This window comes from Aythya fuligula, chromosome 5 (assembly GCF_009819795.1).
Source record: "Aythya fuligula isolate bAytFul2 chromosome 5, bAytFul2.pri, whole genome shotgun sequence".
NCBI classification, from domain to species: Eukaryota; Metazoa; Chordata; class Aves; order Anseriformes; family Anatidae; genus Aythya; species Aythya fuligula.
Genome location: NC_045563.1, coordinates 39,369,602 through 39,608,956, shown reverse-complemented (window position 1 = coordinate 39,608,956; position 239,355 = coordinate 39,369,602). Strand labels below are relative to the sequence as shown.

At 36.5% G+C, this 239,355-nt stretch overlaps 2 protein-coding genes across 2 annotated transcripts; one reads left to right on the top strand and one right to left on the bottom strand.

Moving 5' to 3' along the window:
* Nucleotides 1-10,238: 10,238 nt before the first annotated feature.
* Nucleotides 10,239-20,627, top strand: GREM1 (gremlin 1, DAN family BMP antagonist). Its single transcript, XM_032188333.1, has 2 exons — nt 10,239-10,648; nt 16,914-20,627. Exon 2 carries the CDS (start codon nt 16,915-16,917, stop codon nt 17,467-17,469), a length of 555 nt encoding a protein of 184 aa, XP_032044224.1. The 5' UTR covers nt 10,239-10,648; nt 16,914; the 3' UTR covers nt 17,470-20,627.
* Nucleotides 20,628-37,880: 17,253 nt separating this feature from the next.
* Nucleotides 37,881-235,510, bottom strand: FMN1 (formin 1). Its single transcript, XM_032189407.1, is given in 23 exon segments — nt 37,881-42,215; nt 43,077-43,161; nt 54,250-54,399; nt 57,801-57,852; nt 82,800-82,892; nt 96,877-96,997; nt 99,048-99,107; nt 102,253-102,399; nt 104,012-104,141; nt 108,789-108,877; nt 109,661-109,722; nt 119,539-119,626; nt 131,539-131,689; nt 134,650-135,098; nt 135,100-135,132; nt 135,134-135,339; nt 135,342-135,372; nt 135,374-135,442; nt 162,336-162,397; nt 183,269-183,386; nt 195,561-195,736; nt 222,519-224,536; nt 235,173-235,510. Coding segments are annotated over 22 exon segments (4,329 nt in total). The 5' UTR covers nt 224,431-224,536; nt 235,173-235,510; the 3' UTR covers nt 37,881-42,170.
* Nucleotides 235,511-239,355: the final 3,845 nt, after the last annotated feature.

Here is a 239,355-nt window from a genome sequence, read left to right as displayed (position 1 = left end):
ACTTGAACTAAGAAACTCATTTTTATTGCTACATAAAACATTTATCAAATAAAAAACAGTCATAGCTGATTTAAGAAAGTTCTTAAAATGTCATTATTCTAACAGATAAGCATTGCTGTCATAGTTTACACATAGTCCATGGCTATTATTAAAATTCCCAAACAATCCTTTGACTCAGCTGCCACAGGGTTATGTGCATACACAGGTAATGTGTGTACATAGTTTAAAAAGCAGAAAAGTTTGCCCTGCTTCTGATTCCTTATAGCTTCCCCTTGCTATTATCCAGTTTTGTTGCAGCTTATTTGATGGTCATGGGTCTGAAGTTATGGGATCTCAGAATACTTGTTTTCAAGGTGAACATATACTCATGAAACCAAATGCAAGCAATGTGTGTCAAAATAAGATACATTTCTTTCAATTTAAAATACATGAGTTATCTCCTGCTCTGGTAGTTGAGGTGATTTTCTAATTTCTGTGTCTCTCCAGCAGCATTGGCTATTTCCTGCTGTGCTTTTGTGTTCTCAGCAGCAACCTAAGAGCCCTGAAAAGGATAAGAATTATCCACTAACTTGAAGATAAGATCTTCATAGACTGTCCCTAAAACATTGGTTGCTCCTTACAAACATATTGCATCTATTTTGTTGTGTATCTGCAGGTTCTCTAAAAGGCTGAAGTCTAAACATCTGCAAAACTGGGAGCTATCTCCAACACAACAGATGGGAAAACAGAACCAAAGGGATTGAATGCACTAAAGGCTTAAATGCCTACAGCGGGACTTGTGTGGAATACAAATGCCAAAGTCCAAGAACACAGCTTCCTAAGTCCAATTCCTGAGGAAGCTAAAGTATATACACAACTATGTTTTCTTGTCAGTAAAATACCTCAAGTACCTTAATTTCTACTTTTGTACTTGTCTAGGACTGTTTGAAACTTGGTGAACCCACATAGCTCAACACCTATTTCAGTTCAAAACACAGCCTGAATTCACAAACTTGGCAATTTCTCCCCTGCAGGGGAGAAACTTGGAACCACCTTGGGTAGGACCCACCTCAAAAGCAGAACCAGGCACAGCTCAAAACAGCACAGCAGAAGTAGACAGATTAATTTAAAAAAAAAAATAAAAAATGTCTGGAAGGGGTATGGCAAAAGATTTAAAGCTCTAACAGCATTTTTTTTATTCACTATTAGCATCCCAGTGAAAATCTGATCTTGCAAACATTGTCAGGCATAGGGTTTGCTGGCCAAGTGCTCCAATGATGCTAAGGAGCCCTGTTAGTGTTGTTGACAGTACAACTTCTCATAGAAGGATGTCTTGTTATAAGTATTTGCATTGTTTAAGCCAAAGGCAGAGTCTTTCCCTCCATACTAGCAGGAATAAGTCCTTTCAAGGTGCTTGTTTTCAGGTGGAATTCCGCCTGTATAAATATTTAGGGTCAAATACTAAAGTGGTTTTCAAAGCTCTCCTAGAAGGTGGTGGTAGTATATTCAGATGAAGAGGAATCCGGATGTCGGATAAAAGAAAAAAATTGATTTGATATATTAAAGCACAAAAGTATTTGGTTTTCCAAAATACTTATCTAAATTAAAAACAAATAAGTTACATTTGGCTATGATGGATTCTCTTTATCAAGGAAGAAGGTTTTGTTACACTTGATCGTAGTAGTCACTTCCTCCCAGAGGCTTTCTAAAGAGACTTTCTAAACAAATTGTTCAAGTTTTGTAAACAAATTGTTCTATCTCCATTGTGCTTTCTATCTCCAGATAGCTCGTGCCACCACCTGGATTTATTTTAACTAATTACATCAAGGAAAAACATGCTTGTCTCTGGTACATTTTTACATCACAATAGCTGTCTCAATGCAAAAAATCTGATCCTACAGAAAAGGCAGAGACAAAAGAAGTCATATACTCTAAATCCAATAATTTACTGTATTAAAAAGCAGGGTTTCTTCTTTGCCTGACAACACAGGAAAACATCCTATTCAATTCTGTTTTTTCTTTGATCAGATCAGAAGAACAAGAAATTGCTACAAGTTTTTATTTTTTTTGTTAAATGTGCCTGATAGCTTCTGGTGACGCCAGCTCCCAAGGATTCTTTCCTTTAGATGTTTTATTATATTTTTCAACAGGAAAAATATGTATTTTCTACCATGAATTCATATGTTCATTTTGAAACCATGACAAGAAATAATAATACCTTCTTCACGAAGAGTCTAGTTCCATCTGGTTCAGAACCAAAAAGCCCTGCTGCAGTCTGATCTGAAGTGTAATTGATTTGGTCACTTGCAATTTAACTTTGCTTACGTCTTTAGTGCATTAAGACTTCCTGGGGAGAGGAAAGAAAACTGTTTACATTTTTAGACTTTTTAAAAGTGCATCCAAAATCTCAAAGTGTTTGGTGTCTGACTAATTATGAACACCTAGAGGATAGCTTCCGAACTATTTTCAGAGCCTCTCCTAACATCAAGTCATTTTACTCTTTCCCGGGCACTTTGTTACATGTAAAAATAAACATAATTTAATAAAACTGCAAATGAAAGCAGCTGATGAAGAATTTATAGGCAGTGTGGTTAGTTACAGAACACAAGATGACAACTCTTCCATGATTCTGAACAGCTCCACAGAAGGGGAAGAATGAGGTCTGTTGTAGCTATATTTAGGGAATAAAGTAAAAGAACTTGAAAAATTCTAATTAGAATTCAAGATACTGTGATAAAGGGAAAGATCAATGAATAAATATCCAACTGCCCTTAGCCAAACAGGCTAAACAGGATACTTTTGACAAGGAAACAGAAGAAGCAAAACAGAGCCATTGGAAATATCAGGACAAGATTTGGCCCTAGGCTTGCCTGTGTAGTTTCCCAGAAGTGATTTTTTTTGGCAATTTTTGAAAGAGTAAATTTTTGGTAACCATACAGATTAAAAAATAGACTTTTTTTTTTTTTTTAAATTTGTACTTTGTTATTATTGAATTGTATTTTTAATTCTTCAGTTTGTAAAGTTTAGAATTCAGACATACACATCAACAGGAAAAGACACATATATAAATCATTTGAGAGTCTTCAGAAAGGCTTGCCTGACTCAAGCCCCTTGGATTTAATACGTACTTGCTTCATTTTATACACTCTGAAAAGTCCCACTGAAAACGAAGTAAAGCATCTGGCAGGCCCCTGTAGGACTGGGGTCTGAATCTAAGTTTAGCAAAAAAAATCAAAATGTGCACACAAGTCCACCTTCCTTAACAAAGCACTTAACTGTGTGTTTGCATTTAGGTATATATTTAAAACACCGTTCAAATCAGCAAAGTCTGCTGCATTGGAGCCTTATCTTTAGCAGTTCTTTTAGATAACCACAAGTAGTTAAAACACTTCTTTGTCTGCCTTTAGATTTTTTTTTATTATTTTTTTATTTTTTAATTTTTTGTCAACAACAGTGAAAACTTGGCTTATTCCCTGGAAATATTTTTTTTTTTTTTTTTTTTTTTTTTTGTGGAGAATTGCAGAAGCTAAAAGGCCTTCTTCCCCATTAAAAACTCTTAGAAATTTCAAAATAGATGCATTCAGGCATATAGAGAGAAATTATTATAAAAAAAAAAAAAAAAAAATTAATTTGAACTCCCTGCTCCTCTCATTAACTACTTATTTCATTGGAAGTTTGGTACTGAACCAGCTTTTAGGATTCGGGCCAAAATGATTCTGGCTCCTTTGAAAACTCTGTTCTCTGTTCCTGGGGAAATGGAGTCACAAGAAAATCAGCATGAGTGAAAGAAGGGAAAAGGATGAAGGAGGGTGGGAGGGTACTTGTGCCTCTGACATGTCATCTTCTTGACACAGAGACCATCTAAATATAAAATATCAGCGAGAACAATTTCTATTTCTTCCTACCTGCCTCCTCAGGAATTGTTGCTTTATATTCACTCAGAGAAGTGGACTAGCTGAAGTGGACTAGCTGAAGCAGTACAATAGATTCACAGAGCTCTTTCCTTTCTCTAACACAGCAGTCATGTTTATTACAGTAGATTTCAACTATGAAATGCAGAACTTCCACACAGTCTAATAATAATAAGTTTTCGCAGCCAGAAGAGGGCTGATGCTCCTTCATTCCTGCAAAGCCACTTTTTTATCTGGTGTTCCGTTTTTACCTAGATATTGCCAGGAAAAACAAAAAGAGCAGATAAGATTTGAATTTAAAAAAGCAGGCAATGGGAAAGAAGAAAACTCAAACCAAAACAAAAGCCTTGTGAACCTTCTTACATAACAAAATTGTTCTCCTGCTTTGTACTCCCTTTTCCTTTGCTACAGGCAGTAAGTGGTACAGTCAGGAAAAAGGACACAGTTTCTTAACTTCTAACTACCTTAACTGCGAGGCTAGCATCACGTGCTCCATGGGTTTTGTACGAGAGTCCCCATACTGCAAAAAAGAGCAAGCACTCTTCTTTGAGCCTGGTGCAAAATGGCAATGTCCCGAGTTACAGTGCCTCCACCACAGCAAACTGCTTTGCACCACAGCAAGAAAGGGACTGCTTTGCCAGAACTGGGTAGGGGATATCTATACATGTCTTAAAAGTGGATGTGATCTGTTTAAAGGTTACTATCAACATGTGGGATGCACTACAGCGTGGGAAGGGAGTCTTTTAGCTTTGCAGTGTAACTGGAAACTGTATTTCATAGCTGTCATATCCCTGGAGTGAAATATGTAAGCAAATAACACATCAAGCTCCTTCAATGCCTCCATCCATAATACCCAGCCACAGCTTTAAACTATAAGGGCTTCTTAGACAAAGTCAGTTTGCTTAGCTGAGTCACTTCTGCTATCATGTTGCTCCAGAACCATCCAGAAAGCAAAGCATATCAGCAAACACCTCCTACAGGTTCATGAGACAGCCCTGACACAGAAGAACATGCAAAGCAAAAGCATGAAAGCAGAGGAATTTTTCATGGCTATTTTATGGCTTTCATTTTCTTGGCAAATTCTTCTATAGTCATCAAATACATAAGATGCATAAAAATATATATATAAATAAATTAAAAAAAAAAACTGTGAAAAGAGTAATAAAAAGTTTAGCTTGACAAATGATATTTCCTCATTTGGCATGAAAGTTTATACTTGTCCAACAGTCAAACTTCATCCTAATAAAATAAGCTTTTCCAAATCACTTTTGAAAAATAGTCACATATGGACTGCATTACATATGTAGGTGTTTTGAGGCCAGAAAACATATTTTTGTTCTATGTCTGCAGCACATAGTACAGTGGAATTCTGGTCAGTGACTGTGGCTCCTAGGTGTGGAGATCATTACAAGCCCACAACCTGTCTCTACATGTATTATATTCTAAACAAGAAAGGTTTTCAGACATACCAGGACACCATACTTTTCAGGGCTGGATCCCAGACTTTTAAAATGCTTAAAGCTAGTGATTTTATCTTGAAGCCATTTATTCTTATGATTTCTCATGTCCTGTTTCTGAGCACTCACAAATGAAATGCAAGTATATTTCTAGATTAAGTGACATTTTGAAACAACAAAATCAAAACATTTCATTAAAAAAAAAAAAACAAAAAAAAAAAACAAAAAAAAAAAAACACAAACAAACAAAAAACTACAAATAATCATTTTCCCTTGCTTACTTTTTTTATTCAGCCTATAGAAATCTACACATTAAAATAATGATGTTTGCTCGACCTAAATCTAAAATGTTGTGTTTTTTGTTTGTTTGGTTGGGTTTTAATGAGTATTATATTATCCAAATCTTTCTTCTCAGTCTGTGAGGTGGGGCCTCAACAAAACAGACATTAATTCTAAAACTCAAATAAAAGAATGATTTAAATTATTTAATTAAACAGAATTTTGCTAAAGTGCAGCACAGTCCGAAGCTTGATTTTCCAGTACATTTTATAAGAAATTTATCACAATTCACATTAACTTCATCTTTTTCTTGTATTATTTTATATGGCTTAATATGAAGTACAATGCTGAGATAAAGTTCAACAACTCATTTTTTTTTCTTTTTTACACATTGATCTATATGAGAATAAAAGGTAGAGTGCCTAAGCAAGAACCACAGGACTGGTGTTTTAATAAAGTGTCTTGAAGTGAAAGTACAGAACATCTTTCTTTATTTTATGTCACTTATTACTCTCTGCCTGAATATAAAGCTTGACATTAAAAGTGTTTTTTGTTGTTGTTGTTGTTGTTTTGTTTTGCTTTGTTTTCTGTTTTTTTGTTTTGTTTTGGTTTTGTTTTTTTTTTTTTTTCACATGGTTTTTCATTTGTTATTTCTGGATACATCAATACCCCACAGTGAACTTCATTCTTTGAGTCTGTTCTGTGACAAAATGCGTTTTCTTTTCCAGGTAAGGCTAACAAACTTCCACGTGGCCAATAATGTAGCAACAGGCCATTTCCATACACAGACCATCCAACATGTGATGCATATGACCCTTGGAGCATAGGACTGCCTATGCTCCAAGTCATAAACTGCTTCTGAGATGCTGCTCATCTTCCCCCTCTTGAAAGTCAGGAAAACCAGCTGTTTACACCACCATAAGGTTGGCAGTCCCTGTAACATGACAGTATCTCTTGTCTCTCAGAGCATGTCCTGCAAAACGCGTCTGCAGCAAGACACCTCTGCAATGCACACATCTCCTGTCGCATCAGGTAACACCCATGCCAAGCCTCATTGCCTTGCACCTCTACAGGACAGCTCAAATCCCCCCAGGAGGGCAGGTGGTGAGCACCGTGAATGTCAGAGATTGCTACTAGCTCAGTTGTAGAGCTCAAGGAGAAAAGTTACAGTTGTGCTGGTGAGAAAACTTCTGAACACTTTGCCCCCTTATTCTCACAAGATTTGCACAAGCACCACTGTAATTTTAAAGGGCAAAAAGTGCAGCTGAACATCAATACCTCATGTATTAACATCTATATGCAATACAGATGCATACATTTGTATTTTCTACTTCAAAATACATGGATAGACTGGCTTGGCATTACTTTTCTTGAATGTTACCAGCAGAGAGGAAATATATCAAGTTGCTGCCATACAAAAAGCACTAAAAACATTAGTGATTTTTTCATCAATGGCTGAGTTTTATGTACCCTTTTAGTTTTTCTTCTGTAAATTAGTGCCAGATTCATGGCCCTATAAAGCCAACTCCTTCCTCTCTATAACAGAACTGTTCAAAACACCAAGGCAGGCGGCTCAAATGTGCCTTGTCTCTCCTGCGGCTTACCTTACTTCTGACCTGGAGGAACATGTCTAGGAGTGAGAGGCATTTGATTTCTGGGTATATTAGGGCCAGATTCTCTGCTGGCATAAGTCAGTTACATCTCCCTGAAGTTATTATAAGCTATTCCAATTTGCTCAAGAAGAGGATCTGGCCCCTGTCAGTCTTTGGCTCCTCTGCAAAGGCTTTTAATAAGGCGCCAACTGTCCTGGCAATGAGGATGTATTGAGTAGTGCTCAAAGTGAGCAGTAGCAGACAGGAGCTCAGCCCAATACCATTTTTCTATGCAAGAATTAAGTACAGCACTTCTTTTAAGCTTAAAACAATTCTTACTGTTCCACTAAAACAAAGAACAACTCACACAGCGAATACCACAGAGAAGTGGGAGAGGAAATTAAAACAAGAATAAAACAAACAAACAAAAAACAGAAGGAAAAAAAAAAAAGCAAGTGGGTAGTTGAATCCAGCCAGGTTGATAGTGTGTGCTATTACTACCCCATGGCATCAAAGCTATTCATCTCAAACCTATGCCACAAAAAATATACATATTCCCATAGGCCACAGCTGTACTTAACAGTTACATGAGTTTTCCCCAGTTGTGACTGAGCTCCAATTAGCAGCACTGCTGAGCATCAACAGAATTCCAAGTGTGAACAAGGTGGGAGGAAGGGGAGGTGTTTTCTTTAAAGCAGAGGGGGCTTTTCAGGCTGGAAGATCCCAGAACCTCATCTTCAGTGGGGATCTGACCAGCACAGCCAAGCTTTTGGAGTAAACTCTAGGAATATTTTGTTAATGAACCCAGCAGTAGAAGGAATACAAATTTCCCAGCTGGAAATGATCCGGGTACCTGATGTTAAAAGAACAATGAGAGAAAAAGCTGTCTTTCCCCTACCTACCTCAACCACAAAGAAATAAAAATAGCCCTAAATATTTCTTCCTATTTGCCATTTATTTTTTGTTTCCACCATCATTCATCCAAAGGAAGCAGATATGGCTATAATTATTTGCCTTTTTGGTCCCCATTTGGCTTGTTTTTCTGAATGAGCAGACAAACTCTCGCAGGAATAATTCTACTTCGCAATGCTCAGAAAAAGCTGAAAAAAATATCTTGCTGGACCCAATATGTTAGTGTCTACTTGAAATGCTCCTTATGGATTAAACTGAGTGAAAGAAAACAGATGGGAAAATACAGTCACAAGAAACCAAGAGAGGTCTTGAGGAGGGAGCATACCTTCTGCACCAGAACATGCATCCAAAAGGGATTCTTGGTATGCTGACATCTTGGTTTGCTAACATCCACTCCAAATCAGCAGCTCCGGCTGGGTGCTTGAGTGCAGTGAGGTGCTGGGAGGAGCTGACCATCCTGCCACAGGTGCCCAGGGTATCATCATCTAGAGGTGAATGCCAGGGTGGCATGTAAGCTGCATCCCAGAAAAATACAGCTGAGAAGCGGTCCACAGGCCGGCAGCAACATGTGGCAGTGTGTGCAGTGCCAGTGCCACATCAGGCACCAAAAGGAGCAACCGCAGAAAAAACTTCACCCATCCCCATTCCCAGAGCAGCACCAAGGGGCAGGAGCTGGCAGGCGCTCCCCTAGACCCCAGCCCAGCTCGAGGGCAGCTGTTCAGAGGGGCGCAGCCCCTCTCCCTACACCGGCTTCGCTTAACAAAAGAATAGAAAAGGCGCATAAAGTCTGTCGACATACTGAGAGGTGGGAATTGTGACTTTCTCTCTGGATTCACAAAGGATGGACCCCAGTTAATTAAAAACATCTATGAAGTCCAATAGCGCTTTATAGAGCAAAATAACAAAAAATCCAAAAAAATTCCCAGGGCCTCTCTTTCCATCCATCTAGATGTCACTGACTGTGATTCTTTGCCAATAATCCTTCCCCCCTTTATTGCATTGAACTTCAGTGGCCCCTGCACACCAGCACATTTTCTCTCTCATGCTGCCATCTACCACTGCACCACTGCTGCTTCTGCAGCATTTGTGTGTGCTGCCGGTCCCGCTACTGAAGGGATTTTTTTTATTATTATTTATTTTTTACCAAGTTATAGCTAAACTCGCATGTGAGTTAAAGCCATTGATCCAATTTACTAACGAGCTGAGCCCTCACCTATGCAGCGGGCACCAAGTGCGGCCACGGTTCTGCCTTAGCGATGAGCGAGCTGATGCTACCGGCTCTGAAAGCTCAGGAAGCTGGCACCGTGCCGTGGCCCGGCATCCTTACAGCAGTAGCCCCTTTTACGTGAGTTTCAACTCGTCGTTCCCACCTGCAAAGCCGGGGGGCTAGCACAAACTCTCCATCCGCCAGATCCGCGGTGCTTCCGCGGCGGGGTTTCGGGGGCGCGCGGTGTGCGGGCTGCGAGGCGCGTCGGGCAGCGGGGACCCGACGGCACCACCTGCAGAGGGGACAGCCTCGATGCCCAGCAGCCCGCAGGAGGGGACGGGCCCCCCCGGTGTCCCGGTGTCCCTCGGTGTCCCCCGGTCCCTCCTGGTCCCCCCCCCGGTCCTTCCCGGTCCCTCCCGGTCCCTCCCGGTCCGAGCTCCGCAGTCCGCCCGGCGCCGCTCCGGCGGCAGCCCCCGGCAGCCCCCAGCAGCCCCGAGCTGCGGGACCCTTGGGGAACCCCCGGTCCCCCGAGAGCCGAGTGATGGCAGGGGAAAAGCCCACCCGAGGCGGTGGGAGAAGCCCGTCCTCGTGCAACAGCCGCGAGCGCGGCTGCGGACGGCGAACCGCGCTTTAGCATCAACCTCTGCACGCCCGCTGTTTTGTGTTATTTCATCTGGAAGCTGCGTGACTCCGGGCGTGTTTGCAGCGGCCCGGCTGGCAGCGGTCGGGGCAGGGAGGTCGCTGCATCCCTCCCGGCCGCAGGACACCTCTCGCCCCGGCGGCGCCGGGCAGCACGGTGGGAAGGGATGGGAAGGGATGGGGAGCGGAGCGGAGGCAGGCCGGGGAGTTAACGCTTCTTAAATGTCATACTTTAGCGGGGATGGAAAATGTGAATTTTCTGTGCATTCCAGGAACAATTCCTTGGGGTGGTGACCTTTAGCACCGATTCTCTTAAGAGAGGAAAGTAGTCGAGTGTTTATCTGCATGACTGAAAGCTTTCCCTAGTGGGAGTTCAGGGAAGTGTTAAAGGGGGCGGATAACGCGGGATTTGGAGTCGCTTGTCCAATGATCTGGAGGGGCTTGGAGCGCAGATCTCAGCTGGCAGACATTTAAATGGGAGACAGCTCGGCGCTGCTGCAATTTGTAGGCAGGATCCAAGGCTCTCCCTCTATGGACTCCCGGGCAGCGCCGGGCTCACACGCCGCCCGCTCCTCCGAGTGACACCGCAGGGCAGAAGCGCACCGAGCCCCAGGCCCCGCCGAGGAGCCGCCGCCGCCGAGCCGGGCCCCGCGAGGAGCCGCTGCCACGCAGGTGAGCCGGACCGGGCCGGGCCGGGCCGGGCCGAGCCAGGGCAGAGCCGAGCCAAGCCGAGCCGAGCCAAGCCGCGCTGCGCGCACTCACAGCGGGGCCGCAAACGGGTCCAGCAGCGGCCGAGCTTGGCCAGTCCGTGGGAGGCAAAATGTGCATCCCTTTATCCTACCTTTGCGCTGGGGGCATGGGGAGGTGTCGTTCGCCGGTGCCCAGCAAAAGCTCCGGCCGCCCCGGCTCTGCGGAGGATGCCCGTCAGCGGGAGCGGGGCTGACACCGTTATTCCCGCCGAGTACCGGGGCCGGGGCGCCGTGCCATGCCTCTCGCCCGGCAAACGCAGGGATTGCAGAAGCCCCGTTAGCTCTGCCTCTCATCTCCGCCTACAGCATCCCTCCCGACAAATTGGATGCGGCGCCCACCCGAACCCGACACGCGGCCAAACCCCGGCCCGGCCTCTGCGCGGAGCGGGGCGGAGGCAGGTCCAGCTCCAGGTGCCGGCCTCGCCGCCACACGCCCCGTCGCGTCGGGTCCCGTCCTGTCCCCTCCCGTCCCGTCCCTTCCCGTCCCGTCGGGTCCCGTCCCGTCGCTGTAGGTCGCCCGGGACAGGCGGCGGGCGCGGGGGCCGAGCAGCGGTGCGCCGCGCAGCGCTGCGGCCCCGGCTGCGCGCCCGCTGGAGAACCCTCAGCTCCCCTAAGCCCGGCCCGGCCCGGCACGGCACGGCACGGCCCAGTCTCCCACCTGACTTCTGCCGCCTCGACGGCTCCGCGTTCCTTCGGCCCTCGTCGCCTTCGCGGAGCTCGGGCAGGCTCGGGGGGCGTCGGTGCCCGCGGGGACCCGGGCAGAGCAGGGCCGAGCCGAAGCGAGCCGACGGGGTTGTTGGTGGGGCACAAGCGCCCCTCGCGCCCCTCTCGGGCCGCCGCATCGGCCCTGGCTGCTGGTGCCGGGGACAGGGTAACGGGAGAAGCTCGTCCCGTCCCGTCCCGTCCCGTCCCGTCCCGTCCCGTCCCGTCCCGTCCCGTCCCGTCCCAGCAGGCAGCGCCCTCGGAAGCGCCGGGCCCGGCCGCCCCGCAGCGGGCTGCAAGGGGACTTCGTGTCGGGGGGCAGCCAGCGCCGGGGGCCCCACTTCCTCCGAGCCACTGGGGTCGGCGAGCCCGAGAGCCGCTGCAGTCCCGGCCGCTCCTCCTCGCGCCGAGAACGCCCAGAAGCAGCCGGCTCCAGGCGGCTGGGGCTGCACGCAAGGCTTCGGGGGCGCCCACGCCCGTGTCTGTCCGTTCCTCTTTAGGCTTCAGCCTCACGCCGTGCCCCGGCGTTTGCTTTCCCCTCGGTGGGGTCGCTATCCCGAAGACCTCCTCCTTGCTGCCTCGCATCGCTGCCCCGGTCCAAGAGTCCTGTGGTGGCAGTGGCACCAGCCGTGCCCAGCGCTCAGCTGCCCTCTGATGCCCTGAGGTGCCCTGTGGAGACATCCCTCCTCAGGGGGAACTCTCAGAGGAATCAGGTTTTGGGTTTTGTATCTGTGTGGTTTCCTTTTTCCCCTTGTACAGCTGCCCGCACTTACTACGTGTCTCGGGGAAGGCATCTCTGTGACTCAGACGAAGGAATTATCAGAAATGTGTCCAGATTCTACCAAATAGAGATGTTAGTTTTGCTACCTTGATCTCAGAAAGAAAAAAAAAAGGTTCTGTGGGAACTGCCACCACCATACAAAGTATACTTTTTTGTGTGTTTAAAGATACAAATCTAGGAACTATGAAAACATTGCATAAAACTATTTCTGTAATTCATATATTATGAACAAGGCATAAAATTATTCTAATCCATTGGGACATAAACCATTTCAGTTTTCTCAATAACCAAAGTGTTGTGTTTTGCCTCTTTGCTTGGCTGGTATTTGAAGCCCACCAAGAACATTTATTTTTCTAGGTCTTCAGCAGATTATTTTTCATGTTTTCTGTGAAGCACATGAGTCCATGGCTCATCATAATATTTTCCTACTAAATATGGTTCACAGATGAAATTATGGGCCTGCTGAGGTCTGTGAGAATTTTGCTGTATATTTCAACAGAACCGGGACTCCATCCAGTACTTTTAAACAAGTTGCTTTGTGTTAAAAGTTTCAGTGATCGCTTTACAACTCTGCCTGGGAACTCATAGGGAAGTGCCGTTTATAAACTGACATTTGGAGGTCCTTAATTTATAGCAGAAAATGTATAAACTGAAAAATTACAGTTTACTGTATTGAGTAATAACCTGGAATGTTTTACACTTCCATAGAACGGTTACTAGTATTAATCTGCAGCATTCCTCATCTGCCGTAGACTAGTAGATCCCTGGCTCTAGATAATACACATATGAGGTGATTTGAATGTTAGGGTCCAATTCTGCTCCTGTTTGAAGTCAGCAATAAAACTGCTTTTGGCTTTAGGACTGAGTGCTTACACATGATAAAGAGTAGAAATCAGCTCAGCAATGAAATATAGAGGGGAAAAAAAAAAGTTTTTTTGAAGTATTTTGTTACTTTTTGAAAATAAATGTTAATGATATCAGATCTCTCAGTGGATCTGAATGAAGTAAGTGGGACTTGAACGAGGTGTTTTGTCTGTGGACATCTGTATGTTCAAAAGATTCTCAGAAAGGTTTCTGATTATGCCAATGCCTCTGCAGCCGCTATCAAGTATTGAAAATTCAGCAGAAATTTGGCCTGTAAGATTTTACAGCCTGATTCCTCGCAGCTCCTACCCAAGCTCCAGAGTTATTACTGCTTCAGAATTATGGCTGTGACAAGGAAAAAAAATCTGGAGAGACTTTTTGTAAAACTTTGGATATGGTAACACTGATTTAGTCACTTGCACACTGTTGCGTGTTCTTTTTTTTATATATATATTTTTTTCAGTAATAAAAAAGCTGTTAAAGAAACATTTCTCAAACACTAAATTGCAGATTGGATGAATCATTCTAGTTCCTAACTTAAGCAGAGGTGCAGTCTTCTCTCATAAGCAAATGCATTCATTGCCTCGAGATCAGATATAGTGCAGAATCCAGGCACTGCATTTTGGCTGCTATCTTTACTGAGGCATAATATCTCATTTTCTTTTGTATTTTGCTTTTCTTTTTACTTTCTTTAATAATCTTATTTTTTTTTTTTTTAATAACTATTTGATTAGTTACTATTAAAGGAAGTCTGGGCTTGAACTGCCATTGAAGGTCATGAAGTTGACAGAGCCTCTTTGGTGGGTCTATGTTTAAACTGTATTTAGTCTTCAGTGTTAGGGTTATTTTTTAATTTTAGATGCATATTTTGGAAGTGACCATAACAAGGCTTTGGCTGAGCTGTTAATTTTCATTTGAATCATAATCGCTTTTTTGTGCATTTAATATAGTTTCTGCCTTTGAGGTTGTAAATCAGCTCAGTGAAAAAAAGTATTTCACCCTTAGTTTTAGGATAATATTGCAACACATCCCTGCATTTCCTTAGTGTTAAGTATGTGCATCTTACAGACACATGATCCTGGGATACATATCATGCAACAGTAGACATTACCATCAGATTTTCCCCAAATTACCATCCCAAAGTACCTTTAATTTTCACATGACTGATGACTATGTCATAGGTTGCACGCTTATGGAAAAAAAGTGAAGCAGTGTGGAGATGATCAGTTCTAGAAATAAAAGTAGAACAGGAATACACATAGTGGTGAAACAGCAACTCAGAGTTATGGGACACTAAACAAATACCTGAAATTTCCTGGCACTGCTTAGAAACTAGCAAATTATTTTCAGTTGCATGCAATGTCTTTTATTTATTTATTTTTTTTTCTTTCTAAGGTTCTGGCACCACACTGAGTAAATAACATGCATATTAAAATACTGTCTAAATACAGTGTGGGTATACAGTCACCAGAGAAATAAGAATAGTTTTGGAAGGAGTCATTCTGGTCACTTAAGGAAATAAGCAGTATTTTATAACTACTTTTTAAAAAATATTTTAAAGACAGAAGATGGAAACTAAAAAGAAACATGTTTAAGTAACATCAAGACTGCAAAAGAAAAGGGGAAAAACAGCAAATACGAAGTCCAAGCTAATGCTTGAAATTCAATTGCATTGGTCTTCAATTAGAATTCCCAACTCTTTTTTTTCTGTTCTATGACAGAGCCTTAAGCTTATTAAAATAACATGCTCTGTACAATATTTCATTTTGATATTTAAAGCAGCCCTTCCAAGTTGCCTGTTGGAGTCGGTAGTAGCATCATTTTTTACACCCCTCTCTTGAAGTCTGAAGCTTCTTCCAAACATGTGACATGCTGGTACATAAGCCTAAATGAATAAAATGAATCTGTACTGGTAAATAACCCTAAATAAACAAAATGGATGCATATTATATGTATGATAAAATACATATTATAAACACCAGGTACACTGACAGTCTGTAGACAAATACTTACAATACCTCCACACTTAAACTCCCCAAACAAATCTCTGAATATAATGGGAACTTCCTATGGCACTTTTCCACTCCAGTAGTTCCTTTCCCAGTCCATTTGGTAAGAAATGCTTTTTGAACAGCATAATAAAAAAAAATTATTTTCTCTGTGTGAGTGGAAAGACCTAGTAACAGAGAAATTAACAGATATCTTGCATAGTAAAGCAAGATACTATATGCATAATTATATGCATAAAAATGCATAGATACTTATCCTGAGCCTTGACTGAGTCTCTAGGTGGTCCTTCCAGGGCTGGCATTTGTCTGCTTTTCTGCCCTGCTGTGTGGTCTCAGGCCGAGCAGATAAAGCAGGACAGGACAGTGCCCTTGATTTCATGTATGTTGGCCGCGTAGGGTAGTAACACAAGCAGAAGTTTTCAGGTCAAACAGTAATTAATCCCTTACCAATAAAATGAGTTAAATAAGGGATGTGACAGCAGCGCACCAAGCAGGTAGGAAACACCAACTTCCTCATTTGTTCTTCACAATTCTTCCAGTTTTTAATGCATGGGCCTCCCACTTCTGGTGGCTTCTTCCAAGCTCCCCATGGGGAGGGTCTCCTGAGAGCCTCCCTCCCCCATATGCCTTGCTTATTGCCACATCCCTCTCTTTCCAAAACAACATAGAGACCACAGGAAGGGGGAAAAGCATGACAGGTGATGAGTTGCTTCCTGGCTTGGTGGCTTCAGCTGACCTAGCAGCCCATATTGCTCAGTGCTTTTTGAAACAGCAGAACTTGTGGAAGGTAACTGGGTCATAAAGACTAAGAAAGGAAAGAAAAGCTGCTTTTATGCTAGTAACTAGGTTTTGGAGCAGGAGTGCAGTTTTAAAGAGTCTTGTTGTCTCAACTTACTGCACTTGAAGTCTTTTTGTGCATGCACAATTGACATTCTTTATGATATTGATGTCACGTACTTAATGTCATCCATGAAATTCTGCTGTTCTCATGTCTTTTCATTATCCTGCTGGATATAATGAATAAAACTCAGAGATCTATGACTGCATTTCTATAATGTATCTGTCAAGGATTCACAGTAATATGTGAGAAGGTGTAATTTGAAATTACAGGCACACCTCTTTCAACCTATACCTAAATATCCACTTATGTTTGTTGCCTATCTTGTTACACATTTCTTACCTTAGGTTTAATTACATTCAGACTCAGTGGACCAGTTCAGAGGTGCAGTATGGCAGAGCATGGGCTGCTGCGTTCAGACAGCAGGTGGATATAGTCTGCACATATGGTCAGTCTACTTGGACATGTGTTATGCAAGAAGAGGTACAAAGCTTCTGAGTCTGACTAAGGGACACGCAGTTAGGATGCATGCCCTGAGTCAAAGAGTCCAGTCCTCTGGTGTTACAGATAACTATATCATTTAAATCATTGCACAGCATAAAATCTGTTCTTCCACCACTGTAAATCAGGAGCAGTGCTCCTAATGTCAGTAAGCTATAGGAAGGGAATAAAAACTCTTTAGAAGGGTAGTATACATGGATAAAGGAGCTGGAAAAAGATGTATGCTACAGTTAAATTCTGTTTGGACTTATTGTAGCCTCTGACTTTCAATCACCATATATGAAAGCTTTTATTACTTAGTAATTTGGAAACAGCTTTCCCGCTGGTGAAGGCAGAGTGCTCATCTTTTATAGGTAAGTGTGCACTCCTTCACACTTGTTTTGTCTGTGCGCACACACTTCCTTTATGGAGCTGAAAATTTTCTGCATACCTGATTTCCGTTGATATCTGAAATCCACAACTGTGCTTTATTTCCTCATCTTCCTCTCTATAGGATGGTCCGCACGCTGTATGCCATTGCTGCTGTGTTTCTTCTGATGGGATTTCTGGTACCAACAGCAGAAGGGAGGAAGAGGAATCGTGGATCCCAAGGTGCTATCCCTCCTCCTGACAAGGAACAGCCCAATGATTCAGAGCAAATGCAGACACAGCCGCAGTCGGGCTCCAGGCATCGAGAACGAGGAAAAGGCACCTCAATGCCTGCTGAGGAGGTGCTGGAGTCCAGTCAAGAGGCACTGCACATCACTGAGCGCAAATACCTAAAGCGGGATTGGTGCAAAACTCAGCCCCTCAAACAAACTATCCATGAAGAAGGCTGTAACAGTCGCACCATTATCAACAGGTTCTGCTATGGCCAATGCAATTCCTTCTATATACCCAGGCATGTCCGCAAAGAGGAAGGTTCTTTCCAGTCTTGTTCTTTCTGCAAGCCCAAGAAATTTACCACCATGACTGTTACTCTCAACTGTCCTGAGCTTCAGCCCCCTAGGAAGAAGAAAAGGATCACCCGTGTGAAGGAGTGCCGGTGTATATCTATCGATTTGGACTAAGCCGAAAAAAATATTGTACCGATTGCACTCTGACTGTCCGCAATCATTGTCAGTGTGAGAGGGAGTGGCATGAAACAGCAAAGCTTCGGGGCTGGACGAAACTGAAAGGAACCCAGTGAATTACCTAAAAAAAAACAACCAACCAACCAACAAAAAATCAAAGAACAAAATGGATGTAAGGGAAGAATAGGCATGAGTTTGGGTGTAAGAGTGTACAATGGATGTGTACAAGCAAATATATGAATGTTCACTCTGACAAAAAAAAAAAAAAAAAAAAAAAAAAAAAAAAAGGAAAGAAAGAAAGAGTCAACAAGGGTATTAAAGATTAAACAATCTATTTACCCACAGTCATGAATTAGGTTTCGTAATGTAAATTCACATTTTTGCCACTTACTGGTAAAGTGGAGCTGTGGCTTTTGCTAATGTTCACCTGCCATGCTATTTGCTTTTACTGTATTATGAGAAACATCAAAGTGAGAGGACAATATATTTGAAAGCATGAATCTATTCTTAAATATGAAGTAGGCTACAAGCAGTTATGGCATAGCAAAAACATCACTGAAAATAGCAGCTGTATCAAGAGTTTGTAACGTGCTTCTTCAAAAAAATAGCTGTAATCCAAAAGCCGCTTTTGGAGAACAATGGGGGAAATGGGAGTGTTGAAAAGTCAGTATAGGTGGATGGAAAACAGAACCACAGCCGGTTAGACAGCAAAAGGCCAAAGTAAGTAGACAGGAGGAGTACAAAAGGGAGTAGAAAAAGGAAAGATACATAAATAGAAAGACACGGAGGAAGAAATATTGTCTTCTGTTTACGTTTTGCTTTAATTTATATACCTAGTCATATATTACATAAATTAAAGAGAAACTATATACAAGGCTATTAAATACACTTCTGAATTCTAATGGCTCTCCACATCAATCCAAACCCATTCTTGTGCCACTAGATCCATTTGATGTCTTGTATTTCTGGTATCAGTTATTCCTCATATTACATATATATGTATATGCAGTATCTTTTATTCATTGGTATCTATACATACATACAATGAGTATGCATACTCTATTGTGCGTATCTGAACTCTCTCCTTCTCTTTTTCACACGCATACATAAAAACGTACATACCGCAGCACAAAAATCTTGCTAACCATGATCAAGTACAGAATGGCAGTAATTTAGTACATAAAGAGCAAAGCAAAAATTAAAACAAGCATCATGTGACTGCAAATGCAATAACCACACAAGAGACAAAAGACACGACATTCATGACTAGTAAACATTGCATTGTTATTGTTATTTTAGCTTTGCCACAGGCATGCAGTTTGTTGAAAAAGAGATGCAGAACTTTGCCAGCAATAATCCTCTTTTTATATCTTTTACCACAGACTTGCATTTAAACAGGATTTGGACTAAGTAAAGAGAATTTCCTGAAAATTAAGGGCTAACTGCCCCCTCTCATCTGGGGGCAAAAACACACGAAAGGGGACACGCTACTTCCAACAGCCCAAAGACACTCACCTGGGAGACCAGCCTGCATCATCTTTCCTTCAGGAGTAGGAGCTCAAACCAGACCAGGGTGGAGGCACTTGGCGAGAGCGCAGCCGACCCTGTGCAGCTGGGTGGACGTGGGGCCACACGACCCCGCAGGCAGTGCCGCTGCCCCGGGCCCTGGGGATGTCTGGGCAGCCGCTGTGGGCTGCAGCCACCCTGCACCTCAAGCAGCCTTGTGCCTCCTGCTGACACCTTTCCAGGCACAGGCGCGGTGAGGGCGCTTTCTGTCCAGGCAGTGAGGGCACTGCAGTGCTGCTCACCTTCCTATGCCCTGACAGAAGGGCCCCTGCAAAATGGCGCTTCCCTGTGGCAGCCCTGTCCCAGTCAGTGGCACAGTGGGGCTTGCCCACCCAGGACTCATTTTCCCCTTCAGCAGCAATGCTCTTCTGTCACCACTATCAGCATTGCTGTTCTTTCTCACACCAAAAGCCTCTCTCAGCCACAGGGTGATTGTTTTGACTGGATTTCTGTCCATTGAACTCTGAGGAAGACCACTCTGCTCTGAGTAACATGTCCACAGGAAAGAATACACAGTGGCACGTCACAGATGTGTACAATGTGCAGTCATTATATTAGAAGCCACCACTGTTACATAATGTCTCATGCAATTATTGGCAATATCCTGTGTCTCTGCAATTATTATATTTTTCCTATAAAATCCACAGCTACAAGGTCTGCATTTATAAGATTGAGAGGTTGCAACTCATTGATTCATATTATTTAAATGCATTTCACCTGGTGTACTCTCACTCAGCAGGTTTGACACATTTCTTCATGGATTTTAAAATCCAATTTTAAAATCTGGAATTATAGGAGGTAGATTTCCACTGTGTGGAATGTGAATAGTTAAACAGAAAGATATGGATATTTAATGTTATTATTAATACAAATCCTCTTTCATTGATAATAGGCAGAGGTTGTTTTCCTTTAAATTACTTTTTTGAGTTGGTTTGCAGGTGACAGGGCCAATCTCAGCCTTTGCTGAAAGATTTGTACTAGCTAGTGTTTCTGTTCAATAAATGGGCACAACTTGATAAAGAAATTGTTTTATCCAATTGCTGTCAATAGAAAAACTCCCATTATCTTTAACAGTGATGGGATTTCATTTTAGGCTGCTCTGTCCCTAAAGCCTTAGACATGAAGCAAAGCTTTAGACTTTACCGACTCCTTTATTTAACATTAGGCTAGCATTCTGAAGGAAAACCGATAAAAGTGTTACAAATCCTTATGTTCCAAACAGCCTGTGCACAGATCACAACAGAACTCCCCTGGAGGCAGATCCCCCCCATAACTATGTAAATTTTATACAAAGAACTTTTATGAATTGCTAGTTATTGCCTGAGAGTAAGAAAGTTCTGCTAACTTAGAATTATACAAGATATTTAATATCAACCACAATATGTATTTAAATGTCTGCTTTATTCTAAAAACAATGGACTATATAACCTAAGGCTGCAGTATTTTCATGCTCGGTCTCACAAAGCAAAACTTGGTTTAAAATGAAGTTTTAATTATTTTGTAACTGAATAGAATTGGAGGTTTTTCTTCCCAGCATTTTGTACGTCATTTTAACTACTAGTAACAAATAAATAAAATATCTTCTTCAGCCCATGTCTATTGTCGGTTTTTATTTTTTTAATTTTATTTCTTCCTTAAGTTTCCAGCTCTTTCTGGATCTGTTGTACTTTACTCTGACTTCTGTGGTTTCTCTTAATTATAAAAGAGCTTACATTATGACAATGAGACACAGAGACAAGCAATGGCACCATCATTCAACACGGCTACTTCAATAAGGTTTTAAATGAGATCTGTCACTTCCCCCTCACCCTTTCACAATTTATAGAAGGAAAATCTCAATCTTTACTCACACTTTTCCCCTTGTAAACCATATAGTGACAGTTCAAAATATAAATCAAACTCAAATTGTTGTAGAGTTGGAGTTGGGCTAAGCATGCCTGCCTTACACCTCACCTCAGTTCTGTGCCTATTCATCATTGCACTCCCACTTTTTAAAAAAAGAGTAGGGAACACCTTTGGAAACAGAATTTTACAAGCTCTCAGTGAGGACAGAGAAGATGAAAAGATGGAATTATGAAGGAGCACAGGAAGAGCTGTAATTTCCTTTCACCTTCTCTGTCCCTGCTGACTGAATTTGAACAAGGCTGGTGTTGAGTAAAGGCTGCTACCACTGAGGGCGGATTGCGGCCACCCAGCTGGGAGGAGATAGCAGCAGCACTGCAGATGCTGTCTTTCTAACCTGATGCTCTGCCAGGTGTCCGGAGGACTAGGTCAGTCCTTCCAGAGGTCTTCAGTAGTGGTGTCGTTTTCTGTCCTTGTGGTGAAAGCTGCTTAGATGGGGATCAGCATCTCATTGTACCATGCTGAGGACAGCCTCTTATTGCACACAAGCCTTTAAGCAGTAACATAGCCCTGCTCTTTTTCAGACTTGCACCTTTTCATTCAAAGGAGAGTCAATGACACAGTTGGGCCTACAATCCCTTGAGTGCTCAGCATGTTATGGCACACAGGGGTAACCAGAAGCAGATGTCCAGCACCCAGCTGTGAAAGAAGACATTGCTGCTTTTTCTTTTGAAATAATGGAGCTGACCAGTCTATGGAGTACTGATTCTCTGGGTACTTTAAAAGCTTTTTCTTTAGTCTCCTCTATTTATTTATTTATTTATTTATTTATTTATTTATTTATTTATTTATTTATTTATTTATTTAGGGGATATGGTGTGGGGGGGAGGAAGCTTCTAAAATTTACTGAAAGGGAAATAGCATTAAAATCATCATTTGTAAAATGCATTTGACCTTTTCTGGTTGGAGATTTAGGCACAATTGCATGGAATAAATTTCCATGAAGAGACATGAAAATATATCTTTATCTGAAGATTTAAAACAGAGAGAACAACCTTCTGGGCTTATCTTTCTAATACTTTCTAGTACTATGGTCTTATTATTTATATGCTAACAAGCTGAGGCAGTCATTATAATTTACATTTGGCCTTCATACCAACTTCGAATTGAAGATATGTCCACTGTGAAGTCCTGCGTGCTTTATAGATAGTTGCACTGATCAAAAGAAGATGAGAGGGAGAGAGAGAAATCACACACCTCAATCAGCTTTCAGGGGACAGATAGAAATAAGGCTCTTTTTTTCTCTCATCCCAGTGAGGTAGGCTAGATTCCTGTTCAGGATTTCTGTATGTGCTCTGCAACCCATGTGTTGTGCAGTAGATTTGCACACACGTGATAAGACTAAGGCATCAAGAGCAAGTTGGGCTGGCTAAGCATATGTGAGACATCTGAGCAACACATGGGTGCGGTAGGTGTGGCGTGCTCTGGACGGGTCAGTGGAACAGGCAACGCTGTGGCTCCACTCCAGCTGCCTGTCAGCAGTGCTGCCTGCCCGGAAAAAAGGGCATCATGTCTCCAAAAATGATGCGGTAATTTCAGCTTGTAATTCACCTTCTCCTGAGCAAAAAAATAAATAAAAGACAAAAGGGAACACTGGGGAACTGTAGCCCTGGGGACTGATATTTTGTGCTACCCAGCAGATAAGCCTGGCTTGGAGCTCTTAGTTCCAACAGACCTCTGAAAGGAGAAACACCAAGTCACTGGCAGAAGACAGAGCCTGCAATGCTGCTTTGCTTAAACCAGTATACCACGGACTGCTCCTTCTCTTTTAAAATAACACAGGTCTTATTCACTCCAAAGAATTCAAACTTGCTTTAGAAACTTACCTAATAACTGACATACATCAGTCACTTAGTATCGGAAGTAGAAGGTCTGAAATTATTTCTGAGTGGCTGTACTTACTTGGGCAACTGCACTAATCAAAGGGAGGAGCTGCACAATTTAAAATTTTTGGGAATGAAAAAAATAATGTATATCTGGACCTAGTATGGACTTACACTGGGGGTATCACTGCTATGTATTTTTAAAAATCCTCAGATCTTGGCCTTAAAGTATCAAAAAGTTTAACCATAATAATATTTGGGCACCTTGCTTTATTTTTTATTTATCAGGTAAGACTTAAACCAGAAATACACAGCAACATACAGGTATGGTAACAAATCTCAGTAGTGCAGATTTTTGATGCTACCTTGTAATGCAGCTTCATAAAAACATCTGAAGCCTGTCTGCACTGCCTGCCTGGGAATGTAGCTGATGACTTTAAGGTGCCCTTTGACAATGTGTGGCTTCTGGCTGCCTGAATTCCTCCCTGAGCTTTTATGGGTTTGGGGGGAGGAGTACAGAAATTCTAACTGTCACTTGCTCACTCTCTTATTATTTTCTAAAAATATTGAAAATAAAATTTTTAAATGTTCGAGGATCAAGATGTGAGGATCAAACTATATATACTGACATAAAAGAAGAATGTTTGGGATCACATTAAAAAAATAAATTTCTAAGTTGCAAGAAGCAATAACTCCTCTTTGCTTTGATACAGATGTAAGTCACATAGCTTGGGGATGAATCAAATAGAGAAGTTACACTGACTCCCAATAAAATTTCTGCAAATAAAATTTGAAATTGCCATGTTTGCATTTCTTTTTTAAAGAATGCCTTATGGAAACAGCTATATTCCAATTCATATTACAAGAGATCAAAAGAACAAAGGTTAAAATAATATCTCCATCTCTGGAGTCATTGAGAACTATATCTTAACCTTCTGTCTAGTAATACCAATATGGAGTCCAGCAAGAATGCAATTGGAAAGAATTAATGTGTCAGTTACAGTTCGTCTGGGACACCAACACTAAAATTCATTAATCATAATTTTATAGCTATTGCATGGCATCACTACAGAGCACTGTTAAGATTGTTTGATTTATTTAACAATGAATCTGCAGACCATTATATTGTTTTCTCTTTAAGTTAAACTATACCAAATTTCTATAGTTCATAATTAATTTGTTGAGGACTAAAGGCACAGTTATTTTTATATTTAAAAAAAAATAATATATATATATATATATATATATATATAAGTATTCTCAATCTTACCTCTATCTTAGTGTGTTCTTCTTTTCAGGTAATAAAAAGTCGTGCTATATAGATATAACATACATATATTTGTCTCTAAAAAAAACAGTATAAAATGCCTAGTAATGCATTCGATATTTTTAATAAGCCTCAAGAATGCACATTTGCCATGTTTAAACATAAAATTATGGGCCAGTATCCCAATCTTCTTAACACTGTACTTCATGAGTGATAATTGTAAAATAAAATCAACAGTGATGGTAATCACAATAGTAAACATGAATAACTTATTTTTAAGAAGGGGGACAGGGTTGTGGATACTCAGTAAGGTTTATTTCTAGACTTTTGCAATTAATGGCAATGATGAAGGCTAGCTGAACCTCTCTCCTTAGGATCTGAAGGACCTTGAATGTCCCTTGGGAAACAGATGTGCATGAGGAATATATATGAGGAACATTTTTTTCCACTTTTGTTATTAATTTGTTTCAGCTCCAAATGAATGAAGAGGCTAGATTTTGGAAGCTAAGTTAGATCTAGCAAATAAAAAGGAGAAAGAAAACTATGTGTGCAATGGAAAGATCTTACTGAATGGATCTAAATCCTATGGTAGGTAATTTGATCTAATTTTTGCAGAAAGGCAAATGCCAGATGTTTGCTCCACTTTGATCTTAATAACACTTTAGGCTGCAGACAATAAGATTGGTTTAAAATTTATTGTCTCTTTGATTTCTCCATTCTAATGCTTTTTAAATTCTTTACACAAGACAGATCTATATATAGGCAACTGGGGTGGCATCAGAAGCGTTGTATACTTAAGACATTCTTGAAAACCTCACTGTGGAACAGTGTTTGCTGTTTTATGCATCAAAACAAAGCCAGATTTTATACAGGCGACGTTCAATTTTCTTTTATTATAATGTCTCTTTTTATTTTGCATATGAAGTTCTGATGGTTGCATCTGTGGCACAGCTCCTTATATGCTTTTATCTTTCAATAACCTTATTAGAAGTCAAGACAATATATTAAATCAACATTAAGCAGCAGGAGTTGAAAGGAAAGTTCATCCATTCTCTTGCATAGGGAATAATCTATGTAGATCTTCAATTTCACCTTTACATTGCTTTTAGGAATATTTGTGTACAGAATATGTTTTAAAAGGGTAGACACCAGTGAAAGCCTCTGAGGAACCACATCTTTCTTGCCTTCAGTCTTGCCTTCAGTTTGGATCTACAGGCTCAAGGATGCCATTGCTCTGTGTACATGAGTTGAACTCAGACTAAGGCAGTTTATTAAGTCGTCTCAGGTTTCTAGCAGAGTATCTTATATATTCACTTATATAATACTGAGAAACAGTGGAAAGCAAGTGAGGCTGAGGACAAGTGATAGAGACAGAGTAATGGTTTAAAAGAAAGAAATAGAAAAAAAAAAAAAAGTTCTGGTGTGCAGCCTGAATATCTTATCATAATTCTCTGGCATAGTTCACAGCCATCTGTCCCTTACATCCATGCACAGTGTCTCTAAACAATTGTTTTCACTCTGCTCAGCCCAGTAATCTGAAAGTTCAAAAAGTCAGAGTCAATTTTTTTCTGAAGGAAATTCTGACTTTTGTCTGATGATGAAATTGCCAGTTGTTAGCCAACTGATAGAACAGCTACCCTGGCAGGTTTAATTTCAGCTGGCAAGTGTGTTGAGGCTCCCTACTCCTCTACCACTAAGTTTAGTTCTTGCAGCAATGTTCTTTGTAAAACAAAAGAAAACTGCCTTTATTTGGAAACAAATATTTTAATTCACTACCAGGAACAAAACATTATACACAGGTGTATGGTAATAAATACTCTCTTTCCTATCACATCACTGTGACAAGTGAGAAGACTTCCATCTTCCATGCTCTGAGAGACTGAAGCTTGGTAAAGCAAAAAATGTCCCCCAGTGTGAATTGCTTAGGTTCAAATGCTTCTTCACAACTTTTCTTCATTATCCTTGCCATCCTTGCCACATCTCCACAATGAAAATGTCTTTAATGTAGTCTACTCTCTTTATTTATCACAAGTACGCTGAAGTACTGTTTGCATAATTCCAAGGCATCTTTTGTCAATCTTCTCTTAGACACAATACACCACCTGTGCCATTAGAAAAGACTGAACAACAAAGTCACAAAACATAGAGGTTTAAATGTCATTTGATTTCAATTAAGAAGAGCGCAGAAGCACCGGTTTGCTAAAAAGGCATGATATTATGAGACTCCAAAAAAAGTTTTGCAACACCGGCCTTTGTGCATCATAACTGAAAGGTGTGCAAATGCTACCTAATGTGAAAATGCTACCCAGTTTAATGGAAGCCACACAAGGAAAGATTTTAGTCTCGACATTTATCTTTACCAACACATGGAACCACCTTGATCTGTTTTACTGTTGGTGAAAAAAGAAGGTAGTGTCTATTTCACAGGATAGAATAGGAAGTAAGAGTCAGTGTGATGGATAGTGGAAAGAAACAGAGGGCAAAAGGAGAGAAATATGTGCATCAGGTACTGATCTCAAAGATGAGGTCTAGTCTGCTGTCAGAATGTGCATAAATAGCTTATTAATAACAGGGGTGATGCATTGGCATTAGTGTGAAAGTAGGACTATACTCAGTTAGAACAAACATATTATGTTGTCAGAAAAAAGACATCCGGGTAGAGTACAGTTTATATTTGTTCGATATAAATAGACTACACAAGAACAAATCAAGTACAAATCAATTCCTGTGGAAACATTAAGGCATTTTCCAAGCAGATCACACTGCAGTAACCTCTGCCATCTCTGTGGCAGTGAATCTGTCACATTTGCTTACAGGGAGTTTATCTATCTGCACTTCTGTGTGGCAGATAGACCCCAAATAAATTTTAACCTCACAAACACATTTACCGGTAATAATATAACTGCAAAAGCTCTATGTTCTTCAACTAACATCACTCAATGGGTGGGACAAACCCTGCTTTATGTCCCAGTATAGGGAAAAACAAGGGTTATCAGGGAAAATTTGCTTTAATCTTCTATGATGATTACATCATACTGTTGAGTGCTCCTACATTTAGTAATGACATTCAATTCTGTCACCATTTTTCTCTTCACTTAACCTGCCTGCTTAACCAGGCAGCTCAGTTTCCATCAAGGCTGATATATTGGAAACAGGAAGAAGAAAAACACTCGGTGAGGCGATGCTGAAGCGAGGAACTTTTACGCTGAGGAGAACCCTCTGAAACGTGGGTACTGGTGCTACTTGCATCTTGTCCTTGCTGGCAAGAGGATGAGCTCAGGAAAGAGTGCAATATCAGAAATATGTCTGCAGTGTATCCTTGATGTAAGTTCAACAGTTTGCTGCTTTAATCTGTTGCTGTCAGTACCAGTACAACCAACATCTCCTGCGGACTGATCTGGTTTATTGCTCCATTCATAGATTTTTATTTTATTTTATTTGTGATATTCAGAAAATGCTTCATTCAGAGTTGCAGGTCTTGCTTGGTTGAAACACCTAAGTCTCATCTTCAGTGACTTTCAGTAAAGGTTTTCTTTGATCTGTTTTTTCTTTTCCAAATAAAAATAGCATTAGGCACCAAATTTCAGTTCTGGGTTTCTCAGATTTCTGAGGCTTGCACTAAATCAATTTGCTGCTGAGAGGCATGCTGACTGATAGCAACCTAAATAGCTTCTCTGGTCTGTGGATTGTGCCTCTAAGAATAAACCAAGCATAGTTTCTATTCATATGAAATGTTACAAAGGAGCAACAGACTGTAGGCTTTCATCAAGGCTCATTGTTGGTCAAAATAGCTTGGAAGCTGGGGTGGCAGCTCTAATTTTTCTAGTTTCAGCCTTAGTCTGTTTGGCCTTGCAAAAAAAACTAACCTTATAGTACAACCTCAGACGGGACTTTTTTTTGCAGAAGGCAGAAGCTGCCAGAGCTTATCTGTGGGGCTACGTTTGGGGATGGACTTCCACAATGCAAGACCTGGAGTGCTTATTACCCTCTGAGTTGAAATCGGATGTTACTCCCTGAGGCATGGGTCAACACGTCTGTCATGCATAGACGAGACTGTCTGCTCCTCTCAGTTGGAGAGGGATGTTATTTTCTTAAGGAGCAGGATGTTATTCCTAGAGGTCTGCCCCTTGGTAGGGTCAAGAGTAATATTTTATGGTTAATGTTTATGATTAATTTTGGCTGTGGCCTTTCTTTTCAGAATTTCTATGGTGTCAGTTCAAGTTGGTAAGGGGAAAGCTTGACAAGGTTAAGGCATGAATCATATACTCACTTTTCCTTCCAAAGTAAATACTACAACAACAATGCACATGGGAACCAAGGAGCACATTCCTAAATCAAACCATAAAATTCACACAGGGAACTAAAACAGTAGGATTCAAGAGGATTTTTTTTTTTTTTTTTTTTTTTTTTTTTTTAATCCAAAGGATACATTTTCAGAAGGATGCCTAGGGAACTAGCTCAACACAATCCCAGGAGCAAAAAGGGCAGTTTGGCATCAGATTTCTTGTGCTCACATTACTTAAAAATTAGTATTGTCTTTGCCCCTTTTCCCTCAAAAAATATCTGTTAAAGAAGTAAGGTGAATGATTCTCAGCTGTTCAATACTGCTTAAAGGAAAGGACATGCTAGCCTCACAGTGTGATGCAAGTTTATTTTGAATGTATGTTAATCTTGCTTTTGGAATACATCCAGATTTTCTGCCTGGATTTGAACAGGATCTTTAACCTTCTATGCAATCTGTTCTCTTTTTAAGAATCTTCTCTTTTCTCAGCTTCTGGAAACTCTGATTTCTCTTCACATTTTTTGCTTATGCAATTGTTTCACAATAAACTTGAGGTTGGATTTGGTTTGATACTTTAGAAGATACTTAACACCAGAGAGATGGGGAATTTCTTTTAAAATTTTAAGGCATTCTTTTTGTTGTCAGGACAAGGTGTATGGGTACAAAGATTTATTCTTCTGCTATTGTTAAAACTTCCAAAATAGGTTACTGCACATAAGCCATAAAGATGATGACTTCAGAAGTGTGTACATGAAGCAATCTCAGAACTCTACCTTCAGTGACCTGCATCATCGTTTTGGAGTTCTGGAATGCATCATCAAAGCATAGGGGGGAAAAATGATCATTACATGAGAACTTCTGATGATGATTTTAAATTAGGAAAAAAAGAGAGGGCAAAATTCACATGGTGAAACACCTTCTCTCTCTCTCTTTCTGCAGTCAGAGGATATATCTGACATTGTGCTTTCCTTTCAAATTCAAAGAACTTGGAAAAAAATAATGAATATTTAAAATTACTGAACTTCAAACTCTAAGAGGAATGATGTTTTGGGTAAACATCCATCTCAAACATCAAAAGCATTTTGTGATAATTAAAACTCTATTATCTGACATCATGAATGCATGTCCTCCTTTGAATATTTGCATCATATCATCAAAGACAGGGTGATTATGACTGCTTCAAATCACATATAAAAGTTAGCACAGCTAGCCTTCATCAATACTTCAATGGAAATCAAAAATGCTCAAAGAAAAAAAAAAGCACAGCACACTTCTGTCTTTTTCATAACAAATCAATGGCACAAAATAATGCTACAGACACTGTGAGTAGGATCAGCAAAGAGCATCATCTTGCCCTCTTTTGAGGTTAATGAGAAATTGAAGATAGAAAAGTAGGAGCATTTTATGTTTCCCTTAACTCACACTTTTGAAGTGTGAGTTTTGAAGGTCTTTTGAAGAAGGTCTTAACTCACATCATCATATGGTGATTTGTGGCTCAAGCTTTTCATTAAGACATTAGTTTTAAATTCTACTGCTTGTCTATTTACATAATTGTAAAGTTCTCAGTGGTTGATTCACACTATTTTGATTAGCTATGAATCATGTAGTAGGCTTTGTCCGTGACTCTAACTAGTAGAGTTGGAAGTAAAAATCGTTAAGTGCTAATAAAAATTCTTATAAGTATGATCAATAAGTATGATTAATCTTATAAGTATGATTAATTTTTTCTCAGAAAGAGTGGTCAGGCATTGGAATGGGTTGCCCAGGAAGGTGGTGGAGTCACCATCCCTGGGGGTGTTTAAGGAAAGATTGGATGCGGTGCTTAAGGACATGGTTCAGTGGGTGACATTGGTGGTAGGATGATGGTTGGACCAGATGATCTTGGAGGTCTTTTCCAACCTTAATGATTCTATGATCTAATAATCTGGCTGAGAATTTTGCAGATCTATTAGTAGAGTTAATTTCATAAATCATTTCAAAAGGTTTAATCATTTATTGCAGTCCTGGCACTTAGAGTTTGAATACATTTCATCATGAGTAATGAACAAATGTAGGAAATAGATGAATGTACATTCAATTAACAAGGGTTTCTTAAACAGGGAGACAGAAAGAGAAAGACAGCAAAGAATTACAGAAAGGACACAATGCCAAACGAAAAAAAAAAAAAAAAAAAAGAGAGAGAGAGAAAATAATAGTCTTGTAACACTGCGAATGAAGAAATTATTCCTCACTTACTCCTCACATTCTTTTTAAGAAGTTGCAGAGGGTTTTTATGAAGGCCCAGCATGCTTAAAGTTGTGAAAAGTTAAAGTTGTGAAAGTTAAATCACCACTCATTTCTTCTGATGCTGTCTTCAGCTGTGATCTGTGAAGCCTGTTTCTCTCATCAGAGACAGATAATACAGTACCATAAGATCAAATTTGAAAATTCCTAAATTTTCTTGTGTGGGGGGACTAGGTGTATGAGAACAACTGCTAGTATTACTTCTAGCAGTAGCTAATACATTAACCTACATGGAAACCAGAAGCTTCTGAAGCCTGTGCATCCACTGTCATATAGAAAAGACTGGACACATTTATGGTTGTTTGCAAGATGCAAAACAAACAACAACAACAAAACAAAACCCTAGAGCAAATAAAGCCAATGAAATGCAGCAAACATGCAGCAAAAACAGGACTTGGCAATTGTCACATTTTTTCATCCTTCCAAAGAAACCAGCACAAACTGAAAGGCATATTCTATTTAGCTGTCTCTGTGTCTTGTTCTCTTTGCATCTGGAATCCCTTGGTTTGTTGACTCATGGTATTGGGCCTCTCAAGACCAAGGACTGCTTTGTTTGACCTGGTGTATTCATCAATATTTGCATTGTTAATTTCTTTATTTTGCAAAGCACCTTGTCTCATGAAAGAGGTTACACAAAGAAATCACCAGTCTGCTTTGATTAAAGTTTTCTCAGAAGTTAATCTAAAATTCTACTGTCATCAGCTCATTTGCTTTTAAATTATTTCAGTAACTACAGTATTCCAGCTTTTGATTTTGTGCAATCTCTTCCTGAAACAATGGATATATGAAAATTTCACTACATATTAGTGAAGTATATGTATATTTATATTAGATCTATGGTTGGATTAATTTGGCCATATAAATAACATAGCTTCTGTTAGAAGTATATATATACATATAAATATACACACATATACACATATATAATATATAAGTGCATATTTATAGGTATGTTTGTATATTTATAAACAAAATAATTTAGGAATAATTGAATGCTTTTATCTACAATTTTAACTCATGGATAAATAGCTGTAACATCTATAGGTATGAAATGGTGCATCTCTGAAATTACTGAATTGTATAAATCTTAACTGCTTATTAATTGGAAGAAGACAATTCAACAATGACAGCATTTTACAATAGTCTACCATAAATTCATTCTGTATTTATGAAATAACACTTTTCAATAAATCCAAAGATGAAATACACTAACAATGAAATAATGAAGAATTCTACAGCACAGGGAAAAAAAATAAGGTTTATATCTGATGACACCTTTGTATGTTCAGAATCACAGAGTAGCATTCATTTTAAAACTGAAAGATAGGTCCAACTATTTTGAACTTCTATTAAATTTTGGTGTTGTTGCATAGGTTTATTCTTGGAAATTCACTTCAAGACACTAGACAATAAAAAAATAAGAGAATGAAAGACAGCAAGTGTCTCTCTAAGTTGGACTACTTTAGCTTAGCTAATTTTTATTAGGATAATCATTATACATGTGTTTTGACTTTTCAGTGTCTATATAGATGTTTCTCACTGTGGTAATTTAAGCATCTGTCAAATCTTCCCAATACCCATATGTTCCTTCTCTTCTACAGGAAGTGGATTGTAAACCATTCTTCATGTTTGGTTAATGCCTAAATCTTGTTGATTATTTCTATCTAGCATCTCCAATTCATTTACATAGCCAAAATCTTTATTCAGGTTCTTGTCCTCACCAGTCTTAATACAGAGTCTCTTCCGTGATGATAAATGCAGCTTTTAAAAACAAACAAAGAAAAAACATACATACAAACAAAACCCACTGTTTGATCACGTCACTGTAGATTTGTTGAGTATTGCCACTGATTCCCCCTTTTTAACTCAAATAGTTTGTCGTGATTTTCAAGGTCCTTCATAGTGCATCTCTGTCTTATTCTCTGTTGACATGATCACTCCAACCTCTGGTAACAACTTTCTAACACCCTTATGCTGTTCTCAGAAACATCTAACAAATCACTTTCTATTTATTTATTTATTTATTTTTGTGATACATGATGCCAAACCCACCTCAAATATACCAGTCTTCAGAAAGTTGCCTAGCATCCTGGCAAAAATGCTTCCAGTTTCTGTACTCCCCAAAAGGTCATGAAATTACTCTATAATTTTATTTATAAATTGCAGCTGTTCCCTATTCTGACTTCAGAGAAATTGGGAAAAAAAAAATCTGTAATGATGTACAGTAAGGTTTTCTAGGCTATCAATCTAGAATACTACAAGTAACAGTAAAATATAGGTAAAATGATAAAGTAATTTACATTTTTTTTCTTAGTTAATGGAGCTCAAATATTAGTGTCTGGAGACATTAAGGACAGAGACACTTTGAGACGCTATTTTAATATTATTTTGTGGGCAGCATGCTTTGATTTATTGAAAGTCATTTAAGAGCTTTTCAATATTATGTATCTGGAAATGTGACAAGTTGCCAAAAGTAGCATGAGAACTAAAGGAAATCCACATCCCCAGAAATGTGTGCAAATTGTTTCAGACACAATCCTCCCAAACATTTATTAAAATATCTTCAACAAATTTACATCTGTAACCTACTTATTTTAATGCTTTGCAGATCTCCAAAATACTATATATCTTTTTAACAAGTGCACTGAATCTGGAATATTAACTAGATCAGTAAAGTAGAATAAAACCTACAGTATCTCAAGAATATATTTTACACAGAAATTTTAAATACAATTGATAAGATGAACAAAAATAGAGGAGTAAAATATAGTATTTTATTTACAGACAATGGTTCCTTAAGAATTTAGTTTAAAAATAAATATTCAGTTCCATTACAATAACTTTTACAAAGTTAATCGTTTGCACATTTTGTTTTTGAGAAAATTAAACCTTCAGTTACATAGTAGAAACACACACACACGTGCTCACATACACACACACACACACACATGTAATTACAATGTAAAGAGAAGAAAAAAGCACCTGAATCTATTTAGCTTATTCTTTTTGCATATTTATATAATATTTACCCAATAACTACTCAAAGGACTTAAATTCCTGAAAATAATATACTAAACTACACTAATATTCCATTTTTGTAGTACATTTTGTGGTATGAAAAGTGCAACATTGAGCTCAATTCAAATGACAGCAAATATATTACTGCTGAGTGTATGTGTTAACATAAAGGCAAAACTATGATTTTATTAAAGCAAATCACATGCAGACATGAGAGACTAAACCTTGTTATGTCTGTGAAACTTGCTAGGTACACACAGGATATTAATAGCATTGCAAGAGAATTTGCCATTTTGCTATGTCTTCAAAGAGAAGTTAGAGAGCCAAAGAGGCCCACATTTTGATGTTTTTGAGTTAGATTGAGAGAAGAGAGGGAAGAGTACCAACAACAATAATGTTCAACAGTGCAACTATTCAACTTAAATTGATTGGAAAGGAAAACAAAAAAATCTCAAAATAACTAAATAGAAGTTGAAAATCATACTATAATCCTACTAAAAACACTTTCTAGAGGCCAGCTCTGATTCCTCCCAAAATAATCTTTCTTTATTTTTGCTTCCTGTACATTTGAACATGGCTATGCTTTTAGCTTTGTACTTCAGAAAGTAATAGCTGAGTGGTATTCTATATGAAATGACAGGTTGTATTTTCAAAATCAAAACATTGAAGTTTAAATCATCTTTTCAAAGAGACTGGGGCACTTAGAAGCATAAGACTCACGGAATGATTCCAATGTGCTGAAGTTACTTTTGAAAATTAGATGTGGCCTTTTTATGTTGCCCTGTATGATATTAAAATTTTACTCATTCTGTTCTCACAGTACATATGGTTTGCCTGTAGTTTTTCTGGACAGGGGCAGCTTTTTTTCTATACCTGAAAAACATTGCCATTATAACAAATATGTATTTTCAAAAAAACCTATAAAAGTACATGCTGCCAGCCATTAGCTGGGTATTCATAGCTTTGCTGAGGACTTGTACAAGAAATGGCACTTTTCCCTATTCCCTGTAAACAGTCCTTATCCAATTTCATCTTACATGGAGCATGGGCTTTATATTTCTTTGCAAGAGATATCAGTGACATTTCAAAACCAGTGCAATATGACAAGAATGTACTTCATTTGCATTCGTCTTTTCTGAACTTGACACCTGAAAATCCTCTCAAGCTTTTCCCTTTTTCAAGTTATATGCAGATGAAACTATGCTGTTCATGCTACAGTAGCTAGCAGATTGGACCTGTTGAGTATGCACATGGATTATTTCACCTGGCTAGTACTCAAGGCCCCATAGAAGCTTGTCCAAGACAAGCTGGCTTGATTACCTGATATAAAATCATCTCTGAATCAAAACAAATAAAATCCCAACACTTTAATAGGAAATTCTGTGAGGATGGATTTCTTCAAATCAAAATCAAAATCAACTAGAAAGAGTGAGCTTTGTATATTTTAATGTTTTTTTTTACCAGCCTCTTTGTTTTCAGGTATGTTACAGAGTCCTTTTATTTGGCCCATGGATAAGTGGGTGAAAATATGTATAAAACATAATGCAAAAGACACTCAGAATTCTCATATCACACATATTTTTGGTCTAAAATAGAGCAAAAGCCTTGGTTACATAATTAAATGCACAAGTTCTGCCTCCTACTCAGAGACAGGCTTTCTTGATGTAAAACAATAAGGAACAGAAATGCATGAAACATTGTACTGATTGTCTAACCCTTTGAAACTGAAGCTGTTTAGGTGAATTACTAAGGTTCAAATCATGCTCAGTAAAGCTGAGTAAGTCTTTAGTGTGGTTTAGAAGCTAAATGACCTCTCTTCACCCAATAGTTGATTTTTTCTTGGACATTTAGCAACTAGTTTTGTAACTATGCGACCTTACTTTTAATAAAATAAGGAGAGTGGGGAATAGGGCAGGAGCTCCTCGGGTCAGTTTGTTGAATTAGAACATTACAGGGAATCTTTAAGGAATGAGATTCATACCTGAACCTTCCAATTTCTTTACAGCTTTCCCAAAACATGGTAGACTGTAACACAAAATGAACAACTGGAATGAAAAGGAATCAGAAGAAGGATTGTTTTCATGCAGAATGGAAAAACAAAACAAAACAACAACACAGTTTTGTTCCTTCACCTTCTTGTCAGATTTGAAAGAAGTATAGAACAGAACTGTGATCTTGCTCTATTCTTTGTATGAAATGGTATATTTCCACCTAGTCTCAGATAAACTCACACCAAAAAAACTTACTCTAAGAAAGTAAAACAAAACAATACAACAAAAAAAACTATAAAAATAACACGGCTTTTACCCAGTGCATAGTCATTAGCTGCTAATGGAAATATATCCCTTAAACTACAACTGGCTAAGAAATAAGCAGCAGGTGCCATACAATAAATATGTTAATTTACTGATTATAGATGCTTCAGGCAGCAGGAAATAAAATCACATTTTTTGATTTCTACACAGTTATGCAGTTTCTGTAACATGTTATCTCTGAACGGTTGCATAGGATGAGCATTTGCCCAGCAATAACGGAATGTATTTACAGCATGCCAAATGAGAAAGTGAAAACTAGAAAATTAGAACTACAAGCTTCATCCTTCTGGGAGAAAGCAAATGTATCATTTGGGTTTTTTAATGAGTAATTCACATCACAGAATGTTGACCAAAATTTTGCTGCAGATTCTAAAAATGATTAAAGAAAGACTTTCAAATGGTGAACAGATATTGCAGCTCCTCTTTTTTAAAGTCACTGTATCTTAACCTATAAGGATGCTGTATGCCAGAGTCAATATCGTACATGAATCTGAGGCCATGTCAATGCTCTTAAGGATTTTACTTTTATCAAGTACATTACAGTTCATTAGGAATCACAAAACCATCCCACCCTCATCTTCAGGATTATACTGTGCCCCAGCTAACTTGTAACTTCAGTGAAAACAATAGTTATCAGTAATGACAAAATTTCACAGCATCATTTGCCCTAAGCTACAACTACCTGTTTATGATTAAATGAGGCTGAAAACTCAGGTGGTGTGGCTGCTAAATTTTTCTTAGGAAAAATTTTTCTTTTAGGAAAATATGAAGATTCCTCTCAGGGCAATACATGGAAACCTGAAATGCAACTGCGTGTCGGCACCTTGTTAATGGATCTCTCAACAGTTTTCACTGTAGTCAACCTTTCAGTGGTCACAGCACAGTAAAAGAGTAAGAAAATATACACAATCCTGTTCATATTAAATTATATGAAAATAAAAACAAAAATACAGGCACAGAATTAAATTCATATATGAATGTAGCATTTCAGAAAATCCATATAGCCTCATTAAAGAATATATACAAAAATTCTGCTATTTTGGAAGAGCCTGCTAGCCTCTACTTTAATCTGGAAATATATGATCTCTTTCCCCTTTGAAAATGTATATATCCCTTGACTGTATTTTCTAGTCCCCCTTCCAGCAGTCCCTGGGGCAATCTTGGCTCAGGGAATTGTACTGCAGTGTCACTTCATAGCAGCAGTGGTTTTAGGTGTTGATGGCCAATGGCAAATATTCCATGCAAACAACCTCCATTCTTCAAAAGCTACCAGAACTCCAGTTAGCTGTTGAGGCAGATTCCACCCCACAGAAAAGAAATCCACATCCCATACAGGGACAGCTCAGGAGAATCCTCATGGCAAGATTCAAAAAGAGATTTTGTTCAGTTCCATGACCCCATAATGTCCTCTACAGGTATTTTTAACTGTGGTTTGCAAGAATACTCATATACATAAAATTACTTGTGTACATAAGAACTTACGGTAACAGCTTGTATGAAAAGGCTTTGTATTTCCTCAGTATTAGATTGGTGATTTGAGAATCATTTCTTGCATTATGCTCTACACCACACTATTTGTGATATTTTAAATTCAAAATCACAACAAAGAGTTGCTTGGATATGAATATTTTCTTTTAAAGATGACAAAATAAATATTGTTTCATTGGGTCTTTTGACATACTTCTAGATTTTTCTATCAAGAGGGACTATATGATCTGGAAAGTCAATGTACATGGGATTCAGCTTAGCACATCTGAGCTGAGTCCAGTAATTTGCATTAGACTACATCAACCTTTCAGAAAGATTGTCCATCCTGATTTGAAAGCACCAGAGAAGAATGGAGAAATCACAACTACGTTTCCTAACTGCTTTCTGTGGTTAACTAGGCTCATTACTAACAGTTTAGAATTTACTTCTAATTTTTATTTCTCTTCTGTTTTTAATTTTCAGACTTTTTTTTTTTTTTTTTGTGATACTTTTCCTTGCTAGCTCAAGGAGCCACTTAGCTCCTAATACTGTCCCTCTTTGAAGCAACTTATTGACTACAATCAAGTTATCTCTTAACATTCTATCTTTACATTTATATGCAAATACATAGGCTTATCTTCATAAGAGAAAAGCCAAAGAGAACTCTCCAGATAGCAAATCCTGAAACCCATTATTATAATTAATAAAGTATAAAGGAGTTTAAAATGAATAAATAATGAGTGAGATCCATAACAAAATTAAACAAGATCCAGACAAGGCCACGAATAAGCAAAAAATACATGGATATGATTTTCTGACACTTTAATATTAGCCTGGTGCCTAAGCACAGATTATAGAGCTGTATTTTCAAAAACACATCAGTGCTGTAATGAGATATATATTTCTTACTTGTTGGGGTTTTTCAGGAATTTCACACCCACATAAGATTAAGGCACCATCATATCAATATAAATACAGTATTCCACTGCCTCATATTCATCAGGTAGGAAAGATGTTTAGATCAAAGTTAGAGCAGAAACTGCTATCATTTTACTAGAATATCAGGGCAGTAAGAATCCTGTGCATCATACAGAAAACAGAATATTTTGTTCCAGTTCTATGTAGAAAACGATTAGACTGGTCGGAGATACCCTGGCTGTTGGAGGAATATCCTCAGCAATTCAGAAAGTTTGAGATCTTGTATAAGCTTCCTAGAACTGCTGATGCTCAATTATTTTTCTCTCTGCTTTCTGAATATTCCAACCACTGGACTTTCATTTTCCATATGTACAGAAACCGAAGAACACACAGTTTCTGTTTTGTTGAAAAATGTCTAAGTTAAATACAGAAGTATATATATTATTCAAGCTTTACACTTACAACCTTAAAATAAAGCACATGGTAAAATACATATGAGTCATGGCAAAACACTGGGGTAGTTCTCATAGATTAATAAAAACACCATGAAAATATAATTTGTACTGTAAAAATATCTCAAAGATGCTAAAAATTCTTTCATTTTACTATCAGTAAGTAGTAACATTGTAAATACATTAAACAGCACTTCACAAATTAGAGATTTACTCACCTAAATTGAGTTCTTAATTAGTAAATTAATTCATTGGCAAATTAATTTGTTAGCAAATTGATAATCCAGTTTATAAATTAGCAATGTATACATACCATTTTTTGTGTAATAAGTACCTACTGAGCAACATGGATTTTGATAGTGCTTTGCTTAACAGACCGTACGAAGCTTGGCAATAATAGGACAGTAAATAAACAAAGCAAAACAAAAATTCTCAAGACAGATCTACTTTGTGGTCACAGAAGCAAATTCCATATTGTGTAGAGGTATTTTAAATTAACTAGCTTGGAAAATGGTAACTGCCTTTTTACAGTTGGTTGGCTTAATTTAGTCCATTCTTTACTTTTACTTCCTTGACAACACTGTAGACATTTACCAGAGACTTCTGTTCCCTTCTGTCTTTTTATTTTCTTTCTCTTCCCTTTCTGTCCTCCTTTACTTCACTCCTCAAATTAGAAAGATCCAGGTAAAGTCAGGCACCAAACTAAATTTAAGCTTAAAACATAACTTTTGGTGACACTTGGTGACCTCAAGATGAATGCTGGTTGATGCCTATTTGTCACATCTGTAGCACCTAAGCATTTCATAATTTAACAGTTTACACAGTATGTAATATCTGTTAATATCTCTTCTTTAATTCAACAGTTTAGTTAAGGTCAGCAAGTATACCATTCGTCACAGTTTGATGACACCTCTGGGTACCTGTAGGGGTGTCAGTGCTATATTTAGCTGATTAATTCCATCCAAGAGTCTTAAAGGCTTGAATACGAGAATGAGTCAAATACTCTAGATGCACTTTTTTTCTACTTCACTTAAAAACAGTGTAACTACTAGTAGACAATTTAAGTCACGGATGAAATTGTAAGCTAAACCTCCATCTTGAGAGAAAGGTTGCAAAAACTGGAGATAAGGAAGAAATAATGCCTCTGTGCTACATAAATTTTGAAGACTTCTGAAAAATAGCCTAAAAACTTTGGCTAGTTAATAATCTGAAAAAAAAAAAAAAAATTTACAAATCTGATCAAGGAATGCTTTACATCAAAATTTTTAATTTTAATCCCTTTTTATATACATTTTTCAACATTTCAAAATGAAAAGTCAGTTTGAACTGAAAAATGGAACTTCACATGTAGAAATTTCAAAACAGGCTATTTCAATAATTTAAAAACTTCTTGCCATAATATATTTCTAATGTGAATTTATAAGATCAATCCTTTTTCAGAAACAGTGTTACTCTTGTTGATTAGTATTCCAAATAAAACATTTAATTGAAAAATTCCCAATTAACTCAAATTGCAATATACACTATCTTCGTGATAGGAAACCATATGAAAATTCAACAGTTGTTTGCTTAAAGACTCATCAGAATTGCCTTGCTTGCTCTTGTTCTTTGGTTGTTACAAGTATTATTGCTCCTGTTTATCACTGACGATATTGGAAATACATAAATGTACTTTATCTATTTGGTGGAAGACAGAAAACTTGGAATCATAGAACTAAACTTAAATCTTTGTAATTTATTTTTCTGCAATGGGAATAATGGAACTAAAACTTAGTTTATTTTTGTTGGTCTATTATTGACTGTTTTCATAAGAATTATGCTTACACTTCTCAAGTATATCCACAGCAGCTAGAAACTCCAAAACATACTGAGCATTATTGATTCCCTTATTTTTATGTATGCAAGAATGATAGAGAGACTCATTTAAGAAACCTGTAATATATGAAATCTTCAAGCTACATTCACCAACAACTGAGCAACAAGTGTTCATTTCTATTGATGAAATTGTCTCATGTGTATCCTTTCTGTTTACTATGTCAAAGCACTAATGCTTTCCCTACAGTATCTTTTGTACTTTGTTCTTTACCTAATTTATCTTCCTATCCAATTTCAGATACCATTATCATAAAGAAGGGGATTTCTCTCTTATGGACAAAAGCAGAAGCATATTTTCTCCAGTTTGTTCTTGCTACTTATAGGCCATTATCGTGCTTGCATTTAACTATCAATTTTCTGTTTTACATTAAATTAACTCCTGCTTCAAGATCTTTGCTTCTAAGAGTCTGAATCCTTAAAATGCAGTAAGAATCTTCAGGTAACAGCGGATGTTCAGTGAATTTTTTTTCAGGCTCTGTTACTTCACAGGCAATGATTACAATGTTACAGGATGACAGCAAACTTATTTCTTCCTCAAGTTTTACTTTTAAAATTATATATTATATATAATATATATATTCTGGATACATTCTTCATATAAATATACCAGGACAAGACCAGGCTGCAAAATATATGTTAGAGAGGTCTTATTAATTTTTTAAAAGAAAGCTTTCAATAGAATTGAAAGCCAGAGATTAAATGGCAAGCGTATAACTTCATGGAGACACACTGTTATATTTTAGTTCAATGAATAATAAAGACATCATTTTATGGAATTGGTAGTTTCAATACATACCAAAATAAAAATATACTTCTTAATCATTTTTCTTTTGGAGCTCAGAATTTAGGAAACGTTAGATTAAAACCATAAAAATAATGAATCAGTTATGCCATCGATCATACAGCTAAAGAATTTGAAGCTATTCCTTTTCATGTGCAAAATATTGCTTACATTTCAATGTGTGGCATAAGCTGAGGCTTCTATAAAAATATTTATAGTAAAATACAGAATAAATCTATAACTATATTTAATCAATTTTAGAAAGGTGCATCCAATACTGAAGACACTGTAAAATTACTTACTGATGAAGTAAACAAAAAAATATTATGTAATAGTCCTTTGTGAGCTGAATGGCATATTTGCTCTAATCTACACAAAGCCCTGTAAATAACCTACAGGTTGTTAGTCATTACTTAACCCAGCATCTAAAATTCTCATTTTAGCTTTTCCATATTATTGCATTACATATAGAGTACTTTAAATAACCATTAACAACCAGATGCATTTTAAGCAATGTGAGGAAGAATTACAGAAAATCATTCTGAGTTCCCAAGTAAAAAACATCTTAGAATTCCTTCATCTGAAAGTACAAACTCCTTTGAAGGAAATGAAAAATCTTTAGTAGATTGTCTTGGAACAGATCAGCAAAGCAGAAATCAATAGTTAACATAAGGTGCTCCCTGGGCCATGAGTGTAGTAAAGTATCATGAAAAGTCTTAAGACACACTACCATTTTCATCTTTCTTCACTCAGTTGGCAGTCACGTTGGCTTCCTTCTGACGTAGTCTTTCTTTCTGTTAAAAAGAAGTGCTTTATTATTCTTTCCTCTAATTTTCCATCTTCTCTCAAGTTGCCATAAGCATTTCTAGAATAGCATAGTCTAGAATACTAAGAAGTACGGAATGAGTCACAGTAGATTAGAGTTCTCCTTAAATCAACAAACAAACAAACAAACAAAAACAAACAAACAAACAAACAAAAAAAAAAACACAAAAAAAAAACTCCTGGAACACTCAAGGGAGACTCTCAACCACTGCATTATTTACTGTAGGGAAACTAAGGTTGCTTTATCTACAGAGTTGTCAAATACTGTGTGTCTTTAAAAATACCCCAACTGATCAGCATCTCTGTGAAGACTAAAGAAATTTATCTACAGTGTCAATTATTAGTCCTCTTTTTGTGACCTACGAAAAACCTTGGGAAACAGCAAGGAACAAAACAGGGATTCAATCCCTTCTACCATTATTCAACAAACAACATTTTGTAAGGTTTTGAAGAAAAGAAGACCCGTTGGGCAAATATATACAGTGAGCCCCAATACATTATATAGCATGAAAGAAAATATAAGAGACCTTATTGGCAGAGGGGAAATAACCAAAAAAGCAGCACTCATTGTATTTAGTTATCTTAAATAGCAGAACCATGCTTAGGCGCATCTACACCATGCTTTAATTTTAATTATTGTAGGGCCCTACAGTAATGTAGGGCATAAGCCTAAAGACTTTTATTTGGGAAGAATAACAACCTGCTATGCTTAAACAGTCAAAGGATACCTTAGCAGACTTCAACAAAAACAAAAACCCACCATCATCCTGAATGACAAGAACAGTGTCACAAAAAACATTCTGAATGTCACGCTGAGAAACATATCATACCAGGCTAGCTGTAGGATTGATTTTCTTTGTTTCAACTTTCTTCTCTGCAGTCAACTTGCTTACTGATTGCTGAGCCACTTTAATTCTGAAACAAGATATGTACAAAAGACATCTTTAAGTTCAAAGAAATTAAAACTGCTCTATGTCTGCTTGTTATATACTTTATCTGTAAGAACCATCACCACCAACTTTTTTAGGCACATTAGCCAAACAAAAGGCTAATTACTACTCAAAGGCACTTTGTAAAGTACCAAAAAGTAGAACAGAGTACATTTTCAACTGAAGAGAAAATCAAAAGCACAGTTTGTCTGCATTGCTCACTGAAAACCCCACTAGGCAAACAATTTCTCCCTTCTTGCAGGATCTGGGTTTTATGGAATATCTTTCTCACCCAGACAGCTGCAGTATGAAGGCAAGATACTCCTCTGGAAAAAAAAACAAAAACAAAAACAAAAACAAAAACAAACACAACCACAAGCTAGCTGGCTAGATCTTTTGTATATATAGTATATACTATTTTAGTGGGCCATTTGCCAGGCTACACATTTTATTTCCTTTGAAAACCTTGAAGTGAAAGCATCTGCCAGTTTTTTCCTCAATGTTTTCCCTGTTGCTTTACATGGAATTGCCTGGCCAGTCTCACTGATGTGGTGATAGGAGCAGGGGCAATTTAGAAGAGGTTCTTGCCTATGGATAGTTAAGGCAGTCTTGTGTACATCTACATACCAATCTGCTAAATACACTACTGAGATCAGGGGAAAGATGATCACATTTGATTCCATTATTTCTATTCTTGCCTTTTGCTCTTAGGGTCTTGCAGACCCTAAGTCCTTTGTTTCTCCTGGGATTCAACGAGAAGAACCCAATCAGAAGTTTTATCAAGAGAAAAAGGAGAAACAGAAATGGACAAAACAAGTCTTTTTTTTTTTTTTTTTTTTTTTTTAACAAAAGCATACTTCATTCTCCTCTTACAGAGAGGAAAGGACAGGGGAAGTTATGTGCTAAACAGTGATAAAAAGGGAAGAAAATTCCTTGGACTCCTGAGACAGGATCTGGCCAGCTATCAGTGCCTTTAAAATGCTGATGTTCTAGACACCTACTTTACAATTCTATATAGAAATGTAGAGGGAAAGAAGTTGCAAGTCAGTTTTTACAAGCAAGAACTCAGCAACCCTGTTTTCACTACTGCACACAAAATCAGTCTTTTACTATAAACAACACATTTCTTGGCACTCTGGAAGTGAAAAATTGTATTTTCTTCTCTTATTTTTTTCCACTAGTAGAAATAATTGTTATGGCCAGTCAAAAAGTATTTAAAATACCATGTCCAGTTCAAGCTACTTTCGACACACTCAATTTTTGAGGAATTTTGGAACAAAAGCAAAAAGGAAAGTGGATTATAGCTGCTATTACTGATACGTATTTCCTTGCTGTAACACCAGCAGAAAAACAGATTCTGGACATCTTTTAAAAATACAGAACGTATTCATAAGTTCCTCATTGTGTTTATCGAAGTTAAGTGTTGGAAACTAACATTCCTTGTCTGAGGTATGCATTTTAGAAGCTTCTCCTAGGTAGTTATTGGTGTTGTCTCACTTTTCAGAGCTTAAGAACAGCAGGAAACAGTTACACTACCTTTAAGTGATCTTATTTCCAACTCTGTTTAGCTACAACATTGATTCAAGCTGTAGCACACCCTCAAATATGCCAATACGAAATTACTATTCTGTACATTTTTAAACATATCTGCACTCTTTTTAGAACGTAATTAGTTTTCCCTGTTTCCACAAGTAAACAACTAAGCTGCAACATACAGTTCCATCTTTTTAGTTTTTTGTTAATCACTACAGTTTGCTCCTTTATGATAGATGACAGCAGCCACTGGACATGGCATGCCATTCCTCACAGCTAAAAAGTTTATGCAAAGATGATAATGCATGTCAAGTGACAGTATTCGGGTTTAGCACAATCATACGGAGGGATCAATTTCTAAACTCTTCCCTATCTCCACCACATTTTTATTTTCTATCACATTCTAGGATTGTTTTCTGAATAATTTTTAAACATTTAGTGTCTACATTTTCATCTGAAGGGAGAATTCTAGGGATTATAAACTTTTGGACTTGAAAAGAAAATTACGCTTGTCACTGATTTAGGCATTGCTCTGTGTATTTTATTCCATACTTGCACCACTGCCAGGAAACCTGGAATTTTTTAAATAGAATGAATAGCTTGGAATACAGAATAAAAATAAACCAGCTCACTAACATGATTTGAATCATGTGATATTTGGCTCATAAAAATGACAGACATTATATATTGCTCTTTGGTCTCCTAGGCAGTAAAGAAATCACTTGGTTAACATATGAGTGATAAGATTAGCAGGCATTCTCAGAAACATAAGTGCATAATTTAAGATGAATGTAATTCTTTGGGATTTTAAAAGTAAAATAGTTTGACTTTAACAAAACGGTTAGCTCAGTAATTACATCAGTGAAACACCACAATGCAAAGGTGTCTAATAAATAAAAACGAATCTTTGTTACACATGGGTAGGATACTAGGACTGGCTATTGTGTCTGGAAGCGCTGTCCTTGAAAAGAGAAAAATGAAATGGTATGAAAACCATCCAAATTCAAAATCATCCATTTGTTTAGTGGCAGAAGCCTAATCTTTCCCTTGTTTCCTTTCATAATCTTTCCCTTGTTTCCTTTCATTCCTTTCCCTTGTTTCACTTTCATGAAAAAACTTTAGAAATGAACACATAACTTACAAACACACAATATCCTTTATCTTCATCTAAAAATGAATATGTGCATTACATTTGACTGACACTGTTACTGAAACAGGTAAGTAAAAATAAACAAATCACATAAAAAACAATTATCTAGTGACTAGACAATTTTTGTTAATAAAACTTTGGTAAGCCTCTGCTGTTCACTCTTTTTTTTTTTAACTACCTTTCCCTAGCACAAATAAAAATAATTACATGTTTGTATAAATCATATAATAGTGTAACTTTATTTGAAAAACTTTTATTTTTTTTCAGATTATACTTTCAGAAATATATTAAAATCAAAATAAAATTAGAGATAAGTTACAGAAAGAACTACATATAAAGTACAATTGAAAGGATAGAACTAAACTAACAAATATTCTCTGATGTTGTCTTAGACACACATATTATGTCATTAGCCAATGTGCAAACATACCACACAATATGCTACTATTTTCAGTTACTATTGTAAAGTTGTTCAAGGTAGTAGATACAGCTTATGAGAATTTATATAGACGTAAATTGTTTAACTTCTTACAGAAGTATAACTTCCTCAGCTACTTTTAATTCTTCAGCAACTACTTGTTCAAAGTTGAAGTAAAACAAAAGCTTAGTGACAAAGTCAAAATGTAAGTTAAATAAATATTCTATCAAATTTCCCTTCTTACTTGTAACTGCAGTTATATTAGATGATAATGAAGGCAACCAATTTTAACATTGTATACTTTATAGAAATTTGATGAAAAAGAAAATAGTTTTTGAAAATAGAAGGAATGCCTTGAAGTCTTATGTTAAATACAAGGCCCAACAAAACATCTTAAGATGACTTTTAAAAACATTACTGAAACATTTACTACAGATGTACTGGACTAAGGAGTTTCTTAGTGAAAATGAGTGAGGTTTACAAAATATGGCTTTAAAATGGTTACTCACTTTATGCTACTTGAACTCATTTGTTACTTACGTGTTACGTGAAACACCACACAGAAGTTGGGAGAAGATGCAGAATTTTACATAGTAAAAGGGCTCCCTAGGGAGGTCGGGAAATCAGTAAGATAGTACAATAACCAGCAGGAAAGACAACAGGTACTGATACATTCTCTAGATTCATGGAAGTTCAGTTAATATACATAATTAGTCTGACAAGAGTCTCCTCAAGAGCCTTATCCTTGAGAAACAGGAGCAGAATCTAGCTCTGAGACAGAGCTTCACGATTTTCGACTTGCAGGCATAGGCTGAAAAACATGAACCAAACATCCCACCAACTACTATATACCCCTTTCTTCTGAGTTTTTGTTGTGTGAATGAACGTGCACAGGAGCAGCTCACATGAACAGGGCCACAACCATGAAGGAGAGTTTGGAGACGTGCAAAGGAACAGGTGGAACAAAAAGTTACTTTTTTTTTTTCCTGTATCAGTATAGAATAGCATAGGAAGATGCATTAGCTTGTGTAAAGACTGACTTGTCTTTACAGAAAACAGATGAAGATTTACTTCTGTCAGGGTCACCTCAGTGGAGACTTGCTTTTCTAATGCATGTTTTATAATCTTCTCAAGTAGAGTAGGTAATAAAATCATAGATATTCCTCACACATTGTGTTTTGGGCAGTATTAATCAGTGAATGACATAACCTAGGTCTACTTACCATTCCAAGACATTAAACACTAATAGCTTTTGGTGTTTCAGTGTGTTTCAAAGGAGAAAAAAGAAGAATTAAAGAATGTGAATCAATTCAGCTTTAAAATCTGATTAGCTCCAATATGGATGCATTCAAAAGAAACACTACTCTCATTCAAAAGTGAGCAAAGGAGGTCAATATACCCTAATTAATAAAGAATATGTGGTGTCAAATGTAATACTGAGCAGGATGACACAGTACCACACAATATGGAAAACAAAACTGAATGAAGTGACAAAAACGTATTCTTAATTAGGGGAATCATGAGTCTAATATTGTGTATGGATCTTTACTATAATCAATGTGAATATAATTTATTTTTGTCCTGCCTGTATGTGGCAGGTACTGGCTTGAGTCAGACAGCAGAAGGTGTGAGCCGGCCCATTCTGTGCTCCAAAGCCCACAGTCAGGATACATAAAATCCCTTCTAAGCAAGCCAGTTGCTACTCAGGTATGTTCAACCCTTACTGGTGTGTGAAAACAGACAAAATGATCTGGTTCTCTCTCAACTCTTGATAGTCTGGAATAATCCATTCTCTTTGCTGCTATAGCTCCTTCCCTGCAGCTGGTGGATTATGTGGATAGCTGAGGGTTATGAAATAGCTTGGAATGATCACTCCACTTGAGCTTTCCATGACTTGAAGTTCAAATTTCTCCCATAAGACTGTGTTGGCACAGGAATTGTTGTGCAATTCAAATCTGATATGGGTGGAGATGAACAAGCAGGGGCAGCTATGGTTAACATCAAGTTTTCAACCTAGAGCCAAGCTGCATACCCATCTCAGATCCTTAAGCTCAGCTAAACAGTGACTCCCTCTGAGAGACTAAGAAATATCCCCATAGCTCAAATACCTTTCATGTGTTATATGCCTTACTGCTCTTAGTCATATGATAATTTCTGTATGCAGACCATAAACTAATCCTTAAACAACAGCACAGCTTCCTGAAAACACTGTAAGCCCATAAAACATGGCAGCCTACACTTCAGTCTTCTGTGTATTACCTGGCCTGGCAGATTATTTGATGGAGTCCTCGGTTAGCTTCACAAACAGAAGCCTTCTAACAGACTTCAAAGTTTGAACATTGTCCACTTCTATTACTGTGCTGTACAATACAATTGGCTATTCAAGCTTTCAGTCAAGCCTTCTGAAAAGAACTTCATCATTATTGATCAAATCTTTAAACTGTATTTAGAATAAATGTTCACTAATTCAGTACATACATAGCAAAACGTATGTTATCAGTGGAATTTGTCTCCAAAACCTCTAATTGCTAACACACTTGGTTTGCTTCTATTTTTTCCTGGATCTACTGACAGTATTTTGATTATCTGTTTACAGGTGAGAAATTTCAGCTCTGTAATCACAAGAAAAAAAAAATCTAATTCTATGCCTTTATGAAAGCTGTTGCTAAACTAAAAGGAAACGATAGGCCAAAAAAGGCTGCAATAGGCTAGAATAAAAACATGCTTCAGTCCATTTGAGCTGTATACTAACAAATACCTAGGAGCATGTAAGGATAGCCAAAGCATTCAGTGATAATCCCCAGAATACTTTTGCAGCTGGAAACTCTATTCACATTTCAGTCCTTCATAGATTTTTCTAATATGAATTTGTAGTGTCACCATTCAGAAGCAATGCAAACTTTTGACACCTGGGACATCTGGTGGCAATGTGTTCAACAGATTAAGTATGCCTACTGTAAAGATGCATCACTGCATTCGGCTTAAACCAGTCACTTGCAAGTTTCATTCGATGCTTTTCAGCTGTAGTATTAGATGAGGTATGTAATGATTATTTCACATTTGCCCTTCATGCCTGTACAGTTCTCTATTGCATCCTTTTCATTAGGTTCTTTTCCAAGCCTATAAATCCCACTTTATTTAAACAGTTCCTTATGCAGAAGCTGTTCTGTACCTGATCATTCTTTCTCTTCTCTCTCCATATCTTGCTGGAAAGGAAGGGAACAGAACTACACATAGACAACCGTAGATTTATATAATGATTCAGTAATGTTTTCCGTTTTGTTGTACATTTGTTTCCTAATAACACTTAAAAAGAAACACTGCTTTTCTTTCCAAGAGCAAGAGCCTTAGGGCAGCACCTTGCCAGATCTGCTGTATGGAAACTAGCCATTTCTGTTTTGCCACACAGGCCTGTAAATCATAATTATCTCCCTGATTTGTCCTATAGCTATACTTTAACCTCAGAAGCGTGTAAAATCTTCCTTTTTTTCTCTGTCTGCATTGCTAAACAATTTGGTACAACTTTTTATTAATTCATGTTGCAATTCATCAGCCACTTCAACTCTGCCTTTCTCATATAGAAAAAAGACTACATTGGCCACGTAATTTCTACTCAAAATGCTTATAGAATGTAGCCATATAGAATGCCACATTTTTCTTTTTTCTTCACTCAACCAGATAAGCAGATTTTATGATAGCTGGATGATGCCTTTTTTGCAGAGTTAGACTAATGCTCAGTACAGTGTGTTCTGCCATAGTACACTTTGATCAAAATGGCTGCAAACATGACATTCATTAGACAAAGGTTTTGAGGGAGTGAAAACTGGCAAAAGAAAAGGATAGGGAAAGGATATAACTTCCCTGGTACTGAGGGGAGACTGCTTAGCATTTCTCCCTTTGAAATAAGAACACAGAGAAGTGTCCCAGACTTCACCAATGCTCAGCAATATTTAACCTATCACCTCCAACTCAGTAGGCCAGATTCTAAAACTACTGTAAAATATATATGGCATGAATATTATTGCACTACAGTGACTATATAATATGTAAACAAAATATATGATAGAAAGATCTGTACTGTTTAGGGGTTCCAGACAGGATGTTACCATCTGTGAGATACATGTACTATAGGTTACAATATAGCAACACATTATTGAAAACAACAGGTTTAGTTACTTTTCCATCAAAAACACATTAATATGTGCAAGATATGCAGACCTGTAACTACAAGCATTCGTACCAAAATCACTTTGGTTCATGCAGCCACTGCCTCTAATGCCAGCATTTTTAATCAGATTCTAGCTGCCATCTTCAGATACATGGCAAACCTTTATTGCTTAATTTTGGCTCTGGTACCTTAGAGTTCTTGGTATTTTTCAATTTTTTATTTGTTTTTCTAAAGAATAACAACTTGATTTAGTAAATCATGCACACATTCTTTATCAAGTAGTTACTTTATATTTGTAATATCATTGGAATTCCATCTGGCTTATGCATTTTCTTATTCCAAGTACCTGTATAATGTTTTATGCTTTTCATTAATATGCTTGTAATGCTATATGCTATAATATTATGCTTTTCATTACTTTCCCCATTCTATGTCATCGAGTTGTGTGCATGTGCAGAGAATCATGATAGGTATTACGATAAGATAGGAAGGTTATGATTATAATATGTTAGAAATGTTGGTACTACAACTGTATAACACAGCCTTATGTAAAATTTCCCCATTTCTAGAAGATATAGTTATGGAAATTCACTTTGAATTTTGAAACAAACTTTGTTTCTCTTTTTTCTTTTCTGATTTCTGTTCCTGAGCTATGAAATGTTAATATATGTTCTATCTGAAAGAAATGGCTTAATCCAGTATGGCAACTATGCTGTAATCTTACTTTTGTGTAAGATACATGGTATGTACAGTGTAAGCAATGAGAAAAATTATCAGCAATAATTCCTTTAATATGTAAGTATTGTTAATATGTAAGTATATTCCTTTAATATGTATGTACATATGGAATATGTAAAGCATAAACATAATGACAATCCTTGTCACACTTATTCTGCAAAACATGCAATCACATTTTGTAATGAAAATAGTCACTACAAACTCCTTTGTATTTTTTCTATATTTATACTTTTCCCCTACATTGAGACTTGTCTAGAATATTCTCTTGAAATATACTTTAGCAGATCTTGAATGCTTTAACAGATTTATGGGTAGGCATTCCCATAAATTAAATGTATTCAAGTTGTTATTAATACACATTTTTTTTGATTCTGAATGCACAGACATACCCACTGAAAATAAAATGAATAGTCTAAAAAAAGGAAGTGAGACTGGAATTACATGTAATCTACCATGGTATAAGTGCACTGTTGCCAGAAAAATATACCTTCATTTTAGTCTTCAATTTGGCTAGTATCTTAAAACTTCATAAACAGAAGAAAGCAGAAAACTTGATGTACCTGGATGCACATTTACACTAAATAAAATGTTCCTTCATTTCCTTTCAGATTTTCTTCATTTTATCTCTACAGTCATTTATTTATTGTATCTATCTAAGTTTGTTAGCTATCTGCAATTCTGTCTTGCTTTTCTAAATGGTGTGCAAATTTTGTCTAGGAAAGAGACAATGATTCAACTATATCTTGCAGGCAGCTAACTTATTTTCATGGTAGGTTAAGTGCAGGACAGCTCAGTTAAAGTGTTTCCCTTACTTTACAAAAAAGCCTCATAGAAATCTAATTAGATTTCTACAGTTGTGTTACATTTAGCAGCCAAGTGGATTTTAGACAAAACAGGCTCTTGCAGCTGAGGTTGTCATTTTCTTAAAGGTGGTATCCTTTTTTCATGAAACTCAAATATTTTAAAGTTTCTGTTATGCAACCCAAAGTAGCTTGTTTTCAACATAAAATTTTAATTTTGGAATAAATCTTTTGATTTAGTTTTACTATTATGAATTTTAAGCTAATATGTTTTTAACGATAGATTTGGTATGGCATACCATAATTAATGTTTTAATTTTCTGAGCTGTATTTAATGAGAGAGAAATTAAAACCCAATACTAATATTAACATAACTCTATAAACAATGAAATCCGTATTTAGGTATCTACATTCTAATCTAATCTAATTTAGGTATTCTACAGTCTAATTCAGATCCATTTTATGCTTCTGCAGCTCATCCTGAAATTTGAAGAGTAAGATAATTGTAAAAGTATTTACATAATGATGTCAATACTTCAGTTTCAGAACCCAAGACTGAAAATACTGACTTATACTGTCGATTATTCCTCTTTAAAATTTCCTTCACAACAAAATAATTGGTTGAAGATAAACATTTTTATTTTTTATTTTTTAATTACAATCTCTAAAAATGCAAAACAAATAGTGAATCCAATTAATTAGCCAGTTAAGGAAGACAGCTGTCCATTCCTGTCATACTAAGGTTTTTAGTTACCAATGTGCACAATGACAATGGCTTTCTTTCAAAATTTCTTGGACAGCAGTTCATCAACTGTTAATCTCATACTTCATAAAACAGGAACCTTTAAAGGTCATGACTTCACAGGACATTTTCAAATGATTAAGATAGTTTTCCCATCGCTCTAATTTACTGAGGTTCTTCTTTTCAGTAGTACATTCAAAGCAATTTAGCATAATGAAAACAGCTCTTCTGCCATTCTAATTTACTTATTACACAAGGCTCCTCATTTCAGCAGCACATTGACTCGATGAATCACCCAGATTTTGAGTGTAAAGGACAATGCATTGTTCTTTTGACATTAATGAAACTTTACAAAAATAATTTGAAGTGAACTCTGAAAAAAAGTCTGTATAACCCAGAAAGTATCACTACTTTGAAAAAATATACTAACTGACATTCTGCATTCTACTGATACTGATTTACATTTATGAATAGGACTAAGGGTATATATTAAAGGAACTGATGAAATATTAGTTACATTTTGATTTTTACATTTTATTTAAATTGTTATTAAACAATAAGAAGTTCTCATCTCACCCTAGTAGGAAAGCACAGAACATAGTAGTTTACTTAGAAACAAAGATCTCTTAAATATTGTTTTAAGAAACTGAGTTTTGTTACAATTTCCAATATAGCATTAAAACATTTACAAGGGACTTTAAATCAATTTATCTGAAGGGAGAAATTGTATCCCACCATCAAGGTGCTAACTACAGAAAAAAGAATGGATGTGTGATCTAGACTTTTTTTTTTTAATCCATTCTTCTCCAAGGTATGACAATGTTAGCACTTTTTAGGTCTTTTCAAATGAATTGAGATATGGTAAACATGGTTCCCTTGTAGTGGAAGTGTTTTTTGTTTGTAAAAGATTTTTAGCTTCTTTAAGAAAATCAAGCAAATAATTGAAGGGTTTATATATATATTTTTTACTCTAACTAATAAAATCAGGAGTCTGTGGTGAGATCTAGCGGCAAGTAGTTTGATGTCCTCAGCAGGACACCAAAAGTCAGAAGTGGTGCTGTAAATCCAGTGTGGGGCTTCAACACAGTGCTAAGTGTGGCCTGAATCTCTGGGGCTTCCCTTTGATGCAAGTGCAGTATATTAACTGGAAAAGCATTCACTTTTATTTGTCTGTACTGTCTGCGACAGCAATATCGCCTCATTTAGGCTAGTTCAACATGAAAATGCACAGAAAAGCAATCTGTTACAAATTAGCACAGCTCCCCTTTCATTTTACTAGCTAGTAATTGGAAGGGGTTACAAAAGTGTAATTTATCAGATTATATGTGTTTATCTTTTTGTGGGGACAGCATGCCTTTGGTGAATTTTCCTACGCACCCTGAGGGAATAATCTTTCCTTGATGTCCATTAGATCTGAAAGAAAACAATGACGCCTGTGAAATATAGGAGTATAATTTGTTGGGTTTGAGAAGGAACAGTTTCCCAGACATCTAAAATGGTATTAATGACTTTATTAGAACCTTACCGCTCCTTGGAAATGCTTTTGCTCTCTCGTTTCCAAATGGTCTTGAAGTCACTGCAGAATTCGTACCACACCGTGAAAACATAGTTTGGTGTGATCTCCTTCTCACCAGGCTTTGGCTTTATCCCAAAGTATCCCACTGTTTCTTCAAAGCTGTGATGGGAGGAAAAAGAAACTGTCAACACATAAGACCACGGGGGAAACAGTTTCTCTGAGGACTGGTTCCTGATTCAGTAGTCAAGGCTGGTAATTACCGTAACTTCCCCTTAGCCTTGGAAATCATAGCAGCAATTCATGCTGAGTATAACTAACCTTCCAACACCTACCTCACTTCTAGGAGGTCAACTTACAGATGCATGAGCTATCATATAGACATGTCACATAGTCAAAACAATTTTAAACAGAAAAACTGGATTTAGTGTATTAAAGGAAATGCTATATTGTATCTACGTCTTTAATTTTGCAACGCTCCATAGAGAACTTATTTTGCCATTTATCTTTATTGAAGGACTACAGAAGAGTCATATGCCAAGTCAATAAAAAATCTCCAGGTTAGGCTAGAAATAACGTTCAAGTAGTTAGGGAGAATTCTGAGTAGTAGCAAAAAAAGCCACAGTCCGTGCCAATAATCATTTTGCTAAGCTCTTAGAGAAAATAAACCTCCTTCCAAGTGTGTAAATAAGCAGATAACAGCAATTATTTTTATGAAAATACATTGCCAATATTGTAATGCCCTTTTATTTTATAGTGTGGATATAGTATTTGTATCCAGAATGGATACAAATGCAGCTGAATATTTTCAAAGTAGCCTTTTATAACAAAAGATACTTCTGATGGCATTTTAACTGCCTTTATGACATTGCTTTGTAAGATAAAATGAAGCAATTCACATTACTAGCGATAGTACAAGGAGACTGATCTAAGCAAAACAAAATAGTATGTTCATTTTTGTAAAGGTTGAATCACTTTTCTCTGGAAAGTGTATGTCACAAATACTGTAAAATTTGGTGAAACTTACTAAAACTAATGCCATAATTTTAAAATAAAGGTAACAACATATTTCAAAATAATCCATTTTTCTTTAAAAAACAAACTTATTTAAACAAAGGAAAATTATATTTTTCTTTATAGCTGCCAATTGGTCCTAAATCTAAAATACAGGAAGTGTAAATATTGAACATAAAATAAATAAGAGGTATTTGAAAGATCTGTTAAGAGTCTCTCAACTATTAAACAGATGTCACTTGAACAACAGATGCAGCTTGAGGAAATACTTCTTTCTTAACTTCTACATGTATTTGCATAGTCCATTGTATGTTTTCATATGGACTTGCCGAGGTCATCATCAAGTATTAGCTAGGCTTGAAGAATACAAAGTAACTATCCAAAGACAGAGAAGATGCCCCCCCAAAAACAAACCAAAATTTACTCCAACTGCTTTACAGAGTAAGGAAGTTCAGACTTGAGATACGCTAGCCATATGCTCTGTTTTTTGATTCTTTAAAGACACATACAACTTCTGGGACATGTTGGAGAATATCCCATATTGCTGGTAGTTTTTTAAATCCTTGTACATGATAACCTTTAATTTTCTCGCACAGGTTTTGCATGAGACATGAAAATATATTCAGTTAATTGCTGATCAACGGTAAAGGAATGACAGTGAAATGAGTATCAATAAGCCCACAATATTCCAAGTTGAAGGGTCCTGTAGTGACACTACCAGGAGAAAGTAAATAAATAAATAAATAAATAAATAAGCTAATGCAGCTTTCAATGTCTGTGTTAACCATTCTGGGATTTCAAACACTAAAAATACTAAAATGCCTTCATCGGTCATACGGTTAAAACAGTTCACCTCTACTGGACAGGGTGAAGGTGATTTTCATCTCAATTACACTCAGCTGGTAAAGTACTCCTCAGTTGTTCATACAACTTGACTAGGACAGCTGAGTCAGGGACAGTAGGACCAGAAACTCTTTGCAGGTTTGCTTCATATAACAACATCCCTATTAACGTCATGATCTCTTCTTCCTTCCTAACTGAAACCTTCACTGTTCCAACTATAGCTGTCCTGAATTCCGAATTCTTCTACACCCTCTCTTTCTTCCTCCGCCCCTCTCTGTGTTTCATTTTCAGATGTTCCCCAAGTAGCACTGTTTTGCTTTAATTTAGTTTGCTCTAGCTTCCTCTGCTGTTTTTTGACTTTTAGGAGCAACAGATCTTTTTATCAGTAACTTAAAACACTGAACATTCCGGTAGCATTTGTGAAACCCAAACTCTTTATCAGACAATTAATTCCTTAAGTCAACTACAAATTAAGCATACTTTTGTACCCCTGAGTACAAAAGTATGTACTCTGCTTTAGAAAGGCTACAAAGCTAGAACATTAGAGCAACTGTGCCAGAGAAGGAAAGTTTGGAGGTAGGCAGAAAGTAAAGAGCCTCTCCAGCTAATATTAGTCAACAGGTTCAGCCAACTTTCTGCCACCCTCTGCAGCAAATGATAACAGTTCACCTAAGACTTGAATTGAGTTTGGGAGGTGCCTCTCTCTCTTCTGATTATCTAGTAAGATTGTCTCTCTTCTGATTGTCTAGATCACTCTTCTGATCTGGGTGTCTCAGTTAGGTCAAGTCACTCAGGGCTCAGAAATCTAAGATAAAAATACAGACTGCAACAAATCTACCTATAGACCATGAAGAATAAATATTCATTGAAGTTAAAAATCAATTTAATTGCACATATGACCATATACATTATGATGTAGAAAACTACTTTTTTCTAATATTCAGATGAAGAAACCTCATCTATTACTCTTTATCTGGATGCTCTTCAAAAAAAGCAAAAAAATGTTTTATAAGCTTTTCTTTAAACTGTCTTACAGCTGGTTTACATTTTATATGAATAGAGCAAAACAATCTCAAAATGTATGAGGATATAAATTTTTCATATGTGATATCTTTACAGCTAAAACTACCTTCGTTGATATAAAGAGTTCCATAGCTAACACAAATAAGGTTAAAAGCAGATACTTCAATCTCAAAAAAAAAAAAAAAAGGGGGTAAACAATATTTATTATAAATACTGATTTATTAATTTTTTTTTTTTTTTTTAATCTATTCAGAAATCAACTTATCTTATTTCTTCCCATATGTTGCTTCCACAGGCCTAAGTAAGGAATAGATGTTCAGGCAACAAAAAACAGTTAGATTTCATTGGCTTCTTAGTATACTGCATTCAATAGCTTAGGTGATAAAAAGGTTCTATGACACTGAAACACATTTTCACTACGTTAAGCAGTTAATCAGTTATTACAATATTCTGTAAGACTCTGATTCAATTAAATGTTATGATTCAATGATTCCATTAAAATATCAAACAGAAGACTGGGTAAAAATTCAACTGATCTCCTTCCTGGAAGGCTACATAAGAAATTTTCAGAAAGTACATTAATTCTCTGAAGTTCAGATGCTTTTCTCCATTTACTCTGTTCCTACATCAATAATATCTTTGACCAAAAATAAACTGTTAGAAAGCACAAGCAAAAAACTTACTATTTTTGTGCATTTTCCAAACTGCTCTCTTCTTTTTTACGTTCTTCTTTAGCTGCCAATAAAAAACATTTCCAATATATAAATTACTCCCATAATGTTTTAGAGATCCTACATATTTAACATTTCTTACATTCAAAATTCAAAATAGGTTGTACACTAAATATAACAAAGGTGGTAAAAAATTACCAATTTTAAATTTTTATATCTTGTACATAAATTTATGCTTTTTAATGTAGCAATAAGGTGTATTGGATTTTAAAAGTCATTTAAAATCTGATACTATTATATATAGAAATAGATATTTATCAAAATAAAACCCAAATAATTAGACTTGAGTTTCAGATTAAAAATAAATAAATTGCTGTATATCCCTTTATTGCTGCAAAAACTTTCAGATTTAAATCCATTTTTGCAGTGTTAATAATTGAAAGTTGATGAACAGGTACTGAACATAGTTAACACCAAGTGTTCCATATAGCTATCACATTTCGTTCAGGAAGTTGGTAAATAAAAACACATGTACTAAGTTTTAAATGTATGGTATGTACATCATTTTTTGAAAAAGAAGCCAAGAGTTTGAAATACAGTCAGTGAATGTGAACCCCTCTGTTACAGAGTGCTGACATGAACTACTTAAAGGGATTCAGTTTTCAAAGGATGGGCATTCTCTGCTTTTGAAAATGTTTCCTGAGCTGGATCCTCAAGCAAAAGCATATTTTTTTTACAAAAATGTTGATCAATTCTTCTTAATTCCATATACAGTATAGTCAATTTAGCTGCAGCTGAATACTACATATGTAAACAAATTACTGAAGTGGTAAAGTTATTCCTATTCCATAACAGAAAAATTATTTAAGTGCAAATGTTAATACAAACAGAATTCAGACATGGCAATGATACCAAATGAAGAATTGTATCTTCAGGCTGCTCAGTCTATAGGAGTAGTGCATACACTGGTTGAAATACAGTTACAAACATTTTTTATTTTTATTTTTTCATACAAGGCCACTGGTCCAATTTCATGAGAGGGGTACCCTCACAGAGATCCATACTAAGCTAAAATCACTTAAAAATGGTTTACTTCACAGCACTGCTGCACATGGACAAAACAAATTAAATTCTACATATATATTGAGTGAATGTGTTGTAGATACTTATTCAAGTATTTCATTATGGCAAAAGTAGAAACAATGTTATGTGTCCTGTGTCAGGAAAACAATGAATTCTATACCATTATATTATCCACCTCAAATCTTGGTGGCAAGACAGCTATGACAGCAGGTCTCTTTTATGTGTTTGTTTTGGGCTCCTGAGAAATTCAACTAAAGTTAATCTACTATACTTAATTCGTTATTTCCACAGCTCTCATATACTTTTTTATCATTAAAAGTAGAAAATGTGAGAATTCTGATAGTTCATCCTGATACAAAATTAACTACAAAGATGATTAAAATCTGAACTATGTATAAAACTGTATGCTTTATGATTACACTGATAACTTCTTTCTGGTTGTTGAGGAGATCAAAAAACATTAAGTAAACCAAAATCCCCACATAGCTACATTCAGAGATACAGCAGAAATCCAGTATCATCAGTTCAGTTCCCTGATACAACCGCACATAAGCAAGAAGACAATGCCAAGGATAGCATGATTATAGGCTTATACATGTATAACTACAGGTTATATATAGGTTATATAACTATAGGTGGTAAGAACCCACTTACTGTTTTTTTTAATCTCATAAGAGCAGAGTAAGGGAAGACAGAGGAAAGACATTTTAATTTATTATAGAAATTGGAAAAAAGGTGTGACTTCTAGGAAAGAACATGCAAAGTTTACATTAATATGACAGTGTGTTTGTTTGCATAAGGGAAAAGAGGAAGCAAGAAAGTAACTGTATTATATGTATGACTGTTTTCCACTCCTTTAGCTATAATCATGTTTACCCAATAACTATTTAAAAGCATTACTTTGAAATTAAGATGTTGAGACTCAGACAGTTTTGAAACACATGGTTTGGAGATGTGCACCTCAGATTAAATCTAACCCAAAGCTTGGATCTCTGTTGCATACATAGTGGCATTAGTCTCTGTTATTTCAAACCACAGATCCAATCCTACCGCACCAAATCACAATATAGATACAGATATACATTGCAAAATACAGATTTTTTAATCTGCAATTTTGTAATGTGTACAGATTACTCATAGGTCCTTCAAAATGACTTACCATAAACTGTATTTGGTAAGGTGACACCCTTCTGTCTGCCCTCAGTCATTACAGTTGACTACCTTTGAAAATGAAACTGACAAATGTAGTTTGCTGTCTAGTCTCATCTCCAAATGCAGGTTCTTAATATACTCTTCTGTTTGAATTTGGTTAAGATACTGAATAAAGTCACAGACCCTATCTTATGACTAACAGACAATGTTAATGAATATGTTTTCTTCTAATACAGATATGAAAACCAGGATCAGTGAAGAATTTTTATCTTTTTACAGAGAAGAGTTTTGAAAGGAAAACATCTATTGACAAAATATGCAGATCTAATATGCTGCTGGAATAATCTTTTGCAATACAAACAACTATAACAAAATTGGCCTTATTCATCCTGCTATCTGTATCTAGCTAAAAGAATAAGAAAATAAATGGAGTACAATCTTATGAATTTGCCTTATGAACCTCAGATATTTCTAACAACTTCTTTTTACTGAAATACAGAAGTAAGCATTTGAAGAGTCATGATCCTGTAACAATTCTAAGAGTGAAACAGTACTAGAGTGAAGTGGTAAGCAGAAAAAAAAAAAACAACAAACAAACAAACAAAACACAAACAAACTTTATTAATGAAACATATTCTGCTTGCTGAGGATAAAACAGCATGCCAAACACTATCTTGAGAAATTATGAGAAAATATTTATTAATGTTTCTAATAAGTGCACAGCAACTCCCAGCTACAACAGAACTAAGATCTCTTCATACATCTGGATGCTAAGAAATAGTTCCCCAAAGAACAAAGGAAAGTAAATATTGGATAATGACAGACACTGAACACTGGAGAAGGCCAGTAAACAAAAGACAAAAGCAGAAGGATGAGACAGCTTGCTCCATGAGTGGAGGGCAAAGAAAGAAAAATGCGTGGACACAACTGTGTAAAACTATGAGTTACACCTGGCCTGCTAGTCAATATTTTTAACACTGGGTGGAAAAGTCTTCTGGAATTTCTCTCTGATACTAAGTATATGAATGCATGTAAGAAGAATAATTCACACAAATCTACTGATTTAGTTGTGCCCATTACACCCATTACAGCTTTTTCATTTTTCAATATCTTATTATTTTCAAAATTAAAAGATCTTGTGCATAACCTTTTATAATTTTTACAAACATTCTGGAGAAATGAGAACCTTCAAAATTATGAGAATGACCAGAGAACATGCAGTTATGGTATAGAAATCATAACTCTTAGTTTTTTATTTCAAGGCTGAGTTAAATATGCTTCATGTATATTTAGAGACTAGCAAATTATAGTTTGTTTGTTTGTTTGTTTGTTTGTTTGTTTTGGGGGGTGGAATGCTACCCTAAAACAAGGCATTTCTCCTTTTTTTTTTTTTTTTTTTTTTTTTTTTTTTTTTTTTTTTTTTTTTTTTTTTTTTGTTCCAAGTAAGGAAATGGGTCTTTTCTGACTTTTCCAACCAACCACACTTACATTAAAACAGAATCTGGGATAAGACACAGTCACAGAAAACAAGCAAAACCAAACAAACAACACAAAAAGAAACAACCCTAAACATGCAAAACCAAACCAAATCCCCTAATGATATTCCTCTCTGAACTTTATAGAGCTTGGACAGTGAGACAAAAGACAGGACATTTCCTAAGCATACAAGAACTCACATTCACCATTAGTCAAGACTAAAACTCTTAAGCAGTTATGCCAGAAGAGAGCCAAAAGAAGCCCACCCATAATTTGTGAAGATAGAAACGTATTAACCCTTTAAACAAGGGTTGAATAAGATAGGTGTATACCCAGAGAAGCTAGGATTGGGTTATCTTTCCAATGTGCTAAATGTCACATTCTGTGGCATTACAGAAGCAACAATTGTTCTAATTTTCTTGGTCTTTTTAAAGCATGAAGACATGCCACCATTTGGTAACAGATCCAAATCTCTTCGAAATTATGCATTGCAGGTATACTTGGATATCAGATGTTGAGGTCAGAAGACTCTATAGTTAGAAGTACGCTATATATGTCTCCATGCTCAAGTACAATCATCATACAGTCATCTGAGCCATCCCTGAAAGTGTTTAAGGCCAGGCTGGATGGGGTGTTGAGCAATCTATCTAGTGGGAGGTGTCCCTGCCCATGGCAGGGAGGTTGGAATTAGATGGTCTTTAAGGTCCCTTCAAACTCTAACTACTCTATGATTCTGTGATAAAAGGGAAACTTCTTCACAAATGTATTTAATCAACGACTGTGCAGGGTGAGAAAAAAGGTCAAAGAAGGCCTTCTAGATGGATACACAGACTAGAGAGGATCATTAAAAAATACAGATGTTCTGTTTTCATACAAAATTCTAGACAGATTTAAAATCCTAGACACTACAGTAATATAAAGAACAGCAGGTTCTACATCAGGATGGATTTAGTCTCCCTTGTTTTTGCTTTCAGTAGAACTGTTACCAGTGAAACCTTTAAAACAAATTTCATTTTTAAGCAACCCTTTATTCAAGACATACACTAGGTGTGAAGTCTGGGGAAAAGAGACCTTTCTCTTCCCTTTTAACAGCACTACCAGAAAGCACTCTTTTCTCCAAAAGAGTGTGTATAAGTGTGTGTATATATGTCTGTATATATTAGTATAGCCAAAGTGTTCAGTCACTTGATTTATCATGTTAATCTGTAGTTTTCAATGCAGTATGAGATTTTATTGATTAGATGATGATAGCAGAACCACATGTATGTTGCTAACAACTCATGCACAACATCCATTCAATCCTTTTATTATTAGTGTTACCTTACTGGCTAGAAAAAGAAAGGGTGCTGCATAAAAAGTCAATCATTAAAATACATTGCAAACTATCTAAGTGAACAACCTGCATGCTGTAACACATGAAAATACATTTAATTACCTGACACTGCCAAAATCTCCTTTCTTGAAATGTGAATTTTAAAGGAATGAAATCAAAGGAATTGAATTTTTTAAACAAATTAACAGGTATCAAGTGCAAATAATAAAATATTCACGGACATACACATATGAATGCAAGAGAATGTAAAATCAGAAAATGGAAAGAAAGCCGTAATCTGTACTGCATTTTGAAAAAATGGATCAATTGACAAGAATAAGTATTGTACTGAGGATATGCTATTGGGATAAAATTTTACATTCCACAGAGACTGAATGAAATTTCAGAATGGTTCATTTGCTTTCAGAAAACACATCATAAGCATTGCTACATAGGACATAAAATTTCTCAGACATGGTGCTTACAGAAAAAAATGAATATAGTTATTTCAGACACTTATGCTTTTCATTTTAATGATTGAAAGCCTTTCCCAATAAATTTAAAATATTTTAGCAAACTATGCAGTGTCAGAAATCCTAAAGCATGTGTCTATTCTGTTGTAGGAAGAGATATACTCATGAAAAATCTATGTACCTAGAGCTATGCATAGGGACTGAAGTTTCTACTATTTATGCATTATTATGTTACTTCTGCATTATTTCCATACAAAATAAATCTTACTATTTAAGAATTGACTTTGAAAATAAATATAGCGAACAGGAGAGAATATTTAGTGTAAGACATTTTCCAGTTTAATTTTGATTGTATTCAATTTCAAATTTGAACAATTCATACTTAATATGACTACAATTTGTTCCACTCTGGTTCACCATTCTCATGCAGGAGCTTTTTTGTCTTATAACAATAACAAAAAAATCACCACAAAACCTTAAGTGTTCTGTGTACACAGTTCAAGCAACTGATTTTTCTAATATGTATAATCTGATTAGCTTTCTTTAGCTTGTCACTAACTTCTAATTTGCTGTCTTTATGAACTCCTGAAATTTGACGGACAACCTGGAAAGTACATGTAACTATTTCATTGTATGTCTAATACAGTTTTTCTATTCCAGCATATTAGAATCAACAGATCCTTCTTTTATGGTATCAGTTAAGCAAGGAGGTCTGGGAGCAATGGAACAAATGAAATTTGGCCTATTATTGATTTGTATTTTAGAGTTAGTTCCCAGATGGATTCATTAACGTTTAATTATGGGTTGAGTTCATGATACAGTCTTTCTCTCCCTAGAAGGCTAATAGGGTCACTCTTCTCTATTTAGCCACATATTTTTATTGAGATTTTAGAAGCTTAATATCTTAGGGACCTCTAACTCTGTCACATTTGGTCAAAATTGGCCAGTCCATTAAAAATTATCGGCAAGGGAACAAACAACAGGCAGTGTGATCACATATGACTCATTTCCTTTACCTCTTCTCTAAATTAGAAAATGTCACATTTTTAACATAGGATTTGGCTATGCATATTTTTTGGACAGTTTAAATACTGGTATAGACATCTTAAACCCTTTCAAAACAATCTTCAGAACACTTGCTGCCATGAGGTCTTAATCATGCTTCCTTGAACCAGTCCTTACAAGTTTATTTTCCTTTGCGGTGGTACAAAAATTATTTTTAACTAAGAAACCCACAACCAATGTGCAACTGTTTCTATCATACAAAGAGTCTCTGTGCAGTCTTGGAATGTTGCTTAACAAACTAGTTTCCCTATGAGCAATCAGGAATATTATTTACCAACCTGTACCTTAGGTACTGGCAAGGACTAATTAATTAACACTAAGTGCACAGAAATTGTTAAATATTATAAAATGTTCAGTATTTTTAATGTTACCAAAACTTCACAAATTGTAGATATCAGTATACATACGGAGGCACACAACACGAGCAGAACACACTCAAGCAACACATTCAAGGAAGTGTTTACTATCATAGGTAATAAAAAACTAGGAAATTCTGTTTTCTTTTAAAAGTGATAATGCTGTCTATAAATTTCTCAGAAAAAGTGTTGAAGGTCATTTTACCAGAATGTTATAACCAACTATGAAAATAAAACATTTTATGTGTATTTACTAAAGCCCTACATTTCTTAAAATGTATTTTTTTTATCTCAACACTTTTACTGTATTCTGTGAGTGTAGATTTTAAAATTAAAGCTGTTTTTTTTTCAGTTAGCTTGTATAGAAAAAGTTCTGTTTCATTAAAATTTGAATTATCATTAGTCTTACTTTCCTATGTTCTGCAGTTATTAATTAGAAGACAAGAATTAGCAGTACATTTTTCAATTTTTTCCAATTACATTATTTGAAACTGTATTCTGTTAAGGTGCAATTAAACCATTAATTTCTCATTCTCCCATACTTGTGGTATTAGAGAAGAAATAGCTTTTAAAGCATTTTAAAACTCTGAAAATATATACTAATTCCAATTTCTATTTAATTAATTCTGTACTGTAATTCCAAATGTGATTTTGCAGATTACTCTTTGAGATGACTAAATGTATCTAAACAGTTTACAGAACTGGAAAATTAGTTCTAATCCTTTCAAACTGAAGAAGGTTAAATCCAATCTGTTCTGTATTTGGGAAAACTAAATATCCAGCTTTTCTGTAACTACAATCTCATATTGTAAGCAGAAATAAAAACTTTTAGGATCAACAAATTTTTTGTAACAAGGCAATATTTTAAAATACATGTAGAATGATTGTTTAAACCAACAGGAAACAGGTCTTCTCAAAAACATGAGGGGGATAAAAAAAAAATAAAAATTAATTAGATGGTGAACCAACAGCTAATCTGCTGGGTAAAGAATAAGTAATTATATAAAGAGAATTAAAGTAATTTCAAAAAAGATTGTGAAATTTGTGGACTGAAAGCTTTCAGGAGAGAAAAGCCATAGCATTGCCTCCTCCTATGGAATGATAACAATGATTTATGAAGCGAAATTAATTTCTGCTGATTGAACTCACTAAAGATTGGTTTCACATGATCAGCTAAAGTACAGCAATGTGTGATGTGTAGTGGCCCCACACATTTGAACACACTAGGACATGCTCTTCTAGGTGATCCAAAGGATGGGAGTAGGGGGGTTAAAAGCTGCTGCTTTGTTTTCCATACATTTTTCCCTCATTAGGATACACTCCTTCTGCAAAGTAAGCTACTTCTGGTGGTCGGGAGCAAAGTCTCATTGTAAATGCACAGCAGGATAGTGGCAAAGCTGAGATTAATTCTCCATAGATTTATATAGACCTTTCTCACTGTTGATTGCTTGTACTGTTTCAAAGGTGTGTATGTTGCCTTTTTTATTGCTGGTTACTGACTTTATTCCAGCATATGGTGGTTGGCGCCATGACACAAAGTGAACATTTTATACTAGAATTAAAGTGGATATTTGACAGTTTCTGTCAGAAAGTTCAGAGAAAAGAATTTGTGAGACAAGATTTATTGCATATTTTATATGGGACACATCTGTTTCTTTGCTACGTTTTTGTTTAAATAAAAAAAAAAAAAAAGCAATGAAGGCTCTTTAAGCAACAAAGACTGTCAATAAAAAGCATGAACAGAAAAACTACATTATTGAGAATGAATTTAATCATTCTGACCTTCTACAAATGTGCTGCTTGGAAGTATGATGGTCACCTTCCCTTTTTTATTCAGCCACATAACACAGGATGGGGGCAGGGAACTTCAAGCCCAAATTGATTATCGACTACGTTTGAGCATAAATCAAATAGGTAATCTAGGTATTGATATCAGATTTCACATATTTAAAAATAAGTGAAACATTAAGGTAGATTTTACCAATTAATATATTTTTAGCTTCTGTAGCAGCATTTCAGTGAAGTGGAATGTGCCAAATAAACATTCCTCATTTTGAAAATTTCTTATAAAATTACAGGTTAGCTACAGTGGGTAAAACTCTATACAAAGGTTTATATAATGGGTATACCTCTGCTCTGTATAGTGAGCAAACCTCTCCACATAAGTCCACATAACATCACTAAACCTGATGCAACTTGTTCTTTGAAGTTTGGTGTTTTAGTTTTCATCTTATTTGAATCAAAACTGAATTTGGAGAACATCTAGCAAGATCCGGTTCAAGAAAAAAAAAAAAGTTGTTGTATATGTTATACAACATATATAAGAGAGAAATTTCAATAAAACTTGGAATTTTTAATTAACAACCTTCCCATTTAAAAAGGCTCATATTTAGTAAGAAATCCTATGCTTTACCTTGTGAAATATGAATCGGTATGATTTAACCAAACATCACAAGCACAAAATAAAGAAATTCTGTTTAAATCACGTATGTTTTGTAAACGTATGTGTTGTTTACACGTATGTTTACATGTATGTTGTTTACAAGTGTTTAAACATGTTTTAAAATTAGATATACGTATTCATGTATAACTTTTTTTCATGTTTAACTTCTACTTAAAAAACATATCAATAGAAGAAAAAAACTCGGGCTACATTCATTCTACACAAATACTTATGATAGATGGTTAAAAATACTATAATCATAAGTGTTTGTGTAGAAAGTATGTACATAAGCGAAATGATTTTCTAAACAAAAAAGTAGCAATTTCCTTTTCAGGATCATGAAGATATATTAAATGATTTCATACTACCAATGTATTTAATTCTTGCTTTTAACTCAAGGTTATTCTACATCTTAGATTTAAGCAGGAAAATTCAGCTAGCTATTAGTTTTAAAGACCTGTAATTTGAAACAAAATGTATAAAAAGGATGCAAATTTAGATCTGAAATATTTCTCCTTCTTGTCACAAATAAGACACAGCAGTAAATAGCATATTTTAGGCTTCTGATTTTAAAGAGTCTTTTGTTAGGATTCTTTTAAATTGATGTTTTTACAAGAAACAACAACCTGCTTCCCGGTACAAAACATATAGATTGCTGAACTTGCCTTCTTTATGATAAACATAATATATAGAATATATTATATACTAAGTAAGTATATATACTTATAAAAAACAAACATCTAAATTTCTAAATAAAAAATGTACTATTCTCCTTATGGGGAAAGGATGAAGGGAAAAGTAAAGTATGCATAACACACACCAGTTGGGCCATTTTATGTACTCCTAGAAAGCACTTAACATGATGAGAGAAATGAGAACAGTATACAAGAGAAAAATCCTTGTGTTTGCTTAATTTAAGAATGGGAAAATAACAAGAATTATTTTTACATCTACCTGATCTATTTTTAAGCTTGTTTATTTTCTGTTGACCTCTATGCTGGCTGTATAGCTGTGTCTTTTTTTTTTTTTTTTTTTTTTAACCTCAGAGTGTATGTAAATACACTCTCCTGAGAGCCATCATGCAGCACTTGCAGGGGAAGCAGGCGATCAGGCCCAGTCAGCATGGCTTTATGAAAGGCAGGTCATGCCTGACGAACCTGATCTCCTTCTATGACAGAGTGACGCGCTGGGTGGATGAGGGAAAGGCTGTGGATGTGGTCTACCTTGACTTCAGCAAGGCTTTTGACACCGTCTCCCACAGCATTCTCCTCAAGAAACTGGCTGCTCTTGGCTTGGACTGGCACACGCTTCGTTGGGTTAGAAACTGGCTGGATAGCCGGGCCCAAAGAGTCGTGGTGAATGGAGCCAAGTCCAGTTGGAGGCCAGTCACTAGTGGAGTCCCCCAGGGCTCGGTGCTGGGGCCGGTCCTCTTTAATATCTTCATCGATGATCTGGACGAGGGCATCGAGTGCACCCTCAGTAAGTTTGCAGATGACACCAAGCTATGCGCATGTGTCGATCTGCTTGAGGGTAGGAAAGCTCTGCAGGAGGATCTGGATAGGCTGCACCGATGGGCTGAGGTCAACTGCATGAAGTTTAACAAGGCCAAGTGCCGGGTCCTGCACCTGGGGCGCAATAACCCCAAGCAGAGCTACAGGCTGGGAGAGGAATGGTTGGAAAGCTGCCAGGCAGAGAAGGACCTGGGAGTGATGGTGGATAGTCGGCTGAATATGAGCCAGCAGTGTGCTCAGGTGGCCAAGAAGGCCAACGGCATCCTGGCTTGTATCAGGAACAGCGTGACCAGCAGGGCTAGGGAGGTGATCGTCCCCCTGTACTCAGCTCTGGTGAGGCCGCACCTCGAGCACTGTGTTCAGTTTTGGGCCCCTCGCTACAAGAAGGACATCGAGGTGCTTGAGCGGGTGCAGAGAAGGGCGACGAAGCTGGTGAGGGGCCTGGAGAACAAGTCCTACGAGGAGCGGCTGAGGGAGCTGGGCTTGTTCAGCCTGGAGAAGAGGAGGCTCAGGGGTGACCTTATCGCTCTTTTTAGGTACCTCAAGGGAGGCTGTAGCGAGGTGGGGGTTGGCCTGTTCTCCCACGTGCCTGGTGACAGGACGAGGGGGAATGGGCTTAAGTTGAGCCAGGGGAGTTTTAGGTTAGATGTTAGGAAGAACTTCTTCACTGAAAGGGTTGTGAGGCATTGGAACAGGCTGCCCAGGGAAGTGGTGGAGTCACCATCCATGGAAGTCTTCAAAAGACGTTTAGATGTAGAGCTTAGGGATATGGTTTAGTGGAGGGCTGTTAGCGTTAGGTTGGAGGTTGGACTCGATGACCTTGAGGTCTCTTCCAACCTAGAAAATTCTGTGATTCTGTGATTCTGTAAATATTTCTACATTGTTCATGTTCATCCTCGTGTAAAAGGAAATGAATATTACATAACAGGACCAGGGAATGTGAGTGCAGCTGCTCAGCCCTTTGCAGACTCTTTTCAGTTGTACCTCTGGGCCTTTATTATTACCTTACTTTTTATTACGTACCTTCTGTCTCTTACAAGTTGCTTTTATACAATAAAAATAGTAGGTTGATGCAAAAGACAGACAGAAGAATAGAAATATATGATAAATTTAACTGAAATCATAAAAAAAGAGATAATTGCAATTTTCTACAAGTAGAAGGGGTTAATAGTTGATAGCTGAATCAAAATGGTAGTCAAATAAAACTTCAGCTACAATCTTAACTAGTAATAGACGAAAAACGATTTTTGGGAATGATAATTAAAACAAACCAATATCATTTGTATCTAAACTCACCCTGATGTAATAACCCAGTCATAATGAACTTCATTTATTTCTCCATTAGGACAAGGAAAAACAGACTTACAAAATTATGTATATGTCATGATAGCAGAGCTGTTTTAATCAGTTCATATAGTAAGAAAAAAAGACTGCTCCACCTTGGCTAAGATGTCCACAAAGCAACACTGTAACTGCTCTTTGCAGGACAAAGGCAGTGAAATTGCAATGGTAAATTTCTAAATATTTTGCCCTGGCACCTGAAGTATTCAGGCACAAAGATATTACCATAGAAGTTGCAAAGAAGTGACCTTCTAAAACCAGACTTTTATTAGAAATCTGTCTTCTATTTCAATTCTAATCTTAAAACACTGTATCATTCATATGTTTTTACTCCTTCATTCTCCAATTTTGATAGTTTAATAGTAATCTGGTACTTTGTCTTTCAACTAGCTTCAATTGCTTATGAACATTGAGACTATTAATTTTGTTCTCAAAACAAATGGTCTTGCTAAACCCTGCTTAACAAGTTTGGGTGTCAAATTAATTTGCCTTTTCATCTTAGAAAGAAGCCTCATTCTGATGTCTATTTCATGTCTGACCTACAGATGTTACCTGTTATCATTGCTTAACAAAGAAAAACACAGTTTACACCAGAAGAGATTCTAATCCAAAGAGCTGCAATTTCCTGCTAAAATTTTCAGCAACGAGTATTTGTATTAATCATGCAAAAGCATTAAAACAGGATATTGATGTGTTTGCAAAGGTATGAAACATGATTGAGAAAAATGATCAACATATTAAAACTACAAAAGTCTACAGAGAAATTCTACATAAGTGCCTATCAGATTAAGCATGTTATTAATTATTATGTCCTAATTAGTTTGTGTTATGGTAGCAGGGAAGGGTATTTTCAAGCTTAATCCAAAGATTATGGTGTGAAATTAAAGAGGATATGGGGCAAACATAAGGTGAAGGTTACCAGTGAGTATTATTGGCTTTTGAGAGTAAGTGTTTGGGCCTTTCATTATTTAAATAAATGCATTAATGTCTTCTATCCTATCCTTCCCATTTATTGACTCTGCTCTTTTCCTCAGAGTACTTTCTTCCATCTATGAGTAAACTGCTTACATAGGATATATAATCTAAAATAATTAATCACTAAGTATCTGTATTTCCCACCAAGAAAAGCTTTCACAGGGATTTAAGTTATATTAGTTCACTGACTTTCAATACCAGCACAAATAGGATAAGACAAGAATGTAAATAGCAGAACAAATCGAGATAAACTGCATGCTAATGGAGTGACACTGCAGTGCAGAAAATAATGACACGAAAAGATATGAAATCATGCAGGAAATTCATTAGAATATAATAAAAAAGAAATCAGCTGGACTAGAAGAGTCCATGGAAAACTAAAATATAACCTGAGATTTGGTTTACCTATATGCCTATGATACAAGCACTGGAAAAAATCTATACTAATTGAATTGAAAATAAAGGATTTGATGAGAATTTAAAATCACAGAATCACAGAACTGTAGGGGTTGGAAGGGATCTCGAAAGATCATTGGGTCCAACCCCCCTGCCAAAGCAGGTTCCTCAGAGCAGGCTGCCCAGGTAGGCGTCCAGACAGGCCTTGAATATCTACAGAGAAGGAAACTCCACAACCTCCTTTGGCAGCCCGTTCCAACGCTCTGTCACCCTCACTGTGAAGAAATTCTTTCACATGTCAGTGCAGAACTTCCTGTGCTCTAACTTGCAGCCATTGCCCCTTGTCCTATCCCCACAAACCACTGAGAAGAGGTTGGCTACATCCTTCTGTCCCCCACCCCTCAGATATTTATATACATTGAGGAGATCCCCTCTCAGTTTTCTCTTCTCCAGGCTGAACAGACCCAGGTCTCTCAGCCTTTCTTCATAGGAAAGATGCTCCAGGCCCCATATCATATCCACCTCCACTGGACTCTTTCCAGGAGATCCCTGTCTTTCTTGTACCGGGGAGCCCAGAACTGGACACTTTACTCCAGGTGAGGCCTGACCAGGGCAGAGTAGAGGGGGAGGATCACTTCCCTTCACCTGCTGGCGACGCTCCTTTTAATGCACGCCAGGATCCCATTAGCCCTCTTGGCCACAAGGGCATAGTGCTGGCTCATGGTTAACCTGTCATCCACCAGGACTCCCAGGTCCTTTTCATCAGAGCTCCTCTCCAGCAGGTCGCCCCCCAGCCTGTACTGATACTTCGGGTTGTTCCTTCTCAGATGCAGGACTCTACACTTGCTCTTATTAAATCTCATTTGGTTTCTTCCTGCCCATCTCTCCAGCTGGTCCAGGTCTTGCTGAATGGCAGTACAGCCATCTGGCGTATCAGCCACTCCTCCCAGCTTTGTATCATTGGCGTACTTGCTGAGGGCAGACACTATTCCCTCATCAAGGTTGTCGATGAAGACGTTGAACAAGACCGGACCCAGAACCGACCCCTGGGGAACACCGCTAGTCACAGGCCTCCAGCCAGACTCTGCTCCGCAGATCACCACCCTCTGAGCTTGGCCACTCAGCCAGTTCTCAACCCACCTTGCCATCCACTCATCTATCCCACACTTTCTCAGCTTTGCTAGTAGGATGCCATGGGAGACAGTATCGTAAGCCTTGCTAAAGTCAAGGTAGATGACATCCACTGCTCTCCCCCCATCTACCCAGCTGATGATGCCATCATAGAAGGCAACGAGGTTGGCCAAGCACGACTTCCCCTTGGTGAATCCATGCTGACTACTCCTCATAACCTTCTTCTCTTCCAATTGCTTGGAGATGGCATCCAAAACAAGCTGCTCCAATACCTTTCCAGGGACAGAGGTGAGACTGACTGGCATGTAGTTTCCCAGATCCTCCTTCCTGCCCTTCTTGACATTGACTATCCTCCAGTCTTGTGGCACCTCATCCATTCTCCAGGACTTTTCAAAGATGATAGAGAGCGGTTCAGCGATCACATCTGCCAGCTCCCGTAGCAAAAGCGGATGCATCCCATTGGGACCCATGGATTTGTGTGTGTTGAGCCCACTTCAGACGCTCCCGAACCATTCCCACATCCACCAGGGGGGAGCCTTCCATTTTCCAGACCCTTTGTCCTATTGCCAGGGGTGAGGAGTCCCGGGGGAGTGTCCTTGAAGCAAAGACTGAAGCAAAGAAAGCATTCAGTATCTCTGCCTTCTCAGCATCTCCCATGACAAGGACACCCCCCTCATTCAGCAAGGGACCCACATTATCCCTAGTCTTTCTCTCTCTTGCTGTTTACATACTTGAAAAAACCTTTCTTACTATCCTTTATCTCTTTCGCAAGCGTCATCTCTAGGTGGGCTTTAGCCTTCCTCGTTGCATCCCTGCAGGTCCTGACAACACATCTATACTCCTCCCAAGAGGACAGGCTGTTTTTCCACATTTCATAGACCATCCTCTTCCTTTTGATCTTATTGATGAGCTCCTTGCTCATCCACGTGGGTTTCCTGCCCCCCTTCCCCAATTTCCTATTCTTCGGGATGCACCGATCCTGAGCATGGAAGAAGTGCTGCTTAAATGTAGCCCAGCTCTTACAAGCGCCCTTGCCTTCTAGCAACCTATCCCATGAGATACTACCAAGAAGGTCCCAGAAGAGGTCGAAGTTGGCTCTTCGCAAGTCCAGGGTAGAAATCCTGCTTTTAGCCTTACTTCCTTTCCCTACTTCCATCTGGAACTCCACCATCTCATGGTCGCTGCATCCCAACAAAATATTAGATTCCAGACAAGCTGATAACAATTATGTAAAGGAATCAGTGATTCTAGGAATACATTTTATAACAATCAAATACATCACAGTTTTTTGTATTAAATCAAGGGTATTAACACTAACATTTATCATGCCACTCGACTGTAATTAATAGGAAATCCTCCTCTATCATGAAGTGCTAACGACTGTGGCATCCACTTTAATTCAGTGTAACACATAATCAAACTGAAAAGGATCTGGAAGGAACCTCTGAGAGAATCTTTCCTTGTCTTCTAGGAGCGGATGATACTGTACTTGTATCATCCTTCTTGTACTTGTTTCAACACTTCTAAATTACATATTACACACTGCAATGGAGTTTAGCCCTCCAATTTTAAAATATGTTATGATTATAGTGAAACTGTAGCAGTCTGATGTAAAACTGTCTCAAAAATAATCAATCTAAAATTTCCTGTGAAGTCATATTTTTAATTAACATCAGTTTTCAGGACTTTGATGCTGGTAATTCTTTTGGTAGTGTAGGAGAAAACGTTCATTTCAGAGGAAATTCTTCTTCTTTGAATCAGCTCACTGTCAATATTGCATTTGTTAGAGGCATATGGATGCAATCACATTCCAAGACACCTTATTTGGTGTCTTACGGACTGAGGCTATTGTCCAACTCTAAAATCTCAGAGTACCACAGCAATAAGGATCTGTGCTTTGCAGACTCATGCCAATTTATGTAAATCACTCTTTCATCTGTTTAAATACAACTATCTTTGAGTGATGAAAACAGTTACGACTGTCACAAACAGTTTGAAAGATTAAAGTAATTCTGCTGCTGGCATATAAAACAATGTTCCACATCTAAACACAAACTTTGCAGGGTCTGTAATGTCATTGCTGGGAAGGATAAAAAGTTATAAGCAAACATTATCACTGCAAGGAAGTATGACATATTTTTCATGTTTGACACTGGACGTAAATATCCTCCCACACTGTTTAATGTGAGAACTGCATATGTGTGGCAGAGATAATAAAACATCTCAGAGAAAACAAATGAAGGGGAAAAAGAGTTATGATGAATCGAACAGAAAATACAGCTTTGAAGCTGGAAATCTTCATATTTGTACAGTTTATTCGTGAAAGGAAGAATCAGTATTTGATACAGTAAGTTATGATTATAGCGAACAGTCACAGATTCTGCAAGAGAGCCTGATGCCTTGTCGAACTGGTTATCTTTACAAAGATAAGGTATTTGTTTGACAAAAGCAGCTTCATAATTGCAGGTAACAGAAAATCAGGGCAACTATAAGATGCTTGTAAGTGCTATCGCTCTTCTGCGGTTGTTTATACACCATATATTAAAAGTCAATTGTGACGGAAATCCAATGTTCCTTAAGAATTGAGTTTTTGCTTAACTTACTCAGCATTAAAAGGTTCAAGAGCTTTACAAAGAAAATGAAACAAAAGTGTCATAACTCAGCATGTTGGTTAAGGTAGAGGAATACAACACTAGTAATAAACAAGTATGTGCCTTAGTTTCATGTACTGTTTTAGAATATTTTTTTTCTAAAATTTCATGTTAACTTTGTTTTTGTGGATTTACTTATTGGGGAGAAAGGCTATGTTTTTGTTGTAGAGAAACAAGAAGTTTTTCAGGGTTTTTTATTTTTCAGGGTTTTTGGACATTTTGGGAAGTCATTACAGGAAAGATCTACCAAACTACTATGAATATAGACTTAATTTAAAGTCCATAAATATTAATTTAAAAACATAATTTCTACATCTGTTTTAAAACCAATATAATGCTGTCAGATTATTAAAGGAAATAAATGGCAATATAAATTTCTTCCTAATTTTTGACTGTAATAAAATTTATAAAGGTACATCCTGTTAGTAGTAAAAGAGAAACATGAAATACTATATTGTGAAAATGGTATTGATAATACTGTTTTGGAGTATTCTTATGTTAAAATCCTATTTTATATGCTGCTTTGATTGAAAAGTAATAGAGTTTTGAGTGGAAAGACTTTTTTTTTTTTTTTTTTGCCTTAATGTAAGAAATTATATTATCATCATCTTACAAATCAAGATATGTACAGGGGCTATAAACTAAGAAAGGAAGGATGCTTACCTTGGGTTAATACAACAGCTGCTAGTAGATATAGAATAAATCACAAACACAAGAGATATGCACCAGAAAGGAAGTAACAATTCTTTATGTAGTTGCAGTGACCCAGATCAAGCAATTCACATGATACTGCTTCAGATATTTGACAGGGTCAGGAGGTATCTGCCTGTTTTGGCAGCCAGGTCTGCTATAGAAACAGACAAGCACTCCTATTTATCCTCCTCATTCTCATGTCAAAGAATAGAAGAGTTCTGATCAGAGTTTCTGGCCAGTGCACTTGAATATTGTTTTTTAATGACATTTCTTAATTTCTCATTGTATTCCCCAAGAATAATATAAAGTATAAAGTGGTCAACATACAAATGAAGGGGGCTAGCCTTAATAGAATTTATTTCTTATTTTCTTTCCCACTAGATCACCTCAACAATCCTCTATGGTGCATTGAATTAGGCAAATCAGGAGATGTGGATCAAAGCTCATGTTCTGCAGCAGAAATACATTAAAAAGCACAACAGATTGGATGCATGCCCAGGTAGCTACTGCAGCCTGGCTAATATTGTTAAGAAATCACTTAGCAGTAAAAATCAGATTTACTGACATTTTCCATGTGGTTGCTAACCTTGCCTGAAAAATGTACTACCTACCTCCTGACGTAGCGCTGCAGTGACTCACTTGGTCTATGACTCTATTTTTCTATTGTACAGCGCCATGACTGAACAGTATGCATCTTTTATGTAGTACAATATAGATGAACAGCGATTGTAGCAAAGCAATGAACTTAACCAATGTTACTTCCAAGTGTCAGGCTAAAATTCTAAACACACGACAACTTCTACTATGGGATTGATCTCATAGATCTACTCTATTTGACAAATCCCTCCTTCTCCATCTTGTTTGTTACCTTGGGCACTTCAGTGTATCTTGTGCCTTTCCTAAATAGCGTTCCTTCCCACTATTAATGATTTTCAGAAACTGTCCTGTCTTGACATCAGACCACTTGCTTCCCAGACTCTGTTGTAAACTAAATGAATTCCTGTAATAGCACAGTCTCCATCAGCAAGATGCGTTATTCTTGGAGAAATGAAAAGCTATGCACTTTCTATGCTAACTGCTACTATGACTAAAGACTTTTTGATTTGCACATTCCAGAATAAAAGGGAGGATATGCAGCCCAGATTAGAGTTATTACATGCTTTCTGACCTGGAACCAATGAAGGGGAATTTGACAAGATTTTGCAAGATCCTGAATGAATGTGTTATGCATTTCCATATTTATGACAACGGACAAACAATATGAGATACTCAAAGGGCAAAATGAAAAATAGATTTTGTTAAAGCTAGTCACCCACTCCTGTATGTCATCTATTTCCTGGCTCGTACTTGAGAGAATGCAGGCAGAGAGCAAAAAGTGTCAAGAAAAAGTAACAACAATGGCTGATGGCCAGCACCCTTTCTAGTGAGCTTCATAGCTGTAGTAACCAAACTTTTTCTTTTTTCCTTTTCAAAACAGAGTTATTTTGCATCTTTCTCACATACAGCTAATGATTTTGATTATTTTTGGTCACAATCTGGTATCCAAAGAAGAGTGTTTGTTGTTTTTTTGTTTTTTTTTTTCTAATCAATTATGAGTACAAATTTCATAACTTAATGAGCATTCCAAAGCAACTCCTAATATCAATATTTCAATATTATTTTTGCAAATCATGGCAATTTAAATGGAAAATACTGTGAATGTATTTCTGAAAACAGCATGCAGCAATTCCACTGGAAATACAGTAAGTGTATAGTAACTTATTGTAATTCTTAGGTCTCTATATTGTAGGAAAACTAATAGATTTAATTGTATATATAAAAAATATGTTAATGATTATTTAATCTTTTAGAGTAATTTAAGTCCTTTTAAAATAGCATGGGAATATCAAATATAGCTAATGAAGTATTAACATAAGTTTAAACACAATGTCTTTCTTGTGGGAATCACACAACACTTGACAAAGATTATCCTTCATTACAAAAAAGAGCAAGAATCATTATTTACACTCTGTGTACTGGAAAAGTGAGGCTCTCTGAAAAAGTGATTAACCAACTCTTCTAGCATAACATGTGAAGTAGCTAAACTGGGAATAGAACCTAAAGGTTCTGGCACCTAATTCTCTGTTGAAGGCACTAGGCTATGTTACATCCAGTTACACAAAACAGCACTGACATCATCAGCAGAAGTACAGTTTATCCCTTCTAGCATTTTAGAATGTCAGTCTCCATCACACTTGGTGTGTTTTTTTTTATTACAACACAGCAAGTATTAGATTTAATTACTATTAATTGTAATTAGGAAATGTAAACAGGTCTGTTAAAGCAAATGAATCTGTTGCTTTTTTTTTTTTTTTTTTTTTTTTTATCCCCCCTACAGTATTTCCCATTTAGCTTTGAGAAGAAATGATGGGAAATTGTGCGTCTGAGAAAAACCTGAGTATCTATGTGTTCCAGCCCTATTTTCAAGCCAGAAGTTTTAGAAATGCATCTGAGCTTTGGATACTTGCTGTGAGCTGGCAGTAAGATAACAGACAAATTTTTCATACATTTGCTTAAACCAGCCACAACTCTTTTTTAAACAAACAAAACTGAAAGCAGATGCTTAACGGATGCTCAGTATTATCAGTTAACTCCTAATTTTGGAGAAGCAGCTGAGTTTCCAGACACTTATCTGAACTCAACCTCTGAACTTCTTGAAACATGTCCAATACCTATTTCAATACCATAAATCAAGATCGTTGTCTGTGTTATTTGTATGTATCTTCACTGCACAGTTTTATACGATTTCCCTTGTAATACCACACCAAGTACCACCCACCGATTATAAAGATTCAATTGAAGTAGGTGACTGAAGGACAAACAGAGTCTGGAGCTCTCAGGACTTTGTACCTGCAAATTCTAATGAAAATGAGTATAAACTGAGGGCAAGTATAACAAAGACATCAATGGAAAACATGGAGAGACAGAACAGTGTGATTCTCCAAGCTTACTGTTGAACTCTGAAACTTTTGAGATTGATTTTTTTTTTGTCTCTTTGTTGACATTTGTCTATTTTTATAAGTGTATGCTTGTGCTATCCTATAAAGTTTCTTTCCTAGGAAAAGCCCTATACCATCCCAGTGAATCACAGAAGCTGAAAGAGCATATAGACTGGTGTACAGAAACATACTAAAAATATTTGTTTTGAATTTGAAGATTTGAATACAGGATTTTCTTTTAAATTAGGTGCATAAAAAAAAAAAATCAAAATGAATCCCTACAACTTGTGAAAATGTTAGAATGAACACTGGTTCCTGGTGTTGCCATTTCTTATCCGCCTTGATGGACTAATGCCCTTTCAATGCAGTCTGGAATCTTAAAATTTGACAGAAAAAACGATATGGAACTTCAAAACAACTATATTTGAGCTGCTCTTTAAAGTTGTAGGCCCCGTTATTTATTTATAATATCAAACATGCAATAATAATATTATCTATGTGTCTGCATGTGTAGCAATTGAAACTGCACATCAGTTCTCAGAGAAGAGGCCATGAACACACTGATTTTCACTACTGATCACAACTTGTATTAAATGAGCAAATACGAATTATCAACAAATTTCAGGCACAGAGTAGAAGAGCTGCACAGAGGATATTTCCAAGTTCTGACTCTATCTTAATGTCAAGCTAAAACTCATTCAGGTAAAAGTGACTGAAATTAAGGTCTAATAGAGCCTCATTTAGCCTTCTGGAAATTATTATTTGCTATAAAAAAAGCTTGTATGAGAAGTATAGGTACTAGAGTGGCTGCTCTACAGCATCTAAAATCTACAGCAGATTTTGTTGCTTTTACTGATGTGTACTCACAGTAGATCTGAAAGTGTTCATGGCTGAACATTTACAGCCAATCAATTATATTGACAAACATAGTTGATTCTAGTGGTTTGACTTACTGACATAATGCTTACAGATGAGAAAAGAAAGAAGGAGAAAAATCCACAGAGGCCCAGTGAAAGAAAGAGGCAATGAAACAACTGAAACAGTAAATTTACTAGGCATCATCACCATGCCTAAGACAGAGGAAAAAGCCATCCAATGTTAAAAGATGAGCAAAGAAAGAAGCAGAAAATTGCTAGTACAATACATGTAGTCAGTGTTTTTGGTTTTACTTTTGTTTCAAATACTAAGGACAATTTTAAAAAGAAAACTACAAAATTAACTTTTGGTCCACTGACTGTTGAGGAAGAATCAGTAAATGCAGTGTAAGAAACTGATAGCAAGTTATCTAGAAGATCAAAATTCAAATCCCTTTCGTTCAGAACAATTACCTGCTACAGCAAACCACATGTCAGTGTAGTTAGAAAGCAAAGCAAGCATCCACATTAATACAGCAGTGACCAAGACATTGAGATACTTATGTTCTGAGTTATTTTTCTGTGTAGCCTTGATCAAATCACTTATGCTTCGTTTTCCCAGTTGCTAGCTTAACCTGTGGAACAATTTCTTGCAGAAACTAAGTACAATCAAAAACTTCACAGCGATACGTTAGAAGTAAAGGTTATATTCCTTTTACTATTAAAAAGTTAATTGAATTCCAGTAAACACCTTTCCACAGCACACATATTTTAATGAAAAAAAAAGAAGAACCCAAAGAAAGCTAAAAAATTACAAGCATCACTGAACAATTCGACTTCTTGTTTCACTTTCAAGTTCTCATTTAGTTGAAAGTAACAACGTAAAGTCCTACATGCCAACACAGGCAGTTCAATAAATGTGTGATATTCAGAGCATTGTTATAGGCAAAATATATTGTTTTTAAAAATTGATGAGTGTGTGATGGCTACATGCAACAGCACAGCCTAATTTACCACTTTAAATATTATGAGTGTCTACTGACAACTCATCTCAGAAAAAGGTAGATAAAACAACTGTCAGAAGATGAGAAGTTATTTTATCTAAAATTAAAATATGTACATGTATAGCATAAAACAATATTATAAAGTAAAAGGTAAACAAGAGAAAATAAAAAGAAAGTGGACACTTAAAGAATGTGGTTTTGTTCTTCCCAGAACACAAAAACGAAAACACTAAAAAGTGTCTGATAAATTAAATAGTTTACTAGTCCAATATTATTAATAGTGAAATAAATTTAATAGACCTCAGTGTCCCAGGACATCATGCAGGAATGTATCCTCTCTTAAAAATATATATTATTCACAGACATAAGGGTAACATTTTCTGTTACACTGATAAGGATAAATTCTAATTCTGTATGTATCTGTACAAAGATAGTAAATGTTGCGAGGACCATGTTTTTCTGTTTTACAATTATTATTTTGCAATTTCTTCAAAAACAGAACTAATCTTTTCCCAAGATCAGCTCAGTAATTTTATCAAGTCTCACTCATCATAAAGCAGGGTAGATCAGTTTTGCAAGAGAAACCAGGTACTGTGTTACTTTTATTGTTTAGAACAGTGGTGACATGCATTTGCTATTCCTTGTACTGGTTTTGGCTGGGATTTTCTTTATAGCAGCTCACATGGTGCTGTGTTTTGGATCTGTGACCCAAACAGTGTTGATAACACACCGATTTTTTAGCTACAACACTGTGACAAGCAGCATACTGGAGATCGTAAAGGTACTGCAGAAATGTACGAAGTATTATCTCAATCTTGGCAGTATAGTTAAGCTGACAGTAAAAATTTCCAGTTAAATAATTGGGAAAGGTAGCTGTCCTGCTGTGACACACAGATTTCCAATTTTTATTTTTATTTTTTACAAGTTCTGTGGCAAGAAATGTGTAGTTTTAATAGTGTCCAATAAATTTAAAATAAAATAAATATATTTATTAAGCTCTATTGGAAGGGAGAAGGGTGAAGAAGAATACTAGTTTATTCAACAGTACAACTTAACAAAGACTATTACTTTTAAAACATCCTGTTTCCACTTCACAAATTATATAAGATAACCTCATGAAATAAAGTCATTATAAAAGCACTACAAGGATCTTTATAAAATGGATTAAGCTAATTCATAAAGTATTACAACAAATTAAATGTAAATAATAGGAAGTACACATTCTGCCTGGAACAGTAGATTCAAATAGTTCACTTGACTTCTCAAACAGAAAATTGTTAAATTGTTCACAATTTCTGGGAGAAATAATAGCACCTTGGTAATATTTAATTAAGAATGAAGAATTCTTAATATAGTCATCAGAAATACTGAGATACTTTGTTTATTCTAACAGACTGTATGTACTCCCTACAAACCTGGGGAAGAAAAATCTATTCCCTTACCTCTTCCACAGCTCCAGAGACCCCAGTGCTGGCACATGCAGCACTGTTGGAAATATATAGTGTAGGAAAACAGGACAGAGCAAGACTGCTATTTTCAACATCAGCAACATGCATTTACATGTCTTGTACCGATCATCAAATTGCACCCTCAGACCTCATCTCTTTTATCTCTAGACTCTACCCTCACAGATTACTTCCTTATGTCTGTTTCTGTCTCACTCAAGGCAAAAATCTTAAATCAAAATTAGTCAGCTAATAGGCCCACACCATTGATACAAAACAGCATCACTTCATGCATATACATGTACCTTCTCTCAAAGGGTACTATTCATTCTAGTCTTTTATCGACTTTAAGATTTATATTCTATCTGAAAAATTTGGTCTGTGATAAGTATCTTTTTCATTTTACCTACAAATAATGATAAAGAACAAAAGCACAAAATAATCAGTAAGAAATTTGTGAGATAAGAGAAAACAATCATCTTCGACAAGTGAATTCCAAGATCCCTGTATCCATTACTTTTAACACATATATTTATTGTATTAGGAACATAATCCATAACATATAGTATGAAATTTTAGAGGCAACAGGTACTTAATGCAGCATACATTATGTATAGAACACCTTGTAAAACACTATGCTATTTACCAATATTTTTCTTCAAATGTGCTTACCTTTTTGGAAGAATTCTTCTAATTTCTCCTTGAAGGGCTGGAGATGCTCTTCTGAAGACTCTCTGCAAACTAACTTCATCTGCTTTTCAGAGGCTATAAAAAGAATTTGAAAGACATTAGATGTTAAAAAGAAGTAGATGTCAACCCTGCAGAAGCCTACATCCAAATTAGTCATCTACGCATACTGTAGAGTGAATTAAAATAAATAGTCACATTATAATACAAAATACTGAATAGTCTAGTATACCAATTAGAAAACTCTGTGTGTATTTAAAGAGTGGAATTTGTCTTTAGTAATGACTTGTTTGTCTTAATACTCCAGCTCTGAGCTGAGACTTGCTGCTATCACAGCTTTCCACACACACAAATTCTAGACAATATTTAAAGACCAAAACTTTGTTCTGTGGTGAGTGGAGCATGCCTTCTATCTGGACTGATTTTAATCCATCAGTACCAGGCATGTGTACTCAAGCATTTTTCTAACACAGATGCAGAAATTTAGCTTTACTTAAGTATTCAAATTACAGGCCATGACATGAAATAGTGGAAGTCTATAAGAAGAAAGTTAACTTACATAACTTATAATCTGTTTACTATTTAGTCTGTTACTTTAAGACCTGATGCCATGTCAATTTATAAAATCTCCAGGTTATTTGCCTAGGCATATTTGCCTAGGTATTTAACATTACCTAGAACTTCTGTTAAACTTTCAATATTCTAGTGTTCCACATTAAAGATGAAATTAGACTTTTGGAAATCAAAACGCAATTACCTTCCATTTAGCAACTGACTTTATGAAATACTATAAGATTTTTTTTTTCCACAACTCTTAATTCCTATGCAGCTAAATTTAGATAGAAATTTATTTTGGAGTTAAACCTGATAGTTAAAGTTTGGCTGCATGAAACATTTTCACACCATATTGCTGCCACCACTATATAATTCAACTTATTCCAGCAAAAATTAATACAAAACTGTGGAAACAGAAACTGAGAATTTTAAATTAACGTGCAATGGAAGGTTGAAAACACATGCATACGTTTTATTGTACATCTGAAATTGTGTTGCTTACTGTTATTGCCTATGGTAGTTTTGGGCCACCAGGACTTACAGTTTGTAGAATTAGAAGGAGTTTTCTATATCTATTCAAGCAAACAGTAAAACTTCAGAGTAAGACAGGGACATTGGAATTCAATATAAAAAAAAAAATCTAGCAAAATAACTGAGATGTTACTTCAATTTCCAGCTGAAATTTTACACAAAGCAGCAGCTACAGGTCTGTGACTAATTTTCATCATGCTTAAAAAAATCCACAAAAAGTATATAAGGTAATATTGAGAAATTATTCTAAAGCAATATAAAATGACAAAAGGGTAAAAGTATTAATACACATTATATTGTTGCATTTGATAGAGTGACTACAGAATGCACATGATTAATATAATCACCTAAGGCTGATGATTGCATTAATGACTGCAAGCCAGTCATTATTTTATAATAACCTTATACAAATACATTTGTAAAAATCTACAGAGAAACAGATACGAATATATATATAATAATAAGCTTGTAACTACAGTAGCATCAAAACATACCCTAACATACTCTAGAAAGGTGTTTTTGCAAACTTAGTGCTACTGATGTATTATCTTGAGTATTCTAGCCTCCTAGATGCGTCCTACAAGCATTAACAACACAAGATTATTAGAACAGTTAATTGGATATGTCCCATGGAAATAATTAAGGGACCAAGATTAGGACCAATTGTTTCTAAATTAATTAAAAAGAACACACATGTAAAACCCCTTCAATAAAAAATATATATTTTTTAAATAAAGACAACTAATATTAACTACATTCAGATGAAAAGAGCTAAAGAAAAATACTGAAAAGTAGAAATGCCAGTGTAGAGAGAAGAAGCTGATTTGGGTGGTGAATTCTTTAGCAGAATCTTAACATCTTTAACAAGAGGATCAACATTTGGAGTGAGGAGAGAGAATGAGTAAAAGGAAAGAAGTATCCGAGAAGATCAAACGGGACACATAACATAGAACAAGTCAGTCCTCAGCACTGATTAAAACTCTAACTTTGAGATCAGACAAAATGAGATGAAATGCCAGTTAGCATTGCTTAAGTCATCTTAAGGCAATGAAACTGAAAGAGACAAAAGAAGTCAAGTAAACGCTGGAAGACTCTAAGAAATTACATTATTGGAAAGCCTGAAAAAAAATAATAAATAAACAACAACAACAACAAAAAAAAAAAAACCTTAAATGAGCCTCTGATGAAGATATTTACTTAGACAAAAACTACCTATCTGGAACAAAAATCTACCTGTCTAATTCCCAAAGTTCTTTAGATAACTGTAAGAATAGACTGAAGCGCCTTAAGAAAGTTTTAGATTTGAGCTAAGGCAATCAAGGACAATGGTGATGAGGTGAAAATCACAGGAGCAATGTCTTTGCCCTGTACTGCTTAATCCTCCTTTAATTGACTGAGTTTAGGTTACACTTCACTCAAAGACATATAGTTCTGTTCTATAAAGGAAAATAAAAATATTTTTCTGGGCAACTGAAGGTTGACTAGGTCTGTTTAAACTCAACTGCACTTAAATATTTGAATAAAACTTTAATTTATTTACTTGCTAAAGCTGAAAATAAGACAGAGCATAGATATGGAGTAAGTGGCTGAAGGCAATATTAACTTCAGCCTGAACTGCAGTCTTAAAAATTATGTATTCCTGCTGAAATGTCTCCATTCTATTTCAGCATCCCCTTCAATAATCAAGTGTCCAATGCAGAATAATGATTCTTTCTCCAAAATTTATAAGAAAGTGATGTCTAGGACTACCAACAAGGTGTATCTTCCAGGCTGCTGAACGTTGGAACTTCATTAAACTTGCCCAGGATACAGAATAGAGATGGAATACAGATATGGAAAAGAATAGTAAAAGTGTGTTCAAAGGAATTACAAATCAGATACAAGTAAAGACACTCAGAAAATGAAGATGATTTTCATGATCAGGTTAAATCAAGGATTTTGAATAAAATGGCAGTTGTATTCTATATAAAGTTAGCTGACCAACCCTATGACATGCCTCAGTTCCACACAACGTGAAGGTTTCTGGTACCTACCACTTACTGAACTTCATGTTATTAAGCTCAATGATACTTTCCTAACGTTTATTCACAAGTTTACTTAAAATATACTAATATTTAAAAAAAAAAATCTACCAACTCAAACAAAACATTATATAAAGAAATTAAAACTGAACAGTTCTGCTCCATTCCTTGCTCTGATTTAAAATGAAAATTATTTTAGCAAGGTTTTTTACTGGAATGATTCTGAAGTCAGGATCCTAATTAAATATTCATTCTTTGACATACATTCTGAGAATTTTCTTTCTGAGAAAAAAAAATATCTGAAATTTTGAGGAATCTGAAGTAATTCTGAGGAATCTGATAGCTAACATATCATACCACATATCCTCTCTCACCACCTTATTCCAAATTAATCATTTGAGGAACTAAACAACCTGCTTCAGCATTAATGAGCTCAAGCAGATGCAAATTCTCCATTACTTTACTAAACCTTTGGGTCATTTTTTTGGTATGCATTATATGTTAGTCAAATTAAATGTAATATACTACTTTGAAAATTGTTTATTTCTAAATGAGCTATTGCAAAAAAAAAAAAAAAAAAAAAAAAAAAAAGAAAGAAAAAAAAGAAAATATGAGTGTGTAACAGTATTTGAAAGCCCTTACAAATTTTTGGACGTACATCATGCTTCACCCACTGCAAATCTTGGCCATAGAAATGGAAACCATTAGCAAAACATTAGAACAAAGCTGGAAACTGCTGATTATCAGTTTGCCACTGTCTTCAGATTTAATGCAGTATTTGGCTCAAAAAGTTCTTTAAAAATCCCCAATATAAGTGAAAATATTTACAAAATAGAATGTCTCTCACTTAATGCCTATTGGGCAATAGTCTTTTAAAACTCCACAGACACTTGTAAATCTGTCAAAAGAATCACTGCCCATAAACAAACTTTCATGTAAAGAGCATTTCAGTGTCAATCAGACTGGATTTGGAATTTTTTAAGCATCATTTTTAAAGTAAACGCAAAACCAGAAATAGTTTAATGTTGATAACAGTAAATTACTAACTATTTACTCACCAGAACCCACCAGTAGCATTTACAGGAATCATCCTGACAGTGCAACCATGTATCAACACCATGAATTTCTATAAACCTGTCACTGACACTATCCCCCATGAGTTATGCTATTGTGAAAGTTGCTAACAACCCCCACTTCTCTGGTCTGTTCACAGCCTGGCAGCTTATACTGCCAACCTTGCTTTTTTTTTTTTTTTTTTTTTTTTTCTTGTTCCAATGCAGCTTATCTTTGACAGAAAGGTTGCTATTTGATAATTCATTTTTAGAACCCTTTCCTTTCCTGTTCCAAAGGAGATTTGAAACCATACCTGTATGACTTTTTAAAGTGCAGGAATCCCACTCTTTGGGCCTATATACCCAAACTTCAGCAAGATGTTTGTAAATATAAATTAATTCATTTTCCTCATTATTTATTTTATATGGTGCAGCTTTATTACATTTTCTTACTTGCAAACAGCATTCCAAGCTAAATATAACATTACAGGAGATACATGTTTAACTTCTGAATGCTGTTGCAGCATTTGATTATATTCTTCTGCTATTAAATGTGTCTTTAGACACATATTTACAGCAGGTATGCACATACAAGCATTAGCCTAATTACAGTCCATTATACCTATACCATTTGCAACTCTTGTCCTTATTTATAGTCCTGCAAGTTAATGTTCAATTTCATATAGAATTTTAAACAAGTGTGGAGACAGGAAGAGATGTATCATGATTCCTTCTGAGTGCAGTCCAAAACATTTGACAACTTTTAACTGCAAGTAGTTATACTGCTTTTGAGTTATTTTCCAGAATAATTTCAGAGACAGCATTTTACTTGCAGCTTTGGACTTCCATTGATAATCAGTCATTGATATCAGCGATGGCAACACACAGAAGGTTCAAGCACTAACACCCTAGCCAGAGCCAGGCTGACTAATACAGAAGCCCTTGAATCAAACAGAGAGAGAAATGCCATGAAGAGGGGGTGAGGTTTACTGAGAGAAAGGTAGCGGAGACAAAAGCAGAAGAGGAACAAATCATGGTGGTTCTCTGTATTCTCAAGCCTGTTTTTTATTGTCTGAAATAAAGATCAACAATGTGATGCAAAAGAAGTATTAGTACACAAAAGTAAATGCACCATAGTTACAGTTCTGTGCAAAGTTATTTTCAGCGAACTTAGAACAAGAATGTTTATATGCACAGTTGTTTTCTTCACTCATTAATAACTGTTTTCTTAAAAAGCTATTTCACAGGATAAAGCCAGTATGTAAAACTTTAAACAGTCTGATCCTTTTCTGTTTGAAATACACTTTCCTTTTGTGATGCACAAAACCAAGTATCTATTTAGGTGCTTAAGGCAATAGCTCTCATGTCTAAATGAGACAGTAGCAGTTTTAAGTGATAAATCCTAAGGTGGGGAAAGTGAAATAATTGAATTAGCATCTTGGAAAACAGTCTGTAAAGTTCATCTGTTCTACTGGACATTTAATAGAATACTAGATTTGTAAATCTTGACAGTTCTCACAAGCTTTATCAGGTATTCTGGCTTTGTTTTTCAGATTAAGATTTGTTAGATTTTTTTTCTGTTTAAGATTAAAATATTTTGAACTTTTACAGTGTATGGAGATATGCAGGGAAACTGTCAGGACCTATATTAATTGCAACTAACCTAAAGGAAATTTTATTTCATTTTTTTTCTCCCTTGTTTTGACAAAGCACATCAACATTTTATATATATCATTTTAAATCTGTTCTGTTAAGATTGTTTCCTAAAAATACATTTAACAAAATGAACAAAGATTGCTTTTAAAACTAAATATTTTTCACACCATAGCAACATGTCTAAGACTCTGGTTAATGTATTCTCTCTGAAATGGTAGTTTACATTTAGCGCACCCCTTCAGGCAGAAAAGCTATTGCATCGGACAGAACTGCACACACAAATGAAATATAATGACTAAAGCCTCATAATTTTCAGTCAAGGCTCTGTAAGATTCTTAAGTTGATTCCAGCACACACTATTAGTAGAAAGTTTTGGTTTAATGTCAAGATCCAACATACAGACCTCTGCACATCATGTCAGGAGTGTAGAAATGTACGCGGCAGAACCCGCTGAGAAATCGGAACATTCACTTCGGTCTGCACAGTACAAAAAATGAATATCTGAATGGAAGCATCTTGTCGGGCTAATTTAAAGCAAGATGAGATTTTTAAGAGCAATAATATTTTTAATCGATGAGCTAAACTTTTCCAGTGAGAGAAAAAAGACCTTCCAAAACCACACAAACACATTACTACTTGGAGTGTTGGACACATAGAAGAGAATTGCCAGGCAATGACTGAAACAGTATGTTCATAAGCTGAAACTGCAGAACCAGAAGTGATCTCTTCTTTCTCGCTGTACTGCTGGATATCTGATTTTTTTTTTTCTGTGCAAAACAGATCATAAAGTTCCACCTAATTAATTCTTCTATCAGCGTTTGGTTTTGGTTCAGTTAGAGTATGCTGCTTGGTTGATTTTAAATCACTATGTAAATTCATACTTCTTTAGATGCAATTACCATAACTATTACTAATTTCTATCCCACTGTCTGAATTAATGTACTTTCAGTTTTTGGATCACTGGTAGCAGATGCATAACCCACTGCCTCAAATCTAGCAGAGATCTGCCTCTCAACTCTCTCAGACAGGAAAAGCTGATGAGATCCATTAATATGAAGTCATTGTTCCTTCCAGCTCTCCAGACTGCATCGTCATTATCCATCATACATTGATAGGACAACATTCCTACTCCCAGATGTATAATACCTGCTTCCAGATGTATACTACACGGTTACGCAACCAATGCTTAACACACACATGCATATAAACAGTACACAGAAAAGAAAGGTGCATAGAAAATCTTTACTTTGGTATTTTCCAAATTTGTTGAGAATCTTAACATTTGCAGAATAATTTAAATAAGAAATTTCCTAGGACTCTTTAGCCAAGGGAAAAAAAGAAAAATAAAATAAATAAAATAAAATAAACAGCATGCCATGTTTAACAGGTAGAAAGCTTTTTCCCTAGCCTTATGAACATGTTCAAGATATCTGCTTTTTATTGCAATAAAATCTTCTAAAATGTAATTTGTTTGCCCCTCTACTATACTTCTGAATCTTATTGAAACCCTCACATACTATTCTATGATTATCATAAACTAGAAAATCTAATGGAAATTTTACAGAAATGTTCCACTTAGTAAAAATTTCTAGTTAATCTATTCGCATATGAACATTACCAGTGGAACACTGTCAAAATGTTAGTTTTATTGTACAATAGACATCCAGTGCACATGATACAAAATGTGTTTTTTAATGCCTGGTGTTGTACCTTTGCCAAATGAAAACAAACTGAAATGTGTCTCAGCCTGCTGAGGCACAAGACTACTCAAAAAGAGGTCGGAAAAATCTAAGAAGAAAAAGACTCATTTTACCAACTAATAATTGAAAACAAAATAATTGTCCTTGCATAAAGCTGTCCTTTTCTCTTTTTCCCTACATCATTTTGTACTGCCTCTGAATATATCATGTAAATCTTGGACAGAGCAAAAAAATAGTGATACTCATCAGGTACATAACAACATGCTCCATTTATGTTGACACCTAAAGAGCATTGCACATCACAGGCACCTATTTGGTTCCTCATGCTCCACCACCCAGTTCAAATTTGCGTATGCTTTCAAAATTTTAAGTTTAATTTTAAAATTAGAAAGTATGATTAATATTTAAGAAAAATGATAAAGTTACTGGTTCCTCGAAAATATCATTCAACTTCTCTGCTGACTCTGGGAAAATTTTTCCAGAAAATGTGTGTGACAGACTTCTAAATCACACTGTTAGAGTGACTTAAAGCATTCCATTTAATTAGACTAAGGCTTCAATCTGCTGAACATATTTTTGAAAATATGTTTGATACTTTTTTGAATTTTGACCTGTAACAAATAAACAATCATCTGCTGGTTCAACAAATTATTTAGAAAGTTAACATTCAAGCTGATATTGTAATTTTCATGATGTGATTCAGTAACCTTTGTCAATAAAACAAAGCAAACAATAGACAAAATCTCTCAATGTTGTAATCGTTGTACTGATAATTATTTTATTATGATTATACTAAAACTCTATTCTATAAAATAATTTTTCCTCTGGCCTATAGCATTATGTATGAACTAATTGTATAATTCTATCTGAACAAACAGTAACACATTCAATTAATTTCTCCATTTCTGCTTATATAAAAATCCAAAAAAAGCTGAAAATTTCTCAATTCATTAACTGAAAACATCAATTACTTTCTAGATCAAAATTGGTTTATTATTCATTAATAGACATAACACAAAAACTTGTAACTTATTTTGAGGATTCCAATGGTAATAAACACATGTATATTTTATTTCAACTCCTTGTAAATAATGTCGATTAAACTTATTTTTTCCTATTGGTAAATATATTCCATCATAATTCTTGATAAGAACAAATGTTTTCAGGATTTTCAGTCAGGAAAATCAGAGTGCTTTAGTCTTAAATGAGCATGGACTAATTATTTTTTTTATTTTTGCAGCTTCCTTCTTTGCTCTCTGTATAGCAACAGTGGATGCGAGAATTGAGAACAAGTGACATTTCAATTTCCACCTATTTCTCATTTCTAAATTCTGTTCCATCACTGTCTTTTGTAACACATTTCCGCTTTACAATGTCATATACAGAGCTTCATGAGGAATGTACTGAATGAGGATAATGTAGATGCAACAGTGTAATATTATCTCTGGTCTAAGCCTTGCTAAGAGACAGGGTTAATTAGCTATGATGTTGTTACTGGTATGGCAACCTAATACTATAACAATATATACTATACTACAACCTAGTACAACCTATACTAATCATATCCAGTGAAATGGATGTTTCTCTGCAATAAGGCCACAGAAGCTGTGGAGACAGAGAATTGGTCTCTAGTCAAAAGACAAGTATGGTTTGAAATTATGTATTATTATTCAGCTATTACATGAAATACAGGAAAAGGTGAAAAAGGGACTAATTCTCATACTAAAAAAAAATTGTAAGCATCTTTAAGGGCTGATTTATTGCCACAGCAAAGAGCGATAGCAACCTGAAACACGGAATGGGACTAGTCTACAGAATGTGTGTGATTATTTTGTTGAAGACTGATTTTAATTTGACCATCTTCTAAATATGTGACCTTCTAAAGCAATCTTCCAAAGAAGATGTGTAAAATACTAAGTACTGAGCACTTTAAATACATTAATGAGGACTTCTTCATCACCACCGTATCTGTAAGAAAAAAGCAGAGCAATCCCTTTCTGGTTCTTCCTTCTCTGTCTGAACAAGTAAACAGCAAGAAAGGGATGCTATAGGAACCAGAATAGTGAAACTTAATAGAGGAAAGTAAGGACACAGGAAACATGAGTTTTGATATGGAACATGATCAGTGCAATTAAAAAGTGAATTTTGTACTGAGTATCCTGTGCAACATCTTGTGTAGAATTTAGAAATTACTTGGCTAAGGAAGGCCATATTGTGCTTGTTTGCCTCTTTATTTAGAGACTCCATGTACTATATGACATTAGGATAAAAAACATGTATATTGTCCTGCCATCTGAGAATGAAAATAAAATTAAGTACTTGAAGAAGAAGCAGAGGTAGCCTGGTGTGTTCAGATATCTAATGAATATAGAGAAGAGGGAGACAGACTTTTCATGTACATCTAAAGAAAAACGAAAAAGAGTCACAAGTTGCAATGTAGGAAATTCTGACAAGAGATAAGGAAAAAAAAAAATCATGACATTTACTCAACACTGGAAGAGGTGCCCAGAGAGGAGTTGGAATCTCCATCCTTAGACTCGGAACTGAGCCTAGGGCTCAATAGGCCCTATGGAACTGGATCTAAATGTGAAGTGAGTCCTGCTCTAAGATTTTGGATCAGATGACCTCCAGAGGTATTTCCAACTTAAATTTCTTTACAAGATGTTTGTAATGCTTCTGTATGAAAAACAATATGAAAATGGCCAATGTAACATCGTAATTTCTCCATTTTTCATGCATAGTTTATTATCTTACCTTTTAATTTTTCTAAAAGGATTATACAATTTTAAAAGGTGTGGTTGTCATAAACTGAAGTTTTTATGTAGGTGCATTACTTAAAAGCAAGCAAGTTGTATCTTTTGGAAGATACAGATCTGTGAACAACTAGGTTAAGAGGTCCCCAGCTCCAGACCATGTCTCCTGGAGTACTGAAATCCAACTGATTATTAAAAGGTAGCTGATCCATGAAGTCTTGTATCTATTTTAGATGAAGTTATTTCTTTTCAGTCATATATGTGCGTATTTATAAATATCTACATATATATTCATATACTCTCTTAAGTTAGTAACAAATTAAAAAATATACAGCATTGAAAAAACGTTAGTGTGAAAATGGCAGATAGAATCTGTACTGGCAGCCATGAAAGAAAGTAAAAGCCAAAGTTCACAAAAAGAAAAAGTTCAAAAAAAAACCATGGATATTCAATGAGATCAGAATGTCAAAATGTTATAGGAAATTTAATTTATCATGAGCAATAAGAATGGAGTATTCAGCATGGAACTACTTTGGTTTCCATTTTTAACAATTCAGTAGATACCTTTGCTCTTTCAGCTGTTATAGTCAATAATACTAAAAAGTTATAATGAACATTACAGTAAATGATACAAGGAATCTAATATTGCTTTTGAGTGTGCATGGTGTAGCATTTTAAGATTTTTTGAACTGTATTGCATGGAAGAGCAATGAATATGACAGATGGAAACAATCTCCAATGCAATTAATTTGAATAATTAAGGTAGTTCAGCTTTGGAGGTAGATGAATAAAGGGTTCATGGTAAAACATATAGAAGTCTATTATACTTTGGTGAAGAGGTTTGTTTTCTAAAAATCTTCATATGACTAAGTATTTCAAATATTCCATGCTTCTTCCAGAACAATACCTATCAAGTGGCACTGTCCAGACCAGAAAGGAAATACTTGGTCATACAGAAAGAAAAAGTGGTAATTGTTGCTCTAGACAAGGAATAATATATATATTATGATCTTAAATACTGATGCAAATCAAAAGCTTTGTTTTCATAAACATAAAGATGAACTGGAAAGCTAATACCTGTTAAATGTGTAAGTGTACCTGCTTATACCATTCTATGCAATACTTGGAAATCCTGGAAATGCAATGACTATTCAGACCTGGAGTGAAATTCTAAGCTTACAGAAAACATATTTTTTTTTCTATGACTTTAAAGCAGAACCAGATTTCATTCTGTAACTGCCATCTCACTATTTAAAATCAAATGCTTTTGCACTTCTTTCCACTTAAAAACATATATTAAATGTGCATTTTTTAATCATGCTTTTTAACCTAAAAATGCTTATGACTGCGAAGTTTGTTCTGGAATGTGTGTTAAAAACCTACTGGACTAAGGTTCTCAAAAAAGAGATGTTCAAATTTTTGAGCCAAACTTTAGTTGACACTGTCCCTTTAAAGTCTAATCTGAAGGACTTCAAAATAGTAAATTGCATGGAACCCAATCTGTTTATCTGAAATGGATGAAAGGGTTTGTGCTCCATCTAGATCTGAACGCTTGGTTCCACAGTGTCTAGGTATTTCAAGCCCAAAGTTCAGACCTTTAAGACGAGTGCCTCTCTCATGAATTCAGTCTTTCCCATGTTAATATCCATCATTAAAAGGTGAATGAATGCCCTGACTAACTAGGAAAAATACTTTTAAATACTAAATTATAACTATTATGAAGAGTTTCTATAAAAATCACGACTTCAAACACAATAGGTGATGCTTATCCTGCTTTTACTCATCATGTACAAATCTCTGAAAAAAAACCTAAGTCACTAATATACACATTCATTTGTTCCCACACGGCACATAAGAAAACCTCTCTTTCATTTATTACCTTTGTCTCATCCCACTTTCATGGTAATCTGTTTAAGACTACCTTAGCCAACCAAAGTGTGAAATAAATCCAATGTACCCTGTAACATAGGCAGCTCCAGTTAATATTGTTCAAATTATTTACATCTGAAGGGCCGCGCCTGTCTGGATAGCTGGGCCCGACGCTTCTCTGGACTTGGTTTCTGCTACTCACATCTGTTTCAGCTTTAGACTTTCACTGGTATTCTGCCAGCAGCCACAACTTTTTAATGGCTACAATAAACTACAGAGACTCATCAAATCTTTGTTGAACGTGTTAAAATTATAACCTCTTCAATTAAAATTTTGATTTAAAAATAAACTACAGCATTATCTGAAGAGAAAAAAATTGAAAGGGAATGTTTGAAAGAGATACAACATTTTTATATGAGTGACTGCTTCTTTGTTTAAATGTAGGAAAAATTATTCACAGGAATGCTTGTTAGAATCCTGCTGCATATTTCTGAGTGATAAAATACCAACATCTGAAAACATTTCCACAACCTTTTTTGTTTCAAATCCTTGCTGTCATTAACTTTATATGTTAATTGCTTTGGATGGGTTTCAAATACATCTTTACAAAGAAAAATGGTGAAAACAACCTCAACATAAAAATTTTTCTCTGAATATCTAAGAAAACACATTGAAAGAGAAATCAGTGATTACAGGAAAGCTGCAGTTTTAATTTTATAAGTTAGTTGAAGTGCTTATCCTACTTTCTGTCTCTCTCTTTGTAATGTAGAATAAATACGATGTGAATGTCACAGCCTCAATGCAGATCCTGCAAGACTAAGATGCATTACAGCAGGACTACATGCTGAAAAAGTACAAGATCAAACACAGATCATGTTTCTGCACAAACTAGCCCAAAAGAGGGCAGGCCAAGGGTTTTACAGGGCCAAGCGATGAGAGGAGATAGAGCACTCACTTCTGCCCGGGTCGAACAAACAATAACTGATACCTTCCTACCACTGTTAACCTTTGAAACTATCCTAAAGATATTAGTGACCTAATTTAACCATTTCTAACTGTAACAATAAATTATTTCTAACAGTTTTCATTGCTTCACATTGAAAAATCAGCTTGTTCAACTCTGATTCAAAAAATACTCTTGCATTTTGATGCAGATGTGTTACCTAAATGTAAATGGAGATTTTTATGAGTTTTTATGCAGATTCTGTCCCCAGTGTAATTGCTTCAGTAAAAATAGCAACTTTGCCTTAGCAAAAATGACAGGCTTGAAATATTCAGTCATCATTCACTGGATTTATTTTTAAGAGTCATATGAAGCACAAAATAAAAATGAAACTGCTTGTAACAGTTAGGGAGCAACCCTTCCGACTTCATATCCACTCAATACCTTGATTGATAGATGAGCTGGGTTTCTGAACCCCTCTTTATAATAAACATTTTTAAATGTTTATTTTATGTCCCAGGATTAAAATATTTTGAACTGGAGCTTTCCATTTCCCTTTGCTGTGCCTTGGCAAGCTGTGTTTTATTTCTACATTAATAGTATTAAACTCTCTCTTGAAGCTGTTAAATTGTTGTTACATGAGTACTGAAGGAAGTATTTATGTTATGGAACTAGCAGGTTATCTACAGTTAAACATACAGTTGTGAAGAAGCCAGAGAAAAATTCACACATTTCTTTAGGGGTCTTTCACTTGTAAAAGGGAATTATAGAAAATTATTTTTCAGTACCTTTACTTTCATTTTTATTAAGTCATGAGTTTGAAATATTTTTTTCTATTTTATGGGGGTAGTTTGTGCCACAGTGTAAAAACTTCAAATGAATCAACACTATAAACCTAATTAGCAATAAGCAAACCTCATAAAGGTCACATTTTAAATGGCACTTAGTTGTTAGCAGAACAAATTTCAAAGTTCCCAGTTACCTTCTAGGTCTCTCTTCAGTTTCCTTAAGTCTTTTATTAGGTCTTCAAACTTAACTTGGGAGGCCTGGAAAAAATCCTGTGGTTCTGGTAAAGGAAAAATACTCTTGTCTGTTCCTGCTTCCTAAACAAACAAACAAACAAACAGGCCACTATGAAAATTAAATGCATTCAGAGTGAAATAAATTACTTTTTTGAAATGGCATCTATAAAACACTATTAAACAAACAAACAAACAAACAAACATATTTTAAATATTTCTTGCTAAAAGAGGATATATATATAATTTTAGATGAAATCCTGACCAGTCTGAGTATTGAATCTTCCTTTTAGATGCTGTAATGCAAACTGTGCTCAATTTGAACTATGAAGCAACAATAAGCTCACAACATTTTAGGTCATTTTATATCAACAGAAATTTAGATAGCAGATTAGAAGTTTCTTAAAATCAGAATGTCTGTTTCAATGGAGCAAGTGATCTTATGCCAAATGTTTGTGGCTTCACTCTTTCCCAATGCAATACATATATACACACTTCATATGGATAAATTGAAAACAATATTTATATATTGCCTGGGGTATTTTATACAGAGAAAAATATATAGTTGAAGGTCTCTGCAGTTCAATAAATAAGTTTAATATCTGTATGGAACTCCAAAGCATACACTTCATTTTTAGCACAATAAAAAAAAAAAAAATAATCAGAACTAAAGAAAATCCACCAGCTTTAGGAGATTCTAAGCAGGGGAAATTTAACAAGTACAGTGTATAAACAGTATTACAATGACATTATTCTGCCTAATGGTATACTAGTGAGTTTAAACTAATATCTGCACACAGATTTCAGACTGAAATACAGGAAAGCTCATGGGTTGGAGAACTAACAATTTTGTAAACAGTGAACAAATAATTTCATTATTAGAAAGATATGAACACTCAGGGAAAGAAAAAAGTACAGTGGAAAAAATTTAAATTGTCTCCACTTCCTCCGAGGAGAAGATAAGCTGTTTTGTTTTTACAGAATTCCCTGAATGAAAACTCTATAGCAGGAACTTTACAGGAACAATAAAAAAATAAATAAAATTACAGACTAGACAAAATTGCTTTTGTAATGAGATTTTTTTTTTTTACAAGACAGGCACTTAGGGTAAAGTAACTTTATTTTCCTGCTTCAGGAAAAAACAAACAAATAAACAAACGAAATCAACAGTCCTATTTGTACAGATCTACATATCTGCTAGTTTTCTGTCTTTTCTATAGATCAGCCTCAGGAGCTGTTCCACCATGTCCTGACGTCCAGACCTTCCAGTGCTAGAGATGTCTTCAGTTACTTTAGTCTTACTCCTTGAAAAAATACCTATGACAACTAACTCTTCAATTCAACATGCGTATGTAAGAATTAAAACAAACAAACAAACAAACAAAAAAAAAAAACACAAAAAAAGGAACAACAACAAAAAAAAACTTTCAATAATAAAAATAAAATCATTAAAAAAAAAGAAATAATGTTTATATTCAACTGGGGATAAGGCCAGGAAAAATCATTCTGGTCAATTGGCCAGAATTGACCAGAATTCAAATATCAAACGGAGACATCATCTTAATTTCAAAAATAAGAAATTAAATACTTAAAATCAATCAATAGTGACATTTTCATTTGAAGAAAACAGTTCAAATTTTCCACTCCAAAACTTTGGACACATCAAAAAGCCCCATAAACACAAGTAAGTCAAATCAGCAGCCATGCCTCTTCCCACATTCCTTATCTAATTTCACCTCCATTAACTGAGTCACCTATTCTAAAATGTCAACCTGTCATTGTATTCCATCACGAGAGACAAACATTGCTTTTGTCTTGCATTATTATCACAATGAAAAAAAAATTTGCTATGTTATACTAACCAGGTATAGGAAGAAGCGACTAGAGGGATAACCTGTCCAGCCTGCAAGAGTCACAGACTCTCTTTGCTGTGTTCCAGAGTTAATGTAAGATTTTCCAAAGCCCTATCACAGAACCTACAGCAAATTGCAGACTTACTGAGGTCCACAGCTACTGTGGTCAAATGGAAAAGGGAAAAAAAAAAAAAAAAAAAAAAAAAGGGCAAATGCAAATCCTTTTACAAAATCTTAAAGAAATCACTTTTAGAGAGGTGTATGGCAAATAAATCTTTTACCTTATCACAATGGCGCAGGTAATATATGACAACATAATCCACAAGATTAATACGATTATCCTAGGGAAAAACAGTAATATATAATTAAAAATGGATTATGGATACATACAAACATTAAATAAGTAAGTGAAAAATTACTGTATTTTAAAAATGTATTATTTAGTTTTATTGCTGTGAGAAAAAGAATTCAAAATATCATTATTCCTAACATTGCTGACAAAAAAATTATAGAACAATCACAGGTTTGATTATGCTACCACTGGACCTAGACATTCTAAATAGCAGGTACTGAAAACATCCAGTGGGAGAAGCTGCCACTGTACATTTTTTTCATAATACAAGGCGTTCATGTATTATATTAACTATATCATTAATAATATTATTAGAATAATTTTATATCATATATACACTATAATAATATTATTATGTAATTCTTGAATACAATATTAACTAAAAAAATATAGTTAAATATCTTATATATTAAAGTTAGCTGAAATTCTTGACTTGACCAGTCTCAAGTCACCTACAATGAAGATCTGGAAGGGGCAAATGCAATTTTCGTATTTTCCACGAAATACAAAACCAGACAGCATGTACCTAACAAGTATATTTAATCTCCTTTTTGTTTAAAAACATTAATTTTAATGCTGTCTTTGTGGAAACATCATTTCCGTTGGTCCTGCATACAATGAATATATACAACGTTTTATTTTATTGTATGTCATTGGTTCAGCATAGGACATGAACTAAAGGAAAAGGAGAAAACTTTGACTTACACATTACAAGGTACTATTCAACAACAGAAAAGAATTAGAATATAGGGAATTATATCTGGGATCTTTGGGTGTTTTGCTGTGTTTTTGTTTGTTTGTTTTTAATATATGTATGTTTTTATACCCTATATTGACAAGTATTGGTACAAATGTATGTGAATGCCTGAATTCCTGTACACAGCTGCCTCACCTATATTACAGCCTGCAGCACATAATATTTTATTAATATCAAACACCAGCAAAATTCTTAACTAAGCAAGTGATTGCTATCATGTAGTCAAAACCACTCTGCTTACATAACCATTTCAGAATACAACGCTGGCAGGTTGTGTGACGAAAAAGAATTGAGGTGGCTTACGATTGTTTGATTACTCTTCTAAAGTTAAATATGCCTGTTCTATTTTTTATATATTTAGCTATCAAACCTATGACTTTTGTTTAAATGGTATTTCCATTTTTATGAAAAAACACAGAGATATTGAGGTGGTGAGCTATGATTTTTTTATTTTATTTTATTCATGTTTTTGTAATGAGTAGCTTTCTAGGCTCATCCCTGTGACAACAAATAACCATTACATGAAATAAAAGACATTCAACGTTGACACTTTACCTTAGCTCCTGGAATTTAGCTTACCTAGAAATCATATTGTTTGCTGTCAATATCCAGAAAGTGAACAACAGGACACAGGACACCTTAGTATTCAAATATGCAAGACCCTCCATTCTTCTTCCTCACAAAAACACTCTCCAGTTATCTCTAAGTTTCTATATCTGCCTATAGCAGCTGGCCCCTTTGATATCTTTAATGCATTTTGGAGACTATTTTTTCCTACTTCTTACAGCAATATAAACTAATATATATTTATTTTGGCTACCAGAAAACTGGAAGTACTGTAATTTTTTAGCTTGTTTTGCTGAAGAACGAGTCTTATGCAATTATACTGTACATCTGTCACTCCTTTTCATAACTCATAATTTTGCATTGTGTTGACTAAATCCAGCCAAATTGGAAAGTCCCGGAGAAGATTAACTTCTTACAAGTTAATAGTTAGATAGAAAGAGATAAAATTAGTACTTCAACTGAGAAAAGCCAGGCAGAGCTCAGTTGTTTTATGTTTTTCCTCATGGCAGCTAGCTGACCAATGAACACCTGAATACTGGGAAGCTGGGCCTTGATTTAGTTTAGCTGCAGCCTGTATTGTGTCTTATCCATGGAGTAGAACTGGAAAAAAGTGGTCATATGGGACGGCTGAACTATTGCAGTGAAGAGGAAAGTAAGAGTTAGGAGACAAAAGACACAAATCCTTTGGAAAATCTTTCATTAAATTCAGTGTCTCACAGAAAAAATCGTTAAATCTTGGCTTTATTCTTTGTTAGTGGTGGCACTCACAAATAAAATAAAAAGCTCCCTAGACATTCTGTTTATCTGACATTGCTTGTCTCCCAAACTGAAAACATTCCTATTTACATACAGCTTAACTGGGGAAAAAAACAACTGTATTTTCCTTACAATTTAGAACAGCACTTCAATTAGGAAAAGAGGAAGCATGTGAGAAAACAGTTTTTCTCTACCTCCAAATCTTTACCAACATTGGTAGAAAATACCTCCTACTCTTTGCTAGTTCCGCTATCCTTATGGCGCCTAGGTATGCTTTGGCAGAGAAGCATTTTTGAGTGGTGTTTCCATTGTCTGCATTATCTAGCACCTCAACCTCTACCCTGCTGAAATAAGGATCAAGGTAACCTCATCTCAAAAGGCATGCACAGTGTGTCTGAGCCTTATTTTGTTCCTAGAATGACTAATCAAAAATGGGCTACTGGTAAATTATTTTTGACAAAAATAATTTACTGCCATCTATGAGCATTTGCTTGTTTATGCCATTCAGAATTCATGCCCTTTATCTGCTTAACTGCCAATTCAAAAAAAGAAGACTGACAGTATCTTGCTGGATCTGACACACTTCTTTGAAGAGGATTAAAATCCTGTAATTTATATATTTAAATCCTTTATGTCTAATTCTTTAGTGTACATTCTATGTTGCATTTTTTTTTAAACATGACCTTTAAAGCCTTTTTACTCACATACAGCTACAGTTAAAAGAAAGTATGGGTATATTTACTGGAGAAGACTTCAGTGGTCTGTGATCTCTCATGGCTCTCTACCTACTGTAATTTAGTAAAACTAGTAAAACAGACACACCAAAGTTCTCACAAGAGAAAATTATTTTAGTGGTAGTGAATAGGAGAAATAGGAGATTATGAAGACAAGTGTATGAGTAGAAGAAAGAGGTAAAAAGTGTGGAGGAAAAAGAAGAAAATAGTACAAAGTGCCTCACTCTTTCAAGCAAAGAAATGAGAAAAGATTAAGTTTGGACAAATGATGGAACAGAAAGATACCAGAAAATAAATCTTTAATTAAATAGAGTACTTACTCTGCTTTTGACATCCTTTAGTTTGGGAAGTATTTCCAAACCAAATCCATCAGCTTGACCTCGAGTCCTATTCCCACCATTCATGTAATTTCCAAAAGCCAGAATCAAACCTAAAATTTCCTTTACACTTGTCATGTTCAGCAAAGCCTGGAAAATAGATATTAGTACGAAACATACATTGGCACAAAAAATCTAATTGCTCGTACAACAAAGTTTTTTAGATTTTATTTTTGCTAAAGGAAGTTTTTCTTCTCATGTGCCTCTACAGGGAAAGGAAGCTAAAACTGGTACAGGAATAAAACATTTAAAAGCAGAATTTATTAGACTATAGCTGCCTAAGATACTATCTTTAACTTAATCCACATGAGGTAAATTATATAGCATTATATACTATGTAGATGACAGAAAGATTAATGGAAGAAGTTTTACAGCAGGATATTACTAAATATCCTCAGTAGCCTTTAAAAATCTCACAGACAAAGTGTTTTTTTCATGAGTTTACATAATGCACAGTCAAATGGAGACGTGTTATTTTTGCTGCCACTGGGTTACACTCAGAAAGTCATTATTCAGTCTGCTTCCCATTGGCCCTGGTGCTCTGAAAATTCACATTTCAAAATCTATATATACTTAGTGTAGATATATCAGGGTTAAGGACAAAATTATTATGCCTCAAAAGAAAAAAGAAATCTAGTAACAAAGTGGAGAAATAATAAATTATTTTAATTTCTATATAAAGACACTTATCAATCAAGCTTCTGAGGCCATGAGCCTAACTCTTAACTATGTAGCTTTAAACACATTGAAAAAATCAATTGTCATATGAGGTCCTCTTTAATAAACTAAAGGTAATGACTCTTCCCCTATCTCATACAAGTTCTTTGTGTCCACTTTGGAAAGGCAATACTAAGTAATTATTTTTCTCAGAATATGCGAAGAATATCCAAAGGAATAGAGCATGGGTAATTTGTGGCAGCAAAGCTGTTCAAAAGATAAAACATAACAATAAATAAATAAATAAATAAATAAATAAATAAATAAAATGGCCAGGCTGTTTCAGGACACTATTTAATTTCTCTTTTAATTCTTATTTAATCTTAATTTTAATTCTTATTTCATTTTAATTTTAATATTTTGTTATAATTTCAAAATCTTCTCTTCAGTTATTCATTGTGAAGAAACCTTAGGTAAAGCTTTGTCAGGTACTAGAAATCTGCTCTATCATGGTAACAGAAATATATGGATACCATTGGAAATCAATAAGTTAATGTATGTTATAGGCAGCTACTATACAGTTCACTGTAGAAGTATGTTTACATTGTATTACCAGTACTTTCATGGTGGACAAAGCACACAATCTCTGATTTGACACAGGCTAAAAGCAAGTTAAGATTGCATAGTGGTATACTAACAAAGTAACTTTGCACGGCCATGGACTATGTTAGTTTGATATTTAATTTCTATTTTATTGACTTTATCTATTTTTCCACTTAATGTGTAAAGTAACCAAAATCTGATGTTCAAGTAAAAATAATTTTTCCTAAGTAGAACATACAGCATCACAAACAACTCATCTTCCCTCTTACCACCTGCTCATGTTCTTATAAGCAGTTAAAAATATCAATAAATTTTTATTTCCCTGAAAAGCCAATAACCATGCTTAAGGTTCATCACTTTTGGTAAAAACAATCAAACAAACAAACCCACATAAGCAATCTAAAACACATTATGTTTTTATTTAGTTCTCTTTAGGACTTACCTTGGAAACACGAGTAATGATATCAACTTTCCGGTGAACTGATGTTATCCCTTCAGAGAAAACTGACTGGAAGATAATACACTGAGCTCGTTCTGTGAAGTTGGGAATCTGAGATAATTCATATAAAAATCTGTGGGGGGGAAAAAAAAAAAAAAAGATACTAAATGAATCCCTACATTTCATATCCATGAGGTACGTACTGGATCAGAGCTGTAGTGTTATGAAATACATATTTAATGCAATATTTCCTACTTTGATTCAAAATTGTATACTTTCTCCTCACTGTTCTTTGTGTTCATTGTGTTAAGAAATCCTATTAATATAAAGGAAGATGTAAGACGTTAATTCTTGTAACATTACTCCACTGTCTAGTAGTAAAGAGGAATTACAAGCCAAGATCATAGGTTTAAGGAAAAAAAAAAAAAAAAAAGCTAGAGAAACGCTATTTAGTGTTTTCACTTGTGTGTTTTTGCTTCAATTTAAAACATGCCCAGCAATACTGAACTCAACATATTCCTACAAAGTTATTTCATAATACAGAACGTCTGCCAAGAAATTTCTTCTGATGCTCAACCTCAATTTTCTTTTACTAATTTGCACCACACTTCCAATTATATAGCAGCGTGTCTTATAATAATGCACCTAGCCGCGTATTTAGCTCTAAAATATTTGCAGATTATATCTGTCTTCAGTCACTGTTAAGCAAAGTTACTAACTCTCTAATTGTTCTTTATCTCTTCTCACACTTTCACTTTTCTCATGAGGCTATTCCAGCTTTTTTACTTTAACTCTTTGGTAAATAAAAATAGTTTGGGTATTACAAAATGAAAGCATCCCAAGACACGAATAACTACTTCCTTTTATTCAATTTAAAATGTAAGAGTTTGGTTAAATAATACAAGAAACTTTAACATTTCTTATAACAACAGGGTTTGCATAATTTGCTTTGTGGGTTTTGAGTCAATGATTCCAATGCTACACATGTTTTCTTGAAATCTAGAAACAAACTGTCTTTTGCTCCAATATCACTTTAGTAGAATTCCTCCAATCTCCTGTCTACAACTATTCTTAGATCCCCTTTAATATGATGCTTTAAAGATATTTTTTTTCTTGATTGAACTCTGGGACATTTTCTGAATCATTATTAGATTGAATTCTTATTAAATTTATTTTAATTATTTAAACCAATTCATCCGATTTCTTCAAACTATTTCTTTTTTTTCTTTTCTTTTTTTTTTTTTTTTTTATAACTAATACCAGTATCTTTAAATCACCTTTATAAATTTTTCATGCATGCAATGCTTTGCTGAATACATAGCACATGTCTAAAAAATTGGTAACATCCACCTGTGGCTTGTGTGAAATACAACATTTTAATTGGACCATCTTTTTTTTTTTTTCTGACTTTTTCTCTCTTGCCTGATGAGAAAATCTATTGTGAGAACGGGACTGGGGAGGCCAGGCTTGGCTCTAGGATTTAAGCAGTGGGAAAAAAAGAAATGCCAAGCTGGTATTAATAAAAATACTTCCTATTGGGAATGAATGGTATTGCCAGGAAAAAAAAAAAAAAAAAAAAAAAAAAAAAAAAGAGGATACTTTGTGTGCACTTCGTGTGAGAGAAACAAAAGAAAGAAAAACCCCAACTGCTTCACAAAAGTTCTGACATACATACATGTATTTTAAAAGTTTAAATTTAAAAATTCAAATGATACATTTTTTTGCCTTCCCTTTAATGGAGAACTTTTATCCACATTTCTGGTCATCAGAACACAACATAATTGTGCTGAGAATTCAAAGAGCTTTAGCATAAAAAGATAATGTCTCCAGATTTTGGAATTCAAAGTATTCGATGTAAATATCCTGACCAAACATTTATAACTGAAATATGTCACAAAGAAGAATCGATCTTAGCAGTTACCAAACAGAATGTCATGGCATCAAAGATAAACCACCACATTCAGGTGGATGAAGCTCTTTTCAGAGAAAAGTTCAGTCCATGTTGCAATTTTAAAATGAGGAAAGTATGATTTTGACTTAAAGTTACAATGAGATGACTGTGACATAACTTTTTGATGGGTTTCTCATTGCTACACTTCTAATGGCCTAAAGTAAACACAGAGAATTTGCTGTTCATCTGTGTGAGGTCCATTTTACTCCTCTTCTGCAGAAACTATAAATAAAAAATACATTTACTTGAGAACTCTTTTATCCTACCAGAAACTTGTAACAAAGGACTTGAAACTACTTTCAAAATCAGACATATTACCATGTTGTTAGCATAATACAACATTCTTTCAAAAGAGAGTCAAAGAAGGATGATTCTATGACAGTGAACTATTTATCGGGTCACATTTATCCACATTTGAAGACTATAAAATTTAGATTTAATTTTTTTGGGGGGTTAAAAAGGTATATCTAATCCTGCAAGCTTCTAAGGAAGCCAGTAGGATTTAACCTGAAGTCAGTGAAAATTGTGTGTAGAAGACAAGCAAATGGCATTGCTTGTACCGAAAGCCTTATTTTATTTGCAATTATCAATAGTCCACTACTTCCTGAATTCAAACTATGTACAAAACAGAACATTTCAGTAACGTATTTTGCTACCATTTCCTTCATTAGTATTTCTTTCACAATAGCGAGGACTTCACAGAGATTATATTAAAACTAGAAGGATCCTATTGGAAACTAGCTTAAGCATCTGTATCCTGCTAGCAAAGACTCAAGTTGTGGCCAATTACGCATATAAATCTTTGTTGTGTTAATTAATATTAATTAGCATCTTAGCAACTATTATCATGAAGGATAATTTGGGGGATATTGTCATGTTGCTAAGATATATTTACAGTTTGTGCCAACAATAGCAAGTGTAACATGCCAGCAAAACAAATCAAAATCACATGTGAAGGAGAGCATTAGTGATACCAGCAAACTTTTCTATTTGTATGGGAATCCAAAGCATTTTAAAATGACAGAGATTTCCATTAGACTTCAGTGAATTCAAGTCAATAAATGAATGTCTATCACTGGTATTTACAACCATTTATAAAAGGTTTAATTTGCACTTTTTTTTTGATCCTTATTAAAGAAAATACATCAGGTTTATGCCCTGTGGCAAATTATTTTACTCATACCTACAATTTTGCACTTTTCTGTCTTTAATGTTTTATGGCGTTATTAAGTTCCAACAAATCTCTAGTTCTGCATTCAGGCTAAAACTTGATCTACTGAGTTTTCAGAAGGGAATTTGTTTTGAAGGAGCAATAGAAATTACTTAAGAGGCAACATCTTGAAAAGCTAACTTTCCTAACCTATGCAGTTTAACAGAGTGAAAAAGGGATAAATAAGACTTGCAGTGACAACAAAGATTAATGATTGACAGAGTAGCTTTTGCTTTTAACACTATTATTTCACTCTGAATGACCAAGTACAACTGCTTTATTTACAATTCTTTACTTTTAATTATGGAACAATGATAGACTAAGTCCAACTTTGTGTTTAAGATCTGCCTCTCTCCACTATAATTTACAAAAAGAGACAACCTTTTATAACTCTAGAGCTGTACAAGACTCATGTTTTCCAGAACACAAAATACATTTATATTTATTTCACTCAGACTTGCAGGTTGCCAAAGATTCAAACTCTGGAAAACATCAACTAGTCACACAATGTATTCTTATGCACCAAGCCAAGGCAATGAAAAATAATGGATACAGGATACCTGAACACGATAGTATAAGCGTTCTTAAGCCACTCTTACTCAAGCGCGCATGATAGCTTCGTTTTCCAAGATGAATTATCTCTAGTGAACTGTATGTACCTGTCACCATTGACTAGTTAGCTGCTTTGTGTTAGGAAAAAGAGGAAAAAAAAATCCACTCTTCACCATCATCAGTCTAATGGGAAAAAAAGGTTTGGAAATGTAATAAGTCTGACATCAAACAACAATATGCCATCTCTAGTTTCAGTTCTTCCCCTTGCTACCCTTTCTTATGCCAAAGACAGCAGAAAATAAAAAAATTGAGAGAGAAAAGGATGCAAAATGGGTAGATGCTTCGAGGCAGGAAATCACATTGTGATTAGGAGATGATGGAAATACAAAGGGAAAAGTGGCAAAGCAGCAGAAGACAAATACCACTAGTAAACCTAATCTGGAATCAAATACAAACACTAAAATAAAATTCAGGATTACCATGCTGTTCACAGATTTTTATGATTTCCAGATTGGTCTGAAGTTTATCACAACAACAGGAGCTACACCGAGTTACACTCGGTGTAACAGGAGCTACACTGTTTCATCCGAATATTTGTCTGTGCCCACAATGGTCACAGGAGACAAACTGTGGAATCAGCCTAGTAGGCTCCAAACAGCATGACTTCAGTGTACATTGTGCCTCAGACTCCCCGAAACCTTCTGTTTTTGTAGCTCTTCCAAAGTATTAACAAGCAAAATCAGTCTGGTCCTGCTTTATGGGACCAGGCTTTTAATTTAAAAGAGTCTTAAGAACTCTAAGGGAAGGATAAGCCTTCTACAAATGTAAGAATAGGAACATAATTTTTTATTGATTTAAGACCACATATTTAATCAGTTCTGGTGCTCCAAGTAGACCAAGTATTACCTGTAATGTCTGAAAAAAGTGAGATAAACACAACTTTAACACCATGCCTTGAAATGCAGGAAAAAAAATATTATCTAGCAAATATTATGTATAAAGATTCTTTTTAACCAAAGGACTACACTACATAATTGATAAAATATTAAGAAAAAAAAAACTCTTACTGTTCTGGTTTGTCCAGAAGCTTCAGTTCTTCCTCTTTTGAAGTCTGATAATATTGCTTGATTTTCTCCAGTTCATCTTTTTGTGCTCTCTGAGTGAATTAACATAAAGTAATTAATAACATTTTTTTTTTTTAAATAAAAAAATATTGCTCTACCTGTTGTCTGCAAATAATTATATACTTAGATGGACATATTTAGATTATCCAAAAGAGTGACCTAGCACTGATCTAGCATGACAATTTCCTTCACTGCATTGTAGTTCCATTTACTACGATGTTCATAAAGCAAGGCATCCATGTAGGGCATGGCACTGCAAATATCGGTATAGGATGCTTCAAAGCATTTAGATCATAGAGGTAGCTCTGATATTTCTACAGCCAACTATAAACATATTTTTGTATGAAACTTTAGCATCACACAGTCTAAATTAAAGAACGCTGTCTACAAAGCAACTTAGGTAAGGATGGCAATGCACTAGCCTGAGTTCTTATATCTTGGATGAGAAAAATTCAGCATGTTAGCACACAACATGCCTTTAATAAGACAAGTATTTTTCAGGCAGTTCAGAAGAGAACATTGCTAGATGTTTCTTCTTTTGTTAATGTTCCATCACTTACTGTTACATCATTTTAGCCTGATTCCAAAGGCATGCCAATGTTTTAAACTTCTGACTTTTAAGCCAGTCAGAGAAATACACATCTCAATGGTATCTTTTGATGTCACCTATTTTATTATTGTTAAATTCCTTAAATATTTTTTCTACATAATGTCTCTAGTTTGAAATGACAAGATAAAATAAAACTTTACTTATTGAACATCTGAAATTCTGAATGCTATGGTGATTAAGCACAGATGTATCCCAACTTACTTACATTCTCATAAAGTGCTTCCAGTGTTTCCAGGTCTACTACAGAGTCATCAACACACAGAATAGCTGTATAGGATACAGTCACAAATTAGTTGTTAGAAAACAAACTGTGAGTTCAATTCTGTTTCTTGGGAAACATATGGAAGAGATCTGCCCTTAATATATTAAAAAATGTATTTACATCCAATTAGTATTTTCTATTTTCAACATCTTATTTTTCTGAATTTATATGGCAGCAATCATGCAAGAACTTATAAACTCTATCTCAGGAGAATGGAGTTCTACTCTCCAGTATATTCAGCAGTCAAGGATATGACCTGCCAGGTGGTCAGCTTTCTATGTAGCTGCCAGCCTGAAGAACATGAGAACACGGTATACCAGACAATGAATAGCACAGATTTCACAATAGCTTAGAAGGCTGAATAGGAAGAAATTGAGAGTTAGGGCATTTAAAGTATCCCTGTGTGCATGGGAGTTCAGGGAGATACGAAACTGAGATCAGTTTGTCTTAGAGCTACCAATCTTGGGAAGTTGGTAGACAAAGTTGCAAAAAAATAAAGTTGTTAAAGATTTTTAAGGTATCTTCACAAAGAAGTTTGCAATTGAGTTAGCTTTATCCACTAGAAAACTACCCACAAGAAAATTTCCAGATAAAGACTTCTAAATCTCACACAGACACCAAAAGTATATTTTTCAATGATTAATTATTGCTTGTTACCAAAAATGAAGTCTCAAAATGTTTCCTAGCTTTGTTCCAAATGTTACTACATTTGGATTATACAGTATTATGTGTTTCCAACACTTGAAAATCCCATTAAAATTTAGGCAGTGTATTGGTTCATCACTCTTTCTAATGCTCTGTAAGTCCAGCAAGCTAAGAGATGCACAATGGCAGATGAATAACTTGGATGTTTAATTTTTCTAGAACACTATTTCATCAAGATTACTGGTGGGATCGGGCTCAATTTCCCAACTACTGACTTATGTTTAAGTGTTATTGGGAACACTAATCCTAAAAGAATCAAGATTAAGGCCTCTACCAGTTTCCCACATAACCAGTGAATCACCCTGTTACTAGTACTCGATAACTTTTAATTTCAATTGGATTATATTCATTCAAAGGAAACTTGACTACTAGTGAATTTAGAAGATTTTAAAAGCTTTTGCTGTTTTTGCGATCCAAGCTTGAAAGAGGCAAGTAACACATCTTTAAATAATTATTTAAAAGTAATAAGCTTTCGCCTGTTCTTCCACCTTCCCCACGATTTTACATTGTGATATTAACCAGCAGGCTAGTAAATTTTCTCTGTGGCAGGGTAATTAATTTTATTAAAAGGTCCAATGACATTTAGAATGCTTTAAAATTTTGCTTGTCAATTATGATTCAATCTGTTGACATTACACCTGGCTTAGAAGTAAAGAACTATATTGAAGAAGACAGTATCAGTGAAAAAAGAAAGAAACAAACAAACAAAAAACAATGTCTACAGCTATTTTGTCTTATTTCAAATATTCAAAACTCCCAAGAGTGTAACCAAATATAAAACCTCACCTATCGAGCTAGACAAAATTCTGTTTTTAAAGAAAAATCCTTAGGAATTGAATCTATGAGATCATCTGTTGACTCTAGCAAGACTGTTTCATGAACTGCATTATCTTTTGCATTATCCAGTGAAATTTCAAAAAACCCTTAGTGATTAGAAAAGCTACTGGAAAATTGTTTTCATAGTCTAATATGTTTAACTTAATGATTTTTACATATGCATATTTAGTTCAAAAATTTTCACTTGTGCTTTCACTTCCATCCTATTTTGGAATAGTCTGAAATCTGCTTATGAATAAAAAAAATTAGTCCATAGTTGTTTAGAAAAACAACTTATCGGAGGTAATTTTAACTCTTACTAGAAATGCAAATCACATAACAAATAGTTGATCTTTTAAAGAATAGAACTATTAGAATGAGAGCAAGGATTTTGAAAAAAGAACACATTAACAAGAATATCAATGTTTGTACATATAACTGTGACAAAGATGGTGCCAAAATCACAAAGTGTTTTTTTAATGCTGAATGCTCGGTAGTTAAAAACTTTTCTGTACTTAACAACAGCCCTAAGAAAAAAAGCATTGGTTTCAAGTAACATGATAAACTATTCCGTATGCCAAAATGTTTGAGATTAATAAAACACAATATGAGCTGTTAACAAATTTTAAACAGAATTAATAATAAGCAGTGTTAAGAGACATTAATATGAATTATTTTATCTTTTGGGGCAACTGTCTGTTTCAATGGAAGTACGAAGAAAATATTTTCTGGCCTACTTGATATACAACCTGTCCTGCTGTTATTGGCAATGTCCATGCAGACAGGGCGCAGTTAAAATCTAGCCACATTTCTCAATTCAGCGACAGAGTGACATCTTAGTATGTTAGCATATGTAGAGACACACTTCCAAAAAAACAGAAGTACTGTCAAAATTGACAGCAGATTCCTTTGATTCGTCTTTCTGTCCTTTACAACTTTTTGTTTTTCCTTCTATATTTTTTCATTCAAACTGATCAAACTTAATGCCATGCACATTTGGAGCAGAAGACAAAAATGAAAACATATAGAATTACAAAAATTGGCCATTTTATTTTTCTTCTTTCTCCTTTTTTTAATTAAAAAAAAAAAAAAAAAAAAAAGAAACATTGATTTTAAAAGCTGGAAGAAATCCCCAAATTCACAGGTGTCTCAGTATTCTTCATATTCTTCCTAAAATACAGCATGTGCAATACATTCACAGTATGTTGTTGTGTAAATTAACTTGAGTTGGGGCAGCTGAAAAAAAAATTTCTCTAGATCAAAGAAACTAATTACTTTACTTTTTCCTTAGAGCTGCAAGGAACTAAACCTTTTCAATTTGTTTTGTAACAAACAAAGGAAAGCTTTATTCTTATGTATTTTAACATTAATAAAATTAATAAGAGCTTTGATGTTTTTCAAAATGCTATTCCAGATACAGTGAATTTAGCCACAATTCTTTAATGCATTGAATTTCATTATATCAAGACTCACATAAGTGTAAGTAATATAGGTGAAGTGTCATAAATCTACAAAAGAGGCTCCAAAACAATTAATAGCTATTACAATATCAATCATCATTGGTGGTTTTTACTTTTATCTTGCTTTCTAGTTAGCTGTCTTCCTTACACTGTCAGTTCAGTTAGAATATTTCACCTACACCTCACAATGTTGAAAGGAAGTAGACTCATGCTGTGAAAAGCTGGTAATTTTATTGGGTTCCTCTACCTTTAAAAAATCTGTTACTTGGCCAAGTCTGGTTTCTGAGATCCTTTTTTGCAGGGAAATTGAGGCAAACATTTTTATGTGGCCTATGGTGTCTGCTCACAACAAGAAGAATTTATATACACAAGGATCATTAGTGCAGGGTTGCACCCATTAGGATATAATAACCGTCAGCTAGGACAAAAAACAGATCAGCATCATGCATTCAAACTAACAGGCACATAAAAATACTTGCCAACTACATTTCACATGCTAAGAGTAATGCTTCAAATATAAACTTTTACCAAAGGTTTTTAACAGACTCTTTTTAAAAATGAATCTAACTGTAAAAAACAGATTCCCTACTGGCACAGATTTTTCACATGCTCTATTTTATCGCTTTAAAAATGTAAACCAAAGAGAAGCCGAGAATTTAAAGTATACTGTCTGCAGTCTACATACAACTGTAGAGCTTAAAGGTTAAATATGAAAAAGACAGTTCTTTCTTCTTAACTTGCCTAAATACCAAAAGTCTTAAGGCTGACTCTGATATACAGCCTCACTCCTACTAACCACATTTTGGTTAAATCAGGATTTAAGTCCTGACGACAGAGCTTACATATATGCAACAGTATCACACCACTTAATGTGACAATTAAACTATGAAATACGAAGAAATTATCTTAACTGCTCCTTCATGATAAAACAGAAATATGTTATTTAAATAAAAAGAGCTTGCAAAAGTTGCATTCATTTGGCCTGAAAGTACTTGATTTCTTTTATGTGTTATATTCTTCTGAGTAAGGAGAACCATGAGTATCATGAGAACATGAAGCTCATCACCGTGAAATGCAAATGAAACTGTGACTGATGTAGTCAACTGGGAAGACACTGTGATTGTTAAATACAAATCCCTACTTGACAAAACCACCTAAAGTACCCAAATTGCTCTGGTTAACTTCTGAAAAATTGATCTGATGGTTTGAACTTATTTAAGGGTTTTCTTCAGTGTTTACCAATCACACAATACAAAAACTTCAAGATACACAATACTAAGAAGCACCATATGCACAATGTAGGTTTAGAAGACTAGGAAAGATCATCTGCTGCAAGAAGACATGAACAAAAGACTCTGGCAACCAACATTAGACTGGATGCCCAAGGCAGACGTACAAAAGCATATGTTGTGAATTTTACAGAACAAAGAAAGTAACTCTTAAGGAAATTGCTTTCCAGCTTCTGAGATGGGTATACAGCTATCTCTGTACTTCATCTGTAGTATGCAGAATGCACAGAATGCATATGCATAATATTCTGTATAGATGGAAAAGTCAAACAATTTCAGAACAACAGTTGTAACTTTTATCTCTGCTTCCATTCTGCAAAATATTTTAGTTGAAAACCCTTAACACTCTTTTCATATAGTGAAAGTAAGAAATATTCCAAAACACTTTATCCAAAAGTATTACTAAAATACAATAGAGAATAGAATTGTGAAATTATTTGTGCCACATGATATGGTTAAAACACAAGCTGGGATTTAGAAATTCTGAGCCCACTAAGGTTTGCAGATTAGAGTTGCTTTGGAATACCTTCCATTATACATATAAGACATAGGTTCTTGAGTGTTAAGACAAGTGCCTAGTTAAAAATGATACTGTTCTCTATGCAGCCTATTTATATAACTTGTATATCCTCTCATTAGAGGAAGACCACACAGAAATGACAGAATGATTAGAAACATAATATATAATTTGAATGGTTATTGAACTGGTCATCAGTGTGGGTGCGTTAAGCTGCTGTTCACATTCTTCCAAATATTTGCTCCAATATGTTGACAATGGAGGGTAAATCACAAATCAAGTTGGAGAAGACCAATCACTTTTCTAATTGGTTGACTGCCATTGCACAATAGTATTATAACAGTGTTCTTTCTAGAAAGTCAGATTGTCTACTCCCACAATACAAAGCAATTTTTTAAACGTAGATTGGCATTGTCCATCATCAGAATGTCATTACTGTGATACTAGCCCCCTAATAAATCTTTTCCACATGAAGGTAAATATACAAAAGCAGATGGCACGACCCATGTTTTGTAACAAAATCAATTTTAATTCATTCCATCTAAGTATGATCTAAGTTCTTTATTATCTTCAAAGCTTAATGTGCCTCTGCATACATAGCTTGCATTTTTGGTAAACAAAAGAATGCTTCAAATGCACAATGAACATACTAGGTCCCCATACATGCTATTACAGGTTGGCCAGTGCTATTCTGATTTAATAAATGGAGTCTTACACATTACATTTAATCACCTAAAGTCTAGGAAATAATATGTATAATATATATATATATAATTAGCATTAGAAATAGTCTTAATGCCAAGGATCAACATTCAGCTCTCTCCTTTGCCATACAAGCTAAGTTCTGACAGCATTACAGCACTATCCTGTGTTGAACACTTGCCTGGGTAACTGCTAGCACAGTCTGCAGCTGTTCTGCATGGAGTAATGTGGTACTTCATTGCCACAGAGTGCAATAAGCTATAAAGTGTGCATCTGGTGTGATCTACCACATCTCATAGATTTGGTCCCAAAGAAAATATTCCAGTATGTGAGAAGATCTAGTTCTCACATCTAGTCATCCTGATAGAAATAGGAGGTATTAGACAAGGAGTTATTTCCAGCAACATTCCGAAGCAGAACTTCTTGTGCCTCACAATTTTAAGTGGCAAAATGCAGGCACTGTGGCAGTAGGCAGTGATTTGGGAGAATCACTCTTTTGGACACAGGCATCTATATTTTATCTACATCTTACCTTCTGTAACTAAAACTATTTTTCATCTGAGCTTTCCCAAAATTTTGCGTGTTTACTCTCAAAGATCTCAGTACCTCATGGGAAGCCAGTCCAGATGATCTAAACTACAAACAATATTATTATTATTCGCTTTCTAGTCTATTGCTATGGCTAGCTCTCTAAAGGAAACTGCCTGAGTGACTGGAATGATGGCCAGTAAGCTGTTGGGACCAGTGCCCACTGAGGGTCTTTGCATATACTTATAACCAGCATTTCCCATTAGTTACAGAACTGAATCTCCTCACTATGGATGAGTTGTAATATTTTAACAGCAAAACCACACAAGTAGTCTTGAGCCACAAGTTTGTCTCAAGCTGTAATGTTTCAGCTGAACAATGACAGAAGAAAGACGGAAGCACACTCATGAAACAGAATTTACTTTAATTCTGCAGTGTTAACAGCATGTTCCTTATCTCACAGCTGATTTCCACTATTCCTCATCCCTTCTGTGTAAATGTTAATTAAAAAAAAAAAAAACAAAAAAAAAAACAAAAAACGGTGAAACAGTGAAAATGACTTAAAAATAATCTCAAACCTATGCACAAATTACCTCTATTTGATTTTTAAGTATATATACAGGTTCTATATAGCATACCGAGACAGACAGATATTCTGTCCACTTCTGCTCAGGAAATTAATATTATTAATAGTGGTCTAACTAGAAACTGTATTGCCCTCTTCAGTACCAAATTCACCAGTAACATTTGTTACTGTTCTCAGAATATTACAGCACTTAGGATCTCTCCTCCTCTCCCACCTTCCAAAAAACTGAGCATCAGGACAGGTGCAGAATGACAATATAAACTTTCCCTATTCATCATATAAGTGTCAATACTACACAAAATGTTTATTTTTACCCTGCCATCTCCTTTGACTGTGCCCAGATGCAGGAAGAATTTAAATGTATCTGTTAGAGGATGAACTCTCTCAAACGAACATGTGCAGGAGATTCCCTTCCCAAAGTGTGGCAGCTGGCTCATTATCAAATGCAAGCTGAAACATCTGGGTGCCAGATATGGCCATTTATTTGTTTTGCACTGCTGAGTTATCTAAAGAATATGCTGTGAAGCTATTTACTTTAGCTTGAGAGGGTAATCCTACAGATGTAGAAATCTCACAGTATTTTAGAGAAGTGTGTAATTTTGGGGGGGATTATTGTTGTTTTCTCTACAATTGTCTACTTTTTTGCATGCCTCTCTATGCATATGACAATTCTTCACAGAAGTAATTTGGGGATAGTTTTTCTATACCTATAACTGACATTTAAGATAGAGTAACAATGCATGGACAGTAAATTCATTTGTTTATGGCTTTTCAAGAAATACAGTCAGAACAACTCGAAACAAAATTATATGCCCTATTTTTCATTTAAATTTTCTTTTCCTGCAAGTTTATTCATTCTCTTTTGCAAGCTGACAAAGACAATTAACTTTTCTCTTCTTCATCTTTCAAATACTGAATTATGCAATGGAAAGTGGCTTGAAAAAATGAATGAGTGTTTAATTTTTATTTTTCTCAGAAGTAACTCTTTGCAACTCTACTTTCTAAAACAAACAAACAAAAAAAAAGCCTTTGACCTTCAGCATCAAATGCATGAAATGATCATACTCTTTTTTGGTTAAATGTTTTCATGAGCTATTTAGCTTATTATGATCTTTTTGGTCATTGACTACAGCAGCCCTTAAAGTCTGCTGAAAGGCAGGACTCCACACATTTTTAAATTAAGCAAAAAATAGGGAAAAAACATACACTAGATATATGCATAACTACTTTTTTTTTTTTTTTTTAAGTAGTTATGCAAGCATAACTACTTTTGTCCTCATTATAGTATGCATTTCTAGTAGGCCCTTCTATAATACAGATGCTTTCCCCGAGTCTGGTGAACTACTTCTTTTTCTTGGGTTTTCTTTTTTTTTTTTTTTTTTTTTTTCCCAAATAGAATGTACACACAGATCTTGATTAGAGTCACTCATACTGTTTTGAAATGTATTAAAAAAAAAAAAAAAAAAAAAAAGTTCCCCTAAAAAAAAACCCACAGTATTCCCAAATTCCTCTTGTATCACCTAGCTGCTTCCAAAAGCAAGTGACAGCATATCCTATTGCTGCCTTGAGCAACACATGTGGTGACAGGCTAGTCATTTGCTACCTCTCAGAACAGAGCAGGCGATGAGTTACAAACTTGCCTCGGTGACAGGACACTTGCTTTGCCGTCCCTCTTCTACTAACACTAATTTTCATTAAACTTGTAGGACTACATTAACACTGTCCACAAACTGCAAGCAGTGTAGTCCTGTAGACCTGCAGATGGTACTGGGGATGAAGTATTCACGCTACACATATTTCAGTGAGTTTTACTTTAAACTAGCTCATCTGATACTGTGGACTTTAAAGACTGCTATAGGTGAAGACTGCTGGTGTGCTCCCTGAACAGAAAGTCCAGTTTAATTTAATTCCAAAGAATATTTGTGCACTCAGACTGCACACAGCTAAGGGGAAAACTGGTAGATTTGCTTCAACAGTACACTGCTAATTCAAACGAAAATACTAGTGTATACACATTCAAATATTTTGAACACTTCTCTCTCAAATTTGGGATAAATTGGTCAAAGGGTTTCAAAGGCTGTAGAAGTACAGCAACCAACTGAGATAGAAATAGATATGCTGCAGTCACATATGCCTTATTTTAGTAGAACATCACGGCATAGAAAATAAAAAGTACCTCTGCAGAAACTTAATAATACTACCCATTTTTTATATTACAGCTGCTATCCTATCCTATGCTGTTATAATTCCTGCCAGTAAATTATTCACATCTTCAATAATAACAGTTTTTTTTTCCCATCTCATTCTGATATCTTTCACACAATACTGGCAGGCACAAAGTTGTTCCTTCTTCTTTCTCTCCACCCCAAGAGCCATCTGTAAATCCTTGTGCTTTTAAAGTGTTAGATGCTCAAAGGCTCTTCTGAAATTAATAATAATCAATGCCAGCAGCATCTCAACACCCTACCCAGCATTTGCATGTGATGGAGGGAAAACAATAGCAAAAAGGAGACATCAACTTGAATTCTTCCAGCAGTTGTTTTAAATGGTGAATATTTTCCTTCTTTTAATGTGAAAAAGAAATAAACAATATCCTTAAACAATATCTTTTTAAATCCAGAACATAAGCAGAATCTGAATTACCCCAGGGTTCTGAAAAATCTTTATTTCTCTACAGTTGCATTGGCAAACTCAGATAATTTCTACCAGTAATGGAATTTATACACTGAGTAGCCCCATGCTTTGAAAAATGCCATCCAGTAATCATCTTCTTGTTACATGGTAGCTGCATCAGTTTTGGATGTGCATTTCATACTGTTAGCAAAGAAGAATTTAAATATTCAACAAATAACAACTGCATGTTTGAAACCCTAAAGACTTACATACAAGACCTCTGATTAATTTTTGTCAGTGTGGAACTTGCTTTGGCAAAAGGAAGGAACCATAGGGGAGGAAAAGGAATATGAAAACATTTTGAGAAAACACTGTTTTCTCAAAAGTGATTGGTGAGCTGAAAAGGTACAGGAGTTGTACCAAAGTTTGTTTCTGATTATTTAGATGAAGCTTTTACATATCTTGGAATATACTGGAAGAATAATTCTTAAGATATCATAAAGAGAATCATACTTAAAGCCAATGCTGTAAGAAATTCTCTAAGTGGTCCTATGAGAAAATAACCGTGTATATATGGTACATAATAATAGTTCTGAAACACTTACCTTGTTGAATATCCTTCATCTCCAGGTGTAAACTGGATATTAAAATTCCTACAGTTTGAGATCGTTTTCCATCCAACAATTTGATAATCTAGAAAGATAATTCAATAATGAGATCAACATGAGATCAAATGAACATTCTGCAAAGTCTTCATTCACATAAATGACAGAAACTAATCTGTGAGTTGAACTCAATGTTTCTACAAACATTTTTATTAAACAAAGGAAGTAGTAGGGTCTTTATACTGATGCTCTGCATCTTAATGGCTGATAATGATGAATGGCTGAATGGCTGATAAACTTGAATTCTGACCACTGGTAAACACCACCAGCTCCTATTTGCAGGATGCTATTAAGAGGTAAAACGAAAAACACACCAAATCTTTATTCTGTTACATATTTTTTATGTCTTCCCCTTAAGATGATCAGGGCAAAACTCCGTGAGATACTCTGAGTACAACATAAATTCCTTAGTTTGTCTGAGAGTTGATCTTTCAGTGTGAACACATGTAACTCTTTTTGACAGAGGTTCACTTCTTGACCAATTGGAGAAATTTCTTGTGTACTTCCAACACTCTCTGGAACAGCAGGGGTTATTAAAATGATTCCTTTCACTTTTGCCTGATTCTGCTTCTTCCGTGCCTTTGATATTGCAAACGGATTTGAGGATTTTGTTCATATTTTGGGTAACAGATTCTTGCTAGTATAATACACCAATTTTTAAATTGTAATTTTTCACATGTCTGGTGCAGGGAAGAGACAGAAATAGAGAGGGAAACATTGAAGAAGTTATGCTGATTAACCTGTCAATTTAGATTAATTGAACTTATGTTTATCAATCCATAAATAAAGTAACATAAGGTAAACTACCAGAATTTTAGAATGTAGTTCAGATGTTAGAAGAGAGAGATTCAATATGTGAAACTTGTATTGAGAACCAAACTTCCCACAATGTCTGGACTGTTCGTATTTGCAATTTTGATTTACATCATAAGGGGATATATGACAGCAGCACATCACAGAATGCAACACAGATGCAAAGTTTTTCAAAATACAAAAAAAAAAAAGTTAAGATCTAAGTAGTTGGCTTAAATTATAGTGCTGAACAAATATTATAAACAACAATAAATCACATGTAAAATTAAAACTAAGCTTTTTTTTCTAGATTTATACATCTAAATATAATTTTAATATTTGAATTATATTAATATTTGTATATTTAATAATATACATATTCAAAACTATAAGCTGTTGTTTTCCCTGGAATATTCTTATAGATGCTCACATTACAGATATTTAAATGAAAAACTTATACCAACTTATAAAAATATTTCTTGCTTGTGTTTAGGAATATTTAATTGTGCAACTACACAGTAATTCACCGATGTAAAAGTGGAGTTGTAGTTGAAAAATACAGGCAAAAGAGAAGCAATAGTGACATTTTCACCTGAAAAACTGCAGTTAGTTACTACTACTTGTAGAGTGCTGAAATTGGACAATACATGAACAAGTACAAGTACATGCCACCTTCAACAAGATCAGCAAATATATGACAATAAAGATCTGACTTTATGTCCCTGTCATACATACTCAAAATTAAATAAATTTATGTTAGAGTAGATGTTGCTATTTTCTGCCAAAACTGGGAATAAAATCTATCCTGAGAGTTTTTTTCAATTTACAGGTATAGTAACTATATGGTAGGAAATTTACAGGTATAAGTAGAGTACCTTGACTTAGGAAAGGAATACTATTTAAACTTTATTTAAAATATTTTCTTCAAATAATAAAGAATTAAGGCTCTTAACCTCCTGTGTACACAACCAGACAAGATGATTTGGCTAAAATTTACCAGAAATTAATACTCCCTAGGCATCACATCCGGTTATCAGTGTTTTTTTTTCAGAGCAAACTGCTCAGTTCAGTATGGTCATTTCTGAAGCTCTACATGAATTTGCTGAACTCCCCAGCACATTAACTTCTTACAGGGATAATTACAGGCTTGAGTAATATGCAATTTGTATAACATTCGCTGACCTTCAGGTTGGCCTTGTTCAGGGGCAAATTCATAGGTTGTCATAAACCCCATTAGACATGCCTAGTTTGAGGCAAAACCTTTCCAGACTATAGCTGTTAATACAACATTTCAAAATATTCTACTACTTTTACATGCTAAAACATCCTCTAAATATGATCAAACTAGCTTCCATTCCTAAGTAAGGCTTTCACCTTAAAAGGCTAGAAAAATATATTTAAAGAATAGCTTGTATGATTTTAAAAGCTAGAACAGAGATTCATGTTTTAAAATACCTGACCAACTGTATGTTAACACGCATTTTAGACAAATGTACACATGGTCACAATTACCAGACATCAAACTAGACTCAGATTACCTGAAATGGTTTCAGTGAAGTGAAATCTATAATTGAAGGCTAATATTTTATTCATTATAGAGCAAAAATGGGACAATAAGACAACAGAATAGCTCAAATTGGTCATAAAACTATTCTAGAACACAGTAGTAATACGGAAGAATTACATAGGACTTTTGTTACAGGTTTTAAAACCAATGTGCAACTTGAAAGATTTTACAACAAAAATATAAGATCAGGGCTAAAACAGAGAACATGTTTTCCAAGATACTCATTTTGCTCCCAAATAATGCTTATTTTGGGGAAATCACTGACAGAGAATTAAATGTGTGTATGAACGTAAAAGGAGATACAAAAACGGAAAGGAGATACAAAAAATTTTCTAGCTCATAAAAACTGTAAGGGAAATAAAATGGAAGTTTGTAAAGACTGCATTGAACTATTTAGTCTATGCTTTTAAAAGACAAATCACTGATCACCTCTCAGCATATTGGGACTTGCTTTTTGCTGGCAGTGACAGGTAAGAACCTAAAATCCAGCTGACGCCAGTTGATGTTGCTATGCCAGCTGGCAGGGTTTGCCAGCTGCCTGCTGCTCCTCCAGACTATGAATGTGTCATTGTAATGGATGCAGCATCTACTGGCTCAGTAACAAAGCAGTGATTGCTAATGCTAATGTATTTAATTCACTGATCCATAACATTATTTGCTCGACATGCTGTTCTCTGTTATTTTAACGTTATTTCATTTATTTGCTGTAAACAAGTGCCTCTTTTATATCTTTCAAATATTTATCATATAACTTAAAAGAAGAGACATACTGAAGCTCAAATACATTCATAAATTCTTCTGTCATTGCCATTAAAAGGTGTTTCTCTAATGTAGCCAGAAATGTATTTCATTAAATATTGCATGTCAGACTTCACTGTTTTGTCTAACTGCAATGTCTACATTCTGTCCAGGACACTTATTGGTGCTGAAATCTGAACAGATTCAGTTTACTTTAGTGATTAAAAGCTAAATCCTTCCTCCTGCTGGTGCATGGATTCTTTCCATTATATTTAAATTTATTGAGAGAAACTATAAGCTAAAAGGCTGTCCTGTATATCAGAGTATTTCCCTACATTCCCACTCATTAACTTTTATAGTGAAGTCAACAACCTGGACCCATAAGTAGTCTGCTGAAACCCTGTTGAAACAGAAGAGGAATATCCTGCTCAAGAAGCAAGAAGCATGCCCCGCAGGCCATTCTACATAAACACCCCAAGACTACCAACGAAATTTTGGAAGCTTAATGCTATACATTATCTCTTCTATACCTTCTCAAAGGAGAATGAGATTCAACCATTTTTTATTTACTTAACCTGGATGAACAGTTTTATATTTTATCCATGTTATTAATATTTTAGGAGACATGTATTTCTAACTGCAATTCTATTGGATGAAGAAAAAACTATTTTTTAGCTTTCCTTTCTAAAGGACAAGCAAGTGGCAACATTTCCAGATAAAATAAGAGGTAAGAAATCTAGTAGATCTGATAGTAATTTCTATCAAAATCACATGGATAAAACAAAGCCACAAAATACATATTTACCCTTTATGGATACCTTCCCCATCCTACTTGACTGCAGAGTTTTGTGGCAAATAAGGAAATGCTGTATTCATTCTTCTCAGCACAGCACAAAAAAATAAAAGAAAGTGAGAGTGCCTCGGAAGAGCACGCACTAGCATTTTACTACTTTTACTCAAGTTTGAACACTGTTTATTATCTTATGCAGACAGCTGAAGACAGTCATTGTGTTTCAACCCTGCAAAGCTTCCAACATTTTCTGCAGTATCTGCTCTTCTTGCAGAAACACAAAATTCATTAATCGTAATTCCTCATTTAGTTAGATGGACAAAAAACTTGCTGACAGACATATCCCTTTCAGTTAAAAAAATTCAATTCACTCAAAATATTGACACTCTTCTTAAATGAGAACACATGTTAATAATTATGTGAAGTCTGTTAGAGATAATAGACAACAGAGAAGCCATTATCTTTAATGTCCTCCTGCGTCTTTGAAATGATAATCATTGAACTAAAGGGCCAAAAATGATTGATGGACTTTCATTTGGAGCATACACCTGACACAAATTACATTTACTTTTTTTGTTTTGTTTTGTTTTGGCAAGAAGACGTCAGAGTAGCATCGCAAACATCCAACTATCCTGTTTCTTGAAAAAAGCATAGGAGGATAAGTTAGTCACAAGTCCTCAAATATACTGGAAAAAGAACGTCACTTCAGTAATGGAGCTACAGAATGCACATGGAATAAATCACAGAGAAGGAATGCTCTTTTCTAAATTACCTTTTTTTTTTTTTCTTTCTTTTTTTTTTTTCCCCCCAGGCTTACAGGGCATCATAGCTTAATACATAATGGATCTTGCTTTTTATTTTATTTGCAATTATATTTCCTAATTCCCCTTTTCTTCTGTTTGGTACTACAAGAACAGATTTTGATTCTGCAAATCTGACGGGAAAGGGAAGCCCTATGGCTTGAAAACAATTACATGTGCCTACCAGCTTAAAAATCTGCATGGACATGTACAGACAAGAAATATTACCAGTTTAGAATGAATGGAAACAAAATTATTTGCATTTAAAACTTCAGTGCTTCATCTGACATGAAAATGTCTATAGAAGATTTTCACAGTCTGGGAAAGACACTTCAAATTATACTCAAATCTGTTGAAAGCTGAGTTCTTTCGAAAAGGACAGATGATTATTCTCAGCAAAATAGGTTAGAGTTTTTATATATTGATTGTTTTCTGTTCTCATTATTTTCATAAACAGCTACGGACCTTAATGGTAGAGTATTTAATCTATAGTTGAACATTATAGTTGAAAATTTATGTTTGAGGTCCATTTACAATTTCATTTGTAGAACTTCAAATGTTTTCTTAAATAAATAATACATTCGTAGACAAATGCTTTAATGGCATTCTTACTGGATAATACAATAGGTACGGAAATCATATATTCAGAAAACTACAACTGAAACATAAGCTTAAGAAAATACAGAGACGATAATGAAAACAGTCCAGTTTAATACTGGCACAGTGATACTTTAAAAATTGTGTCACAAAATAGAAGTCACGTTCAACATGTATTAAGAGCCCAAATGTCTGATGAAATAGGACAATCATCCATGCAGGCTGGGTGGAGAATGGATTGAAAGCAGCTCTGAGAAGAAGGAAGGATCTAGGGGTGTTTGTTGACAAGAAGCTCAACATAAGCCAGCAATGTGCTCTTGCAGCCCAGAGAGTCAACCGTATTTGGGCTGCACCAAAACAAGCATGGCCAGCAGGCTGCAGTTGACTCTCTCCCTCTGCTCTGCTCTTGTGAAACCCCACCTGAAGCAATGTGTTCAGCTTTGGGGCTTGTATATTGTTCTTTTTTTCCCCAACACAAGAAGGACACAGAAGTATTAGAACAAGTCCAGAGGAGGGCCACAAAGATGATGAAGGGGCTGGAGCATCTCTCCTATGAAGAGAGGCTGAGGGAATTGGTGTTGTTCAGCCTGGAGAAGAGAAGGAAAATGGGAGACCTTATAGAGGCCTTCCAGTACCTAAAGAGGGCTGCAAGAAAGCTGGGGAGGGACTCTTTGTCAGGGGGTGCAGTGATAGGACAAGGGGGAATGGATTTAAGCTAAAAGGGGGTAGATTTAGATTAGATATTTGGAAGAAATTCTTTACTCAGAGGGTGGTGAGGCACTGGAGCAGGTTGCCCAGAGAAGCTGTGGATGCCCCATCCCTGGAGGTGTTCAAGGCTGGATGGGGTTTTGGGCAACCTGGTCCAGTGGGAGGTGTCCTGCACATGGCAGGGGGGTGGAACTTGGAGGTCCCTAACAGTCCTTCCAACCCAAACCATTCTGTGATTCTATGAAATCAAGACCTGAATTGAAGTTACATACCAAAATAACCATGTGGATCTAGCCCTTTTTCTTCTTGATTTCTAACAAGCAGTAACTTTTAAGTCATTTTGACAGCAAGGCCCAACTAGATGCATAAGAAAAATCTTAGCTACAGACCACAGTACCTTGCACGTTGTAAATATATTAGGTCCTATGTATAGTTGCCAAGTTGCATCATACTACTAACATAAATATTTAAATTAAGCTAATTTGATTAACCAAATCAAGAGAGAAATTGATTTGATTCATATGCCGGTGCTAAAAACTCCACTTCTTTATTTTTGTCTAGTAACTTTGACTTTGCCTGCTGCATATTCAACCACTTCAGAACTAATCTAGAAAATAAATACCACTCATACATTATTCATCCATCTAGAGTCTCTGGAAAGTCAGGATTCAACTATTGCCTCTTTTCCATTTCATAAATATCATATCCAGAAATCACTGCATTGTATTATCTTGTATAAGACTAAAAATGTCCTCTAGTCTTACATTTCAAAAGCATCATTGTAAGAAAAATAATTGCATTTATTAATCCTTAAAGATATTGCAACAGTATTTTGCTCTAACATAGGGACATAACTAATACATGACATAAATTCTCCCCATCCAGAAAAGCCAGGCTCTACTCTTAAGAAACAATACCTAGAAGACTAAAATATTTATTGAGCTGGAAAAAAAAAAAAAAAAAAGTTCTTCCAAATCTGCTGAATTTTCCAGAGAAGTACATGAGCTGCCAAATACCCTAAAGAACTTCTGAAGCCCAGAGAAGCATGACCATAACAAACATTAAGAATATGTACGTGTACCAGAAGGTACATCTGACCTTCATTTATATGACCTTCATCTAAATTACCATTTAAACAATATTGTTTTCACATTTTATCACTGTCAAATAAATATAATGTATATGCCTAAAAAATAAACCAAATCTCCCTCCATGTAGTCTTTTAAGACACTATCTTGCCATTGCTGTTGGACGGTTGTTAACTTCCCTTCCTTTTTTTTCCCACATAGTTGTTAGAATACCTTATTTTTTAATTAGGTCACTGCTAGTTATAGTAATTACATGCTTAATTGACAGCCCTCAAGAAAGTACCGTAACTGACTTAGACAGCCAATTTCTGGCAGGCATGAAAGCAATGAATTTGGGAGTCACAGAAGCACTTCCACTCAAAAAAAGTACTGCCAGCTGTCTTCAACCGTAGGATTATGGACAGAAACTGGATTTTATGACTTTAATTGAGCATCACGATGTTGGAAAGGCACTCAAACGTCATCCAAAGCATTTCTGTACTTCAATACAGTATCAACTATATGTGTATAATTCTAAACAAATTTCTTAATGATCTATCTCCCAATACAGAAACACATTTTCCCCCAGCCAAAGTGCTCTGCATTCCTTTAGTATCCTTACTCTTAAAAAGCTTTTCATAATTTTTCTTTGCAGCAGCTGTATGCACTTGATGATACTTACTGTGTGTCCCATATCAACCTCCTCTTTTCTAGACTAAACAATCATAATCATTGAATTTTTCTCAGAGACTACTTTTACACTTCTGATCATTCCCACTTTTCTTGACTCTTCACAGTTAGTAAACATTTTTAATGAAGGCCTGGAGTGCCTAAATCTAGACACAGTTCTTAACTGAGACATGGCTAAGTAGATTTTCTTGCAAGCAACACTTCTGTTTATATATCAGTCTTGTTTTCCCTTTCTGTAGTACTGTGATTTGAAAATTCATGCTTCTCATGCTCCATTACAATTCCTGGATCCTTTCTGCTAAACTGTCACCTAGACAGTCAGTTGTACCCCATCTTATTTTTAAGTAGGTAGATTAACCTTGACTGTACAGACTTGTGCTTATCCCTATTTCTCAGATCATACCACTGAAACATAAAAACTTTCTAAAGGGTCTAATCCAAAACATACACAGACTTTTGCAACTATGAGAGTTGTAACTACGAGAGCTGCAGAGTTTATATTCCATTATCCAGGTCACAAGTAAAAATATGGAGATGACCAGACCCAGCATTGATCGCCACTGAATCCTCAATGTATTCTCCTATTTTGACAGCAAGGATATGTATGTGTATAAAATATATTATGTATTATAAATATTATAAATTTTACATTGTATTTTATATACATGTATGGTTACACATGTAATTATATGCATGAATAAAATATATACTGACTATATATTTTATTATATATGTATATATACTATATTAGTAAATATATGAGTATACTTTCCAAATAGCATTGGACATCATCAGTTCCATTTATGTAGGACAAGATTTAGATATTTCTGGCTGAAAAAGGCAGATATGTACAACCATAAGCAATAAAAGTGTAGTTGACAGTGAATGGTTTGATCAGGATTGTCCTACGTTTTCTATTATGTGGACAAATAGGTAAGAGTAGGACGAAGTGAAATTTCTATAGGTTTAAAATTAAGCACTGTTTTGCACTTAAGCATTCATTTCACAGACGATGCATACAGAGTATTCTGACTGACAAAAAAATAATCTGAGAATAAGTTAAATAATATGATTTTATTTGAAACTACAAGAGAAATGTAAATAGGTAGTAAAGATTTCATAACTCAGCAAGCCACTAATTGTTAAAGTCTCCTTAGTTTTTATAAAGAAGACCCAGTTAAATAAGAAACAATTCCCCCTTGATTTGAAAGACAGATTCTTCCAATTGCATAAGAAACTTGATTGTGAAGCACTGATTTAATTCTCATTCAAGGAAAAAAGTATTAAGTAATCATATTTTACAAGGGGATCCTGCACAGCCTATCGGCCTGTCATTTTTTCTAAAAACCAAGCATGCCAAACATAGCTTGTATAAGATGGTATGAATGGGACAAAAAATTTTGGTGGGTGAGAAGAGATTTAATGTAACAACTAGGTCAACACTAAGATGTAGTATTAAATAAAATAATTTACCTATGCCAAACACAAAATGCTACTCCAGATTCTACAGATGTAGCTGTATCTTGCTTGGGAAGTCTTTTTTACAAAACATTAAATAGTAATTTACGAAAAATCATGATAAATGATAATCATGATAAAATGAATGAAATGAAATGAATCATGATAAAATGATACAGCATCAGCTAAAAAACACGTAACACAGGATGAACATCATCAGATTCATCTTTCATACTGTCTGTAAAGCATTTTTAACTAGACTATACAATTCCATATACCACAACACACCATACTTAAGACCAGACAAGCACATATTTGCAGCACTGTAGCAAAGAAAAGGATTGCTGCTAAAGCTCTTCTGGATCGATGTAACTGTTAGAAAAAAGGTAAGAGAAGTTGAATCATGAGGTAAAGTATGAGAAAGGACAAATGGAGCCAGCAGAACTGATAGTTCTACATTAATCTACAAGAGCTTTCTCTTACCATCTACTTATAAACCATACTGTAATTAAACAAAATGCCTTCCTATCATCATTTCACTCACAGCCCACCAAGATTGATCCATCGGAACTAGCCCACCGACAGCTGGGATTTCAGAGATACAAAGGAAAATACAGGACTATATAAAGAACCAACTGTCTAAAAATTTTCAACTGCTACTATGAGTCATTTAGCAAAGAAAAATTTCAATTCTAAAAGCTGATTTATTTTTTTCCAATGGTTCAAATGACAGAAATTGTAATATTATTGTGCAAAAGATTTTGAAATTTTCACTGAAAAAAAATATTACATGGTTTGTAACACCATCATCATAATCCCAAGAGTTTCACCAAACTAAGTACACATATTATGTGCAACTTTAACTTTTGGGGGAGTTAAGTTGGTATTTTCAAGGAACATTTTTATTCCTATAAGTTCCAGTAAATACGTTCTAGCACTAAAATAAAAAACTTGGCCTTTTGAAAAACAAAACTATTTAATTCAACCACTGACATAAATAAAGAATATATCTTTGTAAGAAACTGTTTTCTCACAAGCAATGGTACTTATTATTACACCATTATTTCCTACATCGTATATAGCAACTACTATCCAATTCAATTTTGGATTAAATTAAGAGGGATCATTGAAACATTGTGCTGCTGTAATTTAGTTTACAAAATGGTAAGGAAAAAGAAAAATGCACATTCATCTTTCAGAAACAGGGCTAATACTCTATCTGTTTTGCTGCCACAGACCTAGAGATCCAGGTATATTCCTTTAGTTGCTGATGTTTTGGAAATAAATAGATAAGTATTTGTGCATGCTGTTTCTCCATTAAAGTTACACTGGTTACAAGCCACATGGCACTTGAAGTGTTTATCAAGTAAAATGTAATATAAAATATTGTTTCATAGGGGTGCTTGTATCCAACTTCAATCTGATATTTAAAGGACTGTAACATTAAGTATTTCCTTTAGGGTATAATCCCAAATGCCAGCATGCTCCCACCCTCCAACTCCCCACCAGCCTCTTTTCTCATTTTTTCACTTTTGGTATCACATTGGTTGTTTGAATTTCATAAGTTCTACAGCCTTATTTACATTTCTCATTAATTACTCTACTAAGTGCAATACAGGGAGCTTATGATCAAAGATGTTTTGGAAGATTCAATTTCACTGATACACCTTGTAGGAAAATTCACTTTATATGTATGGATAAAATTGAAAAAGATACAAAAAATTGAAAAAGCACAGCTTACAAATAAAGTGCCCTCTTGTGGGTTCCAAGCAGGTGAACATGATAGATTTATGATACATGCAGATTTATGATACAGTATATATTTAAGCAGGTTTATAATCTATAACAATGTTGGTTTAGGAAAAACGTTAAATCAATTATTGTTCAGACCAGAATTTTTCCTGCAGCAAATACTACTAATGCTATTTATTAATGCCTATGTCCTATATGCACATTGTAACTGAGCATATGCTCTCTCTGTAACAGATCACATCTGAGGCAAATAATATCTGCTCTGATGATGACATAGTTACATACACAAACTTTTAGCCATCAAAGATATGATTGCCCTGTTTTCCTTGACAGCTATTTAGCCATACCAGAAAGTATTTTTTGACACTCTTTATTCAAAACAAGAAAAGAGTGGTTTTCCTATCTTCCTTTATACTTTATTTTTCCAATATTTGGAAATATAAAATGTATATATTAAATATAAATCACATATCGGTGTTAATATAAATCTATATATTAGGATATATATTATAATATTTGGAAATATTTATAATTCTCAAAAATTAATCTTAATGGAAGAGATGTTTGCTAGAATAATTTAACTATAGCCTTTACTTACAAATAATTTCAAGGGCAGACACAGCCTGAAATACTGGTACTTTTATATACATATTTGAACTTTCCATTCAGTTCTCCTGTACACTACTTTTCTACCTCACTCGGACATAGAGCCTTCATTTTCACAGGAAGAAAACTTCCACAGTAAATAACAAATTTACCTGAATTATCTAGCTAGGGTTAGGCAATCTTACCTATTTTGCTTTAAAGTGGGATTTACAAACCAATCTATTATGCAGTAGTTCATCAATAAAATAAAAAAATTAAGTTTTTTAAAATGTAAAACACAGCAGCAACAAAAAAAAAAAAAAAAAAAAAAAAAAAAAAAAGGAAACAAAACCAAACCAATCAACAACAAAGCTAATACAAAGAAACAATAAATACCTTTTTGGCCTTGTTTTTTTTTTCATAAGTCTCTGATAATGGTTTTCTTTTTTCCTGAGTGGTGTCTTTGGAGAACAAATATTCAAACTCAGTAGTATCAAGTATATCAGGTTCTTCTAGTGATTCCCATAATGTTGGTATAGCAGTTTTCCTATAAAGGGAAAGATAATAATAAAAATTCCACTAAATATCTATTAAAAAACATATCTTTAATAGAATTAAAACTCAAAACAAACACAGCTAGTCTACAAATAGCATTCCTTCTCTATACCTTCCTTTTGCAAGAGTCAAAATATTTTGCACAAGGCTGTGAAAGTAAGTGTAGCTAAGTGTAGCTACTTAGTAGACTACCTGTATGTATTGTGCAGTTTTTTTTGTAAAGCAACCAAATACTGCAACTGCAGCTTGTGCAAATACATCTCTAGAGATTTCTGCCACTTCAACTAGGATTAAGAGTATTTCAACAACAGCTTTTTTGAGTAATTCCAAGTAATCTGCTTAGACCTACAAAAATAAACAATATCAACAAATAGTGACTACACTTTATTCAAGCACGTTTTAAGAACATTTGTAGAGAACTTGGTTCACTTGATGTTAGCCGGAGATGCTTTATCCTCATAGTTATCATCGTTGCAGGTTTAAGAAACTATAACAGTTACGTGGCTTATACTTTCACAGACTGAACATTGCTGCATTCAACCAACTTGCAATTTTACGTGGAGATTATCATTCCTTTTTTCTTCTTAGCTTTCAAAGCAGATGCAGTGTAGGTAACCATCACCATTTACACTTGGAACCTATTAACCGCAATCCTCTTGTTTTATCTGAATTTAGGAAAAAATACTTAGTGGTGGCTGCAAACTGAGTACTTGAATGAACTTTCTGAGTATTCTGAATGACTCAAAATTTCAATATTTTTGAAAGTATGTGTGACAAAACTAACTTCAAACTACTCCTTGTCATAACGCTTATCAGTGAAAGTGGGCCCACTTCTTCCAGCAGATGTCACTAAAAGGCAATGAAATATTTTGCAATAATATATATACATATAGATATATGTATATAGAGATATGAAAACCCTATGAGCTACAAATGGCTGATATCACCAAACATACATTTATTAGATGTAATATACAACAAATGTAATACCTACCAACATAAGTGGGAAGAGAAATTCAAGTCATATAAATACTTCTTCTCAAATTTAGGATTGTTTTTACTTAATATGCAAACACATATTTATTACAGTGAATGTTTAAGGAACTCTAATTTAAGGAATCATATAGTTGCTGGATCATTAGAGCAGGTGACCAGCAGTTCATCATAACTATGACTTAGACTTTATTTTGCACTGAGCAAGAGCTTGATGAACCAGCAATGTTTCAAAATGATCATCTTGATCTCAGTGAATCAATAGGAAAAATTACATCAAAGCTTATTTTTTGGACCAGCTATCTATTCACTATTTTGCGCTAGTAATTTTTGGAAAGCAAGAAAATGCCAAAAATTCCTGTTCCAGAATATTTCACTTCCTTTAATTCTGAAGCAATGAAAAAATAAAACTCACACTTCATTAACTGTTTGTTCCTGTTTTATATTTTATATAAAATATGAACACTTTATGTTTGGTTACACCAGAGTAAAATTTCCAGAATTATGATTCTTTCTTATCGAATAAATTCAGACAAAAGCTGTAAACTGTAATAAAAATTCATATTTAAATAAGACCGGTAAGCTTTTGTTTGTTTTAACTACATGTACAGTGGTCTCTACCAGCAGTGAGCCTCCTCCATACCGGATGTTTTACACTACAGGTTTCTGCATTGCATTTATATATACATATAGAATCATAGAATATCCTGAGTTGGAAGGGACCCTTAAGGATCATCAGTCCAACTCTTGACACCGGCACAGGTCTACCCAAAAGTTCAGACCATGTGACTAAGTGCACAGTCCAATCTCTTCTTAAATTCAGACAGGCTCGGTGCAGTGACCACTTCCCTGGGGAGCCTGTTTCCAGTGTGCAACCACCCTCTCTGTGAAGAACCCCCTCCTGACGTCAAGCCTGAATTTCCCCTGCCTCAGCTTACCCCGTTCCCGCGGGTCCTGTCACTGGTGTTAATGGAGAAAATGTCTCCTGCCTCTCGACACCCCCTTACGAGGAAGTTGTAGACTGTGATGAGGTCTCCCCTCAGCCTCCTCTTCTCCAGGCTGAACAGGCCCAGTGACCTCAGCCGTTCTTCGTACGTCTTCCCCTCCAGGCCTTTCACCATCTTCATAGCCCTCCTCTGGACACTCTCCAACAGTTTCATGTCCTTTTTATACTGTGGTGCCCAGAACTGCACACAGTACTCGAGGTGAGGCCGCACCAGCGCAGAGTAGAGTGGGACAATCAGCCTCCCTTGACCTACTAGCGATGCCGTGCTTGATGCACCCCAGGACACGATTGGCCCTCCTGGCTGCCAGGGCACACTGCTGGCTCGTATTCAACTTGCTGTATATTACATATTACATATGCTTCATATTACATATGCATATTACATATGCTTCATGCTTCCTGCCCCCCCAGGAATTATACACAGAGGTTAGTCCCAGTTTATTTTTTTCCAGAGCTGAAACTACAGAGGCTGACACAGTGCTTTGAAGATGGCATCACCTCAAATGACTGGAAAGCTAAAGGAGATGAAACTCGAAGTTCTCACTTGACCAGATTCTACCATTTCAATTGCAATCTAGTTCTATTTAAAAATATATATTTTTTCACCTCCTGTTTTTTTTTTTTTTATTATTATTATTATCTCTTTAATGCAAAGTCAATGAACTATTAAAATATTTAGCTGCTCTGCCACTAGTTGTCCATGAAGTACTCTGATTTGGGGGAATAAAACTAACAAACTTCTTCCCATTATAATGCACATAATTTTCATTTGTATCTAACATTTTAAACCCATTTCTTATGATTATTATTAGGCTTCTAGAACTGATTCCTTTTTGTTTGTTTGTTTAAACATGTAAATTCCATGCCTCTACACTTATATTTTACTTCTTTTAAGACCATACACTTGGACACAATGCATAAATAGCCACGAAGTCTAAATAAATATATTTTACCTGGTGCCTTGCAATTGTATCCGTGTCCAATACAAAGGCTTCATTGGACGGCTAGGTTCAATGGCAGGTTTCCGAGGACCTTGACTTGACGATAAAGTGCTATTAAAAAAGAACCCAGGGCCAGGGGGTGGAGGGGGTGGAGGTAACCCAGATCCAGGCAGTGGAGGAGCAACAGGAGGTCCCAGCCCTGGAAGCGGTGGAGGTGGTGGTGGTGGTGATGGCACTTGAAAATCTCTACAGCCTTCAGAAACTGGAGGTGGCAGTGGTGGCCCAGATCCAAACTGAAGTGTCAGTGTAGTCAAACCTGTTGGCAAAGGTGGTGGTGGAGGAACTAAACCTGGTAGTGAAGAATCAGGAAAGGTAGGAGGAGGAGGAGGCGGAGGAGGTGGTGGTGGCGGTGGAGGAGGCAGCATTTGTTTTGGTTGACAAGATAAGACACTTTCTGAAAACCGGTATATTGTAATTGTCCTTATTTTCACTTTGGGGCAGAAATACAATGTGTCAAAGAAGAAATATTAAGCTTTTTGGTACTATTTGGTTATTTCTCACAGTCTCTGTTTTCTTCTTCATTAGGCTTTATAAAAGTTTCTCTGTCAGTCTGTATACATACATTTCGGTATGTCTTTGGTGGGTTATCATCTTCAGTAGAAACAGCAATATCCTTTGCTTCTTCATTTCTTCTGTTTAATTATTATCAAGTTCATTCTTCAGATGTGCAATGGTTTTCTTCAAGCTGAGCAGTTGATACAGCATGTTCTCCACGAATATGGAATACCCTGAGTTCAAACTGAGACTGCAGAACAACAACAACAAAAAACCCTCAGTGTACATATTTTGCTAAAGTGTTTAATTCACAGCAATTAAAAATTTTCACATTTAGACTATGTTCTTACAACCTATATTGACAGAAATACATCACTTTCCCAGTTCTTAATAGCTTTATTGCAAGCTATTACATCAGTGGTTAATAATTAATCATTAATGAAATGTAAGCAATATATATTTCAGCAAAACACATTTTATGAGTAAATATACGGAACCCTGATTAAACAAATTCTAACTTGTCTTTATGCAGACTTAATGTTGTTTAGTTTCTGAATGCAGTAGCTATAGTCCATTATGGAAAATAGTTGCCTGTTTCAAACAGTATTTTACTGTTTTCATTGTCTTCTTCATTTCATAATATACCGTTATATTCTTAACATGTTAGGAAATTTAAAAAAAAATCACAGAAGGTGAAAATCTTCCTGGATAAAATATTAAATAAACAAATTACTCATCTATTAAAAATTATTCTCATCAATTAAATTCAGAGAGATACACACAAATTCTCCCTCAAAATTATCACTAGATTAAAACTGCTTTTTACCAAATATCTTTTAATCTGTAATTCAGAGAAAATATAAATAAATCTTAGAACCCTAAGAAATCATGAAGATTTCACTGAGGTAGAATGAAATAGCAAATGTCTTCAAGAATATATAAAACAAGGAAGAAAAGCAAACTTTTCTTACCCTTTAACTTGATTTCCCCCATTTCTGATGTAATTCTTGCAAAGATAATTAAACAGTTTTGTATTGGAAATAACCCAATTTCAATTAAGTTTTACAGACTAACTAGAATGTATATTTGAACATCTTTCACTTGTTTTTTGTTTGTTTGTTTATGTTTACACTGTTACTCTACCAAAGTTTGTTATGGCTCAGCTTAATTAGTAGCTCATTTAAACTATCACAAGATTTATGCCATTTGAATTGCTTCATAGCAATCACCTTTCTTTTTAAATCCAGCATACTGATATATAAGCAAAATAATGAAGTAAATTTGCCTTAGGGAATTCAGTTATTTTATTTTTTTAAATCATATTATTTTGCCCCTATTGGATATCAAAAATTCCACAACAGAACAATTTACTTTGAACATTCAAGACTTTCCCAGTTGTAAACCTGAAGTCACCTTAACAAACACACTGTAAAACAAACACCGTATTTAACAAAACTACTTAAGAAATTTAACTGGGCATGAAACCAACTGTGGTAGCATTATATTCCTTTTCACTTACAGATCTGCAGTCTTTAATTTTTAATACAAAAGTGCTGGCTTAAACTCGAAATTATATCCAACATTAAAATTTTATCCTTTCTTTTTTTTTTTTTTATTCTTTTATATTTTGAAAATTGTTTTCTGTTAATTACAATAACACTTGTATTATTTTTAACAAGAATTAATACAAAAACTACTAAGGACAAAAGAGAAAACCAGGCTTAACAAACATGGCACATTGGGAACCTATGTTGAACATCTCATCAATGGAGAAGATGAGTCTTATCCAACTGGCTGAAATATCAAAGAGCAATAAGTAATAAAATAAGTTTTGATTTTAATTACCTTACATCTCAAAACAAATATTGTTCATCAGAATAAGATTAAGTATATAAGAATATACTTAAGAATTAAGAATATATACAAATATGTTAATACATACTATTTACATATATACAGATACATAATAATAAAGGTCTGTTTCCTGGCAAATATTTCTTCCTGAGAGCTGAAATGCTCTGAAATTTTATAACAAATCAAAAATTCATGGAGAGCAAACAGCACAGCTGTTCCATGTAGTGAGAATTTCAACTTTCACTTTCTGTCATGTAATACGATAATTATGTATGAAGTCCATTATATTTTCTTATTACATCACAAAGGATTAATTAGGTATGTATATTAATTAATGATGTAATATTAAGTGATAATGAGAAGCAGCGTGTTCTAAACTTAGACACCTTTAACTCCTGAAAAAGAAAAAAATAAAAAATTTACACATATCCGTAGTTTCAAACTTTTATGTGTTACTGCCTACTAGAATGCAGTCTCAGAATTCAGGCTGCAGAATACTTACTGATAATAACTAGACTTGAATACACAAATCTGGAAGAACCATATGCAGAGTTCAAACCTAAATTAACTTAAATACAATTACCTATATTAACTACATTAAACTAAATTTCAACTAAATTAAGATTTGCAGCAACTTTTTTTGTCAAACAACTGCTCCTTGTGCAATATGATTTCTTGGCTTTACAAATCTGTTGTTGCTTAAAATTTTGAGATTTACATTAGGTTAGAATCTTTCTTCTGATATATTATCAAATTTATAGTTGCTATTTTATACCATAGTATAAACAGTGTAGTTTGTAGTTATTACAGTAAATCGTACTAGTTACTAACTAGCATAGAAGTCAGTTAGTAAGCTATCGTACAGTTTATAGTTAGTAAAGATAAATCATTAAATGTTGCTACAGCAATTGCTGATGCAGTACATACCTTAATATAAACAAATCTTACATTGAAGTGGAATATAAACGAATCTAATTACACCTTACAATTCCAAGTAGGAAACAGATCAATCAAAATTTACTGTTATACTATAAGCTATAACTGGAATCCTGAAATATTAAAAATATAACGTGAACACAGACATTTTATTCAATATAAACTGTTGTTAGAAGGACTTGGAAAGACTTGTACACAATCTTTCCAGTTAAGAGACTGCTTTCATCTCAATGGGTACCAAAGTGTTGTGTTTTTTGATTTTTTTTTTTTAACTACAGAATACATATGCATACTAAGCTTACAGTTTTATTTCCAGGTGTCTGTCAACACTCCTTTAAAATGTTTATGATGGCTACATAACACTACCTGTGGCTGATGATAAGAACAGATTTTTTACTGAAACTCAAATCCATAGGAATTACAGGTATACAGAGATCAAAATATTCAAATCTTGTTGCTGAATCATGTCAGCAATTACTACTATCATGTCAGCAATATACGGAGTCTGTTGCATGCTACTCCATGAAAGAGATTCCTAGACTGTTTGACAACAGCTGTAAGATGAACAATGACTAATGGCTATCATAAGAACATAACAGCTTGGACACAACTATTGAAAGCAGAAAGAAACAGACTTTTTTTTTTTTTTTAACAGGAAACAGATGTCTGAGGGAAGGAAGGTTGAGAAGTCTGGAGGGATGGAAGATACAGGTAAATGGCTGGAAACTAAAGCTTAGAAAGTCACCCTAAGCAGTATGAATTAACCTGATTTATTCCTGAAGAAGGGTAAAGGATGTGGAAAACTATCACAGTAAAATGTCTATAAAAATATCTGTACAAAATGAAGATATTATGAAGAATAATTTAAATAGATTTACTTTCTCCAGATTACTGTTAAATGTACCAGGTTAGAAGTAGGCAATTTCAATAAAACCTATTTCCTCTTCATATTGTCAGAAGAAACTATAAGTATACAAATCAATTCATAGAACCAAGTACTGTAACAGCTTTAACATGTTAAAATCAGATCTCAATTATAAATTTGAAAGTACCTCCTGGGTCTCTTAACCCTAATCTGCATAGCAATATGCTGCTGAAAAAAGTTGGTACAACCTTTCATGCACTCATTATAGTCCCTGTCTTTCCTTTTAAATAATGGCCCCCGCTTTTCCTTGATTTGTTTCTATAGCTGAACAATACTTCACTGTATCTATAAAATTAGTTTTGCAAGATGTAACATAATGGCCCCCGCTTTTCCTTGATTTGTTTCTATAGCTGAACAATACTTCACTGTATCTATAAAATTAGTTTTGCAAGATGTAACTTAGCTTGTTGTCAACTGTTCTTTCAATCTCACTGTTCTTCTTACCTCTAACATTAGCCTTTCTGTTCAAAATACATCTTTTTTCCATTCTTCCTTGTCTATCTCCACCCAATATCCATTCTGAAGAGGTTGAATAAATAAATATACAGTTAGGTCTAGCCCTCCCCCTTACAAGCTTTGTTTTGCTCCCCCTTCTGCCCTCACTCAGAATGCAGGTTACAGAGGTTTTGCACCTCTGATTCTGACCCAATACAGGCCGTGCCTCTCTACTATTCAAGTCTCATTGGTACAGTCACACTCAAAAAATTAGTTTCTTTTATTTCTGAAGATTTCTCTTGTACTTGCCATCAGAACAGGACATCCATTCTCCTTGAGTAAAATCACCTCACCAAAGCAAATGGTCCCAGCTGACTCTCAGTTCCCTTGAACACTGACTTTATATATAAGATTAGAAGGTCAGTATTACATATTACACTCTTCCAAAAAATATACCACTATCAATGGGTAAAATACAAATAAAAGTCATCCCTAAAAAGTAAAATTGCCCCCTTTACTGAAATACATATTGCCGTAACATAAAGATGATTGTACAAATAACAAAAACATTCCTGTATTTTTTCCCTTACATCCAGCCCTCTGTTGTATGAGTGACTTCCAGTGACTTCCTTTTTGCACCCGTGACTTTATGCAGCACAGACTAAAAAAAGGCAAGAAGATACATTTTCTGAAATAATATTGAGACTCAGAAACATCTGAAACATGTTCAAATGCAGAAGAAAGGCCAAATGCTGAATCAGTGTATTCTATCTCTACCTCTCATTTCAGACTCAGATAATAAAGCATATAACTAATCACAAAAGAGATTAAATCCTCTCTTTCAGAATGCAAGCTGCAGGTTGTCTAAATGTCTTTGAAACGATAATGTGGATTGGCAAACAAATTGTGTAATACCAATGTGATGGCTTTTCTTTGTGCTTTGATAGGTAACAAAGATTAAAGTCTAATTTAGTACAGTCAGTATAGCCAGTAATAGCCTACATAGTCAATTAAATGCAATGAAATCAATTAACTTTGTTGTGTTACTGCTTTATATAATGTGATTTTACATGGACAAAGAAAAAGAATAGTTTGTATGTACAAATATGATGAAATCATAAATCTATATATAACGATTTGCATTCAAAAATTAGCTGGTGGACTACAAATGTTCAAAAAAAATTTGAAAACTGCAATGGTAAGACATTCCTTAGAACATTGTTTAGAGCAAGCAACATGCAAAACTTTTCTTTGAAAGCAGCATGTTAATGCTGCACTGCTAATGCTTAATATTTTCTCACCGGTGTTAACAGTGCAATTCTACTCTGAAAAGCGACTGCGTAAAAATGGCACGTCTATAATGAACAGCCACTCAACATATATCAGACACAGACCACATCTTTAACTGAGAAACTTATACTTATACTAGTTTTTAACTCCAATTAGCCTGGAAAAACAACACAGTGGTGAGAAAGCTCAATTTTATTCCCTTCTATGACTTTATACAGTGTTACACCTAATGAGTCACTTACCTTATGCCAAGTTATGAAAAAATAAATAAATAAATAAATAAATAAATAAATATATATAAAGGAAAAAAAAAAGACAATGCAAAGTATCTAAGAATAGTTTCATATACTATTTTACCACTGGAAATGCTCTTAGGGAAAAAAAAAAAAAAAAAAAAAAGATAAGAATTCTTGAGATGCTGCTGAAACTTTTTTTTTTTTTATAGACTTCACAGCTTTTTTTTTAATAGTATTTTGGTCATCAAAGTACTGTGCATAGAAAAGAGAGGAAAAACATTTTTCAAAGACAGCCTCTGACTTTTTGTTCCTCCTAAGTGATTTCATCTTCAGTTTTTGGAAGAGCTCACACTTTTTATTCTTGCATTGTGTTGACAAAGAACAAAAAAGTCTTTTTTTTGTTAAATCTCTGTCCTTGAAAAAACATACATTTGTTTTAAATTTTAACAACAATCACAGATTTAGCAAAGAATTTTTCAATGAAAAAAATTAAGCCTGTGCCAATTTACATAAAAATCAAAATTCCTCTCTAACAAATACCTCAAAAAATATAATCATTTACATATGGTATATCACTATATTCAAGGGTATGCAGTAAGGATTATTCTGACAGCTAATAGTAAAAAAAAAAAAAAAAAAAAAAAAAGCCAAATGGATTGCCCATTCTCAAACATTTTCAGCACTCTAAATCTTTGAATAGGCTATATATATAAAGTTTATTTTCTTTGTAATTTAAAAATGTTAAAAACATAGTTTTATAGAGAATATGTAGGAAGATAGTTGGGAGGAAATACGATCATAGTAAATATATATAACATAGTTTTTCTATATATTTTTGGAATATTTAATTATTTAATGACAACTGGCATTTAGGTAGTCTAGAAAGAAACACAGACATACAGTAAGTGAGATTGATTTTTCAATACAAAATCATTAGCCTAATACACCATTTAAATGTAAGTCACAGTGCAACATGCAGGTTTTTTTTTAATTGTATCAACATGATTAATTATATATAAGACTACAGATGGCCTAAAATTTACATAACATTTTAAGCACTAATTGAATTAAAATTTGACAATTTTAAATATTTCGTGTGAAAATACTGTTTTTTCTTCCTATATCTATATATTTATCCCCTCAGTCCTTTCACTGGTAATAACTACCACTCAACTGTTTTAGATTACACAAATCAACTCATGTGGAGAACTCTGTTACAGAATACACAGCTCCCAACAGCTCACCACTGGTCCTTGCTTTTCCTCAGCTGTCCTATTTACATGTAACTTTATTGAGATGAACCTTGTTATTAAGAATAAATCTCTCCCTCTCTGTAACTTTTAATCAAAGACACAGAAACAACCCCTGATGTGTCCTTGAAATTTCTCAGTAATCTCAAAATCCAATACACGGAAAAATGTCTCTAGTAATGCTCATTGTACTTCACAGCTTATCCACATTTATGGATGCAATTATGTCAACTTTTGCACCTGGTCAGTGATTTACTCTCCTGTGCCCGCAGAGAAACATCACCAGGCCCTAAATCTTTCTTGAATCTGATACATAAATATATAGTTTAGTGTGTTTGGGAACCATACAAAATTTTCAAAGCAGAGCAATTTTGCGCTAAAAAAGGACCATAAGAAATCACAACGCTGTAAGCATGTAACCAATTTAACTTCATACTGACTGGTTACAATCATTATACTTTTTACTGACTTCTGTCCCCTACAAAATACAAAGACTATTCAGTCTTACACACACATTAAAATGTTTAGGCTTATGTAAATTAATATGGTAACTGAGGAAGTTATCAGTGCCATTCTCTTCAACTCTCCTTTGGCAGCAACTGCCATCAGTCCCATACCTTCCACAGGCATACAAATGTCCTAACAATGAAGAAGCTGGACATGACCAAAGACATCAAGTAGAATATTATTAATGACTTGGATTCTCTAACTTTTGGCCACAGACGCATTTGCTAAGTAATGTCATCCTTTGAGGTAAGTGATAGCACTTCTAAAAACAACTAGACTACATGTTACTTAATGAAATCAACTGTTAACAACATGTGAGTAAAACAGTAAATTTCAGGTTATTAATAAATACTAACAGTGGATAACAAAGTATTGGATATAGATTTTATGTGTTTGGGAGGTAACAAAAAATGTCTACCATTACTGAAGTTCTTGTTCATTTGAATCAATGTTTTTGAAAATAGTAGAACCACAGCAATGTTCAGCTGCCAAAAATAAATAAATAGATAGATAGATAGATAGATAGATAGATAGATAGATAGATAGATAACCCGCATGAATCTCCCGTAGCCATGAGCAGGGAACACCACTTGCACCGGAATTTTGCAGGACAGGTAATGTATAGTAGCTACAGGAAAACATGTAACAACAGATTCATGTCATACAGATATGTCAGAAAGGGAAAGAGATCCTTGCAGAAAGTGACCATGTGCTGATTCCTCCCAAATGTAAACTAGTATATGCTAGGCAAAGTAAGTCTCACACAGCTTGCAAAAAAAGGGAAGCAGGCTAAATAGAGACTTAGCTAGAAATTTCAAAGAAAACTGATAGGTTCATGGACAATTTCATTGGCAAAATCTCTCCATACTTGTAAATCCTGTTAAAAATTAATTTCAAACTTTTGTTGAAGCTGGTCCATGAACAACTAACATGAAGACTCCAAATACAATAACAGATGCCTTTCGTATTACAAGCACTATAGTTACTTCCTACTCTGTTTCTCAATCGCAGTTGCTACCTTAGTCTTAGGACAGCCTAAGTTACTATGACTGTAAAGACAAAAAAATGCTAAAAGTATGCTATGTTTTGCATTGGAGGACAAAAGATTATACCCAAAGACAAAAAAATAAAATAAAATAAAATAAAATAAAATAAAATAAAATAAAATAAAATAAAATAAAATAAAATAAAATAAAATAAAATAAAATAAAATAAAATAAAATAAAATATTGCTATTATTCAAATATTTTAAAATACAATATATAAAAATATAGAATAATATTACTAATTTTGTTTTAGTTAATAATTTGTTCTGATGACAATTTACTTTTAAGAAATCATATTATTTACCATTTGCCAGGGAAACAGTATGAATCATTACTGTTACTAATTCATATGATTTGACATGTAAATTCAAAAACGATGTGAAAAATTCCTGAAAACAAGTTGAAGATGAAATTTCAGTGACTAAAGCTACAAAGGTAATATGGATCCAATAAGAAAACTGATTGTAGTAGAGAGCAAGTTGTCTCTGATCTTGGGAGAATGTTTTTGGACACCTAACAGCTTTTTTATTAGTGTGGCTGATTAAAATGAAAAGCCTTACTACTAAAATGTTCTTTTTGATGAGTTTTTTTGCCATGAACTATAGACCTTGCAGTCCAGTGGGATACAAATCCTTTGATCCTGTGCAGTCACATAAATTCAAAGTCGTAAAACAACATTGAATTTGATTTTATTAGTGTGGCTGATGTTGCCAGAATTGTAATGCAACCTTGTTTTTCTTTTCTTTTCTTCCTTTTATTTTGGGGAGAGGTGGAGAGGAAAGGAGAGTTTACTGTCAACATTGCTTCACAGTATAAAGAACTAATTTCTTTGGCAGCCAGACTCCAAGATTAAGCCATTATAACAAAGCCTTGTAACGATTTGTAAGAGAGTAATGATACACATCACATTCTAAGTTTCAATGAATGAAGCAAAAACAAGTTGAACCAAAAAGCAGCGTTAGTACAGCAGATGGGAAACAGTAAGAAAGGATAGAGTTATACCTCTATAGAAGAACAACAAGTAACAACAAACACTATTTTTGAGTAAGAAATAACCAGCCAAGCAGTGCTATAAATTGTTAAGAGATTATGAGTTCTAAAATACAGTAACCCTACATTTTTTAGAAATTGAAGCTTTTCATTCTTCATGAATACAATTTTTGTCAAAAAAAAAGAAAAATCTATGAATACCTACACTGAGGAGATGGCCACCCTCTCTACCAATGCATAGAGTGCTCACAAAGGTAATGAAAACAACTGAAACGTTTAGAAGTGTAGTAAGCCATTCAGTTCCTTGCTATGGAGGGAAGTGAATTTTCTGGGTCCTGGCTGACACCAGATCTCAAAATAACAGCAGACGTTCAGTTTTACTTTATGGAATATAGCCACCTGAAAGAGTAATTCTCTGCACCTAAAGTTGTCACATTCCTCAGGTGTTACAGAGAGAAACCTCAACACATCAAAACAAACTGATTGCTTGGTGAAACAGTTCTTCCTCCAACACTTTATACTCCAAAATACACTACTTCATTTTTCTATAGCAAAGGAAATGAAGGCAGAGGTTACCTTCACAGTCAGCCTCACATTCAGAAAGCAACAGCTTTCATTAAGTTACACTCTTTACCCTCTAGAAAAAAGAAAAAAAAATGTATATATATATATACTGAGGCACATATTATATTGTCACTATAAAAAAAAAATCTATCCTGTCCTGAAGTTGTGAGGAAAATTATATATATATATATACACACACACATATATATATTATTATATATATTATAATATATATATTATTATATATATTATGAATATATATTATTATAATATATTATATATTATATTAGGAAAATAATATATATATATATTATATATTATATATATGTACATATATATATATGTATATATTATTTTCCTCACAACTTCAGGACAGGATAGATTTTTTTTTTTATAGTGACAATATAATATGTGCCTCAGTTACAGTGATTAAAGAAAAAAACACAAACTACAAATATCATTGTCAAGTCAAATTCTATGAGGAGATCCTACAAATGTGAGGTATCTTGCATGTCATCTATCTTGGTTTAGTCAGGAAGTCCAGTTCTGCTGATACTATTGTACACTTTAGTGGTAAAAATAGAATACTGTGTTTAAATAATCACCAATCAGGTAATGTTAAGAAGAAAACCCAACACTGTATTTATGAACAGACTTCTTTTAACATTGTAGAGATGTTTACACTGCAATTTCTTAGCAGGTAAAGATACACTTAGCTAATATACAGTTTATAACCTCCAGAGATGCTACTTGGGTAAACAGAAGTAAAACTTCAATTATGGAAATGACCTTGTAATTGTGTAAAAGACATAGCTACTTTAAAGTGATGTTTACTGAATGCTAGTTATGCATTAGCACGTTATTCTAGACATTCCCTTTATGGGATTCAAAGAAAATACTACACATACACAAAAATGTGTTAAAATTATTAAAAAATAACAACAAACAGCTTTGGTCAATTACATAAAAGGAAAAAATACAAGTGTAGATGCCAGAGCAATCAAAGTTTTCTCTCACTCCATTGGTGTTTCCATGTAAGGTAGCTACACAGAATCTTTCTGTTTGACAGACCCAGAATCTCATTCAGTGAACATTGATGGGAGCTATTCCAGAGAAGAATAAAAACCATATTATGAAAAAGCTGCCAGTTTTAAGACTTCTGTTTTGTATGTACTGAAGTTGAAAGATATATAAGGTATATAATGAATGAAATATGGAACTTTGGGAAAAGATATAACAGTATCACAGTAAAGGTATTATAATGCTGACCTGGAAAAGCAGATTCTGTACTTGCCCAAAATGCCAAATTCATGCAAGATGTATCACAAGCCATTTTAGCCAAAGTGTTTCTGAAGTGGTAATCAATGATACAACTGATTTTTTAAGCAACTATCTTTAGATTCTGGTAGCCAACTTGTAGGTTTCTAGGCATGCTAAAAATGAACTGTGGTATGAACATAAAAGGCAAACCTAACCCATTAATTTCCTCTGAAATACCTTGAATCAGAAATCTCAAATTAGTGATTGCTTTTAGTTTATTATACTTCAGGCCTTTGTGCCTAATGAATGAATGATAATAGCATATGCCTATCTGAACACATTTTGTAAAATCTGATTTATATATATGAAACATCCTGACAGATTACAATCTATGAGACTGGAAATCCATAATGAAAGTATCTATATTCAGACAATTCTTTTGCATTGCATTGTCATCAAAAAGAAGGTCAGGAGACAGGCTCCTAGCTTTCAATTTGAAAGCATCCTTGGCAGCATGATCCTTCCCTAACCAAGGGTAAATTGTGACACTCATTAACCAGTGGAACTTTTGCCCCACTGCTATTGTATAACATCGGTGGCTGCAGTATCTTCAAAGGCTTTGTGGAATTGGCATGTGAAAAATTTGGTCAGCAACATAAGATTTAATAGATACAATAAGCACCAGACTTGCAAAGTCAGAAGTGAATACTGAATACTGAATATGAGAAAAAACTGTTTTGCTTCAAAAGCTTATAAGCTACAATTTCAGTTAGATTTTCTCTTGACCAGAAGAATGTACATCCTTGCCAAAATTGTCCCTGTTCTAAAACCACGAATATTAGAGATTATCAAAGGGGATTTTGCCAGAATTTTTAAAGTACAGAAAATTATGCATTTCATTCAGAGATACAGCTTACTATTCTTCAACTCAAATAAACATCTGGTGTAATAAATCTTGAAAAGCCACTAAGCTTGACATGTGGGTACATACGTTCAAAATCAAAATGATAGGATAATGCTATCAGAAACATGGATACTACTAAATTTCTAGTGGCTTTTATACTGCACGATTACATTTCACTTAATTTCTCTACTGGGTAACTGCTTCCTATGTTACAGAAGTCTTCCAAATCTGTCAAAATAAAACGTCATCATATTCACAGTAGGCGTTCTACTTTATTCTCCTTAGTGCATAACATACTCACTTAAGGTGATGGAATAAATGAGCTGTCACGAACTATGATAAATGCAGGGTTTTTTTATAATGAATTTCATTTTAGCCCTAATCAAGCAAAGTGTTTCATAATGTGTCCAAATTTGAGCATGAGGGCAGTCTTGCTGGCGTTTTAAGGCTATAAATTATCTTGTTGATCTCTATGCACATTCTAACTATATAATACCATGTTCTGTGGTACACTGTTTAATAAACAGGGCAATCCTTGGATTAACATATGAAATTAACAGCATTCTTCAGTTGACATGAAGTCTAAACAAGACAAGTTCTTAAAGTGAAATTGCACTGATGAAAATAATAGGGTGGCAATCTAAGACATGGCAAACAGTAGTGAAAAGGAAAAAAAAAATCGAAGAAAGAATATTCAAGCTATCTGACAAGAAAACAGTAACAATGTAAGCATATAATTAATGGAAAATGAAGATGAAAAACACCTGTTACATTAAGAATTCTGAAAATATAAAGTAAATGGAGGAGAAGAAAAAGGAGAATTTTGCTTAATTTTGCTTATCAGAGCACAGAAGTAGTACTTAAAACTTCAAGTATGTGATTACAGATTATGACATGGATATAGGCATTACAATCTGCATGTTTTTTAACATGTAAATAAGCAGCAACTCAACTGGGGAATATCTTTATTATTTCAGTAATTCTTCATGTTCTACTTTAAAGAAAATCAATAGTGATGAAAAATATACATGATTCGTGAAATTTCTAACTTGCCAAATTTAAAATTGGCTGATTCCTCAATATTTTCATGTGCATTATAATGCAGTATGATATATTTAACATATTAGTAATTTAAAACAGTATCCAGAGATAAAAAGCATACTTTTATGTAATAGCACAAATAACTACAAACTAACTTTCCTTCTAGAAAGCAAATTACGGCACTACCAAAGGCAAGAGGAAGATGAGGAAGAGGAAGTATTGGAAGGAAATTAACTCATACACCATGAAGAATCATTCCAAACTTCCTTTCTGATTGAAGATAAAATCATCAGCATGTGCTTCCAAAAAGACTGAAGAACTTCTGTGATTGTATGCAGTGTAGAAAGTTATTATTTTATTGCTCTTGTCCTTTGCTCTCATTCCCTAGTCTGCTACTCTGCCTTCTCTATTACTGGTCATGTGAATTTTCATTAAAGAGTGATGAACATTGGGATAAAAAATGTGTATCTATTTCAGGAAACATACTTTGAAGATAACCTTGCTCCCATTGTCTAGGAGTCTTAGAAATACTGAAATGGGTATATTGATACCATTTCATAGACTTTCAGTCTCTTCTTTCTCTTATGTTTTATTTTATTTTATTTTATTTATTTTATTTTTTATCTTTGTATTTTCACTGTCACATACTGCAAATGGGCTCCATATTAAACATGGAGAATTCCTTCATGAGGACAATGTAGCCAAGAGGAAGATTCGTAAAGACACACAATACATGCACAGTGGTGGAACCATTCATTTAGCAGCTAAGCACAAAAGACTGAAACGTTTCAAGTTAAGCAAGAGTAGTATCAATAATTAACCACAAGCTGGGAGAACTTCATCAGTAACAACACATGGAAACGCTGAAAAGCCTGAACAGCTCATTAGGAAAGACTGACTAATAAACCCTGGCTGACCTTGGCTGCTCTTTTGGACTGCAGCTCAGTTTCACCAGACAGAGGCATACACGATATATGGATTTTCTTCTATTTGTACATGCTGGGACATGAAAATCCAGCGAAGAACACACAAAGCAGCTAGCCACATTACATATGCATTTAATCTTGTAAAGGTTAAAAACATTAATCTTAGCATCCTGAAGCAAAACTGTTACCAAAAGTCAGCATATTATCCACTACTTCAATGCAGTTTTGCTAAGAACTCTGGCATATCTGGCATATCTGGCTCTCAACACACTTCGTCACTGGCCCCCATAGTTTAATAGCAGATTTCAAAATTTGTAAAATACCTATCCTATGAAAGATTTCACATATGCACACACAAAACTGAAAGGTGCTGGGAAGGGGAAGAATTTTAAAAAATTTCTTAAAGATGCCTGCCTATGAGCATACAGGTCAGAAATTTTTCAGTTGAATCTGTTTGAAAAAAAATCACTTTTCTGTTATAGACTATTCTTAGAACAAGAAGATTTAGACAAAATACTAGATTTTAAAATGTTTTGATTTGGTGTTAAAGCATCTAATTTCTGCTGCTGCTTCTGAAGCTGTAATTTCACTTTCATATGTAAGAAAAAAACATTATAAATTGTCAAAATAAAAGTAAAATTACCCAATTCCATAAAAGAGCTTTTTTGATAAGGTTTCTGGCATGCAGCAACTTTCAACACTATTTATCATTACCTCTCTCAACCAAATTACAATTTTCAAAATATATCAGGGAGATATATTTCAAAATATATCAGGGCACCTTTTGTTATACTCAAAATACAATTAAAGAGCAATAGAGGCATTCACAAAAGGAAGCACACTGACCATGAGGAAAAAAGAATGAGAAAGTGAAAAGACATGGTCAGAAAAGGAATTGTGAAGCATAACAGAAATTAAAAATAAATTTTTAAAAAGAATGAAGAAGCCATCACATAGGGAAAGCTTTATTTCTTCATTCAGTAACAAAGAAAATGTTTCTATACCTTCATGATCTCAGAATCAAATAAAAATCAGTTTGAAATTATCACACACTTTTGATTGCTGTTATGACTTTCCCTTTCATATGCCTTTTTCTGTGAAACTTTAAGGATCTAGTCTTTAAACTGAGCTTGTGATAAAAAATTGTTTTCAAAGTTAAGCAAGTTCTTTTGTGAAAAGGAAACTACTTTCTACTCAGTTCTACATTTCAGCTCCTGAATCCTTTGTGAAAATTTCTTAGGAGATCACATAGGTTGCTATGAAAAACCCATGATACATTCTTTAAATGAGACCAGCCCATTATTTCATAATGTCATGGGCAGCTACACATCAGCCATTGACTATTTCCTAAATATCGATAATACAATCGTAACTGTATTAGTGGCAACTACAGGCATGTCATTCTAAAATTTGCAGCTGGATACTTTAAGACATCTATTATTTTAGAACATTATGTATTATTATCACAGAATATGGTAGAATTATTATTATTGTAGAATAATGTTATATAATACATAAGACAATTGTATAATAATTCTATATACTTGCATTAAAATTATATAATATTTATATTTTATATGTGATCTATGGTTTCTATATTATTTATCAAATAGCTAATGTTATTTACATCATTGTATATGTATATTCATACATTATTATATATCTCATATAACCACATGATATACATAATTATATATTATTCTTTTATATCATTTTATAAAAACATTTTATTATTATAAAAAGCTGTGATTTATGGCTAGAGACAAGCATTCTGGGTTGGGAAAGATGCAAAAGATGTAGTGAGTTGGTAGAAGCATAATGAAGTGTATCAGAGAGAAGATCCATGCACAGAGTAGAGAAAAGCTTAAAGACTTTGACTCCATAATCCGAAAGCAGTATTGCACTTCAGTGTAACTGAAGAGAAGAGGATTTCAATACCTTTATTCTAAAGGAGATATTAGGGAAAAGTAGTAACTTCTTTCCACACATTTTATCAAATTAGTTTACAGGAAAAAAAAATAAAACTATACTGTGCCCTTGTGCTGGATTAATGATTAAGTACTACAACTGAATTCTGCATTCACATTATTTCCTTCATTTTGTGATTCAGTAGTCCTATTACAACATTTTGATTTAATATTAAGACGTTTTCATCTATCTGGTTATTAGATACTGTAGACTTGGTTCTACAGGGAAAAAACAGTCTGATTTTTTTGACGCACCTCCCTGTGAAGAGGGGCTGAGAGAGTTGAGGTTGTTCAGCCTGGAGAAGATGATGGGGAGACCTCATAGCAGTGGCTTCTCAGGGCTTAAAGGGGTCCTGCAGGAAAACTGGGGAGGGACTCCTTGTGAAGGGGTGCAGTGACAGGACAAGGGGGAATGTCTTTAAATTAAAAGAGGGTAGATTTAGATTAGATATTTGGAAGAAACTCCTTTCTCAGAGGGTTCTGAGGCCCTGGAGCAGGTTGTCCAGAGAAGCTGCAGATGCTCCATCCCTGGAAGTGTCCAGGGCCAGGCTGGATGGGGCTTTGGGCAACCTGGTCTGGTGGGAGGTGTCCTGCACACGGCAGGGGGGTGGAACTGGGTGGTCCCTAACAGTCCTTCTAACCCAAAGCATTCTGTGATTCTACAGTCTTATGACGATGATGACAGCTGCTATTTATGTACTGAAAAACTGAGCTTTTCCTTCGCCAGGTGCGCGGCAACCCCCGCGCCAGAGAAAACCAGCGGCGGGCGGGGAGGAACGCGGGGCCTCCCCGCGGGATGATGTGGAAGAGCTCGGCCGCCATCTCGCGGCGGCGGCAGGAGAGGCCTTTCTACGGGAGGGAACAAAAGGGGCCAGTCTTAAAATAACATCGTTCCGGTTCTGGAAACAAGAGGGGTGAAAAACTCATGGAATGCCTTGAACAAAGCAGATAGTAAATGTAGTTGAAATCAAATGGGTGAAAATTAAGTATTTACCTCTACTATATGGCCCTTTCTCATGTGGATGTTTCAACTGAATTACAGAAATACAGAATTTACAGAATCACAGAATACTCTAGATTGGAAGAGACCTCAAGATCATCGAGTCTAAACTCTGACCTAACACTAACAAGTCCTCCACCAAACTATATCGCTAAGTTCAACATCTAAACGTCTTTTAAAGACTTCCAGGAACGGTGACTCCACCATTTCCATGGGCAGCCCATACCAATGCCTCACAACCCTCTCAGTAAAGAAGTTCTTCCTAATATCCAACATAAAACACCCCTGGCACAACTTTAGCCCATTCCCCCTCATCCTGTCACCAGGCACGTGGGAGAATAGACCAACCCCCACCTCGCTACAGCCTCCTTTAATGTACTTATAAAGAGCGATAAGGTCGCCCCTGAACCTCCTCTTCTCCAGGCTGAACAAACTCAGCTCCCTCAGCCGCTCCTCGCAGGACTTGTTCTCCAGAACCCTCACAAGCTTAGCTGCACTTCTCTGGACTCTTTTAAGCACGTCCATGTCCTTCTTGTAGCGAGGGGCCCAAAACTGAACACAGTACTTCCGGTGTGGCCTCACCAGAGCCAAGTACAGGGGGACAATCACTTCCCTAGACCTGCTGGCCACAGTGCTTCTTATGCAAGCCAGGATGCCATTGGCCTTCTTGGCCACCTGAGCACACTGCTGGCTCATATTCAGCCGACTATCCACCATCACTCCCAGGTCCTTCTCCGCCAGGCAGCTTTCCAACCACTCATTTCCCAGCCTGTAGCTCTGCTTGGGGTTATTGCGACCCAGGTGCAGAACCCGGCACTTGGCCTTGTTGAACTTCATGCAGTTGACCTCAGCCCATCGGTCCCGCCTATCCAGGTCCTCCTGCAGAGCCTTCCTATCCTCAAGCAGATCGACACATGTGCATAGCTTGGTGTCATCTGCAAACTTACTGAGGGTACACTTGATCCCCTCATCCAGATCATCGATAAAGATATTGAAGAGGACTGGCCCCAGTACTGAGCCCTGGGGAATGCCACTAGTGACCGGCCTCCAACTGGATTTGACTCCATTCACCACGACTCTTTGGGCCCAGCTATCCAGCCAGTTTTTAACCCAACGAAGCATACGCCAGTTCAAGCCATGAGCAGACAGTTTCTTGAGGAGAATGCTGTGGGAAACGGTGTCAAAAGCCTTGCTGAAGGTCAAGGTAGACCACATCCACAGCCTTTCCCTCATCCCCCAAGCGCGTCACCTTGTCATAGAAGGAGATCAGGTTCGTCAAGCAGGACTTGCCTTTCATAAACCCATGCTGACTGGGCCTGATCGCCTGGTTGCCCTGTAAGTGCCGCGTGATGACACTCAAGATAATCTGCTCCATGAGTTTCCCTGGCATTGAGGTCAAACTGACAGGCCTATAGTTTCCTGGGTCTACCCTCTGGCCCTTCTTGTAGATGGGCCTCACGTTTGCTAGCCGCCAGTCGACTGGGACCTCCCCCGATAGCCAGGACTGTTGATAAATGATGGAAAGCGGCTTGGCCAGCTCCTCTGCTGGTTCTCTCAGTATCCTTGGGTGGATCCGATCTGGCCCCATCAACTTGCATACATCCAAGTGCCGTAGCAGGTCACCAACCATTTCGTCTCATGGATAGCGAGGGCCACATTCTGTTCCCATCCCCTTCCACCAGTTCAGGTACTGGGTATCCAGAGAGCAACTGGTTTTGCCGCTAAAGACTGAGGCAAAGAATGCATTAAGCACCTTCGCCTTTCCTCATCTTTCGTAACTAAGTTCCCCCCCGCATCCAGTAAAGGCTGGAGATTCTCCTTCGTCCTCCATTTGCATTATTGTATTTGTAAAAACATTTTTTGTTGTCTTTAATGGCAGTCGCCAGATTGAGCTCCAGATGAGCTTTGGCCTTTCTGGTTTTGTCCCTGCACTGCCTCGCAACATCCTTATAGTCCTCCCGAGTGGCCCACCCTCTTTTCCAAAGATTGTAAACCTTCTTTTTTCTCCTAAGCTCAGGCCACAATTCTCTGTTCAGACAGGCCGGTCTTCTTCCCCGCCAGCTGGTCTTTGGGCACGTGGGGACAGACCACTCCTGCGCCATTAAGATTTCCTTCTTGAAGAGCGCCCAGCCTTCCTGGACTCCTCTGCCCTTCAGAACCGCCTCCCAAGGGACTCTACCAACCAGTGTCCTGAACAGTTCAAAGTCAGCCCTCCGGAAGTCCAACACAGTGGTTTTACTGGTCCCCTTCCTGGCTTCTCCAAGAGTGAAGAACTCTACCATTTCATGGTCAGAGGGGCGAACCAGGTTGGGAAGCTTTCTGGCAATGTCCCTGACCCTGGCCCCAGGGAGGCAGCAGACTTCCCTATGGGTAGGGTCAGGGCGACAAATAGGTCCCTCTCTTCCTCTGAGAAGGGAGTCACCCACAACAATCACCCTTCCTTCTTTGTTGGTGGAGGCAGTCCTGAGGCGTGGAGTCGACTTCCTTGCCCTAGGCATCCTCCTGGGTAGACTTTCTACCTCTTCCTCAGCTACCGGTCTCTCAAGCTCCAGGGCCTCAAACCTGTTGCATAAGGGCACCTGGGAAGATGGGGCCAGTGGGGGAGGGCATCACCTGCGATGTCAAGCAGGGACCTGTTTCCATTCCTCCTCAACTCCTAGGTCCCCTGCCTCTGCCCAACAGCAACAGGGCAGGGGGTCCACCCCCATTTGGGGTGTCTCACCCTGGTACCTGTCCTTCAGGCCATGCAGGGACTTCCTACAGAGCGCACTGTGTCTGGTGGGACCATTGCAGCTGAGCTAGCAGTAGACCACCGTTAGAGGAATTGTTCATATGGGTGGGGGGGGAGTGCTCTGCCCTTCCTGCGCACCCTGCCTGCGCTAACTGCCGCGCCACTCCCTTCTGCCACTCCCTTCTGACGCACTACGCCCTGTTTGCCCGTCCTGGTCGCCGCGCTCCCTAGGGGCAGCTTTTGAATGGCCGGGGAGGGGGCGCTGCTGGCTCCGCCTACACCTCGTTCGCATCCCTCGGGAGGGCTGCCGGGTCCTGGCAGCTCCCTCAAGAGGGCTCGATGCCCGAAAAATTAGCCCTGCCCATCCGATCTCCTGTTCCGCTGCAGAAAGCGTCTGCCCTCAGTTGATCACTTTCTCTCTGTGGATGTTTCAACTGAATTACGTACATTAACAAACCTGTTCAGAGATGTTATGCACTATTATGGCACAGATTTGTCAGTAATCCAATTGGTGTAATAAATATTTTGTAATCTTAATTTAATTAATATACACATTACATGACTAGAATTGATTTCAAGTGACACCGAAAAAAAGAAAAAAGTTTCACTGTCATAAAGAGAGCACCATCAAATAACCACAGTAAGCCTTTCCGTCTCCCTTCCTAGCAACTGTTTTACATCCTTCACGACTGCCTCGAGCATTGACAGCAACCCTTTCAAACTCGTGGTATGGGTAAAGCTCTGATTCCAATGAAGTTTACAGGTTATGACCATAGCAATAACAAACCTTAAACAATAAGAATCCATTCTGAATTGCTTTCACATACTCAAGGAAAAATATAACTTACAAAAAGAAAAAAAAAAAAAAAAAAAGATTAGGTTACATACCCTTCAGGACAGAAGTGTAAGACACTTCATAATTGCTGAAAAGTAAACAGAGCTCTCACCAACAAGCCATCATATATATAAATTTCATGGGACGGATTATGCATAACTTATTTTTTCTCTGACATAGCTGAGGACTAACTGTTCTAGGCAAAGAATGTCTACAGTAACCTTAGTTGCTCAAAATCCAGACCATTCCAATTGAACAGTGCCCCCCCAGGCTTAATCGACTCAGCAGTGAAGATCCTCTTAAAAAACACATGCCTCTTTGAGCTTATCTACTACCTCTACAATGCTTTGCCATGGCCCTATAATCATACACAGCTAGGATTTCGTTGTTTCTTTTACCTTCAGAGGGCGGTTTAATAATTTCTTGAGAATCTTCCCACACACATACCTTCAAGCACTCCTTAAGGTTTTTCTAAGCATTTTAGGAGCAAGAAAGAATAAGAGTCTCACTCCTAATCTTTAATACGGAAAGTATGATGAATAACTTTCTTCATAAATACACAATACAGGATTTGGATCAGATTGCAAAAGAGCTGGTTCAGAGAAATTTCTGTCTGTAGGTTTCTTCAGTGCATAATACAAAATCATATTTAACTCAAACACTTCCAATAGTCAGGATATCTACCACCATATTCGTCTGTTACATCTTTAAAGTATAAAATGCAACAAGGTATTACACTAAATCATGGCACAATATAATTTCTCTATGTGGTCCCATATTAAATTTTATAATGTGAAGTTCTACACATACAGTAGTATGTAGCAATTAATATATATTTTTTAATCTTAAAACAAGGTATTTTTGCCTTTCTTCACATAATGAAAAGACTGGAAAGACACAGACAATGTCTGATGTTTTTAATACACTCTATTTTTACCAGTGCAAATGCTCATAACATAAAGAATGAACAAGTATCATGTCCCTTTCCTGCCATATTTAAGTATTACAGACTGAAGCAACTTCAGGGAAAGGCAATAATTTTTAAATTAATTACAAAACCCAGAAAAAATTCCTATGAAATAAAATACAAAATAATAAAGGATAATAACAGAGGTGCAGAGAAAAAATGTTTTTTAGAATGTTTGAACATCACAGAAGAAAGAACCTCTCAAAGTGGATGGGCTGTAAATAAAAGGAAAAAAAGGGAAAAAACAAACAAACAAACAAACACGAAAACACAAAAACAACACAAATGAAGATTTTACCCCCTTCCATTTAGAAAACTACTAAAACTTAAAAGCAGAACTATTTATGATTTACCAATGCAACATACCCATGTAAGCGGCATCTGACTGTCAGATTATATTCACAATAAAAAATAACATGCTGCCGTAAGAGTTGACATTCTCTTCAGAGACTGAATAACTAGGCGTTGACCTTCCTTTGACATAGGACATACCAAAATACAGGAATTCAGTATCTCCGTCCTAAGTGTTTTTCAGATTATTAGTGTCACTATATAGAGATTTTCATATTGCATTTTTTATGTTCCAGAGAATTAAAGAGCTCTGAACAATTGTATATACAAAAAGGATGCATCTACAAAGGGTCACATTCTAGTACAAGGAATTCATTGTCAAGGACATACAGGGAAAAAACTGGAACACTGTTCAGAGAGTCAGAAGTCACAAAAGCATGTGATATTGTAATTTATTCATTGGTATATATATTGTATTGGTATATACCTTAACCTGAGTGCAGACTGTTTCAGGAAAACCTTAAAATACTAACTGCTGGAAATGGCATATTTGGGTAGCATTTCTGAGCAGTTTAGTTAGCATGCATCTTTTATGAACCTGACACCTTATACCAGGCTGGGCTGAGGTCCAAAAATCAAGAAGCACACTGCTAAGGAAGGGGCATGGAGGCAGTGGTAGTAGAAACAATGAGTAAGAGACAATGAAGGCACTCAGATTTGCCAATGAAAAACAAATCAAATACAAACCCACTGTACAGGAAGAAGGCATTCTTACAGTCTGCATTTTATGCTGTTTTCCAGCACCCACTGCTGGACACTACTGGAAACAGAATATTTGCTCCAACTTGTCTTTGATATAGGAAGTTGCTATTGTCATTCAATATTGTAAAATGAAAAATTACACTATATCTCAGAAATCATTAACCTTATAAACAGAACTTTGTGTAAGGTCTTGTGTGACTTTTTAGTAACTCCTAAATTGAATTCAAAAAGCCTTGTTTGAATTGCATCTTGCGTACACTTACTATTTTTCTGCATCAATTATTTTTCTGATCACTGGGATATAGATATTACACATCACTGTTATAACCTAAAAGGCTTACAGAACAGTTCTATAGCCTTTTCTGGTTTGGAACTAAATAGTCTGAGATAAAACAGTGTCAAGCATCAAGATAATCACCAAACAAATGTATAAAATATAAGTAAACAATCTGTCAGAAATTGCCACTATATCACTCTTCCACTTCATGAACAACAAATATTTGCATTTTAGCTCATTCAAATTCTATTTACATACATATGTATATAAGATGGTGAGATTTTATGGTGTACTTATTGTTAAAATTTACTTCACAATTCCACCTGCTTGGAAATGCCCCATTCACAATTTCCTTGCTACTAAACAAGATAACAAAGAACTGCACTTAAACAACAATACCTGAGAAAGACTCTAATAATCTGGGTAAAAAATAATAATCTGATTTGAAAGAGCATATTTTTATTATTCAAAGTTATGAGCAGCAAACAAACAAATCTGTTTCTCCTGCAGGTTCTTGCAAATGTATTCTTATGGAAAACAATATGTGCAACACCAGTGCTATTTTAATGAAAGGTGAAATTCAGAACATTGTGTTACAACTAAAATATCTGAATTTCATGAAAAGTGAAAGAAAGAGAAAACACTCCAGTAATAAGGTCATGGCAATCTTCAGTCTTCCTGGACTGCTATGAGTACCTGCCTCCTCTGCCACTACTATTTCCAGGGTTGCTGGAAATGTGCAAACACAGATTTGTTTCTCACCAAGACTAAGTATTGTTTGAAATAACCTCTAAAAAAGAATAAACCCCCTTTCCATCTCTGTACTGTTCTTGTGTGGGAGAGTTACACTATTCTTTGTAACAGTTATTTGAAATGTTTATTGTACATTATTGCTATATTTACTTCAGTGCCAGCTTGCATTTCCCTGTGCTGAATTTCAAAAGATGCTTAATAGGGAAGAGTGCACTCACTGCACACAACAGACTCCTCACCTATCCTTTCCATGCCACCAGCTGCTACCATCGTTCCACCCTGTCTGCTCAAACAACTCAGACTCTCAGACTTCTCAGTTTAATAGGTTTTATACTATTATGGCTGGGAACGACAAGGTCGAGTCCCTTTGGGTTAGGATCAGCAGGGACAACAAGGCTAGTGTCCTGGTCGGGGTCTGCTATAGACTGCCGAACCAGGATGAGGAGACGGATGAGGAACTCTACAGGCAGCTGACAGAAGTTGCAAAATCGTCAGCTCTTGTACTCATGGGGGACTTCAACTTCCCTGACATATCCTGGAAGCACAACACAGCCCTGAGAAAGCAGTCTAGGAGGTTTCTGGAAGATAGCTTCCTGACGCAGCTGGTTAGTGAACCTACCAGGGGTGGTGCCCCGCTAGACCTTCTCTTCACAAACAGAGAAGGACTGGTGGAGGATGTGATTGTCGGGAGCTGTCTTGGGCAGAGTGACCACGCAATGGTGGAGTTCACTATTCTTGGCAAGGCCAGGAAGGGGACCAGTAAAACCGCTGTATTGGACTTTCGGAGGGCTGACTTTGAGCTGCTCAGGACACTAGTTGGTGGAGTCCCTTGGGAGGCAGTTCAGAAGGGCAGAGGGGTCCAGGAAGGCTGGGCACTCTTCAAGAGGGAAATCTTAATGGTGCAGGAACGATCTGTCCCCAAGTGCCCAAAGATGAGCTGGCGGGGAAGAAGACCGGCCTGTCTGAACAGAGAATTGTGGCCTGAGCTTAGGAGAAAAAAGAGGGTTTATAAGCTTTGGAAAAGTGGGCAGGCCACTAGGGAGGACTTTAAGGATGTAGCGAGGCTGTGCAAGGACAAAATTAGGAAGGCTAAAGCTCATCTGGAGCTCAATCTGGCTACTGCCGTTAAAGATAACAAACAACATTTCTATAAATACATCAACACAAAAAAGCGGACTAAGGAGAATCTCCATCCTTTACTGGATGCGGGGGGAAACTTAGTTACAAGAGATGAGGAAAAGGCGGAGGTGCTTAATGCATTCTTTGCCTCAGTCTTTAGCGGCAATACTGGTTGTTCTCTGGATACTCAGTACCCTGAGCTGGTGGAAGGGGATGGGGAGCAGGATGTGGCCCTCACTATCCATGAAGAACTGGTTGGTGACCTGCTACGGCATTTAGATGTGCACGAGTCGATGGGGCCAGATCGGATCCACCCAAGGGTACTGAGAGAACCGGCAGAGGAGCTGGCCAAGCCACTATCCATCATTTATCAGCAGTCCTGGCTATCGGGGGAGGTCCCAGTCGACTGGCGGCTAGCAAATGTGACGCCCATCTACAAGAAGGGCCGGAGGACTGACCCGGGAAACTACAGGCCTGTCAGTTTGACCTCAGTGCCAGGGAAGCTCATGGAGCAGATCCTCCTGAGAGTCATCACGCAGCACTTACAGGGCAACCAGGCGATCAGGCCCAGTCAGCATGGGTTTATGAAAGGCAAGTCCTGCTTGACGAACCTGATCTCCTTCTATGACAAAGTGATGCGCTTGGGGGATGAGGGAAAGGCTGTGGATGTGGTCTACCTTGACCTTCAGCAAGGCTTTTGACACCGTTTCCCACAGCATTCTCCTCAAGAAACTGTCTGCTCATGGCTTGAACTGGCGTATGCTTCGTTGGGTTAAAAACTGGCTGGATAGCTGGGCCCAAAGAGTCGTGGTGAATGGAGTCAAATCCAGTTGGAGGCCGGTCACTAGTGGCATTCCCCAGGGCTCAGTACTGGGGCCAGTCCTCTTTAATATCTTCATCGATGATCTGGATGAGGGCATTGAGTGCACCCTCAGTAAGTTTGCAGATGACACCAAGCTATGCGCATGTGTCGATCTGCTTGAGGATAGGAAAGCTCTGCAGGAGGATCTGGATAGGCGGGACCGATGGGCTGAGGTCAACTGCATGAAGTTTAACAAGGCCAAGTGCCGGGTCCTGCACCTGGGGCGCAATAACCCCAAGCAGAGCTATAGGCTGGGAGAGGAATGGTTGGAGAGCTGCCAGGCAGAGAAGGACCTGGGAGTGATGGTGGATAGTCGGCTGAATATGAGCCAGCAGTGTGCTCAGGTGGCCAAGAAGGCCAACGGCATCCTGGCTTGTATCAGGAACAGCGTGACCAGCAATGCTAGGGAGGTGATCGTCCCCCTGTACTCAGCTCTGGTGAGGCCGCACCTCGAGTACTGTGTTCAGTTTTGGGCCCCCCGCTACAAGAAGGACATCGAGGTGCTTGAGTGGGTGCAGAGAAGGGCGACGAAGCTGGTGAGGGGCCTGGAGAACAAGTCCTACGAGGAGCGGCTGAGGGAGCTGGGCTTGTTCAGCCTGGAGAAGAGGAGGCTCAGGGGCGACCTTATCGCTCTCTATAGGTACCTCAAGGGAGGCTGTAGCGAGGTGGGGGTTGGTTTGTTCTCCCACGTGCCTGGTGACAGGACGAGGGGGAATGGGCTTAAGTTGAGCCAGGGGAGTTTTAGTTTAGATGTTAGGAAGAACTTCTTCACTGAAAGGGTTGTGAGGCACTGGAACAGGCTGCCCAGGGAAGTGGTGGAGTCACCGTCCCTGGAAGTCTTCAAAAGACGTTTAGATGTAGAGCTTAGGGATATGGTTTAGTGGGGACTGCTAGCGTTAGGTCAGAGGTTGGACTTGATGATCTTGAGGTCTCTTCCAACCTAGAAATTCTGTGATTCTGTGATTCTGTGATATGTCCTGGCCTTTCTGCAGACATAAATAAACATTCTGTAATACAAATACTCTAATTGTACTAATCTGATGACTGCTATATGTGATCTGCTTAATGAGAAGTATGTTTTGGTGAGAAAGAGTGAGTAGTTAAATGTCAGTGCTCTAATATGATAAGCAAATGGAAAAGTACTGCTTGCTGAGATAGACGGAAGAATGTCTTCCATGCTAAATGAGTACAACAAACAAAACTATGAAAAAGAAATATGAAAAACTACTTTTTGCCATCCTATGTGAGCACATGTATGGATTTTAACTAAACTAATTTTAACTGAATTGACAGTCAACTGAAAATTACTTTTATAAAGAAAGGAATTTTTATTATTTGAAGGTAAATATATGTTGCACTATTTAAATCTGTAAATCACAGTCAGAGAAAGGAAAAAAAATATTATAGAAGTATACCTTTAATGTTTCAATTTCCTCTTTGTGTTCCCTCTTTAAATGCAAAATGGCAGCTTGGTACTCTGTAAAGATAAAAAAGAACATTCCATTAGAGTCAGAAACCAACATGACCTCTTAAGCATAGTGTATTTCATACTACACCATGAGGTCCGGAATGCAGATGCAGGCTCTCAAATAAAAGACCTTCTGCAAATGGTGATGGAAAATTAAATGCAACGTTGTAATTAGCATTTTTGTTCTGAGACCCCATGACAAGATTTTCAGTGGTCTTACTGAGAACAGAGGATAAAGCAAAGAGGTATTCCATGCTGAGAGGAAAAGGTGGGGTGGAGATATTTCAGACTGGAACAACAAGAAGAAACAGAAGGGTTAGCTTTGCAGATAAAAGTAGAGCTGATAGGATATATTATGACATACATGCATTCATACACACATACGTTCTAAAAAAAGCGTATATTAAATGAAATTATTTAAACTGAACTGTAAATATATGACCACTAAACACATGCAAATTGGATACAGGACTAATCACAAATTCAGACAAAGACCTGAAAAAGTACCCAACAGCAAGACATACAAAAAATTCTTAAATTTGTCATATGAAGCTTAATTGCAGAGATTAAGTAATTTCTGAGGGAAAATATACTACATACTACATAATTCTTTTTAATTTGGAGAGGCTATAACAAAACCCAGAAAATGAAACTTAAAGCCAGGGAAATTTATGTCAGCAATGAAAAATTGAAAACACTGAGCACTGATTATATAGTTTTAGAGGTGACTGTAATGTAGATTTACCAAACAAACCTCCAGAACCTGTATCTCATGCTATGGTGTCCCTCACTCCATACTGGCTACATTTGACCGAAAAAGAAAGAAAAGAATTTTCATTACAGTTGTGTAATGATTTAAGAAAAGCCTGTCTCCTGTGAGACACTGGTCCAGATGCTCTAGCCATCCTAAACAAGTAACTGGAGTTCATTCTATTAAGGCTCCACTCCCATCTGCTTCCAAATCAAAATTTATCTGATGGTTCATTTCCAGTTCCCTGGCTAGCTTCTGCTTCCTGAAATAAAAAAAAATAATAATAATATTAATAAAAAAAAAAAGATTCAGATCCTAATTTAAACAAGGACTCAAAATAGTCCAAGGAGGTTAAATTTTACTGAAAACGTTCTCCAGTGCTATGTCTCTGGAACATAAGAACCAGTAAAACAGCATTATATCATCAAAATATGGACCAAAGCACCAGATCAGTAAAATATTTCAGTGGTTCAATGGTTAGGTGGTTTTCTTATTTTTCTTTTGAGAATACATGAGCAAAAAAGAAAAGAAAACCTAACCTAGTCATCACCCTGAAGTCTGTATGCTGAGGAACCTTTTACTTTAAAACTTTTTTTTCCAAATATTTTGAGAGGCAGGTGAAGCTATATCCAAGCAACTGAATTGATAAACAAAACTGAAGGAAGCGTTTGACATTTTACAAGACGCGAAATAAAAAATAATAATAATAAAAAAAAAAAAAAACATCAATACTATAACTAGTCAGAATCACTCATCTGAATACCTCCATACTCTCTTACGAGGTTCTCCTTAGAACTTCCCAGCATGGAAGAACTGACTAACTGCTCTCTTTGAATTATAAGTGGTTAGATCTACACACTTTCAGATTTTATTCCATTAACTCGGAATCTCAGCAAGTGGCGAGCCAATCATCTCACCACTTGCCGAGGCGATCGACTCCAGCCGGGACAGACGCATTCTGTAGCGGAGCGGGAGATTGGACAGGCAGGGCAAATTTTTCCAGCACTGAGCACACTCGAGGGAGCCACCAGGACCCAGCAGCCCATGCGAGGGAGGTGAACGAGGCGAGAACGAGGCGTAGGTGGAGCCAGCAGCATCCCCTCCCCAGCCGTTCAAAAGCTGCCCATAGGGAGCATGAGCGACCAGGACGTGGTGCGTCAGAAGGGAGTGGTGCGACAGTTAGCAGGGCAGTTTCGCGCAGGCAGGGTGAGCAGGAAGGGCAGAGCGTTCCCCCCCCACCTATATGAACAGGGGTGGTGGAAGTGGCTCTCTATGTCAGAGAAAGTTTTGACGTCGCGGAACTTGAGGATGGGAATGATAAGGTTGAGTCCCTATGGGTTAGGTTCAGCGGGAAGGCCAACAAGACAAGCATCCTAGTGGGGGTCTGTTATAGGCAGCCAAACCAGGATGAGGAGAATGAGGAGGAGTTCTACAGGCAGGTGACAAAAGTTAGGAAATTGTCAGCACTTGTTCTTGTGGGGGACTTCAACTTCCTGGATATATCCTGGAAGCACTGTTGTGCAGCCCAGAGAAAGCAGTCTAGGAGGCTTTTGGAGAGCATGGAAGATAGCTTCCTGACGCAGCTGGTTAGTGACCCTACCAGGGGAGGTGCCCCGCTAGACCTTCTCTTCACAAACAGAGAATGTGGTGGTTGGAAACTGTCTTGGGTAGAGTGACCATGAAATGGTAGAGTTCTCCATTCTTGGAGAAGCCAGGAAGGAGACCAGTAAAACCACTGTGTTGGACTTCCGGAGGGCTGACTTTGAACTGTTCAGGACACTGGTTGGTAGAGTCCCTTGGGAGGCGGTTCTGAAGGGCAGAGGAGTCCAGGAAGGCTGGGCGCTCTTCAAGAAGGAAATCTTAATGGCGCAGGAGTGGTCTGTCCCCACGTGCCCAAAGACCAGCTGGCGGGGAAGAAGACCGGCCTGTCTGAACAGAGAATTGTGGCCTGAGCTTAGGAGAAAAAAGAAGGTTTACAATCTTTGGAAAAGAGGGTGGGCCACTCGGGAGGACTATAAGGATGTTGCGAGGCAGTGCAGGGACAAAACCAGAAAGGCCAAAGCTCATCTGGAGCTCAATCTGGCGACTGCCATTAAAGACAACAAAAAATGTTTTTACAAATACAATAATGCAAAATGGAGGACGAAGGAGAATCTCCAGCCTTTACTGGATGCGGGGGGGAACTTAGTTACGAAAGATGAGGAAAAGGCGAAGGTGCTTAATGCATTCTTTGCCTCAGTCTTTAGCGGCAAAACCAGTTGCTCTCTGGATACCCAGTACCCTGAACTGGTGGAAGGGGATGGGGAACAGAATGTGGCCCTCGCTATCCATGAGACGAAATGGTTGGTGACCTGCTACGGCACTTGGATGTATGCAAGTTGATGGGGCCAGATCGGATCCACCCAAGGATACTGAGAGAACCAGCAGAGGAGCTGGCCAAGCCGCTTTCCATCATTTATCAACAGTCCTGGCTATCGGGGGAGGTCCCAGTCGACTGGCGGCTAGCAAACGTGAGGCCCATCTACAAGAAGGGCCAGAGGGTAGACCCAGGAAACTATAGGCCTGTCAGTTTGACCTCAATGCCAGGGAAACTCATGGAGCAGATTATCTTGAGTGTCATCACGCGGCACTTACAGGGCAACCAGGTGATCAGGCCCAGTCAGCATGGGTTTATGAAAGGCAAGTCCTGCTTGACGAACCTGATCTCCTTCTATGACAAGGTGATGCGCTTGGGGGATGAGGGAAAGGCTGTGGATGTGGTCTACCTTGACCTTCAGCAAGGCTTTTGACACCGTCTCCCACAGCATTCTCCTCAAGAAACTGTCTGCTCATGGCTTGAACTGGCGTATGCTTCGTTGGGTTAAAAACTGGCTGGATAGCTGGGCCCAAAGAGTCATGGTGAATGGAGTCAAATCCAGTTGGAGGCCGGTCACTAGTGGCATTCCCCAGGGCTCAGTACTGGGGCCAGTCCTCTTCAATATCTTTATCGATGATCTGGATGAGGGGATCAAGTGTACCCTCAGTAAGTTTGCAGATGACACCAAGCTATGCACATGTGTCGATCTGCTCGAGGGTAGGAAGGCTCTGCAGGAGGACCTGGATAGGCGGGACCGATGGGCTGAGGTCAACTGCATGAAGTTCAACAAGGCCAAGTGCCGGGTCCTGCACCTGGGGCGCAATAACCCCAAGCAGAGCTACAGGCTGGGAAATGAGTGGTTGGAAAGCTGCCTGGCGGAGAAGGACCTGGGAGTATTGGTGGATAGTTGGTTCAATGTGAGCCAGCAGTGTGCTCAGGTGGCCAAGAAGGCCAATGGCATCCTGGCTTGCATAAGAAGCATTGTGGCCAGCAGGTCTAGGGAAGTGATTGTCCCCCTGTACTGTTTAGATGTTGAACTTAGCGATATGGTTTGGTGGAGGACTTGTTAGTGTTAGGTCAGAGGTTAGACTCAATGGTCTTGAGGTCTCTTCCAACCTAGAGAATTCTGTGATTCTGTAATTCTGTGAACTCCTTTTTGATATGCTTTTTGGACACAAACTGCTTATTCATTCACCTAAACTAGACTTAAAAAAACAGCTGCCTCAGGTCCTCAGAACAGTCAGTGACCCTTCTGGCACCTTAGTTATTTAAGCACTCAGTTTGCAGGGCATGAACCTTATGAACATTGTGACTTGAAGTTTAGCTCTTTAAGGTCACATGATAGCCAGAGCAAATAATAGGCTTTCAAAATGCTTCTAACAATCTTAACAAAAGATCTACTGTCTCTCTTGGACTGCCCAGTGCTCAACATTCTTTAGGATTTGGGTATGAACTTGTGCCGGCATAGACCTCTACTGCACCTAAAGCAGATTTTTCACTCTGTCTACTCACTCCTAACTCTCTGTTGCCTCTTCTCTTATGTTGCCATGAATGTTTGTGAAAGCACAAAATGATGGAAGAACCCTGGCAGATTAAACCTAATACAGCACAAAAAACAGTTAAAAAAAATAAAATTAGTTGTGCGTTATTTTTTGTGATAGACATTTTGCAAGATACCATCATTTTAAGTTATTTAAGTTCCAAAGTCCCAAAGGCATGTGCTTTTCATTACTCCTAGCTGAAAGTTCCAAAATAAATTCTTGAGATTGCTTTGTTTAAACTTTGTTATAGAGTAAAATAGAAAGTAGAGATTCTTTTACAGTTTGCTTATTCCAAATAAAAGTATGCTTAGCAACTACTAGATTATAAGAATAAACCTAATTAGTTCCTTAAAATACTGTTACTACATAAAAGCAAGTGTGTCATACATTGATATACTATAACATATTTAAAACATTGTCTACTATGCAGTAAGTAGGCATTCTGCAGCATAAGCTTCTTTTGTTTCTTTCTACCATTGTAGTTTCTCCTAATTAAATAGTAAAAAGAAATACCTATTGGATAAAAAACAACACCCAATGAAGTACTGTTTTTATGGACTGTTCTTGGAGCCAGCTGAGATACAATGGTGCAACAAAACCTCCCAATACATGGTGCTACAATACCTTAATGACATTCAGACTGATATGGAAATAAAGCTAATCATCACAGAAGCACAAAGTTACAGAATGGTTGAAGGCTGGATGAGACCTCTGAAGGTCATCTGGTCCATATTCCTTCTTCAAGCAAGGACACCTAGAGCCAGTTTCACACTACCATGTCCAGATGCATCTACAAGCACAAAGATTCCACAACTACTCCGGGCAATCTGTGCCAGGGCTCAGTCACCCTGTCTGATGTTCAGACAGAACCTCCTGTGTTTCATTTGCTGTCCATTGCCTCCTGTCCTGTCACCCAGCACCACTGAAGAGAGCCTGGATCTGTCTCCCCTTACAGACCAAAGCTGACCTGGTGTCAGGGTGTGGCTCTTTACTGCATTCCATGTCAGCACATCCCCTGTTTTATGTAATGTCAAGATTTTTATATTTTCTGAGGTTTTAAAATCTTTCATTATCCTGGATAACAGAAGACTGATGGTGGAAACATCCTGTTGTGCTTGCCTGGTCTACAAACAGCCTGCCAGGAAGAAAGTGGCTGTAAGGCATGAATAAGTTAGCCATCCCCAATTCAAACAGTACTCTGAAGGGCTTTTTAAACAAACAAATCAGATACAAATCAGATGGGAAATGCTCTTACCCTGACAAGTGACCACAAGCAAATTAGAATTTAATTACTGAGAAAACAATGAAAAATGTGAATGTTAGTCATTCACATAAGGCAAACAAGCGAGAAGTAAATAATCTCACTGTACAAATTCAGTTCCAACCAGCTCTAACAATTTTAATTTATTACTTCTAGTACACTTTTTTCTCTGTGTTGAGAGGAGATCGTCCCAGGAAAAATACTATAAAAGTTGGAGGGTTTTTGACCTACTTGGGCATACTCTTTACTTATGCAACTTGGTGCTTCCTTCAGTCAATAATTATAACCCACTGCTGCTAAAGCAAACCATCATAAGACTAGTTGGTTTTTTCCTGAGATACTGAGATAAAGCAGACAAAAATGTGGCATAGGTATAGATTTTTTTTTTTTTTTTTTTTTTTTTTTTTTTTACCTCTTCTGGTAGTTAGGAAAGCATTTTCTGTGTACCAGGATATTGAAAAATGTTTCAATAAAATACTTGCTTTAAAGTAACATTACTATTGGCAGGAAGCTAGACAGAGGCCTCGGTGAAAACTAACAATATAGACTAATTTTAACTTAGCTAATGAAAAAGCATGGCAGTGTGAGGTTTCTATTTTGGATGTACGTTGTTGGAAAATTAAACTGGTTAGTTATTGTAAAAACAGAAATCTCCTTCGTGTGAAACTTAAATTTCCACTTGATCCCATGTTTTGCCATTGGAGGTAGATAAGGCAGGTATATAAAGCAGTCTTGCTAATCATACAGATTCATCATCAGATATACTAAAGCTTTACTTGGACTTCATTATCATGAGAGTTATAATGATAACAAAATGAATCTTCCCTCCCTCCCCACTACTGTTTTTCTGTACTTTCATCCTTTACATTCACACTTCTTGCATCTATGGTTTGCTGTATGTATTTTAAATCCATTAGGCAACATACACCAACATTAAATCATGCAGGTCCTCTCTGCACATAGAAAGTCAAAGAGATGCCTCTTGCCTAGGTCAAATCACTTTTCCAAGTTCTGAAATCTATCCAGATCACATTCAGGGAAATAGTTAGCACCTAGTGAAAGTACCTGAGATTTACCCAGTCAAGTAGATTTCAATGCAGAGCTTCACTGAGTCATATTAGAGAAAAAATAGCTGTGTAAGTAAAAGATTGTGTCTAATTTGGAGAGATAAACTTGTTGTAGAACATTAAAACAGTAAAATGAGTTGGATTTCTTATGGGAAACTAATTTGGTTTCCAGAAGACAGTACAAAGCAAAAGGAAATAAAAGTCAGTGAATTAAGTAAAAATATCTTATTTTGTTTGGGATTACTCATGTTATATATTTCTAATCTATGGAGGTTCAGGAACACGTTGCAAAGTCTCTATTTTGTTCTTATTTCTACAAGTCCCTGCAGAGGTAAACAAAACTGCCAAGTGTAGAGTAGCAGGACTGTGATGAAGGGCATTCTCAGGAAGCTAGCACTAGATTTACAGCAAAAGACCAGTTAGACGGGGGACTTAGCACTCTCATCGCTTGAAAACAGTATAGTTACAAAACTCATACCAGAAACCAGACAGTGAAAACACCTCAGGCCTCAGAAACTTTAAAGCACACGGGTCTAAACTTCTGAAGCCAAACACAAAAGCTTAGCTGAGTCTTACCAAAATAAAAATCTAAAAATATAGAACATATGACATATTTCAGCTCATATTACTTTGTGAGGAAATTCCTCACTGAAGTAATACGTAAGATGACTAGTCATATGTATACCATATGTATCCCAGTTGTTACTCTGAAATAAAAATCATTCAGCTTCATAATGAACAAAATTGTATCTGCATTGAGCCATGCCAAAAGTCTATTTTGCCTAGTATCCTGTCTCTGACAGTAGCCAAAACGCAGGTGACATAAAAAAAAAAAATAAGAACAGGCAAAAAGGTAGCCATACTTTTCTCCCATGCTCTTCCAGCAACATGATTTGCAATTCAGAACTTTTAAACCACAGATGTTGTTTTTATATTTAACAGTTTGCAAGTGGATTCCTCTCATGAATGTGCATTGCTGATTTTAAAACTCCTGGAAGCAGATAACATCCTGCAGCAAAGAATTAATTACACGTTAGGTGAAGACCCTTTTGTTTACTTGGAATCTCCACCTGTTAGTCTCATTTGATGTCTGCAATATGTGCACTGGAAGAAAAGTGTTTGCTATTTACCCATTTGCCATTTGTTGCAATTTTAGAGGTCTCCATCACAAACCCCTTGATTATTTCTTTTTCAGTTGACAGCATATTAGTCTATATAGTCTTTCTTCATAAAGAGCACATTTCATAATTTTGATCAAACTTACTGTCCCCTTCTGAAACTACAGTTTCCCACCAGATTCAAAATGTGGACATTTAAGCACTGAAAATACAGTAATCTAAATATTTGTCTTTTATTTCTGTCCTACTGTTTCCTACCACCATTGGTTGATCACTACTGAGTAGTGAAATGACATTTCCCAAGATCTATTTCAATATCAAGGTCCTACCGAGGTCTTGTATTTAAAGAGTGATGACCTGATCAGAGTTCATTATATATGTGAATTTAGGATTTCTTTTTTTCTTTGGATTTCTTTCTTCCTCAAGTGCAAAACTTAATGTTCTTCATTTTGGATTTCCTTTGCCATTATCCATCAGTCTTCAAATGTTTGCTGCTTTTTTATTTTGGCATTTTCATGAGATAAATTTGCATTGCACTTTCTCAGGTCTTATTCTTTTCTACACTTACTAATTTCATTTCAGGTGCAAGCTTTCCCATCTCCTGCTCACTTTTCCAGTTCATTTATGAGTATATGTGCAGAGTGCAGAGTTGCAAAGCCTTTGCACCCTCATCAATTTTACAGATGACACAAAACAGGGATGAGTCCTTGATACACATGTGGGACCGTCAAGGGGGATCTTGACAGGCTGGAGAAATGGGCTGACAGGAACATGCAAAGGAAGAGGCATGCAAAGTCCTGCACCTGGGGAAGAACAACCCCAAGCCCCCATGCATGCTGGGTGCAACCCTGCTTTGCAGAAAAGGACCTTGGGGTCCTGGTGGACACCAAGTGGAGCAGGAGCCAGCAATGAGCCCTTGTACCAAAGAAACTTGATGGTATCCTGGGCTGCAATAGGGAAAGTACTACCAGCACGTTGAGGGAGGTGATCTTTCCCCTCTAATCAGCACTGGTCAGGATGCACGTGGAGCACTGTGTCTGGTTCTGGACTCCACAGTAGGAGAGAGACATGGAGCTAGCAGAGGGAGTCCACCAAGGGCCACAGAGGGACTGACATGCCTATAAATCACAACTGCTTGCAGAAGCACAGAAATCCATCTACCTGATAATATTTCTGTGTGGACCTGAAGCTGAGTGTCCTATTTGTCACTAATTTGCTACATGAAGTGTTAGTAGCTTTGTATTTCTGTCTATATGATGTGATCCTATCTGACAACTGGGCCAGGAAGTAAAAGTAGGAGGTATAATAAAGCACTGTGCCTCCAGAAATCTATTTTGGAAATATTTTACATATACATATATATATATATATATATATATATATGTATGTATGTACGTACATAAATGTATGTATATAAAAGGTATGTGTCCTTATATGAAAGTATACACAAAGCCTCTGATTTTTAACTTCACAAGGAAAAAAAAATTGCAGAAAGAAATCATGAATCTTCCATGCAAACATCCTGGCCCAAAAAAATTAGTAAGAAAAATTCTGCAACATTTAATGTCTTCATACAGACTGGGAAAAAGTATTCTAGGCTGACAGTCACTGACAATTATATTATATACAGACTGATGTTTTAATTACATATTGAGAACTGAGTTAACAGATGAAGAGGTATCTGAAGATATTAATATCTGAGTTTTAAACATTAACACAGAATGACCTGAAACAAAGGGCCATTAATGCTAATTTTACAAGAATACTCTGCTCTGGAATATGAATCAGAGTAAATTGGTTTGTACATGAAACATGGTAAGTTATTCCTTTCCAATTCTCCTCTACATTGTAAGTTAAGATGCCTGAAATGAAACCAAACTAAAAATGAATTACTCATCTCTAAATTGCTATTCAGTTAGTTGTAAACATTTACAGCCTAAATCTTTGCTAACACATTTTAGAGCAGAGTTGAGCGGTAGGAGTTTCTGTTTCATGAACAACTCTTTGATGTTTACTTATTTGTTCCACTGGAAAGGAGGGAAAAAATATGACATTTTTATGAGACGGATAAACTGAACAGCATGCTCATTTGCCTGGTCTCCAAGCAAGCAGTGAATTACATGAGTGGCCTGGAACTCTAAAGATCTAAGTGTTTCTGTGGCCTCCACACCACCATCAAAATCCTACTTCATGTGAGGGAAATGGAAAATGCCAGCAATTGAGTCATCAGGGAGAGATGAACCGAGCAGACCAGACTCTTCAGATGCTCACTTACTGACAGTTTGCACAGACAACGTAACTTTTATAACCTGAGAAAACTGAATGTGCAGGGGAACTCTAACAAGCTATAACAGTTCCAATACAAGATGCTTTTATTTATGCAAAAATGCCTGAATAATGTTTTATTTTTTACGATGTACTAATGTACATGTAACACCCATGAGTAGACTTTCATCATGATATTTCAGAGGCAACAGGACAGGGCTTCAGAGTCATTTGGATTAATTTCTTCAAGTATCTTGTTCACTTAACATCATCATCTGAAAGCTGTAATTCCTTTAATCCGCCAAAATAGTCTAATACTGAACTAGTACATGCTAAAGTTAGTTCTTGTACACACACACAAAATCAGCTGCCATTTCTATATGCAATATTTACTCAAATCTGTAAAAGTATGCTGCTATGAAATTTCTCAACATTTATTAAATTGTTTCACTTTGTCTTTTTGCTTAAATTCAGCTGTTACCTTGTTTTGACATAAGGAACATCTCACAATGGAGAAGTATAGTCCACAACTTCAGAATAAACGTCTCCATCCCGATTCTCGCTACAGCTGAAGTCTTCCCTTCAAGGCTCATTAGAATAAGCAATGCCTGGTTATAACAAACTCAAGCACTAGGGATAGAAGATAATCCCTAAAATGGGTTACGTTTACCTGGAGTTTGCTCACAGACAACCAAATTAGAGGAAAGTAATACATCAGTTCCCTATTGTGATATCACTCTGATCTGTCTTCAAATTTCAGCTTCGCAAACTTTGACACGTAGCATTGTGGGATGGATCTGAAAGTCAGGGAAACCGACTTAAGTACCACTTGCTGTAACAGGATAGCTGCAACTGAAATTGCAGCCTCTCAAGCTAGAATAATGAAAACAGTTCCTCATCTACAGACTCTGCCTTTATGATTCCCGTTCTATCAAGGAAAGGTACATACCACCTTTACAACAACAAGAGAGACCAAAGACTAGACAGAGACAGACAACGTTATGCTGTTCCACCCACCTGGTGGTCCCTCCTCATAAAGCTTTAGGTGAGCTAGAGACAAAAGCATTAGTAAGATTGTATTCAAGTTTCACACAGGGTACTTAGATTTTTACACTCATTAAATATGTATCCTAGCAGACAGTCCCGCAGACTCCCTGCTTTTTATTCATTGCTATAAGCATATACCTCAGTCAGCATTGAAAAATATATGTAAATAAATCAATAGCCAAGATATGACATATGCCACTGGATAGTAGAGATAAAACACAATATGATATTACCAATGACAACTAAAGTATGAGGCGTGCTTCACTATTTTGCAAAGAAAATATATACTTCAATATGCATGTTTTTCCCTAATGAATAGAAAATCAAACATGAAATAAACACTAGGCGTTTTGAACAGCCTACACAGTTCAAGCAAATGCCTAAAATGTGGTCAGATGTGTAATTACAAAGAAATTATTTGAATACAAAGCAGCAATAACATTTACAAATATATACGTGTTCATTTAAATGTTTGTCATGATACAGAGCAAGCTGCACTGAGCATTAGCATTTCGAAAAGAAAAGGTGAATTCACTGGTGAATCTGGTAAACTGAAGATATAACCTGAAGCTTTGGGAGTACTAGATACAGTGGATCACAATGTTCTTGTCTAAATTGAATGGCAATTCTCATTTTCTAAAACTGCTGCATAAAGCAAGTGTATACACTAAAACATTATTCAGTACTATTCTATATGTGTTCAAAACTTTGCTGATTATGCTTATTTTTCAGAAGACCCTTTATGCATGGAGAAGATGACCTTGAGCACCTGATTCCAGAAAATACAACATGCTGACTTCCTGAAAGAAGAATGCCTCCTGATATTTCTTAAGATCCCTGAAAAGTTTCAAACAAACTTAGATGCAAAATATTCTAAGGTTACCTTTTCTTCTTTGACAACAAAGCAAATCACTTACTTTCTCTCAGTTTAAGTAAAATCTTACATGAAAACCTTTCACACAGAAAATTCCACAACTGACATTTCAAATAGATGAGTTATTCCTCAAAACTTTACATAAGCAGTTTAAGAACCTTCTCCCCCATGATCTCAAAACTTCAAGTAGACAGTCAAAGGTTTAAAGGCATTTTAAGCACATTCATTTTTGTAAAAAATCTTACTTATTAAACTCATCAAATGAAAAATCCAAAACAATGTTATCAAACAATTTAAAAGTAATTACAGAAGAGAAGCCGGAAAACTTGAGAGTTATCTATGTGCCTTGAGGAATCCATTATCTTTAAATTGAGTCAATTCATTAAATTTCTGAATAGTGAGAGTTTCTTATTCTTGTCTTTCTCTTTGGTAACGTTTGGTCCCACCCCTTTCAAATTCTCTTTTACTGAAGCCTTTCTTTTCTCTTCCATTATTTCCCATGCAGCTTTCCGCTCTAACCACCAGGTGCCAGAAGAGCATCTCCTCACCACAGCTGCTTTCTTTTTAGCTATTTATTTATTGATTTCCACAAATGTATTGATGCAGCTTTACAGTCTTTTTTTTTTTTTTTTTTTTTTTTTGGGGGGGGGGGGGGGGGGAGGCGCTACAGTCCTAAGAGGCAGCAAACGTTCACACATTTTTTTCCCCTAATAGAAATAATCAAGAGCATCTTACAAACCATGTCATTTCTTCTGTCTTGAACTGGTATTTAAAGTATAAGTTTTACACAGAAGAATTAGATTTGGTAGAAATATAGAAACTTTTTTAACATGTTAAATGAGTACAATGTTTTAAGCACTTAAATCATGGCTTACATGTTTTTTTACAAGGTGATTGGTCAGTGAAAGCCCAAAGCTTAGGTTTATAAAGAACTGACAGAAAGACTTAAACTTTCTCAGAACCAATTTGAACAAGTTTAATATTTAAGCATCTCACTGTAACTAAGAAATTAAAATTGACTTATTTAGGGATAAGGGCTTGTCTAAAACTATACTGAATATAGTTTTTCATGTTGTTCTAACTCTTCTTCCCTCACCCCATTCCATCTACTCTTGCCTTTCCTCCTTTATTTACTTCCCATTTGACCTGAACTCTTTTACAGCCTTGTAATTCAATATATCGATGGAAATCAATTCCCCAGCCTAAGAAATAAGCAGACATCCCTCATGTCTACTGAATGATTTTTAGACTTTCAGGAGAAGGAAGAAACATGTAAACCTAAGATTTAAAATGATCATTTTCTGCACCTTAAAGATTCTGTTAGAGTGAAAATAGGGAGATGTGGAGAAGGGAGACAGCTGGAAAGGAACACATAGAGAAACAAGTTCCAAACACATCATTAGTTAAGCATTTAAACACTGTCTGAGTACTGAGATAATACCTGTGCTGTTCCTGAAGACATAGCTGTTAACTTACTACAGAAAACAAAGTAACTACACAACAGTTATTGAATTCCCTGGGAGTAACAGAACGATACCCACAGAAAAGCAGGCCTCCCAAAGGAAAAACCAGCAACCCCCCTGATTCTGTTACGTAAACGAAGAAAAGAGCTTCTACTCTTTCTGGCTGCAAATCAATATAAAGCACTATTCAAAAATAGTCACCTGAGTAACTATCTACTTGATCATTCCCCTCCTGTCGCAGGTGAGGTTACAGCAATAGTTCATTTACTTGATAACAGAAATTAAGTTTCACTTGTGATTTTCATCCTCACAGGAAGGCACCATTAGATGTACTGTTGTTGGGGACATTCAACATGATTTCTTTCTCAATATATGTCCTATTACATATACATTAAATAACAATCTATTTCAGGATCATGTTCACAAGTGCAATATGGCAAATAAATTACGCCTTATCAAAAATACGAGGAACAAATTTATTAAAGCATTTCTTTAATGAGTAACAAACTCTCTCTATCCACTTCATTCAGAAAAAAGTTAAAATACCTAACGTTTATTCTAGACTGTAGATCTCACACCTTCTCAATCACCTATAGTGATTGAGAACACCTTCTCAATCACTATATAGTATATATACTATAAGCATGCATTATAATTTTAATCATATTTATTATAGTATTTATTATCATAATAATAAATATATTATAATAAATATTTATAATAAATAATTATATTTATTATTTTTATTTATTATTTAATAAATATTTATGTTTGTATGTTTAGATATTATAATAAATAATTATAAATTTATTATAATATTTATAATTATATTTATTATGCATTATATTATAAGCATATATATATATAAGCATGCATTGAGAATGCATGTGTACATGTACATTTATTCGAACATGGATGGATGTGGGTATAGGAACATAATGTGTTCACACCCCCACAGGAACACTGCTTCCCTGATATATTCTCAGAAACCTATGAGTTTAGAGCAGTAGACAGACATTAAAATATGGATGTGTACAAAATGATGAAACGTACAATAAATAGGTGTGGTGGCTTGTTTTTTCTTTTTCAGATAAGAGTACGTGTCTGTGCCATAGCAGAGAGGGCGAACTTGGGAAGGATGTTATCAGATGTAACTAACAAAGCCTCAGAACAGTTCTGAATCCAGGTTCATATTTTCAGAAAGCTTCAAGGTGTCCAGATTCAGGATTTCATTTGGACTGGTATGTAAATCAGTGCTGTACAAATGGTGCTGCAAATAGAACCTTGATCATGTGAACAATGAGACAGGAGAATGAGATCTGATACAAGGAAGTGAATTCAAGAAAAATCAGAGGCATTTGTCTTACACAAAGGGCCTCATATATTTTGAAACAGAACAAGGGAAATAAAATACAAGGTCATTCTCTTGTGCTGTACACAACTGTTCTTTCACTGTGTTTCAGTTAAATAACAATAAACATCTCATAAAATTCTGTGACCATTCTGGGCCTTCACAATGCCACATTGGTAGGACCCATAGCGGTGCCTGCATTTCAAAGTAAAAACTACAGTAAAAGAAAAGAATTCACAGAACTTGCCTTCATTATATTCAGTTAACAGATTAATCTCTTCAATAGGAAAATGTAGTTTAAAATCAAGTTTCTACTTTGAGTGGACCAATGCGGTTCTGTATATAAATTCTGTATATAAATTCAAAATGTTATCTACAGCTACACTGATGTGTGTATTCAGATATGGCTTTGTATAATGTGAAACATGTCCTTTTTAGGCATCTGCTGTAATATGCATCCAGACTCAAAACCAACAGGTCTCCTAAAACTGCTGTATTTAAATAAACATGGAAAAAAAGCAGAAATTTTCGCTGAAAAAGTGAGTCACACTTCTTCTCCCCCTTTACCCTGTAATAATATAATGCCCCGTGCATAGAGAGGCAAAGATGTTTTATCACATGACCTTAGGCACAATTTCCATCCTGTGTTATTATTTGCAGATTTAAACATGGGAAACCAGTATTCTTTTCCATTCTTCTCTCATATATAATGTTAATAACCTCTAAACAGAAAAGGGATTTAATTTGGCTTGAAAAATAGGTCAGGATTCTTATCTGAGTTCTACAGATGGGTAAACTGAAGTGTGGAAAGGTCAACACTCGTGTTTCCTGAAGTCATTCCAGAAGATAGCATAATAAAAGCTGGAAATGGAACTCAGGCATTTTACCAACAAATCAGCAGCATTAATAGATGTAAGTCTTGTTACTCCCATCTCCAAAGGCACAGTAGGAATGAAAGTATCAGCCAAGATGGGAAGAGAAAAGTTCCTTTCTCATAAGCCCTGTATGTCCTCTAGTAGGCAGGAAGAAGAGACTGATTCCTCTTCACTGCCTGCAGCCCTCTGGTACCACACTGCTCAACAGACCTGCAGTTTGAAAAGCGAGTACCTCTCATACTGAGAAACATACCCATATAACAAGATTTTTCATTTAATATAGTCAAATCCCAAATTTTCTATTAAAAATATATATATGAGGCAAAGGCTTGCCTTTATTTTATTTTATTTTAATTATTTTTTAATAAATTTATGATAAAACCAACATTAAGATCACCTGTTAGAACTTCCTTCAGTATACTGACATCAAGCATTATGTCTGTTGCAGAGACAAATATAAATTGTTTGAGGCAACAACAGAAGCCCATGTTAAAGACGGATATGAAAGCTTATCTCTCATCTCTTTGTTCAGATCATTATGCCTCTCTTTCTGTCATATAAGCTGGTTATTCTCTGCATTTACGTCACAACCATAAAGTGATTTTCTTGCTGGGAACCCAGAGCATAGGGGACCAAGGCTTTAATATATGAAAGACTTGGGAGTAAATCTCTGCCATTTTTTATGTCATTTGCAACTGACTTAGATACTTTCTGTTTAATAAGAGTTTTCTTAGTCACCTCCTGGTTTCCTTATTTACCCTGAAACACAAATTGTGCTTACAGATTATACAAGTGTGTGTATATATATATATAAAAATATATATATATATGAAGTGGCTCCATGTGGACAACAAGAAACAAGATGTCATCAAAGATTTAAGTATGATGAATAAGACAGACAATGAGAGAACAGGGTTAGTTATTTTATGTCAGATAAAAAAAAATGAATTAGCAAGAAAGCATGTAACAAAAAAGAGCACTAAATGGATTAATATTTCAACTTGATTTTCTTTCTACATTTCTCTGACCAGAATGACCAAATACTTCTCTCATCATTTTTACCATTTTTGCTCCGCTTAAGCAAAAGATGAAGTACTCTCAGTTTTATATGAGAACTAATTTGATGGCTAAATGCACATTTTAATAAGGATCACAGGATGTGAAGTTCTTATCTTCTATATCTCCTCAACATGGAGATTGTTCTTCAAACATAAGTAGTTTTATGAGCATGAGAACTCATCTCTAAACTCCCCTTCTTGGACATCGCAGGTTGCAAGCTCTTATCAATCATACGCAGCAGCTAAGATTCACTGTATGTGGATTCTATGTGATCCAATACCATAGATGAGTTCACTCATTATAGACATGTATTTGTCTCCTCTACGTGGCTAGGTATTCTCACATTTATTAACAGCTGACACATCCACCCTTCTATCAGATCTAATGCTTCAGAAATGGGAGAAATTACTCTAAGAATTATGAGGAAAAAAAGGAAAAAGAAGCTTTTACTGAAAACAGAAGAATTGAATTTTAGGACCAGAGGAGTATGCACAGAAATGTCTCGAGTATACAGTAAAGATTTCCATGGAATAAACCGGTAACTATAAATTAAAATACCCTCCTTCCAGTCTACCAGGATGTAAATACTATAATCTACTACAGTCTTGCTGGATTTTTAGACTGACAAACTTCAAAGAAGTTCCAGTTTCTCTAGAGACCCATGGAAGCAGTTTGTGTTAATTACAGAGAGACAGTTGACGGTACAGTGACTTGCACTATGGAAACAGAGGAATTAAAGGTTAAGAAAACAATAATAAGGTGTGCCAAAATCTCGTAATACCATCCTTTAATTCAAAATTTGCAACTCAAGATTTGGGGATATTTACTGGTAATTTTTAAATGTTGGGAGTGACAATACTATGGCTACACAAGATGTTATCAAAGGCATTAAAAAAATCTGGTGAGGAGTTGTATTTGTTTCATTAACTTCTTTCAGTTCTATATTCCTAACAGGCCTAGTCAGTTTCCACACACGTGTTCCTTGTTATGTCCATTTGCTGTTTCAGTTGGTTTCCCACATACCAGGCCAGACTACGAGCCTCAGGAGGGAGTTAGCTGCTTCTCCAAGCTGCTCTGAGTCACTGTGATGTCTGCCGCGTAGGCCAAATTAAGCCTGAATTTCTGCTTCCAGTAGGCAGCAAGAACAATGAGGAAAAACATGGCAAGGAGGTGAGGAAAAGATCAAAAAGCCAGTAATCCTCATCACACAATATCTCTACCTTCCTGTCATAGCTGTCATATTGCATGGTGATGGAGGAAGTAAATCAAAGACTTAGAACAGAATTGTGAGAAAGATCACAGTATTCAGCTTGCAAGTTTCAAAACAGCCTTACTTCAAACACTAATTTCTCATGACAAATGAAAAAGCTATGCTACCTCATAAAATAAGTATGGATTCTTGTACCTCGTTAGAAGTACTAAGGCATATGTCCACAGATTTCTTCTCCTTGGACGTAATCACAGTTATGACAGCTTTATTTTGGGTTAAAACCCCAAATGAATTTACCTAATAATTCTGCCTACTACTACTGTTCGTATACAGGTTCCTATTGTTTCAGTGGATGGAACTCCTAATCACTGAAATTAAAACACTAAGATAAACTGTTGACTGAAAGTTAAAGCAAGTTATTTTAGCATTGTTCTATGGCACCAATAATAATCTGTTCAGGAAAACTAATGGAGGAAGATCTCTGCCATGGAAAATTTTTGACTGATTCTGAAATCAAGAACTCTTCATTTGATCAGAGCCGTCAGAACAAGATACTGTGGTAACAGATGGGGTTTTAGGTTACAGGTTGAGAACAGTCTAAGTTCATCAATAATCTGCTTTGGATCATACTTTAAAGAAACACTTTGAGGACAAGGAGCTCGTTTGGTACCATTAGCAGGGAGGGAATTTTGGATGGGACGGGGCATGAAGGGAAATGTCACTATACACGTGTACTTTATTTGCAGATACTTTGCAGAGACTGTAGAAGTAATCCTGTACCAAAACTTCCATTTAATGGAAAAAAAAGGACAACAACCTAGCAGTAAGACCAACTTTGAATACAAACTCTTTTTTTTTTTTTAATTACACCTGTGCTGGTCTCATAAACAGTGCTATCCTTCACCTGCAGAAGATTGTATATACACATTCCTGTGTATAATGCTTTAAGGCATTATAATGTACATCACCCGAATACTCAGAGAAGCCAGCTGTTGTAACTGACCCATCATATGCAACTTCTAAGTGTTTCCAGTGTCCTTGCTGCCATCACTGCTTTCTTGGCATCCAGGAGTATTAACAGAGATGAAAGAAATACAAACCAGTTAATACCTATAATGCTGCTACACTCTTAAAACATAGTCTTTGCCTATTTCCTTTAAAAGCACAGCTTCTGTCTCATCCTAGCTGGATCACCAGCGATTTGTTTTCATTCAGATCCCTCTCTGCCAGACATTGGAGTGACTAATGAACTGAAAAGTCTGGTCTGTATAAAAACTTGACTTAGCAAACCAACCATCAGCATGTTGATGACACTGCCACCCAAAATATCACAGTAACAAAAGAGTAACAATTTACATGGGCTCTAAGCCAGTCTGTCCTTTCTATTCAAATTTCAGGAAAGCATGACCTAATTTCTCTGCAAGTAGTAGAATCTGGAGCTTTTGTTAATTCAGTTTCCTTTTTTCTTACAGCATGTGTTTTTGCCACAGATGATTATAGTCGTTAGAAGAAAAAATATTTATCTGGGGAAAATTAAATACAGAAAGCACATAGCCTATAATAAGAATCTAAGCGTAACAGAAAGAGACTGTGGTGTTGTCAAAAGTTGAATACCTGTATTTGCACAAAAAAAACCCTGTGCTGGTCATCTAGTGATAGACACACACCTCAGAGCAATCAGAGGCAATGTAAAATACATTAAAACCATGTTGATCCTGCCAAAACCTGGGGGAAAAAAGTTTTCTTAATCTTAAACAGCTTTTCACCTTCATTAACATCCCCTCTTTATCACAAAACAAGGTAGAGAGAGCTCAGGAAATAGAGAGGAAAAAAGCAGTACATTGAACAATATAAAGAAGTAGGTTCAGGACTCCTACTTATTCTTTCTCTTGATACAAGGCCAGGTAGATATTCACTAGAATTGGAAATAAATGTACAACATCACCATGCACACCTTCTCACAGCAAGGCAGTAGAAAAGCAGTTTTTAAATTCCACTTAATCCTTTTGATATGGTATTTTCTAAAATCTTGAGCTGCATGAAGCACAAGTGGTCTTTCATTTCAGTATTTCTGACAATTCCATGGTTCAGAACTGACTTCTGAGTAACAAGGACATCCTATTTTATACTTAAGAATACAAATTTGGTTGTGGCACCTGTAATACTCACTCTTTCCTTATAAATATGTGATTAAGTATTTATATAACAAAAGGCTTTTTTTTTTTAAGTTAAAAAAAAACAAACCTTTAAAGTATCTTTTTGTGGAATATTTATCTGATGGCTAGTTAGCATCGCACTTCAGACATGCCCCCTTACACATTTGTATATGAGAATACACATGGCTAGCTATACACATGCTCTGAGTGGATATTAACATTCCTCTGTTTACACACAAGTTGCAAAAGTGACAATGATTACTTTTATTCTGGACTTAACAGTGTGACACTACAGAGAACTGCGCACATCAGACTAGACTCTGGCAGGGTCACTGCCAGAGCCAATGGGTAAGGTTGGCAAGTCACCATTAGCTCAGTACTGTCACTTAACAGATAAGAAAATATTGTGACTTATCACTGTCTCTATCTCAAACAACAAAAATGTCAGAAATTAATTTCTGCAAATGCTTCATCTCTTTGTTTTACCTGCTTCTGTGTACTTCAATCCTACTTTTACTTCTTCATGATTTGCTTTCGGTGGTGGCCAGACAGTCTGGAGTCTCCCTGGAGTCTTGTCATCTTGCTCTGAGGGGCTCAGATCAGGCTGTTAAAATTATGAAAAAATAAAAAATTAAAGTCAGCAGTATCAATTGATTCCAAAACAGCAACCACCATCCCCAGCTCTACATATGTACTCAAGAATGGCTATCTGTCTCATTCCAGTGATCCAAAAAGTGCTCAGTTATTTGGAAGGGACACAAAGAAATCAGTATGGAAAAATAATTTTGAGGAGAAAAATACCCTAATGCACATGATCTATGATGATTGTGTTGAAACTGTTCATATCAGCATGGAAGGCTGTCTACGCTTTGGTGAACCAGGAGGTCAGGAAGCTTCTTTTTCCCTGTACCTATTTTTTTTCCAAGAACGAAAAGCCCCATCTGCACTTCTCCTACAAGTACACATTAGTGGGATTCACCTAAGACATCATTTGACAATATAATTTTCTGGAAGCGGAGCTGGTTTAAGAAATTCCAGCCACACCCCTGGCAGCTTGCTCAGTCCACATAGTATGTAACGCTGCCACATCAAAGTGCTGCTGCAGCTGGTTATGGGACTGCGCTGTCAATTGGAATGGTGAAATAATCCTTTAAAGGAGGGGTGGGGGGAGATAAACAAGAACATTTTAGTTTACTTTTTTGGTTGGTTGGTTGGTTTTTACAACTCTAACATTTCTGTAATTTGATTTACAATATACAATCAATGGCATAGACACAACTGCAACAGCAGAACACTACCTGAAAGTGGCTCCATAAAAGGCCTATTTGGGCAAGGAAAAAGGAAAGGCAAGACCTTTTGCACTGGCTTTGCTCTGGGAAAATGTACCTGTGTACTAGACCAGACGCTGAGCAGACATTTCTAAAAGCCACTCACACTGGCTCCTGTGCTTCCTCCCTCACCAGGCATGAGTACAGCCTCCCGAATCGGGTTGCTGTGAGGCACACAGACGCTTGCGCCAGCACAGCCCAGGGAATGGCGTAAGCAGGAACCAGCAACCCAGGAATGGGAAGGGCACACCGACAGCATTTTCTGTACATGCCAGGGCCAATGAGTGCCTCTTTTCTCCTCCTCCCCGCAGGTAATTTACTTAAAACTGGTAGTAGCAGTCTGCCCAGTTGTCAGTCATCTTTTATGAGCATTTTAATTATACATAAGAATAAAAATTTTAAGAGAGTACAACCAACGCAGCAAATTAACTTATGTAGCTTCAGGTTTAGGGTCAGATCCTGCAAATTTAATCATTCAGGTAATTCCCCTGTTAGCCAACAAGAACAATCTTCTGGACTGATACTATCTGCCAGAGACGTAGCTGAAAGAGTTTTTGGTTGGGGGGCATAGGGACAGTTACTCATTTTGTTAAAGTCTAAATTGCACTCAAATTCATTTATCGTTGTGGTTTTTATAAATAGCAAAGATTTTTTTCATTTCTTAAAAATTTACATCAGCAAATATACATACGCATAGGAATATTAACCTTGCAAATATTTGATTTAACCCTAACTTAAGTGGTCTAATTAGAAGCACTTGGTTATACTTGCATAAGGTTAAATACTTCTCCATATTTGCAAAGCCAAAATATGTAAGTAAATAAGAAAAAAATACTATAAAATTCTATTTAAATTTAAATTTTACAGAGCTTCCAGCTCTGAAGGATCTGCAGTTGTTTCTTTTTTGGGAGGCTGTGTGAATACATTTGCCTTGGACAAATCAAACTGAAGATCATCCACAACTTCTTGTATCAGGTCTTATCCTAGAATTATTCCTAAAGGCAAAATGAAATAGTACTTTTAAAACTAAAATAAAAATAATAAAAAAATAATAATCAAAGAAAGAAGGCAGAGGGAGATTGGGAAACTATTAAATAATATCACAGTTTGTATTTGCAACATAAAACTCATTTTAAGCTCTACTTAATATATGGGCAACTGTTTCATAATCATCTTTTAAAATCAGAAACTGATGTTTAATTTCTGACTTTTAATCCAAATCTGTGATTATCACCAGGTCTCTTTGATTTCTGCAAGAACTTGAGATGATTGACAATTTTGAAAGCCCCAGGATTTCTTCAGTTTGGAATCCAAAATTTGAGATTGCTAAAGTAGAAGACAATTCCAACACTTTGACCTTATGTCCCCACCATTAATTTAAAACAAGAAAATATTTTATATCCATATACTTCCAGATTTTAGGAAGAAAAAGTAAGTCAACCTACAGATTTGTCTGATGGTCCATCACCAGGTCTGGATTTTGACCTTTCAAATACGGCTTTCAAGGACTCCTTTTCATTTCTCATTTTGCGTTTTAGGGCTTCCAGCTCTGAAGGATCTGCAGTTGTTTCTTTTTTGGGAGGCCGTGTGAATAAAGCTTTAAAGACATCCAGTGCAGATTCAGCAGGGTTTGGTTTTATATCCTCAGAGGGAAACTGTGGTTCTATTTTGCCAGGGGCTTTGTTCTCTTGAGCTTCATCACTGTCCTCAGTCTCCCCAAAGCCTTCACCAGAATCTTCGGTTCTATCATCATTCTTGGAGACGTCTATGTTTAACAAGTGGGAGAGTTGTTCCAGGAAAGTAGGACTTGCTTTAGGTTCTGCTGATTTTTTCTTTGTGGTCAAACCTGATGTAATACTGGATTTCTTAACAGGCTGTCGTAACTTCAGCAGAGCTAAATCGTTCTCCCTCGGTTTGATTTCTGTAACAGTCTCCCCGTCCTCTGTGCCTAGTCCCTTTTTCCTCACTCGTAGTCCACTAAAGAAAGCGGGCAGCTGAAAAGTCTTTTCAGCCAGCGCTGCCTTATGGAGAGATGTATTATCAGCTGAAGGTCTTTGTTCTTCGTCTGGAAGCTCTGGAGGGCATTCCCCTCCAGCAAGCAAGCGACTCAAGTGCTCATCCATTAGCATTCGGGCTTTTCCATTGGAGTCATGCTCCAGAAAACCATCCAGCTCCTTGGGGAGCCACTTCGAAATTGGCGGGTGTAACTCAGTTTCATCTCTATCCGCGGTGTCATCACTGTGGTTGCACCCCTCCAAGTCCTCTGACTCCTCCTGGGTTCCACTGTTACCGTCGGAAGCCCCAGCGGACAAAGCCGCGTTGTGTAGCCCACACTCGCTGTCATGGGTCCCGTCGCTGTCGAGGTCCTTACCCTCGCAGTCCGACTCCGTATCGCTCGTCGTGTGCACCAAAGTGCCCTGCACCAGAATGGCATCCTTGTCGTCGCCGTCGGACTCGGCCGGAGAGCTCTGTGCCGACCCTAGACGGCGAGAGGACCGCTGGCCAAGCTCGGGGGCCTCGGGCGGCGGCTCGGGCCGGCTGCCAGCCATCGGCCCGGCGGGGACACCCGGCTTTTCGGAGCCGTCGCCACCGCTCCCCTCGCGGGGCTCCTCGGCACGGCCGTCCGGGCTGCCGCGCAGGGGCTGGAAGCCTCTGAGCACCGTCCCTTCCTCGGCGGCAGCCGGCTCCAACCTGGCCGTCAGTCCGAATCGCGTCTTCATGGAAAAAGTGGTGCAAGCGCCGTCTGCCGGGCTCGGCGGCCCCCAGCCCGCTCCCTCCATGCCGGGAGCCGGCGGGGTCAAGGCAGCGGCGGCGGGGCGCGGGCCCGGCGCGGGCAGGCAGCGGCCCGGCCCCGCTGCGGCTGCTTCCGCCCGGCGGCCGCGGAGCCCATGGGGCCCGCGGGGACACGCGGCGAGTCCTGGGCGGCCGCGGGGCCCGGTCACCGGCACCAAGGGCTCTGGGGCACGGCACGCGGAGCGGGGCGGCGGTGCGGGGCGCCTAGACGCGCGGGGCGGCCGGGCGGCGGCCGGGAGCTGCCTCCTCGGGGCGGGAGCCGAGCGGGACGCCTTTCCCGGCGCTGAACGCCCGCGGGACGCCTCGGCACGGCCCTTCCGCTGGGGTCGGGGTCCGCCGCCCTGCACCCATAACGAAGTCAAGCCCGAGTCAGCCCGAAGCTCCCCGCTGGTGCTGCCGTGCGGAGCTCCAGGTCTCGGCTGCCCGAAGAGAGCCCCGGCGAGCGCCCGCGAAGTCGAATCCAGAGGGGGGACGATGAAAAAAAAAGCGAGAGCGAGCCTGCCTTCCGATTTGCTGCAGGTTTCATCCGGAATGCAGATCGCAGCCCGCGGGGCCACGGGCAAAAACCAGCGCGCCTGGTTTCGCGTTACTCCCTCCCTCCTGCGCCGAGCACCGCCGGGCACCGCGCCCAGCGCCCCCGAGCCGCCGCCGGGACGGGGCCGGACGGGACCCGGAGCCCGCAGCAGCTCTGGAGCAGGCACTGCGCCGCCCCGGGGCCGGGACTGCTGCGAAACGACCCCCTCTGCTCACACCTTTCTCTTCTTTGGTAACCTGGTTCTGTGCGGTGCGTGGGTAAGATAGTTTAGGTAACATGGGTGAGTGTACTTGCAGGAAATCCTCACGTCCGCATAAATCGGCATTAAGAGAAGCTGTCAGGGACTCTCTTTACATGTTTCTTAACACACATGAAAGTGCAAAATACTTTGGCACAGTTGAAATTCAGGAAATCATTAATGTTTGGGTCAGGTTCTCCTCTAAAGTCTTCACTTTTCCTATTTTTGGAACTACTGAGACTGCAAATCTGCAAGAGTTTCTAATCGTCTTATCCCCCTGCCTTTAAGAAGTTACTTTACTCAGATTTCCACATCGGTATGTTAGAAATTCAAAGACAGCACTGATTTTGTTGCACCAAGGCAGAGGGGTCATTCTGCAGTCAGCCGTTTCGCTGTGCTGAGTAGCCTTGTGTAAACACCAAGCCGAAAGCCGTCCTTCCCAGGCAGATCAGCTGTGCCTGGCACCATTGTATCACATTACAGGAAAACATTTACTGAAAAGCTGAATGCTACAAACTAGCAACAGCTATGTATGCCAACATACTTATGTTTTGGTGTAGTGTTTATGTACAAAAAGCATGTGTTTCCCTTTAAGGATACTATAGAAAGTAAAGTCGTCATAAAGTCAACAGCGAAAGTCATTGGTATATACTGCAGGAAGCAAGTTTCCTGAAATCAGATCTTAATAATACCAAGGGCTTAGACAATGCCTACCGACACCTTTTCAGTTACAAAGTTGCATACATACCTATAGACAAAGAGTACTGGAATCACTCCCAGCTTCACTTGTGATTTAAGCATAGAACAACACTATCTACCTTCCTATCTGCCATTTCCTGCATGCAGAAAGTTCTGGACTTGCACCTCTGCTGTGCTTGATCATCAAGGGCAAAGGCAAGGAACATCCCAATAAGCTACAACTTACTGCCCTGGTTTTCTAGGCTTATATAGACCAGTATCATAAAAGGAAGTGCTACATAAGGAAAGTCTTTTTCACTCCCTGTGCCAACTTTCTCTTACAACCCAGTGTTACTAAGACAAGTGGCAGGAAGCTATCTCAGCACTGGTGAAAATTTCTTCCAAGACCAGACTTCTCTAAGGCAAGTCTACAGCAATTCTAAACTTCAGTTTATGACAAAATATCGGGCAATATTGACGTTACTGAACCAAAATTTTATACTCATTACATTTAAATGTATACCTATTTTTATATTCAACCACAGGATAATTGTTCAAAGAACAATTACTATTGTCCTGATAACTTCTATAGTTATGCTTTGCATATTTTATGTGCATATTTATTTGAGGTATGGTTAACTTATGCTGTATAAACAGTATTGTGTTTTTCAAAAGTAGTTTGGTTGTTCAGTGATCAAAAACCTTCTATGAAGTTACTCATGTAGCTGTATTTTAAACTAAACATACTTACTAGATGATGCCAAAATATAACAGGTGACAACAGGTGTCGACAACACTACACTAACACTTAGATAGAATAAAAAACTTATGTGTAATAATTTAGGGTCACCAAACTGTGAAAGTCCTATGAATATTGTCTGTAAGCAGGTTACTGAAAATAGCCACAATCTAACTATTCTAGATTTTAATAGTATGTATGAAAAGTTCAGTTATATCCCTTATAACTCCATATAAGGTCATATTGTGTTGATAATTCTTAAACATGTTTTTCACAGAGATGAGGGGTGGAATGTATTGGGTTTACGTGGCAATGTTTTAGTAGCAGGGGGCTGCAGGGTGGGCTCTGTGAGCAGAGCCCAGCAGCTGCCCCATGCCAGATCAGAGCCAGCTCCAGCTGCTCCAAAAGGGGCCTGCCCCTGGCCAGAGCTGAGCCAGGTATGGGAGCAACATTGGTTGGGTCTCTGGGAGAGAAGATTGAAGAAAGGGAAAAAAAAAATGCTGTTAACTGCAGCTGGAGGAGTGAGAAAATGTGAGAGGAACAGCCCTGCAGACCCTAAGGTCAGCGCAGGAGGTCAGGAGGTGCTCCAGGCAGGCAGCAGCAGTTCCCCTGCAGCCTGTGGAGAGGCCCCTGGTGGAGCAGGCTGTCCCCCAGATCTCCACACTACAACCCACAGAGGAGCCCCCGCTGGAGCAGGTGGCTGTGGCCTGGAGGAGGCTGCGGCCCATGGAGAGCCCCCGCAGGAGCAGGCCCCAGGCCAGAGCTGCAGCCCGTGGAGAGGAGCCCACACAGGAGCTTTTGGTCCTGTGTAGTCTGGGGGGAGCTGCCACCCGTGGGGGACCAATGTTGGAGCAGTTTGCTCCTGACAGATGGACCCCATGGTACGGAGCCATGTGGGAGCAGTGCTTGAAGAGGTGCTGCCTATGGGCAGCCCCCTCAGGCTCAGTTCGGGTAGGACGGCATCCCGTGGGAGGGACCCCATGAGGAGCAGGGGCAGAGAGGGTCCGTGAAGGAGCAGCGGAGACAAAGTGCTGTAGACTGACCACAGCCCCCATTCCCTGTTCCCCTGCACTGCTTGGGAAGAGGGAGAAGAGGGTGTATGCGGGGGAGGTGTTTTTAGTTTTAGTTTTTCACTGTTCTAGTCTGTTAGTAATAGGCAATGAATTATATTAATCTTCCTATATTGAACCTATTTTGCCCGTGACAATAATTATTGAGTGATCACCCTGTCCTTATCTCAACCCTTGAGCCCTTTCCATCGTATTTTCTCTCCCTTTCCTTTTGAGGGAGTGAGAGAGCAGTTATGGTGGAGCTCAGCTGTTCAGCCAGGTAAAACCACCACAGAAGCAATCTCACAAGGCTACAGAAAATGAGACTGTTTTATAGGTACCTCTTCTCTTGATAATAAACTAGAGGAACAGAGAAGAAAACATTAAACTTTTTAAGCATTAGGATGAAAAAGGGAATTTGTCCCTGTACCTACCATCAGAGAAATTATCAAAAACTAGAAGCCAACCAGTATCTTAAATTCAGCACACAATGCATAAAGCCCCAACCTCAAATAAAGATCCTGTAATGACTGGCTTCTCACAGTCTGACAGTCACCCACCGGACAGCCCTTGTGAAGGGACTGGATAGCTGATGAAGAAATACAGTGTTTCTTAGTAAAATGCATGTATTGATACATGCCCTTAATATTTTTACATAAAAAGGAGATCATTCCATGCATATGCAAATGAGACTGAGCCAGTTTGCTGACAGAAGTGTTTTAACATTGGGTGGTTCTACCTCATGAGGGAAGTCTGAACAGACTTTAATGCTGCATCTGAAGGATGAAATGACTTCAAATTCTTTAGAAAAAAAAAAAAAAAAAAAAAAAAAAAGCAGTTATGATAATGTTACAAGCTTCTTCACTTAATAAAACTGACAACCCTCTGGTGCCTCTGAAAAGCCCCTACAGCCCATCACAGCAACTTTCAGGACAGTCAATGCATTAATTATACAAAAGGACAATAATTCCTTATAGTTTAAAGAACATTTAATAATCCACACCCTTACTGACCTACATTTCATCACAGACAGAAGTCACACCTACAGCTCACTCCACTGCTGTTCTTGAGGTGTCTGAGAGCTCCCCTGAAGGAAACTTTATAACTACCCTTGAAGAAAGCACACAATAAGGCAGAAATAAAACTAGTCTTTTCAATCATTTTTATACAGCAAGACTCAAGGCTTCCTGACAGCATATCTATCTAGATTGCCTTTTCAGATTATAACAGCAAACCACGGAAACATGAACAAGGCATAGAGACATGGTCTACAGAACAGTAAAATGGTAGAACTGTGTAGAAAAATTTCCGATGCATTTTCAACATAAAGGGGCTGGAAACAAGAATAGTTTGCATAATTTCTTGAAAATCATTATAGAATCAAAATATGCACTAAACTGTGCCAGGCTTAAGAAAAGCCAAGTGAAGCTGCAGGCTTCACTCCTGCAATTTGAATTGATCTGAGGCTCAGTTGACACAGTCCTGGCCTCTGCACTGTCCCCAGTGCTGATTGATAAGGATAAGGATCTTAACATTCTCCAACTCTTCCTTCTGCCTCTCCTGCCAACTGTGCATCTTTTATACTTATTATTTTAACTCTTCAGATGCTTTAAAATAGAAAGGAGAGAGAATGTGGAAGGAAATGTATAGGCCCTGGATTGATGCCATTGTCTTCACCTTTGTTAACTTGGTATACGTGAGCAACTGGAAATCTGATTATAACCATTATACTCACTGTAAATAGAATCACAGAATCACAGAATTCCTAGGTTGGAAGAGACCTCAAGATCATCAAGTCCAACCTCTGACCTAACGCTAACAGTCCCCACTAAACCATATCCCTAAGCTCTATATCTAAACGTCTTTTGAAGACTTCCAGGGATGGTGACTCCACCACTTCCCTGGGCAGCCTGTTCCAATGCCTAACAACCTTTCAGTAAAGAAGTTCTTCCTAACATCTAACCTAAAACTCCCCTGGCTCAACTTAAGCCCATTCCCCCTCGTCCTGTCACCAGGCACGTGGGAGAACAAACCAACCCCCACCTCGCTACAGCCTCCCTTGAGGTACCTATAGAGAGCGAAATATAAACAATTAAGTTTAGACTTAGCAACAAGTACATAGATACAATAATTCTTAACAAATTTCAACATTAAGTAATACTAACAATGAACATCAGACACATTTGGTCTAGGGAGACTATACACCCAGTGTTTTTCAATGACTTAATCACAATTCTGCTTGACACTGGTATATTAACTATTTTAGGCAAATTGAAAAAAGAAATATCAGAACAGTTACATAGTTATAAAAACAAAAGGCACATTAAAAAAAGACAATTTACTGTTTTGAAGACATCTATATCGTATCATTATACCTAATGAAGGGTGAAGGTATAAACCTACAGTAGCTCAGAGGGAGAGCTTGTAGAAGAGAATTTAGCAGATGATCGGGTTTAAAATGAGCAGACATACAATTAACAAAGACAGAGAATAAAAGATAACTGTAAATTGTGTAAGTAAACTGAGACCTCTGTGCAGTAAGGCACAAAGGCTGGCACTGAGTATGAGAACTGAGATTAAATCTGAATATTTTGCCTTTGTGCTTTACTTTTCTAGATTGCTCTCTTCTGTCCTCCATTGCATTCAACAGGTCTCTTGTTCCCCATATACACCATGATGTAATAGTTTAAAGATTTTAAAAAAAAAACAAAACAACACAATTTTGTAAAATAAAATCCAGTCACATCAAATAATGTATCAGAATTTCTTTAGTAATTGTTATCTATTAATATCTATTTTAGCTGCAGTTTCATACCTCATTTAAGTGCCTTTTTATCTGAGATAAAGTACTGTATAAAGTATAGGGTGGGGTTGCATTTTTATTTTGCTTCAGTATCTTCTGTATCTCTGTATCTTGTACATGCTGATTGCTAATGAGAACCCAGCATGCTCAGACTAAGATCTTAAAATCTAATGCAGTACTTTTTTTCAGGCTTCTGATATGGAATGTGCATTTTAAACTCCTGTTAGAGAAGAATTTATTCATTGTTTCCCTTACCTAATTTATCTGCCTCCTTCCAAGTAATAGTTACATAGAAACATCTGTTCAGTAATATAAGCAAGCTGCCCAGGGAAGTGGTGTTATCTCCATCCCCAGAGGTATTTAAAAGACACATGTACACGACACTAAGGAACATGGTTTAGTGATGGGAGTGCGAAAGTCAGGTTCTTGGTTGGACTTGGTGATCTTGAAGGTCTTTTCCAACATGGATGATTCTATGATTCTACCTAGATATGAACATATACAAATATATTGCAAATTTATATAAGGCTGCTCCTAATATATCAAAAGTAGAGCAGAGCAAAGCAGCTTTGTTTTTCTTATTGCCATTGTAATGAATATAGCTACATTTTAAATCAGTAGTGCCCAACTTTTTGGTCAATTAGGCTAAACTGTTGTGTTTTTTTTTTTCCCCACCAGTAAGAAAGGGCCATAGATCACATGACTGGATCTAGTATGGCTGAGTAAGTAAATCAGTCCATTTTGGCTGGCATTTCCTGGAAACATTTTTGTTTTGGAGTTGTTCTTCAGACACGCACTCATTTTTTGACCACGACTGTCTTACTGTTCAGTCTGAGGACTGAACAGGAAAGACATCTGGGAACAGATTGCTGTCACCAGAGCAATTCATACAGCTTATCTCTGGTAATGACCATTCTTAAAGGCTTCTTATAGTATTACAGTGCAAACAGATTCTGATGGCAGCACCAGCAGCAACCTTTTCACCACCATTCTTTTAGCAGTTCCTCCTCCAACCCCTTGTTACACAATTCGACCTGGGCTCATCTTGCAGCAGAAAAATAGGCAGAGACCCTAGGGTTCTGCAAGTAATTCATCCCAGAGTTCTGTTCTGAAAGACTTTCAAGAAAGAAGGTCACAGGGAGTGAGCTGCAGGATACAATGTCTTGGTGGGTCACTCACAGCTTATCAGCCACATGCTAAGCACACCTCCCCCCCCTCCCCCCCCCCCCCCCCTTTTTTTTAATAGAAATTGGGGCTCTTGTTCTGAATCTCTTAGAAACGGCTGAATAAATATTCTTATATGTTAATTCCCTCTTTCATAGCGTAGTCACTAAGATTTCTAGACAGAAAATGCTGCTTGAATGAAGAAAAATAGAAATAAACTGCTTACTAATCTTTGATTTCTCTTACATTACTGAAATTGTTGTGCTTAAAGGACTTGATGTAAAGACCCACCTGCTCTATGCTCTATACAAGGATTTAAATACAGATGAATTACTCTCATTGACTGGATTCTTCCTGTTGTAGCATGTATTTGTAGTAGCAGTAACAACTGTGCCACAGGGCTTTTCAATCCAATTATTTGTTTTCGTACCAACATTTTATTGCAAGTATAAACCTGTACTTTCATGGTAATACAGAAACATTCCAATTAATTATTTTAGGAAAAGAAGGTTAGGACACGAAACTAGTTTTATAACAAGCTGAAGAGAACAAGAAAGGTGAGTTTAATCATCGTGAAGTATTACATTATAAATGTTCTTCTATGTCAGTTTTAGTCTTTCTACCAATAGATGTCACTGTTGCACAATTATTTTTTTTTTCAGTGTTTCTTGTTTGCACATACTGTAAATGTAATCTAGTCTTCAAAGCATCGTCTTTTGATCTTTTCATTCTTTCCATGGTTCTTTTCTCATCTACTACGTTCTATTCCTTTCTCCCTCCAATTTGAAAACTACTGCCAAAATGTGCCTACTTCCTCGTCCCTGGAACACGTAAATACTCCCAGGTAGATCTGACTGGGCCACGTTAAACTAGTGTCTCAAGTTATAATTAAATCAGGTTGGCACCCAAAACTTCAGTGTCTCCCAGCAAGTTTATCAACTTCTTCTGTCTCATATATGGCCAGTCTGACTCCAATGCCAGTTCAGCTGCTTCAAAACCTCGAGAAGTTTTGAAACTAACAGCAGTCCTGGGCTGTGCACACGCCTATATATATGTGCATATGTACACATGCATGCACACACACCACTTACTGACTCAAATCTTTCTGGTCATCTCATACTTTCGAGCTCCTCCAGTCCATTTCCAGGAAAGCAACTGATTTAAACAAAATGCCCATCATGATTTCAGTAATGATACATCATGCATCTTATTTATTTATATACATATATATACACACACACATATATATCTATCGCTCTCTGGCTTAGTCACATATAGGCATATGGACTCAGAAACCATCTGGAAAACTATATCCCATCCAAAACTTTCCAGTTTGCCAGATTTTTTAGAACACAGTTTTAGACACCAGAAATAAATGCATACCAGAAACATAACAGTATATAATAAATGCTTGTTGAAATCCAGCATAGTATGAATAGAGTCCTACTTACATTCAGTTCCAGGCTTAAATGCAACACATTTCTGTTGATCTTCTCCTTCTCACATGAATGAGCAAATGGGCTTGACTGCCCCAATCTGCAATCCAAAACCCATGTATCTTCATCTCTGTTTGACACATCCAAATTTGTCAGTCGTTCAGTGAAGTCATCCTTTAAAGCAGTCTCTGCTAGAATGCCAAAATGAAATGAAACAAAATAAAGCATCTGCAGATAATCTCTACATATAAAAAGTTCTAAAAGTTTCTTTTAGAAATTCTAGGGCATGCTATTAACATATACGCACTTTCAGTTTTCCTATTTAAAACAAAATGGGATAAATGGGATATGTTTTCTTTTCACTGAGAAAAAAATACCTTTGCACTTAACTTTCATCTAGTGAAAAAGTGGACTGTTTGTCTTCCTGCCCAACACACACATAGACACACAGTGTGTAAGCTGCTTGAGTTTTCACCTCCTCTGCCGAGGCACTCTTGAATGCATTTGTTACATGCATATATTTCAGAGGTGGCTGTGAAGCATAGAAATTAAGCTAAGGAAGCTCAAGTGACTGATTAGACGAAGTTTCTAACATAAGTTAAGCACTGCCCTAATGGATATTGTGCCCATTAGCCCATTACAGCAAAAGCATAAAAAGCAGAATCTTTCAATCAGAAGTGGTATTTTACACTTTACCTTGCTCCATTAACCTTAAAAAAAATATTGTCCTAGTTTTAGAACGTTACAAACATTTAGTTACAAACATGCAGTCATAAATGTAGTGGGAGAGGTAAGTGCAAAAGCTGACAGCCAACAGTATACTCCTGTGTCATGCACTCCAGTTACACAGCATTCTCCTTTGCAGCGCAGCGAATATTTCAGCTCCCCAAAACAATGACTCTTTTTCTGAATGATAGCCTCTAATTTACGAATGAGAAAAGCAATGAATTCCACGAGGCCAGTGTGTTCTCTGAAGTGTAATGTGTGACTTGGTGTAGAACATACACAGACCATCCTCTTACGTATGCAGTTCTAGAATCCTAGAACATTCTCACCTAGAAAATTCAGATCCCAACATAATTCAGAGCTGTCACATATGGTAATTAGCTTAACAATGCACAAAGAACTGTACTTACAATTTTGAAATTTATTTTTAATTTTTGGTATTTCCCCTAGTTTCAAAATGCCATGTTAAAAAGAAGCACGAGAATCATAATCTCTAAGCATGTTTGATTAAATTTAGGCTGATTTTCCAAGCTTCTGAAGGCTTATAGCTCCAAATAATTTAGACACTAATAATTATCAGTAAAATAATTACAAATAATTATCAGTAAGCATAGCAAGGTAAAATACTTGGTAAAATGGCCAACTATCCATAAAGCCATAATATTCCCCATGAAAAGTAAAGACCTTATGGAACAGAACCTTTCATGAAATAAAGTACCCTAAAACACTGAATATAGTTGTTGTACTTGAATTTCACTTCTTGCCAAAAGAGCTCAGACGTAGTCTACAAGGTGTACAGTTTCTGGGCTGGAGTCCAAAGGCAGTTCCATTTTATTATAAAATGCTACTGCTCATGAGGTACTGATTAACTAACCATTCTCAAGATTAGGAAATGATAATTATGTTTTCATAAAATATTTGAAGAAATTTCTCCGTGGTCTACTCAGAAGCAAGTGTAAGAATTCTGATTATACAGACATGTATAGCAAACAGTAATAGTTTATCGTAATGCTTTAATGAACCTTCACTAACATGCAAGCTGAATATGTGTATCCCAATTAGTTTATTCTTCAAATGTGTTTATTTGTTTTCCTAGCAGAACCTCTAAATTGCATTCCACTTACAAAAGGGAATATTACGGCATTTGAACAAACTAGTCATTCCTAGCTAGGGAAGCACCAGCACATTATAGAAGAGGGATTTTCAAGTTGAAGCTACTGTTCATCCTCATCCTTCCAGATGGCAAAAGACAGCATCTCTGCAAAAAGAGATACCTTAAGCTTTTACTTTTTACACATACCCTAAACTTTTTGAAATTATGCACTGCATAGAATATGAATTGTAATTGAATTTATAAGTATTTGCAATGTTGTTTTAATAAAAATGTGCTTCTTGCTCTGAAGTGTCACATTATAGCTTTAACAGACTTTATGGCTTACTATTGACAAGAACAAGAGGCTCTGTTTCCTTCCATACCCATCAGTGCCCCCAGTTGCTCATTGGCTCTGGATCTCATCCGTGTCCATGCTGAGCTGATTTAACTTAACCCAGCAGATACTTAACTCAACAAAGAGGGACTCTCTGTGGGCCAAAGCAGGGTTGGAGCCAGGTGGTGGCCTGAGCAGGGGCTGAGAAGAGACTGAGGAGGGAGTACAGCTCTGGAGGGACTGGTGGAGGAAGCCAGGGGCAGTGGTGTAAGGAACAAGGAGCAGCATGAGAAAAGGAGCCACCATGGTCTGGCCCTGGTGTTGGGTCCAGCCCAACTCAGCAGGGGGACATGATGTTCGGTGCGAGGGCTGGAGACCAGAGAATGGGCAGGAGGTGTCCCCATGGAAGCAAAGCTGTTCCTCAAGTGTATGCTTTTTAGTTTGGTTGGTTTGTTTATATAATACATATATATACACACACTATATATATATTATATATACACTATATATAATATATATAATATATATTATATAATATATATCTATAATATATATTATATATATATATATTTGTCTTTCCATACCATAATCAGTTTGTTACAAAAGCTTGTTAATTTCAATAAATAAAATCTAATAACATTTTCCAGCTTAAAACTGTTTCTTTCCCACCACCATAAAGCCACCACAGTGCTTCTCTAAAGTTTAAGCCCAGCCAGGACTGAAGGAATACATTTATGTCCTATGCCTGCAAGTATTTGCTCATGAAAAGGGAATTCCTTGATTTCAAAGGGAATATTAACTGCAAATTCATAGTTCCTATGATTACACAGCTCAAGATGATTACACCCCTCAGCTGGGGTAAAGGAAAAAAGGGGGTCTGAAGAAACAGGACTCAGAGGAGTCATTTGTAATGAAAACACTGAGAAGCTTTATGTACTTCATATTTTTTTCCCTTCCACTCAGAAATGGACAGTGGATTGACTGATTACAGCAGCAGTTCAAACAAACTTCTATTTGAATACAAAAGTAAAATATTTTAAAGCGTTTTACTACAGCTCATCTAAATTACAGGTAAGTTAGACTCCACATATACTCCATATATTCAATGTTGAAAAACCTGTCAACTCTTCCATGTAGACAAGCATAGTCTAAAACTGCAACGACACAGGAAGATGAGCCCTGGTTAATCTAAAGCTCAAAGCCCACTCCTTAATAATCAAGGAGACTAAAGCTATGAATTCAGTATTTGATAACTGTAGTGCTTCACACATTAAATGAAACCAATACCCTGTGATTTGCTTCCATCACTTGAGCTGTCAAATGGCACAGGGATTCACCCTCTTTCACTAGCTTCCAGCTGAATGAAAGGTGGCAGCTGAATTTTGACCTCACCTTTATTATTCCATACAATTAGCTTAGTGGCCACTCTATGGCCACTCTATTTTACATTATTCTAGCTTCTGTAGAAAATACAAAGTTCCAGGTGATTGCAGAGAGGAAAAGAAAAAAAAAAAAAGGTATCTGCACAGTATTTCTGAGTCAACTGAAGACTGTCTGTATCATGCTAGCAAACTATTGTGTCAGCTTTTAGCTTTTCTCCTGATTCCTATCACATAATAATGTTACATTTTTGTGGCTATCTACTGACTTTACATTGCAAAAACTTTGAGTCTTGTGGTGTCACCTATAAAATCATACCTGATTCCAAAAAACAAGAGCCAAGAGGAAATTTAGGCAATTTCTATAATTTCAGTGACTATTGTTGATTTATGTCTGTTTGCTACATCAATTTATAATGAATGCTTTCAAATGTCTGGGTGTTATGTACATTTTATCCATGTACATGCAGACAAGTGTATATATCCATTCAATCAGAGGTTTAATTAAGGAAATTTTGAAATGCATATGCTTATCCTTAAGCCACTTTAATCAATTTGACAACTTTTGTTGTTTTGCTTTGTACTTCAAAACAACAAAAACAAACACAAACTCTCCAGGAAAATCCAGTTGCTAACCAAACCATCTTCCAGGTTTCACAGCTGACATCACCAAGGTCATGCATTCCACAAGCACCCTATGTAGAAAGAACTGTTCCCAAATACAGATTTGCTGCCATCTATCGCTGCCAAGGGGGTGGAAGCCACAGCCTGCTCACAGCTGGGCTATCTGCTCTTTCCCCATTGCTACACCAGTCCTGGGATATCAAACCCAAACACGTGTAACACTGGCTCCTATGGTTTTCAGTGGCTCGAAATCCAGGAGATGACAACAAGGGTCTAGGGTACATACACTGTCTCTAAGAGGCAAATCATGAGACCGAGGCAAACCAGGACCAAGTCAGACACAAAATGTGTGTGTATCTATCTGTCTAAAAATCTGTATATAAATATGTGCATAGATATATTAAATGTAAATAATAATGCATATGCAATTCATTAAAATTATAGACTCATGTTTTATAATGAAATTAAAAGTATTTTTTCTACACTGACTACAGGTTGATTTTTAAAAATGAAAAGGAACCATATATTGCTGCTGCTTTTCTGTAAACTGATTTAATGTCACGGGGGTTAAATATTTCTTAATTCTTATTTTTTGAACTAAAACAAATAGATATATGGCAATTTTTATATAAAGATACATGGCTACAATATGTGGCTATTTTTTATTACCACAAATAATATCTTCTGCAAACTGAGAAATCTATAAAAAATATTTTTGCAACACTTGTTTTAGAACTTCACAGTTCTGTCTTTAAAAGATAACAAACCATTGCAGTATTTTTAACACATATTTTATCCGTTTGTTTTTGTTTTTCCTAAAATACTAAAATCGCAAAACAGTTATTTTTCAACAAAGATCCCATTAAGGGAAAAAAATAATATAACACAACCTAAGCTACTGCACATAATCCCTGGAGAGATATTAAGCAATACATAGAGAATAAACAGCTTGGAAGCTGAATAAAGAGTTGGAATAATTCAATCTTTCAGGAAAATAAGAATGAAATGTATAAAAAATGTTAGATGGGATAATTTACGTTGCTTAGGACCAGGATGGACTGTGAGATCATTTAAATAAGTTAAGCAAACTTACCAAAAGACCAAATTAAACTGAAAAATTTTTAAATGTACAGTTTTTTACATAGTTAAATCACTGACAAATCAGAAGCAGGGGCAGAACAAAGAAAAGCAAAATCATCAGCTGAGGATGCAAACAGCTGTAATTCTCACCTCAGGCACTTCCTATGAAGGAAGCACATCTGCCATTTTTAGTTCCAATTATAAAACGTTCACGTGAGCTTTTGTCATTACAGTCCCTGTAGCAATTAAGAGCTCTGTGTAAAGCACTAAACCAAACTCTAAATTGGATTTCTTAAGCCTATTTCAGAAATTAAAGTTGCAGGTTAATTACAATACAGAAAGAAGCATTACAATTAGTTTTGGCAGCAATATAACTCAGCTTTTAAATAGAGTTTAAGTTCACTTTCAGAATTACATCTAATCAGGTTTTGGACAATGAACATTTCCCAGAACCAAGAAAAGCCTGCAAGCAATATTACCTAGGTCTCTGCAAAATGGCTTGCAAAGCTTTTGTCAGGTCTGCCTGAAGCCAGGAGGAGGATCTGTGGGTCCACAAATGTGTCTATTTTTCCCAAACATAATCATAATCATGGTGATACCATGGTCCCTCTAGAAAGCCATTCTTTACCTTCTCATCTGTCTTGTATAAAGAACTTCTTGGAGAAAACCAATCAGCTTTTCAAATATATATATTTTTTTATTTGACAAAAGAAATCAGATGAGTCATAATATCCACACTCCATTGGAACATGGTTTGCTTAACCACAAAGCACTTAAATCTGAGACCAATCTTTACACTTTGTCTTTTCAGCTTTTGTTTCCCAACCGCTGCTCTATTCTATGTATGTCTTTTAATCACACTTCATTCCTTCTGGGTTGTTTTGTAAAATCACACAAGATAAAAACATAACAGTTAATCTTTTTGTATTATGATTCCTAGGTAAGATACAATTCTGTGTCTATTGTCTATTTGATTAAATTTTATAAACATTCCTATAAATTTGTGAAGCACAAATAAAGAAAGCCTTTAGTTATTTAGATGCTTTTCACTGTTTACCTCTTGGAAGGACTGAAAAAATGGTAGAGGAAATAAAATGTAAGTCTTTGAGAACCAGTCTCAGAATGTCATCTTCTGTGGACCTTTAGGATTTTGGGGGGTCTTAAATTTCAGAAAGACAAGAAAATAACCAGTTAGACTTACTGGGTAAGTGGATCACATAATTGAAACAAGCTAAGTGGCCAAATTGCTTATTTAAAGGTACCATTTCAACAGCAGAGCCGAACATTCTCAACACCATCACTAGATAGAACACTTACATGGGTAACTGAAGACAATGATTTTCCTATAGCTATCGGTATTTGCAAGGTCCTATATCAGCAAGTCACAGCATGTTAGACTATCTTTGGCAAACATCCTTGACCAAACAGATTATGCTTGACTGATGTTACTGAAAGCATGCTTTTTTCTCCATATTTTAAAAATATGGAAAGCCAAAATATGCAGACTCCATCCAATTTATTTTTTTTTCCCCATATACACCTCAGTTTTTATGACCTAACCCTCTTGCTTGATCTTTTCTCTTAACCAAGCACCAAGCAGTAAATCCTTCCTGACTGGGGGAGGGGGGGCTCATAATGCTCAGAAAGCTAGAAGCTGCTGGCGTAACAGTATCCAGAACCACCACCAATTTACTGCCATGGGCTGTGTTGTAATTCTCCCAGTTAGCAGTAAATGCAATGTAGTATTGCTAATAATGGAGAAAAATGTTTAGGTTGCTTCCAATCCATCCAATTATGCACAGAGAAATCTATTACTGGCAAAATTAAGGCCTACTTCTCTGGCTAACAAACAAAGATTAATGCATTGTTCTGAAGTTCCAATTGAAAGCGAGTTATCTTCCCACGGGAGAAAATAAATTGTACATAACCTTGACTTGAAACTCTTAACATTAAAACAAACTGCCAAAAAAATGAACACAAAGCCCTCTGGCCTAAAAAAAAAAAAAAAAAGTGTTTGTTTACAATATGTTATGCTGTATTATTATTACAATAATGTATATACTTCGTATTGCTTTTGTCCTCTATATTTATCCTAGACAAAATAAATAAATAAATAAAAACTAATAAAGTAGAGTGTAAGTGAGAACACATCACTAGCTTTGTGCTTTGTATAAAGAACCAGTATAATTTGGATTAGAAAAAAATAAGAGTAATATCTAGGGCAGAAAGATGAGAGAATTGGATTTTGAGTTCCAATGCTGTGCAACCACCCACATGTGCTCCACAAAGCTAAGGAATACCAACTCCAGTGACACATACAGCATGCATTCACTAAATTCAGATAGTCCTATAAGCTATTGAGTAGTTTGATCCCATTCAGCATAGCATTTTAGCACATACTTAAATTTAACATGTTTTGTTACACTGAAGAAATAATGAGTAGGACCTGTATTGTTATTTCCCAGCCAAATGCTGCTTTCTTCCAGATTGCAGCAGGATGCTCTCCAAGCATAATTGGCATTATAAGCAAAGAAACAAAGATTTGGAAAAAAAATTAAAAAAGCCAAAAGAGGACCTAACACAAGAAGCAGTTGGCCCTTCAATGCAAAGTCTGAATCTCTCGCTATTTCCAAAGTAGATTCTGGTGACTGCAGCCAAAAGTCCACAGTCAATGCTCCAGCCAAGATCCTGAGCTGCAATGCCAGAAACTTTTAGCAAAGGCTCATTTGCTCATTTTTAATGCCAAAGAATTTCACTGCTCACAGTAACTTCTAGACTGGGAGAGTATCCAAAATAATATAGATGAATATCCAATCAATACATTAATTACACAACATTACCTAAATTCACAATTTATGGATATACAAAAAGTACATACTATACAAGGCTTTGAAATAACTTACAATTCACATATGCTTTTGATATTAAACATATGGTTAATATTTTTGTCTGGTTTTAAAGTAGATAATGATTATTTTCCAAAAACAGTCGATGACTGTTTCTTTCATTAACTGAAGTCACTTCTATCCAATCACAGTACATACCTTATTGATCATAGATTACACTCAAAGCGACTACCGAAGAAACAAAGCATTCCTAAGGCTGTAATTGATATCTACTGCTTGGAGAGCGTTTTGCTGTGTCTTTTTACAATTGCTTTTCTGATCTGCGGCCTTAACCAGTGAGCTAAAAGAACGTGGATGAAGAGACTAATGTTTAAATCCTTTATTCATTGTTTTGTTTCAGCCAGATTAGAAAATGCACACAGCAGTCTTGGAAAACAACTCCACCTGTGGCTAGTACAATAGGAAGAATAAGGCAGTATATAGAAAATTCAGGCAGTCGAAATTAATATCTTTCAGGCAGCAATCCAGGAATGGATGCTTTGAGAGTCCTTAACCACAACGTCAGCAGGTTAAGCAAACATAATAGGCTATTTAATGACACAAACTGTTTACATTACTTTTCTCATTTGTTATTTAGAATTTAGTATTTTTCCCCTACACACTAGCTTTTACTCTTCTGCTGCCTCTGATATGAATAAAGTCACTGCAGACAACATTAGGTTTGCATTACATAAGTGAAAAAGCATGATAAATACAGTAAGATTGATTTTAAATAACCTATATATATTTTTTAAAGCACTTCAAAATCTTGAAAACTGTCAAAATAAGAAAGGTGGAAGTCTAAGACTGATTAATCTATGTGCAGAGGTCACTTAGATCACTTTTACATTGCTAAAATCTTTATATAGAAACGTTTGGGCAAAATTGTTACATTATTACTAAAAAAAAAAAAAAAAAAAAAAAAAGCCACACCATATAAAAGTACCAGAAGCAAAGATTAAAATAACAACCTGTATAGATAAACAGGGAAACCACTGAGAGCAACAAAACTAATTAACACTTAGCATGGTATTTATATCAAGGCCATGGTACAGATGATTCATCAGTGGAAAACTACACTCTGATAACAGGAGGAGGATGGCAAGGGGTTTACACCACATTGCATGTGCTGCTGCTTCTCCTCCTCTTGGCATAACGTTGGATGGCATGTGCCACTGCTTTTCCTGCTATCCAACAGGAGGGCACACTACAGCCCAAAAGATACTGAAAATCAAGAAACAAAGACAATGTGCAGCAACCTTGCACAAGATCCATGACAGAAAAAAATATGAAAGATTTGTGGCAAAAGGATCATGCCATACTAATTATTAATCCTTAGGGATAAAAAAAAAAAAAAAAAAAAAAAAAAAAAAAAAAAAAAAAAAAAAACTTACTCTATATCCTCACTGCCCATGCTGGTTTAATATACACATTAAAGTGAGAGGGGCAAAATGCTGTGAATGGGCAGATTCAACTAAGACCTGTGAGTTCATTTTCTTCTATAAGGACTCACAAAGAATTTTGTTACATTGATTTTCTACATCGAACTGAAGGATGTCTGAGACAGTGGCATCAAAGCTGCAGTGCTAATAGTACAGCTATTCATTGCACCTTTGCATTCTGTTTGACAGACTCTGCATATATATACTACAGTACATAACTACAGTATATACATGTAGCTATACTAGTTCTGTCAAATTTATCTCTCTTCCTGATTCTGCACTATGCCACTCAGGCACACCAGCCAAAATGGACACTGACTGGACATTTCTGCACTGTTATATGGAGTCAGTCTGTCCTCTGGGAGTTAATTACCAGGCTGTTAACTCAAGAATGGTTATCTTTCTGTACTTCTAGTCTAGCTCATCTGTCATTTAAAAAGGATCTCAGCTTCTTGTAGACTGCCAGGGGCTGTGGTGGTGGGAAAAAACAGTACAGGCTGGAATGGAGCCCCTGTGGTTGTAGTATTTTGCAAAAAATGCTAAGAATAAGATTTAATGATATGCACAAATGATTTTTGTTTTTGAAGTCCTGTCACTTATTTGATGGAAAGCTAAATATATATTACTGACAAAACAAATGCCTTTCAGAAAAAAATATCTCCCTTCAAAAATTGTTTTAATGTAACAATATTTTTTTGTTGTAAAACAACATTTTTCTCCAACTTATTTTTTTCAGTTAGGTACGTTATTTCAACTGACATTTTAAAAACCTTAACACACAGGAAATATAAAATTTTATCAGAAAACTTTGATGAATTCATAAGAATTGAAAGCATAAGCGATAGGCAACCACAACTGCTCTAACTGTAGTCTATAGAAATACTTCATATTCAGAAAAGAACAAACCTCATTATCATCATCATACTACATTCAGGAGGGTGGACTAGATGATTTCTAGAGGTTCCTCCCAGCCTCTGCCATTCTAGGATTCCGTGCAACATAACACAGGTCGGGTTCAGTTACTGACTACAAGAGCCAGTGAAGAATAATCCTTTTTTATTAGGGCAGGAGCTAGAACATTGTGTAAAGGCAGAAATGAGTCTTGAACAAACACTGAACAAAGCACTGAAACATGTCAAAATATCTGAGGTATACGGAGAGAAAGACTTGAGTGAAAAGAAGGCAGAAAGAAACGGAACAAGGAGAGTGTTTGAGGCAGCTAAGATGGCAGAGAGACAAAGGAGAGGAGCTATTAACTGGAGGAATAGGCAGAAAGTTGCCCAGGGTCAACTCATTAAGATGAGAGAAAGTGGGAGAGGGAGAGCTATAAGACAAAAGACAGTAAAAGGTGGTGGATTTAGGAGAAGCAACAGACTGTGAAAGGATTCCAATTAAGAAGATTTTAGTGCACTTTAGTGCTTTAAGATGACTTTAGTGTACTCTTAAGTACCACAAGCAGCACTCAAAAGATTTTCTTGGCAAAGTATATAATCAAAAAGCTTAAACAGCTGCACTTATCTAGGACAGCAGGCTGCTTAGGATATAAAGAATAAAAAATAATCCTGATACTAAGAATTTGCATGTCAAGACATTTAACTATCTGAGTGCTGAATGTGTGCAAGTGGAAAGACATTGACATTGGACAGGTCACTTATCACTCATTGTAAGTTGAAATGTAAGAAATCCCTAAGCAAATAAACTGTGTTCAACTCTATTAAAAAACAAAACAAAACATTTCTGCAACTGTAGAACCACACGGTTCAGCATCTGTCCTGAACTGTCTCATGAATCTGTCCTAGATGGAACCAAGCAAGTTTCCAACCTGTTCTTACCTGCACATGTTTGTACTGTAATATTGGACCTTACCTAGAATCAAGTCTCAAGTTCAATGTAGCTGAAACACGATCAGCTAGCCAGGTCTGAGAGAGATATCATCTGTTCATTAGAATGAAGGAAAACTTTAGAAAACAGTCAAAGTACTTCTAATCTATGTGGTAAGAAAAGGTATACACAGTTCCTTAAGAATAAGTATTGCTTCTTAGCAAGGGAAAGTTTTTGATTCTATATATTGACTGATGATAGGAAGTCCAATATAATACAAATTAGAGGTTGTAAAACATCTAGTAGGATGAACTACACTGTCTCAGCATTTCCCTTTCTTTCCCTCTTGGGGTCAGTCATAAAGCCATAAAATGAAATAACTACAAGGAATTAAATTTTTCCCCAAAATTATCTGCCCAGCAGTATTTGTTTTATTTATTTTATCACTAGCAGCATTTTTGGAAACTGACTGCCTTCCTTAGAAGCAGAATTATTTTCAGATTAAAGACGTTCCTAAAGCATTCCTAAACAGCACCAGATCACTGCAGTAATACAAAGGATAACATCAGCGTAAGCAGTGTCATCAAGAAATACAATTGTTTTTTTAAATATAGGAGAAAAAGAAAGAAAAAGAACATAAGAATAGCAACACTGAGTCAAATTAAAGGTCTAACTAGCTAAATATACTACATCCAACAGAGACCTAAACCTAAGCAAGTGTTTAAGAACGTCACATGCCCAGCAATACTTCCTCCATGTTCTCTCCTGTCCTCCCACCATGTACAGCTTGGAAACCTTTTCAGTAACCCTCAGAAGACTTTGGTTCCGAGGCCCCCCACACTAACCTGGATGCTGGTTTCTGCAGCATCCTTTGGCAAAGCATTCCACACCACCACACACTACATGCATAGCTGCATTCTACATGAAGGACTACATCCTTTTGTTTCTTCTCAACTTGGCTCCTAGAAACATTCTTCAGTGCACATCAGTTACTGTGCTGAAGGGGAAGTGAAAAAGCCATTCCTGAACAGCCTCTCCAGCCACTCACTTTGTATTTATTTCCTTGAATTTCAAATGCCCTTTTACTGCCCAGTAAGTGCTTTCTGCATTCATCATGGCATTTCTTCCTAAATAGCACGATATGATCCACACTGACTAGATCAGTGTCCCTGCTCCTCAGGCAGACTGTGTCAGATCAGGTTATACACCCTCCAACACATCAGCACTGATTTCATAGTTAGTGATGATGACTGATGAGGACTGGATGAACTGTTGGGGCAATGCAGAAGAGGGGAGTGAAAGGAAAACAGTACAGCAGAGGTTTCAGAAACCATTAGGGAACATTGACTAGTGTCACTGCTCCAGAATAACCACCTCTAACGCTCATTTCCTTTGTATTAGAGCAAGATTCAGTAAAGGACTAGGTAGCTATAGCAATCTGCTAAACAGTCTTAAAGTACAGATCAGAAACAATGCAGAAAAGGTCTAGAATTTACATCCATAGTTACCACCTGAATTTCTTCTTTTAATAGTCTGTATTTATTTGTATTTTTAACAAGAAACTTCTAAAATGAGATACAACATTGGTCAGTCTCACAGAATCACAGAATTGTAGGAGCTGGAAGGGACCTCCAGAGATCATCAGGTCCAACCCTTCTGCCAAAGCAGATTCCCTACAGCAGATTGCACAGGTAGTCTCAACTCTGACACATCTGCACACTGGAATTAGTCAAGTTGGGGGATAGCTTTTTTTGTTGTTTTAAGTGCTTTTATGGAAATACTTTTTTTTCAGACATAGCGTTTGGCTGACTGTGTAACATCTGCAAGATATTACATGCATGTTTAATAACACTTGCACCTTTGAGTAATTGTATAAACCAGCAGAAGGAATGACAAATTTCTCAGCTTTACCAAGTCACTCACAAACCCAAAGGCCATTATCATGAAACAAGAAAAAACACTCTTCATTATGTAACCTAGCCCTTTCTATTGGCCTCAGTCAAATCTGGCAGAGCAAAAGAAAGCCTTAGACATCTAAGCACCTAACAAGTAGTCTGCTTAATTCACTTGAAAGTATTTGTCATTCATTTCATTTTTTCAGCAGTTTCATGCAGTTATATTACATTACTGAGGAAAAAATTAAGCTGTGTTCCTTTGAAAATTCGAGGTCTAATTAAAAGGGGGTTCATTAGCCAAATGGATTTTTGTCACATGAAATTTTTCACTGGCATGCTCATGGGCCAGATACAAATACCAGCCATTACTGCAATCCAGCAGCCTCAAGGCTGCCAGTATTACATTTCCTTTAAAAATAAAATTACAACTTAGCAATTGCTGGCCATCTAGTATGTAATTTTGTTTTGGAAAACATTCCTGTCTAAGTTGATCATAAGCACACGCTTGTTCTCAGTCTTGCTTCAAGTTAAGTGTGTGTTCAACACTGTGCTTGAAAAGGATATTTTCCTCTTTTAAGGCCCAGTGACTAACATATGCCATACCACTATGTGAGAGCGCGACAGCAAAATGCTGTTGGTCATATTTCTGATTCATACAAAAGGTATACTTTATACTTTAAAATTCTTTCATCTGCAACTGTAGATGCCAAAAGAACCAAATAAGAGACAAACTTCCTTTTATTTGTGTTACTCATAGTCCTGTTGTAACAGCAAACCTATTATGCAAATTTTGCATGTTGGCCAAAGACCTCTAGAGTCTGTCCTCTTAAGCCCTATATTTGTTTCACCAAGAAGTACAATTAGTCTCATCTCATCAAACTTCCTTTTAGGACTTAAATAAATAACTTAAAAGGATGCTATTTCACTGGACTGAGGACTGTATAATCATTTTCCAGAAAATCTCAACTTAATTTATGGTTAAAAGTCAGATGAAGTACCTTACTACACTGACACAGAAAAATAACAAGATTACAGTTAATTGGAAATGCAACATGAAAATAAAGGTAGTTCCCAGAAAAAAGAACGCAGAATTAAGCATAGTTCAAGTTTTAGAACAAAGGCTATCACAGACCAAATTACACGATGAGATTCTAGACAAAAATTCATATATTTTCTAATTTTTTTTTTCCTGAATAACCCTAATTTGGATTAATTTGACTGATGAATTTTAACATTTTTCATCATAAAAAGCTGTCACATCATTTACATTAGAATTTAGTGGGATTCAATTGCCTAAAAAAGAAGAAAAGTAATAGGAATAAAGTAGAAGTTTTGAAGGGGTTGTGGAAATGTTGTAAGGATGACTGACGAGTCAGAAAGAGAAACAGTACACCAAACATCTGCTTTATGAACACATCGCCAAAAGGATGGGTGGAAATATTTCCATGGTCATTCAAAGCCATGATTGTTCAAATGTAAAGTATCATTAAATGTTGTTCTTAGCAGTGAAAACAGTGAAAGCAGACCTGAATTCCAAGGAACTTTTCATTCATTCCACTGGAACACCCAGCCGTCAGCCTAATTTGCACATTTAACATCAATTTCATGAGAGTTACACCTAAGAGAATTCACCTCTCTGATGACAGAGCTGCAACTTACTTTACTAAGTTAATTGAACCTGCTTTTATCCCTGTCTCACTGACCATCCACATTATTAATGCCTCAAGCCCAGTGTATCTTTGTTTATAGTCTGAAATCCCCTTTAAGACTAGAGTCACACCTAACCCGTAAGATGAAAAGCCTAAATTCCTTCCTCTGTGCAGCAATGGTGGAATCAAGTCACTGGGGTGTGAGATGTGTAACGCCAGCCCTGCCACCACAGATGTACGGGGTCTGGGCACACATCTCAGCAACTGCAACTACACAAGAATTGTTCAAGCTCCAGAAGCCCTTCAAACAGCATGAGTATCCAGCCAGCAACTCTCAAACTGGAAAAGCAGCAGGTTGCTAGCGTGGACCAGACATGCAATCCAAACACATCCTATGTGACTGTTCTAATATAACGCATCCACAATTACTCTAACTGAAATAAGATTAAGTAGAGGGGGGAAAAAAGTTGGATTTGAAAGTAAATGTGTGGTCAGAAATACCACAGAAGACAACAACAACAACAAAAATTAAATTTAATAAAAGACATCTGCATGATGAAAAACATTTCCTTTTGGAAGTGTTACAGAAGAAAGTAATCACACTGGATTTAACTATCACAAAGCTAGTTCTTTAAGAAAAGAGATCTCTTGCAAAGTCCTATGTCACACTGGAAATTTCAGCTAGCTTTAGATTATAGTCTATTTTCTGCTAACCTTTGAATGAAACCTTTCAGAAACCTATAAACCCTAAGCTCTTACTGGTCACCAAAAACTGATGAGAATAGAAACAAACCTTTGCAGAGACTGTAGGATGAAATAGTATAAATGTTATCCAGTCACCTTCATGAAAATAACTGGACAAACATTCAGTGCCTGATGAGAAGAAAAATATGGTTCTTTGGGCTAATTAGGATTGGCCTATTTTGCTAATCAGTAGACAAGAGAAAAAATCCTTGGATGGTTCAAGGCTGTCAAGCTAAGCAAAAAAGTTGGGAATTTTTTTCCCAATGACTTGGAAAAACAGAAGAAAAATACTGAAATTAAAAACTGCCTTATAAACTAGGTGACATCAGTAGAAGATTCTTGAAACAAGTAAAAAGCGGAAGAAGTATGTGCTAATACTTTTCTTCTGAGCTTTGGATGACAAACAATTTTTTTTGTGTGTGTGTTTTTTTCCTCCCCTAATTAAATATAATTTGCATAAGCAAGTTCAAAAGTAGAGTACAAATGAATCATAAGAATGAAAGGTGCAAGCCTTTCTTGGCAGTTCATATGGTGGTACTCACCTTACCCATAATATCTAAAACTGCAGTAAACTAGTACAAAAATTACTTGTTCAATATCCCATGAAAACAGCATATAAGAGAAAATTAGAGTACAAAAGCATTATCAATAAATGCTTAGGTCTTCTGCAAGACGATTCTGCCTGTGTAAGAAGATGTATTAAAAATGAAAAAATGTCATCTATTAAATTATTGGGGATTTATTTATCGCCTAGAAAATAATTTTCAGAAAGTTGCTATCTGGCTGATAAAAAAAAAAAAAAAAAAGAAAGAAAAAAAAAGTGGGGTTTGTTTGTATGTTTGTTCAAAATAAAAGCTGACATTTTCCAAAAAGAATAAAAAAACTGACTGGTATATATTAATATATCAAATATATCTCAAGTTTGAATTGTAAAATCTATTTAAAATACAAGGGTAAGGCCTGCAGCTGCGGAGCCCAGGCCTGAGAGGGCCCGCTTGTCACACTGCCCATCTGTGTGGTGCGCGTGGTAGCCACAGGATGGGGAGGACGCCATTTTAGGCCATGCGCTACTTCTTCCTCAATAATGACTGAGTTTGTATGCTCATAGAAGTCCTAGCTTCTTATTGGCCACACTCCTATGTACAACAGCTGTTATTTTCACTTCTGTTTCTGTCACCAAAACAAGAGCAAGAGACAATATACTACACTTTGTACACCCAGTAAAAATTGTTTTATCTTACAAACGTTCAGTGGCTTTGTTGAGGTAAGAGAATCCAGTTTACAGGGATAACAATCAGGAAGCTTTTTCTACACATAAGGTAGATGTACTAAGACAGAAAATGCTAAAAAGTTATAAATTAGGAACTCGGAATGCCTTTATCAAGGTTTTTTGTTTCTTTGTGGTTTTTTTTTTTTTTTGGTACATAAAGTTTTTCCACCTTCATTTTTCCAACATACTGAAGAGAAATGAGAGCCATCATAGCCACACATTTGCCAAAACACTCACTCAAAACACTTGGCAATGCTCATAATCTTTGCAGTTTTAAGTGAACCCAGTTAGTATAAATAGATTGTGTACCGATGACAAAGAAACACTTAGAGATAACTCAGTGTACTTAAAACACAAAGATGTCACATATGCTTTTCATTGCAATATCAAATGTTATATATATATATATGTATATATATATATATGTATGTGTATATATGTATTATATATATGTATATACATACATATATATATATACATACACACACACACATATATATATATAAAAGGCAAAAAATATGACACTTCTCTTTTTTAACACTTCCATCAAAATCTTTATTGCCCAGGAAACTCCAGGAGGCAGTATATAGTGAACATCACCCAGTTGAGAAATTGTGAAGTATTTCTCTTTCCTTCCTTGTGCACCTCTATTTCTGGTAAAGAGCAATTTCACTCAGTCTTTGAAATACCTCCGGTAGAATGCATCCAACAAGACTTGCCTTTTCTCTGACCTATCCTCACAAGAAATATAACATTCAATCCTGAGGAGACATTTGACTATGCTCTGGAAAAATCTAAACACTTTCAGGGAGTAAGAGGCTGCCATTATCTAAATTCAAGGGTAGTCATAATCTAATCCCAAAGAAAAATTCCCCTGCCACAAATAATTAAATACATCATTAATCCACTAGGAGCAGTATTTTAATAGTATGGCCAAGATAAAGCTTTAGGTGCTTCTAAATAATATTCACTACTTATTTAAGTGTGTTATTTTAGATTTAATGTCACCTCTAAATTATACTATTCAAAATTATTTACTGATAATGATAAACCACATGCACATAAATTGCATCTTTATTCATTTTCATTACTTATATTTTTGAGCACATTTTTAGAAGGGAATATAGAGGGCTTTTTCCCACCATTTTTACAAGTTTGATTTGGTTCAACATCATTTCTTCAGAAACAAAATACCAAAGAGCAGCTATAACAGCTTTTTAATATTCCTGTTACATTATTAATTTATACTTACACAGGTAAACACTTGAATTTGATCTCAGCTTATATATAATCCTGACCCATCAAGAACGTCAGCAGAACCATTTCTATTTACTTGTTTTAAATTGACAACAGAATACATACAGATTTAACAAATTACAACTACAGATTTAATAAATTAAAACTTCTAATTATTTCAATATTTTACTTCAAGACATTCTTTTTACACTGGTGAAAAAATCCCATTTCATTACAGTAAGCCTCTTAAATTAAATGCACAAACTGTAAACCAGTGTGAATGCTTTGGCCTTTTCTCCCACCCATGAAACAGAAAATTGTTAATCTGTGACCAGCATCAAACATTAAGCTGTCTCTGTTTTTTCATTCCAATTTAATTCACTTGGTTTCCCCTCACTGATTGTCTTTGACTAGAGAGTCACATGTTACAGAGGGAGATGAAAATACAACTATTGCTTAAGCGTGTCATGCTGGGAAGTCATTCAAGTAAAACAGGAACTATTTGTTCACAGCATCTACTGAAAGTCAGTCTTCAGAGGATCTTTTTAACTCAGACTTTGTCCGAACTACCACTCCACATTCATTTCAAACTGTTATAAATCTATAATTTTAATGCAGCATTGGCTAACATTGTTTACAGTAATATAAAAAAGATTTTGGCTTCACTGGGAAGAAGTATTAACGATCTCTTATCATTACAATGTGTTGTAAGACTCAGAAGATAAAATGATGTCCTTTAAAGAAATTAAGATGCAGTCAAACTACAAGTAAGTACACTGAACATAATAGCAAAATAAACATCTATGAAAGAGCTATATACCTACTGTAGTTTTAGTTGGAACCTATTAGAGCAGTTGGCAGGATCACATATCTAGAAGGAAAAGGAGACTTAACCTGAATATTTTAGTTTTAGACTGCAACTGTCTACCGAAGGCACAACAGAAGTCCAAATCAAAGAGAGCATCTATCTTACAGACCTAAGTGGCAGTCGGGAGTTATCATGTTATGCACTATGATACAGGAAGGCAATATCTGGAATGGTCTCAGAAATAACTACCTCTCAGCCATACTGAGATTTCAGGTAGCATAATTCTGTAAAATATTAGAAACATGTCAAGGCTTTAGACTGGGCAAAAAGAAACAAGTTTGGAATAGAAATTGGTATTAGTGACAACACTGAGAAGGTAACTGGATTTTGCAGAGATGATAATCCAGAGGAAAAACAGAACTCATGACTCTTTCCTCCTAGGTGTGTACACTTATACTGGTTCTATTAAGGCCAAGGTTGGATTCCAAACTTTTGAATATCACTATCATAATTAATCTTTGAAATTTGTCATATTTTGTTTAGAAAAACTGAGATGAAACTCAAGTTTGGAAAACCATGAAAAATCATCAACTGAGTAATTGCTGAATAGGGCAGGGAAACTGGTAACAAATGACACGGAGAAGACTGAGTTACTCAATGCCTTCTTCACCTTAGCCTTTACCAGTAAAACCTGCTTTCAGAAATCACAGGCCTCTGATACCAGAGGGGAATTCTGGAGCAAGACTTACCCTTGATGGAGGAGGACCTGGTTAAGGAGCATTTAAACAAACTAGATGTACTTAAGTCCATGGGACCAAACAGGTTGCACCCACAACTTGCGGGTTTCTGCAGGAGCAATCTGTTGTCACTGTGAGGCCACTCTTTATTATCTTTAAATGGTCATGGCAACTGTTAGAGGTTTCTGAGGACTGGAAGAGAGCAAATATCACTCCTATCTTCAAGAAGGAAGACCCAAGAAACTACAGGTCAGTCATTCTCACCTGAGTCCCTGGGAATATGATGCAGAAAATCCTCCTGGGAAACATTTTCAAACAGGTGAAGGACAAGAACATGATGGGGAGTACTAGCATGGATTTACAAAGGAGAAATCATGCTTGGGCAATTTCAACTTCTACAATGAGGTTACTACCTTGGTGGATGAGGTGAGAACAGCGGCTGTTGTTTACCCTTACTTTAATAAAGCCTTTGACTCTGTCTCCTGTAACATCATCACAGAGAAGATGACAAAATATGGGTTAGATAAATGGACAGGATTAAAAACTGGCTGAATGACCAGGCCCAGAGGTTTGTGATCAGTGGGAGTTGTGATCAGTAGTTCCTGTTGGGAGGAAAAAATATACAGGACAAAATACTGGAACCATTACTGTTCAACGTTTTCATTGACCCTGATAACTGGATAGTGCACACCCTCAACACACCCTCAGCAAGTTTGCAAATAATAGAACATTTGGAGGAGTGGCTGATACACCAGCGGGTTCTAATGCCACTCTGAGGGATATTAACAGGCTTGAGAAATGGGCTGACAGGAACTTCATGCAGCTCAACCAAGGGAAGTACAAAGTCCTGCACCTACAGAGGAACAACCCCAGCACTGGCATATGCTAGGTGCCAAGCTGTCCAGAAAGCAGTTTTGCAGAGAAGAACTTCAAGGTCCTGGTGGACAGCAAGTTGAACACGAGTGCCAGTTTAACAAGAATGCCAGCAATGCACCTGTGTGACAAAAAAAAATATCCTAGGCTGCATTATTAGGATTATTGCCAACAGGCTGAGGAAGGCGATCCTTCTTCCTCTACTCATCACTAGTGAGACTGCATCTGGAGTAACATGTCCAGTTCTGGGCTTCCCAGTACTAGAGACATGAACATATTGGAGAAAGTGCAATGAAGGGCTAGGATGATGACTGGAGCATCTCATAAGAGGAGATACTTACAGAGCTGGAGCTCTTTAGCGTGGGGAAGAGAGGGCTCTGAGGAGGGATTCTTATCAATGTGTACAAATATCTGATAGGAGGGAACAAAGAAGAGGAAGTCGGGCTCTTTTCAGTGGTGTCCAGTGAAAAGTGGCAACAAGCATACATTAAAAAGTATGTAATGACATGTGAAAATCAGAAAACATTTCTTTACTGGGAGGTTGACTGAGCATTCACACAGGTTGTCCAGAGAGATTGTGGAGTCCCCCTCCTTGGAAATATTTGAAACTTAGTTGGACACAGTCCTGGGCAACCTGCTCTGGGTGAACTTGGTTGAGCAGGGGACTAGATCAGATGAAGAGGTCTCTCAACCTAAACAATCCTGAGTTTCTGTGATAAATTCTCTTTTCTCATTTCATGTAATTCTGTTTTTACCCAAGTGTTTTAGTTCTTTAACTCCTTTATTGAATCTTCAAAGTACATAGACTGAATAAGCTGTTCTCTGTGAAGCAACACACTCAAATGTATATTACTTTCATGTGAATTACCTGTGAGAAACTATGCGTCATGTTTCCATGTGATCTATATGCAAACTTACCTCATGAAGTGCATACTAGTTACGAACAGAATGCTACAGTGCTTTTAAAATGCTAATTAGCAATTCTCTGAACCACTTCAATTACAGAAGATATTTATAAACCCTTCCCTTCCTTATAAAAGGAACATCAAAAACAATATAATATCACCTGTCTCCTGCTATAAGAGCCTTCAAACATAGTTCTGTTTATATGAAAATTCATTTTCAAAAACCATGGTTCAGGAACACATCACAAGGTGTTGTTAACTTCTCTTGCTGACTTTGTCCATCCCTTTTCATCTTAAAGAGTCAAAGATTTAGGTTAGGAAAAGACACAATAAAATTCAAATAGTAACTCTATATTCATTATTTTTTCTACCTTCATTACATATCTAGGACAAAACATTGCCTGCATCCCATTTTTCAATTGCAAATCTTTTCACATTAGTGCTGGAGACAGATTTTTATATATATATATATATATGACATATATATATGTCTGGTGGTTAATTCTAATACAGGCAATCAAATCCAAACGCTAAGGCTTATACAAGTGATACTACAGCCTGCTACCTTAATGCTGGAAATTATTTAAATAGACTATATAACTGCTATATTTGAAGAATCAGAGTATTGTAGTTCACATGGAAGTAAGCTGTGCTTACATTGCAAACACAAATAAACCCAGAAATATGTTACTGGAAGTTGGAAGTCATAACGAGTAGGACAGCTTTCAAAGCAAGATTATGAAAACTGTTCCTCCAGCCACCAGCATGTGAAGTACCATGCTAAAAATAGTTTTGTGCTCTTTATTCCCTTAAAAACACTTGCAGACTGACATACAAGGATTCTGATCTTAGACCAATTTAAGGATAATACTTACTCAAGGATTTATCCATATTACAGTAAACAGCCTTTTATAAGTTGAAGCACTTTTATTATACTTTAAGACTGTAAAATGGATCTCCTGAAGGTAACCATTAACAGTTGGCATGTTTTCAAACAGCAGTGCATAACTTTTGACAACCACACAAAATTGCCAGAGTGCTCATTGTCAATTTTGTCCACAGAAACCTCTCATCTAATGGAAATCAAGCTGCTGCCATAAAATTCCCATTGGCAGTAACAAGCAAACATAACATTCTCCATCTAATCATTAGCAGGGATAGATGCAGATACTGTTGTGTCTGGAATATACTACCAGGAGCTCTTGGGTATATATTTGAGAAATCTGAAGAATTATATTTAGCAATCTCTTCCAGAGCATAAGCAGCCCTCCATACATCACAACAAGCACGGTAACTTTACATCCACTGAAATACACTCTAATGGTTACAGGTCTTTTCACACATGTTCCCTCAAAAATTAATCCTCTCAACTCTAACCTGCTGTGCTACACTTACTTCATGATACTCCATTCCCGTTCTCCATTCTAGCCAAGGCCAGGCTCCCTACCCTCTCTATGTGAGCTCCCCTTTCTCTATTGCCTAACCTCTCTCTTTTCATCCCAAATTAAATAGACCTACCATATCCACCTAAAAGCTTCATCATCCAGTTTCATTCACCATTCCTAACAACTTCTGTTTTAGCCATTTCCACAGTGTTGCAATGCAACTGAGGTACTGGAGCATTAGCTTTGGTTTTCATCAGATTGCTAGTGAACTGTTCAGCTCACTAAACCAGCAAAAGCTGTTCACCTCTCTCCTTGTGGCTTAGTTTTCAATTTGCTTAGTGATCTGACTCTAAATACCAAGATAAACACTAGAGTTGTTCCAATGGGGCCATGGATAGTAAGAAAGGATGCCTCTGCTGGGAGAAGGGAAGATAACACAGGGAGAATGTCCTGTCCCTTTCAGTGGCACAGGCTCAGACATTTTCAGTTTCTCTATAGTGCTACTAACTTTTCGTTTCTGTGTTTGTCAGATATACTTCTCTCTCACAACTCCTAAGTATCAGAAGGAGTACATTTTCACTGTCTGGGGCACTGAGGTGACACCATTAATCTAATTTCTTCTCCTTCTTTCTTTCACCATTCCTCTTAACCAGTTCTTCCTTCTTTTTAAACACCACCACTAACGTACACAAAAGAAAACATGGCAAATGACCCACCTCAGGCTCTTTTGCTGACTCAAAGTGTGGTGATCATCCTGGAGTAATGGGATGTCGTGGCTGAATTGCCCAAAGTTGTAGAGGCTATGTCATAACCAGAGATTTTTAAGTTTCCTGCTCTGAATCAAATTACTAAAAACACCAGTAATCTTCCTCTCCCTTCAGTTAATACTTAGTAAGACAACATATTGGTAGCATTCTCTATTAATTAAATAAAGCAACACTGAAATTTTTCTCCCTATCTTTTTCTGTCAGTGCAAATATTAACTTGAGAAAGAAGCACAGTCAGAAAGTGAAAGCTTTCAAAACATCTTTCCTTGAGACAGGTATTCAGATACATTGAGGACATTTATTTCTTGAAACTCTTAATTTATTCCAAAGCTTTTATTTAGGATTTTGGTAATTCAAATGGAATTACTAAATGCAAATATAGGAACATTAATTCATAGCCCCACTTACAGAGAAAATTGCTAAATAATTATCACTGAAATACAAATTCTTCCCTGGTAACTATTAATCTGCTAAGATAAAAACTGTGGCCTGTTCCCATGGCCAGCAGTTGCACTTCAACAGGAAGGTCCAGAAATCTGTATTTTCAAGTGAATTACTGATAGAACTGTGTAATGAAATGAGGACATTTTTTGCCATGAATATTTGCTGTAAAGAAACTGAACTTGCAGAAAAAGTGAAAGCAGATAAAGGCACTCCGCCTTAGCTAAATGTTACAGTTCTAGATAATTGGAGAATATTCTCGCAGTCAGAGTGAAGAACTGTGATTTAAAACAAAAATTCTCACAAAAGAGAATTAAAAAAATATGGGTAGAGTTTTATGAGTCCAATTTGTCATTTACAATGCAAAACACCTTGAGGTTTTGCACTTAAAATAATGTTTTAATAAATTCCTCAAATTATCCAAATACACAGGTAATGAAAGGTTCCAAATGCTTTGCAGTATTAAGTGCTGCAGACTGAGAGTAATAAAGCTTTGGAGGAGACTTTCATAAGACCAGCATTTTTGACATGAAATAAAACCTTCAACCAAACCGACTGATAGTCAGCTGAACATCTCCATGACTCTTAGATTCATTGTAGATACTTACACAATTTAATACAGACAAGATGCAAGAGAAACCATTTCACAACAGTACCCCATTAAAGACAAATCTGAACAATAGTCTTGGATTTTGATCTTCAGACATGGGAGGAGTCTGATAAGGATCAAACCAGGACTGCAGATTTACAGCTGTAAATCTTAGTACCACTTATGTTGCCTAAACTTGGTGATGCTTCATTTGCCCTACTGTACTACAGACAATTATTTATTTCTTATGCTTACAGGAAAGGGGTACAACCAATGCTCTGTAAGAATGATTTAATCTCCAGTTCAGAACAAAATGGAAATTTATATTATCTCAGATCCAGAGACATATGTACAGTCTTCTATATGGTAGTAAAGTAGGAAGCTCTTCCCTAAAGTTACAGATTTTCTGACACACAGGTAATAATGATGGCACTCAATCATACATGAAAATGAAACAAAATGGAATAGTATTACATCTCTCAGAAAGTTGCACTCATATTTTATATCTGTACTAATGTTGCAAGATAATTGTAATCAAGAACTATGGACTTGTTTTGTCTGCACTTTGTTCTCTTCACTAAGACGTTTCTGCTTAGTAGCTTGGATTTTCAGCCAACAGATGCTATTTTTATGGATGTTTTATTTTTCTTATGGAGCGCAGCACAATAGTTCCCCATCTGAGGATCCTAAATTATAAAGTAGTTAAAAATACTATATATTTTTTTAATTTAATTTAATTTAATTTAATAAAAATATTATTCTAAAGGGGTGATATTTTCTGCTGGTTTCATGAGGTAAACCAGCTCACCAAAACTTATGATCAGTACCAGAAGTAACAAGAGGGACAGGACAATAGGAACCAAGGAAGAAAGGGAAGAACAAGAGCATAACACTTTTTTTTTTTTTTCCCCAGCAGTAAGTGTTTACATTAGCTTTGTCAACTCATCTAACAGCACTCTAAATTTATACATAGTCTTGAGTGCAACTACAATTACAGAGCAACTTATAGAAGCAGCACACATAAACACAAGTCTCATAGGCAGCATTCAACACCCTTTGACTAAGGTAATGGCTTCACATTCCTACACACCTCCCCTTCTTCTTGTGCCATGTCTTCCTCCCTGTTTTAGACTGTAGCACCCTGTAACTCATCTTGCACCCTCTCTGGAAGGCACTTATTAAGACAGCCAGTGAAGCAATTTAGGTAACTAAAACAACAAAAGATTAACCCACAAAAAGAGAGAAAGAGAAAAGAGAGGTTTTTTTTTTCCATTTTTGTGAACCGGGAGAAAGTGATCTGATTTTCCTTGAAAAGTTTTAAGGTTGCAGATTAGGACCTCTTTCTCTTTTATAGGGAAATGATATCCCCTTGCATTGTTACCCCTTCCTAAAACACATACAGACCAGCCTAAGCCACACCCAGACCACTGTGGAATTAGGTCCTCTGGCTTTCTTATTACTCAAGGAAAGAAAAAAAAAAAAAAAAAAAAAAAAAACAGAAAGAAAGAAAGAAAGAAAGAAAGAAAGAAAGGATATAAAAGTCAAAGTTCTAGCTAATAAAGCTAGCTGTATAGTATGTCATTCATGCATTTTTATATTCACAGTATATGTTTAAAAAACACCAATACACTTTACTCCAGTGCTTTTTTTTAACATGACTCTTGCATGCAGTCCTTTTAAAAGCAAGCATTTTGTTGGTGGAGAATTTACATCAATCTCTTGTAGCTAAATGGTCACAACACCAGTCCTATACTTAAGGCAATGTAAATTAGCTTGCTCATACAACATTCTGTAAGTAAAGCCAAACAAACGAAAAAGAATGCTTTGGACAATAAAAGTTATGACAGCATTTTGACAGATTAAAACACAGGAAAAACAGGACCTTTTTATATAGAAAAAAAATCTATTTAAGGTATTATCTTAGCTATTATGTTAGGATATATTTCTTAGTAAGTTGAAAAATTATACATAGTTACTGATAAAATAAATAATAAAGTTTAACATGCTTCCTCTCTGTGTATCTATTTAACTTTGGTTAAATCATAATAAGTGATTTGGTAACAACAACATTGAACAAAATCTGACAAAAAAAAAATGCATCTGAAAGCAAATCCTACGTACCTATAACTTTTGTTTAAAAATTCAACAGCTTTTCACTCATTCTTTAAGCAGTGAAACATAGTTTGAAAGGAAACATGGTTTATTATTAAAGGCTAATATTTTAAAAAGCTCTGATACTTTCGTGCATGGTCAATTCTGCTAGTTTAGGAATATCTAAAATAGGACTGACCTGGGCAGAAATTCTGAGGTGTCCGAGTAGTGAATCTTCCTTGTAGAGTGCGCTTTTCAAAATGCCCTGCAGTTGCATTCTGATGTAGGCCCGGCTGTCTGATGGCAAATCCCAATTCTCCAGGTTCAGAAAACTTCAGATAAAACTGCGGCTCCAAATCATTGAAAGAGAGGTTTATAGCACCGTGCCTCCCACTGCAATAGTCACCGAACATAGGTTCGTCCTTGCCGTTCTGTGCAGGTAGTGGGAGAATCCGATGATGCAGCTGTGGGCTAGGCAGTCTTGAAGATAATGGAGAAGGAATAGGTGACATTTGTTTGTGTGTATTAGATAGCGGATAAGAATTACTAAAAACATTACTCACAGCTATTAACGAGGGTGAATGCAGCCTTTTCTCTTCCAGTTTAAGATTATTACCTGTCTGAGAAACATCAGGACCTTCACTTACAGGCAGGTTCAGAAATAAATGCTTGCTGCTTCCCCGGGATACCGTGGTTCTTTTCTCATATATTGAGCCTGGCAGGTTTCTGTCTGCTGCTGTAATTTGTTGCAGTCTCTTCCATTCTGCAGCTTCATCTAAACTGTCACTCTGTATAACTTTCAGAAGAGCTTTATTGACTGCTCCCACAGGGTTGCATGACTCATCAGTAATGTGCACTCTCTCTGCTTTGTACTGCAAAACAGAGCCGTCTTGCTCCTCTTCCTGCTGCACGCTGTTTTTAGAGTCTCCAGCAGCTTCATCTACCGAATATACACCAGTTCTTGATATAAACTCATTAGGTACTGCTGTGAGATTGGGAGAAGCGATTTCTTTACCTTTGTGAAAATCAGATAAAGACTCTGCATGGGTTTGTGTGGCTTTTTTAACACAAGCTTCCGAATGCTGCACTTTCACAACAACTCCGATTGCTGCTTTCTCCTTGCATACCTGCTCAGTACATTTATCTTTCAAGCTTTTAGCAGCTGCAGGTTTACTTAATGTCTCTAGTTGGTTAGATAGATTGTCCTGAGATGGCTCTACCAAAGTGATACTCTGCTGTACATTCTTAACTTCAAGAATGGATTCTCCATTATCCAATAGTTCAACCGGAACCATATCATTGCTGTCTTTTGATACACAACTTGGTAAGTTGGCATCCAGTTTCATAACTTTGTTGCTTTCAAGAAAATACCAATCTTCTCCCTCTCTTTCTGGTTGAATACCAGTTTCTAGTGGTAAGTCATCCTTACCTTTTACTGTTAGACAACTGGATGCGGAAAAGGAACTGGGAAAACTCCTGGTAGGAAATCTTGTGGGGGGCATCTTCTGATTTTCCAGTTGCATGCCTTGCCCATTCAGCAAAGAAGGATATTGTTCATGCACCTTTTTTGTCCCTTTCCAGTGCCTGAATTCCTCAAAGCTCTCTTTCTTTCTATATTTACTCTTCTTTTTGCAATTAAAATTGTCACTACTTGTGGAATCCAGAAAGAATTCCTGACGATATGTAAAACTGGAGTAGTCATCACCTCTAAGTTTTTGGACTCCAGAAACAGCCTGTTGCTTTCCCTCCTGTTGTCTTCTATCAAGGCTTGGAATATGATGTGATCTCAAAAGACTGGATAACAGTTTTTCCTTTTCAGCAGTTAGCCTGTACAGCTCAATGAGAATGTCTTTTGTTGTAGTTTGCTTGAAAATAATATCTCCAAAGTTTTCATATGGCTGTTCTCTCATCTCCATTTCTGACCGCTCCTGTACTTTATAGCAATTACAAAAACGTTTACTGGTTCTATCCAGAGTTACACAGCCCTTGTAAGTAAATCCTCTGACTTTTCCCTCTGGAAGATAAAAGCTGATGTAACAAAGCTCCATAATAGGTTTGTGCAATTGAAGGATAGTGTGCGTGCCTTCCATTATGCTTGCCAAATTAGTCATTTATTTAAATTATATGCTAAGTGTATCAAAGCTTGCTTGCATGACATAGCGTGTGAGGCAGGGAATGGACAGAAGGCATCTGACTAATCTTCAACAATAATATTGTCTGCTGGAAAAAATAAAGAAAAGCCTGTCAAACTTGGTTATGGCAAATGTAATATGACAAATAACAAGCCTGCAGAAGCAGTTTTCTCTTTTTTTTTTTTTCTTCCCTGATACGCATCTTTAACCTTGAAAAATCTGACACAAAAAGGATGATATTGCTAAAGCTCATATTTAGAGCCCTAATCCTTCTCCCCTACATCATGCCTGTGTCTCCAGGGTTCTCAGTCAATGCTGTTGGTTCCATAAGGTCACAACAGGTTCACTGATATGTCCATTTCAAACAGAATTTACTGTTTAATGCTGAAATCTATTGCCCCCTCTCTGTTAAAAGTTAACTTGCTCTTGAACATCTAGTTAAAAGAACCGTTCAAGCATATATGTTTTTTTGTTTTGTTTTGCTTGTTTTTTAAACTCAGTAAAACCAGCACCATAACACCTTCAGTGTCATTAGCCATCATTACTTATTACACAGGAGAAGAAAAAAAAAAAAAAAAAGAAAATTCTCTTCCCATATGTATCTGTGAAACTGCCCTGAGATCAAGAAAACTTGCAAGAAAAATGTTTATTTGGTTAGTATACTCAGAGCAAAAGACCCATCAGATACAGAACTGTATAAATTTATTTTGATCCAAAATGCAATTGTATTTCTACAGACAGGTTTACTGAGTTTTGTTGTTTCCTTTTCTTTGCATTGCATTGCATTTTCTTCCTACACTTTGGATATACTTCTATTCTTTTGATACACCATGACAGAAGTTAGTTTACTCTTTTTGAGAACTAAATTGGTTTTTTTATCCAGGAGGAACTCTGCTATCATAATGAAAGCGGTATTCTGCAGTCACTAGGAAATGTGTAAGCATAATGAAAAGAGCTAAAGCTCAGCAGCAAAACCTGCAGCACACAAAGCTGGAGAGCACCTGCTCCAAGGCTTCTCTTTGTTGGAAGGTGCCGTAATCACAGTTTTAACTTTGAAAGTGTAAGTACAGCAGAACTTCCCATCATTTCAAAATAGTCAAACCTCTGGCAACAATAATTAATGGAAGCTATCACATTACCATGTCATGTATTTCAGTTGTACATACAATGCTTGCATATTGACAAAAGTATCAGTTTGTAGAGTATAGTGAGTTAGATATAAAATTATACCATAAGATTATCAGAATAATTAGCAAACTGTAATTCTAAGAAGCAAGTGGCATTTACTCAAAACATACTATTCTACTGATAAGTAGTCATTTCTGCAATGGTTTTGATCTAAATTTTAAAGCATCATACCTATTCTTTAAATAGTTTCAAACTTTCTGTTTACTTTGAATAAAAATAATTTTCCATTTACTGAATGTCAGCAAAATTCTTGATGTGCACGCTTCAGAGGAGAGAGCCTAATGTGTAGAGACTAATAGTGAGGAAAATCTTCATTTGAGCCAGATCACCTTCTTAATTCTATTCACCAGCAGTCAATGGTTAGATGGCATTCAGAAAGCTGTGCTTTCTCTGATATAAGAAAGGGTAGAACAGATACAAAACCTTTAGTCAGTACTTCTGTTGAAGTCTGCCTTCTTGTTTCATAGACATACAATTTCTAAGAAAATTCTACCTTACTCTTTCTTCTCCTATCCTTGTCTTAGCTCATAATCTGAGTTTAAAATACTGACAAGGCTGAGTACTGCCAAAAAGTTTATTCTCAGTTCTTGTCCTCATCTCCAGCTGTGCATTCCTGCTGCTTCTCTGGTGTAGAAGCGAGTGCTCATGCAGCCACGGGGTGGGTGTGTCAATGGCAGATGCACCCAAGAGCGGTTCTGCATACAGAAATAACAACCATCAAAGAACTTTTTTGCCTCAGAAAAGACATCTTGAACTTACTCACTCTTCACCCAAGCAGAGAACAACACTTATAGGAACAGTTTGCTAATACATCAACTCGGCCATAGCACCAAATTGCCCCTTGAGTCACCTACTGTGGCAGGCTCCATCAAATATGAGCTAGTTAACTTGTTGACATTTTCATAAATTAATACTCAGCAGCCTTGGCTAACGTATGCTGAGTCAGTTTTTACTTGCAGGAGAACTTTACTGAGGAGTAGAATTTCAAGGGAGTGGCTGGGCAGAGAGATGGATGCCAAAGTCCATATTATGGTCCACTGGCAACAAAGCAGTTAAACTAGGAAGCAGAAAGAATAGGAAGCTGGAAGAAAATAAATAAATAAATAAAATAAAATAAAATAGAAATGAGGGTGGATTGCCCAAGTAGACCAAAAATCTATGCTTGGTATTGACTTAAGGAAGATGCTGCATAGAATCATAGGATATCCCAAGTTGGAAGGCACCCATAAAGATCATCGAGTCCAACTCCTGGCACCACACAGGTCTACCCAAAAATTCAGACCATGAATTCAGACCAGCATCACAACAAAGTATTTATCAATGCATTTGCTTTAGAAAATACCAAAAGGGAGGGAGTTATAGGAAGAAAGGGAATTCTATTTAATACACAGAATAAATCAGGTCTGAGTTAGGTCCAATTTAATAGTTTTATCTAGGGAAAAACAAACAAACAAACAAACAAACAAACAAAACACCTCTTGGTATTATTTTAGTCTGAATTATCTTGTGTGTTCATTTGTTTCACCGCAGTTGGCTTGGCATTTTTTCACTGAAAGATGATGAAGCGATTACAAGGTAATATCATCATGGAACCTATAGATCTAGAAGCTATAAACAGAAACATTATGATCAAACTGAATATCCTCAATTGACACATATGATATTGAGCAATTCAGCTCAGTTCTTAGTAACACATATGCATTTTTTTGGACAAAGGAATATATGTGTAAAGGAGAGAATTTGCTAGCCCTTGCCTTTGCAACACAGATTTGCTGGGCTGTAACCCCAAAAACACAAGCTGGTGCCCTAATCTAATCTGAATTCTCATTGATTACATTACTGAATTAAGACCTGCAAGCTCCTCCTGAAGTCATATTGCAGCTAAAAGTGCAATATATTTATTTATTTATTTTCTTTTAAGTTAGAAACAAATAAACCTTTTTATAGATTTAGTGGTTTAATCTTACTAACAACAACCTGTTAGGCCAGTTTGGACCCATTTTGAATGATACATCCTATTAGATCTGTTCTTGCTTGAACAAACTAACCATTGGGTTTGGTACACACATACTGACACATTAAAGAGTCTGTATCATCTCTGCATTTCCAAAAGATCTGTTAAGTCTTCTAAAATTATGTAGCTTTGTTCAGATGTCTGTTTTTCACTGCACATGGGAGGTGGGGAGTGGAATGGGGAGAACAACTGCAGGCCATGCTTTCAAAAAAAAAAAAAAAAAAAAAAAAAAGTTACATATCACCAGAACTGCAAAGAAAGTAAATTGGTTTAATTAAGCAATACCCTAGGTAAAAAGAGTCAATTCTCAGAAGTGCTGTTCAAAATGCATTCTTGGAAAGTCAGGTCCCCATGGCTGCAGTCCCTTCTCTCTATCAGGACGTATCACCTCTGCTCAGCATGGCAGGTGCTGCTCCTTCTTTCCCCGATCTTTAGGCAAGCAAGAACTGGAACTCCTTACCTTCCCAGCCCTCCCCAATACCTGACTGTTAATAGGTGGCAGTGTGTTCCTGAGGACACTACTGGTAACTTCTGTGCTGTATTATACTGCTAATGACCACACCAGAACAGAAAAAACTTGGTAGAGTAAAGGCAGTAAAAACATAGACAGAAGGATCCACATTACAAGCTAGAAGAAACTGAAATGAAAGTGATTGCAATAAAATTTATTACTAAGCACAACTAACTGGTTTGATAGAGATGAACTCCAGCATTTTGTTTTCCTGCTCACTCTCACAATTATCTGAGTGTTTTTTCAAACTAACATTTGGCTTAATCATAAACATTATAAGTGGAAAGATAAAAGGAGATTAGCTCTTCAAGGAGACAAAATGTTACAGCTCCCTGCAGTTGGAACTTTCCAACTAGAAGTCTATATCATATTTACTGCATTGTGAAAAAAAAAAAATCAGAAGTTAGACTATTTGTTCATGAAATAGCTTGAAGTATAATATGTGTTGTTAGCAATGCTTGGTAGTTTAAAATACAGTTGTTCTCTACTTCACAAATACTGAACTATCCTAGTAAAGAGTTGTTAAGACATAAGAAACAGAGTCTATACCAGACACAGACATCTTCTATTAAATTTCAAATCTCATGTAATGGCAAAGGGGAAGTATTAAAGAATATTAGAGCTTGCCAAAAAATTTGGATGAAACACATAAGGTTTGAAAGTCATTAAGTTAATCCACAATGCAGAGCTCGGCATACCAAAAATGGTTTTAAAACAAACACAAAGCGTGATAAATATACAAAGAGATAAATTAAATGAAAATCACTAGAAAAGCATGTTAAAATTCTTTGGATCTTTTACAGTCTCTGGCTATATTATTCTGTCCAAATAATTCAACACAGGACCAAGTCCATAAAATGAAGTAATCTGAAATTCAGCTCCCTGAGAACCCCGTCTTTGTGATCTGAAATGAAGGAAATCTAAATGTCAAACTCTAAAACCATCACTTAAAAAGATACTCTATATGTGGTATGTAAAATTAATTAAAATTAAAGTTTCTGATGGACTGATTAACATGATGATGCGTCACTAGAAACAAATAGCCAAATCCCCCTATGCTTGTTCCTGGACTTCAGAGGCCACAGATCCACTTTGAAAGAACAGTAAATAAACTTATTACCTTTCCAGCATATAGGAGATGGAAAAAAAAAGAAACGATGGATTTAGAATAAATTTCTACTATTTATACTTAAAATTTGTACTACACTTGAGCAGTCAGGTTGGGAAACAAACACAAAATGGTTATATTATTCATACTATCTGGTCTCAAAAATTGTTTTGAAAAAAACTAGACGACAAAACTATAATTATATTGAAATTACTGACTTCAGTAATAGTTTAATTTTTGAAATGATAAAAATATTTTTCCACATGCAATAATAACTATCTCAGTCTTTTGTTTCAGAATTATCAAAATGTTTGGCTAAAACCAGTGAAGTTCTTCACCATAAAACATCACAAATCCTGCAAATATTTTCAGTTGTACTCTTACCCCAAAAGTTCCTTTCTTCAGATTTTTGCTCTCATAATTTGAGCCAAGTGACCTTCAATACAATTTATCTACATTATTTTCTGAATATAACCCAAAGCAACTCGGAAACACAACATAATTTGTACAACTAGATTTTTTGTTGTTAGTACTTTATCTGTGCTAACACAACCTTTTGCAATTTTAGTTACAGAAAACAAGACCTTTCCCCCAACAAAGATTTAGATTGACATAAATGTTCTCATCCTTCTGCAGCCTACTTCAATTTAGCAAAGCAAGATGTTGCTTTTTCTGACACAACTGCGTCAGCAAGTTAAAAAAAGAAAAAAAAGACACACAGCGTGTCCTCATGACTACTAAAACTGTGTTGGCAGAGTTCAGCCACATCATAGGATGTATTAATTACCTTTCTCAAGTACACGTTTGAATTAATTTTCAACAAGTTACCAGATGAGATTTCCATCACAAACTCTTCCATTTGACTGTTTTAAGAGGTAGTTAATAAAAAATATGCAACAGATATTCTAAATATGAAAAACCCTTAATCTAATGAGCAGTAAACCAGCAGACCTTAAAGGAAAGAAAGAGAAGAACACAATAGAAAGAAAGAAAGAAAGAAAGAATACAATAACGGTCTGCTTGAAACAGGATGCTTCAAGAAGTACAGCATCTGAACCAATAAACCCATTCTGCATTCAGTCAGGATTTTACATTCTCCATCTTGCTTCTGGGCACTCAGCAGGGAAAGAACCAACAGAACAGATGAATCAGTCACCTTGCTTCCAGTGATTTTGGACTGTAACAGCATTTTCTGAATGCTGAAGGCAAATTGAAAGGGAAGTATCACTAAAAACATTGCATTCCAGATAAAGACTTGTTCATCATAACAGATTTGAAGCAAAGTGACTTTTCCAAGATTAAATAATATAAGAGAGGTTTTTCTAAGTGATGGCAACAGCAGCTCTTATAGAATTTAATGATATTAATGATATTAAATGGGTTCAATCCATTATACTCAGTTCTCAATATGCAATTAAAACATCAGTCTGTATATAATATAATTGTCAGTGACTGTCAGCCTAGAATACTTCTTCCCAGTCTGTATGAAGACATTAAATGTTGCAGAATTTTTCTTACTAATTTTTTGGGCCAGGATGGTTGCATGGAAGATTCATGATTTCTTTCTGCTTTTTTTTTTCCTTGTGAAGTTAAAAATCAGAGACTTTGTGTATACTTTCATATAAGGACACATACCTTTTATATACATACATTTACATACATACATATATATATACATACACGTATTTGTCACTTCTTGCTCCATTCTTCCAGCTTTGCTTGCAAAAACAAGCATCTTTAATTCATTTTATTTTTAACTAAGATTTTCCTTGGGAAAAACATTTCAAGAGACAATATTTGGCATGGAAAATTGAATCTAAAATAACTGAAGTGTCAAAAAGTTGTAGCTGAAAATAGAGTCTTACAATGAAAAATGCCTGAACAACTTAAATATAGATTTTAGTAATCAGTCTTGCTGTTATATAAGAAAAACAAATTTATTTTACTTCACGGGTGAAACATGAACACTCTCCATTTTGCATAAGAATCTTCATTTTGCATGATACACAAAACACCAGCCAGACTTTGTTGCAAACAACAATATTGACCCTCACATCTCTGTGGAATACAACACGTGGACATAATAGATACCACAGCACTTTGGGCAACCTGGTCTAGTGGGAGGTGCCCCCTGCCCAGTGGGGGGGGGGGGGGGGGCGTGGAATTGGATGGATTGGATGGTCTTTATGGTCACTTCCAACCCAAACCATCCTATGATTCTGTTTTGGAGAGTGAGGCTGCCCTCCTGGCCCAGGTCCATCAATTAAATCCAGCAACTACAGTTAAATAATCTTAGTTAAGAAGATAGAAAAGTCATTTTCACAATACTCCAGGCCATATTTTCTAAATGATACATAAGGAAAATGAAAACCAGTTGAGGATACTTAGGAAAATTTAGAAACTTTAAGGTACCAGATACAATATTATCATGACTAATTGGCTTATGCTTTCACCTAGTCTAGAATATACATGCATGAACTGTATGAACATGAATTCACAGGGATTAAAAATTTGGGTATTTATAAACAAAATAACCCAAACTGTCCTCACTGGTAAGAGAAGAGTATTTTGCCAAATCTGGAAATTAAAGTGAATTTTACAACTATGTCAACTTATTTAAAATAAGTACAGGGTTTATTACTCAACAACAGTATAAAAAGGATATTTTGTGATTTATTATTTATGCATTACTGTAATATAATGTGTATATAATTATGACATATATATATATATTATACAATTATAACGTAATATTATACAACTTGCTCTAATAACTCTTCCTACTACTTTAGGTGCCTAAGATGAATACTCTCAATAAAATAATCTATTTTAAGTTAAAATTGACAACCATTCCAGGACATGTGGCTAACATCCAGCTGAATTCATATAGAGCTTGAAAAATAATTACAAGCAAGAAGAAACATTTTTTGCCTCAGGAAACAGGTCTTAACAAAAAGCTGTGCAATTACTAGTCAACTGATTTTCAAGTAATAAACAAAATAAAAGCCATAACAGACCTAAAGAGCTTGCACAAACCTCTACTCATGTAATCATGATGTAATCATTACTTATTTCAACAGTAAAACATAATATTTTCAAGAAAAGTAAAACAGAAATTGACATTAATAGCAAACAAAATAATACAAACTTGCAAGATCATCTTTATATATTTTAGAATTCGGTCATCAACTGCACACATGACTTTTTGCCATAGATCAATTTTAACGCACGTAAATATTTCATTAAAAAATAAAACATTTTTTATTTAATACATTGCCTATGATTAAGTTTTATAGGCCACACAGTATGTTATTTCCACTTCCAGCAGCATGCACAGCATATTTCTACAGGGGAAAAACAAACAGCAACCTAAATGATTTTTTTTTTTAATAGAATTGTCTTCATGTTAATCTTTGTCCAAAAGCTTTGTTTGATTGTTCAAACTGCAAACTCTCCAGGTAAGAGCTGCATCTTACCATGTTTTTAATAAATTGGCTTGCAAATACCTGATACTGATCAGAATATATTTTTCAGGTATGGTTTGAAGAAGTAACTTCTGGGAAATATCTTTACAAATAGAATACTGAATATGCTTTATAAGTAATTTCTCTAAAACAATCAACTTGTGTCAAACCTTTAAAACTTTATTAATATATCTTATTTCATTTCAATCTGGTTTTAGTTTTACATTCTTATACACTCCAGAAAGGACCCTGTGATATTACTGTAGGGCAAAATAGACCAGTGTATTTTGTTGCATGCATACCAGCTAAAGGATCCAAGTTGGTGAGATTATTGCTATGAAGAACTCACCAGTTTGTATCACGTATCATCTTTATCTTTGTTAAACCAAGAAACTAGATTTGTATTTATTTAATGTCCATGCCTGTTAGTGCCATGCTAATGTTTAAAACAAGTATTTAGTATACTGTCTTTCGGATCAAAAGGTCTTTCACCAAATATCACTTTCAGCGACACTTTTGGTTTAACCATATATTCTGAGCTTTAAACACAATATAATACATAAGGAAAGCCAAGGAGAAGAAAACTAAAAGAATGTGATACCACCAATTTTTGAGGTATCTCATGAAATGGGTTGTAATGATCATGTTAACGCTTTAAAGGAGGAAGTGTTACAGGAAAGAACTATGGTTGTATTTGTTTTCTTCAGTTCAACTTTCTAATGACACCATTTCACAGGTGAATGTTTTTGACATATAACTCCAATTTACAAAAAGTTATAAACTCAAGGGCTACCCATCTGAGAGGACAGATTACAGGTTTTCTACAGACCTGTCAAACAAATACAGGGAGTAACAACTTGCATACATATGGCATTTAGCCGGTTGTATGCGTCCTGTTTTAAAGTACAAATCAACAGTAAAAAAAAGAAGTACTGAAAATGCTTAACTGCTTGTATGTCCTTGTGGTTTTCTCAGCCTGTGTCCTTACATAGAAGACCATTCACACGGAGCTTTCATAAAATTCAGCAAGTCTGTCAACTGGCAAATCTGGCACCTCTTTAACAATGTTTTTTAACAACATTTAAAAATATTTATAAAACTCAAAAGATTAAACAGGCTGCATAAATCCCCCAACTGGTTCTAACTATAGCAACAAGACAAACCTCATGGGGGGGGAGGGGGGAAAAAAAAAAAAAAAAAAGGCAAAAAGATTAAAACACAGTATTTCTGTGTAATGAGCTCAAAAATACAGCAGGATAAAAAGAACAGCTTTGAGATAAATGTCAGCTTAGACCTTACACATTTTACTTCGAGATCTCACTAGTACAATTTAGAATAATTTAAAATCATTTGTAAGATTGAATGATGTTAAATGGAGGACAGAAGAACTTAACAGCTCTTGCATAATTTTCTAAGGGCCCAACTCAACAAAATATATCTGGTCTTCTGGAGATAGTAAGCTCTCTATTATGACTACATAGGACTGGATTGAAAATCAAGCAGAACATGCAAACTAGTGATTAGTGGTTCAACCTTCCATGGAAAGGGAAGGTACTTCCATGCAGTACCTGCATGGCTGGGAAACACAATCACTTGGATAAGAACTCTTGCAGCACATTTTGTAGGCTTTCTTTTCCTCTTCTCAGACTACAACTCACTCAGTGCTAAGACTCACTATCCATGTTGACTCTCTACTCTGACGATATTCATGTGGAGTAAAATAACTACTGTTTTTATGACCAAGCACAAAAAGTCAATGTATTTTTCCACCTATTACCTCCAAGTATGAGCAAATAAACATGGACAGTCAAAACCAGCAATGATAGCAATCCTATATGATTATTAGTAGTAACAAAGAGGGGTTAGGCATGAAGGAATAGTGCATAAAAATAAAAAATATATTGAAACAGTAGAAATAATTCACATCTATTGCTGAGGTTCTGTTGAGTTATAGCTACTTGATCGCTTCATGTTGGAAAGTTTCCTTCCTTTTTGGTGCTCATCATGATAATGGAATATACATCCAGATTTTATATTTAAAAAGTTCTATAAGATAAAAGCTAGAAGAAGAATACATTTCATACCAAAATAGTCAAAGCAGAATCAAAAGCTGACAAATGTTCTCAGATGCCAGGAAGACTGGGTGGAGAAAGGGATGCAAAGATCTTTGAAAAGAGCAACACAAGAGGCACATGGAGATTTCTTTCATTCAGTCCTTAAATATGACAGTAAAGCAAAGAGCAGAAAGCTGCCCCACCCTAGAACCTTAACAAAAACCTCTTATGATTGTCCTCACTTTCCTTTTTCTACTTTTGAGTTCTCTGTAGAGCAACTCATTTGGGGATATTTCAAAAGACTATTTTTCTCCTTTGGTTCCACTTTCAAACATTATATGCACATAACCTAAAGAAGGATCAAAGTGTCAAAAAGGATCACCTTATTAAATGGTATTGTAGAAGTCCAAGATTTCATGCTTCTTTACACAGACAAGTCATCAAGAGCATCAAGAGTTCTTCTTAAATAAAGCTTAAAAATATTTCCCCCTCTCACCTTTTTTTTCCTGCCAGAGGAAATGAGGAATATTAGTCTTTTAACAAAACAAAACCAAATCCACAAACCAGTAGTTCTTCATACCCCAGACAGAACTGGTCCTTCACCACATTTTTATATCCTGACAAATGTCAACATGAAGTTGGTGTTCATTACGTTGACATTTATTTTGAAAAGTTACCATCTCTCAGTACTGTTTAATACTTGTCTATAGCCTCCACAAAAGGAAATAGTCTTCCCTGGCCTCTAGTTGCTAAGCTTTCTCAGAGGGAGATTTTCTCTTAATTTATCATCTTCTGGTAATAAATTATTTTATTCTTTGAAAATTATTAACAGAACATTTTAAATTAAGCTAACAAGAATTGATAGAGGGATCTATAGATATGAAAAAGTGAAAATAGAGATCTGTAGTATTAATTCAAATAATTTATCAACTTTGGAATGGTCCTTAAGAAACTACAAGGAAAAAAATAAAAATTTCTGGAAAATCCTGTCTACGCAAGAAAACCTCTACAGAGATAACTTACTTTTACCCATGCTTTAGCTTTATCATAACAACTTACAAAATATTATGGGAACATTTACTTACTGCTCATTACTTACTATGTGATGATGTCCTATGCCCATCTGGCTGTGCATGCTTCACCATATATAAAAAACACAAGCAACCATTCACGTTCATGGCACTTGTTTTTAATGAGATAGGTTTCAGCCAAGTCAAAACTAATTTCCATTGTTAAAAAGACACTTCACAAGATGGTTTGATTTCATACCACATTACAACTCTCTATCCCTAGACACTCTGTCTGCAGTCATTCAAATTAAGTTAATGATGTTATGGGTTGACAGCTTCTTTAGAAATATAAAAAGCACTCCTTCCTCCCTTCCACTCTCCATTTAATCCAAAGTAGCTGAGCTGTTTCTGCTGAAACTTACCAAAACAAGCTAATTCACCTGCAAGCACAGGCCAAGCTACCTGGAAGTTTCAGAATGTTATGTGTAAGTGGTTTACAAACGCTCCATAAAAGTATTAATTATGTACTTGTAGAAGTATCTTTAAATGAGTACTTAATGGTTTGTTGATAACATTTACACAAGACATTTCCACAAGTAAAATTACCATTAAACAGCTGTGAACAATTGAAAGATTGGAGGGAAATAAGTGATTAAAATTAGAACATTAACCAAAGCATCTCTATCATTTCTCAGCAATCTTTTACATTGATTAATTTCCTGGGAAGTTCCAGGAAAGTAAGGATCCATTATGATTACTGCTACACTCTTGGGGAAACAAATAACACCAGACACAACTGCAAAACAAGCAGGTCTAAGCATATACAGCTGCCAGATCACAGTCTGTCAGCTGGATGATAACGTGATTTATTATTGCATCTGAAAGAAGGAGAATGTGTTTTAGTTGCCTTTGTATGCTGATACCCTTCATCAGGAGAAGGGTTTATCCTTAAAGTCAGTATGGGTCCTTTTAACACTTTTCCATCACGTAAAAAGTATTTGCAAATGTCATTATACTAATGCATTCTACTTTGGGTAACAGTCAAGTAGCCTCATCTGCAACTGTGACTGCAACGAGCTTTACAATATACAGTAACAGATTGTCTGAACGCTCTAAATATTAATCACGTCTCCCACTCATCTGCCCTCCTGAGTGCATGAAGGGATTTGCATCCATCAAACACTACAGGGTTACTTACAGCAATCACTGACTCTACCCATACATCAGACTTGAAGAAAGTGAGCATATAGTTTTCAGAGTTATTTTGTGTTGGGGGAAGGAGGGGGAGTAAACCGGTAACAAACTTACATTAATAGTGCCGACAGGAAAGGAGGAGGGGGGAAAGCAACGGGCTTACCTAGAAGGCTGCAGGAGAAGCTCAGAGGTGCCAGCCTTTGAGTTACCACAGAAGCTGTTTATAAACAAGCAGAGAGCGAGCAGGCAGGAGATGCTCACGAAGACTAAAGGGCTCCCTTCTCCCCAGCCCCCCTCGAGCAAGCCTTGTCATTTTTCCAATCCCTTCGAGTACCGCAGGGGAAGGCACTGCAGGGAGCGGGCAGCCCGGCGGTAGGCAAACGAGCGGAGGGGCGGGCATTACCTTGCGCCGAGCCAAGCCGAGCCGAGCGCACGATGCTGCGGGGCTGGCCAGGGACGGGGGCGCCGGGCAAAGGGCTGCTCGCGGCCCCCACCGCTGCCCGGCCCCGGTCCCGGCTTGCCGTGGAGCTATCGCTGCGAGGCTGCTTGGGTCACAAAGCGCCGCTGTGAGACCCGCCGAGGCCGCCCCCCGAGAGACGCCGCTGCCCGGAGCGGAGCCGCCGCAGCGGGCTCGGGCTGCCAGCCCTTTGCCGAGCGCCCCTGGAAGAGGCGAATGACAAAAGAGGCTGGCTTCCTGAACCGCCTCAGAAAGAAGCCAGCTATTTTAAGGTGCGGAATTGTAGATGGAGCAAGACAAACTACAAACAAACTGGTCTGCTGCTCTGATTATTTTTCTGCAAATAACCTTCCTGCCATGTTCGCTGAAAGTCCTCCATCTATCTGCAGGGCACCACAGCAGAAAGGCTTGGGCGAAAACATGCTTAGATGGAAAGAACTGAGATGGTTCAAAAGCAACAGAGTCGAGGTTAAAATATTTACATCACGCAACCGAGAGAAAATGTGCATTGATTTCCATTTGGGTTTAAGACCATTATCAATGCTGAGACATTACAAGGAAATAACATTTCTCAGTGTAGCTTACAGCCTGCTGAAAATGTCACATTTGCTTCTGCTGAGTTCATTAATACATGATACATTTTAATAAATGCTTTAATTAGCTCACTGTGCAGATCTCAAGATGTGATATTATTTAACAGAAATTACCTACCTTTACTTGAAACACTGGGGATCTTCAGATTCCTATCACTTCAGGATACTTACAGCATCAAAAGGAACCCACTTGAAATCTGAGTTTTCTCCTTTCAACCCGAAATCTTCTGACCATCAACTGATTGCCTATAGCAAAATACTAGCTCATGTTCTGCATACCAAGACATGTCTGCAGACTAGGGAAGAAAAAACAAACAAACAAAAAAAAAAACAACCACCAACAACTGGTTGAAAGTAAGACTTTCCCTTCTACTGTTTAGTATTTTCAGGCAAAGATTAACAATTACTTTGTTAGTAACTTCCCTTTTGCAAGCATGTGGTCTGTATCAAGACAGAGTTCACAGAAAGCAACCGACATGAAACGATTATGTCAGGCTGCAATGTAGGGCACACAGAGCAAAACCTAATCTCTGAGAGGTTTCCACTTCATCTGCACTCATCTGCGTAATCAGCTTTTCATCTTGTCATAGGATAAATGCAACCTGCCTTCTGCTTCGTTTACCCTATATAGAATGCCGGTATAGGTTTGTACGAAGCAAGCAGCAAGAGCTCACGTACAAATGCATTCAGAAAGGAACTTGAAATGATTGCATTTTTAAAGGAACATTAAAGGCTGCAACTCATCTATTTGCTTTAGCATGTACTAATGTAATAATTAGAGTAGAAAGCTAATCACTTCATCTCATATGCAAACTGAGCCTCCTTTAGATGAAACAATCCTAACTTTCAGCTACCTTTTAATTTCATAATCTGCGACTTTGTGGACAGTAAACAATGATAGCTGTTGCTTAAACCTTTTATAGGAGCTTTTGTAATCTGTAAAACTCCAGTGAGTAACCCAAGCTGTTGAGTAGACCTAGCAAGTACAATCTTCACTTGTTTTAGTCTCAGTTCAACTGAGAGACCAAGCTGAGTCTTGGAGACCTTCATGGAACAAGGCAATGAGCAGCAGCCTCCTACTGAAGCTGCTCCATTATTTGCAGCCATATCACCAGGAATCCTAGTTAGTCAGCAGATGAAACAACAGCATTTCAACAAAAAAAAATGTTTTTTTTTGTTGAAGTAACATTTCAATTGGGAAAGTACTGATTAGCTGAGAAGATACCAGTAAATGTGAAAAACTAGGTTAAAACCTTTTAGCAAAATCTAGCAGGGTATTACTGCTACAAAATGAAGGGGAAAAGGGGCAGT

What these genes read in the sequence shown, in the direction of transcription:
- GREM1 (XM_032188333.1), top strand. Translation starts at nt 16,915, where the DNA reads ATGGTCCGCACGCTGTATGCCATTGCTGCTGTGTTTCTTCTGATGGGA.